Source organism: Podarcis tiliguerta, assembly GCF_965153285.1.
Source record: "Podarcis tiliguerta genome assembly, chromosome: 13".
Taxonomy (NCBI): Eukaryota; Metazoa; Chordata; class Lepidosauria; order Squamata; family Lacertidae; genus Podarcis; species Podarcis tiliguerta.
The window spans coordinates 9371237-9579569 of record NC_139546.1 but is presented as its reverse complement, the minus strand read 5'-3'; the positions used below and the strand labels follow the sequence as shown (position 1 = coordinate 9579569).

At 44.8% G+C, this 208333-nt stretch overlaps 5 protein-coding genes and 1 long non-coding RNA gene across 21 annotated transcripts; 5 read left to right on the top strand and 1 right to left on the bottom strand.

The window, feature by feature from the left end:
• The first annotated feature begins 13327 nt into the window (after positions 1 to 13327).
• LOC310661637 (uncharacterized protein) lies at positions 13328 to 16956 on the top strand. Of its 2 annotated transcripts, XM_083408049.1 has the most exons (4): positions 15929 to 16130; positions 16286 to 16581; positions 16680 to 16756; positions 16861 to 16956. In XM_083408049.1, exons 1-4 carry the CDS (start codon positions 15985 to 15987, stop codon positions 16918 to 16920), a joined length of 579 nt encoding a protein of 192 aa, XP_083264175.1. In that variant the 5' UTR covers positions 15929 to 15984; the 3' UTR covers positions 16921 to 16956. The 2 variants fall into 2 exon arrangements, 1 of the variants encoding a protein (XP_083264175.1); XR_014504004.1 differs by lacking the exon at positions 15929 to 16130 and adding an exon at positions 13328 to 15911 and having other exon boundaries at positions 16286 to 16956.
• An 8058-nt stretch (positions 16957 to 25014) lies between these two features.
• LACC1 (laccase domain containing 1) lies at positions 25015 to 36387 on the bottom strand. 2 transcript variants are annotated; one of them, XM_083407873.1, is made up of 6 exons: positions 36094 to 36387; positions 33539 to 34142; positions 32228 to 32409; positions 29186 to 29351; positions 27385 to 27610; positions 25015 to 25557 (listed from the first exon to the last, which is right to left on the bottom strand). In XM_083407873.1, exons 2-6 carry the CDS (start codon positions 34092 to 34094, stop codon positions 25383 to 25385), a joined length of 1305 nt encoding a protein of 434 aa, XP_083263999.1. In that variant the 5' UTR covers positions 34095 to 34142; positions 36094 to 36387; the 3' UTR covers positions 25015 to 25382. The 2 variants fall into 2 exon arrangements, with proteins under 2 accessions (XP_083263999.1, XP_083264000.1); XM_083407874.1 differs by lacking the exon at positions 36094 to 36387 and adding an exon at positions 34682 to 34784.
• On the top strand, positions 27562 to 29333 carry LOC310661693. Its single transcript, XR_014504071.1, has 3 exons — positions 27562 to 27697; positions 27828 to 27910; positions 29219 to 29333. It is a non-coding gene; the product is annotated as an uncharacterized lncRNA (long non-coding RNA).
• On the top strand, positions 36063 to 48209 carry CCDC122 (coiled-coil domain containing 122; the record flags this gene model as incomplete). Of its 8 annotated transcripts, none has more annotated exons than XM_083407984.1 (5): positions 36063 to 36160; positions 39614 to 39729; positions 42716 to 43096; positions 45678 to 45794; positions 47755 to 48209. In XM_083407984.1, 4 exons carry the CDS (start codon positions 39616 to 39618, stop codon positions 47902 to 47904), a joined length of 762 nt encoding a protein of 253 aa, XP_083264110.1. In that variant the 3' UTR covers positions 47905 to 48209. The 8 variants fall into 8 exon arrangements, with proteins under 8 accessions (XP_083264110.1, XP_083264114.1, XP_083264111.1 ...); XM_083407988.1 differs by lacking the exon at positions 36063 to 36160 and adding an exon at positions 37312 to 37417; XM_083407985.1 differs by lacking the exon at positions 36063 to 36160 and adding an exon at positions 37450 to 37566.
• A 12952-nt stretch (positions 48210 to 61161) lies between these two features.
• On the top strand, positions 61162 to 168727 carry ANKRD17 (ankyrin repeat domain 17). 7 transcript variants are annotated; one of them, XM_083407358.1, is made up of 34 exons: positions 61162 to 61912; positions 101521 to 101674; positions 103013 to 103169; positions 107433 to 107580; positions 112668 to 112815; positions 117442 to 117675; positions 119338 to 119432; positions 120084 to 120321; positions 121760 to 121951; positions 122204 to 122313; positions 124313 to 124400; positions 125026 to 125153; positions 126010 to 126153; positions 130717 to 130819; positions 132652 to 133410; positions 136115 to 136263; positions 137289 to 137400; positions 138301 to 138446; positions 139614 to 139756; positions 141552 to 141765; positions 143596 to 143771; positions 144883 to 145045; positions 145814 to 145909; positions 146912 to 147028; positions 149279 to 149450; positions 151407 to 151503; positions 154434 to 154589; positions 156056 to 156205; positions 157704 to 159355; positions 161583 to 161780; positions 163030 to 163281; positions 164075 to 164253; positions 165439 to 165603; positions 168143 to 168727. In XM_083407358.1, the coding sequence occupies exons 1-34, from the start codon at positions 61508 to 61510 to the stop codon at positions 168200 to 168202; spliced, it is 7500 nt and encodes a 2499-aa protein (XP_083263484.1). In that variant the 5' UTR covers positions 61162 to 61507; the 3' UTR covers positions 168203 to 168727. The 7 variants fall into 7 exon arrangements, with proteins under 7 accessions (XP_083263484.1, XP_083263481.1, XP_083263482.1 ...); XM_083407355.1 differs by having other exon boundaries at positions 151056 to 151503; XM_083407356.1 differs by having other exon boundaries at positions 61256 to 61912; positions 136118 to 136263; positions 151056 to 151503.
• Positions 168728 to 177150: 8423 nt separating this feature from the next.
• On the top strand, positions 177151 to 189950 carry COX18 (cytochrome c oxidase assembly factor COX18). The gene is made up of 6 exons (XM_083407940.1): positions 177151 to 177534; positions 178838 to 178938; positions 182686 to 182849; positions 185532 to 185653; positions 186830 to 186937; positions 189634 to 189950. The coding sequence occupies exons 1-6, from the start codon at positions 177172 to 177174 to the stop codon at positions 189802 to 189804; spliced, it is 1029 nt and encodes a 342-aa protein (XP_083264066.1). The 5' UTR covers positions 177151 to 177171; the 3' UTR covers positions 189805 to 189950.
• The last annotated feature ends 18383 nt before the right edge of the window (positions 189951 to 208333 follow it).

Here is a 208333-nt window from a genome sequence, read left to right as displayed (position 1 = left end):
CGCCGGAGGTTTGTGCACTGACTTGGCCCTTTGGCAGGTGTCGCACCTCGAGACGTACTCCGCGACTTCCCCCCGCATCTTGGGCCACCAAAAATCCCTGGCAACGAGGTCTGCCGTCTTCTCCTTGCCAAAGTGCCCGGCGGTGGGTGCGTCGTGTAACTGCTGCAGTACCTTCGCCCGGAGGTCGTCTCCCGGTACATAGAGAGCTCCTCTGCGGATGAGCAATCCGTCTCGTACTTGGAACTCGTCGTCCTTCACCGTGCCCTTGTGCACCTCCTCCATCTTGGCTTGTGCAAAGGGGTCCCCCTGCAGTGCTCGACGGACCGCCTCCAAGTCCACGGTTGCTGCAGCGCACGCCCACGCTTTCGGAGCGAAAATGTGCTTGGCCGCTGCTGGTGCCGCCTCTTCGAGGTATTGCGGCTTCCTGGACAGTGCATCCGCCATGATGTTGTTGTCGCCTGGGATGTATTCTATCCTGAAGTCGAAATCCGCGAAAAATTCCGCCCATCTGATGTGCCGCTGGTTTAGGAATCTTGCCGTGCGCCAGTACTCCAGGTTCTTATGATCCGTGCGAACCTGCACGGTGTGCTTGGCCCCGACGAGGAAGTGCCGCCACGCCTTGAATGCTGCATGAATGGCCAGCAACTCCCTGTCCCAGATGGTGTAGTTTTGCTCCGACTTGCTGAGCTTCCTAGAGTAGAAGGCACACGGTCTCCAGTCCCCATGCGGGTCCTCTTGCAACAGTACGGCGCCCACGGCTCTGTCTGAGGCGTCTGTTTCAACCCTCAGCGGTTTGCTGGGATTCACATGCAGTAGCTGCCCTTCGGACGAGAAGAGACGCTTAAGGTTCTGAAAGGACTGCTCCGCTTGCTCCGTCCAGATGAACTTCTTCTTCTTAGAGCTGAGCGTGTCAGTAATGGCCGCCGTCTGCATCGCGAACCCCTTGATGAACTTGCGGTAAAAGTTGGCGAACCCCACAAACCGCTGGACCTCCTTCCGATTGCGCGGGCTCTTCCAGTCCAACACTGCGCGAACCTTGGCGCTGTCCATGGCAAGCCCCTTGTCCGACAGCTTGTAGCCCAGGAAATCCACCTCCTTCCTGTCGAACTGGCACTTCTCCAGCTTGGCATACAGCCGATGCTCCTGCAGTCTCTGCAGAACTTCCTTGACGTCACCTTCGTGGGTCTCCTCAGATTCTGAGAATATCAGGATGTCGTCCAAGAAGCAGACGCATGTCTTGTAGAGGAGACCCGCCAGGACGTGATGCATGAAAGCTTGAAAACAGTGGGCGCCATTTTGTAAACCGAAGGGCATAACTCTGTATTCATATGTGCCCAGGGGCGTGAACATGGCAGTCTTCCACTCGTCTCCTTCCCGTATGCGAATCAGGTTGTACGCCCCTCGCAGATCCAACTTTGTAAAAACGCGTCCTTTCCTCGCCGTCGCCAGCAGGTCATCTATCTTGGGCATGGGAAAGGCCGCGGGCTTGGTCTTTGAATTTAAGAGCCTGAAGTCCACCACAAGTCTTTTTTGGGGCGTGTCCCTTTTCTTCACAAAGAATACAGGACTGCCCCCCGCTGCCTTCGACTCCCGGATGAAACCGCGCTTCAAGTTGAGGTCTATGAACTCCTTGAGCTCCTGCAGCTCGTCCTCAGACATGGAATACAGTTTCCCGGCTGGCAGCGTCGCTCCTGGCAGGAGGTCAATCTTGCAGTCATAGGACCTGTGGGGAGGCAGCTTGTCCGCTTCCTTCTCGCAGAAAACCTCCAAAAACGCTGCGTACTTGCGCGGCACTGCTTGCAGCGTGCCTAAGTGTAGCTGCAGGTCGTCCCCTCCTTCTTCCGGGCTAGGAAGGATGCAATGTTCCGCGCAATAGGAGGAGCCGAAGGTCAGTTGGCGCTGGTACCACGCCAATGCTGGGCTGTGCCTGTGCAGCCAACTCATGCCGAGGACTACAGGCGTGTCCGACAGGTGGGTGACATTAAAGCTGATGACTTCTCGGTGATTTCCAATCCGCATCACCATTGGTTGCGTTTGTTGCACCACCTGCCCCCCTAACAAGTCTCTGCCATCCACCGTGACAACGTTCAGGGGCAGCGTGGCTGGTAGCAGTGGTATATTGTGCTGCTGAATGAATTCCAGTCCTATAAAGTCAGCGTTGCTGCCGGAGTCAATGGTGATCGGCACCTCCAGAGTGCGTCCATTGGGCAGTTGGAGAGACGCTGTAAGCTGCACCACTGGTTTGGGTGGGAGGGGGTCTGTGGGTTGTAAAAGTGCTGGGGATTGTTTCATTGACTTGTCTGGCTGGACCCCAGTGCCTCTTCCTCCAGCCAGACTCCGTCGTTTAACTGTTGCTGCGTTTTCAATTGAGCTGCTTCAGCGACTGTTGCCGAGGCTGCAGTGTGCTTGTGGAGCCTCTGGGGACACTCTTTCGCCATGTGTTGAGCACTGTCGCAGATGTAGCACTTCCTGTTCCCTCTAGGAGGCTTCGTTTTGGCTGCTCCCGGTGTTAGGGCTCTGTTAGCTGACTGAGCCCTGGCACCTCCGATCTCCATCGGCTCTTCTCCCCCTCCCTGCGAGGGTGTGGAGTGCGCACGCGCTGCTTCTCTGGGAAAGAAGGGAGGTGCTCTGGTTGGTGCCCTTCCCCAACGCCCTTCTTCCCTGTTCCAAGGACGTTCTTCCAGATGCACCCCGATCTCCAGAGCCCTCTGGACTACCTGCTGGGTGCTCCTTGGTCTCTCCCCTCTTCCAATCTCCGCTTTTACATCTGCATTCAACCCCTCCCAAAAGAGGTCTCTGACTGGCGCAGAATCTTTTTCCCACCCCAGGGCATGAACCAGTCCGAAAAATCGAGTATGGTACTGCTGCACGCTGGCTTTGCCTTGTTTAAGTCCATGTATGTCCCTCCTGGCAATATCGACGTCTACCTTTGATAAAAAGCATGAGTCCATTGCTTTAATAAAAGCCTTCGCATCTTGGAGCGCTGGATCATTGTCCCTCCATAGATTCCGCAGCCACGTTTTGGCTTCCCCATGCAAATGGGACAAGATAAACCCCACTCTCTCTCTCTCATCTCTAAAGTCTTTGTCAAGGAGATCCAGCGCAAACAGCAGGTCTGCTCTGAAGTTGGGGTACTGCTGCAAACTCCCGTCGAAATGCGATACAAGGCTGCCTCCCCTTCTCCCCAAGCCAATGCCTTCTGCCTTGGATCCCGTTTGCCCCTGTTTAGAAAGCACGTCCAACCTGGCCTGGAGATCCTGGCAGGAGGTAACCATTTCCTCCTCTCTCTTCCTGGATGCAATTACCTCCGTGCTGAGGTGCGTCACCGCTTCTTGCAGGGCTTTTATCTGCTCTTCCGTCGTCATCTTGCCTGAGTTTTGTGAGCTCTGTAAGCACCCCTCCTCTGTCCTCGCTGCGTCGACTCACGTGGCGAGGTTCTTGGTGCCAAAACTTTAAAAATGAGACAGAGCTTACTGTCAGAGCTGGCTCCGGGTCCCAGCTCACCAAGGACCAACGCTAGCCGATCGTACAGTATCAAAGTCTTTATTGAAGAATAGTCTCCATTTACAAGTCTCAGCGTCCCAGCCCTACGTCTGGACTTTAGACCGGCGAAGCTCTGTCTGGATCTCCACCCCCTGTGCACCAGCTTAAGACTCTAATCTTACTCCACCTCTTCCTTCTCTCTCTCTTCCTCTGGGTCTTACTACCCCCCGGGGTCTCATTCCTCCTGGACTCTTCCGACGCAGAGCTTGACCCCTCTGACTCCTCCCCCTCTCTTCGGCGGGCTTTAGGACCTGGCTCCCTACCCGGGCTGCCCACCTTGCCGCCCTCCTGTACATTTGAACTTGGCGCGCGCGCGCGTTTTACTTTCCGGATGACCGTTTCCTCGCTCCCTGACGAGGGTGTGGTCAGTCCTGCCTCACGTTCTCCCTCTGCCTGCGCGCTCCCTGATCCCGATGCCTTGGACTCCTCCCCCCTACTGCACTCTGGGGGGGACGCTGGTCCGGATTTCCAGCTGCTACTCTCTGAGTCCCCTCTGGCCCCTTCTTCCCGAGGTGTCCCCCTGGGCACTCCCCTTGCCCTGACCATGGGGGCCCCTTTCTGTGAATCCTCCGAGTCACTGGAGAGACTCAGAGACCTCGGACTACTGTCGCCGCTGACATTTCCTTCCGACTCCTCCCCCTCGCTCTCCGTTTCTTCCCTCTCCTGTGACTCTGCTCCTGAACCCCTGACATATATGAACATGGCTATCATATCACCCCTTAACCTCCTCTTCTCCAGGCTAAACATGCCCAGCTCCCTTAGCCGTTCCTCATAAGGCATCGTTTCCAGGCCTTTGACCATTTTGGTTGCCCTCCTCTGGACACGTTCCAGTTTGTTGGTAGGAGAAAATGACAGAGGTCAACCAGAGAATACTGAGAAACAAAGCAGCTAGTAAGCCTGATCTTTATTCAACTGTTGCAACAGGGTCCTCACTCATCACACGAAGGAGGGAGGAGGAACCCAGAACAATGGTGCGCAAGCCCTTATATAAACTTTTGAAATTGCCCTCCCTGTAGCTCAAGACCTCCCCCCCCCCAACATCATACATATATCACAGAAGGAGGTAGTCTACACAGTGGCGTAGCGTGGGGGGTGCAGGGGGGACCGGCCGCACCGGGCGCAACATCTGGGGGGGGGGCGCGCTCGCACTCGCAGCTCTGCCCCTACGTGGCTCTCTCACTCTCTCTCACTGCAGTGCTGGCTGTGCGAATCCGATCCGAGCCGCCGGGTCGCCGCCCACTGTGGAGGGGAGGGTGCCAGGCGTGCGGTGCGGTGTGGAGAGAGAGCGAGGGACTATCTGGGGGAGGGACAGTGCAGCGGGGGGGGGGGCGCAAATTACTTGCCTTGCCCCGGGTTAGGGGGCGCAAATTACTTGCCTTGCCCTGGGTGCTGACAACCCACGCTACGCCACTGGGTCTACAGGAGAAATCCTGTTGGCCAGGATATCTGTTAATGGTCACTGATGGCAGCCTGGCCATCTTTTGTGTTGCTAAATACTTTAATTCCTGAATCTAGGTCACAGGCTCACCCTAAAGGTAAAGGGACCCCTCTGGGGTTGCAGCGCTCATCTCACTTTATTGGCCGAGGGAGCCAGCGTACAGCTTCCGGGTCATGTGGCCAACATGACTAAGCCGCTTCTGGCGAACCAGAGCAGCGCACGGAAATGCCATTTACCTTCCCGCTGGAGTGGTACCTATTTATCTACTTGCACTTTGACATGCTTTCGAACTGCTAGGTGGGCAGGAGCAGGGACCGAGCAGCGGGAGCTCACCCCGTTGCAGGGATTCGAACCGCCAACCTTCTGACTGGCAAGTCCTAGGCTCTGTGGTTTAACCCACAGCGCCACGCGCGTGCCTCACCCTATTCATACACAAATATGCCCTTAAGACAGGGTTTATAAGCAGAAAGACAAAGAGAAGGCTTTCCCATGTCTTCCCTCCGTACAGAGAAATATATTGAGGTCAATTTGGGAGAGTCAAAATGACTTCAGGATTGCTCTTCTGTACTATTTCAGACTCGTGGTTTATGTACTTATGTATGTGTTTGTCTTGTACAATTATGCATGTTTATTTTATATTTGGGACCTTAGAATTCTTATAATTCCATGCAAAGTCCTGCTTTCTAGAAGACAGTTCTCTGCTGGGAGGTCTGTCCAGTCCAAGTCTACCTTAAAGATAAAGAACTGTCAGAAGGGGGGGCAGAGAGGACCTTGAAGAAGAGAGAGAAAGAGCCTTGAAGTGTCCTGTCAACAGCCCTGGACAGCACACTGACCTGGCACACAAATAAGGATGGGCAAATCTGCCAGGTTCATCAATTTCCCATTTTGCCAATATGAAGTTCAGTTCACCACAGTTCTGCATGAGTCTGCAATTATTTTTTAGTCCTCGTGAACATTTGTCAGCATTTTAGGAGCAGATTTCTCCTGCTGCACCCATTTTTTTGTATGGAGTTTTCCCTAGCACACAAATTGTTACAAGAAATTGGTGCTAGTACAATATATTTTTGTGTGTGTGTGATCTTCACTAATATATGCATGTTTATGCGCACTTTATCTAGCATTTGGTGATATTTTTTTTTTTATTTTAAAAATTTCTATACCGCTTTATATTTTTACTCAATATCTAAAAGCGGTTTACAGCATATTAAATCAATAAAACAATAGCTAGGTGATGTTCCCCCGGCCTCAGGGGGAGCCTCTTTTGTAGGGCTGGGTGGGTCTGGGCCTCGCCCCCCAGGCCAGGTAGAAAGGGCCTTGGAGGGAACGGCCTCCACATCTCACAGCCGGGCGATGCTGGGTAGGTGTTTTAGTTTATAGCTTTAGAATTGATTTTCCTTTTCAAAATTGTTATTATTATTATTATTACTGCCCATCGCTCCCTGAGTCCCTAGGACCATTAGTTCAGCCGTGGAACCGCCGCATTCCTCCGGGAGGGACTGGAGCCCAGACGACGGCCTCTCGCCCCTGAGGTAATGGGACAGGGGAGAGGAGGGGGGGCCTTAGGAAACACACAAGGAGGGCCTGCGGGATCAGGCCAAGGGCCCGTCTGGTCCAGCCTCCTCTTCTCCCAGGGGCCACCCAGATGCCACTGCGAAAGCAGCCAACAGGATTTGAGCCCAAGAAGCATTGCTTCAAAGATCCCTTCTTTCTTGCAGGATCTCGACCGTGCACCGCTGTGGCTGCTGCCCAAGCCTCCCCCCAAAAGACCAGGTAAGAGGAAGGGAACCTTTGCATGGGGCGGGGAGAACACCCTACAAGTTGCGCTTACGTGTTTATGCTCTGGGTGCATTTCTGAAAAAAGGCATATACTGAGAAGGCGGGTTTGGGGACTGGGGGCCTTCCTACAGGGGTTGCTTGACTACAACTCCCATTGTCCTTGACCCCCTTCTTTTTTTATAAAAAAACACAGCTTGAGGCGAATTCCAGAGCGTTTGGATCTCAGCGGAAGGACTGTATTCCGGTTTCTGATTTGTCAGCTGCTGAAGCATTTGAAAGCTGTGATGTGATAAATAGAAGCTTTACAAATGTGAAGAGCGAACTTTTCCCTGTTCATCCTTTGGACACACCAGATAATTTTGTTGTTGTTGTTGCTAAATCAAGATAAGATGATTTTTTCTACTCTGAGAAATATTCCGGGGCTGCATGCACCGCTGAAGCTGCAGATGGAATTCCAAGCAGTGAAGCAGCTCCAGCATCTTCCTTCCTAGTTCTAACTTGTCCCTGGATATCTGGAAAGGCAACTGTGACTGCATTGGTTTTGAGGATATTCTGACCCGGTATAGAGGGAAGGAATGGGAGATCCTCATCTTTTGATTGAACACAAACTTACTTTCTTATAATGCACACATCCTCCATCCTTTTGTTCATGAAAATGTTTCTTACCTGTGTCTCTGTAGGTTCAAGGAAACCATATTAAATGGTAGTCATACAGCGCTTGTTTTGATACAGACAATATCTCAGCTACCCTGATGTAAAAAGGCACATTAAATGCTTCAATATATTACTTTTGTTCTGTGTTTACTGTCAGTACAAATGTCTTGTAACTGGGTATTTTTTTAAAAAAATCAGGTAATACGTCTCTATCCAGGGCAATAACTGTTTCACGTCTGCAACTGTGGAACTGTAGATATTTAAAAGTTTATAGAAAAAGGACATTTTAGATTGAATGTTCGTGTTCTTTGCCTTATATAACCCAGGTATTTGCTGTTTAATCTTTCTTTCCTTGTGCTTGATGACTTCACCTGCCATCTTTAAAAAACAACGAATGAATGTGTGTGTGTGTGTGTGTGTGTATATATATATATATATATATGCAAAAAACTCCAAAACAAAAATGAGCTCCTCGCCAGAGCAATGCAAGCTCTGAAGTGTTCGGGCTGTCGCAATTTGGGAAATGAGCTTGTGGTACTAGAGGGAGAGATAAGCTCACCAGCAAGCAGCCTCTAAGACTCTCACCAAAGCAAGAAAACTGCCCAGATTAAATCCATATAAGAAGAGAGAATTCTTGAAAAGTGTCTGGCGGTACAGCTAAACCTTTAGTCTCAGAGTATATGGACATAGAATAAATCACAGATTTGTGGAGTTGGAAGTGACCTTGAGGACATCTAGTCCAACCCCCTGCAATGCAGAAATCATTTCGCCCCACATGGGGCTTGAACCCACAATCGTGAGATTAAGAGTCTCATGCTCTACTGACTGAGCTATCCAGGATGATTGTTCATGGAGCTCGGCACATGTCCAGGTAAAATTTTTATTTAATATAATCCAAGGCTGGTATTGATAGATCCCCAACACAAATTCAAACCTGTTTCTTGCCCTTCTATAGCCTTCCAAATGACAAGTATTCATTTAGTAAGTGACAATATACCATAGGATGTAATGCAGATGCTTTCAAAAACTGTATTTTGCTGCCCCCACGTGGCCAGAGCTGGTTTCAGCTATTGCGTCCCTTGAATTCAAGCTTTCCGAATTGACGCTTCTGAGATTTTGACTCCCTGATCCAAGATGCTATGCTACTCACCTTGGTGATATTCTGAAAGCAGCTCAGTGTCCAGCAAGAACTCAGCTTGATAATAACACGTCAGGTCATGCGTGTTCTTTTGGCATACTTATAATCCAGGTATTCTCTTCAACAATAATGCATTATCCAGATTCAGGAGGCAACCCAACGGGTCACAGCACAACTTCCGCAACTGCTTGAGGTCCCTCTTCCTTCCGAATCCTTGATCTCGCTTCCCCTCCCTGCTCTCCTGACTTGGCTTCTCGCTGTTGATGTTACTTGGATGTCCAGACGGATGAATGATGCAGCCAGAAAACAACTAAAAAGGTGGCACAGAATGCCAGCTGGTGGAGATACAGGTATCTGCCATGGCTGCACCTAACTCACTGCAAATAAGGATTGAATCTGGGCCCTTCTGTCTGCAAGGGAGACGCTCAACCACGGAGCCACTTTTAAAGGAGGAACATAGTAGTTAGGTTCCCTGTGAGGTGGCGGCATAAGGCATGCCTCTCCCCTATGGCTTCAGTTCCCCCAAAATGTAGGAACCGTCACCTTCACAGTAGGTAAAGGGACCCCTGACCATTAGGTCCAGTCGTGGCTGACTCTGGGGTTGTGGCGCTCATCTCGCTTTATTGGCTGAGGGAGCTGGCATACAGCTTCCGGGTCATGTGACCAGCATGACTAAGCCGCTTCTGGCGAACCAGAGCAGTGCATGGAAACGCCATTTTACCTTCCCGCCGGAGCAGTACCTATTTATCTACTTGCACTTTGATGTGCTTTCGAACTGCTAGGTTGGCAGGAGCAAAAACCGAGCAACGGGAGCTCGCCTCATCGCGGGGATTCGAACCGCCGACCTTCTGATCGGCAAGTCCTAGGCTCTGTGGTTTAACCCACAGCGAGGGGTGTGTGGGTGTGTAGTTGTTATGAGGCTTCCCCCTAAGTACACTCACACCCTTGACATTATGGCTTAGAACACAGTTTGATAAAACTGCAAGGTTCTTTTTCTTCACTTTTAAGTGGAGGAATAGGATTTAAAAGAATTTTGAGGAAACTGCTGCTGCCAAAGCCCCCCTCGTGAAAAGACCAGGTAAGAGGAAGGAAAGATTTAAGAAGACAAATTTCTAGTCCCAACGGGAAAGTATGGTAAATACGGTCAAGCCAAAGTGGGCCATGTTTGCTGCAAGATTGCAGAGTCCCCTCCCTACAAGAGACAGTCTCTGCCTCTCTCTCTCTCTCTGCCATCTTTTTTTTTAAATGATATTTATTAAAAGTTTATAGTTACAGAAGAAAAAGAGAAAAAGAGAAAAAACACAATATATATACATATAAAAAAGGAAAAAGGAAAAAAATTAAAAAATACATCAAAAAGCAAAAAAGAAAACAGTACCTCCACCCATCCAGAGAAAAAACAAAAACATTTAAAAACACATCCTTTTTTCACATCTCTATCCTTCAATGACTTATTTCCTCGACCTCCTCCCACCTCCCTTTTTTGTATTCCAGTTAATAATTAAGTCAGCAAATCCTTTCCATCTTTCACTGCTTACTATCATTTAAATATCTTAATCTATTTTAATCTTATCTTTCCATCAAAATCTTAAAATTTATCTATACTTCAATCTAATAATAAAAATAAAACCTTAAATCTTGAACCCTTAAATCCTAAAATCTTAAATCCTTATCATATTTCAACTAAAGTCATATAAGTTCATTCCACCATCTCCCAACATTCCTTAATTATACAGTATTATACTAAATAATGTTTTAAAAATTTCCAATCTTCTTCCACCGTCTCTTCTCCCTGGTGTCGGATTTTGTCAGTCTTTTCTATCAGTTCTATATAGTTCATCAACCTGGTGCTCTTCTGTCCGAGGCTCTTAACTCTTCTCCCTGTCCTGTCTGCAAGTCTCTCTGTGCCATCTCTAGGGTGCATAGAATCAGGTTGTGGGCCTCAGTTCCTCATCCCAGCTGTCAACTGCCTGGCCATGGTTCTCCAAAGGGTGGCAGGTAGAAGTTGTTCCCAGCCTTGCCTTAGATATACAAAGGATGGACCCACCATTTTAGGCCATAGCTCAGCACCTGTGGAAGGCCACAGGGTCAGTCCTCAGCATCCCCAGGTGAGGCTTGGGGAAACTCTGATCCCCAGGTGAGCTGCTGCCAGCCAGGCCAGAGGAAGGCAGTCTGGAGCTCCCGGTACCCGGGACCTGGCTCCTGAGGCAGCTGTCTTTGCAGCCCAGTGGGTGAGGTCTTCTGCCAGGCAAAGGGCCAGGCGCTTTCCTGCATATTCACCTCTGGCGACTGAACACTCCGTGGCTGAGGTTCAGTCTGTCTCTCTGTGCGCCTGTGTTGGGTTCGCACAGCGGGAGTGCCATTGCATCTAGCATCCTTAGAATCAAAGAATCACAGAGCAGGATGGGACCTTGAGGGTCATCTAGTCCAACCCCCTGCAATGCAGGAAGATGCAGCTGTCCCAGATGGGGATTGAACCTGCAAGCTGGGCCTTCTCATCCCCACACCTGAACCCAAGCAGGGAGTTGAATCCAAGCCCTTCTGGGTGCCCAGAAGATGCTCTGCCACTGAGCTGTCGCCCCTCCCAAACAGAAACACAGGAAGGGGGTTTAGGCCTTAGATTGCTCCGTCCACTTCAGAGCGGCTGGGGCAACCAAGTCAGATGGGTGGAATACACACACACAGACCGTATTTTTCGCTCTATAGGGCACACCCGAGCAAAGAACACACCTAGTTTTTAGAGGAAAACAAGTAAAAGATATTTTGAATCAAATCAGTGTCGGGGCTGAAGGGGGAAGCCCAGGGTTTTCCCATAAAGCCCCGGCATCCCCAAACTAGAACCGCGAGACGGAGGGCTGCGCAGTGCTCAGTCTCTCTGTTCTGGCTTCGGGGACAGCCTTTAAAGCCTCCGCAGGGCAGCGGGGTGCCTTCACCCCGCTGCCCTGCGGAGGCTTTGCGCAGCTAACCCTGAAACCTTTGGAGCGCAGCTTGAGGTCCCGCTGCGCTCCAAAGGCTTCAGGCAGCTATCCCTGAAGCCTGGAGAGCGGGAGGGGTCGGTGCGCACTGACCCCTCTCGCTCTCCAGGCTTCAGCGAAAGCAACGAGAAGCCTCCGGAGCGCGGAGGGAGCGCTCCCTCTGCGCTTCGGAGGCTTCACGTTGCTATCGCTGAAGCCAAGGAGCCTGCATTCGCTCCATAGGACGCACACACATTTCCCCTTAGTTTTGGGAGGGGAAAAAGTGTGTCCTATAGAGCAAAAATACGGTGTGTGTGTGTGTGTGTGTGTGTGTGTGTGTGTGTGTGTGTATGCAAGAAGATCAAACCTATTCATTCCTAAGGAAATCAGCCCTGAGTGCTCACTGGAAGGACAGATCCTGAAGCTGAGGCTCCAATACTTTGGCCACCTCACGAGAAGAGAAGACTCCCTGGAAAAGACCCTGATGTTGGGAAAGATGGAGGGCACAAGGAGAAGGGGACGACTGAGGACGAGATGGTTGGACAGTGTTCTCGAAGCTACGAACATGAGTTTGACCAAACTGCGGGAGGCAGTGGAAGACAGGAGTGCCTGGCGTGCTCTGGTCCATGGGGTCACGAAGAGTCGGACACGACTAAACAACTAAACAACAACAATATATATGCCTACACTGACCAGCAATTGCTCTGGAAGGTCTCAGGGCAGCAGTATTTACACACACACACAAATTGTTTCCACACATACAAATTGCATTAGCCATTGAGGTTGTCCCAGCCAGATGGAGCAATCTGATGGAGCAATCTGAGGTTCAACCCATGCACGTTTTACTTCTGCGTAAACCGCATGGAACCGTTGGGATTCTGAGCAGAAGACAGCCTCCCGTTCAGGATTGGAAACAACCATTTCCCCCCAAATGGTGCCCAAATTGCTACCTTTGTTTCTTATATATTGTATTTTATTGTATTGTATTACACATTGAATTCCATAAAATGATACTCGTCTTAAGTCTGCATGATAGCTCCTGCAGTCCTGCATCAATTTTGAACTTTTCCATCACGCCCACTTTGCCTCCCCACTGCACCCCACCCTGTTACTCTGCTTCCCCCCCAGTTGACTCCGAGTAACATTTCTTGGCATTCCCAAATCACCCCACTGTGACTTTGCAGGTGGTGCTGACAAAGACATCCCTGAACGGCAGCTTTATTTCTTTCCCCCAAATGGACCAGGGCTCCTGCCCAGCCATTCCGGCATCCACACAGCTGCAAGGACATCCAGGAATCAGCATCCCAGAAGCTGCCTGCTTCTTCTTGCCTGGCTTCCCAATCAGAACCCCTCTCTTTACACACGAGGTGTCCTCTGCAGCGGGCAAGGGCAGCCCTTCCCTGGGCACGCAGCAGAGAGCCATCTTAGTTGCCTTGACAGGTGGGGAGACTCTTTTCCCAGCCAACAGGGGGAAAGCAGTGAAAAGGGGGCGGGGATAATAAATAAATTTAAGGTGCTGGAATGCCACCGGAACCATAGAACGCCGGTCCTAAAGGATGTACGGTGGCTCACAGTACATTTGCGAGCACAATTCAAAGTGTGGGACCTGTATACCTGGAGTAGGGTAGCCACCTGGTCCTTTAAAAAACAGAGTTTTAAAATCTCATCCTTGGCAGCAAACTTAAAAGGAGAGGAATCAGGCTGAAAAACCTTGTGTTGAGCAAGTCCAGCCATGAAGCTAGCTGCCTCCCCCCCCCCCTTTGCCCCACTTAAGAAAGAATCTGGTATCAACCTGGGAACTTTAAAAACAAGCTTTACTTACTTTATAATCATGCATCAGTTCACAACAAAATAGGCATTAAAAACTGTACAGGAAAAATACTGTTATACATTTGCAGGAGACCCTAAACACTAGAAATTGATAAATGGTAGGATTTTGATGAATTGGGATATCAATGAAAGTATAGGCTTGCAGAACTGTGCCAGACAAGGAATTCCTGGGTTGACTTTTGCAAACCAGGCCAGCCGGTCTAGCAAAAAGCAAATCTGTTAACACACCTGAGCTCGCTGGGCACATGACCCAAGGGGAAGTGGGGATGAGCCCCAAAGGTATGGTGGGTACACAGCTTATGGTTTCTTTCTTTCTTTCTAATTTTATTTTCAATGCATAATTACAATATAAAATACAAAAATAAAGCATAAATAAGAAAAATCAAAGGAAAAATAAAAATAAACAATATCAACAACCAAACATAACAATACGTACATACATTTTGACTCACTTCCACCCTTTTTAGACTTGAAATTTCCCATTTATCTTATTTGTTGTGTTATTTTATTTACATATATGTTACTTCTGGTTTTATGCCTTTTATAGCCGTTTCTTCATTTCACTAACCCTGCAAAAGTCATTCATTACGTATCGATATATTTATTCCAGAACAATGCTTTTTCCTGTACTCTTTAACACAGCCCCATTCTTTTATTAATTTTTGATCTGACTGTCCCCTCAATACTGCCATTAACCTTGCTGACTCTCCCACTCACATGAGAGCCCATACTGGATCCTGCTTCCTCCACAGGAATAGCGTGGCTCTCAAATCCATGTCCTGAGGGCAGAGAGCAAAAACGTTTCTCTCTCCCCTTTCTCCAGCCCAGGCAGAATTGCAAGGGGTCAGTGCATCTGGCTGGTAAGGAGATGGTCGGAGTTTGGAGCCCAACCAGGGCTGGCTGTGGGCAGGATCCTGGCATTGCCGGGGGTTGGACTGGATGACCCTTGGCATCCCTTCCAACTCTACCATCAAGCAGCCAAAGGAAGGGGCGGGGGAGCAAGATGCAGAACCAGGGGAGGCACAACCACACACCCCAACAGCACCCTCTGGCCTGACCCACGGTGGACTCATCCCACCACACTTTGACCCCCTGGTTTTATTTTTCTTAATTCAGCTGCCTGGCAACCCAGCAGCCTGGCCCCTGTTTGCCAGCTGATGTCCCAAAGTGCTGCTTTGCAAGCAAGACTTATATTGCCCTGCAAGAGAGATGCCTGTCAGATGATGGTGAGAGACTTATCAGCAATGTTCAGAGGGAGGAACTCTGAAGGTAAGAGGAGCTCCGAGGCCCATAGAAATAACATTATTATTACTACCATTTGTGGTGGTCCTGTCTAGAGATACAAAGATTTTGGAATATGATTTATGAAGAGATAAAGAGATTGATAGAAACTACATTTAGCAAGAAACCGGAAGAATTTTTACTAGGAATGGTTTCAGATAATATTCCCCAAAATAAAACCAGGTTATTTATGTAAGCAACGTCAGCAGCAAGGGTTATGGTGGCAAAACACTGGAAAGATAAAAATGCACCCACTAAAGATGAATGGGTAGTCGAATTGTGCGAGTACTTGGAGCTCGCAAAGCTGCCAGATGCAGTAAGAGATAAACCTAAAAAGATGGTGAAAGAAGAATGGGAATGTTTAAATCATTATCTAGGGCATAAGGGTTCATCAAGGTTATGTTTAGAATGATACCGCATAGGGAAATGTTCCCTGATACCAAGATGAGGGATTCTAGGGAATGCAGATAGAGAGAATTGATAAGAATAATGATCTGTTGTGACCTTGACGGAAGCGTACAATAGACGAGCCTTCTTGTGTTTTGGCTCATCTTCCTCTTTTTTTCCCCTCCCCCCCCCCTTTTTTCCTTTTTTCTTTTTTTCCTTCCTCCTCCTTCTTTCCTTTTTCTTTTTTCTTTCCCATAATGGCTTATGTTCTATGCCATGTACTTTGATATTTTTTGTAGATTTTTAGGTTTTTTCATTATTATTATTAAGGATTTTTCTTTTGTAATTTTGGTTGTTTATATTTATCTGTATTGGTTTAAAGCAAAATAAAAGTATTAAATAAAAAATATTATTATTATTAGGGTCACCCATCACTGATGGGCGTGGCCTGGCTCCCTGGCTTGCCTTGTCCACAGCTGTCTATAGCTTGGCAGGTCCTCAGCTGTGGTCCCCAGATGAGATTTTCTGTTATGAATAACTGGTTGGTAACTTCCTCTGTTTTTATTTTCCTTTCTGTCTCACAGCTTCTCAAAAAGGAAGGGCAATGGAGCGGCTGTGGCGCCGTGGGGAAGCCCTACAAGTTGTGGTATGTTAATTCCATGGGGAATCCATTCCCCACATGTGCCAAATAGGGCGGGGGGGGGGGGAGCAGGCCTGCCTCACCCCAGCCCCCAATAATTGGGGAGGGCCCAGGGGACCCCGGTGCCCTAGAGTGGATGCTTATGCCAGGAAAATACAATGTCCTTTGTCTCTCCCAGGGAAGTGGTTTGGGAGGAAAGCCAAAGGCTCCGGCCCACCACCACCAGAAGCAGCAGCCCAGCGGTGCAAGGGGGAAACTCCGAATGTGCAGGTATGCTGTGATTTGATTTTACCAACCAGCAATATTAATAATCCAGTTTTATTACGCAAAACCAAGAACATTTATGGCAATCCATTGTTGCAGGGGCCGAGGGCCAGTGCCTGCTCTGCCCATTGGGCAATCTGGCTCTGCTTGGGAAGGCTTCTGTGGAGATGCATCCCAGAATTCTCCCCACCCCATACGTCCTTCCTTCAGACAGAAGCGGACATGGTGCGTGGAAGTGGACCGGGGGAAGACGTGGCTCTTCCCTTGCTGGGGATGGGGATTGCCATTTCCTCATGCCAGCAACGGGACAGCCAGATGGAGGAGGAAGGCCTGATTTAGATAGTCCTGTAGTTAACCCATATTTCTCCTAATTTCTCCAGGAATGAGGCTTCAGATCCGGCTCCCGGGACGAAGAGCAAGATACCATCCCGGCGGTTCCCGGCTGAGGACCCTCGCGCCGGTTCCCCCCTGCCCCGTCTCCGTGCGGGCCTGGCTCCTCCCCGGCCCTGCCTGCCACAGAAGCAGCAGACAAGGTTTCCTCCAATTCGAAGAACATCTCGAGTTATTTTAGAGAGGGAGGAAACCTTGGCTGCTGCTTCTGAGCAAGGCCGGCCGGGGCGGAGCCAAGATGCCCGTACGGAGGCGGAGGCCAGGTTGCGGGAACTTGTAAGATCAGGTAGGAGGAAATGCCCCCTTCCCAGGTCCCCATCCTCCTGCCCCAGACTGGGGCTAGCGTGGCTGGGAGTGCCGGCTGATGTCTCCTTTGCTTTGCAGCGAGGGAACAACTCAGCCTGGGAGCCGCCGCATCCCGGGAGGGATTGGAGCCCAGGTGGAGGATACCTGCCTCGGAGGTAATGGGACGGGGGGAAGGAGGGGGAAGGAGATAATGGGACAGGGGGAAGCAGCCCTCAGCGTTGAGTTCTCCCCTGCTTTAAAGATCCCTTCTTTCTTGCAGGATCTCCCCACTGCACCGCTGTGGCTGCTGCCCAAGCCTCCTCCCAGAAGAAGACCGTAGGATGTTCCGGCAGAACCAGAGACTTTTTTAGTAGCTTTAATTCTGGGCTGCATCAATAGGAGTATAGCATCTAGATCAAGGGAAGTAATAGTGCCACTGTATTCTGCTCTGGTCAGACCTCACCTGGAGTACTGTGTCCAGTTCTGGGCACCACAGTTCAAGAAGGACACTGACAAACTGGAACGTGTCCAGAGGAGGGCAACCAAAATGGTCAAAGGCCTGGAAACGATGCCTTCTGAGGAACGGCTAAGGGAGCTGGGCATGTTTAGCCTGGAGAAGAGGAGGTTAAGGGGTGATATGATAGCCATGTTCAAATATATAAAAGGATGTCACATAGAGGAGGGAGAAAGGTTGTTTTCTGCTGCTCCAGAGAAGCGGACACGGAGCAATGGATCCAAACTACAAGAAAGGAGATTCCACCTAAACATTAGGAAGAACTTCCTGACAGTAAGAGCTGTTCGACGGTGGAATTTGTTGCCAGGGAGTGTGGTGGAGTCTCCGTCTTTGGAGGTCTTTAAGCAGAGGCTTGAGAACCATATGTCAGGAGTGCTCTGATGGTGTTTCCTGCTTGGCAGGAGGTTGGACTCGATGGCCCTTGTGGTCTCTTCCAACTCTATGATTCTATGATTCTATGATAATTGCTCAGCTATCAGTGGCCGCTGCCCAAGCCTCCCCCCAGAAGAAGACCATTGTAGGAAAGAGGTACCTCTGGAACGCCCTCTAGTGACGTACCAGCAGCTACCCAACCCACAGTGAGAGGGACCTGTTCCTTTGATTACCTGGGCCCTACTGTTCTTACTTCCTCAGGTCCTTTGTGGATTCTAGGTCACTGTACCCATCCCTATAGGCCAAGACATGCGCTGGCACCAAGGCCTGCAGAATCCCTTTCCGTCGTCTAATCCTCTTTTAAGGAGGGACACAGTACAAGTTGAGCGTCAACGGGGAATGGGAGAAGAACCTTCCTGCATGAGAGCAGAAAGGAGATGCTCTCGTCCGGAAGTGGGTGGGCCAAGCTTTCTTTGGGAGCAATGTCAGGGCAGGGGCATTGGGCATCCATTCCCCACGTCTGCCAGGAGGAACCCAAGTCCTCCTTCCTCCACAGGGCCACGCTTCAAGAGATTGTTGTCCGTTGCCACTTCCCAAGCTGAAGGACAAGAGCGAAACTTTGTCATCCGTGGCGTTCCAGTCCGGCCTTTCTGGATTGTAAAGTCCTTCCAGGTCGCTGGAGGGATCCATGCTGCTCCATGTCTCCAGGGATGCCATGCATGATGTCTGAATGTGCCAGTCCCTGACGAGGAGAATGGCATCACTGGCATTCTTACAATAAAGAAATTGGAGGAAATTCTTGCTTTCGGTAATAATAATAATAATAATAATTATTATTATTATTATTATTATTATTATTATTTATTTATACCCCGCCCATCTGGCTGGGTTTCCCCAGCCACTCTGGGCGGCTTCGAAAAGAATATTAAAATACTGTGATACATCAAACATTAAAAGCTTCCCTAAACAGGGCTGCCTTCAGATGTCTTCTAAAAGTCTGGTAATTGTTGTTCTCTTTGACATCTGGTGGGAGGGCGTTCCACAGGGAGGGCGCCACTACCGAGAAGGCCCTCTGCCTGTAACTTGGCTTCTCGCAGTGAGGGAACCGCCAGAAGGCCCTCGGCGCTGGACCTCAGTGTCCGGGTAGAGCGATGGGGGTGGAGACGCTCCTTCAGGTATACTGGACCGAGGCCATTTAGGGCTTTAAAGGTCAGCACCAACACTTTGAATTGTGCTCGGAAACGTACTGGGAGCCAATGTAGGTCTTTCAAGACCGGTGTTATATGGTTTCGGCGGCCACTCCCAGTCACCAGTCTGGCTGCCGCGTTCTGGATTAGTTGTAGTTTCCCGGTATGCCAAGGATCAAATAATATTTATTAATAAATATTGTTAAAATGAAAAAAATAATGAGCAGTTTTCTTTCCTTCTCTGCCTTCTCTGACTGCTGCTGAAGCCGGTTCTCAAAAGCTCCTTTGTGTCCTTGAAGCTGCAGGTGAAGTCTCTCCACCATCTCCCCCTTCAGGCTGCTGTTCAGCAGGTGAAGCTGATTCCTGACCCATGACACTATTCGCTGCCCCAAGGAGCCCCTACTCCTGCCAGTTGGGTGCCAACTTTCAGGGAGCAAGACGGGGGAAGTATTGGACCAACCGGGGGGGAGGGGAGGCATGGACTTGCGAGGCATCTTCCCATGAGGATTTTCTATGAAGTCCATGTCCATGAAATTGGCCATAGCCCACAATTTCTTTCTATTATAGCCCAGGTCTGTAAGGCTGGTTTCTCTGGAGGTGTTACAGTGGGTGGTGGACACAACCAGGTCCTTGGAGAGGTTTGTGTGAGGCATCTGGAAATTAGCAAGGCTAGCCAAGCCCTGGCTCCGTTGCCCACCAAAATCGAGGAAATTCTGTTTCTGGGCAGATTGCCAGAGCCCCAACATTCACTCTCCCTTTCCAAGTTACTTGGGAAGACGGGAATCAGGCATAGCCCAGGTCTGTAAGCTGCTTCCCAGGCGCTTGGAGGGGGTGGTGGGAGGCAACTGGGCCTTAGCAGTACCAGCCAAGCCCTGGCTTTGTGGCTCACCTAAACTGAGGGAATTCTGTTTCTGGGCAGCTGGCAGAGCCCCTCTTCGCTGGGCATGGGACTGCCGCATGCCCCGGCCTCCACAGGAGACTCACAGTCCCTCTTCGTCTCTGTTCCTTTTTGGCCACGGTCAAACGAGGGCGATGGTGACTGGACTACTGATCCTAAGCTGAATAGGTGTCCAGCCCAGCTTCAGGTTCTTCACCAAGTGCCCCCTTCTAGAACCCACCGCTCTCAACCGACTCTCAACTGCCTCCCCCCCCCCCAACATTCAAACTCCCTTTCCAAGCCTCCTCCAATCTTCTCTCTCCACCAGAATTCCTCTCTCTCTCTTCCCCCCTCCCTCCCTGCTTGACATTCCCTTGGAAATTCTAATAGCATCACCTTAACTGCACACAGTATTGTTATAGATTATGGGGGGATCCCACCAAAAACTAGAAATTAATAGATGGTAGGATTTGGGATTATTTGGGATGTGAAGGGAGAAATACAAGCGACAGAGGAATTCCTGGGCTAGCCTATGCAAAAGGACCTGGCCAAGCAAGGACCTTTAAGAAACTATTCAAGGCCTTGGAGAGCCTAACTGGAAATGCCAGAGAACTCTGTCTTGGTGTGAGGTGGCAGAAGAAGAACGAGGAGGAGGAGGAGGAGGAGGAGGAGGAGGAAGAGAGTCTGGATCTGACTTGGGAAGACTGGCTGTCCTGCTGTGGGGGTCAATTCCCTCTTGCAATGACTCTGCTGTGAAATCTGGACTCCCTCCATGCAGACTGAAGATGTAAACAGGTGAATAAACGGTATTTCTTAAAGCAAGGGCACTCTCCGCCATGTCTCAGTTCTCTAAAGGAGAGAGCCTGGAACCCCATGGGCTCTTGCCACCGCTTGGCAGAGAGAGGGGAGGCACCCAACTTTTGGAACAATATTTTATACACCCTGCTCCCTGAAACCACCCTGTTACAAGTACTTGAGCTTTCCGTTCTTGGTTCCTAGGAAACCAGGGAAAGAAAGCTGCAGGTTCCTCATCCCTGTTCTAAAAAGAAGGTGTCTTCCCCCAAACGATCCTGGGAATTGTAGTTTGCCAGGGGTTCTGGGGATTGTAGGTCTGTGAGAGGGAAGCTGCAATGCCCCAGATTGTTTGTGGAACATCATGTGCTTTAAAGGCTCATTGGATGCCCTTTTCAACATGGAATTGTCAAGTTGGAAGGGGACCCCGAGGGTCATCTAGACCAACCCTCTGCAATGCAGGAATCTCAGCTAAAGCATCCATGGCAGATGGCCATCCCACCTCTGCTGAAAAACCTCCAAGGAAGGAGAGTCTACTGCCTGAGGGATTTCTTCCCACTGTCAAACAGCTCTTGCTGTCAGAAAGCTTTTCCTGAAGTTGAGTCAGAATCTCCTTTTTGTAGCTTGAAGCCACGGCATTAGGTCCTGAGGAGAAAACAAGCTTCCCCGTTCTTCCTTGTGACGGCCCTTGAGATATTGTCAGGGCTTCATGGTGTGGCTTTCATATCCATGTCCTGAGGGACAGAGAGCAAAACGTTTCTCTCTCTCCCCTTTCTCCAGCCCAGGCAGAATTGCAAGGGGTCTGTGCATCTGGATGGTAAGAAGATGGTCGGAGTTTGGAGCCCAGCCAGGGCTGGCTGTGGGCAGGATCCTGGCATTGTCCAGGGTTAGCGCTATTAGCCATTTAGCGGCTATTAGCGGCTATTAAAGGCTTAAGGGATTAGCGGATTAGCTTGCTAAAAGGCTATTCGTGGTTTAGCGGCTTAGAAAAAGGGGGTGGGGAGCGAAAAAAAATCTCAAAACTCGCAAGACATTTTCGTCTTGCGAAGCAAGCCCCTAGGGAAATTCGTCCTGCGAAGCGCATTGAAAAACGGAAAACCCTTTCGTCTAGCGGGTTTTCCGTCTTGCGAGGCATTCGTCTTGCGGGGTACCACTGTATACAGCCTTTACAAGACATCCGAAGGCAGCCCTGAATAGGGAAGCTGTTTAGTGTTTAATGTTTTATTATGCTTCTATATATATGTTGAAAACAGCCCAGAGTAGCTGGGGCAACCCAGTCAGATGTGCGAGTATAATAGTAATACTGATTATAATAATAATAATAATAGCCCAGAGGTCTTTGACTTTTTTGAGTCCATGGCTCCCTTGACCAACTACAGTCATACCTCGAGTTGAATGTGCTTCGGCTTGAGCGCGTTCGAGTTGCGCTTTGCGTCAACCCAGAAGTAATGGAGTGTGTTACTTCCGGGTTTCACTGCTCGCACATGCGCAGATGCTCAAAAGGACGTCACACACATGCGCGGAAGCGGCAAAACGCGACCTGCGCACGAGCAGAAGCACCGCCGCGTCTTGCGTTCCGTTCGGGATGCGAACGAGGCTCTGGAACGGATCCCGTTCGCATCCCAAGGTACCACTGTACAGTGGTGCCCTGCAAGACGAATGCCTCGCAAGACGGAAAACCCGCTAGACGAAAGGGTTTTCCGTTTTTCGATGCGCTTCGCAGGACGAATTTCCCTATGGGCTTGCTTCGCAAGACGAAAATGTCTTCCGAGTCTTGAGATTTTTTTTCGCTCCCCACCCCCTTTTTCTAAGCCGCTAAACCGCTAATAGCCTTTTAGCAGCTAAGCCGCTAATCCCTTAAGACTTTAATAGCCGCTAATAGCCGCTAAACCGCTAATAGCGCTAATCCGCTAAGCCGCTAATAGGGTTGCTTCGCAAGACGAAAAAACCGCTAGATGAAGAGACTCGCGGAACGAATTAATTTCGTCTTGCGAGGCACCACTGTACATTCTTTCTGCGGCAGCCCTGTGAGGCTCAGGAGCCCAGCTATGTCACCCCTTGCCAGCAGAGCTGGCAGCCTCTCGTCCTTTTTCTCCTTCCCTTGTGGAGTGTTCCCTCCTTTCCCCTCTCCTTTGGAGTCCTCTGGACAACGGTGGCTGCTGCCCCTTCCCTAAAGAGAGGTGCCTTCTCACACTGCCCCACAGGGGCCTGGGAAACACCCCCAGGCCAGCTCCAGAGGCACCATTTGCCTGGGGAGCTTGTACCCAGGGCTGCTACAATAAACAGCAGTGCAGGACTTTGGGAGGCAGAGACGCAAGAAGGCATCAAGGGGGGGGGGAGGGAAGGAAAGAGGGACAGAGGCCAGTGTTGCTTGCGGCACCCTTGGCCATCATTCAAGGCACCAAAGGGTGCCACAGCACCCTGGTTGAAAACCACTGCCCACCCAACAAGCATCATACATACATCACAGAAAGAGGCAGTCTTGTCTCCTGGCTTGTCTCTTGTCATGATACCTGACAATGCTTGCTGGTTGCCCTTTTCTGGCCAGTCTGAGCCGTTCCCTTGAAATGGTAAATACCTCTGTTCTTGAATCGATTGTCACAGATCTACTCCTATTTATGTGAGAGGTTTATAGCTTTGGAAGGATTTGTAAGTGAAAAGAACTACAGTGGTGCCCCGCAAGATGAAATTAATTTGTTCTGCAAGTTTTTTCGTTCTACGAGTTTTTTCGTCTTGCGAAGCACCAATGTGTATTGACGGTTTCCCATAGGAATGCATTGGCGGTTTTTTAAAAAAAGGCACAAGACGTTTCGTCGAGCGAAGCAAGCCCATAGGGAAATCCGTCTTGCGAAGCACCTCAGAAAACGGAAAACTCTTTCGTCTTGCGAGTTTTTCGTCTTCCGAGGCATTCGTCTTGCGGGGCACCACTGTATTGGGAAAGGTTTTTCCTTCAACTGCAGAGTATATATCTGGGGTCATTAAGAGGGTCAAGGTGGCTTCGGGTTTGCTCTGTGAACTCAAAGAAAGTGTCTCTTTTTTCAGGGAATAGTTTATAATTTTTGAATGGTGAAGGATTGCTTTTTCTCTAGGGTGCGTGTCTGCTATGTCTAACACCCATTCCAACTTCTGTTGCCCAGCGCCTGCAAGCCCCCTACTATGACATCATAGAATGCTTGCAGTGTTGTTGTTTTTTCAAAACCCACCAGCATCTCCTCATCAGGAGCAGAACTGAGCAGCTTCTGTGAGTGAAGTGAAGGGCTGTTTCTCAGAAGGAAGAGACTAGGGTTCAAATACCTCCTTATTAAGATGTGAAGCTAACTGGGTAACCTGGGGCCAGGTTGTGGGGATTAAACGAGAAGGTGAGAACTATGTATGTCGCCAAGGAAGGATAGAACCTTTTTTATGTATGCTACAACTCATCGCAAAGTATTGAAAGACACAAGATTTACCCACCCAGGAAGAATGGCAGATGAAGCTGATGGCGGAAATGACTGGCAGAATCCGAGACCAGGGAGAAGAGTCGATGGAAGAAGAAAAAATTTAAAGTATATTTTCAGAAATACTGCAAAATTAATGAATGTTAGAAGAATACTGGAATGAAGTTATAAGGTTTTAGCAGAAATGTTATAAAGATTTAAGCAAAAACTGATTGTTAATGGGTTAAAGTGGAAAATTTAAAGTTAGATTGTGTTAAGATAAATTATAGAACAAAAAATTGAGAAAGAGGGAAAGGATTTGCTGAATTAGCTAATTTGAACTAGAATACAAAAAAGGGAGGTGTGAGGAAGTCGAGGAAACAAGTAAATGAAAGATAAAGATATGGAAATTGGATGTGTTTTTAAATGCTTTTGTTTTTTCTTGTTGTCTTGATGTATTGTTTTTTCTTTCTATTTTTGATGTACTGTTTATTAATTTTTTATTGTTTTTTATTCTCTCATATATATTTTTTCTGTAACTATAAAACCACTAACAAATATTATTATAAAAAAAAGAGAGAACTATGTATGTCATCTTGAGCTCCTTGGAGAAAAAGGTGGGATATCAATTCAGACGCCCTCAGAAGGTGGTGGACTCTCCTTCTTAGGAGGTTTCTTATATACAGAGGTTTCTGCTGTAAACTGCATCCTGTGATGTATGTATGATGATTTTGGGGTGGTCTTTGGCTAAGGGGCTGGGCAATGTCAAAAGTCTTTCAAGGTTCCTGCACACTTTGGTTCAGGGTCTCTCGCTCCTTGAAAGGAGGGGAGGGAACTCTGTTGCAGCAGAAAAATAAAGATCTGCCTTGCTTTCCACTGGATCCTGCCTCCATCCATTCTTCTCTGACTGATCATGGACTTAAGGGAATCAGAGTCCCATGGGGAGTTGGGCAGCAAAAGCCAAACCCCAATTTTTACATCATACTGAAGTCAGAAGGCTGACTAATATGCCCACAAGGTTTGGGTCGCAATAATAGTAGTTTTTGCAATGAGAAAAGAATAAAATTGTGTACCACACAACTAGGTTGTTGTATTGCTTACTGGCTGGTGGACCATAATTGTGGTCCTGACTGCCTATGGTAATACAGTACTGGGCTATGTGCAGTGTATTCACAACAAACACAACACGGTGCCAACACAGACAGACAAAGAATACTGAACGCAGCTGTAAAAAAACAACTCACAAACTTTACCTAAACACTAAAAGCCAAAAGAGTTTTCTGTATCATTTAGGCCACATATCTATTTATTTAAATATATTTAAAAGCATTTGTAAACTTTATTTTTTTTTAATCTCCAAGTAGTGTGCAACATAGAAACAAGTTCATTAAAGCAAAAATACAACACTATAAACACTTACATATCCCTGATATTTGCAATGTTTTGTACTAGTAGTGTAAGATTAAGCACACTTAGATGGAATTAAATCCAATCAAAATAAATAGGACTCCTTTTCTAAGTAACTATATTATATAGACAGCTTGGAACTATAGCTGACGACAGGAAGTACTCAGTATCAGTAAATATAATCAATTTGCCCCAACAGTTTCTACCAGATTATTGCATAAATATGAAGATAAACCCTCAGTCTCTAATTGATATGAAGCCAATCTGTGTTCCAAAGTTCTCACCATCACGGACATGAGAATAGAATTTATCAGGGCAACATGATGTACAGACAGTTACATTTTGGTTCTGGTCTGTTACAGAGTCATCCTGGATGTTCTGAGGCAGAACCCCTCCAGTTTCTAGAAGAATACTAATAAAGAAAAAAAATGGATGATGGGTTATTAAATGGACAGTTATTAGAGGGTAGTTATTATGTACCGTATTTTTCGCTCTATAAGACGCACCAGACCACAAGACGCACCTAGTTTTTGGAGGAGGAAAACAAGAAAAAAAATATTCTGAATCTCAGAAGCCAGAACAGCAAGAGGGATCGCTGCGCAGTGAAAGCAGCAATCCCTCTTGCTGTTCTGGCTTCTGTGATAGCTGTGCAGCCTGCATTCGCTCCATAAGACGCACACACATTTCCCCTTACTTTTTACGAGGGAAAAAGTGAGTCTTATAGAGCAAAAAATACGGTATACACAAGATATTACTTCCAATATCTTAGGGTTAAAATCTTTTCATATGTCACTAAGCCCCAAAACCTTCTTCCGCCTACAGTGTGTTTAAAATTGGGAAGCTCTGATTTATAACCGGGGATCATAAGATAACATGTAACCTTAAACATGTAATATGGGAGATTACATAGTGGGGGGGGGGCTCTGGCTTCTTCCAAAAACACCCCCAAATGTGGCAAAGGGGTGCAATGCTCCTCACAGCCAAGATTAAATGCGGACCACCAATCCTGGCTCAGTCAGTAGAGCCTGACTCTTAACCTCAGGATTGTGGGTTCGAGCCCCACTTTGGCTGAAAGATTCCTGCATTGCAGGGGGGCTGGATTATCCTTGTGGTCCCTCCCAGCTCTACAATCCTATGATGCTAAAGGGAGAGTTAAGAACCTAAGCTCTGCCACAAGCTCCATAGTGGCAGCAGCAGCACCCCTTCTGCTCTGCTTTCGTTGGGACTCCTAAGCGGTGGACATACAGTGGTACCTCGGGTTAAAAACTTAATTCCTTCTGGAGGTCTGTTCTTAACCTGAAACTGTTCTTAACCTGAGGTACCACTTTAGCTAATGGGGCCTCCTGCTGCTGCCATGCTGCCAGAGCACGATTTCTGTTCTCATCCTGAAGCAAAGTTCTTAATCCGAGGTACTGTTTCTGGGTTAGTGAAGTCTGTAGCCTGAAGCGTCTGTAACCCGAGGTAAAAAGGTAAAGGTAAAGGTACCCCTGCCTGTACGGGCCAGTCTTGACAGACTCTAGGGTTGTGTGCCCATCTCACTCAAAGAGGCCAGGGGCCAGCGCTGTCCGCAGACACTTCCGGGTCACGTGGCCAGCGTGACATCGCTGCTCTGGCGAGCCAGAGCCGCACACGGAAACGCCGTTTACCTTCCCGCTAGTAAGCGGTCCCTATTTATCTACTTGCACCCGGGAGTGCTTTCGAACTGCTAGGTTGGCAGGCGCTGGGACCGAGCAACGGGAGCGCACCCCGCCGCTGGGATTCGAACCGCCGACCTCTCGATCGGCAAGCCCTAGGCGCTGAGGCTTTAACCCACAGCGCCACCCGCGTCCCTTTGTAACCCGAGGTACCACTGTACTATCAATGGCTCATTGGCATGGATATCCAAGGCCATCGCTACCAACAACGCCCTTTGGAAAACAGGGCAGTGGATGGGAAAGGCCTCCTTAGAGGGCCGTAAGGTAAACTGGGTGCAGGTAGTCAGAATTGGCCCTTGGATGCACATCTGATTAAACCTGTGGAGCCTGATTCAGCCCAGTGAAATGAAAGTGGAAGGCTGCTTCTGCAGGGAAAGGGATTGGGAGGGAGACGTAAAGCCCTACCCTCTTTTTCTTCTTCTGTAATGGGATCAATTAACCAAAAGGGAGCAAAACACACAGAGTGAATTTTTCACAGCCCCACATTTGTGATGTGCCAAACACCAAGAACTCTCCCAATTAAGAATAAGCAGAACCAAGCTCACCGTGTTGCTCTTCTGATGTCAACATACGGGGTTGATGATTCATAAAGTCTTACACACTTCGGATCAATCCTACGAAACCTTTTTGCCGATTCCCGAGGCAGTTTAAAGCAACAGGGCCCAACCGACGGCCCCAGGACCACAAGGATATCCTTCACGTCGCAACCGTATTCAGTTACCATCGCGTTAATGACAGCCATCGATACTCCTAACAACGTGCCTTGCCAACCTTAGAAGCAAGGAAAGAAAAGGAAATCTTGCAGCTTTTAAAATTGAAAAGCAAAAGAAAACCCAATCTACAAAAGTTGCATTCAACGTATGTGAACTTTTAAATAGGTGTAAGCATGCAAAATAGGGCATGGAAGTATGGGTTGATGGGTCCAATTAGGCATGATGGAAGCAACAGTATTTGTTCTTTAAGTGTGTCTGCCACATTTACATGTGAGGAAGCCAGAAACTAGCAGCAATCAATAGAATAAGAAAGCTAGCCACTATGGTCTGCATTGCTGACAAACTTCTAAAGAAGCAGGTAAGTTTTGGAACTTTTAAGTCAGTGGTTTTTATTCACACAGTGTTCCCAGTTGCGCCTCAGCTGTGTCATATCTACGGGAAACTGCCAAGAATAGACCCACATCCCATGTCATTCTGGCCTCCTTCGGGAGAAAGGGTGAAATATAAATTCAAGCAATAAAATAATTATACAGTGATGCCTCGCAAGACGAAATTAATTCGTTCTGCGAGTCTCTTCGTCTAGCTTTTTTTCGTCTTGCGAAGCAACCCTATTAGCGGCTTAGCGCTATTAGCGGTTTAGCGGCTATTAGCGGCTATTAAAGGCTTAAGGGATTAGCGGATTAGCTGCTAAAAGGCTATTAGCGGTTTAGCGGCTTAGAAAAAGGGGGTGGGGAGCAAAAAAAAATCTCAAGACTCGCAAGACATTTTCGTCTTGCAAAGCAAGCCCATAGGGAAATTCGTCCTGCGAAGCGCATTGAAAAACGGAAAACCCTTTAGTCTATCGGGTTTTCCGTCTTGCGAGGCATTTGTCTTGCGGGGTACCACTGAATTTTGATTCTTCAGTTGAACTGGTTAAATATGTGACACAATCCAGTGATAAATAATTTTTAAATCCCAGAAAAGTCAAAGGGTCTTATCTTTGGCTGCATCAGTCCATTAGAAAATACCATTATAAACGTTATGCTATAAATAGAGATTGAGGATTAAACAGTGAACTGAAAACAAAAAGGTACCGACTCAAGGGTAGCCATAAAAGTAAAGATAAAGGGACCCCTGACCATTAGGTCCAGTCGTGGCCGACTCTGGGGTTGCGGCGCTCATCTCGCTTTATTGGCTGAGGGAGCCGGCGTACAGCTTCTGGGTCATGTGGCCAGCATGGCTAAGCTGCTTCTGGCGAACCAGAGCAGTGCACGGAAATGCCGTTTACCTTCCCACTGGAGTGGTACCTATTTATCTACTTGCACTTCATGCTTTCGAACTGCTAGGTTGGCACGAGCAGGGACTGAGCAACGGGAGCTCACCCCATCGCGGGGATTCTAACTGCTGACCTTCTGATCGGCAAGTCCTAGGCTCTGTGGTTATATGGAATGAAGCGTTAAACTAGGCTCTGTGGTTTATATGGAATGAAGCGTTATATGGAATGAAGGATGTGGTGGGGACTGAAGGGAAAATTAAGAGCAAGAAGGCACACCCAAGGCAGGGCCAGAGTAGAAACAGAGAAATGCATAAAAGGAATGACGGTTGTCCAGTGCGTTTCTTGACCTTTGCAAAGCAAAAAAAGGAATTATGTTACCTGAATGAGCAGCACCACATGCTTTCTTGACAGGATCAGCGAAAAGCACAGGGATGCAGTCTGCTCCTGGGGCAGCGAGTGTAACACCTTTCTGGTTAGTTACTATCCCATCATAGTTATCCGGCTCGGCCTTTCCCATGACCCAAACATCACTGGCGTGGTTGACCTGTTAACACCAAGAGAAGGCAAGGCAATCTGAAAAACTGAAGTTAGGAGTGCTCTTTTGCTCCTGTATTTCCTGAGGCAACACTTCTGCCTAGCAATATTGCTCAAGTCAAAGTGACACAATTGACTTTCGAAGCCTCGAATGGTCTGCAGCCGGGATATTTCAAGGACTGCTTACTGTCTATTCTTCGGAAGTCCTTCTGTGTTGAACCACCACCATCTCAGGTATGGTGGGAGTTCATAAGGGGGGAAAGTGGTGTCAATACTTTGAAATTCCTTCCCTGAGGAGATTTGCTTAGCTTCTCCGCTTTCGATTTTAATCAATAAATTAACCCTTTCAGGGGCAGCCGGCCATTTATTTTCTAAACCCATTTAGTTCTGCTCAGTGGCATCCTAGGCAGAAGGGCATTTCAACACAAAGACTGCTGTCACTGAGACAGGATGATGAGTTCTCAGATCTTTTAAAGGCTTTGTTAAAGAGGAGGCAGAAGAAGAAATCCTTACCAGGCAAGAAGCAGTCTGGGGCATTATCGGTTTTTTTCCGTTTCATGAGAAGTCTAAAGAACCATTCCGCTTTATCAATGTTATTACCATGATTACATTTGGGTTACTGTCAATAGCGTCAAATACCTGGGATAGTTCAGCTGGTAGAGCATGAGACGCTTAATCTCAGGGTTGTGGGTTCGAGCCCAATGTTGGGCAAAAGATTCCAGCAATGCAGGGGGTTGGACTAGATGACCCTCCAGTGTCCCTTCCAACTCTGCAATTCTTTGATTCTCATACAAATGCTATGAATGGCATGTATTTGAGGGGCTGTGATGACCCACTAAGTTGCATACTGCAGGGATAAATGCTCCACCCTGAAGAGAGACTGCTTCCCATCACTCATTTAGAACTCTAAGGGGTGGACCACCAGGAGCAGGAAGAAAGTAAAGAAAAATCTGTTCCAGGATCTGTTTCCTTCTTACTGTTCTGCAGGGGCACCAGGGCACACTAGCCATCAGCAACAGGGGGGCATCTTCCGCACATATTTTCCCCAAATACATTCTGATTGGGGTTCCCCCCCCCCAAAAAAATGACCCCTGAATTTTAGAATTTTATTGATATTGATGCTGCATTTTATGTTGTATTCTATGCTGTTTTTAAGTCGCATTTTAATCAATCTTTTATATAAGGATGGGGTATAAATAAATTATTATTATTAATAGTAATAATAATAATAATAATAATAATAGGTGGTTAGTTCTGCCCCACTGAAGCCAGGTTGTACCTTTTCCTATTATTGTGACTCACAATTGCTACCTTCACATACTAAAAGCATTTCTATTACCAAATGGGCAATCCTATAGCAAGATCCACTGGGATGAGAAGGTTAGGGTCCATTGGATTGCTAGCTGAGCCAGGAGGTTCCTGGAGCAGCCGGACTACACAGGCTGAACTCCCTTATCCTCAGCTCAGCGGGAGACAATCTGGAGCGGGCACAGGCAAACTCAGCCCTCCAGCAGTTTTTTTGGACTACAACTCCCATCATCCCTAGCTAACAGGACCAGTGGTCAGGGATGATGGGAATTGTAGTCCCAAAACATCTGGAGGGCCAAGTTTGCCTATGCCTGGAGTATCTTCCTCAGCCTGGCTTAGCCAGAACAGAGACAGCTGAGCTGAGCTTGACTGGTCTTAAACTGGCATAAGCCCTGAAACAGGGTGACATTTAGGCTGAATCCTAGGACTATTCACATGACTCAACAACTCAGTGAAACTCAAACACAATAATATAATTTCTTGGCTGCTTTTCATTCGCATGAATCACAAAGCGGCTTACAAACAATAAATAACAGTGACATACTAGAACATCACAAATGCAACATGAAGCAGACAACATAAATCTTGTGCACAGGATCAGTCTCCATGTGGATGAGCCTCAGTGCTGGGAGAACGGCTGAGTTTTGTTTCACTTTCAAGCATCTCTGCTTCTCACTACATTCCAAGCAGAGATCTTTGTTCAAAAACAAGCTCTTAGTTGGTTTTGGAATAAATCGGCTTATAACCGCGACTCATGAAGCTGGTTCCACCGCTGAGAATATATGAGAATATAAAGGGGGGGATAAAAGACAAGGTAGGACCGCAATCAGCAACTGGAATACCTGAAGATGCTGTTTTCAACAAGAAAGAAAAAAAAAGGAGTAGAAGTGAAAACCAGACCTGAAGTCATTTCCTTTGATCTGAAAACCTAAGTCCTTAGTTCCAGATGGTGGGAGTAGGTGGGCTCATTATTGGGGGTTTTTCTGTATAGAATTTGTTAAAAATACATTTCATTGCCAATGTGTTTAGCACTGCAACATGTAAGCAGATTTGAAGGCTCAGCCCTAGCAAGTATTATCCTGACAAAAATTTGGGAGTACTGTACTGTATTGCAGAGTCTTTTGGTCTGAGTATAAGCAATGCATGATGAAGTAATACATTTGACTACCGATCCTGCTGATGGCTTAACTTCGCGGCCATTTGTTTATTTAAAATACTTCTCATCTTTCCACAACTGCTCAAGATCGCTCGTAGCATCTATTTAAGACAATTACGTTCAGCAAAAACAAACCTAAAACTGAAAGCTTAAAAAAAACACAACATATCCGAATTCAAAGCAGCAAAGGCCTCTGTCAGGTCCAGGAGGAACACTGATTACCTCTTGGACAATACTTGTCCACAAAGAAAGGCCTATTTCCGAAAAAGGATTAAATCAGATGTTTGAGGCTCTTGGTGGAGATCTTAAAAAGCCGTGTCATGGGTTGTTGTGACCCTGTGCCTTTAAGAAAAGCATACACAGAAGAAGTCATACTGAGTATTTCCCCCTTAAAAGTCCTCCCCCAGTTTCCTTTGCCTTACCTTTACCCTATGATATGCATCAGGGTTGAATCCAGCAGCAGCAGCTAGCCTGCGAAGGTTTTCCTTAACCACAACGGGTGGGTCACGTCTTTTGGAACTACTGAAGAGATTGAAAGAGCTCAACGTCGGTATATAGGAGATGCCACCCGTTCTTGTAGTGAATCCATGGAGGAAGATAGGATCTATTGAAAAGAGCAATGGGGGGGATCATGGTTATGCAGGCCTAATATCACCCAAAATATGCTTCAGGGGAGCAAGAATTTGGCATAAAGCTGGGATGGGGGAGATAGGCTGGCATAACTCTGGATGAGCTGAGGAGGAGGGAATTAAGCAAGCATAGGCTGACTGGGAACCTCCTGGGATTCACTGAACCCAAACCTGCAGCAGATCTTAAGTCTCCAAATCTATTCCCATCTCTCTAATACACAATCTGGTTTAAAACCAGTTACAGATACAGTGGTACCTCGGGTTAAGTACTTAATTTGTTCCGGAGGTCCATACTTAACCTGAAACTGTTCTTAACCTGAAGCACCACTTTAGCTAATGGGGCCTCCTGCTGCTGCCGTGCCGCCGGAGCACAATTTCTATTCTCATCCTGAAGCAAAGTTCTTAACCTGACGCAATATTTCTGGGTTAGCGAAGTCTGTAACATGAAGCGTATGTAACCTGAAGTGTATGTAACCCGAGGTACCACTGTAACTTCAACCTGCCAGTAAAAATTCCAGCAAAAAATCCCTCCAGCTCAAAATTCACACATTACTCTCCATTATTTTGTCCAGAAATATTTTACTCTATTGAAGTCTAAAGAAAATGCAAGATTTTGAATCAGGGTTCTTGTCATGACCTTTGCCACCCGCTTTTTATACTCAGAACTTAGTGCCTCCTGTTGCATTTTATCTCTATTGATAGCAGTTTTTGCCCAAACACAGAAAATTCTGCAAAAATCCTAACTATTGCTAAGAATAGTAGGCAAAATGTACGATTACTGGGGCAATCTGACTTTTCTTGCTGCAGAAAGTCCTGGTGGTTGAGGATAGATTGAAGTTCATGTACAGCCATGAATATGAACAAAAGCTGTTTTTCTAATGAATGTGCATTTAAGAACCAAACGATTATTTTTTATTGAATGCTTCAACTAAGTAGACATGCTTGCTTTTTTTGGTGGAGCCTAACATTCAGAAGTCTGTTCCCCCCCCCCCCCCAAGCACAACCAGGATCATACCAGGTACTGAACAATAAAAATGGACATTTGGAAAAAAAGAAAAGGACTGCAGTACTAATAATATGATTTTTGCACATATTTTTTGTTACCTGGGATCAACGAAGATTTGAGAATGGTAAGTTCCCCTTTCAGACTAGGAAGGCTCTTCAAAAATATCGTTATCTCAGTTTGGATCTTCTCTCTGTCTTGGTCTGTAAGTGGCATTAATTCACCTTGCAGTTCTGCAGATTTTCTGAGGTTGTTTTCTTCACAGTTCATCTGAAAATCTTTAAACTCAAACTGGTAAACACTAGTAAAAAGTTGATTCATGTACTCTCTCATTAACGGTTTTCTTTGCGCCGGCACGATGACTTTAACAGTGTCGATGTCTTTTTCATCGAGTTTTTGTTTAATGGTGTATAAGACAGCAACTGTATTTTTGGCACACACAACCTCAAGTTGTTTCCCTGGACCGTGAAAGCCTCGTATTGCTGTATGAAATACATCTCCACAATTCCCTTCACTTCCAAAGGTTTGGCAACACATAAGGTAAACAGGATAGTTCTCCCCCAGAGTTTCTAATGTTCTGATCACCGATGCCTGGGTCCAGTTATTCCACGACCTGGGTCCAAAGATGCACAAATCAATCAAGACTGCCTTTGCCATATTCTATGGACAACACTTGATGATGTAAAACGTGGGGTGATCGGCTGGCTGGTGGAGGGAAAAGAGTAAGAGAATGCACTATCAAAGAGAATTATCCTTTATTCTGGCAGATCAAGCGGATAAAATGAACAATCCAGAAAGGGATTCACAATCCGATGACACAGAAAACAGCAGCAGCCTGTCACTGAGTGCAGAGCAAAGTTTTATCATATTTCAAGACCCACCAAGGACTTTAGAAGGGAAAAGTCTGAATCAGATCCTTCAGCTACACTGAAGGACTCTCTTACGAAGCTTAATAAAAGGAACAGATATTGTTAATGCAGAGGTTTGTGATGAAATCCTTTTGTTTAGGCAACCTTATCCAGACATGTGGATGTTGAAGCATTTCAATCTATTTTTAGTTTATGGCAGATTTTGTCTTTAAAATGTTTTTAATTACTAGGTTTTAACTGTTTTTATTGGTAATTTTAAAATTTCCTGTAAACCTCTGAGAGGTTTTGTTACAATCAACCAGTACATTATTATTTTTTTGTAAATAAAGAATAAAATGAAAAACTCAAAGGCTGAATAGTATGCCTGCTGCTTACCTGGGAGTAAATCCCATTAATTTCAGCGGGGCTTACTTGCAGGGATAGATCAAGCTGTGTGCATATCTGCTAGGATAAGCACCCTTTTCTACTGCGGAAAGGAAGAGAAAAATTCAAAAAGCTGAAGCAGACCTAACTTGAACAGAATCTAACTTTTAAGAAATTATGTTTAGGATCCGAACGTGAAGTCTACTAGGGCTGCCATCGTATATGCATTATGAGATCCTGCTCCCACTGGAAATAACCATTGGGGTGCGGGGAGCACAGATAGGATGCATAGTTGCGGACAAGACCTGCCAAAACAAAAACAAAACAAAACAAAAAGAATCTTGCTGGCTAAAAATTGGAAAACACAAGAAGTGCCAACAGTGGAGGAATGGCAGATGAAGTTGATGGACTTTTGGGAGCTAGCCAACCTGACCGGAAGAGTCTGTGACCAGAAGGAGGAGGAGAATGGAAGAAATTTTAAGACTATTTAGCTAAATATGCTAAGATAATGTAAACAGAAATACTTGCAAGTACCAGATAGGCCTAGGATTTAAATATGTGATGCTATAGAATAATATGTCTAAAGTAAAAATGAAAAGAAAGATGTTAATTGACTAAGTAAATTATATGTGAAAATAGTTTTGGAAAACTGTTACAATGTTATACATTGAAACTCGGCTTGCGGGAGTCGAGGTCATCCAACAATGTAAAGAAAAGTGGAATTATTACATTTAAGATTTATGTTTGTCTGTTTGTTTGTTTATAAATATAGAATAATAATAAATATGGAAAATCAATTTTAAAAATGGGGGGGGGAATCTATTTATGTATGCTACAACAGCGGCAAGAGTCTTCTTAGCGCAAGGATGGAAGAATGAGGCAATCCCAACGAAAGAACAGTGGCTGGCAAGAAAAATTGATGAGCTATGCGGAATTGGCTAAGTTGACATACAAACTGCGTAATAAGGACAACCATGACTTCAAGGAAGGATGGGACCTTTTTACAAATTATCTAAAAAGACAACAACACGATTTGGACTCCTTGGCAGGTTTTGAAGAAACACCCACAAAGTTATCAGTTGACTGTATGATAGATAAGGCAACGATATGTACAATTTTATAATATGCAGAGGATAATATGTGCAATGAAATCAGGGAGGGGAATTGAGGGAAGTCCTGGGGGTGGGGAGGGAGAAAAAAAGGGGGGGATGTAAATGGTTAGGTTGATCGATAATCTGTTTGTTAAAATCGTTCAATAAAAATATATTAAAAAAAGAACAAGATAGGATGCATGGCTGCAATCTTAAACACAACTAGGATTTCGGTATCAATGTCACGTTCAAGGGAACTTAGAATTGAAAAGAGTATATAAATAAAGCCATTAAACGCCCCCCCCCCCATAGGAAACTGATGCATTTACTTACTGATCGGGAGAAAACAGTTTGCACTTCCCAGAAATATCCGCGCTGCGTCCTCTTCGCTTGGTATAACGTGAGAATGCAAACGCCACTTCCTGAAAATGCCAGATTGCAAAGGCCCGGGGGAATTCCAAAGTTTGCGTAGGGAGGCGCTAACCCAATTAATTTCCGCCAAGCGGCTGGACCAGAAGAGCAGGACTTCGCTTCCCAAAAGGGCGGCGAGCAGAGCGGGCCAGGATCCCCGCTTCTCCCCGGAGAGGAAGGCAGAGCTGCAGCCCGCAGCCCGCCGGGAAGAGCGCTGCAAAAGCATCCCGGGACTTCGGGCGCTGCTGCGGGCAGGAGGGAGCCTCGGGAACCTTCTGCCATTCGGGCAAAACACACACACACACACACACAAAAAAAAACCGGGAAAAAACACCCCTTTCGTTTTTGAAGCCTGGAACAACTGCTCTGCAAATGCTGGCGCCCCCGGGCGCTCAGCTGGAGAAGGAGGGTCGGCCCCTCTCCTTCCCAGTGGGGCGTCCCGGTCGGAGAGCGCCCCCAGCGGCGGCTCGAGGAGCTGCGCCAATAATAATAATAATAATAATAATAATAATAATAATAATAATAATAATAATAATAATAATAATAATAATAATAATATACCCCGCCCATCTGGCTGGGCTTCCCCAGCGGCTCCTCGAGGAGCTGCGATAATAATAATAATAATAATAATAATAATAATAATAATAATAATACAATAATAATAATATACCCCGCCCATCTGGCTGGGCTTCCCCAGCGGCTCCTCGAGGAGCTGCACTAATAATAATAATAATAATAATACAGTAATAATAATAATAATAATAATAATATACCCCGCCCATCTGGCTGGGCTTCCCCAGCAAACGCGGAAATTAATTCAGCAGGGCTTGTTGGTTTGTTGTTCCAGTGCAGGATTTTACATATAAGCTAAACAAGCTATAGCTTAGCGTCCCACTCTCTTGGGGCCCCCCCAAAAAAATTAAAGGGAAAAAAACCAACTGGATGTACATTTCCAAAATATAAGATAAAAAACTAAAAAATAAAACATACATACATAGTTTTGTGTTGTGTAGGCTACTATGATGTAAGTCATGGACCCTGCCTGCTAGCCTGCTCCCTAAAACATTCTTGCGGGGAGTGGGAGGTTATTGGGTTGGTTTTTTTATTTTGATTACATATTTTGTGGTTTTATATTCTGTTGAAGCACCCTGAGACCTCCTGGTCTAGGGTGGTATATAAATTCAGTAAAACAAACAAACAAACAAACAAATAAATAAATAAGCAAGCCACTAAGTAACAGCCTGAGGTAAAAACACCATTTTAACTGATCGCTGAAAAGGCGAGCTGTTAATCTGTTGAAACGGACCCACCTGGGCCCATTTGAAGCGGCATCTTTTGAACAGCCGTGGCGACATATTACTGATTTTTGCTGAATTTGGGGTGGAAGAGGAACATGTTAAGATATTAACTGAGCCAAAATTTTGAAAAAAAGAAAAGATATTAACTGAGCCTATAGGCCCAAGAAAAGGGGGAGGAAAAGAGGCCACATTGGGAAAAATACGAGGTTTTGTGATTAAATTTAAACTGCCACAGGCCTCAATTGGCTGCTCTTGACATTTATCGACGGCTTCATTTTACGAGGATAAGAGTAAACATGTATAACGTGGTCACCGAAAGACAGATAAAATTGTCAGGTTTTTTGACACTGCATTGGCTGAACCTCTTTTGCCTCTGAAATAAATGGCATGCGGTTTTATTTCTAAACCCATGTCATTAACTGAGTCAACTCTTTTCTGTGGTTTTGCCACCGTTTTTTCCTGTCCGGTCTCCTCAAGACCTGACTTGAGGAAGTGTTTGTGGAATAAATTCTTTTTTCCTCCCCTCAGTCTGTCAGTTTTTGATGACTATTTTTCAGTTTACACACAGAAACTGAAGGAAACTCACTCACATAATACTTTTGTTGTCATACAGATTGTGAATTATCTCAGCTAAGGTCTGGTTCAAATAGTCTTGGAAAGGCATTGAAAATCTATTTAATGTTGAAAAGTAATTTCTATTTGCATTCATTATTTTGAATCTCTCAGTGCCCTCATCATTGCATGTCCTTCTATCATTATATTTGCTATTATAGCTAGCTTGATAATATAAAATTATGAAATTAACATTTTAAAGACAAAACAATGGCAAAATAATAATGCAATTTATTTGATAGAGATGATCCTGGAAAGTTTCAGAACAAAATGGAGGACGGGATAAGCAATCAAAGGAGCCTCTAAAAATGTGCACTTTATAGAAATGTGCACTTTGGGATCCAAGCCAATATTTTCAAGAAAAATAATGTGTTCCTAAGGTTTCTTCAAGGAAAAGGCAACTTGCCAAACCCATCTTTGTGTGCATATGCACAATAACTTTAAAACTTGTTTGAAGCTCATTTCTCTGCCTCAAAGAATTCTGGGCTCTGTAGTTTACCCCTCAAAGAGTTACAATTATCAGCAAACCTTAACAAACTACAGTGCCCAGTGTTAAGTTGTGGGTGAACATATCAGACGACACAGCGATTCTTCAAACAGCTCTTGTTTATTCACAGGCCAGAACAGAACTGAACTGAAGGGTTCAGCCAGCCTGCTTATATAGAGCTCAACTACAAAGCAACAGTAATAACTTTCTATAACTATCCAATCACTGAACATCACTTTCAATTCCTTATTTGCATATGCGGACCTGAGTGAAAACTATCCACAGTATCCCCCTGCTGGCCCAGGGTGAGAACTTCAGTACATAACACCCAGAATTCTCTGAAGGGGAAAATGTGCGCAATGTATAGTGAATATACAGACATGCTTTAGCATCTTCCCTCTGCAAAGGGATTTCTTCTGGAGAGGGTTTTCAGAGTGTAGGGCTACAGGTAGGCGGACAGAAAGAGAAAGATGAGTTGGGCAAGTTGCTTTTTGGATACAAGAGAACATACTTTCCATATCATACTAAAATATGTGAATATTTAACATTTATTCACAGGACCCTACTTGTATGAACTCAACTTTCAAAGCAGCTCTTCAAATAGCAGGACTTGTGTTACATGTAGGGACGCGGGTGGCGCTGTGGTGTAAACCACTGAGCCTAGGGCTTGCTGGTCGGAAGGTCGGTGGTTCGAATCCCTGCGACAGGGTGAGCTCCCAATGCTCAGCACCAGCTCCTGCCAACCTAACAGTTCGAAAGCATACCAGTGCAAGTAGATAAATAGGTACTGCTCCGGCGGGAAGGTAAACGGCGTTTCCGTGCGCTGCTCTGGTTTCACCGGCTTAGTCATGTTGGCCACATGACCCGGAAAAACTGTCTGCGGACAAACGTCGGCTCCCTCGGCCAGTAAAGCGAGATGAGCGCCGCAACCCCAGAGTTGTTTGCGACTGGACTTAACTGTCAGGGGTCCTTTACCTTTTTATGTTAGATGTAGTTTCCAAAGCTGCTTCTCTCCAACTCTTTCTGTCTTTTCTTCTTCTATTAGGCATGGCTAATCCAAGTTCATCGTTGTTAGATGAAGCTGTGCAGCAAATAGCAGAACAACAACATGCCCAAGCCTCTGAAATAGAAAGCAACAAGGCTGTCCTTATTAGGTTGCAGGTAATATGACTTTTGGGACGTGGGTGGCACTGTGGGTTAAACCACAGAGCCTAGGACTTACCGATCAGAAGGTCGGTGGTTCGAATCCCTGTGACGGGGTGAGCTCCCGTTGCTCGGTCCCAGCTCCTGCCAACCTAGCAGTTCGAAAGCCCGCCAGTGCAAGTAGATAAATAGGTACCGATCCGGAGGGAAGGTAAACGGCGTTTCCGTGCGCTGCTCTGGTTCGCCAGAAGCGGCTTAGTCATGCTGGCCACATGACCCAGAAGCTGTACGCCGGCTCCCTCGGCCAATAAAGCGAGATGAGTGCCGCAACCCCAGAGTCGGTCCTGACTGGACCTAATGGTCAGGGGTCCCTTTACCTAATACTGTATGACTTTTAGAAAATAACACTTGCACAAAAGGAAATGCCATCCTGAATCTCTGCTCAGTTTCAGTTCAAATATATGGCTTAGTCAAGAATTGTCCAAGAGGGCAGTTTTTAGGACTCATCCAATTGAAATTACAGAAATAGTACCTCGGGTTAAGAACTTTGCTTCAGGATGAGAACAAAAATCATGCTCTGGCGGCGCGGCAGCAGCGGGAGGCCCCATTAGCTAAAGTGGTGCTTCAGGTTAAGAACGGACAATTCGGAATGAATTAAGTACGTAACCAGAGGTACCACTGTAGTTCTGTATGACCAAACACACTTTGATCTGGTTGAGTCAAACCCAACCATAAATATGGAATGAATGTAAGCTTGTAAGAAGAGCTTCCTGGATCAGGCCAGCATCCTGTTCTCAAAGTGGCCAAGCAGATGCCCTTAGGAAGCATGCAAGGCCCAAGGCTCAGGGACGTCTTTAGCAGATGCAACGCCGGGGTACAGATAGCCACCCAGTACCCCCAAATTACCACAGATAGTGTTGAGGTGGCTGTGGCTGCGCACTGTCAGCCATCTTGGGGGGGAGGGGACCAGTGGCGTAGCGTGGGTTGTCAGCACCCGGGGCAAGGCAAGTAATTTGCGCCCCCTAACCTGTGGATTTGCGCCCCCTAACCCTAACCCCCAGATGTTGCGCCCGGTGCGGCCGGCCCCCCCTGCACCCCCCACGCGACGCCACTGGGGGGGACTCTCCCCCATGCCGCTGTAGGAGAGCAATCCCCGCAGAGGCTTGGGAGTGAAGTTGCGCCCCTCCCAAGCCTCCACGGAAGGAGAGCGCAGCTTCCCTCCGAAGCCTCCCCAGGAGAAGAGCGATCCCCACAGAGGCTTGGGAGGAAAGCTGCATGTCTGCCAGCCTTATGGTTGGCGGGGCGCAGCTGGCAGGCATGCAAGGAATCGGGAGGCCAACGGCAAAGCCGCGTAGCTCCCCCATTTGCTGGGGCGCCCCTGAGAGGCCTGCGCCCTGGCGCGACGCACCACTAAACCCTATGGGAAAGACGGCTCTGCCAAGGCTATATAGCACTACAGCATTTACCTCTTTCCAGTTGTCTGTACCGTATGGAGGATGATTTTAGGGACATACAGTTACATACAGTGGTGCCCCACAAGACGAATGCCTCGCAAGACGGAAAACCCGCTAGACGAAAGGGTTTTCCATTTTGGAGGTGCTTCGCAGGACGAATTTCTCTATGGGCTTGCTTCGCAAGACGAAAATGTCTTGCGATTCCTGGGGTTTTTTTCTCGCTCCCCACCCCCTTTTTCTAAGGCACTAAGCTGCTAATAGCCTTTTAGCAGCTAATCCGCTAATCCCTTAAGCCTTTAATAGCCGCTAATAGCCGCTAATAGCGCTAATCCGCTAATGGGCTTGCTTCGCAATACGAAAAAACCGCTAGACGAAGAGACTCACGGAACGGATTCTTTTCGTCTTGCGAGGCACCACTGTACTTTTTTCTTAGAAGAGCAGCAATTTCACATTCGAGTTCTTTAAGAATTATTGGGTGGATGCTACTTGGACCCACCAACCTGTCAGTTTTATCTTGCCATTAAGGCCTGGAACCTCATCTCTTGTCAACACTATTTGCCCCAGTTCCTTGGACTCTTTCTTTCTGCGTACAGTGGTACCTCGGGGTAAGTACTTAATTCGTTCCGGAGGTCCGTTCTTAACCTGAAATTGTTCTTAACCTGAAGCACCACTTTAGCTAAAGAGGCCTCCCGCTGCTGCGCCACCGGAGCAAAATTTCTGTTCTCATCCTGAAGCAAAGTTCTTAACCTGAGGTACTGTTTCTGGGTTAGCGGAGTCTGTAACCTGAAGCATCTGTAACCTGAAGCGTATGTAACCCGAGGTACCACTATACATTAGTTTAGGCACAAGAATATGTCCTATATCTTCTGCCCTAAAGACAGGTGGAAAAAGTCATATGATTTCCTGCAGTCTCCTTGCCCCAGCACCCCAGAAGAAGACTTGAAATGCAGCAAATTGGTGGAAAGTTTTTATTTATTAAAATAATAACAATTAGATGATCTGCAGTATAAAAGTCAATTCGAACAAGTGTGGGCAGGTGAAGATAGTTTTTTCTCCTATCGGCATGTGTGCGCACACATTTTGTAGCTTCTCAGCCAAGGACTGGAATAAATGACCTTCCTTGCTGTTCTAGAGTCATTTAGGCTACCTAGAAGTCTGTCATGTGGTAGGGGAGGGGAGGCAGATGCTGTTTGAGAAAGACAATTCCAAACTTCCCTTGAATGTACAGAACTATTCATGTTGATTGGGTATTGTGACATCACAGATCATTTTAATCAGGAAAGGCCAACAGCAAAACAATAAAATTATTCTTTACAATTTAATAAATTAGAAAGCCAAATTTCGAGATAAAGCAGAGTCATATGTACTTTTTTACAGTGCTATAAATTTTTATACTACTAATTATAATGCTTTCACAATTTTTTTTCTTTTAAATAAATGAAAATAACTAGTTAACTAAACCTCAAGCAATTACACCATTGTATAAATAATTTAATGCTATCCACCTAAAGTATTAGCTTTTCAGTGTATATTACTATATTTTCCCATAGACTCAGCTTCAGGATCTTGAGGCACAAATGAAACTTGTTATGGCAGACAGAAAGGCAACAGAAAGGCAAATGTATCATCAAGATGAAGCCATAATAAGGACAAAAGATCACTGTGAAAATCTGGAGGTTCAGATCACAGCCTTGTATGCTGAGAATCTCAAGCTTGCATTTGATACGGAAACACTGCAAGAAGAGTATAAACTGATGCTTCAAAGAAACAGTGCCTACTATGCAAAAATGGCTGCTCATAGAGACCACTTTGTGGAGGCAGAAAACAAATTGCCACTCATGACTGAGCTCACTAAGAAAAAAGCTGCGGTCAAAGAGATGATTACAAACAAGGAGGAATTAATGTCTGTTCTTCAGAATCCAGAAGTACCGGTAAATACTATTAACCAATCTCAGGTCCAATTAATTGGCTTTCTCACCTTATCTTCTATGTAAAATTGTGTTTTCTTTATGTATCTGACTGGGACCTAGCCTAATACTTTGTTCACAAGGAGATAGGTGCTGTTACTCACCATTGTCTACATTTGTGACCAGATGTGTTTGCAACAATTCTCCTTGACATCTGGGGGGAGGGCATTCCACTGGGTGGGTGCTACTACTGAGAAGGCCCTCTGCCTCATCCCCTGTAACTTTACACAGTGAGGGAGCCACCAGAAAGCCCTGGGAGGCTGGAGGATGGAGGTGGAGACATTCCTTCTGGTATACTGGGCTGAGGCCATTTAGGGCTTTAAAGGTCAGCACCAACACTTAGAATTGTGCTCAGAAACGTACTGGGAGCCAGCGTAGGTCTTTCAGGACTGGAATTATATGGTCCTGGTGGCAGCTCCCAGTCACCAGTCCAGCTACCGCATTCTGGATTCGTTGTAGTTTCTGGCTCACCTTCAAAGGTAGCCCCACGTAGAGCGCATTGCAGTAGTCCAAGAGTGTACCATTCTGGCGAGACAGTGCACAGGCAGGTAGGGTCTCAGCCGGCATAGCAGGTGGAGCTAGTAGACAGCTGCCCTGGACACTTCTCTGTGTATGTCAGTGTATGTGTTTGGGTGTTGTCAGGGAACTGCCATCGGAGCGGGAGGCGGAGAGGAGGCTCCCAGACGATGGTGGAGAGGGTCCTAGTAGAAGGAGGGATAGCCCATCCGCTGGGGAAGGTAATCAGCGTAACACCAGTGGGAAAGGGGAGGAGATGGAGGAATCGGAGAGGTGGCTCCAGGACTCTTCGCAGGAGACCAGCGGAGAGGGGGCAAGTGCTCCTTTGCCCACACCCACCTTGCGCAGAAAACTTTCGCGCAGGCAACGGGGGAGGAGACTGGGCGTCAAACAGCTTTTATGTTGGAAGCGGTTTAAGAAACGCCCACTGATGGATTCTGCCAGCGACTGAGGCAGCCACGGAACTTGAGGCTGTCCTGACAGCAAGGGTTCAACCATGCAACCTAGCCAGGAGTAAAGGCAACTTACGCACGAGCAATCCCTAGAACCATTACAGGTGTTGTAGAAGTAGCCCAAAGCCACAACACGTGTAAATAGCCAACTGGTGGCTGGCAACCTTTTGACTTAGCAATGTAGAATACACAGTAGGAACAAAGTATGAACTATACAGAGCATATCTAAAGCAAAAATTAAAACTGCTTAACTAATTTCAATATACATGTCCTACATGGGTATCACAGACACGTCCAAGTCCATGAAGAAATCAGGAATAGCAACAATACCCAAGGCTTCAGCTGTGAGAAGTAGTAACTGTACTTACTTATAATGTCCTGTTGCTGCAATCTGATGACACTTTCTGTAGTAGCAGCTTTGGGTGTCATTTCGATCAGGAAATGAATTAGGATTAAATGCCCCTCAGAGCTGCTTAGTTTATGAGATCAGGAGCATCCCATAACTGCTTTAAAACAAAGAGAAAATATTGGGCGGTCCAATTTGGGTCTAAGAATCAACATGCTTGGACACGGAAAACCACATTAGTTGCTAAGCACAGTATTGCATGCTTGAAAAGCCAAAGTTCTGTTTCTTTTTCTTTTTTAAAAAAGTTTTTATTAAATTTTCCAACATACATTTGTAGTATCCAATCTAAATTTATCACATATTTTCTCTTTTAGACTTCCTTCAACCTCTCTGACAATCATCCATTATTCAAATTTTTAAATACGCATTTCCTAATTTTATATTGCATTTTATAAACCTTCACACACTTAGTTTTCATCAATACAATAGTCCTCTATCATTTACAGAACTTCTTGAAATCCCACTAGCGTTATTTGCTCATCACATACACATTTCAGATAGTCTGAAAATTTTCCCCAGTCTTCAATGAACTTTTGATCTCGTATATATCTGATCTTTCCTGTTAGTTTGTCCAGTTCAGCATACTCCATCAGTTTCATTCTCCATTCTTCGAGCGTCGGCAGTTGTTCCTGTTTCCATTTTTGGGCTAATAATATTCCCGCTGCTGTTACTGCATATTGGAAAAGTGTACAGTCCATTCTATTTATTTCATTTCCTACTATTCCTAGAAGAAAAGCCTCTGGTTTCTTAACAAACGTATATTTCAACATCTTTTTCATCTCATTATATATCATTTCCCAGAAGCCCTTCACCTTCTTACAATCCCACCACGTATGATAAAATGTTCCTTCTTTTTCTTTACATTTCCAACACTTATTACAAGTTCTGTTTCGGATGAAATTTGGGTATTCAACAAATTTGGATATTACTTTTAAGAGCCAGTTGATATCGGGAGATCATGTGAGGATCATGTATCCTACCCATTCTATGTTTATTTTGTTTTTCATTTCTCCTTTTGTTGTTGTTCATTTGCCAATTACTATTTAGATTCCATTTTGGCATTTACTTAAAACTTCTAGCACTGAATCTTGAAACAATCCCAACTGTCATTTAAATTTCAAAAAGATCTGTGAACATAAAAATATTTTCATATTCTTTTATCTATCTGTAGGATGAAATCGCATATTTGGAAGCTGAAATTAATGCGTTGAAAGAAGCGATCAATGGAAAGGAAAATGCACTTAGAGATGAAAGAAATGTGCATGCAAGGCTTCAAAAAGAAATTCAGGTGATTTTCAGTCAATAGATCATCATCAATCTTTATTACGGTCCAGAGACCCAACAAATAATTACAAATCAATACACAATTCATACAGCCTACCTCCAGGTTAAACAAGCATTTTGTTCAGAATATAGGGATCATTTGTTCTTGCAACCACTGATAAAAACTTTGCCACTGCTAATGTTCTAGCATTTGTCCGGTCTTCCAATAGGAACCTGACATTAGTTAGCCTCTGATTTTCCTGGGAAAAGTACCAGCAAGGGTAGTATCAGTTCAGCCCTGGCTTGCTCATATTTTGCACAGTGCAACAAAATATGTTTTATGGAATCGATGTCTTGACCACACAAGCAAAGTCAATAGAATAGAATATGTCACCAGCTGTGTTGTGGTTCATGTCTTCTAGAAAAAGAACTCTTAATTCTAAAACTTATACATTTTTGAAAAATCCCAGTAGTCTAGGAATATGAATAAAAACAAATCAGTATTGCTGGGGTTCTCTCCCACCTCCATTCCACAAACACAGAACAACAAAAGCTGGTATTTTACTTTATTGCAATGTGGAATAGTTATGATATTCTGTTTATTGTTATTTATTATTTATCACATGAACCACTTGCTTGACGATTTGTATCAGTAGCGCATGATGAGCTGGAAAAATATTGCTATGTTACAGAATCAAATGTTGGGTACCAGTATTGTGAATATTTGGGTCTTATTGACTCTCAACATAGACCCTGGTGGTTGTGTCGTCTGTTTCACTGTGTACTATAAACCAGCACATAGAGGAGCTAAATGATCTTTGCGCAAATGACTACAACATATTGATTCCTAAAACGGTACATTGGTGAGTCAAACAAACATTGTGTGTGGGTCCTCTCCACACTGGTTATACAGTGGTACCTCGGGTTACATACACTTCAGGTTACATATGCTTCAGGTTACAGACTCTGCTAACCCAGAAATAGTACCTTGGGTTAAGAACTTTGCTTCAGGATGAGAACAGAAATTGTGCTCCGGTGGCGCAGTGGCAGCAGGAGGCCCCATTAGCTAAAGTGGTGCTTCAAGTTAAGAACAGTTTCGGGTTAAGAATGGACCTCCAGAACAAATAAAGTTCTTAACCCGAGGTACCACTGTATTGCTGTAACCTGCTCTGAGACCTTCTGGGGAAGGGCAGGAAATAATAATAATAGATAACATGAGCAATGCAAATGAGGGTTTAATAACTGCATGCAAAGAAATTTTAATGAAGCTCCAAAAAGTTGTGGTAGGTATCTCAAGATATGAAGGAGCGTCTCCACCCCCATCGTTCTGCCCGGACACTGAGGTCCAGCGCCGAGGGCCTTCTGGCGGTTCCCTCACTGCGAAAGGCCAAGTTACAGGGAACCAGGCAGAGGGCCTTCTCGGTAGTGGCGCCCACCCTGTGGAACGCCCTCCCATCAGATGTCAAAGCAATAAACAACTACCTGACATTCAGAAGACATCTGAAGGCAGCCCTGTTCAGGGAAGTTTTTAATATGTGACCTTTTAGTGTATTTTTAAGCCGCCCAGAGTGGCTGGGGAAACCCAGCCAGATGGGTGGGGTACAAATAATAAATTATTATTATTATTATTATTATTATTATTATTATTATTATTATTATTATTATTATCATCTCTGTGAAGTCCAACAGGAGTCTGCCTTGCCCACTTTGGTGTGAAGTTTTGGAGTAGTCTGCTAGCAATATGCTGACAATACCCGCTCTCTCTCTCTTCTGGCCTCATGGTCTTTCTCTCTACACAGTCAGAATGACCAATGGTCAGGGATGATGGAAGGGGCAGTATTTAATCCCATACATGTCAACTCAGAAACAAAACCCACTGTGGGAGAGAACTGCATCCTAAAAAACCTTTGTGACCTTATATCTGTTTGCTGTATGTCTGTTGTGCTCAAGCATTTCTCAGCTGTGTTTATTCTTATTGTTAACAGGTGCAGAATAAAAGATATGAAGCAATACTAAAGCGTTTGCATTGTCAAGTGAACAAATTTCAGTCCAGCAAAAGACAGCGGCGCTGTAACCTTCAGCAAATGGAAGAAAAAGTAGCAGAACTAAGGAATCTCCTTGAAGCAACTGATTGATAGACTATATGGTCATTTTAAGGATATGGTCCGCTCTCTTTATGTAACAAAGCGTTAAGTTTGTCTTATACTTACCGTTCATGGAGCTTTCCTATCTCCTCAACATTTTCTTTCTGATACTGTCTTTTCCCCAATTACAAATGCACTTGTTACCTACACAGGAGTCACTGTGATGCAGAAAAGCATTGAAGCAGGGGAAAAACAGAAGTTTGCGCCACCTGCTTACTCTCTGATTTGCTGTTCTTATAAAACTTGGTTGTGCTATTTGAATTTAAGCCCCACAAATATAAAGAAGCCACCAGATAGATCTGATTCTGGGGTAATTCTGTGACATGCAAAGCTATACCTAGCCTGAATCTGGGAAATCCATAAAGCAAAATATTTAATCCATCCGGATGGACAAAAAAGGTGAAGCGCATGGCTGCAATCCTAAGGATGTTTACCTTAAATCTCAGCAAAATCACTGAAATTGGGGGCCTAAATACAGGTTATACACAAAGGCATGTAACTGAACCGTGAGGGTTATTATATGTTTAGAACACTATGGGACAAACTGGTGCATGGTAGTACTACCATATGGTACTCAAACTTGCCCCTTCTCTGAAGAAAAAGAGGACAGAGGTGTTGTTATAGGCATTAGACAGAAGGAGTTTAAGTATAATTAAATTTTAAGGTTTTGATGGTAAGATAAAGTTAAAATAAATTAAGATAATTAAATGACAGAAAGCAGTGAAAGAGGGAAAGGATTTGCTGATTTAGTTAATAACTGGAATACAAAAAAGGGAGGTGTGAGGAGGTCGAGGAAATAAGTTAATGAAAGATAAGGATTAATATTGGATGTGTTTTTAATTGTTTTTGTTTTTGTTTGTGTTTTGATGCATTGTTTTTTGCTCTCTTTTTCTGTATTGACTCTTTTTTCTTTTTCTTTTTTCTTCTTCCTTTTTTCTGCTTTTTTCTGTAACTTTTAAACTTCTAATAAATATTATTTTTTTAAAAATATATAGGCATTAGATAGGAGGACCTGCACTTAAATATTTGGGGTTCCAGTATCTCTGAACAATCTGTTACTTTCTGTTTCCCTTCTAAGGGACTGAATTGTTACTACCTGTTTCTTTGCTATTCCAGTATTAAAAGAAGACTTAAGCAGAATGGAATATGAGGGGGTTCCCTGTTTCATTGCTGTGGCTGGGACACTCATGTGCCCTGTCTGTAAAATATTTTTCATGTGGTTCAGTCTAGCAAACATATTTTTCAGCTACGTAAGTTTTAGGCCCTGTATAGCAGAGGCTGTTTGAGAGATGCTGCCTGGACAGCGAAGTTTTGCACTACTCTCTATGTAAAAGGTAAAGGTAAAGGTACCCCTGCCCGTACGGGCCAGTTGTGTCCAACTCTAGGGTTGTGCGCCCATCTCACTTAAGAGGCCGGGGGCCAGCGCTGTCCGGAGACACTTCTGGGTTACGTGGCCAGCGTGACAAAGCTGCTCTGGCGAGCCAGCACCAGCGCAGCACACGGGAACGCCGTTTACCTTCCCGCTATAAAGCGATACCTATTTATCTACTTGCACTTAGGGGTGCTTTCGAACTGCTAGGTGGGCAGGAGCTGGGACCGAAAGACGGGAGCTCACCCCACCGCGGGGATTCGACCCGCCGACCATGCGATCGGCAAGCCCTAGGCACTGAGGTTTTACCCACAGCGCCACCCGCCTCCCCCACTCTCTATGTAAGGTGCAAGGCAGGACTGGCCCAAGACATTCTGCCACCTGAGGTGAACCAGAAAATGGTGCCCCCATCTGGTATTCAGAAGTAGAGTGCCCCTGAAGTTGGGGGCTCTATTTCAGTTAGGGCCATCTAACAGCTCTTGCTAGGACCGCCCACCTCACCGCAACCCACCACCATGTCTGCATGCCTCTTTTTAAAGCCATCTGACCTAGCAGCAACTTCACTGCATCTTTAGACTGTCAATCCTACTAGTTCAAAGCAGAAAGGATCTCCAAGGATTTCATGCCAAGGATCTCCACTGCATGCAATCTCTCCCACATGGAAGAGGCAGGCAGTGAACCTGAGATATACTCGGAGTCGAGAATGGACTTCATGCTCTTTACTCAGCTCATAGTGACAGGAGGAATGGAGTTCCCCCAGAATGTCTGTCTTATATACATTATTTACACCATGGGCCCCACATGATTGGCTAATTCCGGGATTCTCCTGTAAGCCAATCAGGTTGTGGATTCCCTTCCACCTGGAGCTGGATTGGGTGGCTCCTGTGGACCAATCAGACTGCTGCATTCTGAATCCTATTGTTCTAGGACCAATCAGACTGCTGCCTTTTAGATCCCATTCAACTCAGTACATAACACCACCGCTCTGACCATGACAAGGGACCGATGTCAATATTCCCCCACTTTCAGGTCACCCTCTTCCCATGCCCCAGTTTTCAGGATTTTATCGATTTATTCCCTGTTCTTCAAATGCATTGTCACGTTGGCGTCCAATAGAATATTATAAAATGCCATAAAGATTACTAATGCATTAAAAGGCACGAAAAGCAGCAACTATATAAAAGTGGCATCCATTTTAACATAACTTCTAAACAAAAGTTTAAAGCCTATAGGTCCAGGCCAGGTGCGTGGGTGGGACAACCAAAAGATATAGGACTTACAGGAGCTACCCACACTGGAAGAATGGCAGATGAAAGTCATCGACTATATGGAACTGACAGAAATGACTGGCAGAATCAGAGACCAGGGAGAAGAGACGGTGAAGGAAGAGTGGAGGAAATTCAAAGATTATTTACAGAAACACTATAAGATAATGAATGTTTGATGACACCAGATTGAATGTAAAAGGTTATTAGTAAAAAAGTGTAAAGATTAAAAAGATCTAATATTTTAAGATATAAGGAAATGTAATTATATTAAGATATTAAGATTATGATAAAATCAAAATATGACAGAGGGAAGGAACTTGCTGACAGAATATATGATCTGGAATACAGAGAAGGGAGGTCTGGGGAGGTCGGAGAAACAAGTTAATGTAAAGAATACAAGGAGATAAAAATTGTTTTTATTCTTTTTATTTTTCTTTTTATATTTTTTGTTGTTTTGTGTTTGTATGTCGCTGTATTTTTCTATTTTTTGTTGTGCTGTACTTTACTTTATTTTTTGTTGTTTTGTGCTTGTTGTAAAATCCAATAAAATATTATTAAAAAAACAACAACAAAAGATATAGGACTTAAATTATATGGTGAGGTTACTCTGCCCGCACGTCAATTGAGAATGCTTATGGGTTCTGGATTACTGCACTGATGCAATTGAAACCAGCTGGAAGCTCCAAGTGCTTATTTAGGGCAGCCTCCCACAAACTGGTGCCCTCAAGATGTTTTGGTCTTCGTCAGCCCCAATTAGCACAGCCAAGGATCAGGGATGAGGGGAGTTATCATCTGCCAGGTAGGAAGAGCTGACCTAGAAGTGGTTCCTCCTCTTGCAGTGAGGACTGAACCTTAGTAATAAGTCAGTCTGTGACTCCACCTTGTGGAAAAGAGTTATGCCTGCACAGAAGCGTTTTTGGACAACGCTGATTTTTTTTTCTTGTGGGAGTTCTTGTTGAGAGAGTGGTGCACATCTGCACAGGATATGTGACTCACCAGGCTGAAAGCATTCTACCAGCCACATGTGGTGGCCTAACAGTGGTTTCACAACTCACCAATTTTGCTGCTAAGGGTTTTGAACCAGCATGATCCTGACAAGCCACAAGGCCTGAGTGAATCAAGCTTGGCTTGTTATAATTAGTGCAGTTCTAAGAACAACGACTTAGACTATCCAGTTAGTTCACAGCTGGAATGTGATTTGAAACTGGGCACTGCCTGGGCTCCAGATGTCAACATCAAATGGGTCGGGTTAAAGGGCCCTGGGACCTTATGGTGAAGGGTGGGTAAGAAATTGAGGAGAACAACAACAACAACAACAACAACATGCATTAAATCCAACAGTACAGCTCATAATCTCAAATACAGATCTATACCTCTTTCAGTGAAACAAAGTGGCACTTGATAGGCTGGATAAATTAAGGACAATGAACCCGTAACATTTGCAGAATGAGCAGCCCCAATGGTACCTGTACTGAGAGAATTCTCCTCAATTTGATTCAGTGTTGGACTCAGCAAACCACACAGCTTTTAAAAGTGGACTATCAACCCCCCCCAAGCCCACCCCCACGTGCATGTTTTCTTCACATTTACCTGGCAGCAGCTGGAGTAGTGGAATGTCAGGAATGGTAGTGCCCAAGGCCCAAGCATCCTTGGAAGTTTAATTTTCCCAGGCCATCTGAGTATTTAGGAAGCTTGGGGGAGGAGAGGGAGGTGCGCTGGTTCAAATCATTATGAAATCCAAAGTAGAACTCGCAGGACATACCGTGCTTGCTTTGTAATGTTCCTGAGAGCATTATGTGCTAGCCAAACTCATGTTCAAAGGCCTGCATCTATGAACTTCAGCAATATCGCTAATGGAAGCAAGATGGCTCTGTGTACAACAATGTTGTAATTTATGAAGTGCAGTGTTTGCTGTTCTTTCAAATCCTGTATTTGGGGAGAAGATCTAAGAAGGGGCAAACTCTCTTGTTTCACTTTTAGGGTGGAGGGCCCCCCTGCAGATTTTAGAGGGGCGCTGACCAGAGTTCTGCAAGTTTTCTTGTTATGACAGTCACCATTTTAGATTTTGAAGAAAGCCCCATTCTGAAGGGATTTTGGTGGTGATGGGGAACAGTGCTCCTTTTATTACAGCCGTCAGTCCCCTCCCATGCGCTTCCAAACAGATTCTGTTGCTGTTCTGTTCCGACTGTCAACAGAACAGAGCATTAAGCACTCTGGTGTGGGTTAAACCACAGAGCCTAGGGCTTGCCGATCAGAAGGTCGGCGGTTCGAATCCCCGCAATGGGGTGAGCTCCCGTTGCTCGGTCCCTGCTCCTGCCAACCTAGCAGTTCGAAAGCACGTCAAAGTGCAAGTAGATAAATAGGTACCGCTCCGGCGGGAAGGTAAACGGCATTTCCGTGCACTGCTCTGGTTTGCCAGAAGCGGCTTAGTCATGCTGGCCACATGACCCAGAAGCTGTATGCCGGCTCCCTCGGCCAGTAAAGTGAGATGAGCACCGCAACCCCAGAGTCGGCCACGACTGGACCTAATGGTCAGGGGTCCCTTTACCTTTAAGGAGGCTGGGACTTTCAGTCTCAGCAACTGATCCATGGGGCAAGACCTACTGGACATGAGCTGCTGAGCTCCTTAGGCCTGACATTCCGCTAATTCTGTACAAATTGTACTCTTGCTAGTAAAGAGTTAACTCCGGCTTGCACAGTGTGATTTACTGCCAGTTCTTTCCTGAAAGGAGGTAATGCTACCAGTGATTGGAACACTGGGTCAATTGCAGCATCTTTATCCCAGCAAAGATCAGCCGTGCCCCAGCTGCATGAGAATACCTGGATATAACTTGTCCTTTTTTTCCACTTGTTAACCCGAAGGCAGGGCCTGTCTCTCATTTTTGCACTGATGTGAGCCGCTGTAGGAGACACTATTTGTCTGGAAAGGAGGATAAAATTACAGTTAATTAACTTAAATTAAACAGCCCTTGGTGTGCGGACGATACTACATGGAATCAAGTATGAGGCTTTGAGAAGCGTGACTCATGTGCGTAGCTGGCCTCTAGCTAATGATGAATCAAAATCCAAACATGTTGGGATAGATAATTGCAACACTTTCTTCACCCCAAATTTGCTGGCAAGCAAGAATGCCCTCCCCTCTGTTCGTAGTCCTATTCGTAAAACATGGAAAGGGTAAATGGGGAGCTGGGGGCTGCTGAAATTTAAAGGTAAAGGTAAAGGGACCCCTGACTGTTAGGTCCAGTCGCGGACGACTCTGGGGTTGCGGCGCTCATCTCGCTTTATTGGCCGAGGGAGCCGGCGTACAGCTTCCTGGTCACTGGTAGCATTACCTCCTTTGAGGAAAGAAATCCCCGTCGCGGGGATTCGAACCACCGACCTTCTGATCAGCAAGTCCTAGGCTCTGTGGTTTAACCCACAGTGCCACCTGCGTCCCTCCCAGCCTCCTTACAGCCGTCTTAAGTACCCTGCTCTCCGGGTTCCCCCCAAGCAATCAGAGACTATACCTGCGTGAAGCTGACTTCTTTGTCCTGTTTGCTCCCCAGTTTATTGTTTTGTTTGCGATTCCCCTTGTGTACTTACAAGAATATGTCATTAATGTGCCTCAGTATTTCTTTGGGCCATGCTGTCCCTAGCACCCAAAATATTTTTATTCTTCTAATAAAAATATTTAGCAACAACCATTATAAAAACGGCTTAGACAACTCGCTGAGCCAGAATACCAACCATGCCCAAACATGCACTGGCAGCTTCAAAGCTCCTTAGCTTGTACATCTATCCATGCAGCCTCTATAAAGATCCAGCATAGTAAGGGTGGGGCTTGCCACAGCACGCTCGTTTTGCCCAGTGGTAGCATCGTAGAAGCCAGCACAACTAAAGATCTTGTGGGCTAGAAGTGAATGCTTGGGAGTGAGCATCCAAAGCACTTCAGTAAACATGGCTTCTTTCTCAATAATACAAAGAGGCCCAGCTGAATGGAGTGTTCATGTGTAACCTTTAAAGCCCATTCAAAGCCCATTCTTTCCCTAAAGAATTCTGGGCACTGTAGTTTACCCTCTCACAGAGTTACAGTTCCCAGCAAGCCTTAAGCCACTGTGCCCAGACCTCTCTGAGGGTGTGCAAAGCCCAAGTTTTGTATGAAAAGAAGAATTAACGAACAAATCCACAGCCAAATACTACTTCCAGTGAGCTAAGTCCTTTGTGCATGAGGTGTATAAAGGTTTTTTGTTAGATTGTCTCATATATACCATCCAACGTTTCTCAGATGAAAACAGGGATGTCCTATTCCATTCTTCTTCTTCTTCTTCTTCTTCTTCTTCTTCTTCTTCTTCTTCTTCTGACTGGGTTGCTCCAGCCACTCTGGGTGGCTTCCAACCTATGTAAAAACATAACAAAACATTAAACATTAACAAACTTCCCTATACAGGGCTGCCTTCAGATGTCCCAAACACATCATTGAGATTTGAGGCAAGTCTCCCTTCAGTAGAAGTACGGACTTGGCAAAGAACTCTTAACTTCTGGCGCCACCTAAACTCAAATCTCCCTGGTTTACTATCCCTAGTACTTCAAGACTCCCATAACAGTGCCTGGCTTAAAACCAAAAACCTCACTCTTGTGGCCTATCCCCACAACACCTACTCACTATGGGCCCTACTAAAGCAAATAGTCTAAGTGGTCAACGTCTAAAAGATATTGAGCATCAGAACAACCTGGCCACTATAAGGAAATTCTGCCCTTGGTATGTTCATTTTCCACCTCTCCGTTTTGATTCTCTGGCCCCATATCTGCACAAACTTACTATCCCAAAATACAGACATGCTTTTACACTTGCACGACTGGATGTTTTGCCATCTACGGTACTTGAGGGTCGATCCCAAAAGATCCCACCTGAGAAACGTCTTTGCCCCTGTGGAGATGGGTGCACCGAAACACGTCCTCCTGTCATGTACTCTCTACAAAGACCTGAGGAACGAGATCGTCACCCCACTCATACTAACCATCCCAGGGTGCTCAACCACTGCCACAATGTCCATTCTTCTAACAGATCAAAATGAGCAAATAACAGCAAAGGTTGCTAGGTTCATAGCAGGGGCAATCAGAATAAGGGCCACTAACTGACGACTGATTCAGGACTTAAAATTGTGCTCTTATATCAAATTTCCTTTTTTGCATATACTGTAATGTTTTACTGCTGCTATGGCAATTGGCTAATGCGAATAAAGTTTTATCTTATTTTGTTGTTTAGTCGTTTAGTCGTGTCCGACTCTTCGTGACCCCATGGACCAGAGCACGCCAGGTACTCCTGTCTTCCACTGCCTCGTGAGAGATTTTACTTTCTTGGGCTCCATGATCACTGCAGATGGTGACAGTAGCCGCGAAATTAAAAGGTGCCTGCTTTTGGGGAGAAAAGCAATGACAAACCTAGACAGCATCTTAAAAAGCAGAGACATCACCTTGCCAACAAAGGTCCGTATAGTTAAAGCTATGGTTTTCCCAGTAGTGATGTATGGAAGTGAGCGCTGGACCATAAAGAAGGCTGATCGCCGAAAAATTGATGCTTTTGAATTGTGGTGCTGGAGGAGACTCTTGAGAGTCCCATGGACTGCAAGAAGATCAAGCCTATCCATTCTGAAGGAAATCAGCCCTGAGTGCTCACTGGAAGGTCAGATCCTGAAGCTGAGGCTCCAATACTTTGGCCATCTCATGAGAAGAGAAGACTCCCTGGAAAAGACCCTGATGTTGGGAAAGATGGAGGGCACAAAGAGAAGGGGACGACAGAGGACGAGATGGTTGGATCTTATTTTATCAGATGTCTAAAGATTGTCTAGTTACTTATTTCCTTGGCTCGGGGGTCGCATAACTGTACCCTCCAACATTTCTCCAGTGAAAATAGGGATGATGATGAAGAAGAAGAGTTTTGGATTTGATATCCCGCCTTTCACTCCCCTTCAGGAGTCTCAAAGCGGCTAACAATCTCCTTTCCCTTCCTCCCCCACAACAAACACTCTGTGAGGTGAGTGGGGCTGAGAGACTTCAAAGAAGTGTGACTGGTCCAAGGTCACCCAGCAGCTGCATGTGGAGGAGCGGGGAAGCGAACCTGGTTCACCAGATTACGTGACTACCGCTCTTAACCACTACACCACGCTGGCTCACTGGATGTCCTACCATGCTCTCCAACATACCTTCTGGGCTGAAATCAGGGCTGGTGCTGGTGCTACTTCCCCACTGCTGGCAGCCTCACCTAGGTGCTGCCTATCACCAAGCCACAGCCGTTCCCCTCTTGCCCAATTGGATGGGTGGTTCTGCATGTTGTCACTGCGCTCACCGCTGGTCCTGCCCATCCAAGAAAAGGAGGTGGGTCAAACATTGTACCCACCCATATCCACAAAATAGGAGAGTGACATAGTACCCCATTCCAGATTAAGGCAAAAGACTGGGGCTGCATACACACCACAAATGTAAAGCACATTTAAAGCACATTCCCTAATGGGAACTGTAGTAATGAGGCATCTGAACAAGGTCTGTATTTTAAAATGAGCTTAAAAATATATTTGCAAAATGTTTGTATGTTTCATGCCAGGCAGAAACCAGCTGGCTAAGTACTTTGGCAGTTGTTTATCCTCTTGAACATGGCCCCCCTGATTTATAGTAGTACCTCAAAGTTGTAAAAGGAAATTACAGGCTAGGGAGCAAAGGTTATATTGACCCCTACATATTACAGAATACAATCAAGCTGCAAAAACACTAATTAAGAGTTGGTAAATAGTTTAACAGAAAATAATACCATGTGCCTCCCATCAGACTCAAGCCACATTTTCCTAAGGTTAAAGGGCAAAGAGCTAATGGGAAAAGCAGCTGGCTGGGAAAAGGGGGTGTAAAATGAAGAGGTTTTTCTCTTTACTGAGTTTCTTTTTACTCTGAAAAAGTCTTTTCTTCTAAAAATATATCTATGTTATGTATGAAATATATTGGCTTAATGTAATTATGCAAAGGATGTAGAAAGTAAGAAATGTTAGATTCTTATGTTAGATTCTTATTTCATTGATGGTGTGTGAGAAGGTGAACGCAAGATCTGTGTTACCATGAGCCATCTGTTTTAGCCATCTGTTTTGGAGTGAAGGGGCAATAGGGCAATAGGGCAAAAGGTGATCTGGTAATTAAGGTGCCTTGTCGAGGCAAATGTAAGATATATGGCTACTTGTCTGCCATTTATGGATAGAAGGAAATATAGCTCTTTGTCTCCCATAAAAGGTAATAGGAAATGGGTGTATCTTTTATGATTGGTTCTAGCAAACAGCCAATAGGAATTTCAACCAGGATGATTGGACAGAGGCAGCCAAAAGGAGGAGCAAGGGGGCTGGGCTGAGGAAATATAAGTGCTGGCCATCAGGGCTGGAGTGTGTAGAACTTTGTTAACCACATACCACTGTGCCTATCATTTATTTGTCTGACAAATAAATTATTATTTTAATTTCTCTATTGCTGCATTGAATATTTCATTCCAGCTAAGCGTTAACCACAAGCAGGGTGCTACAGTTTGTTATATCAATCAATCCTTTATTAGGCATAGCAAAGCACACATTATAAAACAAACACCCTATACAAATTGTGGAAAATATGAATTCAGCATAACAATTTGCATAAATAATACAGTATAACACTACGACATCACCGACCAATCAAGAACCACTAAATCTCTCTATAATGGCTCAGTCTTTCCACATGGACAGCACTCAAAAATTTAGCCACTATTAAAGTAATTTGTTAAGGGTGTTGGGAATTTTATTTATAGATTTTTAAAATTTAACTTAGATACCAGATCACGGGGCAGTTTACAGCATAAAAATACAAAATGGGTACACAAAATACATAACAACCCCCCCAAAAAAAACAATAACTCCCCTGTATAGCTCTGTGAGGGGTAAACTACCGTTCTCACGATTCTTGTGTTTGCATGTGTGTACTCACACTTTAAATGACACCAGAAACCACTATAGGCCTATTTGATATTGACATGTAAAATAACTTTGCAAGTCCGCAATAGTTACAAAGCTGTGTAAATGTTCAATAGTCCACCCGACCCTTCATGTTGTAGAACAGCAACAGTGGGCAGGGCGGGGTGGAGAAGGCAAAGCACTGCCCTAAACAATTTCTTCCCTCCTCCTCCTTCACATGTTTCTCCCTCCTTTTCCTAGACTCCCAAGTGGAGCCAGCCTGGAGCAGCAGGAGTGTTAGCCCCCCACACTGAGTTAAATGACAGTTCAGAAGGGTGGTGAGGCGAAAACCAATTTGTCCTCTTTACAAAGCATTCCCGGCTTTTGAGCATCTGGATCATAACACTGATCTCCAGCTGCTGTGTGCTTTCAAAGCAAACACACACACAAACATATATAAGTAACAACCCAAAGTACCCAGCTAGGCATATTATTTATGCTCTTGTGCTCATTTTCTGCTTACTACTTTCCCACAGGCATCTGGTTGGCCACTGTAGATGGGCCCTTGGCCTGATCCAGCAGGGCTCTTCGTACGTTCCTATATTCTTGTGTGTGTGTTAAGACTGGGATGTAGTCCTCAACATTCGTTTTTTGAGCCACTACATGGATGTGCCACAGCAGGGATTTTATTTGCTTTGAAGATTGCAAACACTGGGTGGGTCATCTGCTGTTTTGCTGAGAACTTCCCCTTCTTTTAAAGAGACTGTCTTCCTCCAAAACTCATAAGGACAGGTAATTAACTAGCTCAGCTGGAAGAAACCACCTTTGACCCTCAACTTTTTACTTGTCAATATATATCTTTTAAAGAATATATATGACCCTTTATAGAATCATATGGCAATATACCATTACAAAGGTTCCAGGAGCTTACCCAGGGTTCGTGTTTCCTTTTGGAAATGAGGTGCTTTAGGATATATGGTTTATTTGCACACATATAACCTGAGCCTATGATGGAGGGGTTCACAGTATTAACCCCCCAAGAGTCTTCTTTCTCCCATAGCCACAGCATTGGATTCAAGCACACATCAAACACCATACTCAGACTCTTTGCTTCTAGTTTACATCGTACACACTCGTTCTACTCTGGCTTTTTCTGTTGAGGGCCCCCCACCCATTTGCCATCTTACACCAAGCTCCTTAATCCCCCCAGTGTGGTGTAGTGGTTAAGAGCAGTAGTCTCCTAATCTGGGGAACCGGGTTTGCGTCTCCGCTCCTCCACATGCAGCTGCTGGGTCACCTTGGGCCAGTCACACTTCTTTGAAGTCTCTCAGCCCCACTCACCTCACAGAGTGTTTGTTGTGGGGGAGGAAGGGAAAGGAGAATGTTAGCCGCTTTGAGACTCCTTAAAGGGAGTGAAAGGCAGGATATCAAATCCAAACTCTTCTTCTTTTCTTCTTCTTATCACCCAGGCTATCACCTCACAGGAAGCTAGATTGTAGCACATACTGGATCCAGGGATTGAATAATAATCATAATAATTTTATTTATACCCCACCCATCTGGCTGGGTTTCCTCAGCCACCCTGGGCGGCTTACAGCACATAAAAAATAGAAAACCATAAGACATTAAAAATTTCCCGATACAGAGTTGCCTTCAGATGTCTTCTAAAAGTCAGATAGTTCTTTATTTCCTTAACATCTGATGGGAGGGTGTTCCAAAGGGTGGGCACCACTACCAAGAAGGCCCTCTGCCTGGTTCCCTGTAAGCTCACTTCTCGCAGTCAGGGAACTGTCAGAAGGCCCTCTGCACTGGACCTCAATGTCCAGGCTGAACAATGGGGGTGGAGACGCTCCTTCAGATATACTGGACCGAGGTTGTTTAGGGCTTTAAAGGTCAGCACCAACACTTTGAATTGTGCTCGGAAACATACTGGGAGCCAATGTAGGTCTTTCAAGACCGGTGTTATGTGGCCTTGGTGGCCGCTCCCAGTCACCAGTCTGGCTGCCGCGTTCTGGATTAGTTGTAGTTTCTGGGTCACCTTCAAAGGTAGCCCCACACAGAGCGCATTACAGTAGTCCAAGCAGGAGATAACTAGAGAATGCACCACTCTGGCGAGACAGTCTGCGGACAGGTAGGGTCTTAGCCTGCGTACCAGGTGGAGCTGGTAAACAGCTGCCCTGGACACGGCATATATATATATATATATAGAGAGAGAGAGAGAGAGAGAGAGACTATATATATATATGTAGACTATATATATAAATGGTCTCTAAGACGCTACTGGAAAAATATATACATATATACATATATATACATATATAAATGTACTTATATATATAAATATACACACATATATATACTTATATATATATACTTATATATATACATATATATATGCATATATATATACATACATATATATATATACATATATACATACATGTATAGGCAGAAAGGGAGAGAGAGAGAGAAGACATGAAACACAGGACAAAACTGCATCAATACAGGAAGAAATATTTTATATGGAAAAACAGGACCACCCTGTATTATACAAGACAGGCGGCAACCCTAGACTGACAACTCAGAGATTCCCCAGCGCAGCGCTTCTCGTGCGCAGACACCAACTCGCGCGGAAAGGGCGCACGGCGATGACGCACGAGCCTCTACCCGGAAACCCAAACCTCGGCGCAAGCGCAGGGGGTGAGCTAAAGCACAACAACCCCCCCCCCCCACAGTCCCTGTGCTGTTCAGAGCTCGTTCCGGCCGCGGCCGAGGGCGTCTGCGCTTGCGCGGAAGCGACGCGGCGTCGGGGGCGGGTCCAGTCCTGACGGCAAGCCTGAGGGCGGGCGGCGCAGGAGCTAGCCGGGTCGGGCCGTGGCGCTGGCCTGCGGGTCTCGCGAGAGCTGCTCCTCCGCCTCCCTCCCCGCTCCCACCTCCGCCACTTCCACCGCGACGGCTCCAGAAGGTGACCGGCTGCGAGACGGCGCGGGCGGGCCGGCGGCAGAGCGGTGGCGCGGGCGACCATGGAGCCTCCGCCGCCTCCTCTGGCTGCTGCCACCCAGGCGGAGGTGAAGGGCGGAGGGTGCGAGGGGGACCCCGAAGGGCTGGCGAGGGTGTGCGACCTGCTTCTCCTCAGCGGCGAGGCGCCTCCGCCGCCGCCGCCTCCTCACGGGCAGCAGCCGCCTCAGCCGCCGCCGGCCAAGCGGAGCTGGACCCGGCGTCGTCGGAGGCAGCAGCCGCCTCAGCAGCAGCCGCAACCGCCGGGCGGGGAAAGCGGCGTCGGCGGCCACAGCAGCAGCAGCGAGAGCAGCGAGGAAGAGGAGGACGACGACGACGAGGAGGAGGAGGAAGATGAGGAGGAGGAGGAGGAAGAGGAGGAAGACGACGAGGACGACGACGAGGAAGAGGAGGAGGAGGAAGTGTCTGAGGTGGGTCGGGGGGGGTCACCTCTTGCCCCCCCCCATCTCCCTGAATGGGTCTCCGGGGCGGGAAGGGGAGAGGGGAGCCTCTCCAAACCAACCAACCCGCCCCCCCCCCGCCGTCTCTGATCTGGTTTCATAACCTTGTTTTTTTGCCCGGGTGGAAGGAGAGCGCAGCCAGGCGGAGGTATGTGCCCGGTTGGGCTTCTTCAGCCCTGCTGCCTGCCTCCCTGAGGAGGATCGTGGAATTGTGAAGTTGGAAGGGGTCCCCCGGGGTCATCTAGCCCAACCCACTGCAATGCAGGACTCCTTTTGCTCAGTGTAGCGACCGAAACCACCAGTCTACTTGACAGTCAGGAAGTTCATGTTGCCTGGGGGGGGGGGCGGGGAGAGTGAGAGAGCATGACTGGGGGTCGATCTGGACTCAGGGGGTGGGGGTGAAATGAGGCCCGGGCGGCCTGGATCTGTTCTGCACCCCAAAGCTGACAGCAGAGCTTGGAGCTGCCGCCGCCGCCACTCTCCCCAAAACAAATGTCCCGGCAGAAGCTGCGCTGCACTGTGGCAAGCTTCAAACCACAGCTGTCATCACCCCCGGTGGGAGTCTTAGAGGCTGCAATGATCTTGGAAGTGCTTCTTCAGGGCAAGGCCCTGCTGGGATCTGTTGGGTTTTTGCTCCATGGGAATGGTTTCAGCCACTTGCACATGTCTCTTGCTTTCTCCTGGGGTGGGTCAGTAGATTGAGTGGCCTCTGCTATGGGCTGGGGGAAAGGAAAAGGGATCTTTGAGCTAGAAACATGCGTAAGGCTCTTGGAGGCAGTGTGAGAGAGGCCTGCTTGCTTGGTGTGTTCAATGTTTTCTCTATCAGTTTTAATTTCGAAAGCTGGTTTCTTATCTGCTGCCTCCTGAATTAAGGCAGTTTCTGCATGTGCTGTAGAGGGAAGCAAGGGGCAGATGGGGCTCTTCAACTCATCTAGGAGAAGGAAAATTCTGATCCTAAAGCTCTGCTGCCTGGAGGAATATCTCAGGAGAAGAAAAGGCTAAGGAGTAAACCCTACGCAAATCTAGAGTGGAGACCCTAAGACACATGGATGGTGCCTTGTACGCTCCCTGTCAGCAACTCCAGCAACCAAGCTGGTACCAAATGTATTGCTCCGCTTTCCTTTGGACCACATCAGTGAGAACGAGAGGGGAGTCTTCTGGCCAGCCCAGGACACACTGCCTGGGCTTGCACCCTGGGGAGCTGCTGATGCAACATTTAACATCACCCCTGGTGGTGCACTCCATTGTCTCTTGAGTCTGATGGGTGCCAGCAAAGACATAGGTGTCTCAGACTATTCTCAAGAGCTGTCTTTTGTACTTGTGTGGCATGTGTTTCTGTGTAAACTACAACTCCCATCATCTCTGTCTTCTGTCTGTGATGCCTGGGGCTGATGCGAGTTGTAGCTCAACAACATCTGAAGAGTCACCTGTTCCTATCCCTGCCTTAGGTTGTTCAGCCCTTGTTGCCTTCTGTCTTAAGCCTGGCTGTTTGCTTTTTTATGAGATTAATTTCCTAGTATGAATCCATATAGTTCCAGCCTTACAGCATGATTCTAACCTGATTCTAATCATAAGTCCAGTTGGTTCAGATTGCAGATAATTCCAGGTAAGTGTGGTTGCAATGGCTCCATATTTTAAAACTCAAATGGAGGTAATTCTTATCTGTAGCCATTTCCTCTGTTTTGACCAATTGATGCATGCTTGATTGGTGCGTTACAAAACCCATAACTACTTAATATACTTAAAAGTTTGATGTCTCTGAAGTTGTGAGTCTCCCACCAATTTGATTTTTATATGTGCAATTGACTCTTGAGCCATATAAAGAAATGCATAAAAACATACATATAATTTAAATATATGAAAGCAGCATGCTGGTGGGAATATATTGTGTTGAGCATCATTAGCTTTTTTAAAACCAAGGTGTGGCTATTTATATAATAGAAACAGGCCATGTATAATTTAGCATAGATTTGTTCATATGATTCATGCACAGTTAATACAATGAAGTTCTTCCTTCACTGGCTAGCTCATTCCCTGAAGAAGAAAGCCTTTAAAGCATATCCCACTTAAATCAGTGAGCGTGAAGAATATACCATATTCTATATGTGGATGATGTTGGGACGTGGGTGGCGCTGTGGGTAAAAGCCTCAACGCCTAGGGCTTGCCGATCGAAAGGTCGGCGGTTCGAATCCCCGCGGCGGGGTGCGCTCCCGTTGTTTGCTCCCAGCGCCTGCTAACCTAGCAGTTCGAAAGCACTCCCGGGTGCAAGTAGATAAATAGGGACTGCTTACTAGCGGGAAGGTAAACGGCGTTTTCGTGTGTGGCTCTGGCTCGCCACAGCAGCGATGTCACGCTGGCCACGTGACCCGGAAGTGTCTCTGGACAGCGCTGGCCCCCGGCCTCTTGAGTGAGATGGGCGCACAACCCTAGAGTCTGTCAAGACTGGCCCGTACGGGCAGGGGTACCTTTACCTATATGTGGATACTTGGCTCCTTTCCATAGAATAACAAGGAAACCAGGGTTCCTGTGTATATTAATGGATGTGGACAGGTACAGTTGACTCGCATCTTGCACACATATAACTTGTGAGATCACAGTTTTACACTTGGCCAGCTGGTTGTGACTGCACAAATTAAACACTGAGAGCTTAAAAGCACTTTCCCGGCACTGAAAGCACCTTTAAGCTCTCTGCCTTGCTTACCGGGCTCTGGAAAGGTTCTGTGTGGACCCTGTGAGGTTCCCAGAGCCCATCGTTGGGGGTGATGCCAGCTTGGCGCACCAACTCCAAAATGGTGGGGATGGTTGTGCAGGGGCAGTTCTAGGATTATTCTGGCTAAACGTAATTTTGACTTTACACACAATCCCTGGAACCTCACCCCCAACGCTGGTTATGAAATAAATATTGAGATTAGACTAAAAAAGGCTGGAAAGGGAACATAGGTTAAGATTTAAGATTGATTACAGGGGCAGTATTGTCAGCTTCCAAGGAAATCAATTTCCTAACCTATCAGAATCTTGCTGACATGGATTTGACAGAATTGTAGATTTTGGTGGCTAGGAAAGAGGAATGTGGGTCACCATTTATTTTTTGTGTGAAGAGTGCAGTCAAGAAAGCTAATTCCCAATGGGAATTGTGGGAAGAAGACAGTATCTATGATAGGGAAAGCCCATGCTTCTTAGGGATATACTGTATAGTTCAGTAGTAACCCGTTTCTGTCTGACATAAACAATAGTTGGCCAACCACTCACATCTGCGGAAGCATTCGTGGCCTAAAAGAAAAACAGACCAGCCTTAGCAGAGTTTCCATGCTTGGTCACCCTGGAAGCAGTTCTTATTCTCCTCAATGGCTAGGCGAGAGGCTGCTACAAGGTTGGTAGTGATATTTTGTTCAATAATCCACCATGAAGTGGCTCTGCAGTACATCATAGGAGGTAGGCTGCTTTGTTCTATATCCAATGCAATTTTAAAGAAGTTTTTGGGCAGCCACATTAATTCTTTTCATACATGTGCATCTCAATTTTCCTCCAAGTAACTTGTAGCAGCATTTCTGCTTCTTGACAGGGTGTGAAGTAGGTTCGACTGAGAGAGTGCTCATGGTCAACTCTATGCCATTGGCAGAGAAGCTATAATTCCCAAGTCAGTATACCTATGCGATGAATGTGACGGCATGATGTCAACTGCATGTTTTTGTCCTCAACTCCATTGAAATGTGCACTTGGTTAATACTTCAGTATTCAGCTGCTGGGAAGGCCACAGTATATCTGTGCTGTATTGCTTTGTTAGAATTTTAAGGTAGGAAGCATTTGGCATTAATGCATGGTTTTCTTAAATCTGTGCAACTGTAGCATTTGTATTGAAAAAAACATTCTGTATGGCCTTAAAATAGCTCTGTTTGTTTTAGCTAGGTTTCTTTTGCTCTTGATTCCCTTTTAGAAACTTGAGAGGAGAAATATCCTACCCTGTAGGTGTTGGTTTTAAGCACAGGACACCTACTGCGGAATACAGAAGGAGTACTATTTTGCGAATAGGTTCTACAGGACAGATATGAGTTCTGTGAACTAAACCTAAAACCAGGTGCTATTAAATGTTCTGAAACATCATTAAAACTGGTGGTAATTTATCTCCAGCATCTTCCAAAACCAAAGAGAAACAGTTTACGTTTCTATCAAGCTATTGCTAGCAGTAGTTCCAAATGAAAACACAGTTAAAACTATTTTGTTACACTGTGAGTATCAGTCTATACAGAATGATCTAAATCTTCTGTCGTATTCATTTCACATGGGTGGTATATTTGTCATCTCCCAGTCAGGCTCCTGATTTTCATCTATGAGAATCTTAAGTGTGCAGGAGCTTCCTTCCTAGTGTGATGACTTATATTAGATGCACAGCACTACTGATGTGGCCTTGGACGACTGCATCAACAAACCTAGGATTTCTCTAGTGTTCATATACAATAATGTCTCACAGAAGTCATTAATTCAGGTTCCTCCTCCAACTTTTCTGCATTCGTCCTGCTTGCTTTTACAAGGTGCATCCAAATTCAAAGGAAAAATTGATGTTTATGGAATCACTATTACAATGCCTGTGGTCATGACGGCCCATATTTTGATCACTGGTTGCAGTTGATGTGTTGCTCCATGAAGCCACCATTGCTGCAATTCTGGAATTTTTTGAGGGTGGCAGTTGAAATGCCAAGAAGTCTTCACTGCAGGTTGAGGGGCGAACCACTAGGATGTTTTGATTATTGTCTTTTTAGTTTCTTTTCTTTGCTTAGACTTTCTTACGTTTTCCACTGCCTGAACTGTACTTATAGCCAAACGTGGCAGTTTGGGACATGCATATATTATTCTTACAAAATTGCTTTAGACACTCTTCATCTTGGGATCTGCTATCATTTTTTTCCTGTGGATCCTAGAGACCAGAGGCCTAACTTGCTTACTCACATTTTCTATGGTCTGTAAACCTTACCAGCAGCACTGACTCTTATTGTTCCTGTGATCTAATTGTTCCTGATTATTATGCTGCCTGTTTCTCCCTCCTGCTGCCAGTTAGCTGTCATACTCTGTTGGCTCCTGCCTGTGCAGAGGAAATGCCATCAGGATGCAAGGGTCTTGGGACTTGTCGTTCTTGAGAGAGCATGTGACATAGGGTAGCATACTGCTCTCTTTCTCACCTTCACAAACAACACGTTCTGAAGTGACAAGTTTTTGTCGCAATATCTGCTCTAGACCTATGTCAAAATATAGATTGATCGTTCCGTTGTGTGAAGACTAGACTACCTAATACCTTTTGACACTTTTTCTGGAGGAAGGTCAACCGCACGGTAGAAGCGACAGTTGCCTGGTGGAAACAATGGGAAAATCCATCATATTTGTTTAACTGCAATTTTATTGCTTACCTAAAATTTCTTAACTACTCTTCGTTGGAAAGATTTCAGGGTGGCATATAAAAGTGTTAAAACAATACAGTGGTACCTCGGGTTACATACGCTTCAGGTTACACATGCTTCAGGTTACAGACTCCGCTAACCCAGAAATAGTACCTTGGGTTAAGAACTTTGCTTCAAGATGAGAACAGAAATCGTGCTCTGGCGGCGTGGCGGCAGCAGGAGGCCCCATTAGCTAAAGTGGTCCTTCAGGTTAAGAACAGTTTCAGGTTAAGAACAGACCTAAGGAACGAATTAAGTACTTAACCCGAGGTACCACTGTATGTACAACAGAAATGCAGGATTGTGGAAAAACCAAATCAAAAGGCAACCTAGCAGTCACTAGTACAAGTAAGAAAGTATTAATTTGGTGTCAGAAAGGTGATAATGTCAACACTCGATGTGTCTCCTTAGGGAGGGCAGTTTGGAGATGGGCACCACAGAGCAAGCTATTTCCTTTGTGACTATATAATGCACTTCTGCTAACAAAGATGCTAGGAGAAGGGGTGGGGAGGGCTTAGAGACATGCAGGGCAGATATATGTAGTGACTTTGATTACTAAAGCAGCTACTCCAGCTGTGTTGCTCCTCCCTACAAGTGTATTTTCATGGAAAAATTATTTTCTGCTGCTTGGTAGTTTGAATATTCTAGGGGGCAAATCACCCATCCAGAACAGAGCTCGGATTGCAGCAAAGATGGGCCTTGTTTAACAGCCCTCTTTATCCCCCATCCCAAAATGAATCTGCTGTTCAGCTGCATGTATAAGCGTTGCGCACCATGGTTTTGCAAGCACCCTTAGGAAGTGGTACATCCAAGTCAACCAGGAAGTTGGACAGAGTACTGGACTTGCATCTTTTATAAATCTGTAGTTATACACTGCCATGTCTTTGGTTTAATAACTGCTTCTTGTTAGATTTTCTGGCACCAATCATATCTAGACATCTCTTTATAGATAAAGGAAAATACATTTGCGTGAACTTCCCTCAAGCCGATGTGGCTATTATTAGCCACATTTTCCCTCCCCATGAAAATTGTTCTATTATATACTATCGAAATAATTACACAGTTGTACCTCTGCTTATGTATCCCTCTGGATATGTAAACTTCGGGATGCAAACTTGGCCAACCTGGAAGTATTTTTCCGGGTTTCACCTCATGCGCATGCGCAGAAGTGCTCTACGCGCCATGCACAGAAGTGGTCCTCCAGTTGCAAATTCCTCGGGATGCGGCCAGACCTCTGGAACGGAACCCATTCACAACCGGAGGTACCACTGTACATCATGTCCAAGGCATCTGACAGCAATAAATATACAAATCAATAAATACTATACTTTATATACAGATAGTATCAGAAACAAAGCAGATAAAAGAAGCAATTGAACAACAAAGCAGCTAAAAAACCCTGAAAGATATAATCTATCACTCAGCATTGGAAGGCACATTAACTTAGGTGAACAGCTTATTTGAACAAAGAAGACTTTACATGCTGACAGAATTACCTCAAAGAAGGGGTCAGATGGGCCTCTAAAGGAAGGAAGCAGTATTAGAAACTCAGATATATGAGCTAGATGCCAAATGGCACCTTAAACCTAGGTTTCAGTCACCACAATGGAATATCTATTCACCATGGGGTTGGACTAGATGACCCTCAGAGTCCCTTCCAACGCTACATTTCTACAATCCTATGATTCTATGACCTCAACTACATTGCTTGACTGTAGCTTTTACAACAGTTCCCTTGTCCCATTATGCAAGAAGGAGAAACACACACAGTGGAAATGGATATGGTATTAACTGTTGACTAAGGCAGAGGTTTTTAAACTGTGGTCTGTGAATTCCATTTGGGTGGCTTATGGAAAGGCTGCTGCGCAGTCAAATATATCTGTAGTCAGCCCTGCACTTACTTTCCTTGATATGATGATGGAGGACTGAATTATCAAAAGGTTAACAAGGCCCTAGACCCCCACAATTCTCATAATGCAGTGCTGGTTTTGATGATGGGGGAAACATGTTTTGTTTTTCAAATATTTGTACAAGATGGGATTTTCATCACTTGCTGCCCTCAAAAACAAAACTGTGATGACTGCTGGACCCAGTCCAAGGCTAAAGAGACAACTTTTGCTGTGCACAAGTCAGCTGACTTGTCAGAGATGTCAGTCGCATTTGGACCTGCGACAGTAGCAACACGTGCCGGTGGAATTTCGAACACTGGAAGGAAGTGTGTCACAGAGCCTGGGTGTAGCTATCAATAGAGTCCCCCCATCCCCAATATCCTTGTGAGATATGTCCTACTAACTGGTTTGGATTAGCAGTTGATCAGTAGTGTTATGGACCAGCTGAAGTTTCCAAATGATTTTCAGGAGCAGTTCCATGTAGTATGTTGTTATAACGCTGTCAAGATGCAACTAAGGTTGATTGTCAGCTTAGCCTCAAGGAATGGGCACAGTTCATACATCAGCATAAGCTGTGCAAATCTACCTCTGGCTATCATTGACATCTGTGCATCTAGGCACGCCTGTGGGTCCAAGGGTATACCCACAATACAATGGGAATTTTACGCTATCTAGCACAGGTTGAATCCTACCCCCTGCTCTAAATTTTACTGGCCCGGAGCACCTCTGTCTTGTGGAACACAGAACTTTACTATTTCCTGCCATTATATTGCAGGAACAGCTGGATCTGACCTTTGAACCGCAAGTTGCAACTTGTCAATGATATACCTTCAGGTTTCAGACTAACTCTGTCCACCCATGTTGGCCATTGGATTATTGCTGGGCATTAAAGAGTATAAGAGGACTTCCTTTTTCAGTTGAGTCTTGCCAGAGCAGCAAGGTCTTCCTGAGTTTTAATGTTTTCCTGGTCAGTCCTGATTTTATCCTTCTAGCCCTTTTTCTAGTTCTAACTTATAGGTCCTGATTGCTGTCTGATCCCGTGACCCCTGGTTATCGGCTCCTGGTCCCTGCAGACTGTTGCCTTTGGTTTAGCCTTGCTACAAAGATAGAATCATAGAATTGTAGAGTTAGAGGGGACCCTGACGGGTCATCTAGTCCAACCCCCTGCAATGCAGGAATCTCAACTAAAGCATCCATGACAGATGGCTATCCAACCTCTGTTTAAAAATCTCCAAGGAAGGAGAGTCCATCACCTTCCAAGGGAGTTTGTTCTGCTATCAGTTCTTGCTATCAGAATGTTTTTCCTGATGTTTAGTTGAAATCTCCTTATAACTTGAAACCATTGGTTTGGGTCCTAACCTCCAGAGCAGGAGAAAACAAGCCTGCGCCATCTTCCATGTGATAGCCCTTGAAGATGGTTATCATATCTCCTCTCAGTCTCTTTTTCAGGCTAAACGTGCCCAACTCCCTTAATCATTCGTCATAAGGCTTGGTTTCCAGATCCTTGATCATCTTGGTCGCCCTCCTCTGCACATGTTCCAGCTTGTCAACATCCTTCTGAAATTGTGGTGTGCAGAACTGGACACAGGACTCCAGCTGTGATCTCACCAAGGCAGAATACATTGGGACTATTAAGACACTATACTTCTGTTGATGCAGCCTAGAATAGCATTAGCTTCTTCTTCTTTTTGCTGCTGCATCACACTGCTAACTCTTTTTAAGCTTGTTGTCTTGTTGCCTTGGCTGAGGAGGGCGGGTTATAAATAAAAAATATTATTATTATTATTATTATTATTACCTTACCGTGTGTAAGACGATGTTTTTTTATTTTAATAAAAATTGTGGGTTCTCTTATACACGGATATTGCAGAGGGTGGACGGGCGATTGGTTGCACCTGCGAGTAGGAGATTGTCAGGAGTGATTTAGTGGGTGATTGGTGACTGCTGGCGATTGGCTGCTGTGGCAGTTGGGTGGGCGATTGGTTGCTGCGATAAGGCGTGTGAGCGGCAACCCCCCCCCCCCCCCCAAAGCTCGGTAATCTCTCTCCCATTTTTCCATGTTATACACGGAAAAATATTGTATATATATTTTTAAAAAACACTGCCTAATAGCATTAACCTTTGTGTTCTTTGTTACACTATTATTATTATTATTATTATTATTATTATTAATTTTTATTTATACCCCACCCTCCCCAGCCAAGGCCGGGCTCAGAGCGGCTTACAAGCAATAATAAAAACAAGTTGAATGATTACAACTTAAAAACAAAATTAAAATACAACATTAAAATATTGAAACATTAAAATATTAAAATGTAGCCTCATCGCAGGAGGAGAAGGAAAGGAAAAAAGAAAGAGAGGGAGGGAATCAAATTGGCTCCAAGCCAAAGGCCAGGCGGAACAACTCTGTCTTACAGGCCCTGCGGAAAGAAATCAGATCTTGCAGGGCCCTGGTCTCATGAGGCAGAGCGTTCCACCAGGCCGGAGCCAGCGTTGAAAAGGCCCTGGCTCTGGTTGAGGCTAATCTAACTTCCTTAGGGCCCAGGACCACTAGGGTGTTGCTATTTATGGACCTTGAGGCTCTCCGTGGGGCATACCAGGAGAGGCAGTCCCATAGGTACGAGGCTCCTAGGCCGTGAAGGGCTTTAAAAGTCAAAAGCAGCACCTTAAATCTGACCCTGTACTCTACCGGGAGCCAGTGCAGTTTGAAAAGCACTGGGTGAATATGCTCCCATGGCAGAGACCCCGTGAGGAGCCTCGCTGCAGCATTCTGCACCCGCTGGAGTTTCTGGGACAGCTTCAAGGGCAGCCCCGCGTAGAGCGAATTACAGTAGTCAAGCCTGGAGATGACCGTCGCATGGATCGCTGTGGCCAGGTCAGGGCGGGAAAGGTAAGGGACCAACTGCTTGATGCGGCGAAGGTGGAAAAATGTCGCCTTGGCTGTTGCTGTGACTTGTGCCTCCATGGAAAGGGAGGCGTCAAGGATTACACCCAAATTCCGAACGGAAGGCAATGGCACTAATTGGGCCCCCGCAAGAGAAGGGAGTTGGTCCCTCATCCCCATGCCATCCCAAGCTTTCAAGGGTACAGGCAACTGCCCCGGAGGAAGTAGGTTACTAATCCCATAAAGAAACAGCCAGGAGAATCCTGGTCCTTGCTGTTGATCTTGGGGTGGGTCAGTTCAAACAACACACCATTGTTCAGTTGCAGCAAACAAGGTGGGGGAAACAAGACAGTCCCAGCAGTTAAATTTTGCAATGTGTCTTTCCCTCTTCCCTTGCTTACCTGTGTTGGGTGCCTTCTCCTGGTACTCTTAGTTGTGGGAATGGAGTTTGGTGTTGAGTGTGTGCCTGGGGTCCTGAGGCGGGTATCCAGTGGGGTTCTCAGCTCAGGAACATTAGCCATGTGGGCTCTGCAAACCTTCTGTTTTGTGCACAATGCCCTTTCCTCATAGTTTTACATCGCCAAAGTTCCCACTCATGTGAACTACATGAGGCCAGGGAATTAAAACCCATTCCGTAAACTCTTGTCATCTGAGTTGCGGTCTTCCTCTTTGAGGTTTATATATTGATGGTGATGTGTTTTGATTGGATGCTGAATTGCACTACATCCTATGCTCTGTTGTGGCAACTATTGATGCGAGCGGCTGTTTTAATTCTCCCCTTTCATTTAAGTTGATGGGAGCAACTCATTGGTGCCAGGTCCTGGTGTAAAGTTGCGCTGTTTACAGGAACATGGTGTGATTGAAGGGGCATAGGGAATGATGTAACTGTACTTCTCTGTTGCCCATGAGTGCACTGTTTAAACCCTTCTGCTGGCACATCTTTGCTGAGGAATTGTTTTGCTGATGTAAGATGCTACATTTTTTTGTGGCAGTGGCGTTTCTGGCACTCTGTGAGTGTAAAGGAGGCGATCAGCAAATCCTGATGCTTCTCAGCTGACATATATTCAGCATAAGATTGCACCTTTTTCTTCCGTGTAATATTTCAGATAAGTTCCAAATAAAGACTTGCTGGTGGTCTTCTGGCAAAGCTACTTATTGACAAATGCTGTACAGTGGTGCCTCACAAGACGAAATTAATTCGTTCTGTGAGTTTTTTCGTTCTACGAGTTTTTTCGTCTTCCGAAGCACCACTGTGTATTGACGGTTTCCCATAGGAATGCATTGGCGGTTTTTAAAAAAAAGGCGCAAGACGTTTTCGTCTTGCGAAGCAAGCCCATAGGGAAATCCGTCTTGCGAAGCAACTCAGAAAACGAAAAACTCTTTTGTCTTGCGAATTTTTCGTCTTCCGAGGCATTCGTCTTGCGAGGTACCACTGTATATGAAGAAAAAGCAATATATGTCAATCATAATATCTTTGCTAACCAAATCAAACTCTAGATAAAGCAGCCAAATAAAATACCAAAGTCTTATCTTTTTTCTTAAATATGTTCTTGTAGAGGTCAGGTTCTTATACTACTTGGGTTTTGTTGTTGTGATCTTAAAGAACTAAAAGTTCATTTTTGTTTACTTAAAGACTGCTTATTCTTCACTTACTGTATGATGTCTAGAGTTGTGAAATTTCCAGAAATTTTGAAACCATGGGAACACCCATCCTCCCTTTTCTATGGGGAAAAATGGATTTTGGGGAAAATATTTTTTACATGCTCGTATGTTTTTTAAAAAGGTATTTAAAATATCAAAAGCCACTTTTTTACTTTAGGAGCATAAGATGTATTATGTTTACCATAGGTATAATGTCTGGCATATTAAAAGTACAGGTTATTCAGACAACAATTACAGGCTGCTGAACTTTAAGGAATCTAGCAACCATTTGCTTGTGGCTGTTAATAAGGAGCAAGCCAATAAAATAAAATAAAACAGAAACCACTAATATTGTAAAACCATTTATTGTTTTATTCTGAAAATTATTATGTCTTCTCTAATCCCCCACAGTGTCAAGCAGACATAAAAGGAGATGAGAAAAAGAGGGGAAATAAGTTTCAGTGAACACAACATGAAATTTAATCAGTCTCTTTTTCTACACTATCATTATCTGTTTCTGTTTCTTTGTATTTGCCATCATGTTTATCATGGCCTTCTAAAGTCTGAAGGTTTGCCCAAACTGAAACAAGCTTCTACCATTTCATATGTCAGGTCCGTCCCCCAAATTGGGTGTCTTTCCAAACATAGAGCATTTCTTTCACATGCTGCAGAGGACAGGGGAATCTGAGTCAGAGGTGGAATCTACACACACATAAAAAATGCTGTGAAAAATACATTGAATTTTGCATAGCTCGCTGTCGCCATCTAGTGTCATGTTTGTATTGTGCACTTTACAACACATTTAAAACGTTTATTTGCAGCTGTGCCACTGAGTACAGAGGCTATGTTGTGCAGAGGTTTTGCCATCATTTTGCAGGAGGGATATTCTTAGCAGAATTCCAGACTGCATTCCTTGGCTGAATTCCTGAAGATGTTCTTCTGTTCTCTGCAACGTATGAAAATACCTTTCGAACTCCTAACCCTAAATGTGCTTCTTGGTTTGTAATCCATTCAAATGCAGAAGCAGTGCTATGATCACTTACGTTTCTGCATTTGAAACTTGGATCCACCACCTTTGCAGCAGCATAGATTGGATGGCAACAAAATTATATTGCTCTGTCCTTTTACCCCTCTTTCCATCAAAAGGACAGAAAGCTCTATCTGTAACTATTAAGGTTCAGCTTATTGGGCTGGATTCCAGTTCATAATCAGTCATGAAGCTCTTTTAGTTGCTCAATGCCATCTGCTGTCTTTAAGCCTTTCATACCTTTCACTGGACGCGGGTGGCGTTGTGGTCTAAACCACTGTGCCTAGGGCTTGCCAATCGGAAGGTTGGCGGTTCGAATCCCCGTGACGGGGTGAGCTCCCATTGCTCGGTCCCTGCTCCTGCCAACCTAGCAGTTCGAAAGCACGTCAAAGTTCAAGTAGATAAATAGGTACCACTCCGGCGGGAAGGTAAATGGCGTTTCCGTGTGCAGCTCTGGTTTCGCCAGAAGCGGCTCAGGCATGCTGGCCACATGACCCAGAAAAACTGTCTGCGAACAAACGTCGGCTCCTTCGGCCAGTAAAGCGAGATGAGCGCCGCAACCCCAGAGTCGTTCGCGACTGGACTCAACTGTCAGGGGTCCTTTACCTTTATCTTTTTACCTTTCACTGGTATGGGAGGATAAAAGCGGGGGGGGGGGGTGTTGGGGAGAGCCTATGAGTATCACTCAGAGCTTCTTGGAGGTAGGATGTTGTAAATGATGTTGTAAATAAATAGTTCCCTTTATTCCGTTTGGCTTCTCAGCATTCTGTGCCCATTGAACATGAACATTTACTCTTTAAACAACCCCCCCCGTACTTTTGTCCTTGGCAAACCTCAGTTCCTATCGCTCCTCTCAAAGCATGCTGATATATTCCTCCAGTTACACAACCTTTCTCATTCTTGAGGCCCCAAATGTTGTTGGACTACAATGACCATCATTTCCAACCATTGACCATGCTGGCTGGGGCTGATGGGAGTTGTAGTCCAACATCATCTGTGGACCCAAGATTCGGAAAACTTGCTGTAGTACCATGGTGCTGGCATTTTGGCCACATAAGTAAAGGCATCTGAAGATGTGATATCATTTTTAGTATACATGCTGATGATGACATCATTGTATAGAGAAAATATTTAGGAAGTTTTCCCCCCAGCTTTTCTCCCTGACCCCACCCCTGTACTTTCTTTAAAGAGTCAATAAGAGAGAGCCAAGACTGCTTTGATTGGAGTAATAAATAGCATCTATTTATTTAGTGAATGAAGTCAATATATTCCATTGCTTTGGAGCTAGAGAAATAAAAATAGCAAATGCGATTCTTAGTTTGGTTCCATGCTGACCTTGTACCACAGCCATAGGCAAACTCGGCCCTCCAGATGTTTTGAGACCACAACTCCCATCATTCCTGACCACTGGTTTGTTAGCTAGGGATGATGGGAGTTGTAGTCCCCAAACATCTGGAGGGGCGAGTTTGCCTATGCCTGTTGTACTAATAATTTCAGCACTAATAATTTCACAAGTGCTGTTGAACCCCATATAATGTTCAAGCTTGACAAAATACAGTGGTTCCTTGGGTTACGTTAGCTTCGGGTAACGTAATTTCGGGTTGCGAACACGGCAAACCCAGAAGTGTATACTTCCGGGTTTCGCCCCACGTCCATGTGCAGAAGTGCTCTTCGTGCATGCGCAGAAGCGTTCTATTGCGTGTGCGCAGAAGTGGCACCTCTGGATATGGACTTTTCGGGCTAAGTACGGACCCCTGGGTTGAATTAAGTTCATATCCGGAGGCTCCTCTGTAAAGTAAAAGGAAAAAATGACACTTAAGTCTTGAGGGAAAAATAATGGTTCACCTGGCTTTGTTGGTCTTTTACAGAAACACTGAAACCATGGATAAAATTGCTTTCTCTTCCGGAATGGTTACAACTTCAGGTTTTATTCTCAAAACAAACATGTAAATAAAGCATTTAACTAAAATAGTGGAGGGAAGCTGCCATCAGAAGTGACATGTTTCTGCCAATCCTTTGCCATGCTGTTCTCCCATTTTATTTTATTTTTAATTTAAAATTACGCATTAAGATTTGGGGTGAATGCCTTAGTCCATTCAGTTCAACTCCCTGTCCTAAGATGGAAGCCTTTCCTTGTCCTACAGTGAAGGTTTCCTTGCCATTCTAGGCAGTTAGTAGCTATTGAATTCCTCCTGTAGTTAATAAATCAATGTGTTCTTCCTTTTAGTGGAGATTTATACGGAAAGGGAAAGAGGAAAGTGCACCCTGGCCCTTAAAATATCTGAGTAGATAACGTATAGCCACCATAGTTCTGCCAAAGGGTGGGGGCAATGGCACAGCTGCATGACTAGGGTAGTGTAATAGTAGCTGTGGGACGCGGGTGGTGCTGTGGGTTAAAGCCTTAGCACCTAGGACTTGCCGATCGAAAGGTCGGCGGTTCGAATCCCCGTGGTGGGGTGCGCTCCCGTCGTTCGGTCCCAGCGCTTGCCAACCTAGCAGTTCGAAAGCACCCTCGAGTGCAAGTAGATAAATAGGGACCGCTTACCAGTGGGAAGGTAAACGGCGTTCCGTGTGCTGCGCTGGCTCGCCAGATGCAGCTTGTCACGCTGGCCACGTGACCCGGAAGTGTCTGCGGACAGCGCTAGCTCCCGGCCTTTAGAGTGAGATGAGCGCACAACCCTAGAGTCTGGCAAGACTGGCCCGTACGGGCAGGGGTACCTTTACCTTTAATAGTAGCTGTAGTGAGAAGAATGGGGTGAGGACCAACTTTCATTGCTAAGCCATTTGTAAGACTAAGTTAGCTGACATCTTGGATGAGTGGGCCAGTTGCTGGAAACTGCAGGAGGGGAGAAGGCCCTGGTACTCACGTCCTGCTTGCAGGTTTCCCAACAGGATGGCCATTGTGAGAACAGAACGCTGGACTGGGCCATTTGCCTGATCCAGAATTCTTAAGGGATGAAGTCCCGTGATGCATTTTGCTTTAAACATAATTGATGCGGGGTTGGGTATGGGGAGAGAGGGAGAGAGAGATGTGTGTAGTTGCTGGTTTTGGCATCCACACTTGGCTTTAATGTAGTTGCCATTTTCTGGCTTTAATGTAGTTGCGACGGAAGGAATATAGTAAAAAAGCTTACAACTCATTCTTAATCATAATCATTGTATTTATTTTATTTAACGTATTGTTATCCCACAATTCAGCCGAAACAAAGAGAAGTTTTCAGAGGTCATCTACAACAGCCTCTGCTCTCAGGTTTGCAGTCTAAAAAAAATGAAGGGAATGGAATATTTTCAAGGAGAGGCAGAGGTGCCAACTTGCGCCCAAGACTGGGGGGCGGTGGCACATGTCACGCGTGTGTAACATTATGTATTCTGCATCATGTGCGTGCATAATGTCATGTGTGTGTAGCACACAGCATCATATAATCAGGAGGAGACTGAGTGCAGAGCCCAGCGCGGTGCGCCTTCAATGGCCAGCGGCTCCTCTTTCGCGTTTATGTGGAGCCAGTTACTGAAGCTGTATCGCTCTACTAGGGATAACAGATGCAGGTATAGCAAGAGAAGATCAGAAAATATTCCTCTACGCTACAGGAGCGGCAATGATCCTAATTGCTAAAAACTGGAAAAAAGAAATTGTTTCAACAAAAATGGAATGGCAAGACAAACTTTTAGAGTATATTGAACTGGCTAAATTAACAGAGGCAATTAGAGATCATACTAGACAAGAATTTCAATATGCATGGGGAAAATGCAGAGAATACTTCACAAAACAGTGCCCTAAAATTCATTCCTGGACTTGTTTCGATTAATGTCTGCAGGAGACTTTGTGGATATTTAAGTTATAATTAGAAAAATCTTAATAATTATTCATAAAGGAAACAGCTTATAAGAAGTAAATAAGGATGCCAGAAACAGGATAAAGGATGTCTTTTATTTGGTTGTTTGTATTGTTGTAAATTATGCTTGTTGTTTGTTATGTTTGTGTCTGATGGGGGTGGATTTCTGTGTTTGGGGTTTGTGTTATGTTGTAAATAAAATTTCCAATTAAAAAATATTTTTTAAAAAAGAATATTTCGTTCTGAGATGGAAAAGCCAGGCAGTCCATTCTGCTTTTTTCTTCTTCTCTTGCTTTGTTCTGGTGCTATGTGAGCTTCTAGCACGAGAGCTTTGCACTCTTAGATGTACAGTGAGAATGTAGCAAGGGAACGTAGGGCTCATTACTTAACAACTCCCTGTGTCTTTATGTCCATGCAGCCTCGTAACAGCTGGCTTGTTTGGTCTTGCAAGGTGGTGCCTGAGGCCCACTGGTTACATCACCCTATCTTGTTCTGCCTATTCCAGTCTGGTATGGTGTCTGTTGCATCCTTTTTGCATAAATTTATATAAGATTTGCTGGGTTTATATGTGCTACCTGGTCTCGTCTTCTTAGGGCCATTTTGTGCAATAAGTAGCAGTAAGCCCAGGTTTCTCTGCAGAATGTACACCTAAAATAGCAAAACCATGGTTTCAGGGCTGTGCCTCAGGTCTGCACTCTTCAGATGCTTTCCTTTCCAGGTTGGGTAAATTACAGTTCACCATTTACATTTGTTTTCACAAACCACAGTTGGCCTGCAATGCAGAACTGGAAGCCATAGCTTTATGGTTTCTAGTTCGGTGTTAAGAGACCAACTATGGTTTCAAAAGGGTGAGGGAGGGAATAAAGAATATGTAAGCCTGAGCCATGGTCCTGATGACTAAACCATGGTTTTGCTGTTATTTGTGAAGTCAGAGAATTCTTTCTTGACTATTTGACACCATGTGAACTTGTTTAATATATCAGTCTTGCGCTTAATGAGGAACATAGGAATCTCCCTTGTGCTGAGTCATTCCATTGAGCCATTTGTTGTATACAGCAGCTTTCCAGAGTTTCAGATTAGGGTCTCTGCTAGCAATACCTGGAGATGTTTGGGATTGAACCTGTAATATTCAACGTGCAAATCAGTTGTCCTACTCCTGAGCTATTTCTCTAGGCTCCTGTCCATTGCTGGTACTTCCCACAATCCTTGGGAAGTGACAAAGCAGATAGATTCCTGTGCTTATTGTCCATATATTTATAGAGAGAGCAAGTGAGTAGGAGGCTGAACACAGGGGAAGATCTCTCTGTCCTTCAGCTGCCTTAAAAGGGCTAGTCAACATTAAAGCAGAAGGACACTGGGGTGTATGCACAAGCATGCAATTCTGGGCTGCATCAATAGGAGTATAGCATCTAGATCAAGGGAAGTAATAGTGCCACTGTATTCTGCTCTGGTCAGACCTCACCTGGAGTACTGTGTCCAGTTCTGGGCACCACAGTTCAAGAAGGACACTGACAAACTGGAACGTGTCCAGAGGAGGGCAACCAAAATGGTCAAAGGCCTGGAAACGATGCCTTATGAGGAACGGCTAAGGGAGCTGGGCATGTTTAGCCTGGAGAAGAGGAGGTTAAGGGGTGATATGATAGCCATGTTCAAATATATAAAAGGATGTCACATAGAGGAGGGAGAAAGGTTGTTTTCTGCTGCTCCAGAGAAGCAGACACAGAGCAATGGATCCAAACTACAAGAAAGAAGATTCCACCTAAACATTAGGAAGAACTTCCTGACAGTAAGAGCTGTTCGACAGTGGAATTTGCTGCCAAGGAGTGTGGTGGAGTCTCCTTCTTTGGAGGTCTTTAAGCTGAGGCTTGACAACCATATGTCAGGAGTGCTCTGATGGTGTTTCCTGCTTGGCAGGGGGTTGGACTCGATGGCCCTTGTGGTCTCTTCCAACTCTATGATTCTATGATTCTATTCTATGATTGCAGTGGCAAGTTAAAATAGTCACACAGGGCTCCACAAATTTTGGCGGGTCTTAGTTTTCCAGCCAAAACTTGTGGATGCCAGGACCTTCCCTTCCCCTTCCCTTTGGCTTCACACTGCACCCGTGAACAGTGTCAGGGACACTGCCTCCTCACACTGGGGTACGAAGCTGGAGAAGAAAGAAATGTGGATCATCTCCATGTTTGTTCAACTGTGTGGATGATTGAGTAAGTTGTTGTGGTGTGGAGTCAGGGGAAGTTGGAACACTGGCTGTCTAGCATCCGGTCAACTACCCCCAAATTCTTTCCATAGAGCCAAAGAGAGAGGTTAGAGTTTATTTTTGTGTTAAGCAGGTAGGCTGCCTGAGTTCTCCAGTGCTCTGTGCTTGATGCCAAAGTGGGCATTCCCAAGCTTTGTCTACAGAGCTGGAGGAAAAGGCTGGACCTTATACTGGCACTGGATGGGTGGGCATTCTGGGTGTCCCCACCACCAAAGCTGCCAGTCTCAAGGGCAAGGATTTTCTTTGTAACTGACCTGTGCTCCTAGATTCAGTACTGCAGGGGCGTTGCACTTTCCCTCCCTAGCCCTGAGCGAAAGTAGAAGGCTGGGACTCCTCATCACACCCACTTCAAGGGATCGCTTGCCATGGTGAAAGTGACTAGGGGGATGCTTCTCTTGAACTTTTTCCTGTCTCAATTTGTATATGCATCAGCCTTAGTGCTGCCCTGTATTAAATACAAGGTGGTATATAGATCACCGTCCAGTTATTCACTGTTCCCGGTTTATTTCTTTTCAAGGCAAGAGGAGAAGAGCTGTGTTGTTTGCCACTTGGTGTTCACCTGATGCAATTGCTGCTTGCCCCAGGGGTGCAGGCAAGTTTCATATGGCAAGGCTGCGTTAGGCTACTGATAAGTTGGCATGTAAAAACAAGTTGCAAGCAACTCACAAATAGAACATGTGCCATGAACATCTAAGGTCCAGGTTTTTTGTAATCCTTAGCATTTCTGCTTTGGGAAGTGTGATGGAGAAGGCTTTGTACGGGAGACTCAGGTGGTCCTGCCAGCTAGGGGTTGACCATAAGGCAAAACATGGATAATTGTTCAGACCTGGTATAAATTAGGACCCTATCTCTGGAACTTTGAGACATCACTTGTTAGTGACCATGGACAGAATCTGGGGAGGGAAGGGTTCATTGTTTGACTTGACATGAGGTACCTATCTCACGGTGTTGTTCCTCAATGCAATATCTCAATATCTCCTCCCTACTATGGGGGCTGAGTGGTCAATATGTCCTATAAATAGAAATGATGGATTATATTCAACTTTTACTCAGAGCAGGCCCATTAGAAGTGATGGACCCAAGTAAATCGTTCATTTCAATAGGTCTACTCAGAGAGGGACTAACATTGGCTACAACCCAATAATTCTCTGTGGAATCCAGTGAAATGTTTATTAGAACTGCATCTCTTTCACAGCAGCAAATATTTCCCCCTTCTTTTCCCACAAAAATTGATCACGTCCTCCAATACATGTAAATATTGGACAGAAGAGTGTTTAAAATGATGTTGCAACTATCATGTCAATCCTAATTAGCAAGTGTTGGCAGCAAACCACGCTTTAAACTCTCATTGATGCAATTATTATTCTTGACAAATATGTGCCCTTTAAATCGCTTCTAGAAGATAAGAGTGGCAGAAGTTAATTAAATGTGTTTTTAGGCATGCAACCCTACTTCAAATCCAGAAAATGGCCATTCAGACAGTATGGAAATCATTATGAATTTGGTTATTCTGTTTCCGAATTCTGTTTTTCATAATCGTAGAATGCTACGGATTACAGTTGCTCATCTCATCTCTTCTTCTCTCTGCCCCCTGCCCCCCTGGTAGTCTATCCTTTTCCAAGTTTCTTTTCTGCTCTTTCCTTCTGAAAGGGTACACCTGAGACTAGAAATGCCCAGGTTCTGTCTGCCTCAGATTTTAAGCCTGGGATAACCCAAATAAACATGCATTGGATTGCAATCTAGGTCTAGAAGGAAGAGTTGCCTCATAGCTTTCAGAATGCAGGGCTGTGTTCCTTAGTCAATGTGTTGTAACTGTTGCAATGCTAGAGGCTGTAGATCTAAGGTTAAGCAGCAGGAAGGAACTTTTCATACAGCCTTCAGAACGTAGCCTTGTTTGACACTTGTTTTGGCATTCTGGAGGTGAGCCTTGGGACTGTTTCGTTCCTCTTTTCAGGGACAGCCTCTTGACCTTTAAGTGTTTTTAGCTGTTAGGACAGCATGGAGAAGGCTCACTTTGGGATATTCTTGCATGGTACTGGCAATGAAGGGACACAGGTGGCGCTGTGGGTTAAACCACAGAGCCTAGGACTTGTCGATCAGAAGGTCGGCGGTTCGAATCCCTGCTACGGGGTGAGCTCCTGCTGCTCGGTCCCTGCTCCTGCCAACCTAGCAGTTCGAAAGCACGTCAAAGTGCAAGTAGATAAATAGATACCGCTTTGGCGGGAAGGTAAACAGCGTTTCTGTGCGCTGCTCTGGTTCACCAGAAGTGGCTTAGTCATGCTGGTCACATGACCCGGAAGCTGTGCTCCCTCGGCCAGTAAAGCGAGATGAGCGCCGCAACCCCAGAGTTGGCCACGACTGGACCTAATGGTCAGGGGTCCCTTTACCTTTACCTTACTGGCAATGAAATGTGTATTTATGCTAAGTCTGAGTTGGAAATCAAGGGTCCTTCAACACTACCGAGACTGACTTTGTCTAAATAATCACTCTTATCTCGTGTCTTCCCCCATCTTTTCAGAACTTCTAAAAATGGATTTTTCCTGATTCAGAAATTATGTCGTACTTTATGGCATCAATCAGAAATACCTCAATACTGTACAAACTTTCCTAATAAAACAATAGTGAAATATTATAAAGGAAAGAAGAAGCTAGCTTTCACCTGTATGCCATATATAGATTACCTGTGGTACTAATATCTCATGGGCATTCTGGAATGGCAGTAGATTGACCAGATGCCTCTTAAATAGATCTCTCAGGAAATATATTTGCTTTTTTAGTCCCTTAGCGAAGTGCATATACTTTGTCTTCATAAGCCCTTATTACTAGATGATGCAACTGAGTCTTGCTTTTTCGTACTGTAGAATAATGCATTGCCTGAGCACAGAATTTTAAACTTTTCCACTGCAGAGTACATAAAGCTCTGAGATTAGTTAGGTTTGTTGCAGAGAGGTCGTGTTTGTATTATTCTGTAGCTCAGCTTGTGTTAGGTATGAAATAATCTTAGGAAGGGAGCTTTCCCATGTAAACACGTGAATATTCATGTTTTAGAAGACTCAGGCATTTTCTATCGTTTGCTGTAATGGATGAGCAGAGTATTGGAAATTTGTCACAGATATTTATTAAGCACAGATTCATTCAGTGTCCGGGATTCTAACAGAGCTGAGCAGAACAGCATGCAGGATTCTTGGGTGCAGGTGAATTGCAGTTAAGTTTAAAAAAATGGTAAACCAGGATGGTTTGGTTTTTTAAAAAGAAGAAGAAGAGTTGGCTTTCTATTTCCAGTTCAAACACACGTCCAGAAAAGGATATTGCAAAATAAGATAAATCTACTTGTGTTTGCTTTGTGTGCTTCCAGAAAAGAGCAGCTGTGTCTTTAAAAAAAGATATCGAGTGAGTCACCCCTGCTCTGTTGGTAGATCCCTGGTTTGCCAGCAGTAAAGCTGCTTGAGGGGTATAATAGAACATTCCATTTCCTGTTCCCTTGCTGACACAGAGGAGTGTTCCTACTGGCAGTGATCTAATCATAGTGCAGTAAGAATCATGGCAGTTTGATAAAACATGGTGGAGACAGCGACTGAAATGGAAGCGTATGTTTTAGAAGACATTCTTGAGGTAGGGCTTGCTTTTTTTGCATATTGCAGGGTGCCTTTGAAAGCCGATAATTTTAAAAAGTCCCTTTCAGGCGACGCTGTGCTTTAAGGCAAGTCACAGAGTCCTTGTTACGTGTGTGATGTGCTAAGATTAACTTGCAGTGCAGCTAGATCAGTCGAGAATGGAACATTCAGTGTTTATAAATTGTGGATGTGGAATATGCAGTGGGGGGAGAGGGGGAGGGAGGGAGAAAGAGGAGTCTGGGATTTCACATTACGCCTGCCTGCTTGTGACCTTTAGATTAACTCGTTAGAAGGTGGGGCTGCACATCGGCAGATAATCATGTTAGATTCTGAGTCCGACATACTTAATTATTTGGAAGAAAACATATGTTTTATATTTCAGTTTTGAGGGAGCAGAAATGTTTTTAACGTTAGTGTTGACATCAACTGCAACAGAAAATTAATTACCAAGTAAAATACGCGGCCACATCTTGACTGCCGTTTTAAAGGTGAAGTGCTGTTTAGCAGTGTCTTTACATAGTAGGTGATGGCCTATGCACTGTGCAGTGACTGCAGACTTGCAAGTTATTACTTAAATATGACAGCTTGGCCGGGTGGTCAGGCAGGTTTTTTTTTTTTAATATGTCTATAGCATGCCGACTAATAGAATTCTCAGTTACAATAATGCTGAGCTGGGAGGAGAAGAGGCAGTGCAGGAAATAAAGGCCTACTGCGCATTATAAAGTGCTGCATGATCAATGAACATTTTCTGGAGTCTGTGTGTGAGAGAGAGAGTGAGAGAGAGAGATGGGAATTGAGCGAGTGTGTGTTTTGTGGTTGGGGATGACACTGCAGCAGCAGTTTTATGCCTCTGTGATCTGGAGAATGAAAGCTGCTTCTGTAATTTATGTTGCTGAATTTGCTTGGTGTTTTTTTCTTACTAATCTGAATTTTTTACTCAATCTGAATCTGTGAAATAGTCCACCCCATACCACAGTCGTCAGACACCAATGGCTGAATGCCTCTCTGACTCAAGCAAGACTTTTTAGAAGTTCACTTCTAAAGGTGCATCTTCAGCGTGCTACGGAATACTTTTTAGCAATGCATGCACTTGATGAAATCATGGGAAATGAAAGTAGGAAAGCATTTTTGTATGCAGTTTCCCTTCTACAATTAAATGCCCTGTGCATGGCTAGCTTTTCTCTTGTAGTTGTACATGCTGTCTACAGTTTCCAAAACAGCAGTTGATTTTTCCATGTTTTTAAAATGTTTGTAAGCATCATAGCTGTGCATCTACTGTTGTGGTAGATTGAAGCAACTATGTTATGAAATTGCTTCCCAGTTTACAATTAATTTAAAGATTTAGGTACCAAATATAGGACACCTTCAAAGTACTTGCTCTTGGATTATCACTACATCATGGGTTGGCATTATAATTTTTATTTTCTGAAAATATTCCACAAGACTCTTGAAGCAGATTATGATATTTAACCCACAACAATACAATAACTGTGTGAGAAATAGAATCAAGTAGTAAAGTAAAACAATCAGAAAAATCCATGACCAGATAATCAGTAAAGGCAGTCTGAATCTCCCTCCATGGGGAGGGAGAAGTGTATACAGGTGAAAAACATCAGCGACTGTCAGATGCCTTGTGGGAAAAGCATGGGTGACAGAGCAATTATAGCAAGAATCCATCCCCTGTAGTTCTGTCCTAGCTTAGTAACTGTTGGTTGACTTGCATTTATGAAGATTTATATTTATATTTTTAGCCAGCTTGTGTTTTTAAGCTTCTTTTTTTGTAACGTTCCATAAGTTTAATTGTGTGTAACAAGTAGGAGGTACTTCCATTAATTGTGTTGCTCTGTTAATGTAAGTTAGATGAATGTAATTTTGGTCCTTCCTGGTTTTGGGCGCACATCAGAAGCAGGAAATCAGCCAGGGAGGTTAGAGTATTAGACAAAGAGGTGTAAGATGTATTAAAAGAGAATAGGGTGATTGCAGAAATGCTGAATGAATTATTTGTGAATCTCTTCACTGAGGAATATGTAAGGCTGAAGATCTGAGTCAAACACAGTTGATGAGATGAAGTTTGGGGGCTTATCAACAAATTAAAAGTCAACAGCTCACTAGATGAAATTCAGCAGAGGGTTCAGAAAGAACTAGAGTTTAAAATTGATGGTCTTCTAACAAAAAGTGGATTCCCTGTCAGAGAATTTTAAAAACAGTCGTCATTTTTAAAGGATCCAGGAAATTGCAGGTCAGCTTAACATTGAATATGGTTAAATTGGTGGAAAGCATTATTGTTGTAAACTCCCCTGGAAGTTTTGAATTGAAAGGTAGAAAGGGGTCATCTTTTAAACCTAGTAACTGGTTAAGTAACAGGAAGTGGAAAATAGTGACAGATTGTGAGTTTTCACAATAGATGGGAGTAAGAAGTAGGATTCTCCATGTATCTGTACGGGGAGCTATGCTTTTGACTTGTTTGTAAATGATTTGGCATGATGGGCAAGCAGTGAGCCAGGATGACACCAAATTATGTCACAAGCACTCTGCAGAGAGCTCCAAAATGATCTCCCCAAATCGGATGAAAACTTGCAAAGGAGGATCAGTGTCAGTAAGTGTGAAGAAATGCATATTGGGGCAAAAAAATCCCAAACTTCACATATATACTGGTGGGGTATGAATTGGCAGCGTTGAGCCAGGAAGGGCATCTTGGGGTCATGAGCTTACTGAAAACCATAACCCAGCATGCAGCAGCCATGGAAAAAGGCAAATTTCATGCTGCGGATTATCGTGAAAGAAGTTGAAAATAAAACTGCTTGTATTGTAATGCCCATATAGAAATCTGTATTGTAGCCACACTTAGAATACTGTGTACAATTCTGGTTGCTCACCACAAGAAAAGAAAAGAAAAAAAAGAGAAAAGAAGAGAAAAGAAATTGTCAAGTTGGAAAATATGCTGAGAAGGGCAACTGAGATGAGTTGGAACATCTTTACTATGAGTTAAGATTAAAGCATTTGGGACTTAGTTTAGTGGGGGGAAAGGTAAGTTGGGCATGACAGAGGTTTCAGCACATGCTAGAAACATGGACAGTATCCTGCTGGCTATTTTAGATATAGGAAAAAGACTGCATTTTATATTGATTTTAGGTTATTTTGTTTGCCATTCTTCTCTTTTGTACATCAGCAATTTTTAAAATGTTGAGTAGTTTATACTTTTCTTAGAATAAATCAGATAATAAAACTACTATAAATGGTGTGGAGAAGGTTGACAGAGAAGGCTTTTTGTCTTAGTGGCATGGAGTGTGTTTCATCAGCATTGACTGGTGGCCCAGCTGTGCCCCTATCTGGACAGGGGTAGCCTATTTTGTGTTGCTTATGCTCTGGTAACCTCTAGGTTAGATGACTGCAATGTGTTATACGTGGGGCTCAGTGCTGGATTTACATATAAGCTAAGCAAGCTATAGCTTAGGGCCCCACTCTCTTGGGGCCCCCAAAAAAATTCAAAGGAAAAAAACCTGGATACTTCTTAATTGTCTTTCAGTTCAACAATTACTTTGATTAAATACATATTTTGTTATGTGCAAATGGCTTTAGATACCTACTAGGTTCATAAGTGTTAGGGAACTGCCATCAGTGCCGGAGGGAGAGAGCAAAATCCAGAGGGATTCTGGAGAGCGTCCCGGGATTGGGAGAGGCAGCCCATCTTCTGGTGAAGAGAATCAGCGTAGCACCAGTGGAGAAGGGGGGCAGATGGGGGAAGCGGCGAGGCGGTCCCATGACTCCTTGCCGGGGACCAGCGGGGAGAGTAGGGGTCCTCCGCTGCCTACTCCCTCCTTGCGCAGAAGGCTTTCGCGCAGAGAGAGTAGGAGGAGACTAGGCGTCAAAGAGCTTCTTTGCTGGAAGAAGTTTAAGAAACGCCCACTGACGGATTCTGCCAGCGATTGAGACAGCCACGGGTGAAAAGGTTCTCTCAGGCAATCCAGCCAGGTGTTTGCACCGGCTTACGCGCGAGCAACCCCTAGAACCATTACAATAAATTACCATAAAGCATATATTCAACACAAAAAACAGCGACAATTTGTTGTTGACAAAGGACAGCTGGACATATAAAGGGCCCCATTACCTTCAACAGCTTAGGGCCTCATCAAACTTAAATCCGGCCCTGCTGGGGCTGCCTCTGAAGATGGTTTGGAAACTTCAGCTGGTGCAGAATTCGGCAACCAGGATGCTCACTGGGATAAGACAGTTTGAGCATATTACATGGATCCTGGCCCAACTGTACTGGCTGCCAATTAGTTTCCAGGCCCAATTCAAAGGGCTGGTTTTGACCTCTATAAAGCCTTAAACAGCTCAGGATCGCAATACCTCATGGACCACCACTCCCCATATGAACCAGCTTGGCTGAGGCCATTCTTCATATGCCGCTACGAGAGGTCCAGAGGGTGGCAACACGAGAATGGGCCTTTTCTGCAGTGGCTCCTCGATTGGGGAAAGCTCTCCTAGGGAGGCTCGCCTGATGCCTTCAGTTTACATCTTTAGGTGCCAGACAAGATTGTTTCTTCAACTAGGCCATTGGGTGATTGACATCCAATGCCCATTTAAATGTGTTTGTAGGAGGGAGAGTGTTACATGTTTGTTCTGTTCTTGTTCTTGTTTTTATTAGGTATTTTGTGTTTCTATTTTGTATTTTTATGGGGTGAACTGCCCTAAGATCTTTGGATGAAAGGCGGTGTACATGTTTTACTACTACTACTACTGCTACTACAGCTACTACTTGAGTAATCCACTCAGTGCTTTGCCTAAGGTTGAAGACAGACCTGCTGCATGCCATCTTAAGACTGTGATTAGATGCAGATTCCATGACTTCAAAGTTGGCCAAAAGCAGTTAATAATAGCCGCTGGATAGGATGACTGTAAAAGGGGAATGGTTTATTGATGTAAGGCAGGGGTAGCAAACTTTTCCAGCAGGGGGCTGGTCCACTGTCGTTGTGGGGGGCCCGGACTATATTGTTTGTTGGGGGGAGGGGAGAACGAATTCCTATGCCCCACAACTAACCCAGAATAAAAGCACACATCCTACTCATGTTCTGCCCGGACACTGAGGTCCAGCGCCGAGGGCCTTCTGGCGGTACCCTCACTGCGAGAAGCCAAGTTACAGGGAACCAGGCAGAGGGCCTTCTCGGTGGTGGCGCCCTCCCTGTGGGATGCCCTCCCACCAGATGTCAAAGAGATCAACAACTACCAGACTTTTAGAAGACATCTGAAGGCGGCCCTGTTTAGGGAGGCTTTTAATGTTTGATGTGGTACAGTATTTTAATATTTTTTTGGAAGCCGCCCAGAGTGGCTGGGGAAGCCTAGCCAGATTAGGCGGGGTATAAATAATAAATTATTATTATTATTATTATTATTATTATTATTATTATTATTATGTAAAAGCACACTGATTCCCAGACCATCTGTGGACCGGATTTAGAAGGCGATTGGGCCAGATCCAGCCCCCGGGCCTTAGTTTGCCTCCCCCTGATGTAAGGTAAAGTTGATCAGTAACTAGTAGCTATGGCTGCTGTAGGCAACCTACAGTTTCAGAAGAAGCATGCCTCTGGAGTGACAGTCGCTGGAGAGCAGCAGTGGGAGGAGGCTACTTGTGGACTTGGCAGAGGCATGTGGTTGGCCAAAGTATATGAAACAGGATACTGTTCTAGATGGACTTCTGGTCTGATCTGGCATGTTGCAGTGGTATTTTCTACCACCAGCTACATCTCCTTGTTTTGCAGTGGAGGTTGTTCCTGAGGGGTCTGTTTTGATTAAGACAAAACCTTTCTTGCTGCTTTGCCTTGCTGGAATGTGAAAGTTCTATCTAGAGGGGAAGCACATAACTGAACACACTAAACCTTGTAGTCAAAACAAGCCGTTCTGCCCTAATGTTAGAAATGCAAGAAGGAAGTATGAGGGAGTTGGTTATTTTATTTGGGGGATTGTTTATGCCCACAGAAATTTGTCCTAATATGCAAACAAAGCAGACATTTGTACAGAGGGTCTTTGTAGAAGGCAAGTTGCATTTATAACACTTAATAAAAAATTATTATTATCTTGGGAGCATCCCCTTTGATAGGGAGTTTGGTAGAGGGATTCTTTACGGATATTGGATTTTACAGCTGGCTTCTGAAGTACAGTCAAGTAAACGAGCATGTGAATGCTTAATTTTTCATTCATATTAATTGTATTTGAATTCTCATGAAATGTAATAACAAAAGCACCAATCTAGCCTTGCAAGTGGCTACAACATTTAGTAGGCCTACATCGCCTTTTTACTAGACAAATTGCCTCATAATTTTATTTTATTTTTGATACACTGATTGTGTCTTTTAAGACAAACAACCAATTATTGCTTGCTGTAAGTGACTATTATAAACTGGGTGTTTTTTTCTTAATGTACAGACCATTGTGTTAGTTAGAGAGAACAATGTTCTTAGTGGGTTGACTTCTAGAGCTAAAATGTTAAGTATACAGTTCTTCATTGTCACATCTTTGTATATTATAGAAGTGGTTTTGAGATAAGGGTTGTATCCAGAGCCAGTCCTCCTCAGGGTAGACCCATTGAATTAATTCAGTCTGATTGGATACAACCATAATATGCTATGAAAAATGGCTTCCTTGGGTTGTTGCATCAGCAGAAAAAGACATGTTTTAATGTTAGTTGTATGGGTCAGGTACACTCTTCAAATTAGTTAAAACTAATTTTTCTTGTACTAAACGAAAAACATTTTAGAGGTAGTCTACCTAATATTAAGTATACACATTTTGTACTACTGGACTAGGATACAATCAGTGTGGGCTAATATAAAATCATTCTATCCTTTGTCTAGGTGAATCTACCGTATTTTTTGCTCTATAAGACGCACCAGACCACAAGACGCACCTAGTTTTTGGAGCAGGAAAACAAGGGGAAAAAATATTCTGAATCTCAGAAGCCAGAACAGCAAGAGGGATAGCTGCGCAGTGAAAGCAGCAATCCCTCTTGCTGTTCTGGCCTCTGTGATAGCTGCGCAGCCTGCATTCACTCCATAAGACGCACACACATTTCCCCTTACTTTTTAGGAGGGAAAAAGTGAGTCTTATAGAGCAAAAAATACGGTAAATGATATTTGAAATAAAACGACTGTACTTTATTCTGAGGCTGCATTCTTGGACACTGAGCCCCTAGTGGGCATTGCCCTAGGCTCTTTTTGTGATGCTAAATCTATGCTGTGAATCTTATGCATATTTGTTCAGAAGTAAAATCCAACACTGTTCAGTGGGACTTTCTGCCAGGTAAATGTGCATACTGCAGATAACTCAGTCAGATGAATTTTGTAAACTCAGGCTTTATCTAAGTTGATAAATGTAATAAACACATGAAAAAGCTTATATACTTTAATTCTTTGATTCATTTCACAGCTTTTGAGAGGTTTCTCTCTCCCCCCCCCCCATAATAAAGTATTTATTTTATATAAGCATGCATATTTAACACACAAATTATTTTCAGGTTCAAAATCCAAACTGCTGTGCATGTGTGGGTTTTGATATTTAGATGCCTGTTTTAATTTCCTGACCACGAGATGTTATTTCTAAAATGACATAGTTGTCAGTTTCTCAGTGCAGAGTCCCTGAATGACTAACATTTTTTGTTGGACAAGATTTCGTAGACGAGAGTCTATTTATCATATGCAGTCTTTCCAAGATGGATTGTTGAAACTCTCTGGCCATGTGGTTTGGAAAAGCTGTACTCTGGATTTTATAATGAAACTATTTTTAGCGATTGGGATTATTCATTTAGCGTGCTGATAATGGTGAAGATAGTTCATGATTGGATTTCTCCTTTGCCGGCTTGCATGACACATGATATGTATGGTACAGTCATGCTTTCACAAGGAGATGCCACTTTACTCTAAATGCCTGCTGAGAAAATCCATAATTTGGTAAGCTGTTGAGCAAGTTTTACATGAATTATTGGTTGATAATATTGGCCTAAAAAAAGTTATTTTAAAGCAGTGAGTTGAAAGGATTTTAACTGTTTAAAAGGATTTGTGGCAGGTCTCCTGATTCATAGAACACTTCTTAAATTCCAGCTGTTCCTGAGTAAAAGCTTGGACTTTTCACCATGTCATTCTAAAACTGCAATTCATATTTTATTCAGACGTAAGCACTGTTAAGCTCACTAGTGCTTACTTCCGAGTAAACATGGATAGGATCTGTAATATATGTTGAACATTTGGTTAAAAATATCTTTTATTAAGCCAGCTGCAGTACAATCTATACATTTATGTTTGAAAGCTAAACAATCTTGCAGATAAGTTATATTACTTCGAATGAATTTTCTTCAAAAATCTTAAATTACTAACCCAAGCTAGGAGTCTCATCAAGGTAGGGAGAGAAGTATAGAGGCTGTATTTTATTTTTCATTTGTTGGTATTTAGTACCTCACAGATCATACCAGGAATCTGAAGTATTAGAACTGAAGATGTTTTTCTTAGTGATTTGCAGACCAAAAGAGAGAACTGAATTCTACTCCATCCCCCAACACTAATTTTTAAGCTGGAATCCTTGTTTCTTCCAGTTGATTAGTACAGATAAAATAAGTGAACAAATGTTCTCATGCACCTTGTGAATGTGAGCTAATCAGCACAAACAATAGTAAACTTTAAAGCCTGCCTGTGCCTTATCCTTATCTCCTCATTTCACTCAAGTCAGAGAAGAAGGGAGGATCACTCTCATGAGCAGGGAGGAATGGTCACTGTTGTGCTTGCGACCATGGCATTTGTGGAATCCTTACTGGAATGTAACTTTGGCTTAAATGGTATTGCTCAAGTAATGGCTGGTCCACTTGGTATTGCCTCGTATTGTTAATGCCAATTCTATTCTTAAAAACCACATTTATCAGACCATTAATCTGACTATAACAATACCTCTAGAATGCACTCCCCCTCTCATTTATAAAACAGTATTTTGGAAGTCTATGCAAGTAACTCACTCATTAAGAATGGTAAGGAAATCCTTGTGATCTGGGCCAATCATCTAAAGTTGTCTTAGGGCTGGGACCTTCCTCCAGCCCCAGTCTTTTAAATGGGTTTCACCCTTCTTCTTCTTCTTCTTCTTCTTCTTCTTCTTCTTCTTCTTCTCCTCCTCCTCCTCCTCCTCCTCCTCCTCCTCCTCCTCCTCCTCCTCCTTTTCCTTTTAGGATGTAACTTTCTGATGACTGTGCCCTGGTGTGACTCACCTTGCAAGGCCAGTGGTTTAGACCTATGGAAACAAATTACCTTTAGACCCCAGAGGGATGCTAGGTACATGATAACAAAATTAGAACATATTTGTCTGCACACCTTTTTAATTGTAAAATTTGCATTAGGTGTTACCAGGGAGTTGGGACAGTTAGGAAGACCCTTGCTAATTAGAAGGGGTCCTCCTTAAGTCCCTGCTGTCATCTTCTAGTGAGGAAATGTGGTGCCATCTGAGTTGGACAAAACACTTCCCTCTATTATACAGTTCAGGGCTTACTATTGTGTTAGTGAGAGCCACATTTATTTATACAATATATAAAGAACTCTTTGTTTTCTCAACTGTCATTTTGGATTTTGTCATGAGAATCAAATTTGTGTAGCATAATTTGGGGGAGTTACGGGGGTTTGTAAGTTGCATGCTGCATTCAACCACCCCATACTGGCTTTTTATAGCAGCTTATGGGTTTTCGTTAACAATCCCAATAATACTTATTCGCTGCCCTCACAGTTGCAGAAATTTGAGTATTGAGGCACAAATTTCTATGTAGATTTTAGTGCTAAAACAGTTGTTAACAGTGCCCACTTCTTCGTATTAAGATTTACTTGAATAATCTGTTTATGCGGAATCTGTCAGAATCTGACAACAATCAAAGGTTCCTGAGAATTCCAGCTAGCTATTATATTTTCAGCTTTAAATGCATGTAAGAATGTTGGTGGCTTTTGAAAAAAGAATGGGAGCTTTTCTGCTTAGGGATAGTTTGTATGACTAGGTGCGCCCGTCCCTAGTCACATTTTTTCACTTACATTCATTTCATTGATCATTGCCAAAAGAAAAGTGAGGTGCATATTTTACAAAAGCAGCAGTAGTGAATAAAGCATGACATTTATATGCATTCTGAGAAATAAATTGTTTTGCATTAGTTAGTAATTGTTTAAAAATTTAGTACCAAATTGTAAAATCTTAAGACGTATATACATAACGTGATATTTGCAGAATGTTGCTTAATGAACATATATTTGGGTTCAAAATGTGGTGTGTTTGGTGCAGAATTTGATTTGTGTTTACTTGGGTCACAAAATATCCTGTATTAAAGGAAGTAAACTTGTATGGATTAGGGATGATTTCACTAGACTTTGCTCATTAAAATTGTTTCTTACCCATACTTCACCATAAGGTCCTAGTTACAACCGTATAATCCAGTAACAAAGGAGTTCAACGAAACAATTTAAAACAAGTCAAAGAATGCACAAATGGAGGTAGTCCTACAGAAATCACATACATTTTACCTGTCAAAGGCCCAGAAAAATAAATTGTGCCCAAGAAGGACTTAATTTCACATGCAAAACTATTTATCTGAAACCACACTCAATTGTCTCACACCTCATGTCATGTGTGGGGCACATTAGAAGGTAAAGCCTGCCTGCCAAGGAATGGTGTTCATTTGCATGCAACTTGAAATCACACCACCCCAGCAAAGAAAATGGGCTTTGCAATAGTAGGCAGCTGCTTCCTTTGCCTGCAAGGTTTGAAATCAAACTGGGGGCAAAGGAACATTTTGTTTGCAATTCAGGCTGGTCTGTAAAAGAAAACACTTGAACTGATGCCATGGTGATGTCAGGTCATGGAGATCTGCCACTCTCTCAGTGTGACTCATGGAAGTTTGGCGAGGTCAGGATCTGGTCCACTGGCTGCATCCAGTTCCCTACTCCTGTCCTAAACAGTTGATGCTGCACTATGTATTAGGAGGCAGGCTTTGTTCAGCAGGGATGACTCTGAGAGCTGAATACAAGGCTCTTCCATGTGACGGCAATTTTTTAAAAGCAACAAGGTCAGAAGCAATGCCATGCAATATGTTCAGAGTGCTCACTTAGAAGCACAGAAAGGGTGGATAAAGCAGTCTTGGTCATCCCACGTAGCAACCACGGCTACCTCCTAGAATCTGTACAAGAGGCTATTTCCTTTCTAGTCTTAATTGGGCGTTGCCCTAAAGGGTGGTGGTGGTAAGGGAAAGCTTTTAGGAAATGACACATGGAGCTGCAGACAAGATAGCTGCTATATATTGCCCTGCCGCATGTCCCACCGTTCTTAATTTAAAGCTGTATTTGTTTGCACAGCAGTCGCAGCATAAGACTAAGCGCCAACTTTTAGCCTTGTGGAGAGGGATAGCTGCCTCCAGGGGCATGAAAGAATGAAGAACAAGCCTCCTTGCAGCTTTTGAAGCACTAGCCGATCCCATGTTAAGAGGGCAGTACTAAGAGAGTCTAAACCACAGAGCCTAGGGCTTGCCAATCAGAATGTCGGTGGTTTGAATCCCCACGACGGGGTGAGCTCCCGCTGCTCGGTCCCTGCTCCTGCCAACCTAGCAGTTCGAAAGTACGTCAAAGTGCAAGTAGATAAATAGGTACTGCTCCAGCGGGAAGGTAAACAGCATTTCCGTGCACTGCTCTGGTTCGCCAGAAGCGGCTTAGTCATGCTGGCCACATGACCTGGAAGCTGTACGCCGGCTCCCTCAGCCAATAAAGCGAGATGAGCGCTGCAACCCCAGAGTCGGTCATGACTGGACCTAACGGTCAAGGGTCCCTTTACTGAGAGAGAAGGTACACATTCTTCCTTCTCCTAAGAGATAGCAGCCAGGCTACAAGAGAGGTTATAGCCCTGTCCAGTTTAAAACAGGTATGGTTATAAAGGCTTCAAGTGACACCTCATTGTTGCTGCTATTCCAGACTTTGGGTTAAGCGCACCACTGCTGTATGGGGATTGCCAAAGGAGAGGCCACAGAGCACAAGCTGGGCTGCTGTCCCATTCACAGTTGCTTGCAGCCTGATCTACCTTGCATTTCAACTTTTTATATTTGCACTGTTAAGAGGAAGCTACCCGTTAAGCACTTTATATCTCTTGTTGTGCAGTGTGAAGTGATTTGGCCTGTTATGTGATTTCTCCACAGAGTGAGGAAGCAGGTCCAACTAAGCTAGTACATACAGTGTCGTTGAAACGTGGTTTTTATTTATGTCCTTGTTTTGTAGCTGCACAGAGAAAAAGCACTTTAGGCACCCCTGCCATCTCTTCTTTCTGGTCCTTCTTCTATAAAGATGAAAGCAGGGATCCTTTTTATTTTATTTTAAACAGCTTACCAAGAAAATGACCTTGATCTTTGAGGCTGTCATCCTTCCTTGCACAGGAAGCCTTTATTTGGCAATGAGATTCTGTTCTAACGCACAAAGGCAACGAGAGTGACAGTACTTGCTGTGGTAACTGAGCATTCAGCTTGGAGCAGACCTTGAAATCTCCCAGGTGATGTTTTCTAAGCCTAGGTAACTACCGTATTTTTCGCTTGATAACACGCACCCGACCATAACACGCATGTAGTTTTTAGAGGAGGAAAACAAGAAAAAAATATATTCTAAACGAAACAGTGGATGTATGATTTTTGTGGTTCATGCTGTGCCCACAGACATGTGATCTGATGGTGAGTTTGGGGTAGCCCAATGCAAAAATCCTGAGGATCCATGTGGATCCATGTTTGTAACCAAGTTTTTGCACCACTGCAGCCCCAGGCAACAGTGGGTGCGTGATTTTTTGGGTGCAAACTGTAGCCATGGACATGCTATGTGATCTGATGGTGAATTTGGGGTGACCCAGTGCAAAAATCCTGAGGATCCATGTGGATCTGTGCTTTGTAACCACGTTTTAAGTGGGGAGGGAAGGAAAAGCACTCAAGGGACAAGGAGCACGCATGGAGCAGGTTCTGCTTCTCTCCCTCCTTAGAGAGCTGAAAAACTTTGCTGGAGGGACAGAGAGCCTGCTTGCTTTAAAGGAGCCTACCAGATAGGAGCCGCTTACACTCGTGTAAGCGGCTCCTGTCCGGTAGGCTCTTTTAAAGCAAGCAGGTTCTGCTTCTCTCCCTCCCCCCCCCCCCCCCCCCTTAGCGAGCTGAAAATCTTTCCTGCTATTTCCAGCAAAGCGGGAGAAGAGCCGCTGAGTAGGGAGGAGGGAGAGAAGCAGAACCTGCTTGCTTTAAAGGAGCCAACCGGACAGGAGCCGCTTACACTCGTGTAAGCGGCTCCTCTCCCCTCCCGCTTTGCTCCTTTAAAGAAGCAGGCACTCTGTCCCTCTCTCCTCCCCATTCAGCAGCTCTTCTCCCGCTGGAAACCACTGGAGGAGGGAAGCATTTGCTCCGTAACACGCACAGACATTTCCCCTTACTTTCTAGGAGGAAAAAAGTGCGTGTTATGGAGCGAAAACTACGGTAGGTCTCTAACAGGATCTGGACATTAGTCCTTATCTCACCATTACTTGCCACATCTGAAGTACATTCCACTTGTAGATGGAATAGGGAAGTTAAATTTGATAGTCTGGTTAATAGTGTCTGCTGTATCTATTTGTTTCGGGCACTTTTTGATGGATTGTGAGGCAAGCCTGCCAGGATTCTTCCCTCACCTCATATCCCAAAACTGCAAAACTCTACCTGCTATTCCATTCTAGTGAATGTATTATGACATAAGCTTTTGTGTACAGGAGTATTTACCTGCACCGGATACTACTTTTTATCAGCAGTAAGGGTGATGTGGAAGGAGCACTTCAACCCTAGACTTGGGACCTCTCACTCTTTTTCCTGCAGTGGAGGAGGGGTTTCATGAATTGGTTATCTCCTCCCAATTGCTGCCCTAGGATGGAAGATGCAAATGAGCAGGGCTCACCTGAGAGGAACAGACAACCTCTCCCCAGTTCACCTTCTGCCCATCTCAACCTTATGTGTTTGGCTTGGCTGGCTGTCAGCTTCGGCCCTGTATACCTGAATAAGCGCAGGGTCCTAAGCAGTGTAGGGTTTCAGGTGAGCAGCAGCCCTTCAAAGCATGCTTGGAAATGGTCTAGAAACCTTTCAAAATTGGCTAGGTATGTTCCTGCCAACCAGACTCAGTATTTTGAACAAACTGCAGCTTACGAAGTCTTCAAAGGCTGCCCCGGCCACAGCGCACATTGCAGCAGTAAATCCTAGATGTTGCCAGAGCCTACAGCTGTGGCCATAGTATCTTTGAAGGAGAGGCTACAGCTATCACACTCGCCATAAACTGCTGAAAGGCACTCCTTGCCAAGGTGACTACTTGGTCCTCTGGTGATGCAACTTGATCTCGGAGTACTGCCAGGCAGTGTTCTGGATTCTTTTGTAAGGAGTGCAGTTTCATCTGGGTCAGGTTGATCACCATCTCCCTGGATGGGCAGATCAGCTACCCACAGAATCTCCATCTTCTCAACTTTGAGTTTCAGTTTATTGGCCCTCATTCAGCCCATTACTGAGTCCAGGTAGTTACTCAGCATTTTGACTGCCTCACCTGACTCCTGAAAGAAAAGCTGAGGGTTTGGGGAAGCTTTTAATGTTTGATGGATTACTGTATTTTAATATTTTGTTGGAAGCTGCCCAGAGTGGCTGGGGAAGCCCAGCCAGATGGGCGGGGTATAAATAATAAATTATTGTTGTTGTTGTTATTTGCACTTTACCCCAAATCCCTGAATAATCTCTCCCAGCAGTTTCATGGAGATGTTGCATACTAGGGGTAATATCTAATGCCTTCCTTCACTTAGGATAAGGATTTATGCTTCCACGACAGAACTTTGCCCCTCCTCTCCCCACATGTACCCTATAGCCTCCCAAAATCTGCTGCGGAACACCCATAGGACACATTTAGTGGGTGTGTAGGGGGAGTTCTGCTGCACAAGGGAAAATCCTAGCGCTGGTGAAATGTGATAGAACTGGCGCTGATGGAAATTAGCTCTGTTTCTGAAAGAAGCATAATCGATGTTTATTAACCTATAAAATACGTGATTTCTACTTGAATGGTAATACGTCCAATTTATACAGAAGTGAATATTTTAAGTAGAGTATTCCAAGGCTGAGATTATTTTACTGATTTTATTCATTTAGGAACCACATCCCGTAAATAACTTTTGGATGTTTTAACAATGAAAAGCATAAATAAAAACAATTCAGGTCCAGTGCAGATTCAGACTGCGATAAATGTCTCCACTTAAAAGGCATTTTGGTAAGGGAAAGTCTGCAAGAGGCACCGAAAGGGTAGGAAAGATGGCTCCTGTATTGGAAGGGAGTACTGTAGGTGCCACCATATTAAAGGCCTGGTTCCTACATTGTGCAGAAGGGACCTCCTGATGAAACAATATCTGTAAAATGAGCTTGAATTGTATAATACGAGAGAAGGGGAAAAACACATTTCTATCTGCTTCCTCCACTCCATATATAATTTACAATCTTTCGTCATAGTTTGCATTAGTTGTCTTTCAAAAAGCCAGAAATGCTTTATCTTATTGTAAAGATGTTCCCAACTCATTTCAGATGCCCTTTCCAGCTCTACAGTATCTTCTTTGTGATGGGGCAGCCAGAACTCCACACAGTTGTGGTTATGCCAGAAATTTGTACAAGAGCTTTACAATATTAGCAGTTGGGTGTTCATTCCCAATCCCGGGCATGAAATTTGCCCTTTCCCATGGCTACTGTACATGGGACAGTATGTACTGTACATGGACTGCTGTACATGGGCTATCCACCATGTCTATCATATCTTTTTCCTGCTTAGTAACTGCCAGTTCAGACGCCTTCAATGGATATGTGACTTATCAGTGGATAAGTTAGGGTTTGTTAGTGTGTGTTGACTTCTGTATATGTCCCTTACTCTACATGGTAAACCCATTTGGACTTCATTGCTCCTTATTGTGCAAATAAGCTAGTAAACAATGCAGAAGATGAGATGAGCCCTGCAGTTATTCAATTAGTCTTAATCTAAGACATTTTGATGGCATCATGGCTCACAGTGACTAAAGTCCCTTACTAATGGGAAGCTTTTGTCAGGCTGGAGATGGAGTGGCGTGTCAGCCGGGGGTGCAGATTAATAATAATAATAACAATAATAATAATAATAATAATAATAATAATAATAATAATTATTTATTTATACCCCGCCCATCTGGCTGGGTTTCCCCAGGCACTCTGGGCGGCTCCCAACTGAATATTAAAAACAATACAGCATTAGACATTAAAAACTTCCCTAAAGAGGGCTGCCTTCAGTTGTCTTTTAAAAGTAAAATACAGTGGTGCCTCGCAAGACGAAATTAATTCGTTCTGCGAGTTTTTTCGTCTTGTGAATTTTTTCGTCTTGCGAAGCACCGCTGTGTATTGACGGTTTCCCATAGGAATGCATTGGCAGTTTTTTTTAAAAAGGCGCAAGACGTTTCGTCTTGCGAAGCAAGCCCATAGGGAAATCTGTCTTGCGAAGCAACTTAGAAAACGAAAAACTCTTTCGTCTTGCGGGTTTCTCGTCTTCCGAGGCATTCGTCTTGCGAGGTACCACTGTAGAAGTAGCTGTGCATGGTGTTTCAAGGTAGGAGTGCAAAAGAAACCCATAAATTTAGAGACAAATAAAATAAGTATTGTAGTTAACTTTGTTGTTTTCATCAATATTGCTCAGTTGGTTGGAGCGTGGTTCCGATAACGCCACGGTTGTATGCTTGATCCCTGTAAGGGACAACTGCATATTCCTGCATTGCAGAGGGCTGGACCAGATGGTCCTCAGGGTCTCTATGAAATAAGGCCAGTGTTTTGGAAGCAAGTCTGTATGAATGCCTTGTATTGCCATTTATTCTCACACTATAATATAGCCAATTGGATACTGAAGGACATCATCAGCGTCTTTTGATTTTGTCACAGCATTGCAAATGGAGTATGCGTTAAAACGTTTTCCTTCCTTTTAGGTGGAGTCCTTTATTTTGGATCAGGATGACCTGGAAAATCCAATGCTGGAGACAGCTTCAAAATTGCTGCTGTCGAGTACTGCTGATGGTGCTGATCTAAGAACAGTAGATCCAGAAACCCAAGCTAGGTTAGAAGCTTTACTAGAAGCTGCCGGTAAATATTATTATTATTATTATTATTATTATTATTAGTTTTATTCGAGTTCGGGATTTTTACTTACATTATATTATCTCCTTCCAGTTTTAAATTTCCCGTACAATTTTTTCCTTTCCCTCCCTCCCCCCCCCTTCCATTGGAAGGGTTCAAACTATTATCCTCACCCACGGGCATAGTGTCTTTAGTTTCCACTGAATGTCTTTTGTTCCAGTAGTTTTTATCCATTGAAGATAGGGGTTCCATCTGTTCCTTATCGTGGTGGACTTGACCTTCCAAGTTGTTTCCTCTGACATGACTGCGACAATGTCCGACTGAATAAGTTCAAACAAATAACTATTCCATCGTTGTTTATTATTATTATTAAATTATTATTATTATTATTATTATTATTATTATTATTATTATTGTACCGCTCTTTATTGGTAGATCCCAGGGTGATTCGCAACGGAAAAAATACAAAATGAGAACGCAAAATACATAATAAAACAAACCAATAACCCCCTCCCACAAAGACACTTAAAAAGCCATAGAATGTTAATCAGCTGAATGCCTGGTTGAAGAGAAACGTTTTTTGGCTGGCGCCTAAAGATGTAATGAAGGCTGCAGGCAAGCCTCCCTGGGGAGAGGATTCCACAAATGGGGAACCACTAACAGAAAAGGCCTGCCAAAAACTATTGATCTTAATTTAGATACTTCCTTACATTTGCCAGTGCCTTTTTTGATTTTTTAGGTTTTTGGCAAAGCACAAACTTGTTTTTTACCTGCTTAACATTTGCACAAACTGTTTTATGTTGTTTTATGAGCAGGTTCTATTCATTTAATTTCTAATGCTGGTTTTATTTTCTGCCTGTACCTTGGTTGACAGACCTTTTATGTTATATTTTAAATATTAAGTTTATTGATTTGATCTTTGCTTTGGAAATGTGTTTTCAATTTAAAAACAGTGTATAAAAGGAGAGATTGTAGTAACACCATAAACACAACCTGTCAGTTTCTTTCTCATTAGGTCTATACATATTTGGTTGTGTGGAGATTCTGGTTTCTGATTCAAAAGTCAGAATCGAGGACTGGTAGCGATCAGTAGTAACCTGAAATAAGAAACTATAAACTCATTGAAGCCAGGAAGAATGTACTAGTAACTTTTAATATCCTCAAAAGATTGATTTCCAGTGCATTTTCACACTACATTTCCACCGTTGAAAGTTAGTTGGCCTTTCCCGATATGATAAAACTAGTGTTTTGCTAGTACTTTGTATGGGCTCAAATGGGCTTTTTTTCTTCTCTTTCCCGTGCAAAAACTGCTTATCTGCTGGCTTGTTGATCCTGGAACAAAAGGAATAGGTAAATTATCCACAGCCGATGGAAAAGCCTTTGCAGATCCCGAGGTGCTTCGCAGATTGACGTCTTCGGTCAGCTGTGCATTAGATGAGGCGGCTGCTGCGCTCACCCGAATGAGAGCTGAAAGTACAGCAAATTCAGGGCAGATGGACAAGTGAGTGTTTGCTTCGCCAGAGCCTGTTCTGACAGTCTTGACAGCTGTTCCTTGTGTTTCTGCGATGGTTGAAACGAAAGTGTCTGCTAAATTACCCATATTATGAATACAAATATTATTTCCTACTTGATCCATTTGGCACTAGGGATCTCAAGGAAGAGAAAGCAGGGCACTTTGGAATAACCTTGGAACCCCCAGAGGAAGGGGTGCACAAATTTTGGCACCTCGTACCCACGGGACCGCCTCTCCTGGTATGCACCACAGAGGAACTTACGGTCCTCAAATAAAAACATCTTGAAGGTCCCAGGCCACAGAGAGGTTAGGCTGGCCTCAACCAGAGCCAGGGCTTTTTCGGCTGTGGCCCCAATCTGGTGGAACGCTCTGTCACAAGAGACAAGGGCCCTGCAGGACTTGACATCTTTCCGCAGGGCCTGCAGGACAGAGCTGTTCCACCAGGCCTTTGGTCAGGGTGCAGCCTGACTCCCTCCTTTGGCAATCTTTACAAAACTTTAGTTTATGGTTGCCATTAATTTTGATTTTAATTAATTTTATAATGTTTTATAATGTTGCACTATTTTAGTGTTGTTAGCCGCCCTGAGCCCGGCTTTGGCTGGGGAGGGCGGGATATAAATAAAATTTATTATTATTATTATTATTATTATTATTATTATTATTATTATTATTATTTATTATGTCTCCATAGTCAGACATTGTTTGGGGTCACCATCAAGGCCCACTTAAGTCCTCTGGCAAATACCGTATTTTTTGCTGTATAAGACTCACTTTTCCCCTCCTAAAAAGTAAGGGGAAATGTGTGTGCGTCTTATGGGGTGAATGCAGGCTGCGCAGCTATCACAGAAGCCAGAACAGCAAGAGGGTTCGCTGCTTTCACTGTGCAGCGATCCCTCTTGCTGTTGTGGCTTCTGAGATTCAGAATATATTTTTCCTTGTTTTCCTCCTCCAAAAACTAGGTGCGTCTTGTGGTCTGGTGCGTCTTATAGAGCGAAAAATACGGTACCTTTCATGGCTTCTGCATTCTGCGAAACCCAGCATAAAGAGAGAGAACAATCTTTTCTCTTCCCCAAGTTCTCTGCATGTGCCACAGGACTCGGCAGCAAAGGCAGAATTAATATTTCATACCAGGCATATGAAATACCTCTCTCTCTCTCTCTCTCTCTCTCTCTCTCCTCTCTCCAAGTACTCTGCAAATTGCTGAGAATTAAGGGAGGAAGATGTTTGTACATTTGGGGCAGAGATACCGTATATACTCGAGTATAAGTCGAAGCACCTAATTTTAGCACAAAAAAATTGGCAAAACTTATTGACTCGAGTATAAGCCGGTTCGCCACACCACAAATCTGGTGGTGGCGGCAGTGGAGGAGGTGGAAGGAGCAGCAGCCCAAAAGGGCTCCTTTCAGGCCACTCATCCCTCTGCCGTCTCTGCCACTCGCAAGAGCAGGTATAGGAGCCACGGTTGGGAGAGGCGCAGCGCAGCGCCTCTCCCAACCACGGCTCCTGTGCCTGCCCTTGCGAGAGGCGGGCGGCGGTGGCAGGACCAGTGGTGAGAAAGGGCTCCTTTCAGGCCGCTTATCCCTCCACCGCCGCCCGCCTCACTCAAGTATAAGACGAGGGGGGCTTAAAAAATGTGCTGAAAAAGTCGGCTTATATTCGAGTATATACGGTATGTGCAGATTGCTACTGCCAGCCCTATCCACAGGCCTAAAACTGTTGACATGTACGTGTATATACATATATATCGCTGCACATGCAGGATCTATTTCTGCTATTTTAAAATTTCTTTTGTTGAAGATTCCAAGACTGTACCAATAGTATTGGTCTAGTTATTGTGAATATTTTTCAAGTTGTTCATTCAAGCTTTTCCTTTGTCTTCCTGTGTACTAGACCTTTTCCTCCGAAAAGATAATGTGAGACAGGAAAATGAAGTCCAATTCGTTTTTTTATGCAGCACTCATCCACTGAATCTTTCAAGAGAAGACAACACACTTTAGCAAAACAAAGTGTGTTGTCTTCTCTTGAAAGATTCAGGGGATGAGTGCTGCATAAAAAAACTAATTGGACTTCATTTTCCTGTCTCGTGTACAGTTTATGATTTGCTTCTTCAGTGCCTGCAAAATCTGCTTCGGACAAAAATATTAAAAGTTCAGATTGTGTTTTGAAACAATTCCTGCAGGAAGCCTTTAAGGAAAGGGTCTGAGCTAAGCTAGGTTTAAACAGTTAACAGTTGGAAGGGCCCTAGCTCCCTGGTGGAGCAAGGTACCAGGTTGGGTTCAATCTCAGGCATCTTCAGGTAGAGCCTGGAATGTCCCCTGCCTGAAGCCTTGGAGACAATACTGGGCTAGATGGAGCAAGGGTCTGTCTCAGTGCAAGTGAGCTTCCTGTGGTCCTTCCTAATGTGGCATATATTTGAATACGTATTCCCTAAAATAGAAGAGGTTGGCCAAAATACTTGCATTGTAGTGTTTTTAGTAAGTAGCTTTTATATTCTAAGCCTCATGTGTCCCCGTCCCCCCCGTTTTCACCATTACCGTGTTTTTCGCTCTATAGGATGCACCCGACCATAGGACGCACCTTGTTTTAGAGGGGGAGAACAAGGAAAAAAAAATTCTCCCCCTCTCTGCTCAGTGTCCCTTCAGTGAAGCAGCAGGAGAAACGGAGACCCTTCCATTTCTCTTGCCACTTCGCTGAAGGGGCGCTGTGCAGAGAGGGGGAGATTTTTTTCCTTCTTGTTCTCCCGTTCTAAAACAAGGTGCGTTCAAGGTGCGTTCACCCAAAGCCTCTACCTTGGAAGCCTGGAGAGTGAGAGGGGTTGGTGCGCACTGACCCCTCTCGCTCTCCAGGCATCAGTGAAGGCAACCCGAAGCCTCTGGAGCGCGGTGGGAGTTCCCTCTGGACTCCGCAGGCTTCAGGTTCCTTTCAACCTGCTCTTTGGGGCTGGCGGGGGTAAGCGCTACTTTCCCCCACCGTCAGCCCCAAAGAGCAGGTCGGGAAACAGCGCAAAGGCTGCGCGCAGCCTTGCCGCTGCCTCCCGAGCTTGTGGGGCTGGCGGTGGTGAGAAGTGCTGCTCCCCCCCCCCGCCAGCTTCAAAGATCCCTGAAGCCTTCGGAGCACAGCACGAGTTCTCGCTGTGCTCCGCAGGCTTCCGGTTCCTTTTTGCTGAGAGCAAGACTCGGTGCGCGCCGACCCCTTATGAGGAACGGCTAAGGGAGCTGGGCATGTTTAGCCTGGAGAAGAGGAGGTTAAGGGGTGATATGATAGCCATGTTCAAATATATAAAAGGATGTCATATAGAGGAGGGAGAAAGGTTGTTTTCTGCTGCTCCAGAGAAGCGGACACGGAGCAATGGATCCAAACTACAAGAAGATTCCACCTAAACATTAGGAAGAACTTCCTGACAGTAAGAGCTGTTTGACAGTGGAATTTGCTGCCAAGGAGTGTGGTGGAGTCTCCTTCTTTGGAGGTCTTTAAGCAGAGGCTTGACAACCATATGTCAGGAGTTCTCTGATGGTGTTTCCTGCTTGGCAGGGGGTTGGACTCGATGGCCCTTGTGGTCTCTTCCAACTCTATGATTCTATGACCCCTCTCGCTCTCCAGGCTTCAGCGAAAGCAACGCGAAGCCTCCAGAGCACGGAGGGAGCGCTCCCTCTGCGCTTCAGAGGCTTCACGTTGCTATCACTGAAGCCAAGGAGCCTGCATTCGCTCCATAGGACGCACACACATTTCCCCTTAATTTTTGGAGGGGGGAAAGTGCGTCCTATAGAGCGAAAAATACGGTAATAAGTTTGTGTGGATTGTTTAGTTCACCAGCAGATTTACCTTTTGTGTAAATGACTATGTTAGATTATGAGAGGTAAGAGATGATGGGAGTTCTAATTGAAAGCTACTGGAGGGCAGCAGATTGAGTAAAGTTGACCTACAACCATAGCCAGACAGTGTATTTTTTTAGCTCCATATTTTTCCCCAAGAGGCCTAATTCATGACATGCAGCCATTCCTGATATCCAGTTCCTTGAGCCCAAGGACAGTTCCTAGCACTTTAGTTATATTGCTAATTTTGGAGGAACCATGGGCAAGTACTGTGATGACCACCATGCATCCTATAGTAATCCTCACCTTTGCTTTTTAAGGCTTACCTGTTGTATTTCAGTGTATCCAGGCGGCTTGCCAGGTCTGTATTTGATGGGGACCCAGTGCTGCCACTTCAAAGCACTGGTGTATAACCATAATTTCCTCTTTCTCTTTATAGCCGCAGCTTGGCAGAAGCTTGTTCAGAAGGTGATGTAAATGCTGTGCGAAAATTGCTAATTGAAGGGCGAAGTGTGAATGAGCACACTGAAGAAGGGGAAAGTCTTCTTTGTTTGGCTTGCTCAGCTGGATATTATGAACTTGCTCAGGTTTGTACTTTATACTCTATTTTGGCAGAAAATACAGAGCACTGGCATTTGACTTTTCTGGATTCATAACCCATCTTGAACGGGGAGGGGGGCATTTTTAATTTTTACACTTAAGATGCTTAAGCTCACTGGTGTTTAGAGCAGGGATAGCCAACTTCTGAATTGTTCTGTTTGTTGCTATATTTGTTGTTGTTTAGTCGTTTAGTCGTGTCCAACTCTTCATGACCCCATGGACCAGAGCACGCCAGGCACTTCTGTCTTCCACTGCCTCCTGCAGTTTGGTCAAACTCATGCTGGTAGCTTCGAGAACACTGTCCAACCATCTCGCCTTCTGTCATTCCCTTCTCCTTGTGCCCTCCATCTTTCCCAACATCAGGGTCTTTTCCAGGGAGTCTTCTCTTCTCATGAAGTGGCCAAAGTCTTGGAGCCTCAGCTTCAGGATCTGTCCTTCCAGTGAGCACTCAGGGCTGATTTCCTTAAGAATGGAGAGGTTTGATCTTCTTGCAGTCCATGGGACTCTCAGGAGTCTCCTCCAGCACCAGAATTCAAAAGCATCAATTCTTCGGCGATCAGCCTTCTTTATGGTCCAGCTCTCACTTCCATACATCACTACTGCGAAAACCAAAGCTTTAACTATACGGACCTTTGTTGGCAAGGTGATGTCTCTTGTTGCTATATACCCCCCTCCAATTATTGTTTTGAGGGCTGGAGCATTCCAATTTCTCTGCATATACTTATGAATAGGGATCTGCTAACAGGTCATCTGGACTTCGTGGGTATAGATTTTGTGCACTCGGATGCTGGGATGTCATTGATTGGGGGACAGGACAGGAAAACTCGTGTGCATTGTGGAATCTTTAAGGAGTATATTGGCAGCAATTCTTTGCTGTTCTCAAATGCGTACAAGATGGCAATAAAATAACATGCAGAATTTCATTTCTGATTTTCCTTTCGAATCAAACAGCAAAACTCTTTCCTCACACCCTAAATTAGATGTCGGAGAGCCTCCATAAAATAATAAAAGTTGCTTTGAGCACCAAATCCAGACTACTACCAGTTGACCACCCTGTGTTCTTCAGCTGCCTGTTACAGAATACATAATCCAAAAGGGTCACCTACATTTAGAATAGGTTAGACCTGGAATTATATTGGATTTGTGGGCTGGATGTTTGTTATATTAAGATCTGGCTTTTTTTGATTAACTGTGTTCGTTTTGCTTTCATTTTGTAAACTGATTTGAGCTGATTTTAAGATTAAAGGGGGCTAAAATTTAAGTGAATTAAGTGAGATGCCCTCAGTTAATTTGAACATGAGGAAAGTGTAGATTTCCCTGTACCCCAGAATACAAACTCTTCCACCTTAATAATTAGTCTTTGCTTGATGTTTCAGACTTCAATAACATTTCAGCCACCTGCCCTGCAACCTTGCAATCGGTCCTTGAGCTCCAGGGACAAAGTGGAGGCCACTGCGATTGCTTCCCACGAATCTGCAGCGTGGGAGGGAAGAGACCTTGTTTGTATCCTAGGGCTGCTTAGTGCCGGTATTGGCAAAGACATGCTCAAGGTTACTTGTGTGATAGCACACTACGTGGCAGATTGAAGGAATCATTTTCTCACAATTATCTGTATTTTTCAAAATTCTTTCCTTTATTTATTTAAAGTCCTATTTTTAAAAAAATTACCCTCTGCCTTCATTTAGTTCCTTCTTCCATCCTAAGGAGGCAGACTTCATTTTTAACATTATCTTCATTTTAATGTTGTTTTCTATTTTCTTTACAGTTACATTTTCAAATGGTTATCATTCCTTTTTCAGTCCTTTTTGTAAAATTATTCTTTTTCTGATTAGTTCTGCCAGTTTCCAGTTAAGTTTCCTCCCCCTGCCCCAAAAATTCTCCAAAGAAAAGTTTTGTTGCTTAGCAGTTATAGCCCACACTCTTCACTACTTCATGCTGTCTGCTGTGAGCTGTCTGGCGCCGGATGCCTTCATAAGGACTCAACAGTGATGGTTAATCTTCAGGTGAACGCTGACCTATTTATGCTGATTGTAGCTCTATCTGCCACTTTGATGCCTTTGGCAGGAATTGGCAGTCCCAGTTGATCTTCGGCTGCCGGTGGCATTACGGGCAGCTTCCTGTTTAGCACTATTAATAGCGGCAAAACACACTTACAAAGGACACGTTTTGGAGGTTTTTTTGAAACTGTGGTTCGGGAAAATAAAAATTGAGGGAGCCCAATGAAGGTTGGTGACAGTGAAATGTTTTAAGGGTGTGTGTAATTGTATGCGTGCGGAATTTTGCCACCAAATTGTCAAGGCTGCTACAAAATATATGTGAACTCTGGGCTTGCCATCGCTGCAGCAAGGCATGTGGAAAGTATTTTACAGTGTGCACAGTGCTGAAGAGACCTACAGTGGTACCTTGGTTTATAACCGTAATCCGTTCTGGAGGTCCAGTTGTAAACCAAAACAGGTTGTAACCCAAGGTGTGCTTTCGCCAATGGGGCCTCCAAAAGAAAATTGGTTATAATTCAAAAAAGGGACATGCACTTCCGGGTTTGACATGGTTATAATCCAAAACGGCTGTAATCCAAAACAGTTGCAAACCAAGGTACCACTGTATATTGTCCTTAAATACATATCTGCTTCCTAGTCAAATGCAAAGTCTGTATGAAAATGCTTTGTTTTGATGATGACCTGTATCAGAAATGGAGATTTCATGACCTTGATCAACCTTGATCAACTTCAGAGGCCTACCTTCACATCCCCAGTTTGCAGAGTAGACTGCAGATTCCTTTGGTTTAACAACTGCAGTCTCTTCATCCTAGAGTCTTCTCTAAGATTCCGATGGCTCCAATTGCCGTAGGTTGGTTCCTAATCTACTCTTTTTCTGTGAAGAAACTTCTAAAGGACATTGCTTTGACCATCTTTGCTTGAGTAGAGTCACTGTTTCCTATCTCTGTCTCTTCTTCACCTCTACCAGAACGATGATCTTGTGTCAAGACTTTCCATTTCACGTGAAATGGAGTTTTGCACACACAGGCGAACATTACCCCCAGGACTCCTAGGATCCCAGGTTCAGTCACAGTCCATTGAACTCAATCACTTGAAGGATCAATATGACACTTGAACCCAGGAATTCCAGTAGAGAAACCCTCAAATGAGGTGATCACAACAGATGTCAACCAAGTGAATGGAGTGCTCACTGCAAAAGCATTTGGGCTGTTAGATCCCCCCCCCCCCCATAAAAGAGAAGAATGTTAACATTCTGGAGCGTTCATAATGTTACCTTTCCCTTTAGCCAGTTCATCTTCTGTAACCCAAGGGAAGTTCATTAGTTTTTGCTGATATGGTCCAAGGTTGCTTCAGTCTTTCCTACGTTTTTCACTACAGTGGTGCCTCACAAGACGAAATTAATTCGTTCTGCGAGTTTTTTCGTTCTGCGAGCTTTTTCGTCTTGCGAAGCACCACTGTGTATTGACGGTTTCCCATAGGAATGCATTGGCGGTTTTAAAAAAAAAGGCTCAAGACGCTTCGTCTTGCGAAGCAAGCCCATAGGGAAATTCGTCTTGCGAAGCAACTCAGAAAACGAAAAACTCTTTCGTCTTGCGAGTTTTTCGTCTTCCGAGGCATTCATCTTGCGAGGTACCACTGTAATTTGGTCTGCTCCTTAACCTTTTCTTTCTTTCTTTGAAACAGTGGGGTGCTTTGCCAACTATGACTGGGGTTTGAGCTGAGAGGCCCCATTTCCTCTGGATACAGAAAATGGGGGGCTGTTTTCATTGCCCTGATCGACAAGCTTATCCGAGGACTTGGTGCCATTTGCCTTGATAAGAACAGAATTTCACAGAAAAGTCCCAATAATTTCTGGGTTTTGTGAGCCTTTTTTGCAGTTGAAAAACCCACTTCAGTGTTGGGGTCATAGCTGCAAAACGCAATAGAAGTATTTTGCCTTGTCAGAAAGCATTATCCTGAATAGGATTAGTTTTCATATTAGATATATAGCACAGAATATAGGTATAGTCGCTGCTTCTCTGCCCTTGCAATGCCCAGTCATATGTATGCATATAAGGGCAAGGTTTGCAAAGCTTATAGGGGATCAAATTTGAATTTTTGTGTGGCAAAAATAAAAAAGGAACAAATTCAGTCATCGCTGAATTAGCCATAGAGTGGGATGGGAAAGAAGTTGGAAATTGGAGAGGAAACCGTGGGATTGCTTGTCTAGATCTTTCCGGGGGTGGGGGCAACCACCACTGTACTTTAATAATGTTGTCATTCCTGCGATGCAAACACTGCTGCAGCTGCTCCTTCTGCCCTGGGAAACAGTTTGTGTAACTGTATCCAAAACACTGCATAATTGAAGCACAAACATGCTAATATACCTTCTTGTTGTTTAGTCGTTTAGTCGTGTCCGACTCTTTGTGACCCCATGGACCAGAGCACTCCAGTCTTCCACTGCCTCCTGCAGTTTGGTCAAACTCATGCTGGTAGCTTCGAGAACACTGTCCAACCATCTCGTCCTCTGTCGTCCCCTTCTCCTTGTGCCCTCCATCTTTCCCAACATCAGGGTCTTTTCCAGGGAGTCTTCTCTTCTCATGAGGTGGCCAAAGTATTGGAGCCTCAGCTTCACGATCTGTCCTTCCAGTGAGCACTCAGGGCTGATTTCCTTCAGAATGGAGAGGTTTGATCTTCTTGCAGTCCATGGGACTCTCAAGAGTCTCCTCCAGCACCAGAATTCAAAAACATCAGTTCTTCGGCAGTCAGCCTTCTTTATGGTCCAGCTCTCACTTCCATACATCACTACTGGGAAAACCATAGCTTTTACTATACAGACCTTTGTCAGCAAGGTCTCTGCTTTTTAAGATGCTGTCTAGGTTTGTCATCGCTTTTCTCCCAAGAAGCAGGAGTCTTTTAATTTCATGACTGCTATCACCATCTGTAGTCATCATGGAACCCATATATACCTACTGTACATTTTATGTTTGAAGGTTCTTGCACAGATTATTTTACAAGACACTGTAAGCACCCAAGAATGGCACCTAACTGAACCAGTCCCTTCTACCTCACCAGTTTTTTGTTCTCTCCGTCAACAGGTTCTCCTGGCAATGCATGCAAATGTTGAAGACAGAGGCATCAAAGGAGATGTAACACCTTTAATGGCTGCTGCTAATGGAGGACATGTCAAAATGGTCAAATTGCTGCTAGCTCATGGCGCTGACGTGAATGCACAGTCTTCAACAGGTAATGAACGTGTTACAATTAAATGTAAACGGAACGTGTCGCAACCTGGAAGCTGTACCGCATTTCCTAAATGAAGCAGTTCAGTATTTTGCTGGCTATTCAATATTATACCAGTTGGGAGAATTTCCTCAGTGCTAAGTTATCTCCAATCTGAAGAATTTTGGCAGCGATTGGTTGGCACTAGAGTGCAGGCAACAGAGACGTTGCCACACTGGAGCAAGGAGGTGTTTCAAAAAGAAGTGAGAAACGGGAAGGGAATTTAATGCACTGTTCTCCCTAAGCTGGGTCAAGAAGACATTATTTTTAAGTTTGGCAGAAAACAATGCAAAACAACTAGGTGAAGTTGGGATGTAAAGAGTGTACAGGGATGCTATGCTAGCAGTTTCTCTGGAGAGCTGGCAACTTTGGTTCCGATGCTGGCAACTTTTCAATTTCAATTCATTGCCCTCCCCTTTTTTGTTGTTGCAAAAACTGCACACACAAAAAACAGACATTGTATGATCACATCAGGGTACACACTGGCCCCGTTTGCACTAGCTTAATCTGTGGCTCAATGTGAATGAGCAACAAGCTAGGGTAAGGTTACCAGATTTTTTTCAAAGAATCCGGGGACACTTTTTTTTTGGGAAAAGAGAAAAAAATTGGTATTTTTAAAAAGGGGTTTTAAAAAATAAATAAATTAAGAAGTAATATCTTCTCTTCTGTGGTCTTCCCTGTCACGCGGCCTTCCTCTCTTGGAGTGCTAGCTGCCATGGAGTAGTCTCAGGTCAGGCCTGGGCTCAGCCATGTGTCCTTGCCTTCCCGGTGCTCTCCTAAACTTCCTCCTCAGCTGTGCAGCAAGGTCGGGGCTCCCTCTTTTTTCTCCTTCCTCTTTCTCTCTCTCCCTTCTCCTTCTCCTCTCCTCCTCTATGCCTCGGCTCTGGGGTTTTCCTGGCCTGGGAGCGCTGCTGGGCAGTCAGCCGGGTGGCTGGGCACTCTTGCTCCCGGCTCAATTTGGGTCACGGTGTGTGTGTGTGAAGAAGAAGAAGAAGAAGAAGAGTTTGGATTTGATATCCCGCCTTTCACTCCCCTTCAGGAGTCTCAAAGCGGCTAACATTCTCCTTTCCCTTCCTCCCCCACAACAAACACTCTGTGAGGTGAGTGGGGCTGAGAGACTTCAAAGAAGTGTGACTAGCCCAAGGACACCCAGCAGCTGCATGTGGAGGAGCGGAGACGCGAACCCGGTTCCCCAGATTACGGGACTACCGCTCTTAACCACTACACCACACTGGCTCTCTGTGTGTGTGTGTCAGTGGTTCCCCTAGTTGATGCGCTAGTTGTCCCCGGTTCCCCCTTGGCAGTGGCAGCCTGGGAGCGCTGCTGGGCAGTCAGCCGGGTGGCTGGGCGCTCTTGCTCCCGGCTCAATTTGTGTGTGTGTGTATGTGTCAGTGGTTCCCCTAGTTGATGCACTAGATGTCCCCGGTTCCCCCTTGGCAGTGGCAGCGGAAGCTCTGGCTGGCTCTGGCTGGCTTCAGGAGCTGCTCGCTGCTGTGGTGCCCACCATTTTGCCTCGCCAGAAGTCCCCATATGATGTGTCTTGTGCCATTGAAGTAATCACGCAACATTCATTCCTTTCTAATAAATCTACAACACTTAAAATATAAATCCGGGGACATTAAATGAAATCCGGGGACAGTCCAGGGGTGGATTTTGTCCGGGGACAGATTTGTAAATCTGGGGACTGTCCCCAGGAAACGGGGATGTCTGTCTTGAATAAACATCCACAAAGTTAATAGTTGAATACATGATAGATAAGGCAACAATGTGCACAATTTTATAATATGCAGAGGATAATCTGTGCAAAGAAATCAGGGAGGGGAGCTGAGGGAAGTCCTTGTGGGGGGAGAGGGAGGGAGGAAAAAGGGGGGAAATAGTGTAAGTGATTACCGTATTTTTCGCTCTATAAGACGCACCAGACCATAAGATGCACCTAGTTTTTGGAGGAGGAAAACAGGGGAAAAAATATTCTGAATCTCAGAAGCCAGAACAACAAGAGGGATCGCTGCGCAGTGAAACCAGCGATCACTTTTGCTGTTCTGGCTTCTGGGATAGCTGCGCAGCCTGCATTCGCTCCATAAGATGCACACACATTTCCCCTTACTTTTTAGGAGGGGAAAAGTGAGTCTTATAGAGCAAAAAAATACGGTATTTGGATTGATAATTTGTTCTGTTGAAATTGTTTGATAAAAATATATTTTTTTAAAAAAGGAAACGGGGACATAAGCTAGGGGCTACTGCTCAAAAGTTCCTGAGTTGCTCATTGCCCATTCCTGCTGCCATGCCAGGGAGGAAACAAACCAATCTGTGGGAAATGAGCAGCCAAGCCTTTCAGATGCATATTCTTGCTAGTTAGCATGGGGAGGGGCTGTATTTCTGATAGGCAGATCCTCAGGCCACGGAAACACAATTGTTAGGGAGGGCTCAGTGTCGTGTCATTTCCCCTCCTCTCCTGGAGAAGGAGGAGCAGAGAGTACTTTCTGTTCTTCTTTCTTCATCTGACCAGTGATGGATGCAGACATGCCTCTGCTTGCTCCAGCTCCAGGCACATGCCTGAAGCTGATTATACTGTAGACACAAGTATGTTGCCTGCATAGCTTTCACTGTTACTGCTGCTGTGAACCGCTGCATGTATACAAAGTAAGTAAATCTTATTTTAAAATTTACTTTACCTGTCGTAGTCTGATTCTTCGTTAAGCGGGGAAGAAGGGGGAAGCCAGCTTTCTTCGTTAGGTGAACTCGCTGCAAAGGAGGCTTTGCAGCCCAATTCCTGTGCTTCTAATTTTGCTGCCAAGGATGGGATTTCGAAACGCTGTTTAACCCACACATGTGGGGGCACGGAGGGATAAATTGCAATGAATTTCCTCTCCTACCCATTAAAACTCATCCCACACAGTCATGGCTTTACGTCATTTGCAGACTAACCTTGAAAAGAAGCCAAAACCAAACTTTGAGCAAACCAGCTCAAACGGCTTCATATAGTTTACATACAGTGAGTTAACAGTGAGCTCCAGATTCACATTCTTTATCTGAAAATTTACAGTGCTTCACATTATTTTTCTTAATAAGTGATGTGTGCATTCACTTCATTTCACACCAATTAGTTTACTTCCTGCTGTCTTTCTGTCATATGAGAAATAGTGAAATGTCTCTAGTTATCTCTTTTTTTCTAGCTTAACTTACAATTGAAACCACTTATTGGACTATTTGTTGTTACCCTTTGTTTCAACCAGTTGCGTTTCATGTTACGGTTCCCTTTAGTCTGTTTTTCTCAAGCTTTCTTGAGAGGGTGTCTTGTGGGACTAGGTTAAAGGCCTTCAACTTGCTTTCTTGCTTTCTTTTTCAAAGAAGAAAACTTGGTTGCATTGGTACAACTTACTCCATATTTTCCCAAAGATAGAAGCCATATTTTCCTTCTGTGTAGCCTTCTCCAGTTATCTGGAAGGTACTCTCTAATTCTTCTTAGTCCTCTATGAGTTTTCATTTCTGATAACTGGTTCTTTTTCCAGCAAACACTTCCAAAAATTTTGGGTTGAATAAAAAAACTGGGACGGAGGCCAAGATGTCCTTGGCAAGATTTGGGACACTTTACCACCAGGCACGCCCAAACTCGGCCCTCCAGATGTTTTGGGACTACAACTCCCATCATCCCTAGCTAACAGGGCCAGTGGTCAGGGATGATGGGAACTGTAGTCCCAAAACATCTGGAGGGCCGAGTTTGGGGATGCCTGCTACCACTTTACTCTTAAGAGAAATGACCATGAAAAAAAGCATCGGTTTATTATCATTACTGGGACACATTTGCTACTCACTTCTCTGAGAGCTCAGGGTGGCTTAAAACAGAATTATCAATAATAAAATCCTTATAATACAGTAACAATAAAACTTCATCTCATTTATACATCAGTCAGACCTTCACAATAATATACAGTGTCCACTCCTGCTTGAAAACAACAATTTTGCAGTATCTTACAAAAGGCTGTGCCACTATCAAGAAGATTTTGGGCTGCCAGCGTGGGATCTGAACCTGGGCCGCCTTGACTATTCTCAGTTCATGTTGAGAATGACAGAAATTCAGGATTGTCCCTGTGGCAAGGGCTTCATTGCTTATAATTAGTACCTTGAAACTCACAGGAGAGCCAGTGCTGCCACCGATGAAATAGTGATCTATTGTTGCTTTTTTCAATCCGGAATTCTTGGGTCACGTAAAAGTTACCTCCGGATAACACACTTGTTGTATGGTGGTGTTTTTTTGCAAAAAGGCCAATCAAACACTCAGCTTTTATATTGCAGTTTAAAGGGTTCAAAGTGCTTCACGTACCTCCTCTCTCTTGGCAGCAGTCTTATTATTATTTCCTTATCTCAGATGAGGTCTGAGGGAGAGTGGACTTTCTCTGGACCGCTAATGAGCGGAAAGATTGGAATTTAGGATTTCCAATCTCATAGCTCAGCTTCTTGGCTGCAAGACCACCTGTTTTCTCACGAAAGCTCCATGGAGTATAGGTGCAGGTGGCTAGCTCTAATAGGAATTTGGGGGATAAGAGAGGATTATCCAAACTGACTTCAGTGTATTTTCTTTTCTGAAATTAGGGAACACAGCCCTCACGTATGCCTGTGCTGGAGGCTATGTAGATGTGGTCAAGGCCCTGTTGGAGTCGGGTGCTAGTATTGAGGACCATAACGAAAATGGCCATACTCCTCTCATGGAAGCCGGGAGCGCTGGGCATGTGGAAGTTGCCAGAGTTCTGCTGGAAAACGGAGCTGGAATCAATACGCATTCCAATGAATTTAAGGAAAGTGCACTAACACTGGCTTGCTATAAAGGTACAGTATCTCAACTAAAGCCTTTCATTGATTAAAAACTGACATCACTCTTCTGCGGGGCTTGCAAAGCCCCTCAGTCAACTTAAGTTATTAGGATTGAATTTGGAGATCTTAATTCTCATTTGCTTCTGCACTTTTGGTTCAAACTAATAAAGAGAGAGAGAATGTAAATGGTTTTAATTTCTGACCTAAACCATCGGAATCCAGCCCTACCTTTGTTCAACGTTCAGCAGTTTTCATTACTCCCCAGCCCCCCTCCCAAAAAACCACACCTACTTAAATTACACATGTTCAGTACCGGAACATGCTGCAAAATAACAAGGGCTGTTGTATTGAACGTTGTGTAGTGTTCAGTAGTCATGCTATACTTTTGTTCTTTTCTGCTAAGGAGTGAGGTGCAGGTCTTTCCAGGGCTGAAAACAGGTTGAAGCAGTGGAGGACTTTGAAAGCAGATTATTAACATTAAAATTATTAATATTTCAATTTTAAGCTGTGAAATATAGTGCCCCATGGGAAGAAAACCGCTAAAGATTTGAGGCTATAAAAAAAACCCATTTTCTGCAAGATTCACAAAGGAAGAAACTTTGAAGCTTTGTGTTCCTTTGTCATTTTCTTAGTTTTTTTCAATGAAGTCATCCTGTTAGTGCAAGGACTTATACCTGCACAATGGAGTGCCCTCTCATCTCCCTGCGCACAGCCTAATCCAGGCATAGGCAAACTCCGGCCCTCCAGATGTTTGGGACTACAATTCCCATCATCCCTGACCACTGGTCCTGTTAGCTAGGGATGATGGGGATTGTAGTCCCAAACATCTGGAGGGCCGGAGTTTGCCTATGCCTGGCCTAATCTGGCCCAACCCTTCAGGGCAGATTTTCTTTAGGAGAGGAAGAAGAGGTCCTGGTGCAGAAGCCCTAGCACTGATAGGACGACATCGTTGGATACAATCTTTTTCACTTTTCCAGGTTTTGTTCCTGGTTTCACTTTTGAGATTTGAAAGCTATTTTTATTGCAGCATTTCAGTGAGTGTCATTATGGACAAAGCCGCTGTTTTGGGTATTGTTCATCCACTTTCCCTTAATTTTAGTAGTTTCAAGAGCAAATAGAAATTAACATTTTAGAAAGAGAGATTTTATTTGGATTTGTATTGTGCTGTTTCTCCACGGCTTATGGCAGGGGTGGCCAACTCCCAAGAGACTTGAGATCTACTTTCAGAATTAAAATCTGGCAGTTATCTGCCCCCGTTTTTTTAGGGGTCTGTTTTGGAGGCGGGAGGAAGGCAATGGAGTTTGGGGTTAAGTCACTCACAAAAACATCACTATGGATTAAAACAGCCACACAGAGGGGTCTCCGTCTTCCCTTCCTGAGTTCTAATAACAATGGAGGGCAGGACAAGAGTCAGATTTAAGAATGCAGAGGAAAGGGAGCCAGAGATCGACCGTGATCTACCAAAACATCGCAGGGTTCTACTAATACATCGCGATCGTCCTGTTGGACACCCCTGGCTTATAGCAATATGAACACTTTCTCTCCCCCGCCCCCACAAAAAAAGAAAAGTGTCGCACCGTTAAAGAGAAAACAATATCTTTCTGAAATCATCAGTGGATACCAATAAATCTTTGCTGTGTTTTGTTTTATTAAAATGTGTGTTTGTCTGTGTTTCAGGTCATTTAGAAATGGTGAGATTTCTGCTGGAAGCAGGTGCAGACCAGGAGCATAAAACAGATGAAATGCACACTGCATTAATGGAGGCATGCATGGTAAGAAGCTGCTTCTCCCAAAATTGATAGGAGGGGAAGACTTGACCTCACGCTGTTCACCAGACAGACAAACGTGTATTTTATCTGATGTCATACAACCTATGTTGATCTTGTCTGAAGGCAGAAATTTTGCTAGTGAGGCATTCCTCTTCCGCAGCACGAGTCATTTGTGGGACTCAAAACTCTTACTGGCTCGGTAGAGATGTGCTGCCTAGGTTCTGTTCCCAAGTAATTTTTGCACTTGTTAGACAAGGCAATATTACAATACATGTACATCTGATCATGACTCGGGATGCGTAACACATAACACATGAAAAAACAATCCCCAGAAAGAACTATGAATATGAAATATAACTACAACCACAGTGGGGGGGTCTAATCTTAAAATTCATGAGCTAAATTCTCACTGTGCATGAAACTCAAAACTTAGCAGGAGACCAGTCAGTTTTGCTTTAAAATAATAAGAAATAAATGTTGATATTGTATACCACGGGCTGCCACCCCTGTTCATTCCACTTACCAGCCCCCCCAAACCCTCCACCCTTTTGCCACTTCCTTCCCTTGTGAAGTAAGTTAGTGGGATTGAAGAAGTTCTTCCTCCAGAGCTCGCATAGTTAACCTTTTATTTATTTGTCTGTTTTTGCTTTCTAGGATGGGCATGTGGAAGTTGCAAGGCTGCTCCTTGATAGTGGTGCCCAAGTGAACATGCCTGCTGATTCCTTCGAGTCTCCATTAACTCTGGCAGCCTGTGGTGGACACGTAGAGCTGGCTGCCTTATTAATAGAGCGAGGGGCTAACCTGGAAGAGGTGAACGATGAAGGCTACACGCCATTGATGGAAGCAGCCCGAGAGGGTCATGAGGAGATGGTGGCATTACTCCTAGGTCAAGGTAACTGTAACAATATACAGTGGTACCTCTGGTTGCGAACAGGATCCGTACCGGAGGCCCATTCGCAATCTGAAAAGAACGCAACCCGCGTCTGCGCATGCGCGGGTTGCTATTCACTGCTTATGCGTGTGACGTCATTTTGTGCGTCTGCACATGCACGAGCTGTGAAACCTGGAAGTAACCATTTCCGGTACTTCCGGGTCGCCGCGGGACGCAACCTGAAAAAATGTACAGCGGTATCTCAGGTTACATGCGCTTCAGGTTACATACGTTTCAGGTTACACACTCCGCTAACCCAGAAATAGTGCTTCAGGTTAAGAACTTTGCTTCGGGATAAGAACAAAAATCGGGCTCCGGTGGCGCAGCAGCAGCAGGAGGCCCCATTAGCTAAAGTGGTGCTTCAGGTTGAGAACAGTTTCAGGTTAAGAACAGACCTCCGGAATGAATTAAATACTTAACCTGAGGGACCACTGTATGGGGACGCGGGTGGCGCTGTGGGTAAAACCTCAGCGCCTAGGACTTGCCGATCGAATCCCCGCGGCGGGGTGAGCTCCCGTCATTCGGTCCCAGCTCCTGCCCACCTAGCAATTCAAAAGCACCCTTAAGTGCAAGTAGTTAAATAGGTACCACTTTATAGCGGGAAGGTAAACGGCGTTTCCGTGCGCTGCGCTGGTGCAGGCTTGCCAGAGCAGCTTCGTCACGCTGGCCACGTGACCCGGAAGTGTCTTCAGATAGCACTGGCCCCCGGCCTCTTAAGCGAGATGGGCGCACAACCCCAGAGTCGGTCACTACTGGCCCGTACCTTTACCTTTACCTTTACCACTGTATCATGAAGCAAATGTAACATGAGGTATGACTGTAACAAGTACGCTAATAGCTGCACTGAAAACTTCTGAATATCCTGAACTGTATATTTTAGGAAGCGAATTGTTTTGCCCATTTTTCCTATTTAACTTGTACTGCACATTATTATAAAAGCTCACTTTTCAAAATGTAACATGTTGACTCCAGGGAATGCCAACCTTCCTATGAGTTCTGTTAATATCTTACACGTCAATCACAGCAGAAAATACATTCCTTAGAAGGTCACCTTAGAAAGAAAGTACCTCAGGTTAAGAACTTTACCTCAGAATGAGAACAGAAATCGCGCAGTGGGAGCCCCCATTAACTAAAGCGGTACCTCAGGTCAAGAACGGTTTCAGGTTAAGAACGGACCTCCGGAACGAATTAAGTACATAGCCAGAGGTACCACTGTAATTGTAAAGAAGGGGCCATCATGAGATCTTGAAAAACTACCAGCCCATAACCTGAGGAAGATTTATCTTAATTGATTTAGTAATTCATCTTGAAAAAGACTTGATATCCACGTACAAATATTGTCTCTCTTTCTGTGCTGTTTTCTAAGCTTAATTTCCATTGGTATGTTTCTTTCTGGAAGGAGCCAACATCAACGCCCAGACAGAAGAGACCCAAGAAACTGCCTTAACTTTAGCGTGCTGTGGAGGCTTTCTGGAAGTGGCTGATTTTCTTATCAAAGCGGGAGCTGATATAGAGCTTGGCTGCTCAACGCCTTTGATGGAAGCTGCTCAGGAGGGTCACTTGGAGCTAGTTAAATACTTATTAGCTGCAGGTATAGAATTGTTCCCTTTGCACACATTTCTTCATGTTTATAATTGAAAACCCATTCTTAAAGCAGTACTGTCACGGGGCTGTATTTCCCTGCTGCGTGTGTTTTAGTAGTCCATGCAAATATATGTAAAGTGGTTGCTTTGGAACATAGTAACCAAGCATCCTAATACTTGGCTATTTTGAAATGTGATGAAATGTCTTGGTGGAGGATGAGGCACTTGCATATTTTCTAAGCTTATTGTACTTGTTTCAGGAGCCAATGTGCATGCAACAACAGCAACAGGAGACACAGCGCTGACATACGCCTGTGAGAATGGCCATACCGATGTAGCAGATGTGTTGCTTCAAGCAGATGCTGATCTGGTAAGCTGTCAGTAGAAGCTTTGAGCTTTTTTTGCATTGCGTAAGGACCCTATTGGACTTGGTTATATTGATCCATCCCAACTCTCACTTCTCACAAGTATTGGCAAATAACCAAGTGTAATTACCATATTTTTCGCTCTATAGGACGCACCGGATGATAAGACGCACCTAGTTTGGGGGGGGGGGAGGAAACAAGAAGAAAAAAATTCTGAACCCCATAAGCCAGAACAGCAAGAGGGATCTGGCTTCTGGGATAGCATCTTGCTGTTCTGGCTTTGGGGACAGCCTTTGAAGCCTCTGCAGGGCAGCGGGGTGAAGGCGGAGGGTTTGCGCAGCCATTCCCAAGCTAGAACAGCGAGATGGAGCGCTGCGCAGGCTGCATTCGCTCCATAAGACGCACACACATTTTCCCTTACTTTTTAGAAGGGAAAAAGTGCGTCTTATAGAGCGAAAAATACAGTAAACAGATTAGAGGAAAGTTGCATATTCGATCAGATGAAATGAACAGCTGATCACCACTAACAAAAACTTTAAAAAATACAATGCTGGGGGCTACAGCTTCTAATGGGACATAAAAGGAAGGTTCAGCAGCAACAACAACAGGCAAGCATGCTTAATAAGATTTTTAAAGACTTAATCAAGCAGACATGCTTCCCTGGAGAAGAGAGTTCAAGCGTTGATGATATATCAAGTGTGGGGCAGGTAGGGACATGGCTAAGCTGAAAGTGGGTTTTTCGGCAACTGCCACTTAGCTGATTGGTGACAACTGCAAAGCCCTGTGTACCTGACTTAACGGAGTCCGACAATCAGCTGGCCTATGGGGCTTTTGGAGCCCTGGGCACAGTGCTCCAGAAGACTCCGACTGGTGGACTTGCAGAGCGCTATGAAAGGGGCTTGCAAAGCCCTGTGCGTGGGCTGTGCTTTTGCCTGTCTGGCTTTTATTTCTAGCCTTGCAAGCAAAGATGGATCCCCTGGTGCTGTTGTAACATCACAGCCCCGCTTGGTCTGCAGAAGGGGATAAACAACTCGGCCTTTCCCCACTTCTTCTCTAGACTTTCTTCCAGCCTCCCTCCCCAGCAGATCTTAAGGCACTTTAAATTGAGCCTAGAAAAAGCTGATAACTCGTATGACTTCTAAAGGACAAGTGTCATAGGATCTGCTGCATTCTGAACCAGTTGTAGTTTCTGACCACACTTCAGAACCAGCTCTGCAGAGAATACGTGGTTATTAAAGTGTGATTTTATCACGCTATGTATAATGGTAGCCCTGGCAGTGTCATTCTTGCCCAGAAAGCAAAGACATTACTGGCATGCTTGGTGTCAACTGCCCCATCAGTTATATTCCATCTGAGTCTGAACAGAAATCACAGCTCAGATATATTTGTGGGAAAGCTCCCAAGGCTCCAGGGTCTGAGTGAATATCACAGGACACAGATCAGGGAACCACCTCCTGAATTTTTGGAGCAAAATACCTAGGCAATCCTGAAACTTGTTAGATCAATCCAGTAGAGAGAACATATAAGAAGCTCCTGCTCACATACCAACAAAGGAAGAGTGGATTTGTAAATTGAGTGAGTATATAGAATTGGCAAAATTAACTTGAATTATAAGATATCAATCAAATCAAAAGTTAAGAATGGAGTGGAAGTATTTCGAAGATTATATGTCAAAATACTGTTCTAAAAATGACATGTTAATAGGCTTAGGATAAAAAATGTAAGCAATAACAAAACAAATAAAGAAAAATCAGAATTTAACAAAAATAATTTATTATAGAATGCAAGGGGGGAAAGGTAGAAAGAAATATACGGAAGTCGAATTGCTGTGGAGGGAAGTAGAGGGTGGGTGATGGGTTTTATAATTAAGTGTATAATTATGCTACTGTTGTAATTTAGATATTATATTTTTATGTGAGGGAATCATTGGAAATTTTGGTTATTATGTATATATACTAGGAATTTCTGATTTCCAAGTTGGATTCTATTTCTCTTTCCCCCCAGGAACATGAATCTGAAGGGGGAAGAACTCCTTTAATGAAAGCTGCAAGAGCCGGTCATGTCTGTACTGTTCAGTTCTTAATTAGCAAGGGTAAGTTTGAATAACGTTTCACCTTTTTAAGGATTTTCAGGTGTTTGTTTAACAGCCCAGCAGTTCACAGAATCACAATTGAGCAAAGTATAATTTCATGGATTTGAGTCTTCCAAAAATTAAGGGCGAAATTAGTTTCTTTCACTTGCCTGTGATTCAGCTGAGGAAGAAAAATTGTCGTATACGCTCATGCTTTTTCTTCTATGTCAGACTTGCGTCTCCTTCAGTTACTTACATGGCCCAGTGTGGCCTTGAATAATGGGAAAGAGTTCAAATTCCACTTAGCCTTGAAGCTTAGTGGGTAGATAGATCACTATTCATAGGGTGGTTGTAAGAATAAAATGGGATAAGCTTCTTGGTTATGTGATTTGGGTGCAAGTGTGGTGAACATACTGCAACACAGCGTGCAGTTCCAAAGAAATGTACAACTTTTAAGCAACCTCGGTAGTAAATAGTCATGGTATAGGAGCTGCCACAGACAGATATGGGTTTTTTCAGGGATAGGGATGAGATTGGAATCCAGCCCCTTAGAGGAGGAGATCAATGGGAAGGTTCTAACCTTAGAAGTAAAGGTGTGGTTTAGAATACAAAGTACTCTTCATCTTCTTTCTATTCTTTATGTCAGGAGCAAATGTGAATAGGACCACAGCTAACAATGATCATACAGTATTGTCGCTTGCTTGTGCTGGAGGCCACCTGTCGGTTGTGGAGTTGCTGTTAGCTCATGGAGCTGATCCTACGCACAGACTGAAGGTATGCAGTGTTTTACTTTCCGTATTTTGTAGTGTGTGTTTGTGTTTTAGGGCAATAAACCAGTGTAACAGTGTGTGGTGCTGTGGTCTAAACGCCAGAGCCTAGGACTTGCTGATCAGAACATCGGCGGTTCGAATCCCCGCGACAGGGTGAGCTCCCGTTGCTCGATCCCTGCTCCTGCCAACCTAGCAGTTCAAAAGCACGCCAAAGTGCAAGTAGTCCGGCGGGGAGGTAAACGGTGTTTCCTTGCACTGCTCTGGTTCGCCAGAAGCGGCTTAGTCCTGCTGGCCACATGACCTGGAAGCTGTACGCCAGCTCCCTCGGCCAATAAAGTGAGATGAGCGCCGCAACCCCAGAGTCGGCCACGACTGGACCTAATGGTCAGGGGTCCCTTTACCTTTAACAGTGGGGAATATAGCAAAATGACTTGATTATACAGTTTGGGTATTTTTCTTCCACAAATGGGTTTTGTATCAAGTTTCCCTCTACCTTTTTTATATTGGGGGGGATCTGTAAGAAACATAGGAAAAAAATTGGTTGTTATGCTATTTTTATATTCATCTCTGAATATAACTTCCTAGTAAACTTTCTGTCCACTGCACCATTTACAAGCAGCCAGGAAATCTTGCTTAAGGAAGCCAAAAACTGATTAAAGTGTGGGCGGGAGCCAAAATAAATTCATTAAATACTAGTTAAATTTACTCTTTTAAACATTGGGAGTAATTAAAAACAATTTAAATGTTTTGTAAAATGTTAGATATCATGTAACATACCGTTTTTGGGGTTTTTTTTAGAATTCAAAACCCAAATACATATTTCAGTGTGGCTCCTTATTTAACCCATGATTTCTTTCCAGGATGGTTCAACCATGCTAATAGAAGCCGCTAAGGGTGGTCATACCAGTGTGGTTTGTTACCTGTTGGACTACCCTAACAATCTGCTTTCTGCTCCTCCGCCTGAGTCCACCCAGCTGACTCCTCCATCTCACGATTTAAATAGGGTAAGATTTAAAGCGGCAGCATGCTTGCCCCATTTTAAAATGTTTTAGAGTCAATTTCTTAATGATGAATTTATTGCCTCTTTTCTGAAAAGTAGGTGTTGTAGTCATCAGATACTGTAGAAGTCCCGGTAATCTTCAGTGAGAAACTGCTAAAATTCAAAGGAAATACTGCCGTCTTTTGTTAGATGTAGTTTAATCCTTGCCTTCCAGATCTGCAAGAAAACTATTACAGAGGACTCTTTGCTTGGAAAGAATATTTTGCTTATCACTTGGTTGGGCTTACTTGTGCCTCTAGTGGACCAAGGCAGGAGCATCTTTTACAGGTAATAGGCTGGCCCCTCTTCAGCTTTTGCTCCTTCAACAAAACAGTCACATTCTCCTTTGACTCCTCTTAATCCTTCACCTTGGCTTGGCAATTTACTTCTTCTGTGATTCACTCTTTTTATGGTTCTTTTTCTCTATTTTCTAAAAATAAAAAAGATTAGAATCCTCCCTTTCCCTCCTCTCCATGGACTGGCTTCTGGGACAAGCAGCCCATCTACAATTTTTTTCATGCTTGGGCAAAGCAGTGAATGATCTCCCCATCCCAAGGAGGATTGGATCGTCCTCCATAGGGTGGTGGCAGTATACTGAGACCTACTGCCCCACAGGCTTTAATTTTCAGCTGTTACGGAGGCAGCTTCAGCTGGGGTGGATTCCTGGAGACATGTCCAGGCAGCACTAGTCAAGATATGGGCCATTCCCTGCCCAGACTCCGAAGCCACAAAAGCATCCCACCAACGCTCCCAAGCAGGCCAGATTAGGCCTTTTGGGGCACATGGCTTCCCCATAGCAGTTGCGTGTAGCATTCCTTTCACTACTGGAGCTCATATCCTCCCTTATATGGAGGGATGGCAGCCTTGGCCCCACAGAAAGCCCCAATGGATGATAATGGAGCCTAGCAGCTCAGTAAGGCCTCATGCAAAACATGCACTTTAAAGGACCTACTACTACCACAGTGGACAGTCAGGAAAGGAGGACAAGCAGGCTACAGACAGCAAGGCAGAATGAAGGAATACAGGCCAAAACAACAACAACCCTGGAACAAAACATGTTTTTCTCTGAAGGGACAGCAGGGGACAGGTTCAGCACCTCCAGCCTTCACCAAGAACCCTCAAAACCACCAAAGATGCCATCAGCGATAAAGTTTGTGTGTGTGTGTGTGTCGCTTTCAAGTATTCATACATAGTTGGCACCACTCAACAACAGTTCAGTGGGTTCTGAATATCATCTACAGTTGCTGCAAAGAATTCATCAGATATCTCATCACTCACCCTGCCTCACCCTCCAAATGCCAGATTGGGGTGTGTTGTGTGTGTGTGTGTGTGTGTGTGTGTGTGTGTGTGTGTACTGCATCTCATCAACATGGCAGCAATAGAGCCAGTACCCCCAGAGGAACACTCACCAGGTGTCGCCTCAGTCTTCTTTGTAGTTCCCAAAAAAGACCACAAAGCCTGGAAGGCAGTACTTGATCAGAAGGATCTCAACTGCTGGGTGATCAGAATTTTCTGGATGAAATCCCTGGCCTCCATCAAGCAGTCCCTTCATCTCAGCAACTTCATGACATCCATAGACTTACAGGATGCATACCTGCATATCCTATTAATCCCAAGTACCACAAGTATCTCCAGTTCTTCATTGACCTGCACCATTACCAATTCATAGCCCTTCTGTTTGGATTGGCCTCATTTTCAAAAGTCTTCATGAAGATAATGGTTGCCCTGGTAGCTCACCTCCACCAACAGGGCAACCCCAACTACCAGTACTTAGACAACCTCCTCATCCATTCTCCAGCCATGAGCCAGGTGGCCCGCCATCTTCAGGGCATTTTGAGGACCTTCCAAACTCACAGATTCATCATCAGCCAGGAAGAGCCATTTCCTCATACGCCTTCGTGCACTGATAAATGCCACCTGCCTCCTGAAAGGATCATCAAGATCAAGGCAGCAGCCACGTTCCTTATTTCTTCCAAAAGGATGGGCATCATGTTATTGGCACAGCTGATCCTGGTGGCTCCCTATTGGGATCTTAACCCTGGCAGTGAACAACCCCCCCTCCAACGGACACCTCTAACCAGACCAGACTTCATTTCACAGGGACCAGTCCTGCATCTGGACTCAGCCTAGCAGTACCTAACTGCCTGGCATTTGAATGGCAATGTCTGAAGAACTAGGAACTCTCACTGATTTCCACAATTGTGCACTCCCGACACCCCTTCACAACCCACATCTACCAGATGATGTGGAGAGCCTTTCTTAAATGGCCCAGGCAAGTTTTGGCGGAAACCACCTCCATCCCTGACTTCCTGTAGGTGTTCCTACAGGAAGGCCTTCAACAAGGGCTCAAAACTTATACTCCTAAACAACAAGCGGTGGCCAATTCTTCTATAATATTAATAATAATAATAATATCTGACTAAGTTGCGCCAGCCACCCTGGGCTGCTCCCAACAAAATATTAAAAGCATTCTATTCTGGCATGGCCATATATGCCTGCTCTGACCACTCACTAGTAAAACACTTGCTCCATGGAGCCGTTCTCCAAAGCCCTCCAGTTATTCATCGTTTTCCTTCCTGGAATCTTCACAAGGTGCTCTCAGCTCTCCAATGACCAGCTTTTGAGCCACTGAAACAAGTACCATTGAAGATCCTCTCTTTTCATGTCCTGTTCCTGGTTCCATCACCTCAGCCCACAGAGTCTTCAAGATCAATGCCCTTTTGGTAGCAAGGCGTCTTGGTGTCTTCCATAGTGACAGAGTGATTCTCCAGTTGGATACCACCTTCCTTCCCAAGGGGCTGTTTCACTTTCCGTAAGAAGTAATCTCGCCCACCTTCTTCCCAAATCCATCACACAACTTGGAGAAGGCTTGGCGTTCCCTCGATGTCTGCCCAACACTGAAGGTATATATTGCCCATACAAAGGACATACAACAAACTTCTTCCCTCTTTGTCTCATTTCACCGCTTCTTCCTGGAGCACAGGGTGACACCAACTATGCTTCCCAGATGGATAAAAGCATCCTTTTCACTGTCCTACAAAGCACAGAAACTGCCTGTTCCCAAACAACCGACCGCCCATTCCATGAGAGCAGTGGCAACTTCTGCTGCTTTTTCTACAAATGCCTCCTTGTTAGAAATATGCAGAGCAGTGACCTGAGCGTCCCCAAGCACGTTCACCAGGCACTTTTAAGTTGGATGCCTTTGCTTCCTCTGAAGTGGCATTTGTTGAGGGTCTTATAACAGGCTCTCCCACCGTAATAACTTGTTGCAATTGAAACCCACCCTAGCTGGGTGATCTTTTGTATGTCCCAGCCCAGTGATGCTACGCTAGCAACCGAAATAGTACTATTGTACCTACCTGAAGGGTAGATCTGCTAGTCTAGTGTAACATCTCTGGGGCCACGCTTTTGCGTAGCCCGCAACACCTCTTCCCACCTCTATTTGTGCAGTTAGCTTTCAGTTAATGGTTTGGTGTGAGAAATAGATTAATGATATTCCGAATTTCAGTTCTGGACTGTTGATGCTTGTTGAGTACGCAAAACTGAAGAGGGGCCAGCCTATTTTTTTGTAAAAGCTACTCCTGCCTTCGTCCGCTAGAGGCACAATAAGACCCAACCCAGTGATACTACATTGGACAAGCAGATCTACCTTTTGTGGGAATGTTCAGGGGTGCAGGAGAGGATATATTGACTAATTATATCCTTATCCAACTTGTGCTAACAAGTTCCCAAAATATCAGCAGAGTTTATAGACATTCCCCTTTAAGTTCGCAACGGTAACGTCTGCACAGGTTTGCTAGAACCTCTATAATAATTACTCTGGTAATTTCCCCTTTGTTCCCTCTTAAAATACAAGACACGACAGAGTCTTCATAAAGGTATAAAAGAGTTTACTCACGTTCTGTTCACAATATGATCCCAGAAGGCAGACAGCTTAAAAAGGTAAAATACACTCGGAATCTATCTTGTAGCAAGATAGTCCTTATCTCCTCTCTTGCTTGGGAGCCAAGAGAGCATCCTTAGATGTTTCCTCATCGAAGGAAGATGGCAGAGAGAGAGAGATGGCTGCCTGCCCTGTGCTTTTATCATTTACCTGCACAGGTGAGGCCACACCCACCTCTGGTCACATGCGGAGGAAGTCCGTCCCCAGGAAGTTTACCTGCTTGCTAGACAGACATCCCTCCCCATGTTCTAACATGTACACTCTAGGAATGTTGTCATTGACTGCTCCTGTGTTTACATCCCACACCTTTCAGGTAGGCACAGTGGTACTTTTTACCCAGTTAACTCTTGAGATGAGTATGTGGACAATTTTGTGGCTTCGCACTTGTCTTAAAGCAATTTTCATTACACTAGGATAGCTACTTCTGTTAGTACAAATCAACGCATAAGCCGTCTGAAGCTGTAACTGTTGGTGCTGAGTCTATTGTATGAACTGTGAGATGTTTACACATGCCACTTCGTTGGAACAGTTTGTTTTGGTCATGTAGGACAACAAAGAATGTAACCTTCGTGTCCCCTGTTCTAGGCTCCTCGTGTACCAGTGCAGGCACTTCCCATGGTCGTCCCTCCCCAAGAGCCTGACAAACCCCCCGCCAACGTCGCCACAACCCTCCCCATCAGAAATAAAGGTCAGTTGTAGTTCTACAGATTATCAGTAAAATACGTTTTGTAGGTGTCATGTTAGGATTGCTTTCAATTCTTCAGCATCTCTCTAGTTTCTCTAGTGGGTATTTGTGGAAAACAAAATTATTAAGGGATGTTTTCCAGGAAATCCGTCTTTATGTATAAGTTAGCTAAATTGCTAGCTTGGGTTTTCACACTAATAAGGAGACATTTTTCATGGTGGTTCAACTGAGAGATAATTGTGTTACAATTGTTCTGGCAGAATTTCTGGCTAGCACTACACCGATAAATTTTGAAATGCGTGCCCTTTGAATGTTGTCATTAAAATATTATCGTTAGGTATAATTTTTAACACATTTATCCTTTTTAAGATACACTTCTCTGTAAAGGATTGTTAATAACTCTCCTATATTTGGGAGAAAGGAGTCAACAACTTATTTAGAAACTGGGGTGCTTGCATTCAGATGAGGGGATGTTGCCTTCTATCTCACTGTGTTTTTGTTTGTGTATTAAAATAAAAGTGTAACTCTGTCCCTAGTGATGCATCTGCAGCTAAATCACTGTAATGTTGCTCAAAGTGGTTAAAAAAACAACACAACCCATGAAAAGACTTGTAATCTAGCAGTTGTTATTCTGCTGTGATGGGATTATTTGCTTTTCAGTTCAGGAAACTCAGATTGGTGGCATGTGCAAAGCCACTTCTTACATAGAACATGGAAGTGTACTCACTGCAGGCTTTTTTAATGATTTCCATTTTTGAAGATTGGGCACTGTGCACAAGCCCTCAAATGTTAAAAGGTAAAGGGACCCCTGACCATTAGGTCCAGTCATGACCGACTCTGGGGTTGCCGCGCTCATCTCCCTTTATTGGCCGAGGGAGCCGGCGTACAGCTTCCGGGTCATGTGGCCAGCATGACTAAGCCGCTTCTGGCAAACCAGAGCAGTTCACAGAAACGCCGTTTACCTTCCCGCTGGAGTGGTACCTATTTATCTACTTGCACTTTTGGGTGTGCTTTCGAACTGCTAGGTTGGCAGGAGCAGGGACCGAGCAACGGGAGCTCACCCCATCGCAGGGATTTAAACTGCTGACCTTCTGATCGGCAAGCCCTAGGCTCTGTGGTTTAACCCACAGCGCCACCCGTGCTAACAAGCTAACATTTTTAGTAAGGTACCAATATAGTGTTTAAACTTCATAGAGGCATTCAAAGAATGTGTTTTTGCATTAACCGATGCACACACCAGCCACACTTCCAGCATCCCTTGCCGCTTGACCTCTATCCTTCCCACATTGAGTATGGTGATCTGAATGGGAATTCTTCACACATTTGGTTTGAACATGCTTAGTATCTCACTGCTGCCGAGAACCTCGGTCCTGCAGGTTTCCAGATCTTGAGGAAGATTCTAAGCACTTTCAGTCAAATGTCCATAGCCTCTTCCTTCATCCCTCCCCAATCAATGCGGGAAGGTTGGGGGTGTAGTGTGGACATGGGAATGGGGTCATATGGACTGCACCCTACAATTTAAGCGCATGTGTGTTCTTTGACTGGCAAGTAGGTTGCAAAGCACTTGACTGCAGTTTTGTACCCTTTTTATATGAAGTGCACAGCTATTGTACAATATCTGTACCCTGAAGCAACCAAGCTCTTTTGGTTTACAATCTTAATTCCTCAATAAAATGCTCAGAAGAAAAATAGGTATGTCTCTCTTCCCCATAGAGACAGTTCACCTTTTGTGGATTCCACAATGTGTTTGTGCTTTCTTGATCAGTAAGTCTGTAATGAGAATGCTGTTCACCTGCACTGCCATTTGGTTCTGAGGGGGTTTCTCTTTCACACAGCCACTTCCAAACAAAAGTCCAGCAACCATTTGCAACCAAACAGCCCAGATGTACAAGGTTACATCGCCAATCAGTCTCCAGAGAGTATTGTTGAGGAGGCTCAGGGCAAGCTGACAGAGTTGGAGCAAAGGATAAAGGAGGCCATAGAGAAGAACGCCCAGCTGCAGTCTTTGGAATTGGCACATGCTGACCAGCTGACCAAGGAGAAGATTGAGGAGCTGAACAAAACGAGAGAGGAGCAAATTCAGAAGAAGCAAAAGATCTTGGAGGAGCTGCAGAAAGTAGAGCGGGAACTGCAGCTGAAAACCCAGCAGCAACTGAAAAAGCAATACCTGGAGGTGAAAGCGCAGAGAATTCAACTTCAGCAGCAGCAGCAGCAGCAACAATCGTGTCAGCACTTAGGACTTCTGACTCCCGTTGGAGTAGGAGAGCAGCTGACCGAGGGAGACTATGCACGGTTGCAACAGGTGGACCCGTACTTGCTCAAAGACGATCCCCAGCAAACGGCGGCCCAGATGGGCTTCGCTCCAATCCAGCCTCTTGCAATGCCTCAAGCTTTGCCTCTTTCTGCGGGTTCCTTACCTCCAGGGTCTATTGCAAATCTTACAGAACTGCAAGGTGTCATAGTTGGACAGCCAGTACTGGGCCAAGCACAACTTACAGGGCTGGGGCAAGGAATTCTGACAGACGCACAGCAGGGGTTAATGGTAGCCAGCCCTGCCCAGACCCTCAATGACACGCTGGATGACATCATGGCAGGTGTGTATAACTTGTTACATACAAGTGCAATGTCGTATGCTTAAAAATAAAAATAAAAAAAACAGTTGAGGCATGCCAACATTTTTATTTTCTTTCAGCTTTACAAAGCCTGGGTTGTTTTGGCCCCTTATTTTAGAATTACCTGAAATAGAAGTGAAACCAACATTCACATTTAAGTTTGCTTTTGGCGAGTTACGTTGTCCCTTTTAGTCCCAAGCTCCGGAAGTCAGAGGTTTTTTGCCTTGATAAAGGATGCTGTGTTCCTTGCCCGCTCCCATGAATTAATTTCTCTTTTGAATTACAGCCCATTCATGTTTCTGAAATACATGAAAAATACTTTGAATTAACACTTTGAATTATAGAAGAACATTACTTTGGGAAGGAGGACTTGGATAAGAAATTTAATTTTCTACTTTTTTTACTTCCACAGTAATGTTCTGAAGAGCTCATAGCCAAGATCGATCTAGCCATATTAATGCGCTCCTTCCAGAGCTCTGTGGCTGCAACAGAGTTCTTCATTCCCTTCCATCCCCATTGCATAAACAGAGCTAAACAAGGAAGGCCTTTTCTGCATGGACCTCCATTTGGGCAAATTGACTCTGGGTTTAAACTGGCATTCCTTTGTTAACCTGAGTTCATGGTTGTTTTGGTTTAGCAGGATAGGTGTTCCCAGTTCAGATTCATCTGGCCATTCACAACTAGACATCTTTTGGTCAACGCTTTGAACACACGAGAAGCAGAAAGTTAGCAGTAGTGAAAATAGGGTTGTCACCATAACCTGGCTTTTTAAAGATGCTCTGTGCTGCCATTTGTAAATTTTACTAGTTTACAAGTATTGAAGCTTCGCTCTTCAGGCCAAAGAGTTTACTGTGCAAGTCAAGCTGCCCTTTCTCCTTGCATCTGCCACAGGCCCTTCATTTCTTTTCAGCAGCCTTAGCCGGCTTTATTACATGTATCTAGAAGACCTTCATTTGGGTCATTTGGCAAATCCACCCAAAGAATTCTGACACACATCTGGCTCTTGGGTTATTTGACCTTAAATATTCCAACTGGTCCGTGACTTGGCCAGAAATCCGTTTTTTGGTTTGTTTTTTTTAAAGTATAGGGGCAAGTTGGAATTTCATTTACACAAAGAAGTTGTTTAGCACCCTTTCAGAAGCTTTGTAATGTTGGTAGAATTTTGGTAATTTTCATCTTCTGGTGTGTAGACAGCTTGTTTCTTGATACCAGTCATATTGAATCTGAGTTTGAGCAGTTAGTGGTGTTCTTGCCCCGTGCTCTCATAGTTATAGCCATGTACTGATACATAAAGATGTTAACCTTAATTATAGGATAAAAGGTATGAGAGACCACAACATGGTAATTTACTTGCTCAAAAAATTCATAATCTGCTGGCAGTTAAGATTTGTTTCAGTGTGTATCAATGTTTTCTAAGACAATTAAAATAAAGATAATGTGAGCTCTGACTCTGAATTTGCTATTTCTTGTTCGACATCAAATTCTTAAGGTTTTGATTCCCCCCGGATATTTTTTTGGGTGAGAGAAGCTTCTTAAAGATATTTAATGCAATTGACTTAATTCAAGGACTGGTTCACATGTCATCCTAAACCTTGGCTTCTCTGGGAGCAGGGCTCGGGCAGGTCCCCCCCCCCCCCCCGCTTTCCCTGAATCCCTTTACGTCGTTTGTACCCAGGAATCATGGTTTGTAACAAATTATCGCATTTACTTGAATGTAATGTGCACCTTTTTTGGCGAAATTTCATCGCGAAAATTAGGATGTGCATAAGATACGATGGCGCTTTAGATTCGATTGCAACCTTGAAAAACACCGCTGACATACTTTTTTGGTTTCAAGGTTGTGAAAATCGAGGTGTGCATTAGATTCGATGGCGCATTAGATTCGCATAAGTACAGTATAGTTAGCTTAAACTAGCTTCAGAAAGCATGATTTGAAGTCAGATTGTTCTGAAACTGATATGAGTTTAAACAAGAGGCTCTGGTCTGGATGCCACAACAATCAAACTGTTAAGAAAGGTGAAAGTAAAGCAATTGTAGTCCTCCTGGCCATTCAGGAGCCCAAGACTCACAAGAATTCCTACATATGGTTGTCTCACTAAAGCATGCCTTTGTATGACATGCAAACTGGGCCAGTGCCTTCTTATCCTAGGTCAGATATTTTGAGCATAGTTCCCTGAGTTAAGCAATCCCTATAGTTCTTCTCACTAAATACTCTGACCCATACATAATTGTAACTTTGTGGTTTTTGTTTTTCAGACTGTTGGGTAGAAGCAGATATATTTTAAGAGGGATTGCAGGATGGCTGTTGGGTTCTAACAATCCAGTCCCAGATAGCCATTTTTTAAATGTCAAACCTCTGTTCTATCCAACCTTCCATTTCTCAGCAACTCTTATCCGACATAGCAGTACATTCCAAACAAGAATTAATTTGGTACACACTAAATTTTGGATTGCTCTCATTAGGGCCAAATGCTGTCATCTGCCCCCATACAGCTGACTCCTCTGGGCTACGTTTTTACCCCAATGAAATAAAGGCAAGAGCGTGGCATGTTTTTCCCATCTTGGCTAACATCCCACGCTTTTCCCATCTTGCCTAACATGCAGCTTTTAATTCGACCATTTTGAGAAACTTTCAGAAGTTCTAGCTAATCATACTTCTAATAACCACAATTGTTCTCTCCAATAGCAGTGAGCGGAAGAGCCTCTGCGGTGTCCAACACCCCAACCCACAGCATCGCGACGTCTGTCTCCCAACCTCAGACACCAGCTCCAAGCCCTATCATTTCTCCCTCAGCCATGCTACCGGTCTACCCTGCCATAGATATTGATGCACAGGTAAGCCAGCCATAAGCCATAGACTCACATACTCACTCCTCCTCCAGTTCTAAGAAGTTTAAAGCTGCTTCTTGTGTTTTTGAGCAAAGCACAGTTGCCTGTTACATCTGAATATCATGAGCTATGATTTGAACCTAACCGTGGTTAGAGAAAATAATCCTGGTTTGTTAGATAAAACTCTTATTACACATGAAGATGGGAGAACACGAGCCCAGTGTTTACCACAGGGTGTCCTTGTTGCATCAAATCACAGCTTGTGATATAGGAACTGGACTGCGCATGTACATTTACTCAGTTCTGAATTGTGCTTTTGTGTTTTGTTTTTGACATGGAGACAGTAGGAACATTTTTGGGAAGTATGACTCCCGGTTTAAATAATAATAATAATAATAATAATAATAATTGTTGATTTATTATTTTTTGTATTTGTATTTATTATTTGTATCCTACCCATCTGGCTGGGTTTCCCCCAGTCACTCTGGGTGGCTTCCAACAAAGACCAAAAATACCGTATTTTTTTCTCTATAAGACTCACTTTTTCCCTTCTGAAAAGTAAGGGGAAATGTGTGTGCGTCTTATGGAGCGAATGCAGGCTGCGCAGCTATCCCAGAAGCCAGAACAGCAAGAGGGATTGCTGCTTTCACTGCGCAGCGATCCCTCTTGCTGTTCCGGCTTCTGAGATTCAGAATATATTTTTTTCTTGTTTTCCTCCTCCAAAAACTAGGTGTGTCTTGTGGTCTGGTGCATCTTGTAGAGCGAAAAATACGGTACACTAAAATGTCACACATTAAAAACTTCCCTGAATTGGTGATTCTTTATCAGAGACTGAATTAGATGGATTTCCTAAATTGCACTGTGTTGATTACAAAGCAGCTTTAGAAGCAGAGCGTCTCGTCCAAAGACTCTACAGGCAATAATATTTCACATTTAATGATGCTTGTTGTTGTAGTAGTTAAATGATGTACATTTCCTTCACAAAGTATAAGGAAAGCCATTAACGTGTTGAAATGGCCTTTGTCTTCCAGACTGAGAGTAACCATGACACTGCGTTGACCCTTGCATGTGCTGGTGGACATGAGGAGCTGGTGCAAACGCTCCTAGAGCGGGGAGCTAATATTGAACACAGGGACAAAAAAGGTACATGCCTGCTGATAAAGTAATGGTATAAACAGAGTTTTCTGTAGATGACAGATTAACATATGCTGGTTTTGACCTTTAAAGCCCCATGTGGCCTAGGACTCTCGTACTTACAGGACTGCCTCTCCTGCTATGTCCCGCAGAGGACCCTAAGGTCCATGAAAAATAATAGCTTCAAGGTCCCGGGCTCTAAGGAAGACAGGCTATCCTCCACCAGGGCCAGGGCTTTTTCAGTGATGGCTCTGACCTGGTGGAATGCTCTGTCCCACGAGACTAGGGCCCTGCAGGACTTGATCTCCTTCCACAGGGCCTATAAGACACAGCTATTCCTCCTGGCCTTCAATTTGAATTAGCCTGATCCTCTTTTCCCTTTCCTCTTCTATGAAGAAACCCTTTCTGGGACCCCACATTTAAATTCTTATTCACACACCTCCTTGCTGGCCCTAGTAGGACCAACTTGGCCACTTAGCCCTGGTGATCATTCAGTGTCTACTAACTGGGGTCCCCCCCCCCAAAAAAAAATGATCCCTGAATTTTTGAATTTTATTGATATTGATGCTGCATTTTATGTTGTATTCTATGCTGTTTTTAAGTCACATTTTAATCAATGTTTTATATTTGCTGTTAGCTACCCTGAGCCTGGTTTTTAAACCGGGAAGGGTGGGGTACAAATAGAAAATTATGATTATTTATTGTTATATTCCTGTGGAAGGAGATCCTCCTCCAGCTAATGTGTGTTTCTGCTGTAGATAACATTTTCCACCTGCAAAATTAATTTCATTCCAGGTGTCCTGTATTAGGGTGGTGGTTGTTGTTTTGGTTTCCTGTTAAAATTCGTTGTTATCTTAGAAATGGGTGCAAGTCAAAAATCCTTGAGCGGTGCCTATTTTCCCCTTCCAGGATTTACCCCCCTTATTTTGGCTGCTACAGCTGGTCATGTCGGCGTTGTTGAGATCTTGTTGGATAATGGTGCAGATATTGAAGCTCAGTCTGAGAGAACCAAGGACACACCATTATCTTTAGCTTGTTCTGGAGGAAGACAGGAGGTGAAGTAAACAGTACCTATTGTTGCGTACTAACTGTGATGAATGCTTGTCATATAACTTTAATCCTTGATTCTGAACACACTCCCCAAAAGCTTGTTCAGCTGTTTCCAGTTAGAATTTACAGAATTCTAATCAATTTAAAAATAGGTGTTTCTGATCATCTCATCACTGCTGTACCAGAGGGGAGGGGAGAGCATATGAACTCCAGGCTCGTGAAGGCTAATGTTAAACATGTGTCTCCCAAACTGTTACTTCCAAACTGAGGTGCAGTATTAAAATGCCAGCTCAGCCCTGGACACGTGATATTTAACAGTAGTAATTTTTTGCTTACCATATTTTTTAACCAGTGTAACCTACTGTTTTATGTTGCTTATTTGATTGTGCAAATTACAATGGTTCTTGTTTTCAGCAACTTGGTATGTTGTTGTAAGTCACCTAAAGACCACCCTCTAGTAGATGTCTTCTTTTTCATGATTATTACTGCTATTAGCATCTTTTTAATACTGTAACTGTGATTTAAGATATCTAAGGTAGAACCGGGTTAGGAGTTTGTCAAGTCTTCTCTGTTTACTCAGATTTTCCTTGGTGCCTCAAAGGGCCAGAAAACAAGGGTGTTTACTAGGCAAAGTGATGGCAGTTATCCAAAGAACTTTAGGACTAGCTCCATGTATATAGAATCATAGAACTTCAGAGTTGGATGGGACCACGAGGGTCATCTAATCCAACAAGTGACACTACTTATTTCAAATAAGGGTTCTCTGCCCCCATTTACCTTATGGAACATGTATTTGGGAAGCTTCCACTGTGCTTCTTATGTTAAGTAGCAAAGCTGCTGTGACATGAATAAACGATACCTAATTTAGGCACCAGTTGTATATGAAGTGCCATTACAGCCCCAAGTCAATGTATAATCATCTTGCATGGTTAAAGCAGATCTTATAAGTGTTTATACCATGGCTTAGCATCACTAGTGTGGTACATAACCATACATTCTCTCTGAGCCACGTGAGCAGAATTGTGTGTTCTACCTGGGGTAACATAGGGGTGGCAATAAGCCTCCATTTCCACGCTGTTGCCTGAGGGACCTCTGATTGCAGTTCTGTGTTCAGGAAGGGAGTGATAATCATTTCTCGAAGGTAACTATTTGTATTTTTACCAACAATTCAGGTGGTGGAGCTTCTGTTAGCTAGAGGGGCAAATAAAGAGCACAGAAATGTTTCTGACTACACCCCTTTAAGCTTAGCTGCTTCTGGTGGTTATGTGAACATCATCAAAATACTGTTGAATGCCGGTGCAGAGATCAATTCAAGGCAAGTTCCCTTTTTAAGCTCCTGTTTATTTCATGCTGCTCTTGTTTCTTGTTATGTTCTTCCATTCTACCCTAGGTTCACAACAGGGTTCCAGGAGGACCCTTCTCATTCCGAGAGAAGCTTTAGACTGGGCTCTTGATCCAAAGAAAGAGAAACAGAGCAAATTACGGATGGCATCTATGCCCAGACCAGGTGCCCTGGTGGCCCTGTTGCTCCAATATACCGTATTTTTCGTGCCATAGGACGCTCTGTCCCATAGGACGCGCCTAGTTTTTTTGGGGGGAAATAAAGGAAACAATTTTTTCATTTATTTCCCCCCCAAAAGCAGGTCGGGGAAACCGAACCAGGTCGAGGAACAGCGGGATGGCAGCGCTGCGCCTCCCTGCTGTCCCCCGAGCTTGTGGGGCTGGCCGATGTCTGCCCGGCGCGCGGGGCGCTCTGCTTCAGGGTGCCCCTCGCGCTGGGCGGCAGGCTGCTATCCGCAGCGTGGGGAGCCCTGCGGGGAACTCCTGCAGGGCTCCCCACGCTGCGGATGTCTGCCCGGCGTGAGGGACGCTCTGCTTCAGGGCGCCCCTCGCGCCGGGAAGCAGGCTGCTATCTGCAGCGTAGGGAGCCCTGAGGGAACTCCCGCAGGGCTGCCTTGGCTGCGGATGTCTTCCTGAAGCCTGGAGAGCAAGAGGGGTCGGTGCGCACCGACCCCGCTCACTCTCCAAGCTTCAGCGAAAGCCTGCATTCGCCCCATAGGACACACACAGATTTCCCCTTCATTTTTGGAGGGGAAAAAGTGCGTCCTATAGGGCAAAAAATACAGTAATTTAGTGGACTTCTAGTGTCTGTTGAATCCTATTGAGATAGATTTCTCTTTTTCTCTCCAGCAGCTATATGTCCTGTAACAGAATTGATTCCTTGATATACTCTTTCTACCCTATCTAGTAATGTCAAAGCATCTTCTATGAGTCTTACCTTGATTTCATATGACAGCCCACTATTTACCATTTTACAGCTCAATGATGAACTGTGAAAGGATCCTACTAGGAGATTGTATCCTCTCCTTCTACAGTGAAGAGAAATAGTTGATAGTCTGAAGCAATGGATAGGAGAGGTTTTTGTGCATAGCAATCCTATCCAGTTTCCTGAGCCTTTGCTTTGGGAAATTCTAAAAGCAGCCATCTGGGGAGAATTCATCAGTGGATGCTGTTACTCAAAGAAAGAAAGGAACAAAACATGCACCTTACTGATCAAAGACATAGCTGAACTGGAAACTTAAAATATAAATATACAGAGAGCAATCTGCTGTAAAACAAATCCAAAGAGGAAATGAATTAAAAGCTCTTGAAATAATTATGATATTGGCTTGTAAATCTGATTATTGGCTTGTAAATTTACAAAACATGTTTAAACTAATAGGTGCTAACCATAACTAATTACACTTACAGGTACAGTGGACCCTCCGGATATGAACTTAATTCGTTCCGGGGGTCCGTACGTACCCAAAAAGTCCGCATCTAGAGGCGCTGCTCCTGCGCACTCACGCGGCGCAATAGAGTGCTTCTGTGCATGTGTGCGCGGCGAAACCTGGTTTGCCGCGTTCACAACCCAAAAGTTACGTTAACCGAAGATAACATAACCTGAGTGTCCACTGTATATGGCCTCTGTAGCTCCCATTTAGAGGTCTACAGGCACCTATAGGTTCATATGTACGTGGACTTTCATATTACAGAAATAGGTAAATGCAAATTTAAAAATCACCATGCTATATAAAGTTAAAATGTAACCTGTGTTCATTTGTTTCCAGAACTGGTAGCAAGCTGGGCATCTCTCCATTAATGTTGGCAGCCATGAATGGTCATACTGCTGCTGTTAAGCTGCTGTTGGACATGGGTTCTGATATTAATGCACAGATAGAGACCAATAGGAATACTGCCCTGACACTGGCCTGTTTCCAAGGAAGAACCGAAGTGGTTAGTCTTCTCCTCGATAGAAAAGCTAATGTTGAGCACAGAGCCAAGGTAGGAAGATCTTGGTTTAAATGTCTTAAATTTGTTAGTACTTCTATTACTTTTCACACTTCAGATGTTTGTCTGCTCAGTCTTGAATGTACACAGCCGTTTTATGTCCACCATCTGGGTAAACAAATTTTATTTGCTTCATTGGAGTGTTGACTTTATATCGTTCCTCACTGCCTTGCAAGTAACTTTGCAAAAGGTGGGATATATGCTTATTAAATACAGCAAAAAAACTCATCATGCTTTTTTATTTATTACATTTATATACTGCCCTTCTGGCAAAGCACCCAAAGAGGTTTACAGTGGTACCTCGGGTTAAGTACTTAATTTGTTCCGGAGGTCCGTTCTTAACCGGAAACTGTTCTTAACCTGAGGTACCACTTTAGCTAATGGGGCCTCCCATTGCCACCGCACGATTTCTGTTCCCATCCTGAGGTAAAGTTCTTAACCCAAGGTACTATTTCTGGGTTAGCGGAGTCTGTAACCTGAAGCGTGTGTAATCTGAAGCGTATGTAACCCGAGGTACCACTGTACTAGGCAAAATCCTAACATGGAAAAATGGGACAGAATATTTTCAGGCAAATTTTGGGAGTTGATGCTGGCTCTAGCTCCCTGGCCTGTGTTTCTTCTCTTAAGCCTTTCCTCAAGGCCCACAGACCTGCCTTAAGCAGCCCAAGGGAAGGCGGGGTTGCCCCAATAGTTATCTCATACTGTTGATGGCCCTTTCTGGGGTTGGTATCCATCCATCCATCCGAGGAGCACATGTGGTTTGTAGTCCTTTGCTTCTCTTTTAAATCATCACTATGGAGATGACGCGGGTGGCGCTGTGGGTAAAAGCCTCGGCGCCTAGGACTTGCCGATCGAAAGGTCGGCGGTTCGAATCCCCGTGGCGGGGTGCGCTCCCGTCGCTCGGTCCCAGCGCCTGCCAACCTAGCAGTTCGAAAGCACCTCCAGGTGCAAGTAGATAAATAGGGACCGCTTACCAGCAGGAAGGTAAACGGCGTTCCGTGTGCTGCGCTGGCTCGCCAGATGCAGCTTGTCACGCTGGCCATGTGACCCGGAAGTGTCTGCGGACAGTGCTGGCTCCCGGCCTCTAGAGTGAGATGAGCGCACAACCCTAGAGTCTGGCAAGACTGGTCCGTACGGGCAGGGGTACCTTTACCTTTATGGAGATGAAACAGGTTTGATGTGGATGAGGGGGTGAGTTTTAAAACGTAAGTAAAAGGAGGGAGTTCTTTATTCCCAACACGTTCTATTTGGTGAGAAGTGGAATGGGTATAAAGGGATGAATCTGTTGGATCTCTCTTCATTCAGCTGTTAATAGTTGAATATTCCATACAGTGGAGTGCCTGATAATAAACATACCTGAAGAAGTATACCTGAAGGAGCGTCTCCATCCCCATCGTTCTGCCCGGACACTGAGGTCCAGCGCCGAGGGCCTTCTGGCGGTTCCCTCGCTGCAAGAAGCCAAGTTACAGGGAACCAGGCAGAGGGCCTTCTCAGTAGTGGCACCCGCCCTGTGGAACACCCTCCCACCAGATGTCAAAAAGAAAAACAACTACCAGACTTTTAGAAGACATCGGAAGGCAGCCCTGTTTAGGGAAGCTTTTAATGTTTAATAGGTTATTGTATTTTAATATTTTGTTGGAAGCCTCCCAGAGTGGCTGGGGAAACTCAGCCACATGGGTGGGGTATAAATAATAAATTATAATAATAATAATATTATTATTATTGTGAGTTAACAGTGGTCACTGATACTCTATAAGCCAGAAATGATTGTTGCCTTCTTGCAGCTATAGCTTTTCACACATTTCTAATGTATTCTTAACCTAGACCGGCCTGACACCCTTAATGGAAGCTGCCTCTGGTGGATATGCGGACGTAGGCAGAGTTCTTCTAGACAAAGGTGCAGATGTAAACGCTCCGCCAGTCCCTTCTTCAAGAGACACAGCTCTGACCATCGCAGCAGACAAAGGGCATTACAAGTTCTGCGAGCTGCTTATTAGCAGGTACCACATTTGATACCATTTGAAGGGGAGGATCAAGAGGCCTAGGTTACAAAGAATGTCGCGGGCTCTAGGATCCTGATACGCTATCGATGGGTGTTTACTAATGAGTTTCGTTGAGCCCACACAGAAGTTGCACTTATAAGAGCAGATGAGTTGGTATGATGAGAAAATTTTGATTGGTGAATTTTTCAGGAAACAACTGTGTGTGCTTTCTTCACTGAAGGTCTGGCATTAATGTTCCGTTCCTGAGTGGCAATTCCATAATTGCAAATCCTTTTTTTTTTGCAAAAAAAATATTAGTTTTTACAATATCAATGACAAACAAAAACATAAAACAAACAAAACATAACAAACATAAATCATAACTTTATTGAAAATAACAGTTATTTACTTTGTAAAACAACTTCCTCGTTTCCCCTTAGTTGAATTTTATTGCATATCCTTATAACGGTTTTCCAAATCCCAATTTTAATACCCTTTAAATTAAACATTAACATCTTTAAAATCTTCTTCTTCTTGTATTAAACATATTATTTTATCAGTTAACATAGATACAATCCTAAGCCCTTTAAGTATCTGGATGCTATTTCCAGTTATTTTAGCTTAACAAATTTAACTAAATAATCATTAAATTTCTTCCATTCTTCATGGTGTTCCTCCTCCTTCTGGTTGCGGACTCTTCCGGTTAGATCGGCTAGCTCCATACAGTCCATCATCTTCATCTGCCATTCCCATAATTGCAATTCCAGAGGCACTACTATAGAGCAAAGCAGGAAATTCTAGTTCTGATGTGGCACTACAAGTCCTCCTATGTTAGCTGCACGATGACAGCATTACATTTTTATTATATAGGAAGAAAATAGCATCTGTTAAGATAGAAGGTGTGCAGATGCCAGGAGTTCATGTCTCAGAAATGAACTATTTCAGAGTTGTTTAGAAATGGTTTTATGAAGAGCAGCTGATGTTTTCTAGAAGTGCTGTCCCTCTAACTTCCACCACCTTTCTAAAGCCAGTTGCAGTAACCAGTCCTTCAGTTCGATTTTGTGTGTGTTTTTTTAACTGGTAAAATATGCATTCAGTATTTTGATCAGGCTTTTTGATTTTTTTGTAGGGGAGCTCACATCGATGTCCGGAACAAAAAAGGAAATACTCCATTATGGCTTGCTGCAAATGGTGGTCATTTAGATGTTGTCCAGTTGCTAGTGCAAGCTGGAGCAGATGTAGATGCTGCTGATAACAGAAAGATAACCCCGCTGATGGCAGCCTTTCGAAAGGTAGAGTGAAAGCTTTTGCTTTTAACCCCCTTGATAAAAAAGAACTACCGTATTTTTTGCTCTATAAGACTCACTTTTTCCCTCCTAAAAAGTAAGGGGAAATGTGTGTGCGTCTTATGGAGCGAATGCAGGCTGTGCAGCTATCCCAGAAGCCAGAACAGCAAGAGGGATTGCTGCTTTCACTGCGCTGCAATCCCTCTTGCTGTTCTGGCTTCTGAGATTCAGAATGTTTTTTTTCTTGTTTTCCTCCCCAAAAAACTAGGTGCGTCTTGTGGTCTGGTGCGTCTTATAGAGCGAAAAATACGGTAATTTGTTGCAGTATGAATTTGGAAATATAACTGCATCACCCACACAGTGCATGGCAGAAATTTAATAAATGGACTGCTATCTTTCCCATAGCGTACAGTTTTCAGGGGGGAGACTTGCATAACCATTGCAAAAAAAAACCAAAAAAAAAAACCAACATCATATTGGCAGTGTGTGCAATATTGCAATTGAATAAGCTGCCCTCTCTGCTTTTCTGTATCTCAGAGTATTTTCAAATGGCTTGCTTTATTAAAGAAAACGGGAGTTTTTCCTTCCCTAGCTTCACAGATTGGCAATTTTTGTATGCTTCTGAAGCTTCTGCTGCATTGGGGAATTGAGGTTGCTGCAGTTACTCTTTTCACTGAATTGTCTTTTATAGTTTAGTTATTTAACTCATATGCATTTAAATGTGCAGTCTGCCTTCATGTGAAAGGGACTAATGCTGGAAACCTTCATTCTTAGGGTCATGTGAAAGTTGTACGCTACCTGGTAAAAGAAGTCAACCAGTTCCCGTCAGATTCAGAATGTATGAGATACATAGCAACAGTTACTGACAAGGTAAGAATAATTCCCTGCTTAAATTACTCAGCAAAACTTTGGTAAAACAAGTGTCTCCCAGTAAGCTGATGAATACATCATAAGTGCTTATGAAAACCTTGCACATCTCAACCCTGAACAGCATTGGACAGACTCTCTTTCTCTGACTTTACACTCTCAATTCAGTTGTATGGCTTCATTCAAGAGCACACTGTGTTTTAGTGTGTTTAAATATTTAACCTTCCTAATCCCAAAGTATGTTACACAATTAAATACCACAGGAGGGGAGGGGAAATAAAATGCAGACCAAAGTTACCATTATTAAATTTCTTGCCACCCTTCATCCAAGGATTCTAGGAAAGTTTACAATATAAAAACACAAAAATACAAAACAATGACACCCCACACCCTCACACAGTTTAAAAGGTCATCAATAATTTAATTAGCCAAAGGTTGCAAAGCTCCTCTCCCTTCCCACTTTTTCTTAATATATTCATATCTGGTCACTGCATAAGAAGTCCTTTCCTTGGTTCCAGTCTTTTCCCCCAACCAAACTTTTTTTTTCAAAACTAGAGCACTTCTGAATCCTGTTTTGCCATTTGGAATCTCTTGACTCCCACTCTGGAGAATTCTGTCCCTGCGGCATTTGCCATTCCACACAACCTTCCCAAAGCAATTACAACCCGTTAGCTTTTACTGGCAGAATAAAACCCCTCTCACAATGTGCTCTCTTGTTTGTCTCCTCTCCAGCCATCCTTCCATTCTTACACGAGGAGACACAGCATATCCACAGTCATTAGCAGTTCAGCCCCTTTAATGCCATAGGAGCCTTCCAATCCATTCCTTTCATTTCTGCACTCTTGCCTGTTTGTTAAGCAGCTTCCCTTCCTTTGCAGCCACAATGAGCCCCTCGTGCTCCCTGTCAGTTCCCTTCTTGCAGTGTTTGAGGCTGGTACATCCATTATTTGTTCAACTGCTTGTGCCAGTTCAGAAATGATGTTCTTTTTTGCATTGTCATCGCAGGAAATGCTGAAGAAGTGCCACCTCTGTATAGAATCAATTGTTCAAGCCAAAGACAGGCAGGCTGCTGAAGCAAACAAGAATGCAAGCATTCTTTTAGAGGAGTTGGATTTGGAGAAGGTAAGTAACGCTGCAAGTTCAGATTTCCACTTTAAAACACTTTATAGGCTGGCTTTCTGTAGTTGCTCAAGGCAGGTCATGAAAGAATGGGGGGGGGGATAGCCATCAAAAAACACTCCTTGTGGTTGAGTTGAGGAATCCCCCTACTGTAGGGTTACCAGACGTCCCCGTTTCCCGGGGACAGTCCCCAGATTTGCAAATAAGTCCCCGGACAATTTCCATCCCTGGAATGTCCCCGGATTTCATCTAATGTCCCTGGGAAATGCAGCAGCGGCAGTCTCAGCAGTCCGGAGCAGTTGGCTCTGGCTGGCTTCAGGAGCTGCTTGGAAGTCCCCATATGATGGTGGTGGAGGAGCTCTAAGATGCAGCTTCCGGGCTGCCTCCACCTTCCCTGACCCCAGCAACTAAGCTGTGAAGGGAGGCTTCATGCTTGCCTATTGGAGCAACCGCCCAACTCCTACTTGCGTGCAAGCAGGAGTGGGGCGGAGATCTCTCAGCCGTGAAGGGAGGCTTCACGCTGCCTATCAGAGCTTGTGTGCAAGCAGGAGGTGGCAGGGATCTCTCAGTTAGGCAAGGGGAAGCCTCCCTTCCCAGCTGAGGGATCCCTGCCCCCTCCTGCTTGCACGCAAGTAGGAATGGGAATGGGGCTGCTCCGATGGGAAGGGAGGCGTTGCGCTGCCCCAAGCTAGCCGCTGCCTGGGCTCTCTGCCCTCTTCCCCCGTCTTTCATGCCTGATCCACCGCTTCCCCACCACCACCACCGAAGAACCAACAACTCGGGCTGCCCAGGCTCATGGAGAAAGGAGATAGAAGCCTCGGAGGAAGGCGAAACCTGGCGGTTGAGGTCAAGGTGGCGGCCGTCCCTCTGCCCCCGCCATCACTTCAGCATCAACGTCCCGAACGTGTCGTATTTACTTACTTAATTAATAAAAGGGTCCCGGATTCATTGAAAACAATCTGATAACCTTACCCTACTGTCTCCCTGAAAACGAAAAATTGCTAAAATGTTTAGTTCCTAGCTGAAATACAGTGGTGCCCCACAAGACGAATGCCTCGCAAGACGGAAAACCCGCAAGACGAAAGGGTTTTCCGTCTGCAGAGGCGCTTCGCAAGACGAATTTCCCTATGGGCTTGCTTCGCAAGACGAAAATTGACGAAAAATTTTGAGGGTTTTTTTTGCTCCAAAACCCCTTTTTCTGAATCGCTAAGCTGCTAAAAGCATTTTAGCAGCAAAACTGCTAATCCCTTAAGCCTTAAAAAGCCGTTTTTAGCCCTTAAAGTGCCAATAGCGCTAATAGCGCTAATCCGTCAATGGGCTTGCTTCGCAAGACGAAAAAACCGCAAGACGTAAAGACTCGCGGAACGGATTCTTTTCGTCTTGTGAGGCACCACTGTAATCGCCCTGAATACACTGTGGGGCCAGAGGTTAACCTCCTCCATGAGTGGAAAGCCTTTATGTTTTAACTTGAGAGGCTCTTCCAATAGAATCACAGAACTGTAGAGTTGGAAGGGACCACGGGGGTCATCTAGCCCAACCCCCTGCAATGCAGGAATCTTTTCCCCAATGTGAGAACCCAAAACCTTCAGATTAAAAGTCTCATGCTTTGCCATTCAAGCAATCCCAGCTTCTGCGGCTCAAAGTGGGCTCATTGATAGACAGCTTGCCCCAAAAGCTTGATTCGAGGTCATATAATTTTCCCCTCTGCTGGTTTTCCGCTTGGTCTGGATGCAGGATGATCAAATTAGCCACTTCACCTTGGGCCTTGGACAGTGGGCTTGGGCAAGTTTCTCTTCCCACTAGCTCAGCCTTCCAGTGTGGGGAACTAGTTTAGAACTCTTGGAAGGCAGGGTATTCTTATAAGTAATCAGCTGAGACTGGTGAACAGCATCCCGTCTCTTCCTAATGCTAAGCTGTACAGCCTTATGTGCCCAAGGTGCACTTTCCTTTTGGCAGTTTCCTTTCATCGCTGTTGAATGAATTTGACTTGCAGGGAGCCAGTGTGGTGTAGTGGTTAAGAGCGGTAGTCTCATAATCTGGGGAACCGGGTTCGCGTCTCCGCTCCTCCACATGCAGCTGCTGGGTGACCTTGGGCCAGTCACACTTCTTTGAAGTCTCTCAGCCCCACTCACCTCACAGAGTGTTTGTTGTGGGGGAGGAAGGGAAAGGAGATTGTTAGCCGCTTTGAGACTCCTGAAGGGGAGTGAAAGGCGGGATATCAAATCCAAACTCTTCTTCTTCTTCTTCTTGCAGCTACGGGAAGAAAGCAGAAGGCTGGCATTAGCTGCTAAAAGAGAGAAGAGAAAGGAGAAGAGAAGGAAGAAAAAGGAAGAGCAAAGGAGGAAGCTGGAAGAAATAGAGGCAAAAAACAAAGAGAATTTTGAACTGCAGGCTGCTCAAGAAAAGGAAAAACTCAAAGCTGAAGGTAGGTATTTGATTTGTACCCCATGGGCTCAGAGCAGGTGTCAGCAGTTGTCTAAAATGGATGTTCTTCCATTTTCAACATCTCGTCCTCTGAAACGCAACTAAATGTTAAATCATTAAATCCTGTCAACTTGAATATATTCAATTGGAAATGATTACAAATTATTGAAGGAAAGAGGACATTGCCATAGATCAGTGCTAAAATCATGGGATAAAGATAAATGGCAGTCAATTACAGAGTTTCTCTGCAACTGGTTTTTCCTTTCAACCGTCATAATAAGCATTTCACTAGGGGAGGGCTTTTTGTTTGTTGGTTTTGCAAAGGACTACCACTCTTGACACGTGCAGTGGGGAAAACATTGCCTTTCATGAGCTTTTGGATAAAGCACCTGGGTTGGGATCCAATTAGCTGCTTAGGTTTACACAAAGATATTGAATTCCAATTGGGGCATTTGGCTACCTTGTGAGCCGCTGATCCTCCAAATCATCTGTCTAATTCTGATCGAACCTCTCTCTAAACAGCAGTTTGACGCAAGGCGCTCAAAGTTGTAGATTGAAGTAGAATAAGTGTGGAGACTCCACGGACTTGTGGAAGTTGTTACACGATTCTTTGGATCCTGGTATTGAAGAGGTTGCATACCAAGGCCAATAGGCAGAACATAACAGGCATTTATTCACTGTTCAGTCCTAATTATAGTTGGTTCTCAACTTGCATATTAGTAAATAAGCATTTATTATAAAAACAAGAGACTTGTGGCATAATAAATACACATTTATTTGTGTCACAGATTCATCAGAGGGACAAAATAATATCCTGAGTTGCCATAATAAATTTGTGCCATGAGACTCTTTGAGTTGTTGTTGTTTGCTGAAAGCAACTAACATGGCTACGCCTCTGGAAAGTATCCCTTAGAGCAGGCAGAGGCAAACTCGGCCCTCCAGATGTTTTAGGACTACAACTCCCATCATCCCTGACCCCTGGTCCTGTTAGGTAAGGATGATGGGAGTTGTAGTCCAAAAACAGCTGGAGGGCCAAGTTTGGCCATCACTGCCTTAGAGCATATCAAAGTAGGAATCAGCCTTTCTCAATTGCAAATACTTAACTAAAATTGCTTATGTGAATACATTGTGGTTTATTCCAATATGTCATTATCCACCTATGCAAATAATAATTTGTGCCCATGTAAGCATGTTTCTAATCGAAAGTATTTGGAATCGCCTTATCCCAGGCCATTCAGATATGACTGTCCGCTTGTAAACCTTTTCCATAGGTTGTTCTGAGAGCTTAATCTTTCCAAACCCTCTTCATGTGGAAAGGCAATAAAGTTATCTTATCAATCAATCCCTAAACCCAGGTGTTCCAGTTCCTTGGATATTTGTAAATTACAATTGCAAATTATTTTAAACTGCTTTTAGAAATTGTGTGTGTGTGTGTGTGTGTGTGTTAGGCCATATGCACTAGGTAAATAGGTTTGAAATACGAAGGATGTTTGTGTTGTAGAAGTGACTTGCATTGATCTTCATGGGCCAGTAGCATAGTAAAAACCTGTCCAGGCAAGATGATTACTGTGGACTTTAGTCAATTCTTCTTCTCGTTCTCAATTAGATGAGCCAGGGATCCTTACAGAACCACCCAGTGCTACCACAACGACCACCATAGGTATATCTGCAACATGGACAACTTTGGCAGGTTCCCATGGCAAAAGAAACAATACTGTCACTACGAGCAGCTCTAAGAGGAAAAGCAGGAGAAACAAAATTGGCCAAGATACTGTTCAGATCATCTTTGATGATCAGCTCCCCATCTCCTATTCTCAACCAGAGAAAATAAATGGCGAATCCAAAAGCAGCAGTACCAGTGAAAGTGGTGATAGTGACAACATGAGGATTTCCAGCTGTAGTGATGAAAGCAGCAATAGTAACAGCAGCCACAAGAGTGACAGTCTTTCTTCCACAGCAGTCACTAATGCTCAGAGCAACAAGAAGCAGCCATCGGTGCTGGTCACTTTCCCAAAAGAAGAGCGAAAAGCAGTTTCTGGGAAATCGTCAGTCAAGTAAGCTACTTTAGCTTTTGCACACATACACACACACAAACAAGTTGTAATCTCATCTCTTGGGATGTTAATAATAATAATAATAATAATAATAATAATAATTTATTATTTGTACCCCGCCCATCTGGCTGGGTTTCCCCAGCCACTGTGGGCGGCTTCCAACAAAGATGAAAAATACACTAAAATGTCACATATTAAAAACTTCCCTGAACAGGGCTGCCTTCAGATGTCTTCTGAATGTCAGGTAGTTGTTTATCGCTTTGACATCTGATGGGAGGGCGTTCCACAGGGCGGGTGCCACTACCGAGAAGGCCCTCTGCCTGGTTCCCTGTAACTTGGCCTCTTGCAGTGAGGGAACCGCCAGAAGGCCCTCGGAGCTGGACCTCAGTGTCCGGGCAGAACGATGGGGGTGGAGACCCTCCTTCAGCGTTCTCAATGCTTCCATCTTCTTCCCCCAGTGTTACTTCATGGACCAGAACTGTGAAATTATTATTTACCGTATTTTTCGCTCTATAAGACGCACTTTTTCCCTCCTAAAAAGTAAGGGGAAATGTGTGTGCGTCTTATGGAGCGAATGCAGGCTACGCCGCTATCCCAGAAGCCAGAACAGCACAGCGATCCCTCTCACTGTTCTAGCTTCTGGCTTAGCCCCTCAGTCTCTTCCCCCACCTCCTGGAAAAGCCCCCAAGAGCCGTGCTCCCTTTAAAGAGCCGCGTGGAGCGTGTGTGCAGCCCTTGGCGGCTTTTCCCCAAGGAGGGAGAAGGGCAGCCCGTCAGTGATGGGCTGCCCTTCTCCCTCCTCGGGGAAAAGCCTGCAAGAGCTGCACACACGCTCCATGTGGCTCGTGAAAGGGAGCGCTGAGCAGAGCCTGGGATGCATACAGCCTCTGCTCAGCGCTCCCTTTAAATAATATTTTTTTCTTGCATTCCCCCTCTAAAAACTAGGTGCGTCTTATGGCCAGGTGTGTCTTATGGAGTGAAAAATATGGTACTTTTTATTTTGTTGAAAAGTCTCTGCTGCCTTTCTACCACTTTGGTACTCAAAGTGGTTTACCAGAATTATTAAGAACAAACCAGAATACCGTATTTTTCGCCCCATAGGACGCACCGGCCCATAGGACGCACCTAGTTTTTTGGGGGGGAAATAAAGGTGCGGGGCTGGGGCGGGGGAAGTCGCCCCGGTCTCCCCAGGCTTGCGGATATCTGTTCCCCGAGCTTGTGGGGCTGGTGGTGGGGAGAAGCGCGCTTCTCCCCAGCGCCAGACTCCAAACCAGGTCGGGGAACAGCGGGATGGCGGCGCTCCGCCTCCCCGCTGTCCCCCGAGTTTGTGGGCCTGGCGCTGGGGAGAAGAGTGCTTCTCCCAGCGCCAGCCTCCAAACCAGGTCGGGGAACAGCGGGAAGGCGCGCTGTGCTTCCCTGGTGTCCCCCAAGCTTGTGGGGCTGCCCGATACCTGCACGAAGCCCGGGGTGCGCTGTGCAGCGCGCCCCAGGCTTCGGGATGCAGGCTGCTAACCGCAAGCCTTGGGAGCCTGACAGGAACTCCTGCCGGGCTCGCAAGGCTTGCAGATAGCTTCCTGAAGCCTGCATTCGCCCCATAACACACACACACACATTTCCCCTTCATTTTTGGAGGGGGAAAAGTGCGTCCTATAGGGCGAAAAATACGGTATATGATGCCAGTAGAACTGACCGTGAAGCAGCAGATAAAATAGCATAATCAATAGCTGTTTGAGCAGTCAAACTAATTTGGCTTAGTTCTGAGTTGCTTAATTGGAGACCATAGTAACAGAAGACCAAAATCATAGGTGGGAGCTTTTCAAGATCCTATCCCCACAGCAGAATCCCAGAATCACTGCTGAAAATCGGGCTACATTCAAACACTGAAATCAAGAGAGTCCTGTGACAGTTTTCGCATCCTAGACTATGCAAGTGCATGCAGCTTTCCCCCTTTAAGATTTTACTTCTGCCTTCAGACGGCCCATTTCTGCTGATGAAGAGGGAAAGGCCCAATTTTGAGTTAGATTGCGATGAAGGTAGTGTTCAGTTGCATTCCACCGCTTGTGTTTTTACATATGAATGGACTTTGATTATCAGTTGCTAGGTGCATTTCAAGCTATGGTTTACATGAAATGCAAGAGGAAAACTTTTTTTTCTTATGTCTTGCTAGTGTAGATTGCTTTGGCGCTGTTCTTCGTCTGCCTCATCCCCCCCCCCCCATGAATCTTGGGATACCAAGATTCATTCTCATTTGTGTAAGGGGAAATGTGTGTGCATCTTATGGAGCAAATGCAGGCTGCGCAGCTTTCGCTGAAGCCAGAAGAGCAAGAGGGATCGGTGCCCACTGATCCCTCTTGCTCTCCTGGCTTCACTTTGCTTCGCTGGAGACCCGCTGCACAGCTTTCCCTCTCTGCGCAGCGCCCCTTCAGTGAAGCGGCAGGAGAAACTGAGCCCCTTCCATTTCTGCTCCCGCTTTGCTGAAGAGGCGCAGCGCATAGAGGGAAAGCTCTGCAGCCCCCCTTCAGAGAACCAGGAGGAGAAACGGAGCCCCTTCCATTTCTCCTCCCGCTTGGCTGGAGAGGCACTGAGCAGAGAGGGAGAGAACATTTTTTTTCTTGTTCTCCTCCTCTAAAACTAGGTGCGTCTTATGGTCGGGTGCATCTTATAGAGCAAAAAATACGGTATATCCAAATGTCTTTTATTCTAAACAGGCTTACAAACAAAACCAAGCAAACAAAAGCCAAGTGTACTTTGTCTATGATTGATCAGTTTCGTTTAAATTAAATTAAATAGTGTTAAATTTAATATTCTAATACTAAAGATGTTATTAAAGGGCTAAACAAGAGTCTCTGCATTTGTCTTTTATGTTTTTCTCATGAGAGTTACGTTAACAAGCACTCTTTTTCCTCCTCCCCTCCCCCTTTCCTCTGAAAGGTTGTCAGAAGGTATTAGCGAAGTAACTGGCAATTCCTTATCTACTTGCACAAAACCTTCTCCATCGCCACTGACTTCTCCTAATGGAAAATTGACCTTAGCTAGCCCTAAACGTGGTCAGAAGCGAGAGGAAGGGTGGAAGGAGGTTGTAAGAAGGTAAGTCCAATTCCGTGATGGTGGTAATTGCCAGTGATTCTCTTCCTCATCCATCCATCCACCCCTAGTCCCTGCTTTGAATATTTTACTTTAAACCATGCTTTGCATTGCTGGCAAAATGAGTCATGGTATGGCAGTTTCATTCCTTGGTCGTCAAAGTCTGTAACTTCCAAGAGATAACATTAGAGTCTGTTTTCAGTGCCAGCACCTGAGAAGCAGGATATGAATACATTCCCCATGCTAGTGTCTTCCTGTTTTATTTTTATTTTTCTCCTCTCCAGCTTTTTGTGTAGACTCGGGACACTTCCACAGCTACAACTATTAGCTGAGTGCTTCAGTGCTTTGTTTCAGCCAAAGCTTTCTAACTGCAGTCTCCAAAGGCCATGTACAGTGGACCCTCCAAATACGAATTAAATTCGTTCCTGGGTTCCCTACTTAACCTGAAAAGTCCGTAGCTGGAGGCGCTGCTTCTGCGCACGCGCACAGCGTGATCGAGTGCTTCTGTGCGCACACGCACAGCGAAACCCAGAAGTATACACTTCCGGGTTTGCAACCCGAAAGTTACGTATCCAGAGCGGTATGTAACCCGAGGGTCTACTGTATTAGATTTTCTGTTTTTACATTTGAAAGATCGATGGACAGGAGAATGTCTCGTAAGAATGCTTTTTTTCTCCGCTAAAAATCTATAGGGTGAATTCCATTCATAGAATCATAGAATCATAGAGTTGGAAGAGACCACAAGGGCCATCGAGTCCAACCCCCTGCCAAGCAGGAAACACCATCAGAGCACTCCTGACATATGGTTGCCAAGCCACTGCTTAAAGACCTCCAAAGAAGGAGACTCCACCACACTCCTTGGCAGCAAATTCCACTGTCGAACAGCTCTTACTGTCAGGAAGTTCTTCCTAATGTTTAGGTGGAATCTTCTTTCTTGTAGTTTGGATCCATTGCTCCGTGTCCTCTTCTCTGGAGCAGCAGAAAACAACCTTTCTCCCTCCTCTATCTGACATCCTTTGATATATTTGAACATGGCTATCATATCACCCCTTAACCTCCTCTTCTCCAGGCTAAACATGCCCAGCTCCCTTAGCCGTTCCTCATAAGGCATCGTTTCCATTGATGTCTTGCTTGCGCAATGGGACTTCCAGTTTCCAGTTTTGCCCTCCAGCCCCCAGAGCAGATTTGGTGGAGTGCAGGGGACTAAAGGGGAGAGGGGAGAAAGAAGAAGCTCAGTTGTGCAAGCAGACACCTGCTTGTGCTACATTGGATCGCATCCATAGCCAGTCTTTGGGCCTCTTTGATTTCAGGCATGGCACACATGTTACAAAGCTTACAAGCCGCTGGCGCATCTCATTGCAGCATACATACTTGCTTCCGACCATGCGCTACCAAACTTTTAAGTATGATACAAGTATACTATACTAAATCTGTTCTACCCGATTGCCGTAATTTTCTCTGTCTCTTAGATCAAAGAAGGTTTCTGTTCCATCAACTGTCATTTCCAGAGTAATTGGAAGAGGTGGTTGCAACATCAATGCTATCCGAGAGTTTACTGGCGCGCATATAGACATTGATAAGCAGAAAGACAAAACGGGGGACAGAATCATAACAATAAGGTAAATTCCTATCCAGGCACTGTTTCTCTTAAGTTACTGAATTGGTTTGGAGGACACCGTATTTAATTTGCCATTCAGTTTCTATAGGAAACAGATTTCAAACTAATTTCTGTTAGATGGACATTTATTTATTTATTTTATACAATTTATGCACTGCTTCAATTTATATACTGCTTGATTACTTTAAAAAAAAAACAACCCAACAACTTCAAAGCGGTAAACATACATGGGACTTGTATGAATCAGAATGTCTCAGTGATTCCTTACCCTCCAGCAGGGTTGGTCCTGTTCAGAACTCCAATAATAATAATAATAATAATAATAATAAATTTTATTTACACCCCGCTCTCCCCAGCCAAGGCCGGGCTCAGGGCAGCTAACAACCAATAATAAAAATGAGTTGAATGAATACAACTTAAAAACAAGATTAAAATACAACATTAAAACAATTAAAATGCAGCCAGCCATTCATTTCCAAGATACTATAAGTCTGTCAGTTACCCAAGCAGGCCCATTTACTCTCCCCACCCACTTAGTCTGCCTTTTCCTATTCCACCTGTTTTGTAGCTTCTGGAGGCCACTGAGCATGCTCAGTCCTCCTCAAGCTTTTCAAATTTATTTATTTATTTACTCAGATATATGCTGACATCCCACTTTTGTTTCTCAGAGGCCCCGTTGCAGCTGAAACATTAGCATTTTAAAAATGGAATCAGTCCGGCCTGCACCAAACCACCTAACCTTGCTGTCCGGGGAAACGGTTGTGTGTTCAAGCATTGCATCATAAAACCACTAAATTTCATTCATGCGAAGGTTTTTACACTTACATGCATTTTTCTAAAAATAATAATAAATTTTTATTTATACCCCGCCCTCCCCAGCCAAGACCGGGCTCAGGGCGGCAAACAACCAATAATAAAAACAAGTTGATTAAAATACAATTTAAAAGATTAAGATACAACATTAAAACATTAGGATTCAGCCTCTTCACAGGAGGAGAAAGGAAGAAGAAAGGGGGGAGGGAATCAAACTGATTCTAAGGCAAAGGCCAGGTGGAACAACTCTGTCTTACAGGCCCTGCGGAAAGAAATCAGATCCCGCAGGGCGTTCCACCAGGCTGGAGCCAGTGTTGAGAAGGCCCTGTCCCTGGTTGAGGCTAATCTAACTTCCTTAGGGCCCGGGACCTCTAGGGTGTGACTATATATGGACCTTAAGGTCCTCCGTGGGGCATACCGGGAGAGGCGGTCCCGTAGGTATGAGGGTCCTAGGCCGGAAAAGGGGAAATATTTCTTATTAAGCTTATCCACAAATGAAGAAATTGTCTTCATGCATTTATTCCCGAAGGATGCGTTTAGACCTGAAGGAGAGCTCAAGTCAGTAGAGCATGACTCTTAATCTCAGGGTTTGACCCCCATGTTGACCAAGAGATTGCAGGGGTTGGCGTGGACTAGATGCTCCTCAGGGTTCCTTCCAACTCTACAATTCTATTATTCTCTTACAGGGGAGGCACGGAATCAACAAGACAAGCAACACAGCTCATCAATGCTCTGATCAAGGATCCCGACAAAGAAATCGACGAACTCATTCCAAAGAACCGTTTGAGAAGCTCTGCGGCCTATCCCAAAACAGGGGCTCACGCCAGCCCCACGACTACCCACAATTCTGTCGCTGGGAGCAAGGTGACCACTGTCACAATCTCCTCCTCGTCTCAGATGGCCACAGCGCTTTCCGTGCCTGTCCTCCCTTCAGCACCGACGCATAAAGCAGTCAAGAACCCGGTGAATAACGTGCGGCCTGGGTTTCCAGTTTCTCTGCCGCTGGCCTACCCTCCTCCCCAGTTTGCACACGCCTTGCTGGCTGCTCAGACTTTCCAGCAGATCCGTCCGCCGAGGTTACCCATGACCCACTTTGGAGGGACGTTCCCGCCGGCTCAGTCCACCTGGGGTCCTTTCCCCGTTCGGCCTCTCAGCCCCGCAAAAGCTACTAACTCACCTAAGCCTCACACGGTGCCTCGCCATAACAATCAGAACAGCAGCGGTTCTCAGGTGAATTCGTCGGCCTCGTCGGCTCCCAGCCCAACAGCCACCACAAGTCCAGCCGTGTCTGCTGTGCCTGTTCCTCCTGCAAATGGCAGCCCCAGCTCCCCTTCCGTCCGAAGGCAGCTCTTTGTCACCGTGGTCAAGACATCCAGCACCACCACCACCACCATTGCAACCACGGCCAGCAACAACAGCACAACGCCCACTACCGCCACCTACCCTTTTCCTACTGCCAAAGAGCACCACCCTGTGTCGTCCACTTCCTCCCCTTCACCGCCGGCCCAGCCAGCCCGGGTTTCCAGAAGCAGTCCTTCAGAATGTGTCGCGAGTTCTCCGAGCAAAGGGGTGCCCTCCTCGGACCAGGAAGTCAGTTGCCCCCCAGCAGCGGAAGCAGCAAATCTGACCAGCAACAGGCAGGCGAATAGCGGCTCTTCTGGGATTCCATCAGAGCATCTTGCTCAGCCGCAGACACTCGGGTCTGTTTCCCAGGAAGCAAGGCCACCTCTGCAGCAGCCTCAGGTTCCGTCACAAGATCCGCGAATGGCCGTGCCTCCAAACTTAGCAACTGCGAGTTCCGCTGCCCCGGTAGTTGCGCCTGCTAGTACGCCAGCGAACTATCTCTTGCCTCAGGCATCGGCGGGATCTGCTCAGCCGTCTCCGCCAGCTAAAATGGAAAGCCCCGCGATCAGGCTACCATCCCATGGGGCAAACCCCGTGCACAAGAATTCCGCTCCCGTTCAGAGTTCTCCGGTTGCCGTCCTCAATATCAGCCACATCAAAAGACCCCACAGTGTTCCTTCGTCAGTGCAACTTCCTTCTACCTTAAGTACGCAAAGTGTCTCTCAAAATTCTGTCCACCCGGCAAACAAGCCCATGGCTCCAAATTTCAGCACCGCTTTGCCGTTTGGGCCCTTCAGCACACTGTTTGAGAACGGCCCTGCCTCTGCTCACGCCTTCTGGGGCGGATCTGTCTTGTCGTCTCAGGCAGCGCCGGAATCCATTCTGTCTGGGAAGTCGTCATTTCTGCCAAACTCTGATCCATTGCACCAGTTAGATACTTCCAAAGCCCCAGGTTTTAGGCCCCCACTTCAGAGACCAGCTCCGAGTCCCTCAGGTGAATATTTCTTTATATTCTGCAAGGATAAAGTGATCTTCGGGTCTGATCGATCCATCTGTGTGTGTGCAGTTGGGCGGGGTGGGGTGGGGATGGGAGGTTGCCCCAGCATGCAAATCTTTACACTTAACCCTTGAGCCTCGCCTGCTGTTTTGCTGTCCATTCATTGTCGTGGTTTCATTGGTAAATTTGGTCGCATCGCTGCTGACTCTAGTCCAGTTATGAACAAGTTAAATAGCACCAGTCCCAATACTGATCCTTGGGAGATTTCCATGCTTCCTTTTTCTCTTTCCATTACCAGTTACTAATCCATAGGGAAACCACAATGTTCCAAATTTATTTAGGGGCCCTTGGTAAGGGATTTTGTCAAAAGCTTTTTGAAAATCCAGGTATATAATGTTGACTAGATCACATCTATTCATATACTTGCTAACATTCTCAAAGTAAAAGATTGGCATGGTAGAACTTCCCTTTATACAAGGCATGCTGTGATTCTTCCCCAGAAAGGCTTGTTGTTCTGTAAGCTTCATGATTCTATGATTTTTTTAAATAATGATTTATTTCCCCAAATTTAACCAAAACAGTGGCTAGGTTAACCGACATAGAATTTTGGATGCCAACTGGAGCAGGCGACTTGTTTGCAGTTTGTCAGTTTCCCCTAGAACGTGCCTTGTCACTTCTTTTTGATCCAGTTCTTCAGATGCTAGATTTTGATCCGGACATAGGTAATCCCGCTGAGGATCATCTGCAGTGAAAATAGATGGAGGAGTGAATTGGGAGATTGTACAAGCATTCTTTGCATCTTTCAAGAATAGATTCAGGTTGTGCAGCCTCCTATCTATACTCCTCCATGGCCAGAATGCAGTTGCCACATTCCAGCTTAGTCCCTTCTCTTGGTTGAAAGACGGGGTGAGCTCTGTAGACCAGAGTAGCCCAGTTTGGTGGTGGGGGAGAAGCCCTGGTCACCTGGAGACCCTTGAGGTTCCCATCTTCTTCTGACCTTTGATTTCCCCTGCACCCCCACTTTTCCCCAACCCTTTAAAATAATAATAATAATAATAATAATAATAATAATAATAATAATAATAATAATAATTTATTTGTACCCCGCCCATCTGGCTGGGTTTCCCCAGGCACTCTGGGCGGCTTCCAACAAAGATGAAAAATACACTAAAATGTCACATATTAAAAACTTCCCTGAACAGGGCTGCCTTCAGATGTCTTCTGAATGTCAGGTAGTTGTTTATCGCTTTGACATCTGATGGGAGGGTGTTTCACAGGGCGGGCACCACTACCAAGAAGGCCCTCTGTCTGGTTCCCTGTAACTTGGCCTCTCGCAGTGAGGGAACCGCCAGAAGGCCCTCGGAGCTGGACCTCAGTGTCCGGGCAGAACACAGTTCCGAAGTCAAAGATGCATTTTTATTTTTGTAGGGAATTTGGGATGGAATTCTCAGAGTCAGCTGCTCTGCACGTAGCTGGCAGGCTTGGCACAGAAAATTTATCTCCACTTCTTCTGACTGAGAGTGGACAGCAAGGGCACATCAGTCCAACGACTTGGCTGCTGAGTGGTTCTGTCTCCTGTAGCCCAGCTGGAAACAGGAGCACCCCTTGCTCTCGTGCCCTTTCCCCCTGAGTCTGCCATGCAAACATTACTAAGAGATTTTGACAGATGCCTTGATTTTGGCTTGCATAACATATTTTCCCTAAAACACAGGCAGTTTTTATACTTTATAGAGCAACTCAGTACTGGCAAAAGAGGCTTCAGTGTAGAATGAATGGGGAAAACAAACGGAAATGGATGCGAATTAAAAATGAGAACAAAATTATAACCCATAGGTGCTATGCTTCATGAGAGGATAAGGCAGATGTTTTATTTGTTTGAAAGTATGCTGGAGGTGTAATTTCCAAAGAGATGGTTTTAAATGTGGGTTACTGAGCATCTTGTTTAATTTCAAGTAGAATCACTGATCCATTGAGATATATCTGAATGGTCAAACCGTAAGAATACAGGATTATAAGGCAGCACATAGTCTCAGGAATCAGTGCCATAAAAACATCTGTTACAGAAAAGCAGTCTGGAACAAATTAGTTTTCCAGGCTCCATAGAATAGAATCCCTATTTTAGTCCAAACTGGAAGCAAACTGTACAAGATGCAAAAGTTAAGTTCCTGCTTTGAATGCTGCTATTTTCGCAGAAAGTACTGACGTTTTGCACATCATTCTATAGGTATTGTCAGTATGGATTCACCATATGGTTCTGTAACACCACCTTCTGCGCACTTGGGTACCTTTGCCTCGAACCTTTCAAGCAGTCAAGTATATGCACCAGGAACAGCCCTTGGGGGAGCACCGGCAGCTGCTAATTTTAACAGACAGCATTTTTCTCCACTGAACCTATTGCCTCCATGTTCCTCTGCATCAAATGGTAAGCTGTTAAAAAAAAAACAACCCACACTATTTTGTTGCTGTAATATAACTCTGGGTGTTCCAACTTCTGAATTGGATGACGCAGGGAAGAGTGAGACGGTTGCCTTTTCGGGGAGATCTGCTCTGCTTTGTTCCAAGTACTTCTTTCTAATCCATTGGTATGAAGCGCTAATGCTGTGTGCCTAATTATAGACCAAAGTCTGGTGCTCTGTAGCTCAGCTGGTGCTGCAGCAGAAAACCATTATTAACATCATCATCATCATCATCATCATCATTATTATTAAATTTTGTGTGTATCACCCTTCATCCAAAAATCACAGGGCGGTTCACAACATAAAAATACAAAATGAGAACACAAAATGCATAATAAGCAAAAAGACACTAATAACCACCACCACCCAAAACACATTTAAAAGGCCATAGAATTTTAATCAGCCAAAGTCCTGTACAGAAATGTTTTTGCCTGGTGTCTAAATATATGTAATGAAGGTGCCAGACAAGCCTCCTTGGGGAAAGCATTCCACAAACGGGGAGCCACCACAGAAAAGGCCTGTTTTCATGTTGCCACCCTCCTGACCTCTTGTGAAGAAGGGCCTGAGATGCTCATTGCAGGGTCTGGGTCAGTTAATAATAATGATAATAATAATAAAAACATTGCAGATCTGATGTGCAAACCCTGGCTCATGAATTTCTCTCCAAATAAACCTTGAGCATTAAGTTCTCGGCTTACTACTCCTGATTTGTTTGCAGGAAACAAACTAGAAACATCACAACAAGCCAGACTCTGCCTTGTTCTCAAGCAGCAGGAGTAGAGCAGAGAGAACGTTTCGTCAAGTATGTACAGCACACTGAGCGTTCACATTAAACCACAGTTCATTTTTAACTGTGGCTTAATATGACTTGCAAAAAGCACCATTATATCCTAAGTGATCACTTTTTAATTTATTGAGTTCTGATAACTCTGGCAGTGATTTTTTGCAACTGACAAAGATTCATTCCATTGCACGTTGATTATAGAAAGCCAGTTATAAAAGGTTTAAACTACTGGCTCAGTGTGGCGTAATGTGGCAAACCTCTAGTAGGCTTTTTGTAGCTAATGCTGTTTTAACAAGTCATGAAATTTCCTGGGCTTGCATTGCTACTTCTGCCGAGACTGGTGTAGAGAGAGTATTTTTGAATGCCGTCATATTGCCTTTAAATACTAGGACGGATGTCTGTAACTCGTTTAAATATTTGTTTTCCTCTAGAACCACCTGCTCAGCCAGTGCCTGCTGGCGTTAGAGCACCATCTCCTACCCCTTCGTCTGTTTCCCTGGGGTCAGAAAAACCCAGCAATGTCTCTCAGGACAGAAAGGTCCCTGTCCCAATTGGAACAGAGCGTTCTGCGCGTATCAGACAAACTGGAACGTCTACACCCTCTGTTATAGGGAGCAACTTGGCCACTCCAGTGGGGCACAGTGGTATATGGTCTTTTGAAGGGATAGGAGGAAACCAAGCTGGTATGTATTGCCCCTGAACAGCCATACATGATAAACATCTTCTGATTTTCTATTAGAGGAGAGCTAAGACAATTGATTGGGTAAAGGTAAAGGTACCCCTGACCGTTAGGTCCAGTCGCGGACAACTCTGGGGTTGCGCTCTCATCTCGCTCTATAGGCCGAGGGAGCTGGTGTTTGTCTGCAGACAGCTTCCGGGTCATATGGCCAGCATGACTAAGCCGCTTCTGGCGAACCAGAGCAGCGCACGGAAACGCCGTTTACCTTCCCACCAGAGTGGTACCTATTTATCTACTTGCACTTTGACGTGCTTTCAAACTGCTAGGTTGGCAGGAGCAGGGACTGAGCAACGGGAGCTCACCCCGTCGCGGGGATTCGAACCGCCGACCTTCCGATCTGCAAGCCCTAGGCTCTGTGGTTTAGACCACAGCGCCACCCGTGTCCTAATTGTCCTAAAAAGACAGTTGATTAGGACAACTTAAAATGCAGAAATAACATTCCCACTACAAATGGTAGCCTTGACGAATCTGCATTGCATCATTGTTCATGAATTGACTAATTTAAAGTTCACAAATGATTTAATCCTGCTTTAAGAACATAAAATTTTTTTTTAGTCTCACCATGAAGCATTAGCTGCCGCTAAGTATACCTTACCTTTCCAATGACCAGTCTGGCTCTGTACTTCTTGTTTAGATGGTTCTGCCAAGTGTTCAGGACGCTAACTGCTACTACCTCAACGGAATAATTTAGGTTAAAGCGTGCTACTAATGGGTAATCCCCACTTCTTTCTTGCCAGATAAAGTAGATTGGTGTCACAGCGGAATGGGGAACCACATGATCCACAGACCAATGTCTGATCCAGGTGTATTCTCACAACATCAAACAATGGAGAGAGACAGCACAGGAATTGTAACTCCTTCCGGTACATTCCATCAGCACGTCCCTGCTGGATACATGGACTTCCCTAAAGTTGGGGTAACGATCCAAACGCTGTTTTTTTTTGCTAGAAACTCAGACATAGAAGTTTTCTAATATGCATACCCTGTTTAAAAGCTACACCATATTTTGCTTTTTGTATCGGAACCTGCATTACCTTTGTCATTCCTTTTTAGTAGGTGGGCCTTTTATTATAAACCTCTTTATAGCCAGAGGGTGAGCAAATATCAATTTGCCTGACTGTTCCTAGTTACTTCCTTAAATTGACCAGGAGCAGCACTAGAGGTTCCTGGGAGCCACATTTGGGTCACCTTTACACACACAGAACTATTAATTCAAAACGATTACCGTATTTTTTGCTCTATAAGACTCACTTTTCCCCTCCTAAAAAGTAAGGGGAAATACGTCTTATGGAGTGAATGCAGGCTGCGCAGCTACCCCAGAAGCCAGAACAGCAAGAGCGATTGCTGCTTTCACTGCGCAGCAATCCCTCTTGCTGTTCTGGCTTCTGAGATTCAGAATATTTTTTTCCTTGTTTTCCTCCTTCAAAAACTAGGTGCGTCTTATGGTCTGCTGCGTCTTATAGAGCGAAAAATACGGTGCCGTATTTTCGCTCCATAAGACGCACTTTCCCCCTCCTAAAAAGTAAGGGGAAATGTGTGTGCGTCTTACGGAGCGAATGCAGGGGGAGGCAGGCAGGAAAAGCCCCCAAGAGCCACACACAAGCTCTGCGTGGCTCTTGGGGGCTTTTCCCCAGGAGGGAGAAGGGACTGACGCCGCCAGTCCCTTCTCCCTCCTTGTAGAAAAGCCCGCAGGAGCCGCACATTCCTTAAAGGGTGTGCGGCTCCTGTGGGCTTTTGCGGGAGGTGGGGGTATTGCCATAGCTGGGAGAGGCTGCGTGTGGTTATTGCTTCTTTAGCTGAGCGTAGCCTCTCCCGGCTGGATCCATCACGCTCGCTGTCTTGGCTTCTCCCGGCTGAAGAGGTTGCACGAGGTTTCTTGATTCCCCCCTCTAAAAACTAGGTGCGCCTTATGGTGCGAAAAATACGGCAATTCAAAATCATTTCGCAGAGAAGTTGTGAAACAAATTTATTTGGCAGATTATGTTGCTTTTATAATTGGGATGAAAACGCACACACTTTTCAAAATTTGAGAGATGAAATGACATTTATTGTGACTGTAGAAATATAAAGCATGATAAACTAGCTCTTTCCCCCCTTACAGGGCATGCCTTTCTCAGTGTATGGGAACGCAATGATTCCTCCTGTCGCACCCATTGCCGATGGTACTGGGGGGCCTATATTCAATGGACCTCATGCTGCTGACCCATCTTGGAACTCGCTTATAAAGATGGTTTCAAATTCCACAGAGAATAATGGCCCTCAGACGGTAAGCTCAGGGGTCGCGTAGTCACTTTCAAGCTACAACATTACCATTCCACCTCCTTTTCCAAGTTAAAAGTGTTGATTGACCGGGGGGGGGGGGGAATTAGGTTTAACAGGAGAATTCCTGGATGCCGAGATCCAAGTTAGGGGGCAAGTATTCTTTGGTGAAAGAACCCCAGCAGAGATTTAAAATGGCAAAATACGCAGCAAAGTAAAGCGTGGAAACGTAGGCTGTTAGACCTTTAAAATACACCCTTCTGAATTCCAAAACTTCCCTCTTTCCCCGGTGTAGGAAAAGACCTCACGTATGGCAATTTAAAAATGGGCTTACTTACAAACTCTTCAATTGTCTGTTTCATGTACTTTCCCATACATTAGTCAGAAAAAGATGCACAGGCAGTAAAACTTGGTCTGGTTGCAAAGTGAAGAAAGTTCCTAAATTATTGGTATAGGAACTCAAGAGGGGCTTGTTGGAGCCATGTGGCTGGAGGCTCAGAGCTCCTCAGAGTTCACATGTAGACAAAAGGGGAACAATAGGCTTGACTACTTTCTTCCCAAGGTGAGGAGGAGTGACCCAGCTAAGCCTGACAGAACAGCTTACTCTATGGCATTAACCCCTTCATGCATTAATTAAGCTTAAGCCTGTTGGTTGAATGAGACTGACTATTCCACATATGTCTGACCATGAACCTGCCACATACTTAGTTGGCCCAATACCCAACATGGCATTTTTAATTCCATAACAGATGTGTAACCCTAGTGCTGAGTTGTGGATGAGTTTTTGGAGCAGAGGCGGCCTTTAAATTACCACCTCTGCAGTCAGAGGCAATATGCTTAATACTGGTTGCTGGGGATCACATGCTGCTGCTCTTAGGTCCTGCTTGCAGAGTTCCCTTTGGCACCAGTTTAACTAGTGCGAGAACAGGATGCTGGACTTAGATGGCCTGAGTTGGTGGCACTTTTCATATGTTATCACTGCACTGATGGTGCATTAAAGCAACTCAAGTTTTGTGCTGTTTACTAATCTCATCACGGTAACAGCCGAGTTCCCGTGGAATTTTGGCCTCTCTTTTTTTTGCAGAAAATGATGTTGAAGAAGAAAAGAACGGAAAGGCAGAAACATGGAGTTTTGCAGGACAGCGAAGCCCCATTGCCTAAGTCCTAGCACTCCACACTCCTTTTGTTTTACAAGCCTTTAGCCAGCACGTTCCCTAAGATGTTACACGTTTTATGTCCCCCTTTTGCTTTTGCAATGAAAGAAGCGATAAGTGCATGTGACATAGTGGTGGCAATGTTATTGTCAGATGGTGGTGTGGTTCCTCGAGAGCAAACAGGCAAGACTCCGGACTGTCTTTTCCAGGCTTTATTCTTAGTGCAAAACTATTTACAGTGAAGAGCGTCGCAAGTTCATGTCTGGCTCAGTCGCTAGCAGAATCTGGGAGTGGTCGGTCCTTGTACCTCCCCCAGCATAATAATAATAATAATAATAATAATAATAATAATAATAATTATTACGACGCGGGTGGCGCTGTGGGTTAAAGCCTCAGCGTCTAGGGTTTGCCGATCGAAAGGTCGGCGGTTCGAATCCCCACGGCGGGGTGCGCTCCCGTTGTTCGGTCCCAGTGCCTGCCAACCTAGCAGTTCGAAAGCACCCCCGGGTGCAAGTAGATAAATAGGGACCGCTTACTAGCAGGAAGGTAAACGGCGTTTCCGTGTGCGGCTCTGGCTCGCCAGAGCAGCTTTGTCACGCTGGCCACGTGACCTGGAAGTGTCTCCAGACAGCGCTGGCCCCCAGCCTCTTGAGTGAGATGGGCGCACAACCCTAGAGTCTGTCAAGACTGGCCCGTACGGGCAGGGGTACCTTTACCTTTACCTTTACCCCGCCCATCTGGCTGGGTTTCCCCAGCCACTCTGGGCAGCTTCCAACAAAGATGAAAAATACACTAAAATGTCACATATTAAAAACTTCCCTGAACAGGGCTGCCATAACAGGGCTGCCATAACAGTCGCTTGACCCCCAACCTTCTCCTCCTCTCCCTGCGCCGGGTGGGCGCTGGCAAAGGGGTACTTCCCTCTTCTCCGGCTTGCTCAGGGTCGGTGCTGAGGCTCTCCCTAGCATCCCCTGGTCCCACCCACTGGAGGTGGGGCTTCCCTCCTCTCCGGAGGAGGAACTGCTTTGCAAGATTTTCGGAGGTTCCCTATAACACATCTGCCCTTCCACCTCTCGCCTCTGAGCTGATGGCAGTTCCCTGACAGCTATTATACTCGTCATGACTACTACTGCTGTTAGTACGGCTGCTGCTTTATATTCCACCTAATCCCGAAATGGGCTTCTGAGCAGTTTACAAGTGTAGTTGTACGCACGCTAAGATTATTTCACACAGGGTTAAAAATAGAAGTAAATTGAGATGCGTACAGTAGTTTGTCCTTGAAATACAGAGCCAGGCAGTAGAAAACCCTATTGCAATCCATTTTTATACCTATATGAAACATCTGGTTCTGCATAGCTTAACCCCGCTGCTCTTCTTCTTCTTCTTCTTCAGGTATGGACTGGAACGTGGACACCCCATATGAACAGTGTGCATATGAACCAGCTGGGTTGAGCGGGGGAGGTCTCTTTGGATAGCCCGGAGATTTCCTTTCGGCTTGGAGGAGGATGCAAATGGCAGCACCGTTTTCCTCGTCTCTCAGATCATTCTTCTGATAGGTTGGACTGATGTAGGCTTTTGCAGAGGAGCGTACTAACTGACCCTTTTCTGTGAACATTGTGACTGCCCATTCCCTGCCGTCATATGGTTCCACTTAGCCTCTCTTAGTTTCATTTTTCTTTCCCCTTTGATTATTATTAATTTTTGGGACATAACTTTCTGTTGAAGCTGTTCTTTGGCTGGTTGGTTTTTAGTACTGTAAGCTGCTTCTGGGCATACACAGAAATTTAGCAAAATTATGTAAACTTGATCCCGAAGTTTTAGAATGGCAAATAAATGTACAATTGTTTACATAACAGAAATGGCTACGCAGAAAGTAAATTTTTTCAGTATGTCAGGCTCTACTTAATGTGACAGATGTATCTACATATACAGCAGTCTGGATGTTTCCTTCATACATTAAACTATTAATAAGCATAACTTTTTTTTCTACTTGTGTAATTTTAAATACAGCATAAAATTGGGCATTATTTGTGGGGTGCCCCACAGTTTTATACTACGGAATTTGACATCGATTCAGTATTGTTTAATTTTCTAACAGAAATATGAGGAATTAGTTCCCCCGCTCCTTTACAGACATTGAGCCAACACAACACACGGACACAAATCTCTCATCTCAACTACCTTTAGGCTCTTTCTAAGCTATTTTTTCCCCTTCCTCAATAAGCTTCGCTGATCTTTTAAGTGGTTTTGCAGCTCTGCAGAGATCTCCTCTAACTCTAAAGGTGGGTTTGTAAAGCCTGGTGAAGGATGCCCTAAGGTGGGTTTGAGCAGAGTCCTCCATTGCTTTCTCTTGTCATTCATCGTTGTTGCCATATGTCCTTTTACAGATAGCTAACCCTGAAGGAGGAGGTGCATAGATTGGGTGTGCTCCTTGATCCCATTGCTGTCACTCGAGGCCCAAGTGGTCAGCTACAACCTTTCTAGAACAGGTGTAGCGTGGCCACAGTGGTCCGTGCTTTGATAACACAGACTGGATTACTGCATAATGTATTATGTGTGGGAATGGCCCTGCAAACTGTGCAGAAGCCACATCAGTTGGGAAGGAACTATATAAGCTGCCTATGTGCTAGCAGCAAGGGACGCGGGTGGCGCTGTGGGTTAAAGCCTCAGTGCCTAGGGCTTGCCGATTGAAAGGTCGGCGGTTCGAATCCCCGCGGCGGGGTGCGCTCCCGCTGTTCGGTCCCAGCGCCTGCCAACCTAGCAGTTTGAAAGCACCCCTGGGTGCAAGTAGATAAATAGGGACCGCTTACTAGCGGGAAGGTAAACGGCGTTTCCGTGTGCGGCTCTGGCTCGCCAGAGCAGCGATGTCATGCTGGCCACGTGACCCGGAAGTGTCTTCGGACAGCGCTGGCCCTTGGCCTCTTTGAGTGAGATGGGCGCACAACCCTAGAGTCTGTCAAGACTGGCCCGTACGGGCAGGGGTACCTTTACCTTTACTTTATGTGCTAGCAAGCCCAATTCAAGGTGCTGGTGCTTACCTATAGAGCCCTAAACCAATCGGATCCCAGATTTCAGAACAAGCGTCTCTTTGCATATCAACTTTCCTGTGTATTCAGATTGTCAGAGGAGAGGCCCTTCCCTGTGTCCCATCTATAGGAGGACGACACTATGCATGCACAAAAGAGAGGGCCTTCTCGGTGGTGGCACCCTGACTTTGAAATTCTCCTGCAAGGGGTGGTAGCACCGACACCGTATTCTTTCTGGTTCAAACGATTCTATTTGCCCAGGCATTTAAAATGCTTGCTTTCAGCTGGCTGAATAGTTCTTTTCCTCTCAATTTTGTTGCTTTTTCCTTTAATTCATGTCTTAATATTGCGTTGTGGATTTTAAATTCTTATGCGTCCTGCCCCTAAAATCTATTTTGAAGTGAGTTTCATTAATTCTTTAAATAAATACAGTGAAGCGAGCAGCCGTGTATTCAACAACTTGCTGGGTAGCCATAAGCAACCAGGTATTCCATGCAGGTGAGTAAGGAGACCGGTGGACAAGCGACAGCTCTTTCTATTCCTCCCTCCACCTGTCTGCTTGGTTTCTGTGCTAGCCACAGAGGAAGGAAATCCCCTTCCTTCACCACAGCGTAAAGGTCAATCGAACTGGTGAAGGAGGGCTGGACACTTCTGACTTCTCCTGCATGTAAATACAGGCTTGGGGCAGATTGAGTGGACGAGACCCCAGGCTACTGTACTCTTAGCAGGCTAGTGAAACGTTTTGCAGGCTAGCAACTTTTGAAGACTGGATGAGCATCATCTGCTAATAGAACTTCACTATCGGGCGTGTCCCAAATACAAGCATTCTTCAGAAGACCTTGAGCTACTAGGCCAAGAAAACGATCTATTCTGAAATGAAACGGCTTCGTTGCTCAGTTGTATTGATTTGCAAGATTCCAGTCTAAGATGAATAACGTGGCCATCTTTAGTTGCTTGCCTCACCTAGAAAGCTGGGTGGCATGAAAGCATCAGCGTTCCAATTAAGAAAGAAGCTGTTTAGCTCTAGAGGAGATTTTAGAAGTGCCTGCGGCAGCTGGTGACACCCATTTATCTTAACGGAAGACCCTACATATAACTGATATGTCTGTGAATGTGTGATGTGTATTTTATAAACTGATCTATTAACCATGCTTAGTATTGCATGTTAGGACACAAACAGTCCATTGTCTCTTTCCTTTGCTAGTTTGAAGAAAGTAAACTGAAAGTCTGTTTTAATGTTACACCGGCACTCAGATTAGCCCTTTCTCACACAGAGGTAGTGGCTCTAACTCAAGATTCAGATGAATGAAAATCTCAGATTACCTAGACCAGCTCAATTTCTCAGCTACAAAACTCGAGCTCTGAAATGCTTGCTTCACCTGTAAAGCCAGCAAGAACAATTCTTTTCCCAAAGAACCCTGCAGCCTTCTGATTGCAACTTAAAAGATGTTGAGAGGCTTGTGAATAAATACCAGTTCATCTGTGTACATGCCCTCTGTTGGTGCTCTTAAAATAAAATAAAAAATAACCTTTCCATTGTCATGTACTATTCCTACTGATATGTCTGAAATTGGTTGAAGCAAAATGAATGCCTAACCTAACCAAACAGCCGCTGGTGGAAAGGAGAGGGAGAGAAACTAATTTTCAGCACTTTACTACGTAGGAGGGGGGAGTAACACTATTCAAGTATTTTATATAACACCACTCCCCTTTAATGTATGCAAAATGCCTCTCCACAACTAGCTAGGATTATTTTTGCTCACGTGAAATAATCCTTCAGTTTGGAGTAGATGCTCAGTATTTATTACAACAAACTATATTGTCAGAATCAGCTGAGCTTAATTTCTTAGGATGTGGTTTCTTATTAAAGCTATCTGTATTTTATTGACTTGAAAGCAAAACTGTTAATAGGAGAACAACGCCCCGTGTCTTGTTTCCTGGATGAGGCTTGTTGAACAAAATATTTGGGGTGGGCTGGGGGTGTGATAGAAGTCTGTATTCGCAACATTTTTGGAACACTTTTTTATATTTCAAATGTAATGCGTACTTGACCAATAAAAACAAGGAACATCCTCTTCTGAGACCTTCTAGGTCCTCTCTATTTTTTAAAACATATTCATTTATAACATACAAGAACTGTGTACAAGCAGAATCCCCCCCCCCCCCGTGTGATTTAGGGCTGATGTGGTGTATTTTTAATTTGTTTTGCTTTGGTGTATGAAAGAGGAGCCCCACATTCACTCCTTAAAATGTCAGCACGCTAAATGTGGTTGAATTTGCTTTATAAACCCACCCAGGCACTTTAAAATCCTAATGTGCTGAAGTGTATTTCAGACCACATGTGGTATCTAACCTGCTGTTTTCTCTGTACCTAAGGGACTTGGCTGGGTGAGTTTTTAGCTTTCTCCATTTTGAAAGGCAGACATAAACATACCACAAACTGCAGAGGCTGAGAGCCTGCTGTTCAAGAAACACAAGTCAAAACCTCCCCTGGGCTCTTGGAAGGAGTTGCACAGTTCTTTCGATCCAAGTCCACGACCGTGTTCTCACAGTTTCCACTTCTGCGTTTCCCATGTTAACTTGTTATTAACCGCTGCTCCACACAATTCATAGCAGGAGAGAACCACGTGAAGTAATACTATTTATACAGATTAAAGTGTTCCGATTGCCTACATTATATGAGAACAATCTCACGAAAGTTGTATAACACATATTGGCATTCCACATGCGATCAATGGCAGTCTTCCTGCACATCTCAGGATTGGTACTGGCAGAAGCTGAGGAGCAGGCGTATTGCGATTCCTGAGATCCCATCATTTGCCTCCCTGCCAAGCTGACTGGTGACAGGTACTTAAGATTTTTCCCCCAGCGCCAGTCAGCAGGACACTGGGAGTATTGCAATATCAACATGCCGGAATGAGAAGTTTTATAGTTTCCTCGTCTCTGCTTGCTGAGATGGGAGGAAAGGCTGTACAGTGGTGCCTCGCAAGACGAAAATCCGTTCCTCGAGTCTCTTCGTTTTGCGGTTTTTTTCGTCTTGCGAAGCAAGCCCATTAGCGGATTAGCGCTATTAGCGGTTTAGCGGCTATTAGCGGCTATTAAAGGCTTAAGGGATTAGCGCATTAGCTGCTAAAAGGCTATTAGCGGCTATTAAAGGTTTAAGGGATTAGCGGATTAGCTGCTAAAAGGCTATTAGCGGCTTAGATCAGCTGATAAGCGGCTTAGATCAGCTGTTAAGCGGCTTAGTGAACAGCTGTTAAGCGGCTTAGGGGCTTGGGAAAAAGGGGGGGAGGGGGAAAAAACCCCAGGAATCGCAAGATATTTTCGTCTTGCGAAGCAAGCCCATAGCAAATTCGTTTTGCGAAGCACCTCCAAAACGGAAAACCCTTTCGTATAGCGGGTTTTCCGTCTTGCGAGGCATTCGTCTTGCGGGGCACCACTGTACAGTCATATCTCAGGTTACAGGCGCTTCAGGTTGCGTTTTTTTTGGGTTACAGACCTGCTGAAACCCGGAAGTACCGGAACGAGTTACTTCCGGGTTTCAGCAGTCGTGCATGCGCAGAAGTGCTAAATCGCACTTTCTGCATGTGCAGAATAATAATAATAATAGATTTTATTTATACCCAGCCCTCCCCAGCCAAGGCCGGGCTAAGGGCGGCTAACAACCAATAATAAAAACAAGTTGATTGAAATACAACTTAAAAACAAGGTTAAATACAACATTAAAATATTAAAATGCAGCCTCATCACAGGAGGAGAAAGGAAAAAAGAAAGGGGGAGGGAATCAAATTGACTCCAAGCCAAAGGCCAGGCGGAACAACTCTGTCTTACAGGCCCTGCGGAAAGAAATCAGATCCTGCAGGGCCCTGGTCTCATGAGACAGAGCGTTCCACCAAGACGGGGCCAGTACTGAAAAGGCCCTGGCTCTGGTTGAGGCTAATCTAACTTCCTTAGGGCCCGGGACCACTAGGGTGTTGCTATTTATGGACCTTAAGGTCCTCCGTGGGCATACCGGGAGAGGCGGTCCCGTAGGTACGAGGGTCCTAGGTCGTGAAGGCCTTTAAAGGTCAAAACCAGCCCTGAAGTGCCGAATCGCAACCCGTGTGTGCACAGACGCAGTGCTGCGGGTTGCGAACGTGCCTCCTGCACAGATCACATTCGCAACCCGAGCATCCGCTGTATTTTGAGAGCTGGGTAGTTTGTCCATCTTTGCTCGCCACCCTGCACTCAGCTCCCGCCTGCGGTTCCTAGAAACTGTCCGTATGTGACAGCAGCCACACCCTGGGAACGGCTTCAGCTGGCCAGCTAAACCCGGTGAGGTTAGTTGATGGGTCTTAAACCCTTGGTGAGTTAGGGACTTCCCCCGCATGCAAAGACAGGCTCTGGCAGATTGAGCGAATGAGGCCAAACATGGGTCTGACGGTCAAGCAGGCAGTTCCGTGCTGCAGAGGGAAGTGAGGGGCAGGTGGCCTGTCTAGGAAGAGGGAAAAACTGATCCCCAACCTCTGCTGCTTTGCGGGATATCAAAAGCCTAAGGAGTAAACCCAACAGAAATCTGGAGTCCCTAAGATGGTTGGATGGCGTCTTGCATCCTTCTGGCAACTTTAGCAGCCAAGCTGTTGTCAAACCTATTGCTCTGCTTTCCTTTGGAGCACATCAGCGAGGCCAAGAGCAGGGTGGTCTTATCTGGGCAGCCCAGGATCTCCAGACACACTGCCCAGTCTTGTGACCCAGGTATATCACATCAGAGCTGCCAACACAACAGTTTGACTTCACCCCCGGAAATCCACTCTGTTGTCTCTCAAAACAGATGCCAGCCATAATTCCACCTTGGGCATACAGTGAGCTGAGGCTGAGAGAATAACACCCCCTATTGGATTTGTGATGATATTTGAAACAGCAGCTTCCCAAGTTCATTTCAGTTATACCGGTGCAAGGAGCAAGGAGGTGGTTGCAAACCAGCAACAAAGGGTGGTTCACTGGAAAAAGCCCTGTATTTTTCGCTCTATAAGATGCACTTTTCCCCTCCTAAAAAGTAAGGGGAAATGTGTGTGCGTCTTATGGAGCGAATGCAGGTGGGAGGCTCTGCTCAGCGCTCCCTTCAAAGGGTGTGTGGAGTGTGTGTGTGGCTCTTGGGGGCTTTTCCCCGAGGAGGGAGGAGGGACTGAAGGGCTGCTCTTCTCCCTCCCCGGGGAAAAGCCTGCACGTGCGGCACACACGCTCCACGCAGCTCTTTAAAGGGAGCGCTGAGCAGAACCTGGGATGCATACAGGCTCTGCTCAGTGCTCCCTTTAAAGAATATTTTCCCCCTTGCATTCCCCCTCTGAAAACTAGGTGCATCTTATGGTCAGGTGCGTCTTATGGAGCAAAAAATATGGTATGTTCTACTGAGTCGTGGTCATAGTCACAGTGATGCTTTTGTTGTAGAGAATGTTTTATTCTTCCCATAAAGAAGACAAGATGGGAAGTTTAACCTGGATGCTTTCGTACAGCATCCTTATTGCTTGCAAAGCTGAAAAGTGAAAGAGAAACACAACTTGGGAAGGCCACTTTCTGGTCCCAGGCCTAGATACATTAATGCTTTAGTTGAGTGGTTCCCAATTAGCTAAGTGCTGCAAGCCCCCTGTGTTTCAAAAGGCAAGCCATGGAAACCATACTTCTGAAAACGTTGATATCTCCATGGTAGTTTTTGTTGTGTGAATGGTGCCACCGTACCCTCCAACATGCCCCAGTGCAAAACTGGGATGCATGTGCTCCTGCATGAGTCACGTGACCTGTGCGAGAGCACAGCACCCCCCCAAAAAACACCTTTGGGGTGCTGTGCTCTTATATTGAGATGTGCATCTTGCTGCAACCCTGCACATTTTTGGGTGCCATGCTCTTGTGTGAGGGCACGCCCCCCAAAAAAGCGGGATGTCCCAGGTAGTTGACAGGTATGTGCCACCATCCATGCAGTGTGAACTCCCGGTGCCCGAGGCAGGCGCACACCCACCCATGCCTCTTAGCAATGTTTTGCCACCATGTGGGTGCCATGAGGCACAGTATCTGCGATTTAAAACAACAGTGCCATGTGCCGACACAGATATGATCTGTGATTTGACAGTAGTTTGGAGGGATCCTGTGTAAAAATTTCATTAGCTAAAAGTAGAAATTGTAAAGAGATTTTGATATGATTTTTCTGAGCATTTAGGGTCAAAAGAAAGCAATTTAAAACAACTGTCGTGGAGACAGTTCATTCCGAATCTGCTAGACAGAGGATGATGACAGGTGGGCGTCGTGTCCCCACTAACATAATTCCTGGCTACTCCCATGGGATTATCTACTTGAGATTCCAGCATTGCAGGGGTTTTTGACTGGTTTCCCAAACTTCGGTCTCTGGCTTTTGTTGGCACTACATCTCCCATTGTACTTAGCAGGACCAGTGGGATGATGGGAGTTGTAGTCCAAAAAACCATGTTCTGACTCTACACGTTCAGGATGCAATCAGGGCCGGATTTAGGTTTAATGGGGCCTTTGAGCTCCTGAAGGCAATGGGGCCCTTTATATGTCCGGCTGTCCTTTGTCAACAACAAATGGTCACTGTTTTTTGTGTTGAATATGTGCTATACAGTGGTACCTCTAGATGCAAACGGGATCAGTTCCGGAGCCCCGTTCACATCTAGAAGCAAACGTAACCAGCGATGGCACGTCTGCGCGCGCATTGCTTTTCGCCGCTTCTGTGCATGCGCGTTATGTTATTTTGAGCGTCTGCGCATGCGCAAGCGGCGAAACCCGGAAGTAACGCGCTCCGCTACTTCCGGGTTGCCGCGGAGCGCAACTCGAACACACTCATCCCGAAGCACATTCAACCCGAGGAATGACTGTATGGTAATTTATGGACCTAATAGGTACCTAAAACCATTTGCACATAACAAAATATGTATTTTAGCCGAGTAATTGTTGAACTGAAGTACAATTCAGAAGACGTAGATTAATAGTGAAATACAATTAAGAAGTATATTAATAGTGAAATAATTATTAAGCTCTAATTTAAAATGATTTTTTTATTCATAACAAACACAAAAGTTCCTTTAGAAACACAATTTACAAAGACTCCTAATCTAGTCTCTAGAAACTTGCTATAACCTGAAATTATAATTGTAGGTTTTATTTTATTTGTTTTTTATATTACATTTTGGAAATGTCCATCCAGTTTTTTCCCCCTTTAATTTTTTTGGCCCTAAGCTATAGCTTGTTTAGCTTCTACGTAAATCCGGCACTGCATGCGATTTGGTAAGCAACTTCCGAGGGTTGCGCGCGGGCCGTTTGGGGCGCTCCAAGCGCCGTGCTTGGAGGAGGAGCGCGGGGAGGAGCGCCGCGGCGCGCCCTGGGCGCACGCGCTGCGCGGTGACCAAGATGGTGCCCTGCGCCTCCCCTGCGCTCCTGGCTGCCGCTTCGGCCGCGCGCAGGTTGCGCGCCCCTCTCCGCCCGGGCCCACGGTTCCTGCTGCTTTTCCGCGGCTGCGGCTGCGCCTCGCGCGCTCTCTGCGCGCCCGGAGGTAGCGGCGCCGGCGGTGGCCCCGGAGAGCCCTCCGCGTCCTGGGCCTGGTACGAAGCTTTGTCGACCTCGGCGCCCGTGGCGTGGATGGAGTCGAGCCTGGTGGCGCTGCAGGCCGCGTCCGGGCTGCCCTGGTGGGCCGCCGTGGTCGCCGCCAGCGCCCTCCTGCGCACCGGCGTCACCCTCCCGCTCGCCGCCCTGCAGGGCCGCGTCCTCGCCAAGGTGAGCTCTGCGCAGGGGCGCACGGAGAGGGGGCTCCTGAGCATCTGCAGAGGGCTGTCGCGCGCGTCCCGAGCCAAGGGGCGCACGGAGAGGGTGGAACGCGTAAACTGGGAGGGAAAAAATGTACGGCGTGACTTTCCGTGGCGGGTTTCGGTGCGGTCCGCGCTAAATTTAAAATAAACATCAGATGACCCAAATCCGGCAAAGTATTTCGAGTCCGGTAAAGCTTTTAAAATGGTTAAGCCTGTCCATATGCACATGATACTTCAAAATGCGTATTTGTGTAAGGACCAGGTTAATTTTTTTTGTCCAATTTGGAAATGTTAGGTTAGGTTATAATTAGTTGAAAGGTTTACTTAAAAGTGCATATATAAAAGCTGCCGCCTTGCAGATGAGCTCGTATAATTTAATATGTTTTTGAGAGGGGAACAGTTTTATCCAGATGCAGGATGAAGTGTGGGAGATGCTTTTCTCTGTCAAATGAACAACTGCTCTAGGCTGCAGAGCTCCTTGCTCAGATTGTCTCATGGCCTGGAACTGGGGTTATTTTTTGGCTACTCCATGTGGAAAATAAAATAAAAAAATCTAGTGTACACCTAGGAAAATGACATATATATCAGTCAGTAGAGCATGAGGCTCTTAATCTCAGGGTTGTGAGTCCAAGCCCCAAATTGGGCAAACGATTCCCGCATTGCTGGGGGTTGGACTAGATGACCCTCTTGGTCCCTTCCAAGGCTACAACTCTATGATTTTATGTCTCATCATCCAGACCATTTAGCACAGCCCTTCAGCTATTGCTCATGCAGATATTTCACTACCTATATAGTCTTGAAGCACTTATATGGCAACTTTATAACTTGCACTTTTACATGAGGATACTAGTGTTCCTAGCAAAATACTGAGCTGTACTCAGTGGTAGGGTGCATGATTTATTTTTTTCCATGCACAAGGCCCCAGATGCACAAGGCCCCAGGTGGCCAAAGTCTAGGAGCCTCAGCTTCATGATCTGTCCTTCCAGTGAGCACTCAGGGCTGATTTCCTTCAGAATGGATAGGTCTGATCTTCTTGCAGTCCATGGGATAGACAGTACTCAGATAGATAGAGCCATGGTTTGACTTGTATTTATATTGCCCACTTACTGCGTTTCTATAGTGATGCTAGTGAGCCTGGGTCCACATTTTGGCAGGTAAGCAAGAGTAAACCCTTAATGCTAAGGGAGAGCTCTTTAAGGGACAGTGCTGGGGGGGGCGGGGAGAAGCACTTAACTGGTTTATAACTAAGTCGTCCGTGTCTTTCCAGCTAGCTGGAAAACCTGAAGCCTGAAATCCACAGCCTAGCCAAGCACCTTCACTATGAAGTTTCCGTTTGTGCAAAACAACGGAGTTGGTCTGAAAAGGAAGCCAGGTAAGCGCATTTTGAGCAGTATCTCAGCTCATCCAGCTAGAATAAAATTCTGTGGCATTAAACATTTCTCTTGCTCGTGGCCACTGCAAGCCACCTAGCAGTATACAGTGGCACCTTGGTTCTCAAACTTAATCCATTCCAGAAGTCCGTTCCAAAACCAAAGCGTTCCAAAACCAAGGCACGCTTTCCCATAGAAAGTAATGCAAAACGGATTAATCCATTCCATACTTTTAAAAACAACCCCTAAAACAGCAATTCAATGTGGATTTTACTGTCTAACGAGACCATTAATCCATAAAATGAAAGCAATAATCAGTTTACTGTACTATAAAATAAATAAGACAGTATTCTAGATGATAAAAATTAAAACATTTCCCCCCCTTACCTGCACTGATGATAGTCAATGTTTGGATGGTGGGCTTTTAGCCATTTCCGCAGTCACACAATCAATCAATCAGTAGCGGAACTGGGTTCCACACTGTCACAAAAACAAATTAACCGAAAAAGCCTCAGAAACAAAAACACCAAATAAATAGTGAAAACAAAAGCGCCAAACTTAATCCTTTCCGGAAGTCCGTTTGACTTCTGAAATATTTGAAAACCAAGGCGCAGCTTCTGATTGGTGCAGGTGCCCCGGAAACAATAGCCGACAGACGCATCGGACGTTCGGCTTCTGAGAAACGTTCGAAAACCAGAACACTTACTTTTCGGCGTTTGGAAACCAAGATGTTTGAGAACCAAGGTACCACTCTACTTGTAAGATTCCCATGTGAATAGTGCTTCTGTGGGGAAGATCTACCAAGCTTGTCTGTTGAGCTCATGCTGCTTTATGGAAGCGAGTCGTGGGCAACTTACATCTGCCAGGAATGATGCCTCAATGCCTCCCACATACGTTGCGCCAGGAGGGTTTGGGGTATCAAATGGCAGGACAGTCTGAAGCCCACATACCCAGCATGTTCACACTCCTGTCTCAGCAATGTCTACGCTGGCTTGGTCATGTCCACAGAACGGAAGATAGCAGGATCCTCAAGGACATGCTCTGTGAGGAGCTGGCTTCAGGCACCAGGCCCACTCGCAGACCCAGACTCTGTAACTCTGCATTACAAAAATGTTCGCAAACGTGATATGAAGACTGCCGTGTGGGTGTTGGGATACTGCTGGGAAGATGGGCGCATGAGGCAGGCCCCCAGCTGGTTCCAGCCACTGGCCGGCAGCCGGACGATCACCGGTCTCCCTTGGAACAGCATCAAACAGCGACGAGCCTCAGATACGTTTAGAGACCCGTGCACGCTCTATCAGCAGAGTGTGTATGTGTGGCCTACAACTCCCATGATCCCTAGCTAGCAGGACCAGTGGCCAGGAATGATGGGAACTGTAGTCTCAAAACATCTGGAGGCCCAAGGTTGAGGAAGCCTGGTGTAAATCATCTCACAGCAGAAGAGGCGGACAGAGAGATGTGCAAGCATAATGTACAGCATTTTATTCAGGAAAGTTCAGGAACAAAGGAAAACATGTCTGCTTCCCTTCGTCTCCAGCAAAACAGCAGCAACACAAAAGCTATATACAAATGGAAGTTCCCAGCGAAACAGGCATGTGACACACAAACCTGTACACATGCCTCTGTACCCTTTTAAGGTGGAACGGAACTACAGTGGTACCTCAGGTTAAGTACTTAATTCGTTCTGGAGGTCTGTTCTTAACCTGAAACTCTTCTTAACCTGAAGCACCACTTTAGCTAATGGGGACTTCTGCTGCCGCTGCGCCACCAGAGCACGATTTCTGTTCTCATCCTGAAGCAAAGTTCTTAACCTGAAGCACTATTTCTGGGTTAGCAGAGTCTGTAACCTGAAGCGTATGTAACCTGAGGTACCACTGTATATACTAACAGTGGGAACCCCTTGCACATGACACTCAGTTCATGCATCCATAGCAGTGACCGGAGGAGGAGTGCAGAGAGAATAAATGCCCTGGTTCACCTTCAGCAGCACAACCGGACGCCTTGCTCTGCCCCAGCTGCAAGAAAACATGTCTCTCCCTTACCGGTCTCTACAGCCACAGCAGGCGCTGTAACTCTCCAATGGTTTGACTTCATCCCCGAAGGCGCACTCCTCCATTGTCTCCAGAGACAGATGGATGCTAACCAGCATGTGGTGCATAATGCAATGGAGAGAGTCTCTTCCTTTAAATTCCTAGGAGTTTATCTCAGTGAAGCCCTTCCTTGGAAAATAAATACAACCCAGGTGGTTAAGAAAGCCCAACAGAGACTCCATCTCCTCAGAATATTGCGAAAGAATCAATCAACATTTGATGATCTCTTTCTACCGGTCAACAATAGAAAGTGTCCTTTCATACTGCATCATGGTGTGCTACAGTGGTGCCCCTCAAGACAAATGCCTCGCAAGACGAAAAACTCACTAGACGAAAGAGTTTTCCGTTTTTTGAGTTGTTCCGCAAGACGAATTTCCCTATGGGCTTGCTTCGCAAGACGAAACGTCTTGCGAGTTCTTGCGAGTTTGTTTCCTTTTTCTTAAAGCCGCTAAGCTGTTAATAGCCGCTAAGCCGCTAATAGCCGTGCTTCGCAAGACGAAAAAACCGCAAGACGAAGAGACTCGCGGAACGGATTAATTTCATCTTGCGAGGCACCACTGTACGCTGGTTTGACGTCAACTGATAGGAAGTGCTTACAGAGGGTGGTGAATACAGCACAAGATATTATGGGCTGTCCCGTGAATCCGCTGGATGAAATAGCGGAAGAACGTTGCCTCAGGAGAGTGAGGAAAATTCTCAGGGATGATTCACACCCTGGCCGGCACTTTCTTGATCTCCTGCCCTCAGGCAGAAGATATAGAAGCATGATTAGTCGCGCCAACAGGGTAAAGAACAGCTTCTATCCGTGGGCTGTTAGGCTGCTGAATGAAAAGATAACAACAGGGCAACTGACTTTCGGGTTTGGTGGGTGTGCGTCAGTAAACGAGGGGAATTAAGACTAAGAGAGCTGAGTGGGGGTGCTCGTGTAATCTCACTGTATACAAGTTGTACAAGTGACAATAAAGTAAAGGTAAGGGGACCCCTGACCATTAGGTCCAGTCGTGGCCGACTCTGGGGTTGCGGCGCTCATCTCGCTTTACTGGCTGAGGGAGCCGGCGTACAGCTTCCGGGTCATGTAGCCAGCATGACTAAGCCGCTTCTGGCGAACCAGAGCAGCGCATGGAAACGCCGTTTACCTTCCCGCCGGAGCGGTACCTATTTATCTACTTGCACTGGCGTGCTTTTGAACTGCTAGGTTGGCAGGAGCAGGGACGGAGCAACGGGAGCTCACCCCGTCGCGGGGATTCGAATCGCAGCGCACGGAAACGCCGTTTACCTACCTATTTATCTACTCGCACTTTGACGTGCTTTCGACCTGCTAGGTTGGCAGGAGCAGGGACCGAGCAATGGGCGCTCACCCCGTTGCAGGGATTCGAACCGCCGACCTCCTGATCGGCAAGCCCCAGGCTCCGTGGCTTAACCCACAGCGCCACCCGCGTCCCCTCCACAATAAAGTATTTCATTTCAATTTCAATTGTTCTGCGATTGGCCTTTCAGCACTGCCCACAGACCTGTCTACGGGTTCTTCCACTCCTTCTCTGTTCCTTTATATTGCCCACTTACCGCATTTCTATAGTGATGCTAGTAAGCCCCTTTATAAAGATCACTGTAACCTCCTTGTTGTTCTTCCCTCACTTCTGTTTCCCTCTGCCCAAGCAGGTTCCATTTCAAGAAGAATCTGAAAAGGATTGTTTCCGAGTTGTACGTGCGAGACAACTGCCACCCTTTGAAGGCCACCTTGCTCGTATGGATTCAGATTCCAATGTGGGTCTTCGTTTCCATGGCTTTGCGCAACTTCAGCATCGGCAGAGCAGCTGCTGACGGTAAGGCTTTTAAACTGGTGTCGTGAAATGTTAGAAGTCATTCTTCAGAGGAACAGAAAAAGGGGCTTGTAGCTTTAAAGAAGTTTTCTTTAAAGGTTAGGAGTGACACTCTAGGCTGATTGGTTACATTTGGGAATGGAAATAAAAAGGAGGACGTTGCAGGTTGCACTTCCCTGCAGGAGGAAAGAGTGCACCCATGGCGTGAGTTAATAATAATAATAAAATTTTATTTATACCCCGCCCTTCCCGGCTTAAAAACTGGGCTAAGGGCGGCTAACAGCAAATATAAAACATTGATTAAAATGCAACTTAAAAACAGCATAGAATACAACATAAAATGCAGCATCAAAATCAATAAAATTCAAAAATTCAGGGGTCATTTTTTTGGGGGGGGGGAGGACCCAGTCAGTAGACATCAAATGATCACCAGGGCTAACTGGCCAAGTTGGTCCTACTAGGGCCAGCAAGGAGCTGTGTGAACAAGAATTTAAATGTGGGGTCCCAGAAAGGGTTTTTTCATAGAGGAAAGGGAAAAGATGATCAGGCTAATTCAAATTGAAGGCCAGGCGGAATAGCTGTGTCTTACAGGCCCTGCGGAAGCAGATCAAGTCCTGCATATACCAGGCACAGGCAAACTCCAGCCCTCCAGGTGTTTGGTACCACAATTCCCATCACCCCTGACCACTGGTCCTGTTAGCTAGGGATGATCAAACATCTGGAAGGCCGGAGTTTGCCTGTGCCTGGTTTATACCATGGTGGAAAGATGTATGTGAATAGTTTTGTATATAAAGGTAAAGGTAAAGGGACCCCTGACCATTAGGTCCAGTCGTGACCGACTCTGGGGTTGCGGCGCTCATCTCGCTTTACTGGCCGAGGGAGCCGGCATACAGCTTCCGGGTCATGTGGCCAGCATGACTAAGCCGCTTCTGGCGAACCAGAGCAGCGCACGGAAACGCCGTTTACCTTCCCGCCGCAGCGGTACCTACTTATCTACTTGCACTGGCGTGCTTTCGAACTGCTAGGTTGGCAGGAGCAGGGACCGAGCAACGGGAGCTCACCCTGCCGCGGGGATTCGAATCGCCGACCGTCTGATCGGCAAGTCCTAGGCTCTGTGGTTTAACCCACAGCGCCACCCGCGTCCCTAGTTTTGTATATAGTCGCAACTAAAATGTTTGTGAACCACCCAAGAAATAATGTAACTCTTGTCTGACTATTTTGTATAAGTCTCTTGTCGTCTGCCGCAAGGAAGGAACTCTGCTATAGGCTGTTTAAAGCGGTTTTACAGAGGATCCACCACACCAGCAACAAGCGTAGTAGAAGTGTGTGGGCGGCAACCTCCAATATAAAATGTACCGTAGAATCTCTACTTACGTCTCGCTCTACTTAGGCCCGTTCCAAGTCGTGACCGCGGCAAACCCAGAAGTAAACACCGGGTTTGCTGTGATTCACCCATGCGCAGAAGCAGCTGCCGCCCTCTGCACATGCGCAGAAGCAGGCTGCCGCCAAATGTGCCTGTGCACAACGATGCTTCTACCAGCAACCCATTTCGCCATAAGGACGGGCCTCTGGAACGGATTGTGGTTGTGAGTAGAGGTTCCACTGTCCGCTGTTTCCCCAAACCCTATTGCTCATCCCTTGGCTTAACTGAAAGCATCTCCTTTTCCGTACAGTGGTACCTCGGGTTACATACGCTTCAGGTTACATATGCTTCAGGTTACAGACTCCGCTAACCCAGAAATATTACCTCGGGTTAAGAACTTTGCTTCAGGATGAGAACAGAAATCATGCTCCGGCATCGTGGCAGCAGCAGGAGGCCCCATTAGCTAAAGTGGTGCTTCAGGTTAAGAACGGACCTCCAGAACGAAATAAGTACTTAACCCAACGTACCACTGTACTTGGTTAGCTGTTCAACAGCAGGAACTGTTGAAAGGACTCCTTAGCTACCGCTGCCAGCTTGGCTTTCCAGGTACAGTGGTACCCCGCAAGACGAATGCCTCGGAAGACGAAAAACTCGCTAGACGAAAGGGTTTTTCGTTTTCTGAGGTGCTTCGCAAGACGGATTTTCCTAAGGGCTTGCTTCGCTAGACGAAACGGCCCTGCCTCTAGTGTCATGGCGACGGTCACTGCACGCACGCAGGCTCGCTTCCCCTCTCCTCCGGCTCCCTCCCACCTTGCGGCTGACGGCCGACCTTCCGGCTGCCTCGCGCCGCTGCCCACCACTCTCGCGCGCTCCCCTCAGCCATCATTGCAGCCAGAGTCGCGCTCCTGACCCCTGCTGCCCTCCAGCAGCCGCGTCGCGCGGTGGCCACAACGCGCGGGTGAGTCCAAGGTACCGGCTGCGGCAGCTGCCCTGCTTCTCTCCCCCCCCTCCCCGCCGTTGTTAGTGTTAAAATGCAGTGGTGCTTCGCAAGACGAAAAACATCGCACAACGAAAAAACTCGCGGAACGAATTAATTTCGTCTTGCGAGGCACCACTGTACAGGGATGGATCTAGCGATTGCTAATCTGAATCATGGAGAAGGAGAAAGGTTATGTTCCAGAAGTTGTCGGTCGTTTATCCAAGATCTGCCAACAATGTTTTCTTGTCTGGATTCAGCCTTGTCCATCCTCAACCTAATCCGCTAAAGTGATGGATGTGTAAGGTAACAAAATGCACCAACCGTGTGTGTGATTTTTCAACAGGGTTCTTAATTCAGGAGCAACTTTCCACGGGAGGGGTCCTCTGGTTTCCGGACCTCACTGTACCTGACTCGACTTGGATTCTGCCAATCACTCTCGGACTCCTCAATCTGCTGATAGTGGAGGTATGGAAGGCTGACTCTGAGACCACCATCAAATCACATCTACAGCTATTTGGCCGACTTGCAATTTACTATGCAGTGGTACCTTGGTTCTCAAATGTAATCCGTTCCAGAAGTCCGTTCCAAAACCAAAGCGTTCCAAAACCAAGGGGCGCTTTCCCATAGAAAGTAATGCAAAATGGATTAATCTGTTCCAGACTTTAAAACAACCCCTAAAACAGCAATTTAACATGAATTTTACTATCTAATGAGATCCATAAAATGAAAGCAATAAACAATGTACTTCAGTCACTCCAGTCAAAACGGAAGCGTGGCACTCAAAACGGAAGTGTAACACTCAAAACGGAGCACGTTTGGCTTCTGGAAAAAGTTCACAAACTGGAACACTTACTTCCGGGTTTGCAGTGTTTGGGGTCCAAGTTGTTTGAGTACCAAGTCGTTTGAGAACCAAGGGACCACTATATTGTAAATAAAATAGACCAGCATTTTGTCAGCAGAGACAGATAAGCAAACGCTGTAATGGCATTTCATTTCTGCTTCAGAATAGCAGAACTATACTTCTTAAAAACAAAAACCGTTTCAGTTAACATTGTCTTTTGACCATTAGATACAGTTTTTAAAGGAGGTAAGAAGCTTGATATATAAAGCAGATTGCTGGCCGCATTGGGACTTCTCACGCTTTAAACCTGGGAAGGACTTTAAAGCGTAGATAATAACTTGCATTATAAAATTAATGAATGCTAGAATGATGTCGGATTGAGGTTAAAGGGTTATTAGTAATAATGTGGTGAAGAAATATGGAAAAATGGATGGTTAAAAGACGAAAAACTAAAGGTATAATATACTAAGGTAAAATTAAGGATAAGGTAGAGGGAAGGGATTTGGAACTGGAATACAGAGAGGGAGGTGTGGGGAAGTCCGGGAAACAAGCAAATGTAAGAAATATCATGGAAATTGAATTGTTTTTATTTGTTTTTATTTTTGTATTTTTCTCTTTTTTCTTTGTTTTTTCTTTTATCTGAAAACCTTAATAAAATATTTTTTAAAAAAAATAAAATAAAGCGTAGATAATAACTTGCGTTGACCTGTACACACCAGTTCCTAAGTTGCATATTTGCCTCCTCGACGCTCTGACATTTTGTTCCCCATATTTCTTACAAGTGAAATTTGTCTCTCCAGATTTTTGCTTTGCGAAAAACTGAACTGTCCCGGCTACAGAGATATGGCACTAACTTCTTCCGAGGTGTCTCAGTGCTTATGATTCCAATCGCTGCAACTGTACCATCAGTAAGTAACCTAGAACAACATTGTGTGTGCCACCAAATGCCAACAGTGCTCTTCAGCTCTCTGTATTGGACAAACAGGACAAACCCTACGCCAAAGGTTAAATGGACATAAATCTGATACCAGGAATCACAAGACAGAGAAACTAGTAGGAGAACACTTCAATCTCCCAGGACATTCTCAAAGTAGCTGTCTTATTACAATAGAATTTCAGAAATAGACCGGAAAGAGAAGTTGCTGAACTGCAACTTATTACCAAACTTAAAGGGACGTGGGTGGCGCTGTGGGTTAAACCACAGAGCCTAGGACTTGCCGATCAGAAGGTCGGAGGTTCAAATCCCCGCAACGGGGTGAGCTCCCGTTGCTCAGTCCCTGCTCCTGCCAACCTAGCAGTTTGAAAGCACGTCAAAGTGCAAGTAGATAAATAGGTACCGCTCTGGCGGGAAGGTAAACGGCGTTTCCGTGCGCTGCTCTGGTTCGCCAGAAGCGGCTTAGTCATGCTGGCCACATAACCCGGAAGCTGTACGCCGGCTCCCTCGGCCAGTAAAGCAAGATGAGCGCCGCAACCCCAGAGTCAGTCACGACTGGACCTAATGGTCAGGGGTCCCTTTACCTTTACCAAACTTAAAACCATGGAGAGACCTGGTCTGAATAGAGACATTGGATTCTTATCTCATTATACATGATAAAGCCATTTTTAGCCATCTCACCCCTTGCTTTTTCCTGTAAGACCAATTGCAGTCGTTAACAGGTTTCCCACACCTCTCGGCCAATCGCCCACTCCCACCACCCTTCTGAGTAATACCCCTCCCCACCCTCTCACTATATATAAGGGCTTGGTGACTTCTGTTTCAGTGTATCTGAAGAAGTGTGCATGCACACGAAAGCTCACACCAATAACTAACTTCGTTGGTCTCTAGGGTGCTACTGGAAGGAATTTTTTTATTTTGTTTTGACTAGAACAACAGCGCTGAGTTGGGCCAATGCTTCTTCCAGGCTCTGAGGTGGTTTGGGAAACCCATTGCGAGTGAGCCCCTAATTCTCCAGTTTGGAGCCTGGAAATGGTTTGTGTGCCGTGGCCTCATTTCAAGAAGTAATAATATGCTCCAGCAGTGTGTACAGGCCCCCTCTATGGGTTATTTGTGGGGCCTGCCTGGTGTTTTTACATGAGTGGAATATGTTGGGATACTGCCAGGGAGACAAAATCCATCTCGACTCCACGTCGTCTCCGGACGTCCATTGTTCTCCCGCAGACACGCAGTATCAGCAATTAGCGACAGGAGCTCCAGAAATAGCTTCCCACATTCTAGAGCCGATGCACGCTCTTATCAGCAGATAATGTACATCGAAAGATGCACGCAGGAGAGCATTATTTCCAAGTTTATTCAGCGTTGATCAGAACAAAGAAAAACACGACTGCCTGCTTGAGAGTTCCGGCAGAGAGAGAGAGAAACGAAAGCAAAGACACAACATAAACATCCTGTGAAAACAGGAAATACGCAGACTCTGTGACTCAAAGCCTGCTCCCTTTTAAGGTGGAACGGAAATATCCTAACAGAATATGTGCTTTTATTTAAAATGCATCTCTGGGTTATTTGTGGGGCATAGGAATTAATTCCTTTCCCCCCGAAAATATAATCCGGCCCCCCACAAAGTCTGAGGGACAGTGGACCGGTCCCCTGCTGAAAACGTTTGCTGGCCCCTGCTATGTTAATCCCTGCTGAAGCTTTGCAGAATATTGCTTCTAAGATGCTCCAGTTTTTAAGACGGCTTCATAAATTTGGAAGAGCCAAATTTTTTGGCTGGAGTGAGGCCTGGGTTCAAATTCCCCTCAGCCTTGGTGATTGGACCATCTTTCACCCTAATGTACCTCAGGGGGTTGTTAGGAGGAGGATAAAATAGGGGACTGAGCACTTTGTCACCCTGAGCTTTTTGGAGGAAGGTGGGCCGAAATGTATCCTATCAAGTTTTCCACACGTAGTGGTACCTTGGTTCTCAAACTTAATCCATTCTAGAAGTCCGTTCCAAAACCAAAGCATTCCAAAACCAAGGCACGTTTTCCCATAGAAAGTAATGCAAAATGGATTAATCCATTCCAGACTTTTAAAAACAACCCCTAAAACAGCAATTTAACATGGATTTTGCTATGTAATGAGACCATTGATCCATAAAATGAAAGCAATAATCAATGTACTGTACTCTAAAATAAATAAGATAGTATTGTAGATGATGAAAATTAAAATTCATTTTTTTTTCTTAGCTGCACTGATAGTCATTATTTGAATGGGGGGCTTTTATCCATTTCCTCAGACTCACAATCAATCAATCAATCAGTAGCTGAACTGGATTCCACACCATCACAAAAACAACTGAAAAAGCCTGAAAAACAAAAACGCAAAATAAATAGCAAAAGCGCCAAACTTAATCCGTTCGGAAGTCCGTTTGACTTCTAAAATGTTCGAAAACCAAGGCGCAGCTGCTCCAGAAACAATAGTTGACAGACGCATCAGACGTTCGGCTTCTGAAAAACGTTCGAAAACCGGAACAGACACTTACTTTTCGGCGTTTGGGAACCAATGTACCCCTGTATTTGATATTCCTAAAAACGAAAGATAGCGTACGTCCTCTTGGGTGGTTGTGGTACTTTTTCAGCATCCTGGCTTTGTTGAAAGTAATGCTTCTTTCCTCTCTGGTTTCAGGCAATGGCTTTGTACTGGGTCTCCTCGAGTTTCATGGGCCTTTCGCACAACCTCCTGCTTCGATCTCCTGCTTTCCGTAGACTCTGCCACATACCCCGGACCAAGTCTGATTCTGACACTCCTTACAGAGATATTGCTGCTGGAATCTATGCAAAGTATTTCCCAAAGTGAAACACTCTTTCAGAAGACCTGTGCTGTGTTTAGATTTGGAATTGAGCTGTGCTCTGCTATAAAAGACTTATTTAATGTGGCTCCATTGAACTGATCAGAATTGTGACACCGTATTTATTTTCCTAATAAAAGCGTACATGTCGTTACGTTGGGAGGCCTTGTGGCTAATATGTTGGCAGAGTGGGGACACGTGTCGATCCTTCACCACTACCAGTAATAATTTCATCTGTACATTTTGTTCAGCTTCTAAAACAGGCACCCCCAACGTGCGGCCCTCCAGCTGTTTTTGGACTACAACTCCCATCATCCCTAGATAACAGGGCCAGTGGTCAGGGATGATGGGAATTGTAGTCCCAAAACAGCTGGAGGGCTGAAGGTTGGGGATGCCTGTTTTAAAACACTGTGCATGCTTTCAGATTGTCTTGGATTTCTGAAAGTCCCCCTCTTTGTATTAATCTGCATTTTAACAAACGCTGTACTGAAATTGGTGATTAGATGCATACTTAAGTTTGTAGCTTATTTGCATACATATTTAAATACCCATTTTATCACAAGTGTATCCCCCAAACACACATCTTTAATCTTTTTCGAATCGCTTTTTGAGATGAGAGGTGTCTTGCAGAATTTTGGGATGCACAAAATCTGAAGAACAATTATGTTGCAATCCATATATTAGATGGGGAGATGTGAATTAAGTCAGTTCGTTGAAAACCCCCGGACAGAACGACATTCACATCCATCCTTAGAACCAGGCTGAGAATGTCTGTCCACTAGCAATCACAGTGCCTCCTAGCCATAATTCCTTCAGGGTGGTCTCTAAATAAGCAAGACCAGCTAATATTATCTCATGATGCAATTATGATGAATTGGAATAAACATAAAATATTGCCTCTTGTACTCTTATTAATAAAAAATGCCTGATACACAAGATATCAAGGGTAGGATCAAATGCATCCCCCCCCCCCCCAAAATGTATAAAACAGGATCTAAGATATGTTGGAGATGTAAAGAGAAAGATGGTACTTTCTTTCATGTATGGTGGGAATGCAAGAAGGTTAAAGAATATTAGGAAATGATATATAATGAATTGAAAAAAATGTTGGAAAAAACCTTCGTTAAAAAAACCAGAATATTTCCTGCTCGGAATTTTAGATCATGATATAAGAGAAAGAAATTGGGGATTGTTTATGTATGTGACAACAGCAGCAAGAATTTTATTAGCACAAGTATGGAAAACAGAGAAAATGCCAACAAAGGAAGAATGGCAAGGCAAACTTACGTGGGTTTTTTTTAAAAAATATATTTATTAAATGTTTAGTAGTTACAAAAAGGAAAAGGGTAAAAAAGAAAAGAAAAAACAATTTAAAAAATTAACAAACAATACATCAAAAATAGAAAGAAAAAACAATACAACAAAACAACAAGAAAAAACTAAAACCTTTAAAAACACATCCAAATTTCATTTCTTTATCTTTCATATGCTTGTTTCCTCGACTTCCTCGCACCTCCCTTTTTTGTATTCTAGTTCAAATTAGCTGGTTCAGCAAATCCTTTCCCTCTTTCTCAATTTTTGTTCTATAATTTATCTTAACACAATTTAACTTTAAATTTTCCACTTTAGCCCATTAACAATCAATTTTTATATAATTCTTAATAACACTTCTGCTAAAACCATATAACTTCATTCCAGTATTCTTCTAACATTCATTAATTTTACAATATTTCTGTAAATATACTTTAAATTTTTTCCAATCTTCTTCCATCAACTCTTCTCCCTGGTCTCGGATTCTGCCAGTCATTTCCGCCATTTCCATATAGTCCATCAGCTTCATCTGCCATTCTTCCCGGGTAGGTAGCTCTTGTATCTTCCAATACTTTGCGATGAGTATTCTTGCTGCTATAAAGGGACGCGGGTGGCGCTGTGGGTTAAAGCCTCAGTGCCTAGGGCTTGCCGATCGAAAGGTCGGCGGTTCGAATCCCCGCGGCGGGGTGCGCTCCCACTGTTTGGTCCCAGCGCCTGCCAACCTAGCAGTTCGAAAGCACCCCTGGGTGCAAGTAGATAAATAGGGACCGCTTACTAGCGGGAAGGTAAACGGTGTTTCCGTGTGCGGCTCTGGCTCGCCGGAGCAGCGATGTCACGCTGGCCACGTGACCCGGAAGTGTCTTCGGACAGCGCTGGCCCTTGGCCTCTTTGAGTGAGATGGGCACACAACCCTAGAGTCTGTCAAGACTGGCCCATACGGGCAGGGGTACCTTTACCTTTACCTTTTTATTCTTGCTGCTGTTGTAGCATACATGAAAAAGGTTCTATCTTTCTTTAACACCAATTGGCCGACCATGCCCAGGAGAAAGGCCTCTGGTTTCTTCAGAAAGGTATATTTAAATACCTTTTTCATTTAATTATATATCATTTCCCAGAAGGTCTTAATCCTTGGGCACGTCCACCAAAGGTGAAAGAAGGTACCTTCCGTCTCTTTACATTTCCAACATTTATTATCGGGCAAATGATAGATTTTTGCCTGCTTGACTGGTGTTATGTACCACCTGTAAATCATTTTCATTAAATTCTCCTTTAAGGCATTACATGCCGTAACTTCTTACCTGTGGTCCATAACTGTTCCCAGTCAGCCATCATAATGTTATGCCCAACATCTTGTGCCCATTTAATCATAGCAGATTTCACCATTTCAGCTTGAGTATTCCATTTCAGCAGCAAGTTGTACATTCTTGACAGATTCTTAACCTTAAGGTAAAGGTAAAGGTACCCCTGCCCGTACGGGCCAGTCTTGACAGACTCTAGGGTTGTGCGCCCATCTCACTCAAGAGGCCGAGGGCCAGCGCTGTCCGGAGACACTTCCGGGTCACATGGCCAGCGTGACATCGCTGCTCTGGCAAGCCAGAGCTGCACACGGAAACGCCGTTTACCTTCCCGCTAGTAAGCGGTCCCTATTTATCTACTTGCACCCGAGAGTGCTTTCGAACTGCTAGGTTGGCAGGCGCTGGGACCGAGCAACAGGAGCGCACCCCGCCGCGGGGATTCGAACCGCCGACCTTTCGATCGGCAAGCCCTAGGCGCTGAGGCTTTAACCCACAGCGCCACCCGCGTCCCATTCTTAACCTTAGGTTCTAACAATTCTGTTTCTAATTTTGATTTTTCCACCTGGAAGCCTAATTTTTTTGTCCAAATTACCGTATTTTTCGTTCTATAGGACTCACATTTTCCCCTCCAACAATTAAGGGGAAATGTGTGTGCATCCTATAGAGCGAATGCAGGCTGCGCCGCTAAGCACAAAGCCAGAACAGGAAGACGGAGCACTGCGGAGCGCTCCATCTCACTGTTCTAGCTTGGGGATGGCTGCGCGCACAGCCTCTCCAGGGCAGCGGGGTGCCTTCACCCCGCTGCCTGCAGAAGCTAGCAAGGCTGTTCCCAAGCCAGAACAGCGAGACGGAGCTTGGGGATGGCTGCGCGCACAGCCTCTCTAGGGCAGCGAGGTGCCGTCACTCCGCTGTCCTGCAGAAGCTAGCAAGGCTGTTCCCAAGCCAAGAGATAAAGAGCAGTGGAGAGATTGGGCACCCTTGTCGCGTTCCTTTCTCAATCTTAAACTCTTCCGTCACCACATTATTCACAATTAGTTTGGCCTTCTGTTCTGCATAAATTGCACCTATACCATTTCCAAAACCTTCACCCACCCCCATCCCCTGTAAATTCTTTTTCATAAAACTCCAAGAAATGTTGTCAAAGGCTTTCTCCGCATCCACAAATATCAAAACTGCTTTAGTGTTTATCTTCACCTGTAGTTTTTCAATAATATTAATTGTGTTCCTCGTATTGTCAGACAAGTGTCTGCCGGGGAGAAAGCCCGCTTGATCTTTATGAATTACTTCTACTACTTTTTTTAGTCTTTTAGCCAATATATCTGCAAAAATTTTGTAATCCACATTAAGCAGTGATATGGGGCGGTAGTTCTTAAGTTGTGTCTTTTCAGTCTCTGTTTTTGGTATAAGTGTAATATAAGCCTCTTTCCATGACTCTGGTGCCTTTCCCCCCTCTAATATTTCATTGCAGACTTCCTTTAAAGGTTGTATTAACCATTCTTTCAAAGATCTGTAATATCTTGAAGTCAGTCCATCCGGTCCTGGAGATTTACCCAATTGCATGTTCTGTATGGCCCCTTCTACTTCCTGCTCTGTAATTTTATGGTTCAACATTAACTTATTTTCCTGAGAGATTTTTTGTAGTCCATTAACTTCCAAAAATCTATCAATGTCCGTTTCTTTCTGCTTCTCCTGTGTATACAGTTGTTTGAAATACCTCTGGAAGCACTTTCTAATTTCCACTGGATTCTGTATGTTGTTTCCTTCCACTTCCAAATTCGTAACTGTGTTGAGTTTTTGTCTTTTTTTCAATTGCCATGCCAGAAGTTTCCCACACTTATTTGCCGATTCAAATGTCTTTTGTCTCATCTGTCTAATCTTCCATTCTATTTCCTCATTCATCATTTTCATATATTGTACTTGGTATAACTTTATCTCTTTCAGAATCTCTTGCGACTTTGGTTTCACCCTCAGTTTTTTCTCTCCTTTATTTTTCCCAGGATTTTATCTTTTTTCTCATTTTGTGTTCTTTTCTTAATTGCATTCTGTTGTATCAAAAAACCTCTCATGACCGCCTTACTTGCATCCCAAATTACTCTTTTTTCCACTGTAGTATTCATGTTTATCTCAAAATAGTCTCTCAGAGTTTTTTGGGCCTTCTTAATCACTTCCTCACTTCTAAACAGGGCATCATTCATTCTCCATCTAAAGGAACCAGTTGGTGTCAATTCCATTTCCATCTTCACAGCATTATGGTCGGAGCAAGTTTTAGGGCTGATTCCTACTTTGTTGGTCTTCGATGCCAGTCCTCTAGTTACCCAGATTTGATCAATTCTTGTCCATGTCATCTTAGCCTCAGAAAAGAAAGTTCCCTCTCTTCCTAAAGGGTTCTTTATTCTCCAAATGTCAACTAAATCCATATTTTCAGTCATGTCAAAAAAGGTTTTTGGTAGTCTGCCATCCTTGGTCACTACCTGTCTCTGTGCCTTATCCATGTTTGTAGACACTACTCCATTCATATCTCCTATCAAGATCATATTGTATTCCATATAGTCGATCAGGGTCTCATGTAATTTCTTTAAAAATTCAGATTTTCATTCATTTGGTGCATAAATGCCTACTATCAAGAATTTCTCTCCCTGTGATTGGATTTCGATTGCAACAATTCTTCCTTGTTCATCTTTAAACATAAATTTCGGTAATAAGCTCTCTCGCATATAGGACTACTCTTTTTTTAACTTTATCTGATGAAATAAATTCTTGGCCCAATCTTTTGTTAATATCTTCCTGCGCAACCTTGTCACATGTGTTTCTTGCAAACAAATCAAGTCCAATTGTTCTTTTTTAAGTAAGTGAAAGACCCTCTTCCTTTTTTCAGGGGAGTTAACGCCATTAATGCTCCAGCTTAATATTTGCAATGCCATTATATAGTTACTTTAGTTTTCCTCCAACTGCGCCAAGTGCTTGCTCTTCTTCCATCGGTGGTGTGTTCGTTAGGTCCAATCCGAAGTTTAGTGTTGCTACGTCCAGAATTCCTCTTTTTGGATCAAATGCTCTTTGCTCTGATTCTCTGTCTGGTGATCTTCTGTTTGTCACTTTTGGCTCTTTTCCAAGTTCCTTCTGCAGGTCTTCCTCGTATTTACTCAGGAACTTAACTTTATCTTCTTCTGATCTTATTTTTATCTTCCTTCCTTTAAAAGTGAAGGATAAACCTTGAGGGAATTCCCACCTGAAAATAATTTCGTTCCTTCTCAACAGAGCAGCCAATCCACCGTAGTTGAACCTGAGATCCAAAAGATATTTCAGAATATCTTTAAATATTTCCACTCTTGACTGCTTTATTACTAGGGTCTTCTGGTAGTGCTGGTTTAGGATTATATCTCTCTCTTCTTTGGTTCTGAAGGTAATCAAACAATCTCTTACTCTATTCTTCTCTTTCTTCCCTCCTCTTCCAAGCCTGAAGGCCCTCACGATTCTAAATTCCTCTTGTTTCAATTCCCAAAATTCTGCAAATTCCTGCGTGAGGAAGTCTGCCAGATTATCCTTTTCCACTTCAGGTACTGCTCTGATCCTGTTTTTCCTTGAGCTCGATCATAGAAAGTTTCAACTTATGATTCTCAAGTTGTCTCGCCAGGTCTGGAATGCTTTCTGTTTCCAATTTGGCTTCCACAACAGCAGCTTTTTCCTTGGCCTCCTCTTCAGTCTGTCGTGTCAAATTAGATTCTTTAATCAATTTTTCAATAGATTCTGTGTTGCTATTAGCTTTTTGTTCCAAATTAATCAATCTTTCTGTATTCTTGTCAATTTTCCTATTCGCATCATCTACTTTTTTGTTTGTCTCATCCACTTTTCTATTTGTCTCATCTACTTTTTTATTTGTATCGTCTGCCTTTTTAGTAAGTTGTTCCAATGAGTCATTTATCTTCTTTAGTGCAATAGCCACAGCTTCGTCTGTTGCCATTCCTTTTGATTTAGGCTGAGATGGAACAGCCGCAGGTAGAGTAGAAGGCCCAGATACAGAGGCTCTTCGCGGCCACGGTTTCCCAGACCTTGTTGTTGATATATTTATTTTTTCTTTCCCATCTGCCATAATACTTCCACAGCTCAAGGTTAAATCTCACAGTCCCAGAGTCAAAACATGCAGCTGGAAAATTCCAGCACTTATAGCACTTGTAGCAGTTTCAGAAATTTCCTCTAGAGGGACAAAGTTACTTAATAAATTTATATTGAATCAAAATATCCCCTTTTTGAGCTTAGCTGCAACAGTAGAATTAATTTTGCAATTGTTTCTAGTCCCTTTGCCCTTTTTGTAGCAGAGAAAGATAGGTTAAAACAATGTATCACTCTTATTTAAGAAGCTGTCAGTGAACGTTCAAATACAGCCGGTGCGCATTCCAATGGCAGCCCGGTTCCAGGGTCTGAATGATGGAGCTTCTAGCCCTTCCCTTGTCTCTTCGCAGGTCAATTCAGTCAGAAAAGAAGCCCCCCCTCTTCTCCTGCTTCCAAGGGGGGAGGGTGGTTTACTATTTTCAATACTAGAGATGTGTATTTTGCTATTAATTTTCCAAGGCTTTAGCTCAGTATCTTTGCTTCTGTCTATTTACAAAAGGGGGAAGGCGGACTTCCTGTTTCTAACCTCCGCCGTTCGTAGCCGAATTCAATAAATTTTCTCCTTTAAAAAGTTCCAAATTCCACTTTACTCACGGGTTGTTGTTTAATGTCCCAAATTTTCCAAGAAAAAGTCAGCGCTCTCCGGCAAAGGTTTAGCGGCTTCACTCCACAGAAGTATCGGTCGATTCACAGCACCGCGCCACTCACCCCCACTCCGGTAGGGATCACCCCTAAAAAAAAGAGGGTCCCTTGCGTTTGGGGGGCGCTAATGGTGCCCACCGAATCCCAAGCTCACAGGCTTCACCCGCCTGTGATTTCTGAAGGGTCTCTGCCTTCGCCGCGGCAGCCAGACCCGATACCTGCGGAGCGGATTCCTCCTTGTCGGAGAAATTCCTCCCTCGCCGATGGCGCTAACCCGGAAGTTGGCACCATTTTTGTGTGAATTGGAGAAAGTCAGATTTTTTCTAAAATTGTGACCCCGGGGGGGGGGGGGGGAGAAGAAGAAAAGCCAAATCAAGAGGGAAAAGAGAGAGAGAAATTGGTCAGCCTGAGCGCAGGCCAGGACATGCTGTTTTATACCTGCTGCTGGGATTGAGAAAGCTGCCTCTGATTGGTTGCCAAGGCTGCTGGGATTGACAAAGCTGCCTCTGATTGGTTGACAAGGCTGCTGGGATTGACAAAGCTGCCTCTGATTGGTTGACAAGGCATTCTTTGATTGACAAGGCATCTGACCCTCCCCTTCACTCATAGCTCACCAATTAACCAATTAACCAACGCATAGCCAAACCAATCAACCCACTTGAAGGATTACTGTTAATCTCTTTTCCTTAGGGTGTCCCTGTTTTCAATGGAGAAATGTTGAGGGGTATGGAGTTCTCAGACTCCCGAGCCGTCTGAAGGCAATCCTGTACAGTGAAGGTTTTTTAAAAAAACCTCTAGAGTTTTATTATGTTTTTGTACATGTTGGATGCCGCCCAGAGTGGCTGGGGCAACCCAGTCAGTTGTGTGAGGTATAAAGAATATAATTATCATTATGGAATGGGGCGTCCCTCTTTTCATCAGAGAAATGTTGGGTGGCATGCTTGGTATATTTCAAAAAGGAAAGGGTATGAAAAGCTCTGGATTGGGAGAAGGTAACGTGTGGGAACGCAATGAACTGATTTTGAGGAGAAGGGCAAGAAGAGCTTGCTATCCACATTACACAACAATCCAGAGGAGATCTGGACGTTTGGGTGACCTTGGGCCACAAGCCCAATCTCATCTCATCAATCTCATCAATGTTATTGTTCCTCCTAACCGTGAACTCAAGATGATGGGTGCACCTCAATTGCAGCCAAAGGAGGGTACTGAGAAATATTACGATGCTTGGAGGAACTTGTGTTTTGTGTGTGTGTGTGTGTGTGTGTGTAATGAACTTGGAGGGAAGAGCTGGCTGGAACTCTAAACAGAAGCAGCAGAACGCACTGCAACATTTGGTTGCAGCTCCCATTTGTGACATACCACAGATGAAGTCCCTACTTTGAAGCATTTACCATATAGAAATCCTCCTCCTCCTTTTGGGCTGACCAGTATAAAAGCATGAGACAAAAGGAGCTGGAAGGAAAGAGGAAACTTTGCACAATCTGGAAGAGAGTGAAAGAAGGAAAGAGGGGTAAAGGAATTAAAGAAAACAAAAAACATGAGAATAGGTGGGGGGGGGGGGGGAGAAGAAGAAAAGCCAAATCAAGAGGGAAGAGAGAGAGAGAAATTGGGCAGCCTGAGCGCAGGCCATTGCTTAAAGGCCAGAGCGCAGGGCATTGGTTTCCCGCCGGTTAAGTTGTCGAGGGCTGCTTTCTTGTCCTGTGATAAAAAGCCTTCTGTTTCCACCGCCAAACCTTTCAGGGGAGCATTTGCAAGTGTTTGGCACCACTTTTGAGTAAATTGCCAAAAGTCAGATTATTGGTGAAATTGTGACCCCGGGGCTTGGGGATTTTTTCCAAAAAATATTTTTCTGCCAGTTAAGTTGTCGAGGGCTGATTTCTTGCCCTGTGATGAAAAGCCTTCTTTTTCGACCACCAAACCTTTCAGGGGAGCATTTGCAACCGTTGGGGACCATTTTTGAGTGAATTCCCGAAAGTAAAACTTTTTCTGAAATTGTGACTCCTGGGATCAGGGATTTTTTCAAAAAAATATTTTTCTGCCGGTTAAGTTCTTGAGGGCTGATTTCTTCTCCTGTGATAAAAAGCCTTCTGTTTCGACCGCCAAACCTTTCAGGGGAGCATTTGCAACCGTTGGGGACCATTTTTGAGTGAATTGCCGAAAGTCATTTTTTTCCTGAAATTGTGACCCTGGGGCTTAGGGATTTTTTCAAAAAAATATTTTTCTGCCGGTTAAGTTGTCGAGGGCTGATTTCTTGTCCTGTGATAAAAAGGTTTCTATTTCGACCGCCAAAGCTTTCAGGGGAGCATTTGCAACCGTTGGGGACCATTTTTGAGTGAATTCCCGAAAATAAGATTTTTTCTGAAATTGTGACCCCGGGGCTTAGGGATTTTTTAAAAAAAATATTTTTCTGCCGGTTAAGTTGTCGAGGGCTGATTTCTTGTCCTGTGATAAAAAGCTTTCTGTTTTGACCGTCAAACCTTTCAGGGGAGCGTTTGCAAACGTTGGGGACCATTTATGAGTCAATTGCCGAAAGTCAGATTTTTTTCTGCCGGATAAGTTGTCGAGGGATGATTTCTTGTCCTGTGATAAAAAGCCTTCTGGTTGGACCGCCAAACCTTTCAGGGGAGCATTTGCAACCGTTGGGGACCATTTTTGAGTGAATTCCCGAAAGTCAGATATTTTCTGAAATTGTGACCCCGGGGCTTAGGGATTTTTTCAAAAAAATATTTTTCTGCCGGTTAAGTTGTCGAGGGCTGATTTCTTGTCCTGTGATAAAAAGCCTTCTGTTTCGACCGCCAAACCTCTCAGGGGAGCATTTGTCACTGTTTGGAACCATTTTTGAGTGAATTCCCGAAAGTCAATTTTTTTCTGAAATTGTGACCCCGGGGCTTAGGGATTTTATCAAAAAAATCTTTTTCCACCGCTTAAGTTGTCGAGGGCTGATTTCTTGTCCTGTGATAAAAAGCCTTCTGTTTCGACCGCCAAACATTTCAGGGGAACATTTGCAACCCCTTGGGGACCATTTTTGAGTGAATTCCCGAAAGTCAATTTTTTTCTGAAATTGTGACCCCGGGGCTTAGGGATTTTCTCAAAAAAATATTTTTCTGCCGTTTAAGTTGTTGAGGGCTCATTTCTTGTCATGTGATAAAAAGCCTTCTGTTTCGACCGCCAAACCTTTCAGGGGAGCATTTGCAACCGTTGGGGACCATTTTTGAGTGAATCGCCAAAAGTCAGATTTTTTCTGAAATTGTGACCCCGGGGCTTAGGGATTTTTTCAAAAAAAATATTTTTCTGCCGTTTAAGTTGTCGAGGGCTCATTTCTTGTCCTGTGATAAAAAGCCTTCTGTTTCGACCGCCAAACCTTTCAGGGGAGCATTTGCAACCGTTGGGCACCAATTTTTAGTGAATTCCCGAAAGTCAGATTTTTTTCTGAAATTGTGACCCCGGGGCTTAGGGATTTTTTCATAAAAATATTTCTCTGCTGGTGAAGTTCTCGATGTCTGATTTCTTGTCCTGTGATAAAAAGCCTTCTGTTTTGACCGCCAAACATTTCAGGGGAGCATTTGCAACTGTTGGGGACCATTTTTGAGTGAATTCCCGAAAATAAGAATTTTTCTGAAATTGTGACCCCGGGGCTTAGGGATTTTTTAAAAAAAATATTTTTCTGCCAGTTAAGTTGTCGAGGTCTGATTTGTTGTCCTGTGATAAAAAGCCTTCTGTTTCGACCGCCAAACCTTTCAGGGCAGCCTTTGCAAACGTTGGGGACCATTTATGAGTCAATTGCCGAAAGTCAGATTTTTTTCTGCCGGATAAGTTGTCGAGGGATGATTTCTTGTCCTGTGATAAAAAGCCTTCTGTTTCGACCGCCAAACCTTTCAGGGGAGTGTTTGCAACCGTTGGGGACCATTTATGAGTGAATTGCCGAAAGTCAGATTTTTTTCTGCCGGATAAGTTGTCGAGGGCTGATTTATTGTCCTGTGATAAAAAGCTTTCTGTTTTGACCGTCAAACCTTTCAGGGTAGCTTTTGCAACCGCTGGGGACCATTTTTGAGTGAATTCCCGAAAGTCAATTTTTTTCTGAAATTGTGACCCCGGGGCTTAGGGATTTTTTCAAAAAAATATTTTTCTGCCGGTTAAGTTGTCGATGTCTGATTTCTTGTCCTGTGATAAAAAGCCTTCTGTTTCGACCGCCAAACCTTTCAGGGGAGCGTTTGCAACCGTTGGGGACCATTTATGAGTGAATTGCCGAAAGTCAGATTTTTTTCTGCCGGATAAGTTGTCGAGGGATGATTTCTTGTCCTGTGATAAAAAGCCTTCCGTTTTGACCGCCAATCTTTTCAGGGGAGCATTTGCAACCGTTGGGCACCATTTTTGAGTGAATTTCCGAAAGTCAGATTTTTTCTGAAATTGTGACCCCGGGGCTTAGGGATTTTTTCAAAAAAATATTTTTCTGCCGGTTAAGTTGTCGAGGTCTGATTTCTTGTCCTGTGATAAAAAGCCTTCTGTTTTGACCGCCAAACCTTTCAGGGGAGCATTTGCAACCGTTGCGCACCATTTTTGAGTGAATTCCCGAAAGTCAATATTTTTCTGAAATTTTGACCCCGGGGTTAGGGATTTTTTCAAAAAAATATTTTTCTCCCGGTTAAGTTGTCGAGGGCTGATTTCTTTTCCTGTGATAAAAAGCCTTCTGTTTCGACCGCCAAACCTCTCAGGGGAGCATTTGCAACCCTTGGGGACCATTTTTGAGTGAATTGCCGAAAGTCAGATTTTTTCTGAAATTGTGAACCCGGGGCTTACGGATTTTTTCAAAAAAATATTTTTCTGCCGTTTAAGGTGTCGAGGTCTGATTTCTTGTCCAGTGATAAAAAGCCTTCTGTTTCGACCGCCAAACCTTTCGGGGGAGCGTTTGCAACCGTTGGGGACCATTTTTGAGTGAATAGCCGAAAGTCAGATTTTTTCTGAAATTGTGAACACGGGGCTTAGGGATTTTTTCAAAAAAATATTTTTCTGCTGTTTAAGTTGTCGAGATCTGATTTCTTGTCCTGTGATAAAAAGTTTTCTGTTTCGACCGCCAAACCTTTCGGGGGAGCGTTTGCAACCGTTGGGGACCATTTTTGAGTGAATTGACGAAAGTCAGATTTTTTCTGAAATTGTGACCCCGGGGCTTAGGGATTTTTTCAAAAGAATCTTCTTCCGCCGCTTAAGTTGTCATAGAATCATAGAATCATAGAATCATAGAGTTGGAAGAGACCACAAGGGCCATCGAGTCCAACCCCCTGCCAAGCAGGAAACACCATCAGAGCACTCCTGACATATGGTTGTCAAGCCTCTGCTTAAAGACCTCCAAAGAAGGAGACTCGACCACACTCCTTGGCAGCAAATTCCACTGTCGAACAGCTCTTACTGCCAGGAAGTTCTTCCTAATGTTTAGGTGGAATCTTCTTTCTTGTAGTTTGCATCCATTGCTCCGTGTCCGCTTCTCTGGAGCAGCAGAAAACAACCTTTCTCCCTCCTCTATGTGACATCCTTTTATATATTTGAACATGGCTATCATATCCCCCCTTAACCTCCTCTTCTCCAGGCTAAACATGCCCAGCTCCCTTAGCCGTTCCTCATAAGGCATCGTTTCCAGGCCTTTGACCATTTTGGTTGCCCTCCTCTGGACACGTTCCAGTTTGTCAGTGTCCTTCTTGAACTGTGGTGCCCAGAACTGGACACAGTACTCCAGGTGAGGTCTGACCAGAGCAGAATACAGTGGCACTATAACTTCCCTTGATCTAGATGCTATACTCCTATTGATGCAGCCCAGAATTGCATTGGCTTTTTTAGCTGCCGCGTCACACTGTTGGCTCATGTTAAGTTTGTGGTCAACCAAGACTCCTAGATCCTTTTCACATGTACTGCTCTCAAGCCAGGTGTCACCCATCTTGTATTTGTGCCTCTCATTTTTTTTGCCCAAGTGCAATACTTTACATTTCTCCCTGTTAAAATTCATCTTGTTTGTTTTGGCCCAGTTCTCTAATCTGTCAAGGTCTTTTTGAAGTGTGATCCTGTCCTCTGGGGTGTTAGCCACCCCTCCCAGTTTGGTGTCATCTGCAAATTTGATCAGGATGCCCTTGAGTCCATCATCCAAGTCGTTGATAAAGATGTTGAATAAGACCGGGCCCAAGACAGAACCCTGTGGCACCCCACTAGTCACTCTTCTCCAGGATGAAGAGGAACCATTGATGAGCACCCTTTGGGTCCGGTCAGTCAGCCAGTTACAAATCCACTGAGTGGTAGCATAGTCAAGACCGCATTTTACCAGCTTCGTTACAAGAATATCATGGGGCACCTTGTCAAATGCCTTGCTGAAATCAAGGTAGGCTACATCCACTGCGTTCCCTTCATCTACCAGGCTTGTAATTCTGTCAAAAAACGAGATCAGGTTAGTCTGACATGACTTATTTTTCAGAAATCCATGCTGACTATTGGTGATCACATCATTCCTTTCTAGGTGCTCACAGATTGTTTGCTTGATGATCTGCTCCAGAATCTTCCCTGGTATTGATGTCAGACTGACTGGGCGGTAATTATTTGGGTCCTCTCTTTTCCCCTTTTTGAAAATAGGGACAACATTTGCCCTCCTCCAGTCTGCCGGGACTTCGCCTGTTCTCCAGGAATTCTCAAAGATGATTGCCAGTGGTTCTGAGATCACATCTGCCAGTTCTTTTAATACTCTTGGATGCAGTTCATCTGGCCCTGGAGACTTGAATACATCTAAACTAGCCAAGTCTTCTTGTACTATCTCCTTAGTTATTCTGGGCTGTGTTTTCTCTACTGAATCATTTGCTCCAAATTCTTCAGGTCAGGCATTGTTTTCTTTATCGGAGAAGACTGAGGCAAAGAAGGCATTGAGGAGTTCAGCCCTTTCTGTGTCCCCTGTTTGCATTTCACCATCTTCTCCTCTGAGTGACCCCACTGTTTCTTTGTTCTTCCTTTTGCTACGAACATACCCATAAAAGCCTTTTTTTTTGCTTTTAACCTCTCTAGCAAGCCTGAGTTCATTCTGTGCTTTAGCTTTTCTGACTTTGTGTCTACACGTGCTGGCTATTTGTTTGAATTCCTCTTTGGTGGTTTCCCCCCTTTTCCATTTTTTGTACACATCCTTTTTTAATCTTAACTCAGTTAAAAGTTCTTTAGATAGCCACCCTGGCTTCTTTAGGCACCTTCCATGTTTCCGTCTCATTGGTATTGCCTGAAGTTGTGCTTTTACTATCTCCCTCTTAACAAACTCCCAGCCATCATGAACTCCCTTTCCTTTTAGTATTACTGTCCATGGGATCTCACCCAGCACTTCCCTAAGTTTTATGAAGTCGGCTTTCTTAAAGTCAAGAAATTGAGTCCTAGTATGCTTGGCTGCTCCTTTCCGTTGTATAGTAAACTCAGATTTTTTTCTGAAATTGTGACCCCGGGGCTTAGGGATTTTTTCAAAAAAATATTTTTCTGCCGGTTAACTTGTCGAGGGCTGATTTCTTGTCCTGTGATAAAAAGCCTTCTGTTTCGACCGCCAAACCTTTCAGGGGAGCATTTGCAATCGTTGAGCACCATTTTTGAGTGAATTTCCGAAAGTCAGATTTTTTCTGAAATTGTGACTCCGGGGCTTCGGGGTTTTTTTCAAAAAAATATTTTTCTGCCGGTTAAGTTGTTGAGGGCTGATTTCTTCTCCTGATAAAAAGCCTTCTGTTTCGACCGCCAAACCTTTCAGGGGAGCATTTGCAACCGTTGGGGACCATTTTTGAGTAAATTGCCGAAAGTCAGATTTTTTTCTGCCGGATAAGTTGTCGAGGGATGATTTCTTGTCGTGTGATAAAAAGCCTGCTGGTTCGACCGCCAAACATTTCAGGGGAGCGTTTGCAACCGTTGGGGACCATTTTTGAGTGAATTGCCGAAAGTCAAATTTTTTCTGAAATTGTGAACCCGGGGCTTAGGGATTTTTTCAAAAAAATATTTTTCTGCCGGTTAAGTTGTCGAGGGATGATTTCTTGTCCTGTGATAAAAAGCCTTCTGGTTCGACCGCCAAACCTTTCAGGGGAGCATTTGCAACCGTTGGGCACCATTTTTGAGTGAATTGCCAAAAGTCAGATTTTTTCTGAAATTGTGACCCCGGGGCTTAGGGATTTTTTCAAAAAAATATTTTTCTGCCAGTTAAGTTGTCGAGGGATGATTTCTTGTCCTGTGATAAAAAGCCTTCTGGTTCGACCGCCAAACCTTTCAGGGGAGCGTTTGCAACCGTTGGGAACCATTTTTGAGTGAATAGCCAAAAGTCAGATTTTTTCTGAAATTGTGACCCCGGGGCTTAGGGTTTTTTTCAAAAAAATATTTTTCTGCCGGTTAAGTTGTCGAGGGCTGATTTCTTGTCCTGTGATAAAAAGCCTTCTGTTTCGACCGCCAAACCTCTCAGGGGAGCATTTGTCACTGTTTGGAACCATTTTTGAGTGAATTCCCGAAAGTCAATTTTTTTCTGAAATTGTGACCCCGGGGCTTAGGGATTTTTTCAAAAAAATATTTTCCTGCCGGTTAAGTTGTCGAGGTCTGATTTCTTGTCCTGTGATAAAAAGCCTTCTGTTTTGACCGCCAAACCTTTCAGGGGAGCGTTTGCAACCGTTGGGGATCATTTTTGAGTGAATTGCCGAAAGTCAGATTTTTTTCTGCCGCATACGTTTTCGAGGGATGATTTCTTAACCTGTGATAAAAAGCTTTCTGTTTCGACTGCCAAACCTTTCAGGGGAGCATTTGCAACCGTTGGGCATGATTTTTGAGTGAATTGCCAAAAGTCAGATTTTTTCTGAAATTGTGACCCCGGGGCTTAGGGATTTTTTCAAAAAAATATTTTTCTGCCGGTTAAGTTGTCGAGGGCTGATTTCTTGTCCTGTGATAAAAAGCCTTCTGTTTCGACCGCCAAACCTTTCAGGGGAGCATTTGCAACCGTTGGGGACCATTTTTCAGGGAATTGCCGAAAGTCAGATTTTTTTCTGAAGTTGTCGAGGGATGATTTCTTGTCCTGTGATAAAAAGCCTTCCGTTTTGACCGCCAATCTTTTCAGGGGAGCATTTGCAACCGTTGGGCACCATTTTTGAGTGAATTTCCGAAAGTCAGATTTTTTCTGAAATTGTGACCCCAGGGCTTAGGGATTTTTTCAAAAAAATATTTTTCTACCGGTTAAGTTGTCGAGGGCTGATTTCTTGTCCTGTGATAAAAAGCCTTCTGTTTCGACCGCCAAACATCTCAGGGGAGCATTTGCAACCGTTGGGCACGATTTTTTAGTGAATTTCCGAAAGTCAGATATTTTCTGAAATTGTGACCCCGGGGCTTAGGGATTTTTTGAAAAAAATATTTTTCTGCCGGTTAAGTTGTCGAGGGCTGATTTCTTGTCCTGTGATAAAAAGCCTTCTGTTTCGACCGCCAAACCTTTCAGGGGAGCATTTGCAACCGTTGGGGACCATTTTTCAGGGAATTGCCGAAAGTCAGATTTTTTTCTGAAGTTGTCGAGGGATGATTTCTTGTCCTGTGATAAAAAGCCTTCCGTTTTGACCGCCAATCTTTTCAGGGGAGCATTTGCAACCGTTGGGCACCATTTTTGAGTGAATTTCCGAAAGTCAGATTTTTTCTGAAATTGTGACCCCAGGGCTTAGGGATTTTTTCAAAAAAATATTTTTCTACCGGTTAAGTTGTCGAGGGCTGATTTCTTGTCCTGTGATAAAAAGCCTTCTGTTTCGACCGCCAAACATCTCAGGGGAGCATTTGCAACCGTTGGGCACGATTTTTTAGTGAATTTCCGAAAGTCAGATATTTTCTGAAATTGTGACCCCGGGGCTTAGGGATTTTTTCAAAAAAATATTTTTCTGCCGGTTAAGTTGTCGAGGGCTGATTTCTTGTCCTGTGATAAAAAGCCATCTGTTTCGACCGCCAAACCTCTCAGGGGAGCATTTGTCACTGTTTGGAACCATTTTTGAGTGAATTCCCGAAAGTCATTTTTTTTCTGAAATTGTGACCCCGGGGCTTAGGGATTTTTTCAAAAAAATATTTTTCTGCCGGTTAAGTTGTTGAGGGCTGATTTCTTGTCTTGTGATAAAAAGCCTTCTGTTTCGACCGCCAAACATTTCAGGGGAGCATTTGTAACCGTTGGGGACCATTTTTGAGTGAATTGCCGAAAGTCAGATTTTTTTCTGAAATTGTGACCCCGGTGCTTAGGGATTTTTTCAAAAAAATATTTTCCTGCCGGTTAAGTTGTCGATGTCTGATTTCTTGTCCTGTGATAAAAAGCCTTCTGTTTTGACCGCCAAACCTTTCAGGGGAGCGTTTGCAACCGTTGGGGATCATTTTTGAGTGAATTGCCGAAAGTCAGTTTTTTTTCTGCCGCATACGTTTTCGAGGGATGATTTCTTAACCTGTGATAAAAAGCTTTCTGTTTCGACCGCCAAACCTTTCAGGGGAGCATTTGCAACCGTTGGACACGATTTTTGAGTGAATTGCCAAAAGTCAGATTTTTTCTGAAATTGTGACCCCGGGGTTAGGGATTTTTTCAAAAAAATATTTTTCTGCCGTTTAAGTTGTCGAGGGCTGATTTCTTGTCCTGTGATAAAAAGCCTTCTGTTTGGACCGCCAAACCTTTCAGGGGAGCTTTTGCAACCGTTGGGGACCATTTTTCAGGGAATTGCCGAAAGTCAGATTTTTTTCTGAAATTGTGACCCCGGCGCTTAGGGATTTTTTCAAAAAAATATTTTTCTGCCGGTTAAGTTGTCGAGGTCTGATTTCTTGTCCTGTGATAAAAAGCCTTCTGTTTCGTCCGCCAAACCTTTCAGGGGAGCGTTTGCAACCGTTGGGGATCATTTTTGAGTGAATTGCCGAAAGTCAGATTTTTTTCTGCCAGATAAGTTGTCGAGGGATGATTTCTTTTCCTGTGATAAAAAGCCTTCTGTTTCGACCGGCAAACCTCTCAGGGGAGCATTTGCAACCGTTGGGGACCATTTTTGAGTGAATTGCCGAAAGTCAGATTTTTTCTGAAATTGTGAACCCGGGGCTTAGGGATTTTTTCAAAAAAATATTTTTCTGCCGGTTAAGTTGTTGAGGGCTGATTTCTTGTCTTGTGATAAAAAGCCTTCTGTTTCGACCGCCAAACATTTCAGGGGAGCATTTGTAA

Coding starts and splice junctions, on each gene's coding strand:
- LACC1 (XM_083407873.1), bottom strand. CDS start 34,094: ATGGCAAAGGCAGTCTTGATTGATTTGTGCATCTTTGGACCCAGGTCG. Junction 27,611..29,185: donor ATGTGGTGCTGCTCATTCAG/GTAACATAATTC, acceptor CTTGCTTCTAAG/GTTGGCAAGGCACGTTGTTA. Junction 25,558..27,384: donor GACATCAGAAGAGCAACACG/GTGAGCTTGGTT, acceptor TTTCTTTATTAG/TATTCTTCTAGAAACTGGAG.
- LOC310661637 (XM_083408049.1), top strand. CDS start 15,985: ATGGCAATCCATTGTTGCAGGGGCCGAGGGCCAGTGCCTGCTCTGCCC. Junction 16,582..16,679: donor GCGGGAACTTGTAAGATCAG/GTAGGAGGAAAT, acceptor TTTGCTTTGCAG/CGAGGGAACAACTCAGCCTG. Junction 16,757..16,860: donor GGAGGATACCTGCCTCGGAG/GTAATGGGACGG, acceptor TCTTTCTTGCAG/GATCTCCCCACTGCACCGCT.
- COX18 (XM_083407940.1), top strand. CDS start 177,172: ATGGTGCCCTGCGCCTCCCCTGCGCTCCTGGCTGCCGCTTCGGCCGCG. Junction 178,939..182,685: donor TGGTCTGAAAAGGAAGCCAG/GTAAGCGCATTT, acceptor CTGCCCAAGCAG/GTTCCATTTCAAGAAGAATC. Junction 186,938..189,633: donor TCGCTGCAACTGTACCATCA/GTAAGTAACCTA, acceptor CTCTGGTTTCAG/GCAATGGCTTTGTACTGGGT.
- ANKRD17 (XM_083407355.1), top strand. CDS start 61,508: ATGGAGCCTCCGCCGCCTCCTCTGGCTGCTGCCACCCAGGCGGAGGTG. Junction 136,264..137,288: donor CCATAGATATTGATGCACAG/GTAAGCCAGCCA, acceptor TTTGTCTTCCAG/ACTGAGAGTAACCATGACAC. Junction 149,451..151,055: donor GGAAAAACTCAAAGCTGAAG/GTAGGTATTTGA, acceptor GTTCTCAATTAG/ATGAGCCAGGGATCCTTACA.